Consider the following 229,065-nt stretch of genomic DNA (forward strand, 5'->3'; position numbering starts at 1 on the left):
CGGACCCACCACCCACAGAGGGAGTCATAGGGGTCGGGTGCAAAGAGAACTAGGTGGCAGTCGAGGCCGGGGGGCCCGACGACCTGGTTCGTGTGGACATTCTCTGGCTCTTGGAACATGGAATGTCACTTCGCTGGGAGGGAAAGAGCCTGAGCTTGTGCAGGAGGTTGAGAGGTACCGGCTAGATATAGTCGGGCTCTCCTCCACGCACAGCCTGGGCTCTGGAACCCAACTCCTCAAGAAAGGCTGGACCCTCTACTTTTCTGGAGTTGTCCGCGGGGAGAGGCGGTGGGCTGGCGTAGGCTTGCTCATAGCCCCGCAGCTCTGCAGCTTCGTGTTGGGGTTTACCCCGGTGAACGAGAGGTTCGCGTCCCTACGCCTACGGGTTGGGGACAGGTGTCTCACAGCAGTCACGGCTTACGGGCCGAACAGCAGTGCAGACTACCCGGCTTTCTTGGAGTCACTGGGAGGGGTACTCGTAGGGGTACAGTGCCCCAACCGGGGACTCCATTGTTCTACTGGGAGACTTCAACGCCCACGTGGGCAATGACAGCAAGACTTGGAGGGGCGTGATTGGGAAGAACGGCCTACCCGATCTGAACCTGAGCGGTGTTCTATTACTGGACTTCTGTGCCACCCACAGTTTGTCCATAACGAACACCATGTTTGAGCACAAGGGTGTCCATAAGTGCTCATGGCACGAGGACACCCTTGGCCGGAGGTCTATGATAGACTTTGTGATCGTGTCATCTGACCTTCGGCCACGTGTCTCGGACACTCGGGTGAAGAGAGGGGCAGAGCTGTCAACCGATCATCACCTGGTGGTGAGTGCGATCCGCTGGCAGGGGAGGAAGCCGGTCAGACCGGGCAGGCCCAAACGTATTGTGAGGGTCTGCTGGGAACGCCTGGCAGAACCCACTGTCAGTGGGGTCTTTAACTCCCACCTTCAGGAGAGTTTCTCCCAGATCCCGAGGGAGGTAGGTGACATGGAGTCTGAGTGGTCCATGTTCTCCTCCTCCATTGTCAGTGCGGCTGCACGTAGTTGTGGTCGCAAGGTCTCCGGTGCCTGTCGCGGCGGCAATCCCCGAACCCGGTGGTGGCCACCGAAAGTAAGGGATGCCGTCAGGCTGAAGAAGGAGTCCTATCAGGTCTTGATGGCCTGTGGGACTCCTGAGGCAGCTGACGTGTACCGGCAGGCCAGGCGTGCCGCTTCCCGTGCAGTCTTGGAGGCAAAAACTCGGGTCTGGGAGGAGTTCGGAGAGGCCATGGAGGAGGACTATTGGTTGGCCTCGAAGAAATTCTGGCAAACCGTCCGTCGCCTCAGAAGGGGGAAGCAGTGCCTCACCAGTGCTGTTTACAGCGCGGGGGGGAGACTGCTGACCTCGACTGGTGATGTTGTCAGGCGGTGGAAAGAATACTTCGAGGGTCTCCTCAATCCCGTCGTCACGTCTTCCACTCAGGAAGCGGGGACTGAGGACTCGGATGGCTCTCTCATCACCCGGGCCGAAGTCACCAAGGTTGTCCGTAAGCTCCTCGGTGGTAAGGCCCCGGGAGTGGATGAGATCCGTCCGGAGTATCTGAAATCCCTGGATGTTGTAGGGCTGTCGTGGCTGACACGTCTCTGCAACATCGCGTAGCAGTCGAGGACAGTGCCTCTGGATTGGCAGACCGGGGTGGTGGTCCCCCTGTTTAAGAAGGGGGACCGGAGGGTGTGTTCCAACTACAGGGGGATCACACTCCTCAGCCTCCCTGGAAAGGTCTATTCCAGGGTACTAGAGAGGAGACTTCGGCCAATAGTCGAACTTCAGATCCAGGAGGAACAGTGTGGTTTTCGTCCCGGTCGTGGAACACTGGACCAGCTCTATACCCTCCATCGGGTGCTCGAGGGTTCATGGGAGTTCGCCCAACCAGTCCACATGTGCTTTGTGGATTTGGAGAAGGCATTCGACCATGTCCCTTGCGATGTCCTGTGGGGGGTGCTCCGGGAATATGGGGTGCGGGACCCTCTGCTAGGGGCTGTCCGCTCCTTGTATGACCGGAGCAGGAGCATGGTTCGCATTGCCGGCAGTAAATCAGACCTGTTCCCGGTGCATGTTGGTCTCCGCCAGGGCTGCCCTTTGTCACCGGTTCTGTTCATCACTTTTATGGACAGAATTTCTAGGCGTAGCCAGGGGTCGGAGGGGATCCGGTTCGGGAACCACAGAATTTCATCTCTGCTATTTGCGGACGATGTTGTTCTGCTGGCCTCATCGGACCGGGACCTTCAGCATGCGCTGGGTCGGTTTGCAACCAAGTGTGAAGCGGCCGGGATGAGGATCAGCACCTCCAAGTCTGAGGTCATGGTTCTCGACCGGAACACGGTGGTTTGCTCTCTCCAGTTTGGTGGAGAGTTCTTGCCTCAAGTGGCGGAGTTTAAGTATCTTGGGGTCTTGTTCTCGAGTGAGGGAAAAAGGGAGCGTGAGATTGATAGACGGGTTGGTGCAGCGGCAGCAGTGATGCGGTCGCTGTATCGGACCGTCGTGGTGAAGAGAGAGCTGAGTCACAAGACGAAGCTCTCGATTTACCGATCGATCTACGTTCCCACCCTCACCTATGGTCACGAGCTTTGGGTAATGACCGAAAGGATGAGATCGCGGATACAAGTGGCTGAGATGAGTTTCCTCTGCAGGGTGGCTGGGCGCACCCTTAGAGATAGGGTGAGGAGTTCGGTCATCCGGGAGTAGCTCGGGGTGGAGCCGCTGCTCCTCCACATCGAGACGAACCAGCTGAGGTGGCTCGGGCATCTGATCCGGATGCCCCCTGGACGCCTCCCTGGGGAGGTGTTCCGGGCGTGTCCTACCGGGAGGAGACCCCGGGGAAGACCCAGGACTCGCTGGAGAGATTATGTCTCCGGTCTGGCCTGGGAACGCCTCGGGATCCCCCGGGAGGAACTAGAGGAGGTTTGTGCGGACCTGGAAGTTTGGGCTTCCCTGCTCCGAATGCTGCCTCCGCAACCCGACCCCGGATAAGCGGTAGAAGAAGGTGAAGGTGAAGGTGAGTTGTAGGGCATTTACTATGGAATAAATGTGATTTATTTATTTTACATATTATTTTTACACCTATATCATTGCCCTATATTTGTTTTATTTGCAGACTCTCTGCTCTGTTTGCAGTTTCACATGATTTCAGAGATTTTATTAAACAAATAAAAAAGAACTGAGATTTACACGTACCTCACTCACCTCTTTAGTCTGCCGCTCATCCACTTTGGTCCAAATATATGTGGTGGCAGTGGTTACAGTTAAAGCAAGAGATATCGTTCCCCACCTTAGCTCTTTACATTGAGCCTCTCGTCGTGACAAAAACGGGGGTGACGAGCAGATGTTGCTCACCAAAGACCCACAGATTTATCTTGACTTAAAGTATATCCCAATGGCACGAGCAAATGACACAAAGGGATGATAAATAGCTGGATGAGGCCTGTAATAAGCTAAAGGGTCTATGCCCACCAGGCCTATATGTTTCTTCCTCACGCACCCAAGAACTCTAATCCGGGCTTTGAGGGGGGGGGGGGGGGGGGGGGGGGGGGGGGGCGAAGCGGCAGGCTGAAGTTAGCGTTCGCTGTATTAGTGTCTCCGACACATGTGCACCCTAATCCCTACTCTGCAGCTTTCTCTGAGCTGCTTTGTATTTAATTTTGCAGCCCCTCCCTCTTTTCTCTCCTGAGCTCCTTCTCCTCTCTTGACCAGTTAAGTCCCGACGGGGACACTGGAATGACAGGCTCCATTCAGCAGTGTGCTGGGGGTGACAGCTGGTGAGAGGCCCGTGTGAAAGAGTGCTGCCCCTTCGATGTCCCTCTTGCCCCTCCTTTAACCGACTGGAGAAAGGATGCTGGACGCAGCTGAACCAACGCACCTCCTCGCCCACTGGGCTTGATGAAGAATCAGGTAGTGTCAGTCTGTGTATGGATTTTTTAATGCCGATTGTGCTTTTCATTTAGACATTCAACTGGGTTTGAATATGAACCCTGAAAGAGTTCGAATATTTCCTATAGTCTCGTGTGCTCAGTGGTTATGAAGGTTTTTTAATCACATTGTTATTCTACAATGATGAGGAAAGGACAATGAATGTAATAAAATCAAATACTGCTCTTTTTCATGAGTGAGAATATTTTTCTTTTCTCCTTGTGATTTGACTGACTTGTGACAAGTTTTGATTCTGTTTGATCGTGAAGGCAGTGCGGACAAATATCAATGAGAATCCCCTTGGAACATGAGGCTTCACTGCGGTCAATCTAAGAGGGTTTCATCAATGGACAGACCTAAACAGAATGTGTCTGTATGGCAGAGTGAAGGCACATTTTCTGCTCCCAAGACATCTCTGAATTACCTGCACCTGTTGGAGCGTGTGTTTCTGTCTGAGTGTCTGGGCTCCCACATGATGTGCATCTTCCTGCCTAACAAGGGTCTCACGTCCATATGTGACTTCCTCATTAACCAGCCACATGACAGGGACAGAGGCTCTGGCCGCTGGCCCAGAGTGGCTCTGACACAGCCGGACCCCCAGACGCCAAAGGAACCGTGAGTTTGTGTTCCGCCACAGATGCCCCAACCATGTGGCTCCCTGTTCTCTCATCTAGCTCAGGCCACTAATTACAAACTTGAGCTCCTCGATTTTTCGTCCCCTGCCTTTTTCCTTTCAGGGCTTTTGATAATGGCGATGCTGGCTGGGGTTTGGCCAGTTGAGATTGATGAAGAGATGGAGCTATATAACGTTGCAGATTTTTACAGTTCAAGGCCTTCATTAAAAAGGCAAGAGCACATATGACAGTTGTGAGCAGTTGACACAGTTGAAGACAGAATTTAGACCAACCTGGTGTCAGGATCACAAGTCAAACCCACAATGGTGGCACTGCCCCGTGGAAACTAGGTTGTTTTCTAATGTCACTGTCACATTGAATTCGCAAGAAAGTCTTTCTTTTACACATAACTAGAAAGAAAACAACTTCTGTTCAGTTAAATAGAAGCAACAATTTCTTCCCTGCAGACTTAGCTCTCTTGGAGTACAAAACTCACTTGAGGACTTGAATTGATGCAACAAAAGCAATATTGTTTGACCAAATATATGAGGCATAGATGGGTCAAATGGATTGATGTAACTTTTGCTCAGCAATGTACTTGAACTTCACTGTCAAATATACTTAGAGGGCTTGAGTGTCACATACTTTTTCAGAACCAAGATGATGTGACCATGTGGCGCTGGTCCTTGGTGCTTTGTCTTCTATAGTTCATCATCTGTGATTGTTGATTCATTTTATTCTTACTTACTACTCCTAGGGCAGAAATGAATACATGTGACATGACTCACTGAACAAATGTGTAAGCATGTGGTAGCTTGTATTGTAGGCATCATTGTACTGTAGGTACTTTAGGTGGCACGTCAGTCTCTTTCAGTCTGTTGTTTTTACAGACAATCGATACTTCAGCGTTTCTTTACTGTTCGACAGAGCTTCTAATTTACACAGCATGATCATTTTATACAAAACTGTGAATTTGCATTGAGTGATTTTGTCTAGACCAGAATTGCACGCCCTAATAACTACTGTCCAAACAACAATAGTTTTTTTTATTTATTTATTTTTAAATCAAGCAACATGGTTTAGTCCTTCAGGCACATAAACCAAAGGTCTAGTAATATTTTTAGCCACTGTCCCAAGTTTCAAATGTTACGGTTACGGGACAAGAGCTTCAATCAAAATTTGTTTGCACATCATGGAGCAAGAGAAGAATCTCACCCCAGCAAGTTCACTCTTAATGTTCTCGAGGTGTCTCACTGTCATTGTCGTCCCCCACCGACATGTTTACAGTCAGTCATTACAATAGTCACGGTCACTTGTGAGGAGGATACGTAAGAAGCGAAGGTATCTTGCCACTCTCAGTGACTATAAATCATTACTAATTATCAGCTATTACTGTATGATTCTGATACTAAAGCACATTTAAAAATGTAGTATTGAACTCAAGTCAAATCCTGTGTGTGTAAAAGGGGGCGAGTGGTCTACTATTATGCAGTCGTTCAACGGAACAGAAGCTCTGCAATGAATTTAGCATTATTCATACATTACACACACACCTTATCAGAGATGTCCAATCTAACAGGTCTGCAAACAGCTGCTGACTTTGAGCAGCCATTTCCCCATCTGTTGGACCCTCACTCGCAAACAAAACATCAAGAGATGCTTTCAGACTCAGGGTTCGAACATTTGGAAGGAAGGAAGCATTGACAAATGCTGTCAGTCTTCACAGAATGTACACCTGGAATTGTTTTCTGATCTTGATTTAACAATTTACATTTAACTTCATGGCAGAGCTAGTATCAATGCTTTTTTTAAAGCTCTCGTCATACTCATTTAATGTGACCCCTGTCTCTCCTGTCCATGTCACACTTTCTCTCCTCATAGTGGCCCTCACATGCTTCATCGAGTAACCACACTTCCTCTGTAGGAACTCTGGGAAGCTTCTTCTTGAACTACAAAGACCAGTGCAACTCCTGACCTTCTCTGTACCTTGCTATAAACATTCACAGTGTCAGCACCACATCTGTGGTGGTCTGTCACGAAACCATACTGCTGCTCACTGATGGTGACCTGACCTTTTAGCAAAAATTCAGGAATACCTGAATGTCTTCCAGCTCACTATCACTCATGTCTAGACTTTTGTGATTGCTTTTATCATCAACATTCAAGAGGGCAATGTTCTTGGCATGTCCCAAGGTAGTCTTGGAAGCCTTTATTGCACACAAGGTTTACATCCACTAGCCTATGTATCAACACACACACACATAGAGTACATGTTAGTCTTTCTATCTTAGTGAGGAGCACGCTTTTACCAGTCTCTCATGCTTTATTTAACCACCAAAAACAAATGGCTAACCTTAATCTTGCTAAAAACGTATTATAATAACCTAGTTATTTCCCTTCAAAATGAGGGTTGAAGAAGTGAGTATTGGAAAAAAAAACTGGCACTAGACGAAACGTAAACCAGAGTTCACCACACATTAAAACTACACGAGACAAATACAAAGCTTGACAATCGTACTAGAGTAGTAAAATAATCTATATTAACATCAGGGCCGCACAACTTATCTGGGCAGACGTACGTCACTCGTCCAGGTAATCACCATCGTTGTCTGAGCCATAAATACTACGCCTGTGGTCCTTGGACCAGCATGTAGCACTTTAGTAGCCTATGACAATGCCTGTTTAAAAATGAGTAGACCGTGCTGTGAAAAAGTTTGATTTATTCACTGTTCACAGTTTCAGACTAATTTAAAGCAATAAATGAGTCTGCACTCATTTTGCTCTGTGAAGTTGTCAGGAAACAGAGCGCAGAGCACTTGGGAATGGGCGTCTGTGAATAAAGAACCAGAATCACACCCAGGTATTGAAATTAGTGACTTGTTTGGCTGTAATGTTGTAACAGGGGACGGAGAAGGACAAATAAATTCCGGCAGTATGATGTAATAACATGTGAATGTGCCGCAGTTGGAGCGGCATTCATTTTTTTCCGTTCTTGCAGGGACGGGATGAGCCGCAATTTGTTGAGCCCCATTCATTTTTTTTTTCATTCACCTTGGAACAAAAAAATGCACGATGCAATAGATTAAATGTTCATGACAGCATGAATGAATTGCCTTGAGACCAGGTTGACTAGTTACAAGAAATTGAAAAGCTGCAGAAAGGATGCTGAACATGGATCTGTAAACATATAGACATATGTTATGGATCCCATTTATTACATTGAATCTGAGGTAAAGAATCAGCAGATCGGTGCTCTGATAAGAACCAGAGCACATTCTTATTCTGGGAGGGAAACAGGGTAATAGTATAAATCATGCCGCCGTACCTTTCTCAGACTTCTGAAGGTTTTCTCTAACATGTATTACAAGTCATAATGCTTCCTAGACTTCTGTCTTTCAGCGGGAACAACAACAAAGCAAGTGAACACTAGCCGGGAGCATAAGTGCTCCTGAGCCCTCAGACGTGGATGGAACTGTAGGTGGTGGTGAACGCTTGGTCAGACATCCTTCCTAACTTCCTCTCGGGAGACAAACAACACAGAAATAAACTCCCCTGCTTTTCTCTTCCCAACACCATGTCTTTATCCCGTTCGGACACTATAGGTAAACAACATTAGTAATGTTTACTTGCTCGTGGTACACAGGGGTGCATGTCAACAGTGGCCCAGCTTGTTTCAGCATCAGGTACATCTGAGTGGTTGGCAGGGTCTGAGGCATCAGGGACACTGTGATGGAGGAGAGTAAAAGGTGGGAGAAGAGTGGATGCAAGGCTCTTTTGGTCTCTGGCTGTGCAGCTGCTGGCAATTACCTGGAAGGAAGAGGAACGGCTGGGAGGTATCCTGGTGCTGAAGGCTGCCCCTCCACTCACACCCCGAGGATTTCTCTCGTAACTGCAGTGAAGATTTTGCTTCTGTCAGACCCAGTCGCAGGTACCCATGAAAAGCCCACTCCTGCGCCAGCCACTTACTTAGCTTTGTCGAAGCATTTATCCTCAGTTTGTAAAATTAAATGAAATTAGTAATAAATAAGGCAGACTGCTAGACACGCACGGACCGCACTCAAAACACAAAAAGTGCTCATCTACAGTAGTTCATGATCTGCTTACAGCCCACCGCCCCTGTCTCCTTTCTGGAACCACGTCCCACTTTCATTAATTTTCTTCGCCGGATTGTCATCTGTGTGCCCCACTTGCCATACGCTTCACACCGCTTGTCTTTTCGCACCACTTTGTCACTGTTTTAGATTCTAGACTTTAAACACTGTGCAAAACACCAGAAGTAGGTGGGCCAACACAAGACAATGATTTATAACGCCTTTAGCACTCTCCTTGAAGGAAACGGAAAAGAATTACTTTGCTTTACAAGGCAGATGGTAGGAAGGGGGAATCTTTGGGGGATGAAGCTAAGGCTTTAATAATAATGGTTAGCCACTAACTTATGCTAGTGAGAAACACTTTTTCTATTGTCTGTGTATTTATCTTTGTTTTTAAACAGGTGCACAGGTATTTCAAATGGTATCACTGCATCGTCAGCATTACTTTTTATTGTATCCGTTTTGCCACATTTGTTGGTTGAAAACAATCATCACCACTCATCCTCTGTTTTCCTTCCCACTCGTGAGCCTGAATATACAACGTCCTGCTTGTCCAAACTGTGTAAAAACACTCATTGCTGGCTCAGCTGTCTGTCAGTTTAAGGGGCATCGGTATCGGCCTGTTGGGACTTTTAAAAACATCGCCAATCGGTGCACCTCTATTGATGCTAGTTGTAGCATCTGTTCCAGGTGTGTGCCGTTAGCAGGTCAAGCACAAGGAGACACAGAGGGGCGAACACAGGACGAATACAGACAAAATAAAAGCTGATCATGACACTTGATGACACCCAAGCTTCACATGATACGACTGTGAAATGGTTGATGGTTGTACCACTGCACACATATTCACCACGAATGAACATGGCACATATGGCGTGAAGTAGCTGACACTGACTTTCACTTGCTTTCTAGCATCAAGAACCTTTGTCATACTCTTACATCAAAGCACTCATCTCTATTGTAGCAGTTAATCAGAAAAATGTGAAGCATAAGGACTCAAACTGATGGAAATACCTGCAGTCCCATGCAAATGGGATACATCCATGAAACATCCGTCGGTACCACTGCGACCGATAATCAATCTCTCCATGTTGGGGAATGAAATGCAAAGTGCTGTGAATTAGCAAGTAGGCGTGACCGACTGATTATTGATTTGATGTCAGCAGTGGGCTGCCACGTACGTCTCTGCAGCGCAGCGCAGTATTAAAATGTCTTAACTAGCGTAATTGCATCAGACACCTTTTTATACCACTTTGTGCGCTTAACCAGCGTGTAATAGGGAGAAAAGAGACGGGAGCAGAGGGAACGCTGAGTCAGTCGCTGTGTGATGTCACTACCACTTGGTGGGAACCGTGGAATGAGTGAGGGATGAAATAGTTTGAATGCATGCAGTGACATTTTTGTGACACTTCCAGACAGACAACAAGCTACTCTCTTGTTGTCAGGTGGACTTCTGGCTCTTTACAAGGATAATCTGCATCTACATTCATTTTTGCAGCCTTTCGTCTTATTTATAAACTATTATTTATAAACAAGATTTATAAACTTGAACATCACTGTCCAGAAGGAAACATAGGTGGCACCTTGATGAGCTGAGTCAGATTTCCCATTGATCTTCTCATTACCAGTGTTGCGACTAACACGCATTATTAAGTAACAGGTAACAGGAACTACGTTATCTTTTGTAATAACAAGTACCAGATCGCATTCCTTTGCCAATATCACCAACGTGTTCATCATTACTGTGATTTAAACATGCTCGTTACTTGTTACTTCACATTCACAACTCTGTAAAAAGTTTAAAAATTCCTGCCTGTGTGAGTCTTTGTGTTTAATTGAACTGATGGTCTATAAGTTCATTTTAATAAGGTTTAAATGTATTGCCAGTTGAACCAAAAAAAGCATAATTTAGGATGGGACATAAAGGATAGGTCTATCCAGCCTCCAGGCCGGAACCATGCCTTTCTTTTAGGTTGCGGACTGATGATTTAGCCAGGTGCTTGCTGTCCGTGATAGTACGTTGCGCAAGCCTCGGAGACATGGCTCAGGCAGTTACAGGGATGAAGTGGGCACATGCACAAGTAGCAGGTGGGAGGAGCTTTAGCATGAATTACTCGCCTGCTGGGCAGCTGCTTTAGGGATGCGACAGCCGGGGTCAGATACTCAGTGGCCCCTAAGCACACACGTCAAAGTGTGTGCAGTGGACTGGCCACAACAGTAATTCTGCATCAAACGCACTGGGAGACGAGGAATTAGGTCAGCTTCATTGGTCAAACAGGACGTCGACATCCACAGCAGCGCACTAAGCACACATTATTCGCACTCCAGTGACTTAAATAACAGACAATCAGTAGCTGGACTTCCATTTGGTTCGTCCCTCAGCGCAGTGTGACGCCAGAGAAGGCACCTTGTCCAGAACACACCTGGACATTTTTCAAAACTTTACTCAAAAACTTTAAGGCCATGCGGTGGACATTATATTAGCTTTCAATTGCACTTCATATGAATTATTGTACAGCTAACTTAATCTGACTGGGCTTCATTGTTGCAGCCCAAAATTATATGCATTCCCAGTGCAAGCTTCGTTGCCTGTCTGTCCATCCGTCTATACACCTATCTGTACCTCAAATGATGAAATAAACAAGTCAATATGGAATTGAACAATTGAAGCATGTCTAGCGCACAAGTAAAAAAAAAGCTTTGCATGCAGTAATGTTTTCAATAACATTTACTCTGTAATGTATAGCACAATGATACATAGTCTGCATACATTGCGAATGTCAATGGAATATACAGTGGTACCTCGGTTTTCGAATGTCCCGGAATTCGAACAAATCGGAGTTCGAACAAAAATTAAAAAAAAACAGGGATGAGGCGTGTCTCGGACAGAGCGTTACTTGGTTTAAGACTTTGTCACAGCCAAACTGCACAGAAGCACACATTCAGAGCTGGACACGCACCGGGCACCGCTTCACTTCTCAACAGCACTGTGATAGAGTGAAAACATAGTATCATGGTGACGTACAAAACTTTGGTAATGACAGTGTATCACCAAACTGTCTCCTCAGTGTGACACAACTGCAAAACTGGAGGCTTGGTGTTCACGCCCACGTGACATGCTGATCCAAAAAGGAAGGCTCATCCAGGTGGGAGGATCGTGAAGTGCTAAACTGAGTCAAAGGCCAGAGCATGAGCTCAGTGTCTCATCACCAGATGACAAAACCAACTATTAATCAGGGAAAAGTTAGACTTAGAAAGTAGCCGATAAGAAAACAATAATCAATGCTCTGACATTAATGAAAACAGAAAATCCTCATACAGATTAATTTGTCAAAGAAAAAAATAATGAAGACAAAAGGTCCCACATCAAGCTGACAAATCAGACGGAGCATGTCCCATTGCTCAGTGCTCCCGCTGAGACGCGGGCCCATCCTTTTGTGCCACGACTAGTTGCTCAGTGGCATTAATCAGCGCGTCGTCCTGTCTTGTTAGGCAGAGCAGGAGTGTGATAGGGAGACTGCAGGTATTTAATCAAGGTTAGAATAAGTGGTGATGCCAGCTGATTATAAACCTGATCATCTCACCTCCTAATCATCCAAATAAAACAAGAGGGTGAGAGAGGCCCGTCCTCGTTCCCTACGTAGAGGAATAAATTAGGAAACACTCGCGACTGCTGCTGAACTTGAAAAAGGAAACATCCACTTCAGAGGAATGTTCACAGAAAATGCCAGAAATGCTTGTTTGCTACCAACATGGGCTGTTGAGTATCCAACACTTAGTAAGGACCACCATCTACAGGCTCTAGTATTTACAGTAGTTGATGAAAACATATGTGTTAGCAGACTGCTGCTGAAGCAGGATGTGCTGATGTGATATCCAAGATATTAAAGGTGTTCATGTGTCGTCATGAATATCAAGACTCGAGACAAGGGCATCTGTATCTGGACTGCTGCTGCCTCAGAAATCTGCTTATTATGTAAAGTAAGATGTTGGTTACTACAGTACAAAACACAGAAGATCCAAATGATTGCTTCACGCTGCAATTACATTTACAAAAAACGAACAAATAACTAGTGTTTAACATGCCAAAGAGAAGTTGGGCCAGGGGTACTGGTGAGGACAGCTATCTCAACACATTCTGAGCTTGGTGACATTAGGTTGCTGAGTCAAGACAGTTGGTCGCTCTAAAAACATACTAGACTTAAATTGGTCAAGAAATGTTTATATTTGTGAGTTATATTACAGCTGAGGAGGAAAACTCCCTGCCGCAAGAAGAACATTCTCTGCTGGGCAATCTTGATGAGGGAACTGATGGCTCCCATTTGAGGTCCAAAGTGATGGTGACTCCAAGGAAGTGAAGGGGTCCACAATGGAAATGGGTGACTCACCCATCATGGCGGGACTGAGGAACTGCGACTCTTCTGAAGTCCACAATCATCTCCACTGTCTTCTGGGCGTTCATCTCCAGGTTGTTGTGGCTGCAGCACGACACCAGCCGCTCCACCTACCTCCCAGAAGCCGACTCATCTCCGTCTGTTGCAGAGATGAATTATAATATGCAAGGACCTATGCTCTCTGAAAATAGGTGGGTGACTCTTGAAGGAGCATTTGTGGTGCACTGGTAACTGTTTTTCCACAAAGCAGAAGCCTCATCTGCAACAAAAACATAGGTGGTTGCTGGCTGCAGTCCTGTGGTCAGCTCCTGGGAGACGGTCGGTAGCAGTTGGTGAAGAATGAGTTTCCTGTTAAAGAATATCTGCAAACTATAAAACAAACATGGATATGTAAACAGATATACATTGGTGATAATTTATATAAGTATACATCAACCATACGACAGTACATCTACATACTCTGAGAAATAGTTTGATCACAATGCATTTAACTGATGGATTAATTGTTTACCACAAAGTGGCGCTCACTTACAAGAGTCAAAGAAAATATTACTATTGTTTCAAATATTCTAGTTTTCGTGCACAAATTATTGATGATGACAGATTATTTATCTCCGAAAATTACTTCAGGAATCCAGCAAATAGAACAGCGGAATTCATAAATTGATGACAGTTCAGAGATTTGAACACAATTCAGCGTACATCACTACACATTGACTTGAAGACAGACCTTCGCCAGAGGACAGACCGCGGGTACTTTGGTGTCCACAACAATTTGAGACCACGGCCCCTGGCAATTGACCTACTTTGGCAACATGTTCAAACAGGACACGTGACAACTAATCACAACTTGAGTAAGCAACCAGCTACTGACTGGTAGCTGGAGGTGTGAACATACCTATAGTCGTTCAAGAGCGAGGTTGTTCAGGGTTGTCGGTGGGACATGTGGCCTGTAGTATGTGACCACCTTGCGCCCTCTCCACACTGCAGCCAAGTCATTGGCTGGGAACTGCCTATGTTTGTCTGGATACACATTAGCGTAGCGGCTGACAGGGGGTGTTATGGGGAGAGGCGGAGCCTTCCTGGGTGGAGAGCCAAACAGTCACTCTCAGGCGCAAGGCGGGGCCTTGGAGTAGAGGTAACCAATACAGAAGCTCATTACAGGGTGTGGCACATATTCATGGAACTTAAGTTATGTTTAGGTAACCTAACATTTCAGCCCTTTGTAGCAGTTCCTGTCCCCACTCTTGCGGGCTGCCTCTTTCTCCCGTCTAATCTGACTGAGTTTCACTGTGGTTTGTTATTTAAGGTATGTTATTTGTATAACTCACCGTGGTGCGCGTTGCAACAACGCACTCTTCACAGTAGCTGCTGCAGTCACAGTTCATCCAGATTATTGGTAGCAGCCCTAAACACCTCCCAGTCTGTGGTCTCCATACAAGTCTGCAGCTCCTCTACAGCTTCAGTTGTCCAGATCTCCTCACAACAGGCTTTGCAAGCCTCAATCTCTTTCTATGTACGAACAAGATGAACCATCAAGTTGTCAGAGAGTCCCAGTGCTGTTTGAGGGAGCATTGTGCAGCGAAGTGTAACAGTGTTGCAGCTGGAATCCCTCCAGATGAAGCACAGTGTCCGGGATGAGTTCGCTGAATCATGTCTCCATGAAACACTAAGGACAAGAGGTGGAAAAGTCCTCGTTCCTTCTCAACATCAGCGCCAGTTCATCCATCTTATTGCTGAGCGAGCGGACGTTGGAGAGGATTATCCCGGGATCTAGTCTAGCCAAAAAGTGAACTAACTTCGAAATTGACACCAAAAATATAGGTAAAAAGTCAGACGGCATGATAGACCTGATATTCATCAACTCATCTCGGGTGTAAGAACACGCAGAGGCACCATGAAAACATAAAAACAAGCAAAATCACACGCACGCACCAGCGCCGCGCCACGCCAATCTTGAACAAACAAAAGAATAAAGAAGTTATGGAAGCAATGAATGAGCTGACGGCAATGACAAATTAAGGAGCTGAGAAAAAAAGACAAATCGCCAATAGTAGGGCTGTCAGTTGCTTTTTCTTTTTAATCTCGACCGAGTTAATAAATGTACCTTGAAGGAAGATCTTAATACAAGAGTAGCCAATAATGTTTCAGGTTCAAAATAAGGGATTCATTTGCTGTTAATCGCGAGTTAACTCATTATTAGTAGGAATAATTGAGATTGAAAAATTGAGTTTATTGAGCTCTATCCGATAATGAATTTGGTTGCGGATTGTGTTTCAAGTAGTTATGGTGAGTACAGTATGGCAAAAGAGTGTATGTGTCAACAATTACACAAATATTTCCTGGTTGTGCTGATAACGATACATTATAATAATAATAATAACTAATTCAGAAAACAATAATAAATCCCTGCTGATATGTAGATTCCACACTGACATATTATCATACTGAATGTTTTTCTCAATACTGTGCTTGATAGAAATTAGATCATTTGGGACATGGCCTCAATGTCTGTGTGCGCTACCTCTCCAACACTTCTCACAACCAACGCGTAAAATAGCAACTATCTTCAAGTCACTTGTGCTTTCTACGATAAGGCCAAAGGCAGCCTGCATGTCGACGCATTAGGCTTTCCAATAACGGGCATGTTCCGTATTCCATGACATATCCTGACGCCATGGGCAGCACGTCTCGTAATAGAAATCCAAAGGTTGGTGTTACGTTTTGGAATGGGATGCCGCTCCTTTTGCCCCATATGGTGTGATGTGTCACTTGGTATATAAAGCACCTCAAATGACGTGCATTTCATTCTGTAAGGGGATAGCGTAAGAAGGTGCTATATATGTCAAGTGATATCCATACAGTGTGGTACCAGCAGTGAAGAGAGCTCCTGATCATCTCCGCTTGTGTCCCGTCAAAAATGGAAGTGCCCTCTGAGGATCAAATGACAAATGATTAACATCCCTAAGAACTGGCATAGCACATCGTGACGCTACGCTTTACTTGCATCACTTGTACAGACAACGCAAGCATCATCGGCTGCCGTGGTGTGTTTTGTTTACTGAATCTTGTGTGTTGGAGACATTTTGGAAATGCCAGCACCAGCATTTGTGCAACCGCTCATGTCAGCACACATGATCTTACGTCATTTGGCGAACCAACGGAGAAAAAATGATCGCAGCCATAGCCAGCTTTGCCGCTATTTTCTGAAAGAAATCACACACTTAATAATGTGCTATTGTTAGTTGTTAACTTTGTTGCCCACGGTAGACCCTTTAGATCACTCAGGTGTGACACAAGGAGAAATTAAACAAATGGAAGAGTGGTCCTTGATACTAAAATATCCCTGTTGTCCTATTCCCCATTGTTTTTAAGTCATGTTGTTCAATTCACACTTTGGTGTCCTTCGGCACTTCATCTTCCCAATTCCCACGTTTCAAGTCAGCTCCGGAGCACCTTCGGTTTGAAGGGATCATGATGAATATTGGTCCACACTGCACTTACACGTGAATGCCCAAGACCTAGTGTTCGGGTCAAAAACTAGTGTTAGGGTGAGAATTGGGACAGGCCCTGACTCTGGTGTGAACATTGCTTGCACAAGTCATTTGAAGATAGACCTTATTTAACTCGAGAGTGAGAATGGTTTGGCCTCAACCGCAGCCGGTCCTTGGTTTGAAAAGAGGAGACGTTCGTCTGAAACTGATGCCACTAATTTTTAATTATCCCTCCTAAGTGTGGGTAAAAGTACTAGAAAACAATAAAAGTAGACTCCACAACTGCAGGGGGACAAAGGTAGCAAATAACACCAAAACTCAATCCACAAAGGGGGACAATTACTTTAAGTGCAAATATTTTTTTTTATGGTTGGATTCTACGTTTCTTGCCGTTTGTGGAGAGAATACATTAGCAGCTTGAAAGGCATCCATCAGTGCAGCAGATAAACAATGTAACAGACCGTCTCAAGTCACAGATAACCTCAACTCCTTTTCTCATCGACTTTCATGTGCGTTGTCTCTTTTTTATTTACTTCCACTCTCTTATTTCACCTCTCCCAGGGTGAGACTCTTCATTCCTCCTCTCGCCTCCCTCCTTTCTTCTCCAGAAGCTCATTACCTCGGGATTGAAGCCTGGGCTGTTTTCAACACAGCAAAATTATAACACGACCGGCGACGGCACTCGTTAGCAGCCTTGTCAATCATCGGAGCAGGCAGGGGGAGAAGCAATCGACGCCGGGGTCAGCAATGAAGATGTTCATTCTCTATTCATCCATCACATCTTCCGGGAAATCAATTTACACTGCATCAGCGTCACAACAGCAGAAATATGAAAGAGGAGGGATGCAACTTCTGAGAGAAAGACAGAGGAGAGCGGCTGATTCTTTTAGATACAATCTAATAAACGTCACTCATCTTTTTCTCCCTCGCCACCAGACTAACCTCTCTTCTCCTCCAATCTGCAATTACTATTTGCAATACTTTTTATTTATTGTCATGTAGAAAATAACCAAGCATTATGATGCCACTGTTCTTGCTAATTATCAACGTTTTTATCGAAATCTCCTTTGATTTTCATTGATGTTTGACGTCTTTGCTGCGTGGCAGGTGACAGAGATTTGAGAAGCTGCTGCCTCGTAATAATGTAGTTTCCCTCCAGACGTTGCCTCTACGGTTCATTAGCGGCGTTTGGTTTAGGAAAACCAGAAGAGAACACAGATAAAAGACAAAAAAAGACAGACAGAGATGGAGGGGGTGCGACAGAGAGGGTGGTAATTGGCAACACAAATGAACCCGGATGTCACGTTGGCAATGTCCACGTTACTGCAGATGAATGTGACCTTGAACACCAGTTCTGAGCTAAACATGGTGGTTTTGAGGGAACCTGAAGTGTGAGGTGAGACACTGCTGAAGGGAGGAATGCAATAGAGGGGTGGGAAAGACTGCCAGTTACTGCATATCCAAGCGTAGTGTTCTGCCAGAAGAGTGTATACAGTATGTGTGTGCGTGAGCTTTCATTCCTGGAGATATCATGCTGTTTGAGCAAACGCTTCTCTGCTAAGGCCATCCACCGCCTGCTGCTGCCGCCGCCACCCCTGCTGTACCCATCACGTCTTGTGCCAACGCATCCAACACCCCAGTCTCCAATGCCAGGACAGTGCCTGCCCCTCATCTCAGCAGAGCAGATGTCACTCAATTGCCCTCCATCTCCCCCTGGAATTACCCAACCCTCCACCACCGTTCCTGGCAGTTTCGTCCCCGTGCCAAGCAGGCGACACCAGACGTGTGAAGCGCAAGGGGTGGCGGACACATTGATGGCACGGGAGGATGGAGGGAAGGGGAGCAGGCAAGAATGCACAGCATGAAAGTGTTGTCGATTCTTTGCACCCCCCCCCCCAAATCACTCACCCACCCGCAACTCCAGTGCCACATGCACTGGCACACAATTCTCTCCCTCCCACCTTGCCTGACTGAGACACACTTTCCCCTCTTTCTCACAAGATGACACCCCCTGCAGGCCTTTGGAATATTCTAATTCTGTTTCCTAACTTGTTTTATGCGTGGAGTGTCGACATGTCAATTGTAATTAGTGGTTTTGGGGTGAGCAGGGAGCTAACCCCCACCACCTCCACATGAATGGAAGCGAAGGCGGAAGGAAGGAATAAAAACACCACAGGACGATTAATGATCTAAAATTCCTCTTTCAAGTCAAGCCCTCAATCATCATTTTTGATTTTGTCAAATAGGTGTCCTACGTCACTCTGTGTTTCTCTCAACAGCTTTCTACGACTGCACATATAGTCGCACATCACGGCTGACCGTCGTTTGTGAAGAAGAAGTAACAACACACTTATTCATGTTCTGTTGTTACCTTTGTTGGACACAGCAGACCCTTTAGGTCACTCATAAATTAAACCAAACCATTTTAGTATTAGTCCCTGATACTAAAACGTCCCTGTCATGCATCTTATCTCCGATCAAGGCCAATATTAATAACGTCTTCCACTCTGGTGCGATGCAAGGCCTGAACGTCGGGGACTGGCTGTGGGCGTGGGAGATAATAGGATTGAGGTGATACTTAAATCTCAGCAAACCACAGCAGCTTCATTAATTAGTGGATTGGATCTATACTGGGGGCATAAGCAGAGATAATGCTACCCTGGGCTGCGGCACTCTGGTGAAGCGCACTCCATACCACTTATGACAGTATTTTAAAAAACCTTTTGAAATGGTTACTCAAATGGCGCCTCACCAAATCTTCATAAAGCACGTGACGTGTTTCCTCCATCAAGGTAGGGGGCAGCGGTGAGCATCATGCACCATGAAGGAGGTGGGAAAATAAGGACTGACAACTGACAAGGTGAATGGACCATGCATGCTGTGTGTTAATTCGGTTTGAGGGGCTATTACCAGTGAGGACATTTTCAAACTTAAATTAAATCAATTCGATGCGGCGCAGCTCCTTATTTCAGGAACAACCATGTGTTTGATGGACAATATTTGCAGTTCTTGATATTACAAAATATTTAACTTAATATTTACTTTTGAGTCACAACTTTGGTTTTGACTGCACTTTTGTAGTTATAATTATTATTTACGTCATTATTTTGAAACTACCACAATTTAATTGAATGTAATTTCCTAATGTTTGAAAGTACGCAGATTTTGTTTGGTAAGAGGTAGAGTTCTGCTTGTGAGGCCAGCATATTAGTCTGACCTGATAAGGTGATCATAGAACACACACGCTAGGTGGATGCATGAGGCACCAAGCACCCAAAATAACAACCAAAAAAATTGTGTTTTGCATGAGTTCCTCCAATAATAAAACATACAAGCATGAGGAATCATTTATCCCTCATAACTTTGGTGTTTGGTGGACAATAAAGTTTGAGGTTTTTGTCAATGACAGAAAAGGTATTCTTAATATTTTGAGGAATAAATGCATAATTATATTATATTACCTTAATAGTTTCTTCAATTATAAATTTGATTATTGATGCACTGGGTTTAGCAGAATTCGTGACGTTCATTCATGTAAAGAAAACATGTAAAAGGTGCTCTCTGTGCCCTTCGTCATTGATGCACACGTATTCGTACTCGGTGTTTGTACATGTATTTGAAACAAACAAAATAAAAGATGCTGTTTTTAAACATGCCCGCGGCTTTGATAAGTCAGATTGCGCAAGCTAAAAAAAAAATTTTCATTTGCTCCTGTTAACACCATCCAAAATGATGTGTCTCATATTTGTTGCTGGTGTGGCTCAAAGGCTAGCTCGCACAAGTGTGCAAACCTGTGGGCTCACTTCTCACTTGATAAAGCTTATTGTATGTTTTTAGCATATGCATCTGTTTCACCACACCTAACTATTCCGCATTTTGCCCTACAATCTGCAGCAAACTGGAAGCAGGCTTGGTTCTTTTTGTTTTGTCAAATGGCTCAGTAGCTACTTAAAAGCTCTAAAAGCTTTCATTAAACATATTTTCCTCACCTACAATCCCTGTTGGATGTTGGTGCACACTGGGATCACCATTACTGTCGCTGAGCTGCTATTTGTCTGCACAAAACAGCGCTTTTCCTTGACCAAACATTATAGTTCATGTGATTCTCAGCAGCTAGCACCTAAGCTGGAAGGCAGCAGCAGCGCTGCTCTCTAAATGGGACACCACTCCATGAATGTGTAATGTGATTTTTGTGAGGCAATTTTGTGATTACCAAAACAATATTATCTCCGCACATTAGCAAAAGGAGGAGCATATGTGGGCTATAGAAATTATTTGGCTGGACTAGCAGTGCAACAGAGAGGAACTCACATACCGTAACGCTGAATAAGCCAATGACTATTTATATAATTATTATTAAATTAAATAATTATAATTATACAAGTTAAATTCATGCAATGTTGTCCATGTTGTCATGATCATCCTTTTGCTCACCTCACTTCTACTGGAGTGACAGGTCAACAGATGGACAATTTACCTGCATGTGTTTCAAGACCTTATTGCTGTGAGGAACAGCAGTTAGTGCTGCTCCACCATGCCCCCTCATCGAAACTGGGTCACAAAATTTTTGTTTTACATTTGTCTTAACTCCATTGCATCACGATTGCATTGCATTTTCAGCTGCACACCACGATCAAAGAGTGACCACCAAAATGTCTGTCGAATAATAGTTAAGAAATGGAGTTAGATAAGTCATGGGATGGTGCTCCTTTCATTCTACGGTTAGCAATGGGTCAAGACAGCCATCCATTTCAGTCACGGCAAAGGAGGAGAACCCACATCACCCAAAAGACTGCCATTCTCACCAGTACTGGACGCAAACTCCACTTTCCCAAATGTCAGTATTCAGTAGTCCTCGTCCTCACTGGGGTGTGAATGTAACTCCTATGTCCCCTCTGGCCTCTCTCACTCTCGGTCGGTCAGGTTCCTGCTTTCTCTTCCTAGACTCTTCAGTATGAATGTTGTACTCAACCATGGTTTAAATGAATGAGCGCAGTAAAGCATCGTCACATGGGGCAGTGGGTCCCCCGTATAAAGTTACGTCGTCTAGCGCAGCGTTTTCCGACCGGTGTGCCATGAGTGGCTGTCAGGTGTTCTGTGGAAAATGATCCAGTTTCACCTCATTTGTCCGGAGATAGAGGTGGGTGATATGATGACAATTAGAACGTCACATGGATTCACTCACATTCTTTCTAGACCCGACAGATCTATTCTGACGCGTTGATTCATCCATCACTCGCAGCAGTGCTTCACTTCCCACAGACACAGCGAAGAAGCCGGTCAAATGCAAGATGCTTTTAAACCTAATGCGCCTCTAACTAGACCACACACCTTCACGACAGAATGATGGAGGGTCAAATCCGCGACGCCAAAGACGGTCTTCAAAGCAGTGCTAATGTTACATCTGACTTCAAAACTTTATTGACAATAGTAGACTAGCAAAGTTTGCCTCTGGTTTAAAAGTTGACTGAAAACTAAATGCCAACCAAATAAATCTGCTACAAAATGTGAAGAGATAAAGAATCGTTGCTGTTATGAAGCAAGCAACTCTGCATGTGAAAGAGATCAAATTGTAACAGTTATTTAAAGTAAGACAATAAATAGCTACAATTTTTCACAAAATAAAAGGGATTTTTGACAGGACGTTTCACGAAGCACACTTGCTCTTGGGCGAGGTTCCTTTGGTGATGCGCTTCTGGATTATTTTCAATGAACAACATGTGCCGTGGTTTCTAACAGGTCATAAACATTGCTTTAGCAATTCGTTATATTAATATTTAGAGAGCCACAGTCAGTGATGTATGACCGTTCAAATTGAAGCATATCGAAATAGCAATAGCAAAATATGAAAATACTACTAAAATACATAATAATTACACTGTTTTAACATAACAATAATTACACGGTTTTAACGTACAACATCAACAACAATCGCAACAATCCCATGTAGCTTAAAAGGCATTAGATTGAAACATTAAAAGAATATATTAACGCAGGAAGGCACACAAACCTGGGGAAGGAGAGATAAAACATTCTAGTCGTTTGTCAACAGTGAAGATTCACCTGACGTGCAAGCAAAATGTTAATCAAACAAACCAATTTCTCCTCAACAGCTAAACCAAACAAACGGGCCTCAACTTCCCTATTCAAGTCAGAATGACAGCACAACACAACAGAGCCACGGTGAACGCAGCGTTCTTTATTCGAGGAACGTCAACTTCATGCTATTCTGTTGAAAATATCAACTTCTGATGTTGAGGGGAGCAAAAAAAGGAAAATAAGACGGGCATTTTGTCTGCCTTTGTTGGCTCCAGCTTGATATGCGGGCGCTTTTCAAACCATTTGTTCGACTCAATTTCTCCCTCTGTTACATCTGCAGATTACGTTTCAAGCAAACAACCAGCAACATGAAGGCACGGCAGCACTATTATTCTGAGAGACTGACAACTTTGCATAGGTAAAGATGAGCAGGAGGAGCCAGCGAGGAAATAAAATAAAAGGATGAAAAAAAAACAGTTGATGTAAAGACCGAGAGGGAGATTGGAAAGAGGCGGAGATGGAAGTGATGAGAGCGTTTGTGTGATGGGATGTGTGCGTGTGTGTGTTGTAAATCCATCCGTGCGAGTTATGCAAATAAAAGTACTTTGATTCTCTGGCCTTGAACACGGTTCTCTGCCTTCTTTTCTGTTAACTCTTTGTTTTGTCCAGCTTTAGCAGCTATGATGATGAAAAACCAACTTCTGTCATCAGTTACAGGAACAGAGAGCTTTATATTTTCCTCATTCCTCCCTGCTTTGCTCGTAGACATTTGAGTGCAAGACTGAAAAGTTTTTGGTCTTCTCAAGAGGACCTGTCTTCGTTGTGATCCACGACAGAATGTGAAGTGATATTGTGATGTAAAGGATTATAATCATCATCACCTCAAGATATGAGCAACAAAATTCATCACCAAACATAGCAAAAGTAAATCACCACAGTTATTGTTGGCTGGCCCGTTTTCATAATGCTACATCGAGCCAATAACCACTGACTGTCTCTACTGCAAGTCTTTCTTAATACAGAATTGATTACATGTTTTAGAGCCTCAGTGTGAACCTTGTTTGGCTCTGCAGTCTGTCCTACAGAAGTTGCTCAAATTATTCACATTCTGATGAGGTGACTACCAAATGTTTCACTATTCATTTGCCACCGTTCTGCATTGTAGCTTCCTTCTTATGCTGTCGAAGCCAACAGGTACCAAAATAACACCGGAGTCTCTCAACAATTATTTCAGTGAGTCTAGATAGATTCTTCAAATACAGATACAAGACCTTTAATACAAACTGACACTGGCAAGTAATTCAGCTTCATTTAAGTTCTGTAAGTCGAACAACATGAATGAATGAACGAATGAATGAATGAATGAGTTATATGTGTGATTTCAGATCCCACCAAACTGCCAGCATTGAAGAATAGTTTGCAGCTTATCAGAGGATGCAGGTGAGATTTGTGAAGCTTCGATCGTCACTCAAGGCTGAGTCTGCACAAATATTAATATAATGTGCATGCAAGTGAGTTTGACACGGATTCTTAACTACCACAGGTCAATATTAACTTCAGACACACAAATACAAAATACTGCAAACTTATTCAGAATGTTGTGCGTACATTTAAGAACCTTTGCCTCCAAAATGACATTTAATACTTCTGACACTTGTTTTGCAACCAGTTGTTTCCAAGTGAACGTATGGAACAACTACAGCAAGTACCTATTATTATAAACAGCTGATCGATGTATGATAGATGAAATTTTCCCTCATTTTCTGAAGCTTCCTCGCGTCTTCATCAACTGCAGTTCTTAATTCACTTCTGAAGTTATTCAAAATAAATCAACTTTTCCCTCTTGTCATGGTGCGACAATCACAGAGTAATTTCTCTGTGTGCTGCAGCTTATTCTGAGTATGAGTTCCAGTCTACTAGTTAATGCAGTTATTTTAAATGATATTGATGTGTTGTTATGGTTTCCTACAGTGTTAAACCGGCTTCCATTAGATTCTCGTTTCAAATAATTTCACTCCTCTTTTACCATCCGCTTTCATCGGGAGTCGCAATACCTGAAATTAAACATTGCAGAAAACCCATTTTTACAGTCATTGGGCAGATGTAATTCAAGTAAAACAGCATTTCCAATATTATAATGCATTTTCAATGTTCCTGCAGAATTGTTGCACCTTCGTGGTGGACACAAGCTACGTGCGTAAGAACTTTTAAGGCATCTTGAGCTCAGTAATATCTGTGGAATAGTGATTCAAAAGGAGGCAACTTGCTTTGAAATTAATAACACTGAGGTCAAAGAAATAGTCACCTTCTTTAAACGACATTGTAGATTAAACATTCTCTTTTTCAACTTTGTTCCCCCTCAAAATAAAGTCTCGAGATTATGAACTCCAGTCAGGTTGGTCCTGGCCAGTACACAAGGTCCACTGACAGATTTTGTGGGGGGAGCTTGGGTGGTTCCTCGAACCAAACCGTGATCAACCAGAAGTTCAAACAAAACAAGAGGCACAAAGTACTAAACACGGTTTCATTTTTAAGTATAATAATTGCAGGTCAAGTTTGTCCCGAAAACTTGCTCAGAACTCAGCGGCCCAGAGAGTCCGCTTCACAGCGGCGACGCATCACTGCACTATTTTAAACCTACAGCGCCATCTAGTGAACATTGTCGCCATGGTCGTCAGCAGAGACGTTGATGAAACGCGCAGGATAGACAATCTGAAATGTTGCGTCGTTTCTCTGCCGTAGAAGTTGATAACTTGCCTGTGATCATTTCAACTGTTGGAAAGATGTGTGTTTTGCTATCATACCTTATATACAAATCTACAAATAAATACACTGGTATCAATATTACTGCTCAATCAAGTCAAACCTTTTGTTAAATACCTCTTTCCTTGATTGTTGTGCACTTCACATGTATCGGATTAAAGTCAAATAAAATCAGAAATAATAATAATAATAATAATAATTATTATTATTATTATTATTATTATTATTATTATTATTATTATTATTATTATTATTATTATTATTATTATTATTATTATTATTTTTCCATATTCATATTGTTTATTGATAATTCTAACGCCATTGCATTACCTCTTTAATGGATGAATGCCCTAGATCATCATAAACGTTTAAACATGATCATGATCGCTCATGACATGTAATGTGTTCTAAAACACGAACAAAAATTTGTGACATCACATTGCACATCTGATGGTAAATAATAGACTATTCATTTCATTCATTTCCATCATGAAAATCCCTAGCACATGCGTATCTTACAATGTTATAATAAATGCTTGGCTTGTCTGTACATTTAAACTTCACAAATATATGAATATACATTTGTGAAATATATTTTTTGGTTTTTAAAAATGACATTTTAATTAAAATGCATTTGATATGTATTAATAAATAAATGAAAGGCAGATCCAAACTAAAAGAGGAAGAACGTATGTGTGCATTAAACAATTCATGTTATTTTGTAAAAGTTGTTGAGCTGAGATTTAACCATTTAGCAATCATTTGTATGTAAAACTTTTTTTTTCTATTCAAATTGATTCCAAACGATGAATAGTTGAAGAAAATAATGAGTAAAAAAAGTATATATATATACTTATATATATATATATATATATATATATATATATATATATATATATATATATATATATATATATATATATATATATATACTTATATATATATATATATATATATATATATATATATATATATATATATATATATATATATATATACTTTTTTTACTCATTATTTTCTTCAACTATTGGTTAAATCTCAGCTCAACAACTTGTCCAGCATATTATATATATATATATATATATATATATATATATATATATATATATATATATATATATATATGCTGGACTCGTTTTTTCTAATGCAATGAATCTTACTAGACTTACTGCAATAACTCTTACTAGAATGACTCTTTGAAAAGAAAAAGACAAAAGAGAAAATGAAAGTTTGACAGAAATCAGCTTTTGTTTATTTGCTTTATTGTTCACTGATTTATTACCTTTCTGAGTGAAACGTTTTATGAAATACCAATATTGCCACTGTCATTTCAATTTCAATTGCTTTGCAGTATATTATTGCATTTATCATCCATCTCGGACGATGTTCACTTCGATCAAACAGTAGAAGTCTGGTACTCTTGTTCCTGACCTCGGTGAGTGTGTCCAGAGGCAATGTGCCTCACCTCAATATAATGAAATCACATGGGTCAACAAGGCTGGTGAGGCTGCAGCAGGTCATCCGACAGATCAGAACTAAGCTGCTTTGACCCGTGCTGGGGCTGCCTGCCAAACACATACAAACACACACACGCGTTTGTTTTGCTGTTTTGAGAGGACCTCTCATTGCTATAATACTTTCCTCAGCCTCTCACCCTTAATTTAACCATCCAAAACACACAGCTAACCTTAACCAGGACTCTGAACCAAATTGAAACCCACTTATAATAAATTACTTTCACCCGCCTTTTAACCCTCTAAACCTTGTGAGGACAGGCCAAAATGTCCTCACAAAGCAAAATGTCATCGCAAGAGTGTGGCTTGTCAAGACATGGTCGAGTAAGGCAAAACATGCACATACTATTAGATACGCAGCGCTATAACATTGCGCAATGATGAGCAGAGCAAACATTAAAAAGTCATAGTGGGCTAAAGAGGATTTCCAATAACGTTGAAATGATGTGAACATTAGCGCCGATCAAAGTCACGGCGGCGTGTAAATACAGAAATGCTACATTCGATTACAGTCATGGAAGTTTGGTCGAGGTTATTATCCACCAAGCTTTAATCATTTCTCTTTTATTAGCTGCCGCATGCGTCGCCCAGGGACTTCTATTATGATCACATTAAATTGTGGAAATGTAAATATTGACAACATATGCATAATTATTTATTCGACTAGTGGCAGGGTGTCAAAAAAATCCTTTCTGGTCCTGAAAATGCATGTGAAAAACAATAATAATAATAATAATAATAATAATAATAATAATAATAATAATACAATTATTGTTATTATTATTATCCAGAAAGCAATGAAGCTGCTCCGCTCTGGAGATCAGAGGTCAATAACTCCGAGGCCTCTCTCCTCCACGTGGATAATCAATTACCACAAGATGCATCTTGGGCGTCATGTCCCGGTTTATTGCCGCTCCTTCAGATCTGCAAGGCCTCCTCTCCCCCCCACATAAATTTGAATGTAAAACAAGCTCACCAGCGCTGGGTTAAATACGTGATTAGGCACGACAAGTTAATATGAGGAGCAGACTAAGTCAAGAACAGCAGCTATGGTAATCCAACAGCCCTGCAAGGCATCAAGATAGGACCAGGAGGAGGAGGAAGATTTCTCATTCAGATATTAGAATTGCAATTGTCTTGGTCTGGAAATTGACTTTTTCATTATTCAGTTAGTACAATAATTAAATATTCCATGCCGTGGGTTGGCAGAAGCTACTGAACCACACTGATGATCTCTAACCGGGCCTGACAGATATTATAAATAATGTTTATTTATTGAAACAAATCTAAATCACTGAAAAGTGCCACTCTCCAGTGAGCGGCCGTTTGCATCCAACCCCACATTATCAATCTTCCTGCTCCACATGAACCAAATAAAAACACGTCTCATCAGACTGTCTGTGACACAGAATTCCTGCGTGTTGGTCCAGATAAGATTATGACCCAAACGTACAGTATTAATGAATAGGATTTTTAATAGGAAAACAGCAGCCTGTATTTATTCATGATCTCCATGGAAACATGTTCACAGAGCAACATCACAGAATTGGAATTATCATGATAGAAATATTGTTTTCTGTGAAATAGTGTCTTTGTTTATGTCAGGAGATCTCAATCTGGTTTATCATCAGGATGCGATTTGCTCTGAAGTGGTAGAGAATAGAGATGCAAAGGGAATAAAACATGCGTTTGTTCGACCGGAAAGAGGCACAGACAAAAGGTTAAGCTGAGATGTCGGGAGGCAAATGCTGGACAGATGCACGCCATACTTCTCGCATATGGGTGAGTGTGTTTGATTCAATCCTTATGCTTCAGGGTTTTTTTTTTTTTTTTTTTTTGCAAACTTGAGTTGGAACTTTGAACCGCCATGTGCTGCCGCCTGTTAACTATGTATCCAAATGCCGGGTCACCTTTCTACAAGCCACAGTTACACTGAGCACGCAATACTTCTTTTGGATCTTTGGAATCCATTTGCATTGGCGACAGGTAGCTGGCACTTATTAGGAGCCATACTGAAAACACGTAGGCCCTTGTCTGCATCGGCAGGAGCTCATGGTGGGGAACAAAGTGGATGAGAGCTTTTGTTGACAACTTATAGTGATCCTCCAACGCTGCGTTTGATGGACATCTGAGCACCACTTGTGAAAATGTGGGGGATGGTGAGGAGAGGCTGGCGTGAGCAGGAAAGAAGGGGGGTGTCGGGGTGCACGGGTGTCAGCAGAGGGACCGATGGAGTGTGTGCTAAATCACTGTATTAAAAAAAATAAACAAATCAGAAACAATTAAGTGTGAACTCTCATGGAATATTCATAGGCGAGCAGGCTTTGCGTGACAGGCGATCACGCCACCTCCAGTCCATGTTTTTTTTTTTTTCCTCCTCCATGTCTCCATGTCCCGCGCACATTGAGATGTGCCTGCCACTTAAATCAAATTAGTCATTAGCAAATTGAATCAACAATTAGAGCAAAAAGAGCTATATGGCATTAGTGTCAGCCCAGTCAGATTTGTCAGCTTATCAGAAGTAGTTTTTCCTGCGGTCCAACTCCACCACCGTGCATTCAAAGTCAAGGCTCAGGGCACAAGGCGCCTGCATCCTTTTTCTGCCACGGTCACCTAGCATCACAGCCGCATGAGCACCCCGTTGCATTTTTGCCAAACGAAATCTATTTCGCTCACTTGCTATCTGATGGATCCGATGGCTGCCCCCTCTGTTATTGACATCTCTCACTCTTTCTCCAGCATTCTTCAGTTGGAGGCTGTCAGAAACATTGCCGCTGGTGATAGAAGTATCCCAATTATGCAAATGGGGGGTCCCACTCATGGCATGTTCCATTGTATAAATCGGCTCCTATCTTGTCAAAAGTCCGATTGTATTGGAGCAACTTTGGAGAAATTGTCGCCGAGATTTTGATTGAGTTTGCCTGCAACATCACCTTCAAAGCTGTCTGTGCGTGAGTGGAAAGGTCGCCTCGCTGTCGCTCGAGCTGGCCATGATGCAGAACCTGATACTTTTTCATGGTTTCCTGAGCAGCCTTGATGCCACTCTCGAGAGGAGCAGTGAATAGTAACGGTAAAACAGAAACAACGTGTACCTCAAACTGTTCATATTAAATGACCAAAGACACATCTTGACCAAATACACCAGAGAAGTTGTTGTTATTTATTTTAATTTGTTTAGTATTTGTCATTATTATTAGAAATAATAACAATAACAATCATTTATATTTCAGTTAATAATAATAATAATAATTTATATTATCCTATGTTTCTCCTTTTTATTGTTTTTATTATATATATATATATATATATATATATATATATATATATATATATATGTATACATATATATATATATATATAGTATTTTTTTATTATATTTTTATATGCCATTCAGTGGTATATTATGTTATGATATTATATTTATGATGTCACAACCATGAAGGAATGAAGTTTTAAAAGCAGGATCAAAGAACGAAAAATGCTGCTTAAAATAGTCAGCTAAATCACATAATTTTCCTACCAAATATTAGAATATGACAGATTAGTTATCAAACCTGTAATCAACTACATTTCTTTCCTTCTTTAACTGAGTCCCATCCCTCATTAAAATACATGTTTTGGCTGTGACTTGGCTTTTGATCTGTGAATTATTATCCATTTGAATATTTTTTGTTATTCACTTTTTTTTCTAAGATTTAGAGCATTCGACTTCAACTTTGAAAGTTTCATATTAAATCAGGTGGGCGTTTATGGGACAGCACACGCAAAGACAACAGAAAAACTGCTTTGTGTGCAGTTTAAAAACAAATATTAGCTCACAAAATGCATCACAGCCCCCAGCCGGCAAATAGGCGAGTCAGCACAGGTCAATAGAAATCCATTTAAGACGATGAGATTTGATGGAAAACTTTGCTGGCGGGCCTCCTCTGAGAATCGTCCTCATGTATCCGGGGACTGTTGTATGATTAAGTTTTATCAAGTTAGAGCAGAATTGACGGTCAAAGTCGATTTGAATGGCCAGAATACCCACTGTGATCATAACACAGAAGAAAAAACTATTTTCAATTTGGCACCAGTCCTCCGCTGTGGTTGCAGGACAGAGGAAAGAACATGACGCCTTAAAATCTCTGACAACAACGGAAATAAACAGTGCCAGGATCTCATACAGCAGACCAGCCTAGAGAAGGAAATAAAGGTGGAAAAAAGCGCCCCAAAAAAAAAAAAAGAGTCAGGGTCGGTTTTAATATTCATGAATTCCTCTACCAGCTCAGTTCAGCAGTTTCGATTAAGCATTAATTAGGAGCCAGAGGGGAAACCAAACAAAAATAAGGAGCTGAATGACTAATGAAGGTGGTGGAGACGTGGGCAGGAGCGTCGTGCCACTAATGGCTCAGTGTTATGGGTGCTGCATGGGCAGCGGTGCCTGTGGTGTGGGCGGTGAGGCACACCTCTGCCCACACCACACAGTTGGAAAAAAAAAAAACACACACACACACACGAATAACAAATTTGCCTCCAAACAGCCAGTAACTGCTGCTTTAACTCCAGCCGCTGTCAAACGCAAAGCACTTTTTTTTCTTTTCATGATCATCAGTGTGAGGCTTTTCATCTGAAATTCTGATTTAGGTGGGTTTTTTTTTTTTTGGTTTGTTTGTTTTTCTATGCTGAGTTGAGTCATGATTTCTCAGGTATCAACCACTTGCAGTCGATGGTCATCGTTACTGACATTAGCAGGAAATCTAAACACAAACTAGAGTGAATTAGACCAAGTAGTGTGTTGACCTGGATGATTTGGGACCTTCACACACGCTGTGCCAAGGCCAAGACTCCTGACTAGTTACATGCCTGCGTAGACAGAGGTGTACAGCAGTCAGTGGCGGTCAACAGAGAAGAACGTAGCACATGACTTCACATGAAGAAGAGAACAGTTAGAACTCTGACAACAGCCTTACACAAGTTTCTACATAGGAAATACTCATGACTCAAGGGTGGGGGTTGGGAGGGTGAAACAGTGAAGGTACTCTGGCTTTAAAACAAGGGAAAGACTGCGCAAACATCAAACTTGTTTAGAGATATTCAAATATTCAACAAAAACGGATGCACAAAACTGTCTAACAGAGCATTTGGTTACAAAGAAGATTTACAAACCTGCATGAAACATTGTTCTTTAAAGTTAATGATGTAAGTGAATCTTCATGATCAGTTACTAGGTGGAATTGTAAGTCAGAACAGAGTACTGTAATTTGATCAGCACCCTCACAGTGAAATGACTGTGCCGCTGCATCCCAGAAACAAAAGCATCCTACAGGATTGAATACATTTCAATTTCTTCCTGAGTGTCACCACTATTGTTGAGCTTATTTGACATTGCTCTTCTTGCATTTACTTGAACAAAACATGGATGTGGGACAGTTCTGGAGTTGAACGGCAACCGTGGAACAAGAATCAAAAGCATACATTTTAATTTAGAATAATATTTTTAATATCACTACTCCAATGTGTTAGTTGGCTGCACAATTTCCATTGTATAAATATTTCCACTTCAATTATTTGTCTCACAACAAATAAAATAAATAATCCTCACGGGAGCAGGATTTCTAGGTGTTTGAGAAAAGGCTTTGCAGACTCCTCTCCCAGTTAAACAAGGATAAAGGGAACACAGAAAAAATAAATGATATTGTTATAAAGGTATTATCCTTAAGCCTGCGCATGATATTTCAATTGTATTGCTGAATTGTAATCAGGTATTTGAGCTCACAGCTGCTGCCTTGCACGTTGAATGTCTACCATTTCGTATTGGACCACAGAGAGACAGGCAGAGGGCTGGATAAAAGGTCCGAGGGAGCGGTGGGGTCTTACAGAGAGAAGGAAGCTGTTATCGAACCGAAAAGCCTGTGGACTTTAGTTTCCCAATCTCTAAATCTACACATTGTCATGTAAGTCCACAGACAGGAGGACCAGAGCAAACAGAGCTTGCAGGAGCACACATCAGCTGGAGATCCCTCCAATCAAGAGGAAGTTTGAGTTTTTCCCAACTCACCAGGACAAATTCTGATCCAAAACCCACATGAAAGAATATGCTTATGCATGAGGATATTTCAACTTCTAGAATTAAAGGTCAACACTGACCTGAAATGACAAACAAATTACAGATGTAAGTAAAAGGCAACATGTGTTTTTATTTCACATTTAATCACGTCAGACTTCTATACATCATATAAGAAAAGGTACACTACTCTCTCTCTCCCCAGGAAGGGTTCTTTAATGAATGAGAATTAAAATATCAGGCTTTGAATGTAAACTATAAGTTAGTGTATTTTTTTTTTAATTCAAAGGTGTCCACATTTGAAAAGTCACTTGGCCTTCAGAGCATTTGCACAACAAACTGTAGGTCTGAGAATGTGAATTTTATGTTTTTATTTAGTCAATATAATACAACAATTCAGTGTAATATTCAGCCCAGAAAAGCATTTTTTATATAATAATAATTATAATATGATTAAAATGACATACAAGGAGTGAAGTAAAAATGCTTCATTATCTTACACATTTAAAAAGTAATAGCTAAGTCCTGGGTCTCAGTGAAAACATAAGCAGAACATTATGAACAGACTAAATACTTACTATTGTTTTTCCTTTTGCTCACAGCAATATTGGCACAATGGGGTCTTGCTTCAGCAGTTGGGTTGTTTTGAACCAAGCTAAATGCTTGATGTGTTATCGACTGTTTCTTTAGTTCCATGCTTGCTCATTCGGTCACAAACCAACTTTCATTGTGCCACAAGTGAATTTGAATTGAAGCCCATATGAGCATCATCTGTGGTCAGAGAGGTCAAACGGGAACAATAACACTGATTAGCAGCAGCAGCTCTGGATGAGGGAGGGGGTGGTGTGGGGGCAAAAAAAAAGAAAATTAACAAAGGGAGATGTGTGTTCGCTGGGGTTAGGCGTGCAGGGTAGGAAGGCAGTTGACGGTTTCTCTGTCTCTTGCCTCCTATCACAATTCATTTCCACAAATTAGGCTTCAATAAAAGTGCCATTCAGTGGTAATTAGGAGTCAGTTCTGCTGAGGTCGAGTTAAGGAAAAAACAAGCGTTGGGCGCCGGAAATAGGAAAGGTGGTGGCAGCAGGGAGGAGGTGGTGGTGATTGGGTGGCGGGGGGGAACTTGAAGGGGTCTCCCTCCCCCTCAAGTTCCAGCAAGATGAGAAGCTCCACAGACAATAAAGCACACATTGCTTGAGCACATCAGTTCCCTGGCAAGACACTGGTCAAGGAGGCTTTTGGCCCAACACCGGGACAATGACAAGCAAAAATACAAGTGCAATACAACGGCACACCCCTGAGAAAAGGAGAAAAATAGTTTGTGTTCAACACGTTGAACAATTTTGTGAATTTCATCAATGAAAGAAACGAGGCAGTGGTCAGCAATGAAGAACTCCAACGACAATCCATTTTTACATTTCAATTTCATTCAAATCTGGGGAAGCACACTGTACTTCGTAATTTGCTGTCACAATCATTTCATTCCTGGATTAAATTCCTTAGTACATTTTCTCCATTTGAATCTAAATTTCAGTGTCTGTGAAAATGAAAACAAAAGTAAAGTGGACTTTATTTTCTATCAACAATTTGGATTGTCAAGCCCATGCAATTTCATCATATGGTCATTTATGCATCAACTCCTGCACGAGGGAATGACTCTGAACATTGATTGTGATCTGTGAATGAATCATGGCTACATTTCCATCCCAATATTGTTTCAATATTCCGCACTATTCAACATGTTGGTTTAAAACGTCATTAAATGTAAGTAGAATAACTGCTACCAAAATCACAGAGACTCAAGTCTGGGACCAGGCAGAGCTGTGGCTGCTCCCTTTGAAAGTCTGGACTTCAGGACGGCTAACCAAGCCCCACTCGAGGATGTGAGGGTCCAGGCTGGCTCACGGCAACTCTGGACTTCTTTAATGCACTTGGGAGCCAGCCCAGGATGGACTGCAGCAGCTATCACTAAAATCACTTCCACTGTAGACAAGAAGTTGACTTTTGGTGAGTTACAGATTTCTAGTACAAGACAAGATAACTTGATGCTTCTTGTTTGTTTTCTTTTGTTGTGTCACCCAATGAGGGTAAATAAAGGTATGCATGGTTGCCTTATCTTCAAAGGATGTTCCCCAAACATTCAACACACAGAGAGAGTAATTTTCCCTCACAGATTTCTTACATTACTGCGACACAGTGGTGGCCTATCGAGGGCCAGCAAGGCTTCTCTGCTGGCCTGACATAACCAGAAATCATGAGGATATTTATGATAAAAGTTAATTTCTCAACATACATTATATATACGTAGTTTATTTAATCATAATTCATGTCATAGTAGTTGTTTTTCTTGGTTAACGTTTTTATCCAATAAGAATTCAGCTCGCTTGTGCTGCCAGGTTGTATGAAATCATTCTTCAGAATCGACAGTGCAGGTGCAGGTGCACTCTGTGAACTGTACATATAGATGATGAATAGTTGCGATTGCCAGTCAGATCACGTTGAACGTGACTTGTATGTGTCCTGTGATTGGCTACTCCGACAGTAATTCAAACGTAATTTAAGTAAAACCATACACGGCTTTTTATTGGCAAACAAGCTTCTGACCAATGAAATCACAGCTGTTTAGTGACAGATGTGATTTCCACCTTGACCTCTGCATTTCCCTGCCATCTACAACCGCACCAGAGAGATAACCGAGGCGTTCGCCACTTCCAATCAAGCGACTACCGCGGTCTTAGGCCTGGAGGTGGTCTTGAACGTGACGGTTTTTGCTGAGTTAAATGTGGAAAAATCCTGAAAGAAAAGACATCATTACTGAAGTGTTTGTAGATCTCAAGTTGTGCATTATGACCGGACAAATGAAGAGACGGATGGCTTGGATTGAAGGCAGATTTACATTTTGCTGTGGCCAATTCAGTAAGTGACAAAATGCTCCCCTCTGTTTCTCCAGTGCTTCTTGGTTGGCTGCGTTCTGATCCTTTTTTTAAGGGCGTTTGGGGCGATATGGCCACACATTACAGAAGGTCTAGGTGTGAAGCGCACGGCCTGCCACTGCTGTTACATATTGATGCAGAAAATCATGCATTTCAACGGTATTCAGGTCGGCAATGTTTTGTTTGTCTCTGACTGTTGAGGTAAACAGATATTGCTTGCTTGCTTTTAATTCACCAGTTCTGTGTTGAGGATGGTTTAATGTGGGGACAGCACTTTGACATGGTGGCCACACACGAATAGAGCACATTGGATACAGACTTATTGGTAATAATCAGCATACATACCGCGCTATATAACATATTTGCAGCCGGCTAATGAAAAAGACTATATTCATCAAAGTCTTTCAAGATTAAATAAATACAAAAAATATATAAATAATTTTTTTTAAAAACTTGATGTCAGTGGCAAGTTGAATCTTGTCTGTGAGTCTCAGCAATTCAAGTTCAACTCCACTTGTTTCCTCTTTTGGCGGTTTGTGCCTCCATCGTCATCATCATCATCCCCCATCCTCATATCTTCCAGCTGTCTGCATGTGACCACAGCCACCAGAGTGCCACCAGAGGGGCCGTGTGAACCGCCAGATCTGGTCATCTCGCATGAGCGTCGGGCAGGAATGTGGCCCTGGCTGTGGTCAGAGACCACTCCGGGGACTGTGGAAGCAGTGGAGAACGACCGAGCAGGTGCTCGCTGGGAGAACAGGGGGGATAATGTTGATGTCACGTTGCTGCCACCCATTGTGTCAGTGGGGGAGTGTGGACACTGAGAGCCTGTGGCCTCACCTCTCCCGAGGTCACCGTGCCAGATCCCAATCACAGTCTTCACTTATTAAGTGGCTCCTGTGCTCCCAGTACTACACAAGTCAAGAGTGGTAAAGAGACACCCAGCTGCTACAGAGACCTTCACTTACGCTGTTGTGTGTTCCACGACTGCTGTGAACGAAAATATGGCTCCTTATCCTGGAGGTGTCCCCCAGCTCCACTCTCTCTGCTGAATAAGCTCCTTCACACACCAACACAGCGCCTCTGATCAGCAATTACTCTCTTTATGGAATTAAATACAGGCAGGCGAGAGGCTCTCTGGGGACGATCAGCTCTATGTAAATACACGTTTCTGCCGAAATATAAAAAGACCTGCCATTTGTAGACATGGTTCATGCATTTACAGATACTGCTTTATTTACTTGTCACTCGTGCCGTGGTGCACAAGTGTAATCCTCATGAGAATTCATTCGTTTAAGTTTGAGAGAGACGCAGCTCAAGCTGGAAATCAAAGGTCAGTTATCTTCCCCAGTTTACCTCACAGCCTCTGACACCAATGCTTACCGCAGGGCTTCTTTTATCAGGCTACCAAAATAATACAGCTACTGGTGTGCAGCTTGTGAATATAGATTTATTACATATTTTAATTTGTTAAGTGTCAAGTTTTCTTTGGTCGTTGTTGTGTCTACAATTTTCTTCTTTTGTTTTACATCATCTGTTTGCCATGAAATGCCCAGTTCTAAAATGTATTATTATTTATTATTAATTATTAATATTATTTATGTATTTATTTAATTTTAGTTTACCATAATATTTAGTATTCACTTAATGCTTTTCTGTATGAGCTTCAAGTTTAAATGAAGAGCAACAGAATTTTACGAACATAAAAAATCTAAATGATCTGCACCATTTAAAAACTTATATTTGAAACATTTTTTATGTATCTATTTTTTTCCAGAAAGAGTTCTGATATTTGCTTAGCAAAGAGATATTTAGTATAGGTGTTGTTATGAAATCCCATCACAGACAGCTCAGGCAATCCAAGTTGGATAACTGAGCCAAGGCCTCTGACCCTGACTGCTCCCTGATCCCACACAGTGGTGCAAACATGGTCAGATGAAACTGATCCAAAATGTGAAAGCTTAAGTGGTTTTAATGATGAGCATAAAGCAGGCGCATGTTCAACATTATCTCTCTCCTTTATGCAAATGTGAGCACAACTGTCTCTGAGGAGAAGCAGACCAGCGACATATTTGCTGTGAAATTCTGCAGCAGCCAGATTCTCTCACCAACCACTCTTTTTCAATGTCGTGTCCCCAAACTTGGGACTGGTGAGTTGCCAGAGAGTCCATTATTCAAACCAGGGTCTTGTCTCTCGTTTATGGCAGAATCACATTTGACTTAAACGGGGGGGAAAATTGTTACTGTGGCTGTTGCATCCAAAATCAGCGAGGCATTAGTGGAATGATGGATTCTTTGGTTTGCTCCTCCACTTAACCTCATTCATCCATCCAAATGAACCAGATGCAGAACAGACACAAGCTTTTACAGAGAGAAAAAATATCTATCTATAATATCAGCCTATATTTTATATATATATATATATATATATATATAATATATATTTTTTAATACACAGTAATTAAAAAAATTGGGAAATAAATGTATGGACCATTTGGTGTGCTAATTATTTACAGACTTGTTCTGAAAATTTGAGAATTTAGAGTTTCAAATATTGAGAAATGATTATTGTTAAATATTTATTTTATAATTAGAATGGAAGTTGATTACTTATGTCTATTCAGGTTGTCCAAAATTGCCTTTATCACTTATAATTGTATTAGAAAGGCCATTTGGTGAGATATCTTAATGAGCACTTTCATGCTGAACTCACTTCTCAAAGATTTTAATCACACCGATTAACAAAGGGAAGAGAGAAAGTCAGAAAATGACTTGATTGTGGACCAAAGTAGACATTTATGAAATTAGAATTTGAGAAGTCACTCCTTTTCCGTCATTTATCTTTTCATCTTTGTTTGCAAGCTGGTTCTATGGTTAATAGACTTGACATGCGCCTGTATAATAAGTATAGCTCAAACAGAAAGTTTGGTACTGGTCACATGATCATGATAATAATAATAATGATCCCAGTGTACTCTTCCCTGACTAATGCTTTAGAAAAAAATACCTGTAAACAATTGAAAACTACTTATCTCAGTATAGACGTGCAACAAAAGGTCAAAAATGTTAACTCATATTACTGCAACGTCTCAAATATATGGTGCATTTAATACATGTGAATTTAAAGGAAAAACTGGCTTTCAGTCATAAGATTAATAAAAGAATAAAAAGTCAAATCGATAGAAACTTGGCCTGGTTGCAATGCCATGTGAATTGTTGCTGTTTTGTGTAAAAAGCCAAAACTGAAAAAAAGAATGCATTCCACTCATTTTATTCACCATAAAAGGAAAATGTCTACTCTATGATCACGATTAATATCAAACAGACAGGATTCAGGGCGAACACAGAGCAGGCAGTTAAAGTCAGATGGCCCCAGGAGCGGAATCTCAAACTTTGATGGCAGTCAAGGTCAGAGTTTGATCCAGAACCTCGCTTGAGCGTTCCGGCCTCCGTGGCGAGAGGTAGTTGAGGGTGAGTGGGCTGGGACGAGAGACGCCGCAGCTCAGCGGTGTCTCTCGCGGTGTCCGTGAGCGGAAGTGACAGGAGACAGTTGCTGCACACTGCGTCAGGCTGCCAGTGTCACACCTGGCAGCTGTCAATCACCACACTCCCGAACACCTCTCTCCCTGATATTGCCAAAGCGGCTGCCAAAAATGCCTTGAGTGGTGTCATCCATCCACACATGAGCACTGGCTCACTGCGACTGCACTCATCCTGTCATGGCAAGTCAGAGTAAAGCAGGCAGAGAAGAAAGAGAGAGGGGAGAGGGAGGGAAGCATCCGTCTATTTACATATGGAAAGGTCACAAATAGCCTGCAGGCACTGTGCTAATTAGAGAATGTGGCGGAAAAGAGAAAAAAAAACTCAAAGATAAATTAAAAGACAAAACTGGAGAGTTATCTAAGTGCACGGGGGGAATGAAAGTGAGGAAAAGGTGAATGAAAGGAGAAAACAGGGGGATGAACATTCCAAAACTGGCTTCCTCCAGGAACAAAAGCGGCGCACTGTTGAGCGCCGAGATGCGGAGAATGACTGTGTTCTGATACCAGGGAGGGAGACAGACTTCCTGTCGTCTCACCGGCGCGGCGGTTCGCTCTGGCCTCCACCGGTAGACGGCGACCATATGACGGTGTTCCATGGTGACCCGGCGTCCTGTAGCCAGATAAGCGAATCAACCTTTATAATTCATTGTGACAAGCTGGCAGGCTAAATGAGTGTAAAATTTTATACTTACATGAATTTTTGTGTCAGATCGCCGTCTGTGCACTTGTTTTTCTGCCTGGCCATAGCCGAGGGCTTCTTTCTCTATGGACTTTTGTTTACAAGCCTTCAGACACATCGCCCTTCGCCCTAGTGAATTTGCTGATTAATTTTGGATGCTCCCCTTAATTAACACCCCAAAGGAAAGTGTAGATTTCCGAGCCCGCCTTTGCTGCGGAACAAACAAAACCAGAGAGTCTGAAGAAGGATGACCTGAGGGAGACAGACGTGCTGATGTCCAAAATGACATTACAGGAGCAATGTGAAGGCCCTGTCCGAGACCTGGACCTGGGCGATGCCTCAGGAGCTTCCAGGCCTTTTAATCAGCGGCTGGAAACAAGCTCCCTATTAGTCTCATTTCATTTGCTCTGGCCTGGGTCGAGAGGCAGCGCTCGCATGATGCCACCCGACGCTTGAAACAGGCTGTTCCTGTGCCAGCGCTGGTGCCTGGCGCCTCCGGCCTGTGGTCATTAATTGGTGCCACTCTCTTACTTCCAGTGAAATTGGCAGATGACGGACAGGGGGCGAAATATAAAATGGGATTTCGCTTTTTTTCCCCCCCTCATCGCATCATCAGAGTGGATTTTGCTAATTGGGTTGAATGGCGCCCATCTCGTCTTGTGACAGCCAAGCAGGATGCATGAGAAGCTGCGGGCAGCTTGGAGAGCTCTCACCCTGCGATGCCAGCTCGGAAGACACGCCGGCAGGAGGGGGGCAAAGTTGCAAAAGACACGAAAGAGCACAGCCAGTCACTGAGCCCACTTTTTTTCTGAGACCTTGAACAAACAAAACTTGCACTTTGTCTTGCTGGTGGGCAACAAGGACACATCATTGCTCCAGCAGAAGGTAGCAAATCTCAGGGGGGGCGGGGGTTGGTTAGTTCTGCATCTTGTTGGCTGGCGTGCGAACAGAACAACACTCTCAGTGGGTAACGAAAGAAAGAGGCAAACAGAAATATGGGGGAATGGCTTTGTGAAAGAAACGGCGATGGCACCAAGACTTGCCGTTTGTGGAATAATCCTGGCAAAACAAATTATGTGGTTGGTTTTCTTCTGGCAAAACCAAAAACATTCTGTTCCCTTGAAGCAAAGATTGTGCTTCTGAAGAATCAATTTTGGGATTACACTGGTTGCTGGAAGTGCCCTTTTCTGCTTGTTTTGTTTGCACAAACAAGGAAACCAGGTGACCTATTGAAAGAAGAAGATGGCGAGCAGGACACATAACAGCGATGGAAGAACAGACTCATGAGTTGAAACAACACTCTCATACTCACCCAACAAAGCAAACAGAACTGTTGTCTTGTGAACCATTCGGCCCAGCGCCTGTGGTTTGTCCTGATGACCTCCACCAAAAAGCTGCGGCCACCTGGTGTACTCCTGAGTGGCGGCTGCTTTGTGTAGCTGTTGGACTTCTACTTTAAGAGACTCATTTGATTCTGCGTTCGTGCTGACCAGGGTTCTTGTTTTGACATGACCACACTGTCTATGATTGTTGTTGCTAAAGACTGACACTATTGCAGTGGCTGGTCCACAACTTTGACATGACAAGTGCCTATATGGGACCACAGCTTTAGAACCATGGTTCACTGTAGGGTTCAGTAGGCACTGAAAGGGTTCATCAAGATAATGACCTGTCATGCGAACAATTCCATGACTTTGAAAAAAATAAATAATTTATTTTTGAAAAAATAAAAATAAAATAATAAATCATTGTCATATTCTGGCCCACAGCATGTTTCCAGAAACAAAAACATACTTTTCTCATACATTGAATTGTCCACAATTCCAGCTGATCAGCTGTGCTGTGGTAAAGCAGACGTCGATGCTGAGCTGGTTGACTCACCTCCATGCCGCACAACTGCCCACTTTGTTCAACAAATTACAAGAAGCGGAGGAAAAGAAGCAGAACTCTCATTAGAAACAAGAAGTGCAGATGTAATTGGGATATTTGGGAGGGTTCTGTTTCAGAGCACGTAGGCGCCATGGTGAACCCAAGCCCACAGGGCCAGAAAGAGATAGCATCCTTTCTTTGTCTACTCTTTCACCATTCTCAGACGTCTTTCTGTATTGCACACACCACAGTGTTATAGTCAGACTTTTCAGACACTCACATCAGTTCGGCGACAGTACCAGCAGGTAACAAATGAGATGATCAACATGTCGGACAGGGGCAGCTAGCCAGAGTCTGGTTGCACTAAGTGATCTCCTCATCTTTTGTTTCCCTCTACAGGATTCCATTTGCAACCTCATCAATTTCCCCACCCACACAATGAAGATGATTGTTCCACTGTCCGAATGGAGCAGCCTATTCCTTTCCCCCTCTGGAACCCACTGACTCTTGACTATCAGTACTTCAACCCGGGACAGGGTGCAACCTTGATGAAATGTATACTCGCCCTGACCCAGTGGCCCGCCCAACCCACCTCTCCTTCTGTGGAGGAATATCAGGATGGGTCCAGATTCTGATGATGAAGCGACTTTTGTGGTAGTGGTGAGCTCATCACCTGAAAAGGAACTGCGACAGGGGGTTGCATTTGGGCAAATGTAAACTTCAAAACAGCCATTTCACTTCACAAGTGTTGAAAGAAATTGAACTCAACCTTTTCATTGTTGCTACCAGACCAAGACGGAATTAATCAGGAAAAATACATTTTGCGTCCTTGTGAGCTGGAATACGTGTTGCTTTAGGGCCCACAATGATCTGCACAAGAACCATTTTTAACGTAGATGGTAAGACAAAGAACAATCCAGTAGCGGACCCCGATTATGCATGATTTACAAATGGAACAATCAGCACTTACATACACGTTGCCCCATCATTTCTAACCTCCTATTGGAAACCAGGACACTGACAAATTCACTGTCATCTGAGCAAATTCCATCTCTCGTGTTATTACAAACCGCTTGATGGAGAGGTGAGAGAACTCTGTGAAGGTCTGCAGAGGAGAAACAGAAATAGGGGCAATTATGGTGAGTTAGAGGAGACGAGGGGTGCCAGTGATGGCAACCCTCCAACCCCTGAGCATTCGCTTAAATCTGCTTGATGAATGTGATGTGTGCTCCTCGTCTGTCCGCTGCAGTTAGACAGTATTGTTTACAATAACCTGGTAATCAACCCGGCTGGGCTGACAGCTCACCATTACCCCTGATGGCAGGCCTGCTGCAATTTGGCCCCTGGAAGAAAAAAATATATATATCACCAAAAAGCAGACACACACTCACAGAGACTGTTCAAACCGCTTCTGATTCCTTATTGATAGAGCGCCAGCCCTGTTATCTTTCAGCGTAATTTGTTTTCAAGAACTGTGATTTACATTTCAGCAGGATTACACCTTTTAATGCAGAGCCGGCGAGAAGTGGGCAGCGCCTGAATGCGGCACATCTCCACCCGGGGAGGAGAAGGAGGTGGAGGGAGCTGCGAGGTGGTTCAAACGATGCATTTCCAAGTCCTCAAGTGGAGAGGATTACAATTACAATTAAAAATCAAAAGGCCTGTGTGTCATCAAACGTCCACCCATAACCCTTTGTGTCCTTTCTGCCAAATCATGGCGGTTGGTTGAGGGCTGGCAGATGCACAGCGCTTTTGGGCTAATTGTTCCATATTACCGCTGCTTGTTCATCTGAATGTTATGCAATAAGTGTTATTTCAGGCAAGAACGCAGGTAGTTAATGGCATGCTAATGTGAGTCCCTTGGCGGCGTGTTAAAGGAAATCCATGCATCACCATTACAGCAACAGCGGTGCCTGTGGCAAAGTTCAATCTTCTTATTTGGGATTTTTCTTTGATGTCGGACAGCCGCTTCCACTAAGGTGGCATACGTGACTACTAAAAGGCCCGCAACTTCATTACCATAATAATACTTATGTATTACCTGATAAAGTATAATTACAAATGTTTTTTTTTTTTGCTCAAGAAATTAAAACATCATCAATTTAAAATCTGATTCTTCCTTCGTCCTGTCATCTGTGTGACATGATAAGATGTGGTGCAGTATTTTTTTTGTCTATTTTCCGCTGTCCAATTTTTGTGGGCAGGAGAGGCAACTCGTGTGTTAATTTTGTCAGACGAGACGAGACGAAATATGTACGTCCACGCCCCTTTTTCTCATGACAAAGATCAAAGTGTGTAAATGTCCGTCATAGTTGATGTATAAAAGCAAGACTGAAATGTAGTGTGCAAGAAATACAGAATAAACCAAAACTCCCACCTACCTTTCGTTTACCACACAAGACGAAGCGCAACTTGTTTATGCAGGCAGAAGTATCCTCCAGTCACGTGTCCTCTCGCTGTGCCCCTGTGGCTTCAAACAGAACTGCATGCAGGAGACAGGTCTGCCATTCCAAGATTTTGGTGACATCGAAACATTCTTGACGCAGGGCCACGGCTTAAATGGGAGCCGCCATTGCCATCGGAATAATAGTCCCTTTATTAAAGATGTACCCTCACGTGATCAAATGCACTAAAATAAAGTGGAATCGTCAGAACAAGCTGGAAACACTAAATGACTGTTTTACGTGTTTATTTAAGGGAGAAATCTGAAAGAAACATAACTAAATGACGGGGCTGCATCAGCAGCTCGCGGAACAAAAGTCGCGCATCCAGCCAGACAAATGAAGAGATGGACCGGTGACGTCTGCAGACTGGAGCGAGATGTATTTCTCACAATTAAAAAAACACTGTTATTGTCGTCAACAGTTGTGATAACTCGGCTTCTTTCCATTTTGGTTTTATTGATTAATTTCAGGAGGGTTCAAAAAATCCTGTATTTTAAGTATGTTTGGGGTTTTTTTAAACTGTTGATGCTCAACTACCAAAATCTAGCTGTAAAGTTTATAACGGCATTTTAAATTTAATTTTGCTGGTGTTTCTATTAAATATAGAACATGAAAAAGTGTATCATTTGTAAATGCATACTGGGTCAACAATCGAAACACGAACAGTGAAGTCGCATTGAGGATTCATACATTCATTCAGCTTGTTCAAAATGCTTATTATTACAGATTTTCAGTCAATATTTTAGCCCTGGCACATAAGTCAACTGGAAAAAATTACAATAAATGACATAACATATTTTGACTAAAAGTTTGACTAAGAATGACTAAAAGTGACAAAGAATTACAATACATTTTGGCGCAAGACTAAAAGGAAATTTGGGCGACAAACTGAGCACTACTTATGTGGTCCTCCACTGCTGCTAAAGTGACCAGTGAGTATTTGTGAAATGCTCAGCTCACTGCACAGTGGCTCTCTTCTATGAGAACATGGCCCTGCAGAATTCATGGTGGCTGTAGCAGCGTAGTAAAATCAGGGTCAGGCATTACATCAGTGGCCCCACACGTCTTAATTATTTAGCCTACTTCCATTTACATAATTCTTCATTTACTCTATTTTTCCAGGCAGTGAAATAAAATTATGTGAAACACACTAACTGGTTGCTGTAGCATAGTGCAGTGACTCTTTACCATAGGGCTGAAGCCCAAAGTTGGGCCGCAAACGCCTCCTAGAGTGCTGCTAAAAGTTTTTTGTTTTACACCTCAAGGCTGTGAGGACCGCAAGATGCTCAATTTTAATACATTTGCCACATACGCCAGCAGTAGTGTGTCATTGAATTGACTTGACAGTTGCACATTTGCGACAGTTACCAACTATGGAGTATGTGATGCTTCATCTAACATTAAAAACTGTTCATGGACGCACCTGTTGAAACCTTTCTTTAAATTATTTATAATATATATATATATATATATATATAATGAGATGAAAATAAAATATATTATACACACCTTTATTATATGTACTTTATTTTGGATCTACATTTTATTCATGACGTACATTTTTTTTTTCCATTTTTCTCAACAGTTTGCATCAACTGTATATATGAATATCACTTGCATCTGCTTCTGCTGCTGATTGGACTTTACAACAACAAATAAATATCTTTGCGCTGATCACATGGTTTCATATCATTGCCCAAGGTTTGACTTCGTTTACGTGTAAGTATGTTAAATGTAAGTTTACTGAACACAAATGAAATCCAGAGCAATGAATCAGTTGGATTACTTGAATGAGCTGCGGGCCCATTTGTTCTGGAAAAGGTGGGCCCCGAGATCAAAAAGGTTAAGGACCCCTGGTTTCGTGCACAGTCTCTGTTGAGACGTGGAGGTAGAGTCGAGGCTTCGAGGCTTATCACTCACTAATGTCTATTTCAATTGTGAACTTGCTTCCTGTCTATTCTACTTACTTGGATGAAATAGCACCTGAAGAAATGCTCCCCTGATCTGTCCCACCACTGAGAGAAACATCATTTGCTTTTGTTGAAGTAATTCAATCATTAGTGTTGAACAGAAGAGCTGAGATAATTCCATCCCTGTCATTCTCTGTGGCCCGGTGTCGCCTGATAGCTGGCAATCTTGTGCTATATAATTTTCTTTCTGAATTATAGCTGGAATCATCAGTCAGCAGAGCAAGACACTTGAATATCTGTTTTCCTTGCACACATTTAGTCAGCATCCTCAGTAATCACAAAGCGGTACGCACAAGCACGCACACAGAGAGTTTGAGTTGTGTTTTTAAACCTTCATGGTCATTTCTTGGTGTCAAAACATTTCAGTTTATGATCACATATGTTGTATCAAGTCACCTCTGGTGCCGCTGGTGAGACTCAAGGCCCCAATATTGTGTATGAAGTATCATCAGATGTCAATGACTAACTAGTCGGGATAAAGTACAAACCTGCGCAAGAAAATCCACACATCATGTCATAATTTCTTTTGAGAATTGTCTTTAGTTCCGAGGCCAATTGTTCAAATTAATTTTTCATTTTTTTATTTCAATTTTTATATATTTTATATATATTTATTTCAATTTTTATTCAGATTTATATATTATATAGTTATGAAAAATCAGTTCCACTTGTATTGTCATGTATTTTGTTGTTAGGTCAAACATGTCAACAATCTTGATTTCTTTTTTTTTTAGGCCTCTGCTGCTCTTTCACTACCAACAGACAGGGACGTGCACAGACCCCTGGACCACCAGCCCGTGATGAATGTATGAGAAAACCGATCCTCCTCGAGACCTTTTTTCTTAAATTCTTAAAGCAAACATTGATATTGAGACAATTATGGGAACTGAACAAGTAAGAATGTGAAGAATGTGCTGTTTCACCAGTCATTTGGCACATACTGTGAGAGAGAGATCTATTTCTATTTTTATTTTATTGTATTATTATTTTTATTATAATTACTTATTTTATTTTTAATAGCTGGCATTTCTGTTTCAGTCTCTCAAAGAGAGCTTTTCACCATCACTTCTGACTGGTTAATATGACTGACTCAGTGTAATCTTTTTGTATAATACGGTGTGATGGTGTGAGATATAAGAAATACAATTTAATGCCTTATCTAAACCACTGATACTGCTGACACTTTTTAAAACACGTCTCCACCGTGGCCATGCCCTCCTTCCAGTCCACACACCCACTGTGAATTGTTTCCATAGGGGAAAGCCGTATAATGGCAATTGGGAGCATTAGATCACTTCCATACAGATGTTCCTCTCAATTTCCGGAGCAGCCTGGTCCATCTGTGTTTACAGTGAGCAGCTTAGCACACTGCCGAGCAGAGAGAGGCATGCAAGCATATGGACATTTTACAAAAGGTTACCCTGCATAAATTAGTTTGAATAGCAATCTGCTGAGGAAAGGTGCTTCAGTCAAAGCACTTGCAACTTTCGAAAAATGAAGGTCCTGAATGCATATCTACCATACCAGTGTGCTGCCTGAAAATTGTGGGGTTAGAAGTGTGTGTCCTGACGTATTTAAGCCATATTTATCAATTATTACATTATTATTACATTGCAAGCGGAGTGATTTGATTGTATATATATCGCGCTGTTCTGCCCCAACACACAGAGAGAAGGAATGGCCTCTAATATGTTTGTTATTCATGTCACAAAATATTTCCAAGCAGAATATTTCCGAGCAAAGCTGCATTGCCCAGCTCTGATTACTTTTCCGTCGTTCTTTCCCGATGCAGGAACTTCATTTTAAATGAAACACTGTCCGCTTCTCCAACTCCCAATAATATGTAATCCATTAAATCCACGCACTATATGATTGTTGTGCTTGGGTTTTTTTTTTTCCTTCCAAAACGGTTTTTCCATACCCTCGCCTTATCAGGTTTCCAGCTTTATTCACAATTTAATGATGAAATCAATCAATCATTTGTAGAAAGTTAAGCAGTTGTGATGAAGGGATGCTGGGGATGAAGAGGTAAGTTCAGTGGAATTTAATTCCATTTCATTCCCGGCTCACATGCGTCGTATTTGGCCGGTCTTGCAGCGACTGAGACAAACGGCCGTTAGAGTCCATACGGGAGGCAAGGACAGGTTTTATTTTGGTCCAAGCATGACATCTAGTGGTAGCACAAACAATAATTCAAACGCCTCGGCTTCTATATTTTTAACTCGCATCTTGAACATTTACACAAGCGAACAGTTTAGATTTAGTCAAAGTCAGGCGTAGAGTAAATGTAATGCTAGGCTATGGTCAAACGTTCCAAAAATATGAAACATTAAATGTCGTAGACTGTGAAATTCAATACATAAAATGTCATTGTATTTCCCCCACAATTGAGCAGTAGGTTTAGATAGTGTGTATGTGTGCGTGCGAGCGTGCGTGTGTGTGATTCCACAGAATAACCACATCTATAAATAATAGTTCAACTTCATCACAAATCAATTTGCAGCAATAAATCCAAATTAAGTGAGTATGAACTTGAAATAATGTGTGTTCTTTGCCAGTTGTTTTGTTTAGGAAATATAATTGTTCATTTGTGCTGTTTGAATAAATGGAGACAACAGTTTCACACACAAAACGGTGCTTGTTTCTTAGTAATTTGGGGTAGATGAGGTATCATGAAACAGTGTCCTAATTTTCAAAGGCCACTAGATAGGGCTCTTGGTCTACGAAAGAATGTGAGGGTTTGTTGAATTAGTTCAAGTCCAAACAGTGTATAGCAAACAGCGCCACCTGGTGTCATGAAACCTCATCTACCCGTCACAACAGTACTAACCAGTATCTCTGTAAAACAAGGGCTTTCTATTTTCTGAAGATTGTATGTATATTTCTTTAAATAATAACATGACTGATGACTGTCATTCTGTAAATAAAATTCACTGAACCTATGTAGAAATATTATTACATAACAGTATTTTATTTTAATTTGCTATTTTCACCCCAACTGTCACTCACAGACCCAAACTGTGAAAATTGAAATTTGTGGATGAAATTACCCTCTTCTCAGAGAACTGCATTACCGTCAGCTACCACCAGGGTCCATAAACTTCCATTCATCATCATTTCATTAAAGTCTGTTTGCTCTCATCTTGTGGTTGATTCTGTCTGATGAACAACAAGAGCCATTGACAAAAATAATTAGCTGTATTTATGAAGCCGGACCGCAGAACCTGAGTGGTGCTTCCGAACCACCTCATGCACTGATGCCAACTTACTGAAGCTTTGTTGGTCCAATCAGTGCGGGGGATGTTCAAAGGCCAATCTGCTTCTTGGGGACAGCTTTGATGAGGCCATTTGTGGCTTTGATCGAAGAGATATTTGGCAAAGAGGCTGGACACAACAGAGCTTCTCAATTATTGCACGATATAGAGCAACAAATAAAGAATAACTGTCACGGGTCAAGACGTGGAGTGGGACCCAAGTGCAGTGGTGAAAGCCACAGGAGGCCGGAGCGAGTCAAAATACAATATTTTAATGTTTAACAACAATAAAACCACAACAGAAAGCGTCACCAAACCGGGAGAATCAAACCAATTTAAATCTGGAGACAGAGAGACAAAAGCACAATGAACAGATATAGACAATCATAAAAGAAACCAGGAAACACACGGAAACAGAGGTAGAAACAAAAGACTAACTCAGGCACCAGGGTTTCAGAAAAGTGATCACAATAACCTAGCTAGTGAACAGACAAGGAGAGCCAATTTACCACAGGGAACAATAGGAGTAGATCTGGCACACATTGCTGGAAACCAGGTGTTCTTATACACAGGTGATCAGGGGTTGATTGGCTCCAGCCGTGTGCCACAGGAACAGGAAGAAAGGAGGGAGAAAACAAAACAGGACTCAAGGGACCAAAATAAAAGCAGAATTGTGGCAATAACACTGTTAACATTGCTTTTGTCTGTAACAAAAAAGAGTTAAAGTGCATCAATTTGACTGAAAGTACTAAAAAATCATGAGTGGATGTGCAGTTACACAAAAAAGTATGTTCCAAAATCACACCCACCCCACTATTTGAGAAGCACTGACTTACATTCACAGAGAAGCAGTGTAGTGGATCTTTTTTTTTATTCAAACAAGGTGAGGTCAGACACTGAGGAGCATTTTGAAATGAAAGCAAAAGTAACTTATAGGTGTTAGAGGAAGAGAATGACTAAATACCCGCTCCAATACAAACAACAGTGAGATCGGGATTTAACCAAACAGTCAAATATATTCCCAATGAAATACCCTTCCATTTTCAGAACTTTAAAAAATATACTTCCCAGCTGCAGCAGTTGTAAAACCCAATAGGGCCTGAATTTTAGTTCCGAAGCACTGGATGATGAGGGGAAATGAGGGGAAATAATTGATTTCAGTCTTGCCACTGATTCTTTCTGTAGCCTCATAAAACCTTGCAGTTATGTTTTTCGGTTTTGTCCTTAAGCACATGAACGTACTCTAACTCACCTTTACCCAATTCCCTTCTGGACTGCTCCCTTTGTTTGACAACATAATGGACTGGACATTGAGCAGTTCTTCGAATCATTCACTGATCAATAAAGACCATCAAGTACAGCGCTAATGTTGGGAAGGTTGAACGGCTGAGAGAGAAAGGGAGTTCAGGTCACATATGCCAAGTGATGACTGGGTCATCAAACCAAAAGTTCCTATTGACGCAGACAGGGACAATGGTTATGTGAGGACATTGAGGGCCGAGCCTTCAGCCAGAGATATCTGAAGACAATACCTAACCTCTCTTCAGGAGATTTACAGACTACCAACATCCACTTTTGGTTGGAAGAACAATGAAGTGAGGAATAAAGACACCCTGTGTTTTATATAAACTTGACACCAGTGTTTGCCGCGCCATCCCTTGAATACACGCCACCACTCATGACGGCGCTATGCAAATGAAGTACTGACAATCTTCTCCAGAATACAAAACATTATTCTCTCAGATCTTTTTGTGTTTGAGTCAACTTATTCAACGGCTGTTGGTGTAATGCCGTCTTCTTTCATTCCAATGGCTGAATCGGCTCGTTGTTCTTGGACAAGTTTGTCATGGCTGATGGACTGCAGAGGTTCTTTGATGGGACCACTTTGCGTGACAAGATTAAGGGCTGCAATCCATGCAACATCGGCGTCTTTAGCTCTTCTGCTCCCTTGCCAGACACCAATAGCTTCCTTTGACAGTTCCTCTGAGCACGTCTTCATGAAGGTGTCAACATCTAGTGGAGCAGTACATCAGCGCCAACATTTAATTTTCCTGAACGGTACTTTATATCGAAATGGAAGTCTGCCAAATGTCCGACCCAACGAGGCCACTGAGGACATACGTTAAAGGGTTGTTGTCTGTGAAAACGGTGAAGTGTGGGGTGTAGTAAAGATCGTCTTTGAACTTACCACACAGGGCCCATTTGAGAACCAGAAACTCGAGTTTGCCGCAGTGTAAGTGATAGCTTTGTTCAGCAGGTGTTAAAGTGCGTGAGCCATACCCAATAACTCTCATCTTGTTGTCCTGGTTTTGATTAAGTACCCAGCGAGACCTTGTTAGGGTGCGTCCATATGGTGTATGAAGGGTTGGCTGAAGTCTGGATTTGCTAATACTGGTGGTTGAGTAAGCGTTTCAATCAATCGCTCCAGAATCTCCTAATGTTCTTTGTTCTACTCCATTGGGATTCGAGAGGACTGCTGGCCATGCTTCACTTTTCCACTTGTTGATTTAGGTGGTGATGCATTAGTCTTGACTTGCGACAGTCCGTAGAGGGGTTTGGCGATATGTGGGAAATCCTGCACATACCTTTGGGAGTAGCTTAAGAACCCCAAAAGCTGCCTGACTTCTCCCACAGTTTGTGGACTTTTGCATTTCAATGCTTGAACTGCCTCAATATGTCGAGGATTCACCTTCACTCCATCTGCGAACACAAGACGGCCGACATACAGAAACTCTTTGTGGAATAGTTCACACTTCTCCAGCTTCAACTTCACTCCATGACATTTCAGGGCTTGAAGGACTTTTTGCAACACCTGGACATGATCATCAAATGATTTTGAGAAGCAAAGCACGTCATCTAGGTAGGGATTTTCTCCTCCAGGCTGCGTTGAAATGCCGCTGGGTATCCTCACCCATTTATAAAGGCCCCAAGGGGTCATGAAGGCTGTTAGGTATTGTGAACCTTCAGCAATAAACCCTTGGTGGTACGCTTTATCCACATCATCTTTGTCACGTGAGATCGCTTTGCTCTCTTCCATTAGCACTTTCTCAACTGCACTCTGTTGGACTGTGTTCACGTGGCTTAAATCGACAGGAGGCGACCAATTGTCACCAGGTACACTATGACGAAGTGTAAGTGGTGTTGGTTCTGGCATCTCATTTTGCAAGTCTTGTTCAACAACTTTGACAACATACTGGCTGGTGGCAAGGGTTGTTCTCTTTGTTAAGATCATCTCATGCTTTGTGTGGTTGGGACTGGGACAAAAGGTTTTTGTGGGTTGTCAATCTCCAACAGCCCCTCTTCGACACTCAGCTGTTTTGGAACTATGTTTTCCTCTGGTTTATACAGCACAAGTGGGTACATGGAGTCAAGGTTTTGGGGCACCCTGCACCATACTTGAACTTCTTACCAGCTGGAATTGTCACATTCTCTTTACCCACTCTCACAATGAATGGATCACAAGCAGTCCCTTGTGGCACTTGTATAAGGTTGACCATGGCCATCACTTGATCTTCATCCATTCCGAAAGCTTGACGTAGGAGGTTATACATCATGGTGTTGGTCGTTTCATCTGACTCTTGCCTTTAGATGACTGCCCCAAACACATTTGCTCCTACTAGAGGCTGAGGGAGGGATAGTTTGCTGACTAAGAACGGCGCTTGCACAGTGAGATTAGTAAGATTTTCATGACCAGCTAACGTGACTCTGAGTTCAACACAGCCGTCATACGGTATTGGCTGATCATTGACCGCATGAACCACATGAAGTTCAACAGCTCTACTAGTGGTGTCACCTGGTAGCTAGGTATTTATCTTTTGGCCCACTGTCTGTCAATTATACTCACTTGTGAACCTGAGTCAAATAATACTGTCACCAATAGACACAAATCAAACATTTGAGAAGAATTTTCTTGCCAACTAGGGGAACTTTGCTACTTGCAGATGAACCACTTCGGCTTTTTTTGGCAAGTTTTTGCGGGACTTGTTTTGACTGTTTTCTTGCCTGGACACATTGATCTCTGGTGCATTGGGATGGGGGTACTATTGAGTATTAAGTTTTATTGGCTGGAACAGTGGCTCTGTACCAGTCTCTGGCTGTCCCTTGACAGAGGCCAAATCTAGTGGCTCTAATGGTTAATATCCTGCAGGTTCTGTTCAGTACATTTTGGAAAGAGAAATGCTTTCCTTTGAGCCAGCTTTGGATGACTAGCTGGGGGTTGAAAAATCAAGTGGGTTGGCTGTTGTGAGGATGGATTGTAGGTTGTTGTTGACTTCTGCTCTACTTCTGGTCACCATCTTGGTTGGAGTTTACACTTGGTCTGCAAATTGTTTCATTGTTGACGTTGGTTACTCTTTGATGATTTGGCAATTGGTTTCTATCACAGCCCTTTGAGCTTGGACAGTCTTTGGTCGAGTCACTTGACCTAGTCTCCTCTGACGCTTCTTTTCATCACTGATTATTTTTGTGACCTCACTCAAAATCTCTTCATCAGTGACACTGTTACTTGAGGTGAGTGGTCTCAGTGTTCGTCGCAGGTCAGCATATTTGCCACCCAGACCTGGGTACATTATATGGAGGAATACCTCCTAATCTGTTCTTGGGTTGTAGAAAATGTCTTGGTTGGTCTGTTTTGACTGACAGATCTGTTTTTGTTTGAGACCAAGCATCAGATATAAAACTGCTGAGGTGACTCATGTTCTGTTTGTGTGGCACACATTAGCTCCTGGAACATTTCCGTTGTGGCTTTTTCTCCTAAATGGGACCGGAGGAAGCCCTGAAGTTCAGGAAGTGACTAGTCGTCCTTGAGCATGAGCATGTCTCTGAAGGTGCCAGGTTTCACAATCTTCAGTCCACCTCTGACTATTTCAGTTTCAGCAAATTTTTCTCTGACTCCTTCTTTGATCTGCTTTACGAGACTGTTGTAACTGATTTCTGTCCATCAAATACTTTGAATTTTTGGCGTGGCAAGTAGCATCCCTCTTTATTATCACGGCTGAACTCAATTGTGTCTTCATTCTCTGAGTCGAGAGTCTTTGCTAGTTCAAAGAGATCTTGACTGGGGAGAATAAACAAACACCCCCGGATGATCAAGATCAACTCCTTTCTTTCCTTCGACATGTTGTTCAGGTGGCTCGTGCGTCCGGCCTGAGTTTGCAACACTTTCCTTGGTGCTGTGCAGTTCCACTATGAAGCAAAGACCTCTTCCACCTTCATCTTCCTCGACCAGGACTAAGCGGTGGTTTGCTGAGGATGTATTAGCTGAAATTAAAAAAGAAAAAAGTTACCAATATTGTGTGAATATCACATATATTAATCATCAGTTTTCAGACAACTTGGTGTTTGTCCAGCACTAAGGAAGAACTGTGGGTTCATTTTGATTTTGTATATTTTGGATTTTGTCTCCAACTCCCACGACTCGAACTGGCAATCGTTTGAGTCAGGAGTAAATCCAACTCAGCTCTTGGTGCAGGTTGAGTGCACTAACTGAAAACCTAACCCAACATCATTGTGTTTATTGTACTGAAGAGGCCCAAGATTATTTTAAAAGACACTCAAATCAGTACATTAGTCACACTTCAACATTTCTGATGGCTGGGTGGCAGGTGGTGAACTGATCTTCCCATCAATCACAGCGGGTGGCTCAGTGAGCTAACAGAGTGGCCCAGACGAAAAGCTACATTCAGGAATTGGAGTCAAAGATCCACCACCTGTGGAAACCAGAGAGTTAGACTTTTTAAACTTGTTAAACAGTTGCCAATGCTTCATTGAGTCTTCCAACACTAAGTCATCTTATTGTCAGTAGCTGGGAATATTCTTCCTTCTGTGCTTATTAAAGGTAAGATAGAAGGTGTCTGCACGACAAGATCGGCCAAATCACAATTTTTCAAAAATGGTGATGCTGTACCAGGACAGGTCTGGTCTGACGGCAGTGTTGCCCCCTCCCCTTCCCATGAGCAGCATTGATCCACACCTGAATTCAGCATTATGCTCCTATACTTCATCTGAAAGTGAATAGAAGAACTGTGGAGTTCAATTCTTCCTCCTCACATGATTTTCACTGCAGTATAAATCAGATGGATTCTTATCATCAACATGAAGAGGAATCCATTCTAATCTCCCAACCCCAGAAAAGGAGCACACTGGATAGTTCCACTTGGGCAGCGGGATGAAGGAACCTCATAATATATGTTTACTATGTTTTACATTTACATCTGCACCTTCTTCTCACATGAAAACACGTCTCACTTTTTGTAAACGTTCTTTGGAACAAAAATGAGTCTTTCGTTTCATTAGCCTCCTGCAAGTGTGTGTAAGATGTGTGTCATCCAGTATTGAAGGGTTGATGAGGTTTCATGAAACAATTTTCAGAGGCCACGAGATGGCGCTGTCTGCACTCAAATGTTTGGAACATTTGGCTCGTGTTTGGAAACAACTAATTCAATGAAACCTCACAAACGTAATCTGAGTTTATAGGACAAATTCCATAGCAGTCTGAGAGATCAACTATTTCCGTTGCTCTAAATAACAACAATCGCAAATCAGTGTTTTTCCAAAACAGTCATTGGAACGAGTATATAGCAGTATGTTCACGCCATGGTCAAATTTTAACAGACAAACTGATCAAACCCATAGCAGTGTTGTTAACACACATCGGAGTTTACCTATTAATGCCCGTAATGCATAAGACTCTCTGGCATCACCCTTTCGAGCCCTATGGCCACCTTTCTTATTGAAGGCTACTGTAGCTGTTATACGTACTTTCAACTGAATGCCACAAGAGAGTTGCAGTACATGGTCTCAACACTAGATCGGAGAAATTCTTACACAGTGGACCTTGAAACAAGTCTCTGCTGAGATGTCTGTTTCCATTGGGTATTCTTTGACCTGTGTTTACATTGTCAAACGTTATAAAAGGGACACAAACCGATTATGGTCAGTTCTGTTGACAAGCTTGGGTTATCGGGGTAAATGAATTGATAAATGTAAGGAGTATAGACGGTAGACGGATGACAGGATTCAGTGTTTTAGACACTGATTTGTTACTTAAAAAAATAAAAAATAAAAAATACTCAGTGGTAAATCTTCAGGAACTATAAATGTTTGGCTCAAATTGATGAAACTTTTTTTTTTAATAAATCATACAGGATCACACCATCAAAGCATGTTTATTGTAATAACATGAAAAAAGGAGAAAATTGGAGGCAGTGCTCTCTCATTATCTTGTGTGTATTGATTGAGATTTCCCTATTTGATTTGTTTTACAAAGGCCCGATTCGATTCATAATTCCACACAATTTCCATTTGGATTGGGGTGTTTCAGCAAATTTAGACCAATCTTGCTTAAATATGGAAAACACAACAAAGACTCAGACAACTGCCACCGTAAATAGTGGCCCTCTCACTTTGCTCATTGGAATACTATCTGTCTGGTTCAAACAGCAGGTTGTTGTACACATGGTAAGCAGGGGTGTCCAAACTGGTCCCAAGTGGGTGCAGTTTTGGTTCCATGGCTGAAGCAGATACGTCTTCACCAACCAGGTGTCTGAAGACTGTCATCAGTTGGTTGTTAGTCTGGTGCGGCTTGTTTCAGCTGACACCTGATTGGCCAAACTTGATGGATTGGAACAAAAGCCAACTCCCACTGCTGTCCATTCTGAAAGAGTATGGAAACCCCTGCAGTAGAGAAAACATGTTAAATCGATCGATTCACTGAAACACGTCAGGGATTTCCAAAATGCCATTTTATGTCCAAGTTTTACAGTGTTCCAGTATTTATGTAGCCGTTGACAATCCAACAGAATTTTGAAATATGCAAAATATTTATGTAGATATGCATAATAACATGGAGCACAATGTTCAATCCATGGATAGTCTGCTTCAGGACAAGCTTAGCAAGGATGAGGGTGAAGGAACGAGGCATGAAGTGCAGGCACCAGGACGTCATGTTGGTGTCAAATGGTGTCCTCATCACCTCCGCCAAAGTGTTAAATGTCAGCACAGCGTTGTTAGCAGGCAGCTACCATGTTTGACTGAACAATCGTTCAGCTGGCTGGAACTGTTCTGGTGACACCTTGAAGTGAGCTGTCGGTGCCGTGATAGTTCTGCACCTGTGAAGAGGCATCACGCAGGCAATAACCTCTTAAGTGGATCATCATCCTCTATGTACCTGCGGGAAACAAAGTGTCTCCAGGAAGAGAAAAAGTTACATTTCAGAGATGAAACTGTGGAGATGCTGGGTCAGGAAATAAATACTGAAAAATGTAAATACAATTTCATCAAAACTCACTTTTATCTTGGATGTTGTGATTGCATTACACTACAATTATGTATTTGTTATTTACTGAGAATACAATTTTCCGTGGATCTGAATCATTCACTCAAACATTAAATGAGTTTGAAGTTCTTCAGAAAGAGTGGGATTCAGAAGCACAGATTCTTATCTGTTGAAGAGCTCAGTGTGCCTCATCTTTCACTGTAAATCTTTCCAAACCCTTTTCATGCTTCCTTTGACATCTTTCCAACATTTTATATCCCAGAAAGAAATGCAGATTATGGAGGAGGAAGTGACTAATATTGAGTTTGGCAGACACTCGGGACTAAAGATGAAATGAACATGATTGCACTTGTCATGTGATGGAGACATTGTAGAACACCATGTTTGTCATTTGTCAAATGATACATCATATTCTAACAATCTTTTACACTTTTCTGATGCATTTAGAGTGATGTTCTGATCATCGCTCTCCTTCTTCATGTTCTATTACAGGAACAGATTAGCAACGGATATTGATGGACTCGCTCTGTCAATGCTAACATTTAGATTTTCATTCACAGATTAATTGATCACAGAAAACTCATATCTGTGTTCCATTAGTGGCTGAGAGAGATAAAAACAAACCCTGAATGAGTCTCACTCTCCTTGGTGTCGTTTAAAGTTGTAGAACGACATCTGAAGCAATGTCACTGAACCATCTGTCAGAGTTCGTAGTGAGGAGTCCTAGAAGAATAAGCGTGAAACCGAAAGAGCAAGATCTCTGACAAGAGTGCATTTACAGCCTGGAGAGAACTGAGAGCTACCAAAGGATTTTCTTCTTCAATTTTGTGTTCACTGCTGTTTCTGTTGTGTTGGCAAATGAAACATGAAACAAATGTCTATATGCTTTTTGTTTGTATATAAGTGTAGTGTATATATGTTTGCAGTGAAACAGATGAACTGTGATGGTAAAATGGGATAGATATACTTTGTGTATGGTGAAAATAGTTTTTCAATGAAATGATTGCCAGTGAAAATGAATTGCTCACATTCTAACACAGTTATGGATGTCTGATCGCTGTTTGTCTGCGGCTTATTGAAACACATGACAGTCACAATGTAATAAAGCCAGAGGAAAAACGCTGCTCCTTTGTCTTTATTATTCTACAGCACTGTAAATAGATGAGAGCCGATGACGTTTTTAGCAGGTTATCATGGAAGAATCACGTAAGAAACATCACAACAACAGATGCCCGTCTCGACACCTCCGAGGCTGGAGCGCGCACTCCAGGGTTTGATGTCCTGTCGTCGGCTGCAGCTCGGACAGGGATGAGGTGAGTCTTGGACAGAGCGTTACTTGCTTTATTTATCACAGCCAAGCTGCACAGAATCGCACATTCAGAGCTGGACATGCACCGGGCACTTCCGAGAGAGACGTCTCTCCCCCGGCAACCCCTCCCACATGCAGCGGCCACACACACACACACACATACGCGAACAGCACACCTGCAGCAGACACTCTACATTCACTCCCAGAACACTCATAACTAAAAGATACCGGTCAGTAAATGTTCAAACTGCCCCCTTTGCTTCATTCTGAAACGTGCAGTCAAAATAAAATTTTATAATCTGGGTCCGTCGGTCTTGCAGCTGCTTCCGCCTCTCGCTGGCTCCTGCCTCTCCTGACTGGCTGCATGACGGAGTTCCATCTCTGATGTTGAATGATAGATGATTCTAGAGTTGCCTTTGCAAGTATAAGCTGGACAGTGTTGTGTTTATTGCCATCTGTGATTATATTTTTCGCTGTTTCGTCACAGTCTCTGCTCATAAACAAATATGGGATGGGGGCGGGACCGGAAACCCAGCGTTACGACAGCCTGCAATTACACTCATTTACCTGTGGCGCCACCAAATATTTTTAATCCTGCCTACAGCTGCTTTAACAGCTGATTCCATTTGTGATCTCCCATGGAGGACTCCAGGAAACTCAAGTGGAAATGGACAAAATCACAAGTCATTCTGATGTGCAAGCAGCCTGACCGAGAAGAAGTGAGCAGGCAAATCATTATTCACCCTGCAGTAAGGGACAGTGATGCTGGCAACGCGTTACTTAGTAACACTTAGTTCAGCTTTGAGAGGTACCTAATTGCAAACAAGATGGCTGACCTCATTCCTCTAGACCGGATCCTTCACCCACCGCCTCTGTAGTGAAACCAACTCAAATGTGGTCATGTGGTCATTTTTTAAATATAGAGCGACAAAATTGTGTAAAAAAAAAAAAAAAAAGAATGTAAATTTTGTTCTTTTTATTGATGCGCTTTTCAATGCATCAAAGAATTTAAATGTCGAATACTTGTGTAATGTAATATTTTAGCATGCTTTACCTGCGGAAATTGCATGAAGAATAAAGATTTTGCATAATATTTTGCCAGAATAAATAGGGGGGGGGGAATTTGTCTTTTGGACTTCGATTTTGATATGATGCTACCAAAGGTGAAACTGTCGACCTGAAATGACTGTGTGCAGTTTTATTCCCTTGTAGAGCAAGAACAGAAAATAGAGTGACAACATATGACTGGCTGATGTTTTTATTTTGCGGCTGCAGGAAAAATATGATTCAAGGCTCCGAGCCGTAAAAATGATGGCCATTGCCTCTTCTGAACCCGACTGCTGCACCACAATGATGGACCTTTGTCCATAGAAATGTTGAGCAAAGCCATCACCAAGTGATCTCCAACTTATCGCTGCTTTAATATCATTGTTTGTTGTTAGTATTATTATTATTGTTTTTTTCATCCCAGACATGAAATTAATTTTTTTTTTTTTTTTTTTCTATTTTTTTTTTCCGGAGGGCGCGAGGTGCTCACCTCTGTATTTATAGTCTCAGTGATCAAATTACAAGTGTTCACAGAGGATTTCACTTTTGCAACAAGAACTTGAAGTTGGCATCTGGTATCATCGTTATTGCATGCTATTGAGCTTACGCTTGGATTTGTGCATGAGTCGCAGCACAGCTGCTGATGATATGCAGTGCTCCTCTTCCAAAAAAGACTTTCAGTGAAAAAGTTGTTTTTAAACCTGCAACACCAAAGACTGTCTGCGCTGCAGAGCTAACAGAGCAAACAGCTAATGTGACGTCTTGCTTCCAAACTTTGTTGACACTTGTCGACTCTGTGGTTTAAAAGTTGGCTAAAAACTAAATGCAGAACCAAATTAACACGCTCAAAAATGTGAAGAGACAAAGAAACGTTATGAAGCAAGTTGGGACAATGACTCGAATTGTCTGGATATGTCTGGAAATCACCCAAACTAGAATAAAATCATGCAAAAGACATTGTGATAGAACCCAAGCAGTTATATAACCAAATAAGTAAATAAATCATGATGTATTTTGCCATATGGCCCACCCATTTCTGTAGACGTTTTCATTTAAATAGATTTTCTACAATTTGTTTCTGCACGCCAAAAAAAAAAAAAAGTGTCAGTAGTCACTTGTGACCGTAGTCTTTCACAAAGGACTTCCAACCAGGCACAATTGCTCTTTGCTGGTGTGCCTCAGAATTTTTTCCAACGAACAAAGTGTGGCGTGGCTTAAGAAAGGCTGAAAAATGCTGCTCTAGAGGAACTCATACGTAGGCTCTCTCCAAATCCACAAAGACATCTCCTTCCGACCTTCTGTGTTCTTCTCTATCAACCGCCTCAGAGCAAACAATGCATCAATAGTACCTTTCTGTGCATGAAACCATTTTGCTGCTCACTGATGCTGACCTCTCCTGGTAGCTAGGACTCATTCAATTTTTTCTTCATCTCCATTGGCATGACTCTATGACTTACGCTGTCAGGTCCCGGAAAAGTGTAAAAGATCCCTCAAGAGATGCATGGAGCATGGAGATTCGGCATGAAGGATCCTGTGTAGAGGAATGGTGTCGTCCGTCTTGTCTGTAACAATGTACTTTTTTCAGCAATGAGTAATCTAAAGCATTTAAAGTATTTAAAAAAAAACTTGTTGTGTGTTACTATTTCTATGTGACACTATTTCATGTGTCAAGCGTCGGCTATTCGGCAGTAAATATCAGAACTGAGGAGAGAAGTGCAAATTTCTAGCTCAAAGTAAAGCCACGACTTTGAAGTGTCTGCTACAGATGAGAGTGTTGACACTGCAGGGTCCACCAACGTGCAGAAATGACCGATTAAAGAAAGTGAAAAAAGGAGCCTCGAAATGACTCAAAATGATGTGCCAGTTAATTTTAATCATGTTGATAGGTCAAGCTAAAAGCTTAATTTATTACACTTGTGCAAAGTGTTTTATTACAATTTCATAAATCAAGTCATCCACATTTTTGTGGATCATTTTTTTGTTGTTTTGTACAGGAAGAAGCGGTACCAATGTGTCAAAGTCAAAAATATATTGCTCTGTCAGAGTCTGAACAGTCACTGCTGCAATCAAGTGCTGCTACTGCCTCCAAGTGGCCAACAAGGGATGTGACTTACTCAAACTTTTTGCCTTGGCTGTCTTTATTATAGTGGTTTATATGTGGTTAGTTTGTACTTGTGGCTTTCACCAGGAGAGGACTATTTCTTTCTGTTCTCAAATGTGTTGATTTTTGTGTGTTAAGGTCAAGGTCTTTGCACTGGCTTAACACAACCTGAGCATGAGTTTTTACTGTTTTTTTTATTGTATTGTGTTTTTATTACTTTGTGTTCTTTTATATTCTTTTGTCCTAGGTTAATAAAAATATATTATTTCAGTCCTCTTTCTACTGTATTTGTGAGTGTATACTTCTTTTCATTGTTGTATGTAAGGCACTGGAAATGTGCTATATAAATAACATTGACCTTGACCTTGACATTTACGAGCCGAACATCAGCTTGATTCCCTTACATCTCTGTCAGTAGCAAAGACGAGGAGACATTATCGGCCTCCGGACACGTATAACATGTAATATTTTGTATTATGATCTGAAGACTGGCATTTATAGATAGACTCATTCTAACTGAAGACGAAGTTGAAGTTGATGACGGACCGCTGCCATGGCTTTAACAGAAAAATAAATGTGGTGTTACATACGTTTCACCGCTGAACTAAACGTGTGTGTGTTTTTGTTTATTTTCATCCTAAGCAACAAAAAAATAGAAGAAACTGTTTGTTGAACTGTTGCTGCCAGGTCTTCACCAGGGCTGAAACAAGACTCAACTCATATAGTTGTAGGGCTCTGGCAGAAGATTCTGGCTCGTACAGTGTATGAGTGACTTCAAGCATTCATCTTTTTGGCAACACTGTATCACCACAACTCTGCCATCACTCAACAATGTACGGACACAGATGGAATCCAACATCACCAATTAAAGTAAATATCTCTATTAATCAAATTGGTTGTTTATCTGGGAAATTAAAGCAAAAAAAAAAAGAGTATATTGTCAATCACCTGAAGAAAAGTGAACAAACCCTGTTGTGTGCTGACAGCACCCACTATTGGGAACATGAAAAAGAACATGTTTGGCACAGAGTCCAGCATCTGGTGCTCAGCTAACTAGATTCAAATCATGCAAACGGCATTGTAATAGAACCAAAACAGTTATTTAAACTAAATAAGTAAATAATTTGTGATGTATTTTGCCATATGGCATATGGATTTTCTTCTATTTGTTTCTGCATGTCAAAATAGCCAAGTGACAGTAGCCACAGTTGTCTTTCAGAAAGGACTTCAGAATTTTTTCAACGAACAAAGTGTGCCGTGGCTTAAGAAAGGCTGAAAACACTGCTCTTCAGGAACTCATACGTAGGCTTTCTCCAAATCCACAAAGACATCTTCTGACCGTCTGTTTGTATGCGCTCCTGTCACTCATCATCCTTCTGTTATTGCCAGTTTTCTTTGCTTCCGATTATCCCTGACTTGCGCTGTGAGCAGAGGATGTCCACTTCCAACCACAAATTCTTCATTCCCCAGTTAAACCTTGGACACACAACATGAGTTGACTAGTAGCTGCATTTACATAATTTTCAAGTTTCTCGATTGAGAGCCATTAGTCGCTAGTGAGCGTCTACAGTACCCCACGTCAAAACAAAGCTGAAACAATGAGCTTACTTCCAGGCTTCTGTTAACCTGCTTTGGAGAAAACACAGTCATGCAGGTCTGCTTTTCAACAGCAAATAAGTAAGTGAAACACGAGAAAACCCTGGTACCAAAGTTTCTCACTGACCTGAAATTGCAGGTCCAACCAGCAGAGAATTCCAATCCATGAGCCGAGTCTGAGCGTCCAGTTTTTAACTCCTCCCTGTCAGCTGCTAGGCGAGAGTTGGGGTCATGGTTTCCTGAGCTCATGGCAATGAGCTCATTCCACAGTCAACAGCCATTTCACATGCAAGCACAAAACTAAAACTTGTTTTCCAAACACAAACACAATGTGACTTGGTGCATGTCTGTTAGAATTACCGCAGCCACCACACAAAAAACTATTGAGCTCCTCTGACGGAAGAAATACAATGATTGATGAAATTGAAGTTTTGGAACATTTCTGTGGGTTTACTAAAAATTGGGAAAAAAAGTGAGCTTGATTGGTTGGACCAAAAACCTGCACCACTCCGGCCCTTTGAGGACTGAGTTGAAGACCCCTGCTCTAATATCAGGAGCTGTGGGAGAGCACAGTTGGGTAGAAGTTAACCTAACTTGAACTGTCTTCAACTCAGACACCTGTACCATCCTTCCTCATTAAAATTGGACCCTCAGCCATCCAAAAACTGCTGTCGGCAGCAGACGCTCAAATCAACACCAAAGCATCCAAGCAACAGCATCTCTTGTGCCAATGACTTCAAGGTCGGCGTGCACAAAACAAGCTTATCCTCTTAATAAATAAACCTGGAACCTAAAATCACAGGAACGCAGAAGGGCTCATTGCTGTGCCGCGCCCCCCCCCTCCTCTTCCTCTGCTCCGTCAGGGAGGGATTATCCCTTTCACTTAGTCGGTTAAATTCTCCTGCCAGGTTCAACTCCCAGGATGCACGAGGGAGATTTCTTTTCTTTCTCTTCCCCCCCCCCTCCATACCTGGCTCATCGACTCATTTTATCTCACGGCTGGTGGGAACACAAACCCCAGTGTTTCCCTCTTCTCATCCACTTCTTTGATGATGTTTAACAAATTCACTTGGCAGGCTCTGCAGCCATATTCGGTAGTCTCAAGGCTGCGTATGTGTACCCAAAAACAAGATTACCAAGCAGACAGCTTGGAGAACAGGTGTTGTCAACAGCCAACAAAATCAACTTTCTTCTTTTCTTCACCTGAAATATAGTTTCTGCTTCAGTGACGATGGGAAGCAGTTGAGGTTTAGGTTCTCAGAAACATTACTCCAGTAATCACAGACAGGAAGAGGTTGTTAAGTCAGGCTTTTGTCTCAAATCATTTCTTTCTTCTGAAAATGACTTTGTGAATCTTCATTGGACCAATTGGACCAATATCAGGTGCACAACTAAGTGAACCGGTAATGACCCAAAGGTGGCCTTTTCATTCTCCATGCGAATGTGAATATATATATATATATATATATATATATATATATATATATATATATATATATATATATATATATGACCGATGATGTTCCTAATAAAAAGGTTACTATCTCATCAATTTGACAGCAGTACTAAAGTATTTTCGTATGTAAGAGGCATTTTTTTTGGAATTCTTGTGAAAATTGATCCCCCCCTGCACCACGGCCCCTCCATCTCCTTCTCACGACTCACATAGTGCAGTCAGACAATTCCTCGATCCCGCAGTACCAGACAGGTAAGCACAGGGATTGTGCAATTCCTTTCTCTAAAAAATTTGTCTCACTGCTCCTGTAGCAATCCCTGCATACATTAACCCTTCACTATACCTCCACCGTGGATAATCATATCATACAATTGTTGAGAATGTTTTTGGAGAGCAGAAATGAAAACGTGGATAAACTCTTTGTTGTATGCTGCTCCTCCTCCAGGCTTCGCAAGTTACAATATATTGGCTCTGTGGTTGACCACTCCTGGGACCCGTAGCAGAAGCGTCCCTTCAGTTTTTTGGAACATTTCAATCCTCCATTTGTTTGTGTGTAGAAGCCTCGGCATGTACATCTAGCTCATCACTCATCTCTGGCTTATTCTCACCTCGCTGATGTGATCAGGGAGCACGAGACACGTCCAATCATTATCCAGAGAGAATAAAATTATTTAGCCTACCTTATTCAGCAGGTTTGAACAGAAGGAACTGTTCACACGATGTCTCCAAAGATCAGCATGATTTAATATACACTAATTCAAACAGTTTAAACAATTTGAAAAAAATATGTATTCTTTTTACGATGATAAAAATGAAGGACGAACCAAATATGCAGTAACCACAACCACAAAAAAGCCACATTTGGCCATTGGTGGAAAACTGTACACACAAGTTGTCCAACTCTGATGAACCACTTTCCCAACGTCAATATATTACGCCATGAGAGTGAGGATGGGTTGGATGAAAGAGTCGCTCCACAAATGTCTCTCAGCGGAGATAGAATTCATGCAGAAAGAAAACACATTAAAGATAGAGTGATGGCCGACTCTTGGTTTTTTGAAACATGAAACTCTGTGGAAAATGCTGTATCATGGATGCCAGCGTCTGTGACGTGAATATGATAAAAATAATAACAGCTCCAGATTCGGGGCTCCACCTGAATTAAAGTTCTCAGGAAACTGTTATGATATCAGGGTTCACACTTTACTTTAATTTATCACAGTATTATAGAAAATTAATCAATAAAATAGGGTCATCAATCTCTTCATCTAAAGTCAATACTTAATGTTCTTTACCAGAGGCTCTGAAATTGATGATAAGACATTTCAAAGTAAAGAATGTGCAATGATATGGTATGGAGATGATACTGTCAATATCGCGGTGGGAGATGTAAGTCAGCTGTGATGTTATGTCAATGTCATCTCAGATGTGTGCATCAACCTGATGGGAAAGTTGTGACTTTCTAGTCTAACCTCAGATTAATAACCCAACAACACACCAATCTGTGCACCGTGACAAACAGCCGCTTAGTTTGCAGCAATGGATGGAAGAAGGAGGAGATGAAGCGATGAGAGGATGAGCCAGTGACATTACTGGACTGAAGACGTGGCATCTTCCTGGCCGTCAAGGGTCCTGCGTTGCAGACAGGAAGTGACCATGGGTGAACAAGTCGGTGTCACCGAACGAAAACGTAACTTGACTCACTTCAGATGATCACCGGTCCGGAAAAACCTAAGGAGACGTCAGCAGATAACGGTCTCTGTAATGTTGTTGCAGATGACTTTGCGCACTCAACTCACTGCTTGCTGGATGAAGCGGCGGTCGGCGGCTTAGTGAAGATAGATAGTGAAGCACTAACACCGACAAGCTTTGCGCTCATGGATGCCATATACCTTTTGGATCGGACGGTCGAGTGCAATCCTCAAGTGCAGAAGACAGAGGTTCCACGTGGAGCACAACAGTAAGCCGGAAGATGCAGCGTCGAGACAGGTAACGCGAAGATGAGGGAGGGAGACTTGGCCCGAGACTTGCAAGTAAGCATTTAGAGAGAGTTTTAGAGAGAGAAGCAAGAACCAAACCCAGTCTTCTAACCTGCCAGCAGGTCCGGGGCAGACAGCTCCTTGATTGATGGACAAGCACAACTTTGCTGTTGATCATTGGCTGGTTGATCCAAGCTGCGCACCTCCCAGTATAATCACGGGAGTCGTAAATCATTCTTGGACTCGAGGATTGTGATCCGAACAAAGCAAAATTTTATTCGACAATTCTCTGAGGTATAGATTTGCTCACTCTCACATATGAGTCTGTCTTCGTCCTCTTGAGGTACCTGCAATCATGAGCAACACAAGTCAGCCTAGTGCTGCTCAACCTTGTGTTGTTCATCTTATTTTCTGGAATGCCTTCCAACTAAGTTCCTGGTCACCTTCGCTGTCATCAATCCCCCCATGTCTTTGTCCCTATTGGGATAGCATTAGCATCACAAGCCACCACCAGCTCTGGGGACACTGTTGCTGAGCTGTTTGTTTAGAAATCTGAGCCTGAAAATTGTATTCCATCGACCACACTCACTATCAACACACAATTATCTGAGTTAATCATGTGGAACTCTGGCAAATTCACCTGGGGCTCAGGAACTAATGACATTCTCCGCTGGGCCCACGTCAGTGAAATGGCCTCGGCACCTGAAGCAGGAACACAGAGATTGCCAAAGAAAATTTGGTCTCATTGACTTCCCCGACCGCCCACCCCCACCACTTTATATTCGCTAATCTCTCCTTTGATGTTTTTTGTTTCATGCCAACAGAGTCGGACAAGACCTGCCTCCAGGATCATCAGCACGTTTCTCGCCGACACCTGAGCAACCAGTCAAAGGTGTAAAGGTGACACCAGATGATACCTCGTTGGCGGCACAGGTTCCGAACGGACGTGTGGTCTCGCTGTATAATTAAAGGAGTGTTGATGGCCTTTCTGTCTCACTTTCACTCCTGCTCTCACTGCAGCGTTTCTGCATGCAATCACACAGGGTGACTCGTTTCATCTGCAGTCAGAGCTCATAATTATACATCAATACAAACACGTGTTTCCCAATCACAGATGTCGCCCATGTGTGAAATGGGTGTCACACCATCAGAGGCCTCATTACTGGAGAGTGCAAAGACTGAGCGCACCTTTGCTTATAATCTCAGTCTGCCTCCCCGAGGATCGGATTCTGCCTCAGACCATCATTCCACACGAGGTGCCACTACATTCTTGGATTCAACTGGAGCCTGCTGAGTTAATGGTTCTGTTGAAAATGAAATGTACATTCACACCTAGACATCTTTTTAACATTTCCATCTGTAGTTGCTTTTCTTCCGACTGATATGTGATGTTGATCCAAGCTGTGTCGCACTGAAGCAGGTCTTAACCCTTTAGGCGCCACAGTTTTTTCAACGAGATATACAAATTCACATCAAATTCAGGGATCAGAAGTGAAAAAAATGTGGCTCGTGCGTCCCTAATTTCTCTGGGCAATATGAAGATATAAGATCATGATTGAACATGTAGATGATCTGGCAAGTATTCAGTCTTCATGACAATTAAGTTGACTTTGACTTTGTGACAAAGTGGAGAGATCTTATGGATCGTCTTTGTCTCATTCTATACACTGTACACGCCAACTCTCCTTCATTCAACTTTCCCGATTTTTAAAGCACTTAGCACCCAAGGTATGTATCAAAGATACCAGAAAACTATATGGTGAGTTGAAAAGCAAATTTGTTTGTGACTCATTTTGCAATGGCTTACAAACATGATCATGAATAGTGTGTCACCAAGAGGAAGAAAAAACTGGCCTGTGTCTCCCAAATCATTGATCAGCCTTATTGCCAATGTCAGTGAGGATCCCATCAACTAGGAAAGTGCTTCGGTACATTGTGCAATAACAAAATAAAATAAAATAAAATAAAAATAAAATAAAATAAACAACAAGAGCCATTCACAAATTCTTGTGATGGGAGGTTCAGGTCTGGATTGACCGTAGCCTCCTGCCACAGGGAAGAGGAACATTATCTGCTGGGCCTTCTTGATGAGGGAACAGATGATGGCTCCCATTTGAGGACCTTGGTGAGGGCGGTTCCCAGGAAGCGGTAGGGATCCATAATGAAAATGGGCAACTCAGCCATCATGAGGGAGGATGGAGGAACTGTGACTCTTCTGAAGTCCACGATCATCTCCACTGTCTTGTGGGCATTTAGCTCCAGGTTGCTGTGGCTGGACCAGGTTGCCAGCTGGTCCACCTCCCTCCTGTAAGCCGACTCATCTCCACAGGATGCTGGCATAGGTTCCTGGGGAGTCCAGGTGCTCCAGAACGAAGTGGTTAACTGCATCATCTACAGATCTGTTGGCACTGTAGGCAAACTGGATTGACTCCATTAAAAAACTGGAGGGATTCTTTAGGAAAATGACCCTGATGGGAAAAGAAAATGGAGGACCCACATCAGTCCAAAACACTTTCACCATGTTGTTTAAGTTGTCAAAGAAGCAGCTGAATTTGATGAAAAAAAAGAACCAATTTGTGGAACCCCTCATAGCCACAAAGCAAGGACAAGGCTTTTAGAGTTCCAGAGTGCATTATGGTAGATGAAGCACTTCAATACAACAACAAATAAAATGAAGGGGCGAGTGTAAGTGTGAGGAATACCGCGTGAGGTGCAGAGGAGTTGGCCCTCATTGATGATGGTGCTGTCCAGGGAAGGGTCCCGAGTTTTTTTCGGTGGGAGAAAATCTCGGTGGGCTTAAATGATAGGTTCCACAATTACTTCCGTTCTAATTTGAACCAATCAGCGCTCACGCCACACTTGTCCTTTCCCACGCATTTGTTGTGGCGTGACTTCCCCAACACTGATGACTGTATTTGGACCTTCCATATGAAAATGGATTTGTAGTCACAGACGAAGTGCCGATAAATTTGAGTCTGTGTATCTATAGATTTGAAGTCACGCAGCAATTTATATTTTTCTTTTATCTATTTTTAAACAGCTACAAGTCCTGAAATATATTTTTTCTAAGTGTACAAATCCACTACTGCGAGTGCACAAATCACTGTCTCCACGCACTCTCGCTTTTGCACCTCCTGGACTGAGATATCGGGTGCAAAAATTAACTTGAGCACTTGTGGGTCTGTGGGGCCAGTCAGAGTTCTTGCGCTAGAACCAGCAACAAATCTGACAAAACCAGCCTCTTCGCCCCATTTCCCGGTGAATCAATGTGTTACGAAACCAAATTTCTTCTGTCCACAGAGTAAATATTGGTACTGGTCGCTGTATGTGCAATGTTTGCAGCTAGGTATTCTTGTATTCTTATTCTATATTATATTCCTATTCTGTATTATATACAAGTATTCTCTTCTCTTTGGATGAAAGTGACCTTCTCCATCATGTTCACTCAAAACAACCCAGGTTTGGTGCGTTCCCTATATAGCAGGTCAATAGAAAGCTGCACACCTGCCTGGTGTAAAACTAACATGCTCTTGAAAACCTCAAGCAAATGACGCTCTTTTAAGCAGTTATTTTTATAACCGATAGTTCTAATTGTGAATTAATACTATGCAATTATCCAATCAAAGAATGGCTTCAGGCAGCAGCGCTACTTGAAATGTCTCACCTCTTTAATATGTTTCTAAGCAAGTGGTGGTGGTCAAAGCAATTGTCCAAATGTTGCATGCTTCTCCTTGGCCTTGACTGTAACCATGAATTATGTATTGTAACAATAATAATATCAAGACAGTGGATTGTACTTGGTGATGTTTTTTTTTGTCTACATATTGATGTGCTCCAGTGTGATTTAGCGTTTTGTATCTGCATATATGTATTGTGAATGTAGGACAAGTAACTCACCACTTGGATACACCACTGGATGCTGTTCACATATCTTTCTTAGAGTTGATCTTCTCACTGCACGAGGCTCATTCTCTGCAGGCCTGGAAAGTGGACTCAGTATGTATATGTTTTTAAACTCATATATCAATCAATGTGAATGTCAAGCCACAGGAGGGGTTCCGGAACAGGTAACTCCTTCTTTCTTCTCATCTTACAGCAGTTTGCTGGAGCATCAGGAGCGCATCTCACAAGAAGGAGTCGTTCATACAAATATGAAAATAGGGAACAAAATAGACCTCAGTGTGCAATTACATAGAATTTGTGAGATTACAAAGAAATTTGAATTTTTTGTGACAGCATCTGTTTGCAAGACATGAAAGGTAGTGTTCACAACTTCAACTTATCAACTGCAGCTGATGCATTGCACACGGATCAGCTCACTGCCCATGACAGGCTCCAGTCAAATACGCCGTTTAAAGCCTCCAAAGTGCTACTGGTGGGTGAAACTTGTCATTTTGAGTATAGAAGTGGAAAACAAACTCCGTCATAGTGAGTCAACGGAGTAAATACGGAAATGTCGCAAATTACGCGACCCAAGAAGAGGGTAGGTGATTGGGCAGCGACACACCTGCGCGATTTAGATGGCAGCATCGGTGATAACGTCAAAGCCGAACTGCACAACCCTGGACAGCCTGACTTCCCACAACGCAAAGCGCACCGATCGGCGCCAAAGAAGCCTAGCAGCAATCATATGATAGACGTCACTAAATCAATGGAGGATGACACTTTTGTGGAACCAAGTTTAGGCTCTTACTGTCTTGATTCCGCTTTTATTTTGGTCCCTTGAGTCCTGTTTTGTTTTCTCCCTCCTTTCTTCCTGTTCGTGAGGCACACGGCTGGAGCCAATCAACCCCTGATCACCTGTGTATAAGAACACCTAGACTCCAGCAATGTGTGCCAGATCTACTCCTATTGTTCCCTGCGGTAAATTGGTTCTCTTTGTTTGTTCGCTCTCTGTGCTCTAGTTTGTTCATTTTTGACTACTCTCTCTGAAACCCTGGCGCCTGAGTTAGAGTTTTAGTTCCTTCCTCTGTTTCCGTGTGTTTCCTGGTTTATTCTGTCATGTTACTATCTCTGTTCATTGTGCATTTCTCTCACTGTTTACAGATTTAAGTTTGGTTGACTCTCCCGACTTTCTGTTTGGACTCTTACTCGTGCTTCTCCCGGTTTGAGGACACTTTAATTTTGGAAATTCTGACTTCGCTTTGTTTCTCCCGGTTCAGTGACGCTTTCTGTTGTGATTTTCTTGTTAATGATTTAAATATTGTTTGACTCGCTCCTGCCTCCTGTGACTTTCACCACTGCACTTGGGTCCCACTCCGTGTCTTGACTCGTGACACTTACGAAAGAACAAATGAGGCCATCTTGCATTGTAAAAACTCAATCTTACCAAGTTTGTCCTCATTTTTAGTGAAAAATCTCAGCCCACTTTTAAGATTTAAGATACATTCACTTGTGTGTGTGACATTTCAGCAAGACGGAGGGACAATGCAATCTTTAATTTCGATTTCCACTTGTTCTATTGCTTTTTTTTTATTTTTTTTTTTTGTTTTTTGTTTTTTTTTTTTTCCCCCACTTATTCGAGTCGTCCTCACCTCAGACATTAACTGATGACGGACCTCTGCCACGGCTGTAACAGAATGTGGCGTTTCACAACCAAAACCAAACATGAAAGAGTCTTGTCATGTTTATTTTACAAGGAAATAGCGGAGACAAGCTGCGTAATACAGAGCGTCTTGACTGATCCACGCTGCTCTCACAACACGTTAAACACAGTAAGAGAGATTCCTGACGATCGAGAAGGATTTAATCATCTAAGCACAGATCCAGACGTTGGAAATGATCAATGAACAATCTGGTGATCTTCAGTAACTAGAGCAATATCAACATCTTTCCCCTATGCTGTCCTCATGTAGACAGCAGCGCTGTAGCAAGATCACAGAAGTGAAAACTGTTACTGTAGTGCGCGGCATTATTCGTTTAAGCAAATCTGTCTGTCAATAAAATCTGATGTTTATCTACCTAATAAAGGTGAAAACACGCGAGTTATCACAACCCGCACACATTGCGAGTCCCACACCACTGCGCTGTGCTCTCGTTCCCAAGCGCAATTTTCCTGCAGCTCCCAGTTGCACACCTCAGTGTTCTGGGAGTTTGAGAAGTTGTTTTTGAACCATGTTGTGCGCCCAGACAACGATAAGACCCCTTACTGCCTGGCATTATCGTGTTTGTGTGGAGTCGCGCTGTGCACGTAGTTTCCAGCATCTAGCCTGAGGCGAGAAGTTCACCACTTGGAGTTTCCCAAGATGAGGTGTAGCTTTCCAGGTGGGATCAGGTCCGCGGCCAAAACCCGACTTGATTGTGTTGACATCTCGGACTTCTGAGCCGAAAGAGCTTTGTCTTGAGACAGAACCCCTCGTGTGAAAGCGCCCTAAGGACCAATCACAGACCCTGCATTGATTATCGTGGTATAATGACATTACAGTGAAGACTGAATATACTCTCCCTCCGATTGACCCCATATTTGAAATGCCTAACCAAGCCACAACTAGACCTTTGAAGCGCCTATCACCTTGTACGTATGAGGGAAAGGGATGAATGGAAAAACTGCGTTCAAGACTCCCCTCTGGCATTATCAATATTTAGTTATGCCTTTCGGTCTTACTAATGTTCCTGCTGTGTTCCAGTCCCTTATTCATAACGTTCTCCACAACATGCTAAACAAGTTTGTCTGTTTGGATGATATCCTCATTTTTTTTCTCAATCTCCAGATGAACATCGTCAGCACGTCTGCCTTGCTCTTCCACGCCTGCAAGAGAACAAGCTCGTGGTTACAGCTGAAAAAGTGAGTTTAGTGTCCCTTCCATTAGCTTCTTGGATTTCTTCCTGGGTCGGGGTCAGCTCTGCCCCGATCCTGCCAAGGTCAAGATAGTGGTAAATTGGCAGATACCTGGCTCACGTAACTGCAACAATTTCTAGGGTTTGCTAATTTCTACTGTCGTTTCATTTTGGGTTGCTGTCCCGTTAACCATGCTTACATCCACCAAGCAACCATTCCTGTGGACTCCTGAAGCTGATGCGGCCTTCCAGATACTCAAGCATCTCTTCTCGTTGGCTCCTCTCCTCAGTTATCCGAGGTCTAAAAACACAAAGCTTGATGCCCTGCCTCTGCATGACACGCTGCCTATTGGAGCCTTCATTTGCAGTGGGTATTTATGCTCACAATTCTTTGACATCCTCCTCCCTTCGTGGCGGCATATGGCTACCAACCTCCTCTCTTCCGTTCGGAAGAGTGAGAAGCCACTGTCCCAACGCGGTGTATCTGATGATGTTATGCAGTCTGGTGTCAACGCCCTCAGCTGCTCCATCCGGCACAACTGTGACCTGGCCGACCTCCACAGACTTCCAGCTTCCGCCTTCCACAGGACTGAGACCATGCCCAGTAAAGGGAAGAGATCTTTATTAGATCTCATCCAGTATGGTTGACACGTCATGTCAAAGGGCTGTAATGTGGCTGGTATCCGTCGGCTGACTCGGCAGTTGTAAAATGGAGCGGCTTTGTAAAGACTTAGACTTGTCCTGTAGGCAGCTGTCAGCAGGATGAGGTCATCGACCACCTGTTGTTAAACTGCTCCAGGCCCAAAGTGTGGACCAAAAGCCAAAAGGAATTACTGTCAATATCACATGGAACAGCGTCATGTTTTGGATCTTCGACGCGGCCATGCCCAGAGAAAAGGACATCTTCTGGCATGTGATCGGCTACAGTACATAGTGTGCAAGCTGTGGAACAGAGTGACTCCAAGTGATGTCATCGTTCAGTAAATAATTGCAGAACTGAAAAGACAGAGGTCATTAGACTGGAAGAAAAATGTCGGCAGTGGAGTGTTTCAACTTTATCAAGATTCTATAGTGTGAGTATATTAATTGTGGAGATTTACATGTCTTCCTTTTTTTCTTTTTAAAGATGTTTGAACGTTGTTATCAAACCTCCTCTGAAGTTCCGTGTTAATTGACAGCTGCACATTCAATACGTTCAACTGATTTAGTGGCCAAAAGGGTCCAGAGTGAGGTGTTGTGCAAATCATGCATCTGCAAAAATCACAGTGAAGCAAAGCAGCTCAACACCACTGCACACTATAGGAAGAGTGTATTGCTATGAGGGAAAAAACAGCAAGTCATCAGTCATCCCAAGTGGAGCTCTTGCAAAGTTTGATTGCTGATATGTTCAGTAGTGTTATACCACTTGAGGTGACGTCCATCAAACACACAGATATTACAGACAGTCACTTTTCACATTGCTAAAGATGTATTAGTGATGCACACAGCCACAAAACAGGGTTTCAGAAAATCATGTGGATGCTGGACAAATGTTACAAAATAGACATTTGAATGAAGTGGCCATTCCCAAAGTCCATGGCGAAGAATGAGGGTTGAGTCAAAGCGACGTCAAATTGGTCGTTTTCCCACAACTAACGGACCTGTGGCCACGCCAAACAACAAAAACTTTCCTCAGATGAACGAACACAACCTCACTCCCATGGCATCATCAACAGGAAATCAGATCAAGAGGTCATCGGAGGAGCCGATTTGCCAATGTAGGAGCTTTGACGTTCCGCCACATTGCTGTGGAACCTCAGTGCATCAGCTGACTGCACTGAATGAAGATTAATTGCAGCTGCGCCTCACCTGGTCAAGCTCAGACACACACAAGCGAGGTTAACAAAATAAAACCAAATTAAAAGAAGACTATGACATTGACATATTAATATTTGCAAGCATTAGCATTATATTTGTCAGTGTCATCATTTACACATCTATTCCAACGGTAGAAAATTGACAGGAATAATGACAATTTCATGAGAAAGAGGTGTACGTAAAGAAAACTAAACGCAATGTAGATGACGGAATGGCATTATTAATAGATCAGGTCCCACTGACACACTTCCAGACGAATTTGTGTCTTTAAATACCCAGACAGATTGAAGCTGTAATTGAAAATTCGTCACTAAAATAATCAAATTGAGGAGCTTAAAGACGTGATGCCCTGTTACAGCGTACACAGTCTGTGATGCGCTTCAACCACCTCCCAGGATTCATGAACCACCCTGAAGGCTTCATTTAATCTTGGCCTTTTCCTGCCTAATGGGAGATAATGCAAGAGCGCACCCTGATGAATCAATATGCAACAGCAGCTTTAGTCTGATAATTAATACCAGTGTCAGGAATAGATTTGTGATTTGGCAGCGCAGGTCTCATATCACCCCTCTCTCTTTGATTGAACTAATCTCATTCTTTTTCCTCTCAATGGCGCTAATTCTTTCCCGAAAATCCTGTTATCTCATTAAAGGCCTCACGATGGGATTTGATGGCAACCTGACATCTGTATTCAACGCTCCCAAAATGAGTCCTGACTCGCACTTCATGGAAAAAACAGGGTTGAGGAAAGAGTTTAATCGCTGGTGCCAAGTACTGTAGAAAAAAAGAGGGAGTAAAGGTGGATCAGGCTGTGACTCCACCGAGGTCTGGGGAGTATCTGACGAACCTTTTCCACAAAGAAGCGCGCCGCTGCACCTGGAGAGATAAACTGCGGACAAGGGTGGATCGACAGCCACAGCACTCCCCACCCCAGCCTTCGCCTGGCGCTTCACACACTCCTTGATTTCACCCCCACCTCTCTGCATTGCCGCCCTCGTCTTAAGCCGCGCCGGTTACTGATAATTCCCTTGGTTTGAGAAAGAAACTAAGATGAAAGCGCTCATGGATGAAAGAAAGTTGGATTTAATCTTTCGAGCTCGTCTTCGGTTCGGAGCTGCAGGGTCGCAGATGTGGGTGAGGAAGAAAATGGTAACAGACGTAATCCCATTTGGAGCCTCGCGGCACCAGGTGAGCCAGGGGTCGCTGTCATGTTCCTCCTCCTAGACTCATCTTCACCAACACTTCAGGTGGATTCGTGTGACATTAGATACTCATGTGGCAAGACTCATACCACACACAGTCATTCTTAAAAAAAAAAAATATTTAGCCTGACATAATGATTTTCATTAGATGAAAACAAAGAGTGGATCAAATGAAACAAACAAAAAAGTAATACTGCCGGAGATGGATGAGATAACCTTTCTTTTCTCTAGCCCATTGAGTTTTATTTCAATTGGGAAGATGATTTACATTGCTATCTGATTCACTGTGATCCAACTGCTCGTATGATTTGATAGTATTCATTATTACTATTTTATTTTCTGTACTTTCACCATGATAGTCTACAAATACACTATAGTGAGGAGCAGTGTGTGCTAAAAGCTCTATCCATGTTAGCATTTGCTAAGTCCGTTAGCAAATCAAACGAAACCCAAATGCACCAAAAAAAAAAAAAAGGCACCCCATAGGGGTCTAAAATATGTCACGCCACAAAAGAAATTATAGACAAATATTGTGCCCTATGCAGTCAGACGCAAAGTGTATTACAAATCTAACTACTAACTAGCCATACTTCCGGAATTGCCTTTCAAAATAAAATACAAATCCTCTACAAAATAACAAACACTGAATTTAGATTACTATTAGTCTAAAATTGAATCTGTTACAGTTATACACGGGAAAATCCCGAAAAAGTCAAATAATCTCTGAAGTCTGTTGCTCGCGGAGCTCAAGTCCGGCCAGACATATGAAGAAACGGGCGTCTTGCATTGGTGGCAGATTTACTTCTCATGAAAAAATGATCATAAAATGTTTATTTGCGTCACAATATTCTTGAAGGAAAGGATTCTGTTTTGAGATAATTCATTGTTCAAGCAGTTCTTGCAAAAGTCAGACAAATCCAGTGTGAATCTCTTTGGGATCAGATTCTCCCTGTGGTCAGATACATCTGTGCTGAAGCTCTGAACAAGCCGTCCCTCACTCACTAGCCCAGGGGGAACAATTATCTCACCCTTTGCTCAAACATGAAGTAGAAATTAGCCTCCACTCCACAACCAAGACCTCCTAACCTACATCAAGACACCGACTGCCTCTCATGACAAGCCCCCCACCATGACCCCCCACTCAAGACTCCATATGTGTTGACCTGTACCCTGCTAGGAGTTCAGCCTGTGAATAGTAGGTAAGGGGGGCAGATGGTAAGGGGCAAGGTGGAAGCGAGTTGACAATCTCCCATAACTCATGCGAGTGAATACCACAAGTGCAAAAGAGAACAGAACCATTCAAAACAAGTTCATCTGCCTAGTCTGTTTTGCTTGGCGTCCACATCCTCTCTTGGGTTTCCGCCATTTCTGTCCTGAAAACTCAGGATTAGATTCAATCCAGATGTTACACAGAGTTTATTTAATTACAGAGATTATCGCAACAAATATTTACAGCAAGAATGAAATGTTAACATTTACTCTATATTGACAAGAACATGAAATGAAGAGTGTGTAATCCACCAGATGCAACTTTCTCTCATCTAAATTCATCATTTCTGTGACTAGTATTCTTCAGATTATTTATAAATCAAAAACTTGTATGTATCTGTGACCAGTACAATTCACTGAGTCCACTAGGCAGGAGAGAGCTGTTTCACCAGAACATATGCTGTGTGGACAGTTCCTCAGCAAGTTGTGAAGATTTCATTGGTGAAGAACAACAGTGCTCTCAGTTACTTACAAACCTCTAACTTGAATATTAAAGAAAGTAAAACTGATGTGTTGCCTGTGTGCCCAATGATAAAAACACACTTGTTAAAGTGAGTATGCTAAACAAAAAATAATGATCATAATAATCACTGACCTAATGATGGATGGATAAGGTATCATGAAACGGTATTGCAGAGTTGATGGCACAGTGTCGTAATTTTCAGAGGCCACAAGATGGTGCTCGCAGTTTAGAAATGATGTGAGGTTTCATTGAATTAGTTGTGGACCTCTGGACCATTCTGAGTGGAATTTGCATGCTCTTCCCATGTGCGCATGGGTTTTCATTGGGTACCTCAGTTTCCTCCCAAAACCCGAAGACATGCTCACTTGGTGAAATTATCCCTAGGTATGTGTGTGTGCATGAAGGCTGTGTTTGCCCTGCGATGGACTGGGGCCCTGCCCAGGGTGTATTCCTGCCTCTTGCCCAATGACCGGTGGGATAGGCTCCAGTACTCAACAGGCTCCCTTTACTGAAGATGGATGCATGTCCAAACATTTTACAGCAGACAGTGCCATCTGGTGGTCTCTAATGATGCGGTCTTTTTCCGACTGCTCATATGTCCGGCCGAAATCCGCGACTTGAGTTCGGCCAGCAACGGACGTCATTGTATGATGTTTCTTCTTTTTCTGTGATTAACGTAAAACCGTCACGTACCGCCAAACTGGTTTATGCGGTGCTGAACCCCTGTTGTACACTCATATGCAAATTCTCCAATTCTCCATCTCCTTTGTTTCAGAAAGACTCAGACAAGATGGCCATATTTTACCGACAGAGGCATTAGAAACATGTCAGAGTAGAATCGCACAGCTACACAGTGCATGTTTGTTCACATGTTAAACGTGAACAAAATAAATGTCTCAAACGTTTGCACTCACCAAGCGCTATGCCTGCGGTAGCCATCGATCAGAAGTGGCGAAATTTCTCTGTCTGTTATCTCGCCGGTGTGTGTGGCTGTCGGGGGAATGCCTGCACTGTTGCTGCTGAAGGCCTGGGACATGATGCCAAGCTAGCGAAATTCTGATTGGATAAAAACTCGAACCTAGAAAAGCAACACTGGCATATACAACAACATGAATATGATTATTATGTTCTATATCTAATATATTTTGGGAAAATACATTAAAAATGAAATTCACTTTTGTCATGAATATGTTCGTGATTTTTGGTTACGATAGGCCCACAGAGAAGGCCATGCTGGACCTGACAGTACGCCACTGATTTTCACTTACAAAAACATGCAAACAAAAAAAAAAAATCACTGTCACTACACCGCCACTCTATATACATGCAAGATGACATATTAATAAACTGTGTCCTGACTGTCGCTATTCGATGACGTCATCCAGTCCACTCCCAGCGCAACTGGGTGAGTACATCCGCGGATCGCTGTGACCAGAAAGAATACTGGAAGAATAAGAGCTTCAGTCTCACGACTCTCTCTTCTTCCTCTCACTTCTATTTCCACTTGTCACGGTGGCCGCTCCACCCCACCCATCGCAAAACTTTAGCGAGATCTCGCAATATATATTGATTCTGCTGCGATAAGTACAGAAATCGTGGAGGACGACCTGAAACAATTTCTACGATCAAGAGATGTGCCTGAGGAGAACTTTATTAAGCAGTAGAGCAGTTGAGATGATGTCGTATGGTCATGTAATCTTGTACATTAAGTCAACAAAAAGAGAAAACCGTTATTGCGTTAGCTGTTGCAACTTTGCAACTGAGCATAATTTTGCTTGTACCAGTGTCTAAGGTTCATCACAGGATAATGTAATACTTGTGGTGGACATTAAGGGGTGTGTTCTCTCACCCAGATGGTTTATGGGTATGGGGCGTGGTGAGGTATATATTGACTGTGAGGGGAGGAGAGTAAATAAAGTGGTTGGAAGTTTGCCGTCTGATCGCCTGCTCTTGCTTTTGCCACATACTTCTCTAAAACTCAACTCCTTCATTTTGTGCCGGTGTTTATAGACGCGTCACCTGCAGCTCAACACTGACCTCTTGTGGTCTGCTCTTGATACTGCAGAGAAAAGCCTGCTTGCCAATGGATTGTGACAGTTTAATTTATAACCATCTTCATCCCTTTGACCCGACGTTTCACTGCTTCAACCTGATGACAGGCCGAAGCGATCACACTCAATCTCATCACTTCCTGTCTCCCTGACACGCGTGAACACACACTGGCAGCCTGCTCTGTTGTCATGGTCAATCTGTCCCTCATAATAAAACCAGAGGAGTCAGGATGACCTCTGTTAAGTGGATTAGAGAAATGATTAATAAAGACTTCAGACTTCAAATGAAGTGCTTCCAATCATTCCTGAAGTTCCCATTGGATGAGGGTCAAAGGTAAAATGAGGGAACAGATTAGTTATTAAAAAATTAATTTGTTTGATTACAAAATAAACTTGAAAGCACATGTTTGAATTTACAAATACAGCTTGACAGGAAAGCGACTGCATAGAAATCAAATAAATAGCAAAAGTTGCCAGACAAAAAAGCGAAAAACCCTGGAAGGATCATTTTTGTGTTAAATGATTCACGTATAAAACAACATATAACAACATGTAAAAGCAACATCCTGCTCATATTCACCACTTCCCCTGAGCATTTTCACACACATCCTTCCAAATATGCTGTGACCACAACAGCAGACAGCCTGTCCACCTGCCCCCACTGTTTCTCACTGCCATCATTGTCAGATGTCAGACCACAGTCTTGTAGGGCTCCTTCACTGAGTGATGAGGAAGAAAAGGTGGGACCTCCTGTCAAAAACTGCGGGTGGTTGGTTCAGAAGTTGAGATGAAGGCCCTGGACATCGTCTTGAGGGACCACATACAGTAAAGGGCCATGAAAGTATCGTCGTATCGTAGTAAATGACATTTAGTAAAATTACGGCTGAAATAATTTAATAGAATCATTCTTAAATCATTGCCGTAGTAGACAACATCATAGAATCATATCTGAAATCATAATTATAATTATAAGCTATAGGGGTGACATAGCTCAGATGGTAGAGTGGTTGCCCTTTGACTGAGGAACCCCCGTTCGTTCATGTGGTCACGAGTATTTAATCAATTGAATCATGCTTGGGGTCACGAAAACCCCCTTTTTTTACGTTCTGAGGACCACAAAAACAAATGAATAGTGCTCCAATTGTAGTCACTCATTTCACCAGTTTGACTTCGATTTTGGTTCTGATTCTTATATAGATAATTTCACCCTTTTAAACTGGTTTATTTCAACTGGAATTCGATGAGCATTCAGAATCAGAATCAGAATAAAATTTATTGCCATGGTCAGTGGGGGTTCCACCAACTAGGAAAGAGCTTCGAAATAAAGTGCTGTTAATAAAATAAAATAAAATAACAAAGGCTGATCACAAATTTAACAGTCTGATGGCTGAAAGGAAGAAGCTGTTCCTGTGACGGGAGGTTCTGGTCTGGATGGACCGTAGCCTCCTGCCAGAGGGAAGAGGAACAAACAGTCCATGTCCAGGATGAGAAGGGTCGGCTCTCATCCGACCTGCACGTCTCTGGGTCCTGCTGAAATACAGGTCCTGAAGAGGTGGCAGGCTGAAACCGATCACCTTCTCAGCAGAACGTACGATGCACTGCAGTCTGCTCTTGTCCCTGGAGGTGGCGCTGTTGTACCAGACAGTGATAGAGGAGGTGAGGATGGACTGGATGATGGCCGTGTAGAACTCCACCAGCAACTTCGTCTGCAGTCGTAGTTTTCGTAGCTGCCTCAAGAAGAACATTCTCTGCTGGGCCTTCCTGATGAGGGACCTGATGGTTGGCTCCCATTTGAGGTCCTCGGTGATGGTGGTTCCCAGGAAGCAGAAGGAGTCCGCAATAGGAATGGGTAAACCAGCCAACATGAGGGGATGGAGAAACTGTGACTCTCCTGAAGTCTATGACCATCTCCACTGTCTTCTGAGCGTTGAGCTCCAGGATATAGTGGCTGCACCAGGACACCAGCCGCTCCACCTCCCTCCTGTAAGCCGACTCATCTCCATCTGAGAGGAGCCCGATGATGGTGGTGTCATCCGCAAACTTGATCAGCTTCACAGGATGGTGGCTGGAGGTGCAGCAGTTGGTGTAGAATTCATGATTCCACCACCATTGTAAGGCCAACCTGACACATCTGACCAGTTAGGTTGAAGCCACTGTATTTTACAAGGCCATTTCCATGTCCAGTTCCTCATGATCAACAAGGTGCAGGAGGGCTTGCTTTAGAGGGTAGGGGACATGATTGTTGACTTCAGGCCAGATTTGTACAAAAGTGAGATAAATGATTATTTAAGGTAAAAACGTTTTAATTCTGAATGTCCAACAGTCATGATGACAGTCTTCTGTGGTTGCCATAATCTAAGTGAATATCATCCATTTACAAATATGCCAACAACCATTATCGAGAAGGATTTACAGACTGCATTTTGTAGTTCTACAACAATTACCTGAAGACATCATCGTACATGGTGAGGTTGTATTTTTTTATTGGCACCGATGAATGAGCTGCATTTTTTTACTGACTCCATCAATGGCAACAACATCCACCCACCCCAAACATTGTCAGTTTTACATTTTAGCTTTATTATTATTATTATGACACATCTGCACCTGATACATCACATATCATGAAAAATGTCACATATTTACATTTCATATTACATACATTCACATAAGCAAGCAGGTTCCTAGGTTCTGATAATACTTTCAGGCATTATGTGTGCCAATATTTTTGCAGATGACCTGCCATCTTTGGCAATCTCTAAATTCATATTGCCGCAATGTTCCAATGTCATACTTTTCCTCTCACTTTACAAAACTTGCATTCGGTGCATTGGACGCTCTTATTTTGATAATCCTCATATCTGGTGTATGGAAATTGTATAACGACCTGTTTTTCTGTTTTAGTATGTCTGTCATTTTCATTTTTTTTATTCATCAAATGAATTAAAAAACGATCAATTTTTACATTCTGATCATCCATCCATCCATCCATTGTCGCCCTCATATCCGTTACCGGGTCGCGGGGGCAGCAGCTTCAGGAGGTCACGCCAAACGCCCTTCTCCCGACCGACATCCACCAGCTCCAACTGGGGGATCCCGAGACGCTCCCAGGCCAACGTAGAGATATAATCTCTCCACCTGGTCCTGGGTCGACCCCTTGGTTTCCTCCCAGCTGGACATGTCTGCCAAAGGGAGGCGTCCAGAGGGTATCGTGATGAGATGCCCGAACCACCTCAGCTGACTCCTCTCAATGTGGAGAAGCAGCGGTTCTACTCCGAGCCTGCCACCCTTCGGAGAAAACCCATTTCAGCCGCTTGTATCCGGGACCTTGCTCTTTCTGTCATGACCCAAATCTCATGACCATAGGTGAGGGTCGGGATGAAGATTGATCGATATATATAGAGCTTATAGAGAGATGGGTTGGTCATACTCCCAGGAACCCTCGAGAACAGTCGCAAGAGTAAAGAGTTGGTCCGTAGTTCCACAGCCAGGACGGATGAGAAGTGTGATGCCGCTGTAATTTGCACACAACCTCTGGTCCCCCTTTTTAAATAGAGGGACCACCACATCCATCTGCCACTCGTCCGGTACCAACCCAGATCTCCACGCAATGTTGAAGAGGCATGTCAACCAAGACAACCCATCAACACCCAGAGCTTTCAGCATTTCAGGACGAATCTCATTAACTCCCGCAGCCTTGCCACCATGCCGTTTTTTGACTACCACAGTGACTTCAGCCCAAGAAATTAACGAAGACTGCCCATCAGCCTCCAGCTCTGTCTCCCTTACAGAGGGTGGAATGTCCGGATTCAGGAGTTCCTCAAAGTACTCTTTCCAACGGCCAATGACATCCTCATTTGAAGTCAGCAGCAAACCATCCTTGCTATAAACAGCTTGAATGTTCCGCTGCCTCCCCCTCCTGAGGTGCTTGACCGTTTTCCAGAAGCGTCTTGGTGCCGATCGAAAGTCTTCCTCCATGGATTCTCCAAACTTCTCCCACACCCGCTGCTTGGCCTCAGCAACAGCCAAAGCCGCAGCCCTTCGAGCCAGACGGTACCTTGCAACTGCCTCAGGAGTCGCACAAGACATTAGGTCTCGGTATGACTCCTTCTTCAGTCAGACGGCTTCCCTGACCTCTGGTATCCACCAAGATGTCCTTGGGTTGCCGCCCCTTGAGGCACCGATGGCCTTCAGGCCACTCGCAACTGAAGCTTCAGCCATGGCGGTTTTGAACACCGACCACTCATGCTCGATGTCCCCAACCTCCACAGGGATGTGTGAAAAAGCTTCCCGGAGGTGTGAGTTAAATACTCCTCTGACGGCTTCGTCCTCCAGACGTTCCCAGTTCACTCACACTATCCGTTTGGGTTTACCTGGTTGGTCTAATGGCTTCCCCCGCCATCGGAGCCAGCTCACCACCAGATGGTGATCAGTTGACAGTTCTGCTCCTCTCCTAACCCGAGTGTCCAGAACATGTGGCTGCAGGTCAGATGAAATGATCACGAAATCGATCATTGACCTACGACCTTGGGAGCTCTGGTACCAAGTACACTTAAGAGCCTCCCAATGTTCGAACATCGTGTTTGTGATGGACAAACCATGGCTAGCACAGAAGTCCAACAACACAGAACCGTTCGGGTTAAGATCAGGCAGACCGTTCCCCCCAATCACTCCTCTCCAAGTTTCTCCGTCATTGCCCACGTGTGCATTGAGGTCTCCCAGGAGGACAATGGAGTCACCGGGCGGGGTCTCACCCCATGGCCGGATACTCCAAACTGCTATTCGGTGCATACGCACAAACAGCAGTCAGAGTTTTCCCTCCCCGAAGCCTAAGCCTCAGGGAGGCGAGCCTCTGGTCCACCAGAGAGAACTCCAATGTACAAGCGCTCAACCGAGGGCTGGCGCCTCACACCATGAGCAACACCTAAGAAGGACAGAGTCCAGCCCCTATCAAGGAGCTGGGTTCCAGAGCCTAAGCTGTGCGTGAAGGTGAGCCCCACCAGATCTAACTGGTAACACTCCATCTCCCGCACTAACTCAGGTTCCTTACCCCACAGAGAGGTGACATTCCATGTCCCAACAGCTAACCAATGCAGCCCATTCTGATCAATTATTTTCTATTGTAAAAGCTTAAAGACGACGGGTAATTTTTTTTTTTTGTTCGTTTCTGATATGAATATTGAATAACCACTCATTTTTTGCTTTCAGCATCTCTTCTGAACCGAAAGATACACTGACGCACTTTCTACCACAAGTAACATTTACATTGGCAAAATACGATGTCTGTGTACAACACAGTGTGACTGGCTGGCATGTATTGGTCATTGCTTTCATTTGATATCGTACCTTGCGAGGTCCATTGTGCTGGTCAGGAAATTATTCTCACATGAAAACTAAGAAATACCAGATATCAAAATATATTTGGAGAGAACTGATGACGTAAAAAAACATTTTTTCTCAACAATTACGTATGGTACATTTAATATTTTATTATATGAGCTATATATATATATATATATATATATATATATATATATATATATATATATATATATATATATATATATATAATTCACAGTAACAGTCATCTATGGCTTATTATGGTGAAAGAGTGCTTCACAGTGGCCATAAGTAATGTGAATGTTTGCCGAATCACTTTCGTCTTAGGAACAAACAATTGAGCAAAAAAATCCGAGTGAACAGACACATATAGTTGATGGATAGTTGGGTTGGGATAGTAGTTAAAAGTAAGGTAATAGGATGAATCTTCTTCTTTTTCCTTTCGGCTTCTCCCTTCAGGGGTCGCCACAGCAGATCATCTTCCTCCATCTCACCCAGTCCTCTGCTTCCTCTTCTCTCAAACCTACAAACCTCATGTCCTCCTTCACCACCTCCATCAATCTCCTCTCCACCTTCTGCCTGGCAGTTCCAACCTCAACATCTTCCTACCAATGTACTGGCTATCTCTCCTCTGTACATGTCCAAACCATCTCCATCTAGCCTCTCTGACTTGACTGTCTCCTAAACACCTGACCACATGTGCTGTCCCTCTGATCTACTGCTTCCTGATTCGATCCATCCTGCTCACTCCCAGAGAGAAGCTCAGCATCTTCATCTCTGCTACCTCCAGCTCTGCCTCCTGTCTTTTCCTTAGTGCCACTGTTTGCAAACCATACAACATTGCTGGCCTCCCTTTTGTACACATTCCCTTTCATCCTTGCAGACAGCCTTTTGTCACACATCACACCTGACACTTTTCTCCAATGATTCCATTCTTCCTGCACCTGCTTCTTCGCCTCTTTTTCTCTCTCCATTGCCCTGGACAGTTGAGCCTAAGTACTTAAAATCCTCCACCTTCTTTATATCGGCATCCTGTAACTTCACCTGTCCACTTGGGTCCCTCTCATTCACACACATGTATTCCATCTTACTGCGGCTAACCCTCATTCCCTTCCTTTCTAAGGCAAACCTCCACCTCTCTAGCTTATCTTCCGCTTGCTCCCTGCTCTCACCACAGATCACAATGTCATCTGCAAACATCATGGACCAAAGGGCTTCTTGTCTAACCTCATCTGTCAACCTGTCCATCACCATGGCAAACAAGAAGGGGCTCAGAGCTTGGTGCAGTGCCACCTCCACCTTGAACTCCTCTGTTACACCTGCAGCACGCTTCACCGCTGCCTTACACCTGGCATACATGTCCTGCACCATGCATGCTCAGGAATCCTCTCACTCTCAAACACCTTGTTAAAAGTTCTAGTCAAAAAGTCAACAGCCACCTCGCCTAAACACTTCCAGAGGTATATCATCATCTGCCTTTCCACTCTTCATCCTCTTCAATGCCCTTCTCACTTCAGCCTTACTAATCTTTACCACGTCCTGATCTACGATGGTCACTCCTTCTACTCTTTGTTGTTTCTCATTTTCCTTATTCATCAGCTCTTCACAGTACTCTTACCATCTTCCCAACACACTTCTGTTATCAGTAAAAACATTTACCTCACTGTCCTTGATCACCCTAACCTGCTGCACGTTCTTCCCATCTCTATCTCTCTGCCTTGCAATCCTGTACAAATCTCTCTCACCCTCCTTACTGTCCAACCTTGCATACAAGTCCTCATAGGCCCTCTGTTTGACCATTGGCACCTCTACCTTTGTCTGTTGCTGGCCCTTCCTGTACTCCTGCCTACTCTCTTCTGTTCTCTCAACGTACCACTTTTTCTTAGCTAACCTCTTCGTTTGTACACACTCCTGTACATCTTTGTTCCACCACCAAGTCTCCTTATCCACATTGTCTTCTTCTCTGCCTTTGCCCTCTTCACCTGCCTCAGTACCATGGTCATCCTGCACACCACCATCCTATGTTGTCTGGCCACACTCTCACCCACTGCTACTTTACAATCACTAATCTCCTTCAAGTGACATTGTCTACACAAGATATAATCCACCTGTGTGCTCCTACCTCCACTTCTGTAAGTCACCCTAAGCTCCTCTCTTCTCCATCTCTTCTGAAAGAGAGTATTGACCACAGCCATTTCCATCCTTTCTGCAAAGTCTGGTCTAGGTAATAGGATGAATGAAAGTTGCAATTATTTTAAAGAATATTTCGATGCAATATTAGATGACCAGGGCATCGGCTGAGTGGCAAAAGCTCAGAATAATAAATGTACTTGGTTAACTCTGAGTTCCTTGAATGGGTGGGTGCAGTCACACGTCTGTCTCCATCACTGTTAGTTCTGGACTGGACTTCTGATGATGCGACTCTGCAGGTCGAATCAAACCTGCGACCAGAAGAAGGATGAGTCCATCCAGCAGACAGAAGAAGACAGACACTGGCGCCAGCAAGAATGATGGACCATGTTGAATGCTGAGGTGAAAGGTCGGACAGTGGGACGCCTGCTGGCCAAGAACAAATTGCTCCAGAATGTCCAGGACCTCCATCCAGATCAGATACATGATCAACACTGCAAGAAGACTGACACCTGGGGAAAGAGGGTTTGCAATGTATATTCATATTTCTGATATTATGAACAAACAAAATGTCTGAAGAAACCGTCGAACAACAAAGACCCGAGGGAGGAGGGTCATCAATTTCCCGTGGAATTCTGAAACTGCCATGAATGACTTTATCAAGTAATGAGTGTTGATCATTACTTCCTCACTCCTTAACAGAAGTCCACTTGTGAACACTGATGTTTTTTCATAATAAATGCATTCACACCAACACAATTAAAATATACAAAGAAAACAAATGAATAACTTGTTTTTTTCCAGCATTAAAACATCATGTAAATCACAAGTAAAGATATAAGACATTGGACACATAAGTAGAAACATATATGAAAAAGAGATATATTTTCAGTGAAACAGATGCAATATTGTAAATTGAAAGAATGATTCTTTTAAAAGCATTGATGCCAAATTAAATCACTCTCAGAAATAGTGACGGTATTTCAGGGTTGATGAAACAGCGCCCTAACAAAGTCCAAACCATTTGCAGCGGAGAGTGACATTTGGTGGCCTCAGAAAATAAGGACACTGTTTCATGAAACCTGATCAACCCATCACTACTCAGAAAAAGTCTTTCTGTTCCTGGTAAACAGTGATCCAGCTGAAAAGCTAATACAAATGAAACAAAAAATAATGGTCATCCGTAACTAGTGTTAAAACAATCACTTTGAAAAATGTAATGTAAATAATATGATTACTGATAACTCCCTCAAAAAGTTATTTGAATTTAAAAGCAACAAAATTGGATTACAAGTTACTTGTGTAGTTACATTTAGCAGCTGACACCAGCTATCATTGTCTGAACAATATTTCTATGTCAAATTTAAGGTTGTCTTATTGAAACAAGGTAACCTAAGAACAAATCTGAACCCTTGGGGTGCAGCGTTTTGATTTTTACCTTTATATCTAGGCTTTGAAACCTGGCAATGCTTGGGGTCGTTTCTTCAGCGCAATTTCAGCTATATTATTGTACAGTCAATATTTTATTTTGACACACTCTAATAACCCATTGGACTGAAAATCAGTCACAAAAAGCATCAAATTGGAGTGTGAAAAACAAAAGATTTTTTTTTACATCTACTTTACAGGACAGTCCATGTCAACTACAAGTCTCACTGTGTCACTTCTCCTGTTGGCCACCTGGAGACAGAAGCTGCACTTTAATGATGGCTGCTATAACTCATGTATCGGTAGACCGCTGTGCTGGAGGAGCATTTTATTTTTCACTTTCGAGAGAAAGTAGAACATCTCAAAAGTACTGTTTCTTCCTGCACCAATTTAAAAAGTCGAAAAATCTATCACAAGTGTTTAACTTGACCTATCAACATGATTGAAAAAAAAAGTGGTATACATGTAACATCCGACTTATGACGTGCTCGACTTACGTCCACCCGTACTTACGACCATGGCCAGAAGATGCTTTTTTTTTTTCCCCAATGTCTGGCACCGCAGCACGTAGCAGCCCGGCATCACGTAAGACAATTATGGCGGCCACCTGGCATTGCGTACGACAATTATGGCAGCACAGTATTCCAGCATCTCACTCTCACACAGCGATCTACCACGACAGTAGGACCTATAACACCGGGATCGCTTCCGACCAACCGGTCGTAAGTCGGATGGTACTTGTATAGTTTTGAGTCCCGACTTTCGACACATTTGCGACGCTCCTTTTTTCACTTTCTTTAACCGCTTATTTCTGCATGTTGGTGGACCCTGCAGTGTTAATACTGTCATCGGTAGCAGACACTAATTTAATGTGATGGCTGTATTTTCAGCGAGAAAGTAATAGTTACCTGAATGTAACTTCAGTTCTATGTCATACGTGCCACGCCTTCCAACAAGGTTCACTATTGGTTAATACCATGGCAAAGACAATTGAGATGAGTCCTCTCCCAACATGGCTCTTACCCAAAGAGCCAGCCGAATCCAGAACCATTCCACATAAGAACCAGCCTGATCCATCTCAGGGTGCTCCCGAAACTGTCTCTAGGACAGTATGAGTCACATCGATGCCATATCACTGAGATAAGCTCGAGCGAAGGCAGAAGCTGAAGACCACGGTGCGGCTTCACAGATGTCCTCCATGGACATACCTCTAAACAAGGCTGCAGACGCGGAGATCGCCCTGGTTGAATAAGCCATCAACCCGTCGGGGGCCGAACTCCCGTGGCATCATAAGCTCTGGAGATGGCTCCACAGATCCAAGGACGACAAACATGCTGAGTTTGTAGACAGTACAGACAAATTCCCCACTCTCTTTGCAGACAGCAGGCTTGAAGAGTGCAGTCTTGAAAGAGACCAAGTTGAGGTGAGTCAACTCCAGAGGCACGAACAGTGACATGCCCTAACCCCCCTACATGGTCTGCAAACTCCACCGAAGAATAATAGCACTAGCAACCGGTCTAACTCTACGACCACCTCGCAGAAAATGATTGACCACCGGGTTGCTCCTGGCTGAGAACCTACCAAAGCCCTCATGTCCCGCAACCAAAGCAGTGAAGCAGCACAACCTTTGTCCAGCAATTCCTACAGGAAGTTCAACCCCCCAGACAGGGGGCGTGATGTAGCAAACAGTCCCTTCTCCTTCCACTAGTTGTCGAACACCTCCCACCTGGATGAGTAGGCTTTATTAGTCGAAGGAGCGCGAGCACTGAATTGTGTTAACCACTGGGTCTGACAACACCAAGTTGCCCAACCTCGTCCTTTCAGCCACCAAACCTTGAGTGGACGTCCCAAGACAGGACGAGACCTGATCGACCACTTGCATCAAGGCCCACGGCACATCTGGAAGAGGCCAGGGATCTGCCACTGACAAATTGACGATGTTCGGAAACCATCTTGTGCCCGGACATTCCGGAGCCACAACAATCACTGACAGCTCCTGGTCTACAACAGCAGCATCATTAGGGGTCACAGGGGAAACGCATAAAGCAGCCCCTTGGGCCAGACAGGAAGTGCCAGAGTGTCCACACCCAGTGGGGGGCAGTCCGACACTTTCAAAGAGAATCAGAGGGGACATTTTGGATTTGCTTTTTAAGCGAACAGATCTGCAACCAGTGAACCCAAACCGGTTCCACACCGACCTTATTGTCTGAGAAGCAAGCTCCCACTCCTCCACCAAGGCTCCCCCCTCCCGACATCCTGTCCGCCCCGACGTTCATGGAGCCCAGGGCGTGACTTGCTGTCACAGACAGTAGATGATTATCTGCCCAAATCAAGATACTGGCTGCCACCTTGTGGACAGCAGGTGACCGCACACCACCTTGCCTGTCGAGATAAGCCACAGCAGTCGAACCTGACCATCACGTCAGGTTTATCAATTCCAGCACGTTTACATAATGCAGCAGGCCCGAGCCGACCACCCACAGAGTCCTGGTCTAGCGTCCCTCCCCAACCAGACAAGGACGCATCCATAATGACATGTAAGTACTGGGCCACACGCCCCAGTGACACCCCTCTCGTCAGGCATGCCCGCGAGTCCCAGAACAACAAGTCCCAGCATGCTCGATTGGACATCACCTGACGTCGGTTCCTGTCTCGCACTTGATCCAGTCTCAACCGGCCAAACCAACTCTGCAAACGTCTCATGTTCAGTAGCCGAAATTTCACGATTGGATGAGCTACAGACATGAGACGCAGAAGCGCCATAAATTCCTTGACTCTCACCTGAGGGCTGTCCCTCACACATCAAAACTGATCGAGCAGCTTCATTGTACGCTTTGACATCAACCGGGAGTCCAACCAGATTCCCACATATTGAATCTGATTGCTGGGGTGTAGCGCACTCTTCTGTTGAGGTCGCTAGAACCAGCCAGTGGTCCAGATATGTTAGCACTTTGAGACCCTTACTCCATAGCGGTCGCAGACCCACATCCACGAACGTGGAAAAAGTCAGGGGGGCAGAGAATAACCAAATGGACGGCGATTGAACTGGAAAAACTTGTTTCCCACCGCAAACCGAAGATACATTCTGTGAAGCAATAAGATTGGGACGTGGAAGTATGCATCTGTCAGGTCGATTGACATCATCCAGTCCCCACGCCAAAGCACAAGGAGCTGAAAATTGTGGTGAAGACAAAACAAACAGTGGCGCTATGGCGGACTAGAGTGAGCAAGTGAAGTTGAAAGACCCTCCGGCATCGTTCAAATCTAAAGTGTGGACTCGCTTTGGTTTTTATTCTGGGGATGGGACAAAGCTAAATGAAGACTTTGCAGTTTGTAAGAACTGTCATACAAAAATATGCTACATCGGCGTATGACAAACATGCACGGACGAAGCTGCCATTTAAAGGAAATTACAAATGCCATTTCTGTCTTTCTGTGCAAAGACCTTCGCCCGTACAGCGTTGTTGAAACCGAAGGGTTTCACTTCATGATGTGTGTACTGGAGCCTAGGTATGAAATACCCAGCCGCAAGCATTTTGCTGAAAAACCTGTTCTAGCACTTTACCAGGAGTATCGTTATCGTGAGCATATGGTATCGTATCGTGAGGTACCCTAAGATTCCCAGCCTTATTCTGAATTGTTTATTAAATGGAAATCGACACGTTATGCGGCGCCATTTGCCTCCGTCTTTAATGAGGCCTGTGCCATTCATGGCCATGGAGACTTGGTTTGTGAATTTCTTCCACAGACAAGGAGTCTTTGTCGTAAAGCACCCGGTCAATGGAGCCCGCCAACAGTGAGAGATTATTAGCTAGTGCTAAAAGCCTCATTGATGAGCGAGTACCGGGAATGCTCATTCGGCATTGAGACGTCCGCCGGGGTCTTGATAAATGCTCGGGCTTCCATATCCTGAGGGAAGTGGTCCCACGGGTCCTCCATCTTGGGGCAGACCACAACTCTTCCTCGCCTTGAGTTTGTGCACCAAGTCGTCAATCTTCTCCGGAGGGTTCACATCTTTGGGGGGCTCCACAGTCACCCGCTCCATGGTAGACTTCAAAAGCTCCAGCATGTCGTCCAGAGGAAGGCCGCATCCCCTTTGTCCTTCAACATGGCGTCGTCGTCTCGAGTTGGCCTATGGGCCTGCTCAGACTCATCCGCAAACCGAAAGGCTGAGTCTTCTTCCAGGAAGACTCTCACCTCATCATCCTGGTTTTACTGGTCCCACGGTTTCGTGGGTTTGGACGATGCCCTCACCCTTACCTGTGATGGACCACATTTGGGTCTTGACTGCTCTGCCTGACCAGTTTACCGACCTACGGAAGGAAAGAAGGAAGGAAGCAAGCCTCACAAGAATTAAGCTCTTGCAGATGCTTGAACCCCAAGCCACTGCGGCACTTGTGATGATTGTCTGCAGACACTATAATCGCCTCACACAAAGAGCAAAAACGATCCATATCCCAGCACCAGAGGGTGATGAATGATACAAGCAAAAAATCCAACTTCAATTCCACAGGCTGAGTGAAAAGGAGACAAGCAGAAACAGGGGGTTTATTGGGAGAGGTGGAGCCTACCTGGGCAGAGCGTGAAGCGAATCAATTGGAGTGGATTAACCAATAGCAAAGCCCGTTAGAGGGCATAGCACGTATGACATAGAACGCAAAGTTCTGTCCTCACTCCTCTGGTATTTACTTCTGTGTAGCAGGCAGCTTGACACAAGAGCTGTCTGCTTTCTGAAAACGTGGCTGGCGTGTCCTGCTTTTGACGTCATGTCCAAAGACGCAGTTGAAGAGAGCAAATGTTAATATTTTGCCTCTCCACATTGGCAAAAATAACCACTCGTGGTTACCTAGGTAGTAACTGCAATCTGATTACTCGGTTTGAAATAGCACCGCGTTGTATTACTCTACTGACAGAAATGATTATTTAAAGGTGATGTGTTACTGGCATCACTGTCCATAAGTAAACGAATTAATCACACCCAACTAACAGACAATGGAAGCAGTGCTGCAGTGCAAAATGATCTTATTCAGAAACCTTTCTCTTACCTCCGAAGATCTGCAGCACCCCAGCCACTTTGTAGAGCGTGCGATTGGTCAGCGAGCTGGCACATATGGTGGAGAACCAGCCAATCACAACAGCTGACAGAGCACAGACCAGGAAGATGCTCCAGAAGGTTCTGTAAACTGAAGCAAGGCAGCTCACTGACTAGTGGGGCTTCTCGGACCAGCGCACCGGTACTTACCGACCGCAGATGGAGGCTCGTAGACTCCTGCCTCACCCAGGGAGAAAGGAAAGAGGAAAGCCGCCTGGCAGAACTTCAGTGGGGGAGAACTTACTGCAGGACAGGTGACACCCTTTCACAAATCTGTTTTCAGGTGACGGAACATATAGTCTTACTCATCCACAGATCCCAGACGGACAGATGAGGTGAGACCGAGGAGTAAGAGCAGCGCCAAAATAGACCCTCATGGAAGACCCTCACTCTGGCCAGCCCCTTGAAAATCAGACACTTTGGATAGACATGAGTTCCTCCACACTTGGTCAGTTAAATACTTGATCTGTCAATCATCTGTGGGAAGACAAGTTTTACTACCACCTCCTCACCTGTTTTCTTCTATGTTGCGTTTAGAATGCTACAAACTCTGCACTAACAAATGAAGAATTCCACACTCTATGGTGGAAATAAGATGTGCTTGAGGATCGGCACCCATAAGTCTGAATTAATGCATCCTTGAAGAAGCTCTTTGCACCAGAGCATTTTGCAAGTCCAGGTCTGTTAAATTTCTGTACCAATATCTGACAGTAGACGCCACTAGTGACGCTCCAGAATCTGGAGAATCCTCGACTCATCCGTCTGCTTTTTTCCATCCTCTTCCTTGATCTTTCAAGGGAAACTTCCAGACCTTCAGGTCCTCACAACACAGTCTGTGTACAAACCATGGTGCCAATCCAAATTTGAAGTTTCAGCAGGAAATACAATACCTTTTCCTCTCAGAGATGGCAGAAGCAAGTAGCCTCCTGCACCTTAAGCTGTCTTGATCATCCTCCCCACTCACACCTGTCCTTTTGATGTCCTCCTTCATCACACCCATGAGCTTTAGTGATGCGTTCCAAACTGGACACATGGAGAGACGACTCCACATTTCCAAACCACCTGAGTCTGGCTTCCCTATCTTTGTTTCCAGACTTCTCTGTAAGAACTGTGCCTCTGATATACTGGTTTCTAATCTAGTCTTTCCGAGTCACTTACAATGAAAACCAGATCATCTTCAGTTGTGCCTCTTCTCACTTTGCTTCCTGCCTATGTGTCATAGCAAACCCACTCATCATGACAGATCTCACTACTGCCATGTTTGAGTGAATAGACACGGACAAGTGTATCTTGTTTTCAATATTGTTATTACTTAGTTGGACTGCAGGGTGTTTTGAGACTACTCAAATCAATGCTCATAATTTCCCACATTAAACTGTGTTATTGTGTGTTATTGTTACAATAAAACAGCAGAGATGACATTGAAAGAATGAATACTATTGATGGGTGGATGAGGTATCATAAACAGCGTCCGAATTTTCAGAGGCTACTAGATCTTGGTTTCATTGAATGAGTTGTTGTTGTTGAAACCGCATAAACCCATCACTAGTAAACTGATTAAACAACACAGTGGGTGGCTCAGTTTCAGTGGATGAACTCTGACACACGGTGTAATTTATGATAATATTTGGGGGAAAAATGAAGGGTGAACTGAGCAGCAAAAGAATGAATGGTACCTGAGTGGAACCATCTCTCCCTCCTCTGTCAGAGTCTGGCTGGTGGCAGGACTCAGTGGCCAGCAGCCAGTACTCTGTCCCACAGCACAGCAGCGTGAACAGAAACCCCACTGCTCCAAAGAACAAGGCAAGAAACAAAAGCACCGTCACTCTGTCCGCCGCAGACATCTCCACTCCTCACAAGTACAAGTGGACATCCGTGTTGTGCTCAGCTTGGAAATAAACGCAGACGTCATGTCTCTGCCAGGTTTCCGTTACATCTTCTTAAAAATAGCTTCCCTAAAAGCAGAACTCATTCGCAGAGCAGCAAAGACAAGAATCACAACAGTACGAACAGCCTTTGTGGCACTTATTGAACTGATCCAGGTTTGGTAGAGCAGGGTTTCTCCAGGGAAACACCACTGGCACATAAGAGGTCAAAGGTGAGGAAAAATATACTGAAAACATGAAAGAATATTTAAATGATTTTATTCCCAAGAAAAGACATTTGAAAGGGAGGAATAGCAAATCATGATCTTTTTAATATTAATGCATTTTTACCGCATTTGATGATTTAAAGCTGGTAAGGAAAACCGTTTCAGATCCAATTGCATCATGCCTTGGAAAGCTTGACACCAAATACCATGGTAAGACCCCACCCACACGTTTATAGCCGAATCCTGTTATATACATGACAACTTTGTGAGAAGAATAGAAGAAGAGAACCCCGGCACACAGAGATCATCACTTATTAGGACTATCGTCAACCTAGTAACCACAGAGTAAACATGTTTGTTTTGATGACTGAGGATCCCTTGGGCTGAGTCACCTCCGACCTCTGCCCTGCAAGGATATTGCCGTTTCTTCAGTTGGGTCCACCTTCACTCAGTGTGCGGTGCTGTCGGAGCATCAGGACAAAGGCGTGTGGTCACGCCATACAGGTTTTCCGATGCCTCCTCCCATGGCTGAAGCTCCAGTGGTCTAGGACATGACACCAAATACAGGGTTGTGGCGGCAGATGCTGGGTCCAATCTCCTCATAGTCTTTCTTGGTGTGGCACACTTGGTAGAACTCAGGCTGTGAGGAGAGGATGTTTAGACTTTGGTTTTACTGAGACAAACCCTGCTTGACACTCACCGTGGACGCCAACATAGACCCTCCAAACCACACAGCGTATCTCTGCATGTGATGGGTGATCACCTGCACGTCGATGGGCTTTGGCTGCATGGACACAGAAGAGAGCAGATACCATTTCAGATTTTGTACTGCAGTATTGGAATCTTTTCCCACCACTGTGGGACAAATAAAGGACGACTAATCTAAAAGCACTTGACTTGACTAATTTAGGGCGCTTTCTCATTGCAGTGTTCTGTCTCGGGAGCCTGAATCTGAGTCGCCCCCCGTTGAGATTCTTCACACCTCTGTTTTGCTCCGCGGCGAGCCTCGCGCCGCGTTTTCACTTCTAACTTCACCCACACGAGGGCAGCAAATAACCGAAGAGGCTTTGTTGAACAGTCTGAACAGTCTGGTGATCTTCAGTAACTTGGGGAAAATCTGCGTCTTGCCTCTTCACTGTCCTCATGCAGACCGCTGCGCTGCGGCGAGATCAGCACTGAAAGTACTTTCTGAAGAGTGCAGCATTATTCATTTGAGCAAATATGTCTGTCAATAAAATCAGATGTTTATCAGCCTAATAACCACCTGAGTTATCAAACACCCGCACACATTGCGAGTCCCAGACCGCTGCACTGCGATTTTCCTGCAGCAGAGTTTGAGAAGTTGTTTTTGAACGATGTTGTCCGCCCAGACAGCGATCAGACCCTTTACTGCCCGGCATTTATCAGGTTTGTGTGGAGTCGCGCTGGACACGTAGTTTCCGGTATCTAGCGCCGAGTCGCCAGAGGTGTGAAGCTCACCACCCGCTGAGAGTATCCAGAGACAAAGTGCAGCTCTCCAGTGGGGATCAGGTCCGCTTTCAAAATCCAACTCCCTTGTGTTCACATCTCAGACTTCGGAGACGAAAGAGCCTAGTCTCGAGACAGAACCCCTAGTGTGAAAGTGCCCTTATTCTCCTTTCAAGTACTGCAGTTTCTGCATGCATCCACTAGAGTGTGAGGCTTGAGATTAAAAGCCAAAATCAACAACAGTGCAGCACAAACAACAGTCTGTGCCAAAATGCAGCAATAGAAATGAATAGCAAGTTCGAAACAATGATCATGCGTTCCTCACCTTGAGCTTGCCTCCACTCAACTCCTCACTGATCTTCAGTCGTGCGTCCACAGTTCTCTTGAGGTCTCTCTGAAGGCGTCGTCCAAAGTCCCTGAACATGGTAGAGCCTCCAGACAACACAATGTTCTGGAACAGTCAACATGACAATGTAAACAGCATAGTTACAAGAGGCTTGCAACGTTGGTCTACTCATTCTTCTTTGTATTGTGTTCTGTAAAGAATACTGGTCCTATTAAAGCGTTGGTAGAGTCCAGCCCATGAACAGCGGTTCACTTCACCTTGTAGAGTGGACGTCTGACATCAATTGGGCAGTTCTGGATGACATCATCCACCACCTCTGAGATTGGCTGGGTGAAGTCTGGGTTGGCAAACTAGAAGAAATAAGGCCATCGCTGGTTACAAATAAGAGGGTGAGGGTTAAGGATGGATGGGCCTTCGGGTGAAGTACCTCGGGATGGAAGAAGATTTCAGGCCCTAGGAAGCGCTCATAGCCCACGTCAATGTTGAACTCCTTCTTAGTGATGGCATTAACGCCAGTGTACTGCTTGATCCACTTGGATCCATCTGTGTCATACTTGTTGAACTCCTTCACAAGGTCAGGGCAAACGTAGCTAAACCGCTCCTGAGGAGCAAAGTTGACAAAAAAAAAAGAACAAAGTTACAGTGAAGGAAGAAAATGAAAAATATCGTATAATCCGTATAATCCTATTTTAGGTGAGATGATATGACCAGGGATGGAAAAATATAGTTCAGTAGGTGAAGCGGTCAAAGGATTAGGGGTGCAAAGCACACGACCATCGACAACATTAAAATAGCTAGTGTGACTATCAAACCACGTGAGCTAGAGCCAGCAAACACTGGTGGAATCCTGAAGTCAAACACGTTCCTGTTCAGTCAGTTATGTAAAAACATTGAAATATTCGACAAATACTGAAAAGAAAGGGTAAACATTAGGTTCACTGGAGCAACTGAAATGCCTCGGAAGGAAAGCAGAAGCCATACAACCTACCTTGACTGCTTTGGCTGTCTCCAGAGACTGTTCAGGAGGAATCCCGACCTCACGTTCTCTCAGCAGCTGCTGGATGAAGTATGTGATGTCTCGACCGGCAATGGGGATGTGTTTGATGCAACTACCAATGACGTAGCCTTCAGCCTGGAACACATCAGCCAAGGTTTACATTAGTGTCGTAGATTAAAAATATGATATTACGCCCACAATCTGACCAACTTGAGGACAGAACAAAAACAAAACCTCTCGGTCCATTCTTAGGTTAAAGTGGGTCGTGAATGTAATTTTACAAAACCTTGTTACCACGTGTGGAAACCACTTCCCCGTATGGTCCTATGACAAAGAACCCTTGTCTCATTTTGACTGCAAGAGCATCTGAATCCACCACAGTATGAATGTTTATTTAAGTGTGTTGGCTACATACTTGACTGATAAGCGTCTCCTAAAACTATGCTGGATAGCAGGGATGGGCGATAGGGCCAAAAAAAAAAAATCATGATAAATGTCATTTTGGCGATAACGATAATTGTCACAATAAATCCATTTTCATTCTATTCCATGTGTTGGACACACTACTGTCTCTCTTGAAACTTTTTTCTGATTAAACTTACCAGTGGAGTTTGTCTCCAACATCATTATTTATGTTTAAATATAATAGTTAATTAGGTGTGGATATGAGAAATTCAGTGTTTCACGTCTCTCGTAGAAGCCGCTGGTGTCTGACAGACTGCTCTGCCAGATTTAGTTAGGGGTTAAATTGAGCCGTCTGTCTGCGATGTGTCTCTCTGCTGTGTGTCTCTCTCATGCCTCTTAACAGTTGACTTGAACTATAGAACCGTCTGGACACATTTCCTTGATGCTATTGAAGAAATATTAGAAATCATGTGAATAAATGATCATTTAGTCATATTCTATTCTCAAAATCATTTTACAAACTGTCAGCCCCCGTCGAGTGTGATGAAAAACCGTTTCACAATTCTCCCTCCTAAAGTGGTTGTCTTTCATTGGCAAGGCAGACACCCGCATCAGAAATCCTGTTAGGACCACTGGAACTAATAAAATAAACACACAAGAGTCGACTAATGTCATTAATGAAAGTTTCCTTTATGACAAATAAAGGAAGCGAGTACCAGCAAGGCTAAGGAATATACCATACATGATGTACACCTACAAAAAAATAAATTAATAATACAACAACTAACAATAATAATATTTTTTTGTTTTTTTGTTTATTTCACATTTCAAAACTGTAGAGAATCAGGTTGTATTTGTTCCCTTTTTATACAACATTTGCCTTCTGTGTTGGTTTCAGTCATCTGATGAGCTGGGTGCTAAACTGTTTGTTGGTCAGTCTCATCAGTGGCAAATGACAAGAAAACAAATGGTGTGTTTACAACACATGTTCGCAACATGCACCGAACAGCGTGAAAGTGAAGCAAAAAAAGAACCTCACCACTGGGATGACGTGTGTGACTCCATCCCCACTATCTATAACAGTTCCAGTCAAGGTTCGCTCTCCTACTTGCCTGGATGTCCAAGAGGCAGCAAGTGCCAGCACAGCCTGGAGGAAAAAGAAAATCAAATCTGAGAAAAAAAACAAAACTCCTTTAACCCAAAACATAATCTCAGACAATTCTGAAGTGCAATTGTATGTCTAATGTCTAAAAAGAAAACCATGACAGCAGACCATTGAAAATAATCCAACAGGAATAAGACCAATTCCAAATTCACAAATATTCTGACTGATTTAACCTCATCTTCATCAATGACTACAGGTACTGTTGGTAAAGGCCATCTAATCGAATAGGAAAATAATGGAATTAGGATTTTCCGTCAGCTTGACAGTGGGATGATTTATCTAAATTTCACTCATCAAACATGTTGGTGCAAGCCATCTACCTGTACAGCAATGTAGAGACCTGGAACATTAAAGGACTCAAACATGATCTCTGCGGTGTACTCCCGGTTCTCTGGCGTATTGAGAGGAGGTTCCGTCTACAGAGACCCAAAAGAGTAGTTATAAACAGTGAAACTCCTGCCACATTGCAAACGTCAACCTACTAAATGAGTCCTACAACTACAGTTCATCGTACCAACAGGAAATAATGATCTTCAGGTTCTGCCCGCAGATACTTGAAGATGACCTGCTCCATGAATCTCTCCATTAGGTCCCAGTCTTCCACAATCCCATGACGAATAGGCCACTGAAGCAGAATAAAGGAGGCAGAAGAGAAGGAAGTCAACTTGAATCGTGGCAGTAATAACGCTAGTACAACTTATTGGCATGCAGAATTCTGAGCACCTTTGTTGCATAAGATGGTTTGTCAATGGCCTCATCTCCAATGAAAAAATCAAGGTCGTCCACCCCCTTCATCATCCTGCGCTGAGCTTGATCTCCAACTTTTGCAGATTCTTTGATAGCAATACCTGCCAACGAGCAAAATTACAATTAGATCACGGAACTTGGATTCGATCTGAATGAGAAACTGGACAAAGCATCTGCAAATACAGGCAGTTCCGCTTTGAAAGCAACAACAAAGATACATCCAGTATAATATCTGTACAAGCCGGTGGGTATTGGCACACAATACTCACATGACGGAATGATGAACTGGGGTTCTGTGTTCCCTGCATAGCCGAGTTTTGTATACCTATTACAAAAAATGGACTATTAACAAGCAGTAGCTCACGTTTAAAGGAGAAAATAATAATAACATCATATCATATCATATAAGTAATAAAAATAATATATTTATGACAATGGTGTTTCAATCCAGGAAGTAACGTTAGCATTAGTCGCTAGCAAAGCTATGTGAGGAGATAAAAGCACGCTAGAACGACATTTCAGAGACTCTTTACAAACATACACAGTAGTTGTGCGTGCAAGACCGAAAACTGATGCAAAGAAAAATGTCCACGCGTCCAAATGACAGCAGGGCGTTAGCTGCAACTTTGACAGTCGCTCAATGAAAATCAGGCTAAAGCTAACTAGCCCAACAGTTTCTCTGCTCACCCGGTGCCACAATCCACAACACACGCCGGTAGCCGGCCAGCCATGATGTTCTGCTTCTATACGGCGGCCAACAGATGCTTTACAATTAATATCTCGACAGTGATCCGAGAGGAAACCGCTCCAGTAGTCGTTGCCTCAGTGGCCCGCAGCCTGAACCCAGACAGGAGCGCTTCCGGGTTTGCCTCCCCTGTTCTCGAGCAGCTCAACCAGTCAGCAGATTGGAGAAATGCGCTACCTAGTGGTTCATTCATGTCACAGCATGGTCATTGACACGACATCAGAACGAGTCGAATACACGGTTTGGTTGTTGACGTTCAGTTACATTTTCCAGGACAAGTTTTCCTCCCAACTTATTATTATTATTGGGAGGAAAACTTATTATTTTTGAATTATAGACTGAATTAAATGTTATTATCATTTTCAATGTAATGGCCTGTGTGTCTGGATATTGAGCACCAGACCTTCATCGCCCATTCCCCTTGGCCCTTTTCAGGTTTGAACACGTAATTCAACAACAACTTTTCCACTGATAAACTAAACAACAGTCACCATGGATTCACATTAAACCACTCAATTCCACTCGCGTCTGCAGAACTGGGAAACTATTACAGCTTCCATTTGACACGATCGACAATGACGGTCCGCTACTGACATAGACAGGATTTCGAGGCGCGTCCCTGGTGGGGAGGGTTTGCGGTTTGGTGCCCTGAGGATCCAGTGACTGCTATTTGCAGATGATTTGGTTCTCATGGCTTCATCATGGTGCGACCTTCAACTCTTGCTGGAGCAATTTGCATCCGAGTGTGAAGCAGCCGGGATGATGGTCAGTTCCTCTAAGTCCGATGCCATGGTTCTCAACTGGAAACTGGATTGCTCTCTCTGGGTAAGGAATGAGTTCTTGCCTCAAGTAGAGAAGTTTCAGTATCTTGGGGTCTTGTTCTCGGGTGGAGTGGTAAGGGAGTTGGAGATTGGTTGGCGAATCAGCGCAGCAGGGACAGTATGGCAGTCTTGGGCATTAGGCAACAGATAAGTGGATGAGGATGGATGGATAGTTCCTGAATCTTTGTCAATGGTTTGGTCAGGACATCAGCTATCATATCATATCAGATGTAGGCAATATGCTATAGATATTTTGCCCTTCAATGGTACATGTACATGCTGGTTATCCTGACCCAGTCCTCTCAACAGTTGCAGCCAGTGCCATGTACTCAGCTTCACATGTTGAGAGTGCCACTGTTGGTTGCTTCTTGCTCTTCCAAGATATAATAGGACTCAGTTATTATTATTATTATGTTATTCTATTTATTTTATTTTATTTGTTCTTTGTTGCACTTTATTCCAAGACACTATCCTAGTCAGTGGGCTCCCCACTGACCATGGCAATAAATCTGATTCTGATTCAGATTCTGATTCTGAGTTAAACTACCAGTTGTAAAATCAGAGATTCCTTCTTTTCAATCAAGAAAGATGAATGATGATATGGTATTGCAGTTGAACAACTTAATAAGGATATTGCATTTGCATTGACTGTATATTTCCTTTTTATTGTATTGTCATTTACAACTTTATTTTCATAAGATATATAAGAATAGGAACCAATTTTGTACATTATTCTGCCAAAATAAATCGAGAGGAAATTCGACATTTGGACTTAAAATCACTGTGGGCAGTTGTATTCCCATGTAGAGCAAGAACATAGAATATAGTGACAACATATGACTGGCCAATGTTTTGATTTTGCAGCTGGTGAAAAAGATCCTGAAGGAAGAACATGTTTCATGGTTCCTAGCCAAAAAGAATATGGCCAATGGGTGCCTCTTCTCAGCCCGACTTCAGCACCACAATGATGGACCTTTGTCCACAGGAATGTTGAATAAAGCCATTTCCTCCAACTTGTCGCCGTTACATTATTAGGTTGATGTTTTTCTTTATTCCAGACATTTTTCTTCCGCCAGCAGAGGGCGCTACATGTTCACAGGCGTATTTATTCTCAATGATCAAAATGCGCGTGTTCTCAGAGGACTTTACTTTTGGAAGAAGAAAGAAGTTCTATTAAAAAATAACGCTCAGTATTGCCTTGTGCTATCGTTGTTTTCAATGCTTGTACTTCAGGTTTCAGAGTTTCCGGTCGAGAGACGCCTGGAGCTCATGGAGCAGCCGGTGTGACGTCGGCTAGCTTGTCAGCAACTAGATACTTTTGGGGTATTTCCATGATTAAATTTACCTTTCTATCGTCAGGGAATCCCACATTTCTCTTGGATCCATATTGAAGGCGTGCACTGACAAACTTCCGGCATTAAACAAATCAGTCCGCCTTCGTCTCATTTACACAATCGCAGTTGGTTTGCTTCCTCAACTTTATTCAAGTTATTACAAGGACATTCTTACGAATTAGTATCAAACCTATTCAGCGCGAAGGGAAACAGTCAAGTTTTAGTTGGAGTTTCAATTCAATAAATCACATTTCTGTTTTACACATCTTTTGCTCGCTTGTCTCAGAGGGGAATATTATCGGTAAAACTCATGTCTAGTGAAAATGAACTAGTAAGGCAACTTCACGCAGCCGTTTCTTCGTATCACTTCAGTCAACAGTAAGAAGAAGCCATTAGAGCGCAGGTGTTATTCATCCGCACATCCTGGAGACCTGCGGTGTAAAGTTAAAGCGCATGCATTCATTCCACTTCCGGTTAACCTTTCACAGTAATTGTCCATTGATGCGTTTCGTCATTAGCCTTATTAAACAATGAAAAAGTACAGAAATAATTGCTATTGTTGTGCACTTTTTCGAAAATGAGGCGGATGTGAATCACAAATGTGAATTGTTCTAGTATGAATTAAAAGTCGTGTGTGTGCATAATAATAATAATAATAATAATAATAATAATAATAATAATAATAATAATGTATATATATTTGCCTTATATACAATATATAAGGCACATAATTCAACAATACAATCAAGCAATTTCACGTTAAATTGCGATACTGCTTTGTAGAAAGGGATCTCAGACGGTTTTAAATGTACGAGCCTCTGAGGCAAACCAAAGCACTTGAAATTATTGTCCTTGCTCAGTTAGTGATGAAAACCATTTCAAATGTCTATGGCAGTTTGTAAATGGGACACAAAACAAATGAATCAGTAACGTGAAATATGCGAAAAGTCTAGTAATATAATCATCTTTTAAAAATCCATTTAAAATATGTGCAGTTGACCTAGTTTTTCGTGCAATATTGCCAATCTTTAATACATGGGAGGTGCCCTGCCTGTCTTCACTTGAAAATACTCTGTAATATAACAACCGAATATCTATTAAAGTGTTGTTGCAATCGTTTTTACTCCCAATTCAGATAAAAAAAACCAAATTGTTATTATTATTCAACAGGAGCATTTGATGAATACGGCATAAGCATTATGTATGTTACACCATAAATCCTATGAGCTGCCGTGGCCAATTTTATTATTCAATTAACTTGAACGATTTCAAGTTTATGGAATTTGAGGTCAGTTCCACCAACTTCCGGTGTCGCGTTATCTTAAAATCTCTAGTTTGGCGATAGTGGACCTGCATCCTGGTCGAGAGACTCCCTCCCCTCGAGCTGTGAGCCTCTCACTGTGTTACGAAGTCTCGCCGGCGTGTGACATTTTTGGAGAGCCGCGAACCACCGACAACATGACGGACTCCGCGCAGCCGGCAACGGAACCGGTGGTGAACGGACGGTGCGAGCAGGCGGACCCGAAGCTGGAGCAGCAGCCCCAAGCCAGCACCAACAGCCAGGGAGAGGTTCTGAAGATGGACCAGGAGATGAAGATCACTGACAGCATCGAGGACGGAGGTGGGCAAATACATGAATAAAGTTCGCGTCAAGTGCCGCTGACGCTGGCGCCAAAAACATCCATGTGTTCGCGGAGAAGTTGCTCTTCAACTATTTTAAGTCCATGACACCGATAAAAGGCTTCTCGTTATTTATTTATGGGAAATTCGTGTCGTCACATATGTATTTATCATTGCAATTTGCAATGCAAAATGTTTTAATAAATGGAAATAAATCATTATTTCCATTTGTCAAAACATTTTGCACGTTTTAAGCGAAAAACATTGCCAAATATAATACTTTTATATATTAAAGGCTTGAGTATTGATAAATATAATTGTAATATATGGAACTAGATGTGACAAAATGTGTTGGTAGGATTAAATAATAATAATAGTAATAATCATTGACTCAGAAAAAAGCATTACTTTTAATTCTTGCTTCAGTAGTTCTGTCACATGAACATTTGTACAGAGATCACAAACGAAATCTGAAATATCGAGCACTTTTCTTGAAATTACCCTCAGCGTTAGAAGAAAAATGTGCTTCCTGTAGAGTTGTGAAACAGTTACCTCTAGTTAGCAACTGCTCTGTGCTGAGGCTTTGTGGAGGTTTGCATATCATCATCACTCTGTTAACCTAGATTTCTGCTGCTGAACTCACTATCCATCCGTTCTTACTTGGTGTGCAGGACTCGGATGTCAAAATGAGAGGCACAAGTCGGAGCAATGTCAAAATAGCGTTTTCTTCGTCCATATATACATTATATTTCAACAATATTTAAAAATTGAATCCTCCAGATTTAAGTTGATAGCGTGAACGATCTCAAGTGAACATAAGATTACTGACACATCTTGCTGGACATCCACATTTATTTGGAAGCCATGCTCTCCTACTTGTGTCAGTCACCTGGAATCACATACAAATCCCAAATGATCATGAAGCAGTTGGATGCCAGGCGAGGCTGATGCGTCTCATTCATGACACATGACCAACATTCCAGGCAAAGTCCTGACTTGAACAGTCTCTCACACATCCTACTTTTCTAGTTGTATTGTGGTATTGACATGGAAGGACAAGATTATTTATGATTTAATTAAAAAACTATTACACTCAAATGATTAAATCTTTTTTATAATGATTAGTCGTTATGGTAGTCTGTGACTAGTTCGTCGTCACCTTCCCCTGCTTCCTTGTCTGCAGGTCTTCTGGAAAGCAGCATGCGCCTGAAGCCACATGAAGCGCAGAGTTACCGCAAGAAGGCCTTGTGGGTGTCCTGGGCCTCCATCGCCGTCACCATCATCCTGGCTATTGTTGCCTTCAGTAAGTAACCCAGAGCCCATCAGTTCACGAGCAAGCATGAACACTTTCTCTGCTGAAGCAATGTCTCATAACACCAGGGTTTGTTTAGAACATCTCTGTTAAGAGAGCACATGGGACAACACATGAAGTTCATATTTTGTTGTTGATGATTCAGAATAAATGCTTGCATTACAAACTACATGACGGGTTTCAGTCTTGCTTGAGTCGATCCTGACTGAACCTGCTAACTGAAACTTCCAATGAAGCTCATGTGATATCTCGAGGATGCATGTCTGCAGACTTGTGACGGGCTCTTATTTGTTGCCACCTTCTTACTCTTGCTCATAAATGTAACAGTCTGACTTTCAAACCATCAGCAGGAGTAACGAGAAGTAGCCACAGTGATCACTCTCATTCTGTCTCTCTCTCTCTTTCTCTCTTTCTCACTTTCTCCCTCTCTCATGGCCCCCTGGAGAAATTACATTGAATAATTAATTGATGTTGAGAGTGAGAATGAAATGAGGAATTGGAATTCAATGAGAGTCTGTTATAGATTGGGTTGGAATAATGGAACTCAGAGGAGATGATGAATTCAAAGCCAAATTTGGCCACTGCAGCTCACTTCCTGTCCCAGAGTGGTTTGGCAGGTCCGCACTGGTCACCGTCAGAGCGCCTCCTCAGATCATGTGAACTGCATGACGGCAGTGATGTCATAAAAAGGCGTCTGCCTTTTCAAAAACAAGGACATTCAGGAACAAACTTTGTTTGTCTTCACCACATGGGACTGTTTGAGCAACCTTGTTTGGTTTCTTCGAGTCAGAATGGTTTCAACTTGCCACCTTTGCACATGAGGAAGAGGAGGCCATCGGGCCATGCGAGCTGGCTCTTCAGGGCCACTGAACATCTGTGCACATGTTTGTTCTGCTCACACAACGGCAGCAGACCGTCACATCCTAGATCGTGACACACCAAAGCAAAACAGTTGAGTAGACTTCATTGCCAGAGAAGAATCAACACACAACGCGGATATCACTGAGCAATAGGTGACAGTGACAGCTGCCTATACTGACTGTTTTAGGAAGGAAATGTGGGAAGCATTAGTTACTTATTTTAAAGCCGGAGCAGCCATCGGCTGGTTGCGGCTAATAAGTTAGCAGCTGCTGTGGTTCTCCCTGGACTGGCTGACCCCCCTACACCACTTATTACCACATAATCACATGACCCACGTCTTCTCTTATGTGTGTGTGTGTGTGTGTGAAGTTGGGGGCAGCTGTTGTTTGAGCTGCATTATAGATGGGTGCTTTCACGTGTTCCTGTAACTAATCGCACCTCAGAGGTGCTAGAGCTCCTTACATTCTAGGAAGATCACATCGAAACCAACGCATGTTTTCTTCTTCAAACACCGTCAGAGCTGTCAGTGCAGTTGTCTGCTTGTATTGCGCAGGTGTGAATACATGTGGCGCTTGTGAATCTTCTACTTCAAGTGGTTAAAAACAGATATGTAGTAGTTTCCATTTCACTTCCACTAACGTGGTATTGGCATAGATGAGGTGTCATGACACAGTGTCCTGATTTTCAGAGGCCACCAGATGGCGCTGTCTGCTGTAAAATCTTTGGACTTCAATTCATTCAATTCAATGAAACCTCTCATCATTTCTAAACCAAGTGCGCCATCTCGTGGGCAGTGAAAATCAGGACACTGTGTCATGAAACCTCATCTACCCATCACTATTGACAGGTATTGACAGGTATGAGGATGAGCAACTCCAAATCTCAGGATTTTTACCTTCATAAAACATTTGCTTCAAATGTCAACATCGTTGGACCGTATGCCTCGGTGAACACATATTACTCACTGCACGCGTCGAGCGGTCTCCCATCTTGAATAGTTGATTTGTTGTGGTTGCCATTCTGCTTGAGGTCTGCTTCTGCTTTGGGAACGCACGTTAAAGTGTAGGGCTGGGTGTCATTGACATATTAGTGATATTGGTTTGCTTTCGATGACCGGGTCGGACCACCTTTCTGCATGGAGTTTGCACATTCCCCCATGTGTGCCAGTGGTTCTGTGGTTTCCTTCCACATCCCAAAGAACCGGTTAATTGGACTCGAGGTGTGCATGTGTGTGTGAATGGTACAGGGTGGCCTCTCACCCAATGACTGGATGGGTGGACTCACGTGACCATGCATGCTTTACAACATCTTAACAGGGAGTGCATATTGGCTACCGGATGAAAGAACAGACGAAAAAGACTTTTATTTTGGTAACAGTAATTGTTCGGTTTATCGTCCGTGCCTAGTTCCAGGTACTCAAAGGCCTTGTGCTGAAATGGGCAGGTCCGATTATGTGTACCGTGACGCCTGACTTGTGAGTTTTCTTTGGATTCTGGGACAGAGCTGTGGCAAGTTTTCTCATTTGATTGTCTTGTTATCAACTTAGGTTCCCCTAAAAGTAGGGCGTCCCATTTTCAGTACAAAATGGGCACGCGTAGCCTGAAGTGAATAATTTCGGAAAGTTCTGACCCTCACCAAGTAGTGTGGTAGCCAAGACCATCCGACCAGAGATGGAGTCAAGATAGTCCAGAACATACCAAAGACTTAGAGGAGGGGAGACCAAGTTTGAGACCAAAACTCAAACACTCTTTTCCTCAAAGTGAAAAAAAAATGTGTTTCTGTCTGTCGCCACAGACTCGCCTGCAGTAGAATGTCATCATTTTTTTTCCAAAATGATTCACGCCATGTACTGTGGCTGCAGGAAAATAAGCAAGAGTGCTTATTGAAAGCCACCAAATGTAAGTTGTAAGACAAGACCAAGACCTTCCATATGCATTCTGGAGTATTACAATACTATACTACAATAATCAATGATCATCATAACTCCACTCAAAAGACCATCTATTGCCCTTGAGGCACTAATGTGTTCATATCCTGCGACCACTACCCGTTAAACATACCCGAATGTCAGTGCTGGGTGGTTGACATGGGGCACCACCTCCCCACCTTGCAAAGTTTTCATATTTTTCGTTTTTAATGAGCAGTCATAATGAGAAGAGAGTGTTCAGAGTCCATGACCACCTAGAAAACATACATTTTTGTGTTGGAGAAAACTGTTTCCTGTTCAGAAATAGATCCAATTCATCCACCCAAATATCTGCTGCCTGAGAGGAACTTTCTGCAGTGACCCTAGTTTAATGACAGAAACACAATAAATTCAGTAAGAGCTCATCTTCTGATTCCAATAATTGCCAATAATTATTTTCAGCCCCTTTTAACAGAGGCTATTGCAATGCTATTCCTTCTTTTGTGTTGAACTATGGAATGAGGTGTTTGAATGTGGAACAGGCTCAACCCCTCCCAAGATTTCTGACGGCCATGTCTGACTTTCAAAATGCCACCTGATGATTAAAATACACTATAGAGTTTGTCTCTGCAATTTGCTTCCATTTTCATTGTTGAGTGATGCTTCAAATGTTGTTTGGTGTTTTAAATGAAATTAAACTGCTTATATTAGGGGTTGAATGAAGAGGACAACAGGAAAGTTAAAGTACTTCCTGCGACACATAGGATGTGTGTATGTACAAATGCATCATGCCTTGTGATCCTGTTCAGCCAGATGCTGCCCTGAAAACACCAATCAATTCCAGCGTAAGCCTGACCAGCAGAGGGGTTTAATGCAGTGGCTTCCACAGATGTGCTGCGGAACAAGTTTGTGCCGTGACAGATAGAGGTGGACGACATGATGACATTCACTCAATTAGAATGTGTTGATGATCTACCAACCTGAGGATATCAGATGGATTCGCTCACATTCTTTCTATACACGCTACTCCTACATCCCTCACTGTGCTGTGCGCAAACTACATGGGGTGCCAAATAAATGTGCTCCAAAATGTGCCTCGAGAAAGAATCGTAGTTATGAAGCATGTTGAGGCAAAGAGCATTGAAGATGTGTCTGGAAATTCCCAAAACTAGAATGCAATCATGTAAAAGAGATTGTGATAAAATCCAAACAGTTATTTCAAATAAATAAATAAATCATTAGTTTTTTTCGTATTGCCCACCCCTTTCTGAAGACATCTGTAAACAAATACATTGTCTGCAATTTGTTCCTGCAAATAGCCCAATTAAAAGACTGAAAAACACGTGACAGGTGGGGGCAAATTATGTGCTCCCACCCATCATACCTGCTTCAACTCCATTCCTTAAGCTCCAGGTTCACCATCCCTCGCTGCTCTTCTTGTACCTTGCTTTTGATCAGCCTCAAGTACTGTAGTTTAAGAGACTCAAAGATGCCTTTCACTTGTGCTCTGCAGTGCTGGCATGTGTGCACTCTTCTGCATTTCCGATCGCACTTTCCCAGTGGTTGGCAACCCAAAATGTTGCAAGAGCCATATCAGACCAAAAAAAACCCAACAGAAAACAAATATGTCTGGAGCCGCAAAAAATTAAAAGCCTTCTAATGAAGGCAACACATGCTTGTATGTATCTATATTAGCTATATTATTAGTCGACTATCAAAATGACCAAGTGGGCTACAAATACATAATGAGCCTTCATGATTAAATGTTTATTTTCCCTGCAGTGCGTCCTGTATACCGAATGCAAGTGAACAGAAAAAGTTATGGACAGCTAAAACACAGTCATCATACCAGTGTGTCGCGGCCCTCGTCTCCACGTCTCCTACTCAAAGGACCAACCGGAAGTGTTCACAGAGTGTTTCCGGCTCGATTTATCATGTAAAAACGTAATACTGAACTATCACCTTTTTACATGAAACTGATGCATCTCGTTTTTACATGATGCTGCACGATCACGTTATTACATAATATGGAAATATCACGTAATTACATGATATGAGAGTTTCATGAAATTACGTTTTTTTTTATGTTTTTCAACTAGGGCTGCTGCTGTTAGGCAAATGCACCATGAATATGTTGATGAGTGGAAAAGCAGGTCACTAACAGAGTTCTCCACACTTGAGTCTAGTTCACAGTATTTATCCACACCTTTGTCCACAGATGCACTGAGGACTCGGGAGGATACACAGACTATGTTGACCAAGTGCATCACTGGTTGTCTGACTTGGCGTCTGGCATTTGCCCTCCTTGCTTGAACACTGCTTTTATGCAGAAGTGATCCAAAACACACAGCCGAACATCAAACTGCCTCAAACTGGCAGCTTTGTCCTGAGAGCACATAGGAGCACTGGCTACGGCTGCAGTTATGTAGCCTGGCAAACTGTTAGCGTGTTTTCATGGCGGGGTACAAAACTGAATTATTGCGTTAGTCCGGTTAAGTTCTTTAAAACGTCTGTAAACATCTTAGTCTGACAACTGTAGAGGATTATCTCTTAGTTGACTCCACAAAGTGGATAACGCAGTTTATAGCTGGACTCAGTTGGCATGTAGCCGAGTCAGTGGACTATGACTGGAGTGGCTGATGTGCAGCTGCGTGAGCTTCAGCTACGCTGCAGAAGGAACCAAGCTCCTAGACTAATCACCGAATCACACTCCAGTGATGTCAAATAATCTTCTATACAATGGACAAGTGGTGTGTGTAACCTGATGCAGTATGTGTGGTCCTCTGCCTTAGCCGATGTCTGCTGTGATCGCATGACAAACCTGATATTGCCACAAAAATCTCCAGATTTGTCTTCAACTTCCTTCACTCAGGTCGTTTTTATCGTTTGTTCTTACGAGAAGATCAGAAGACGTGATTTGTTGGTTTAAGGCCACGACATTACCACCACGTTACCGACCGTTAGCATGGTTGCTAAGCTAGTCACAGGGCAGCGTGACCCTGTGTTTTAGATACTCCACATCTGTCATTCTTGTAATGCAAAGACAACAGAGTTATTTAAGTTATTTATTTAATGTTATTCAGAAACTGCCGAAGGAAGCATGTTGACGATGATGACAGCTCCATGATGGCGACGGCTGATTCTGGACCTCCAAAGTCCATCAATATAACTGAACGGCTCCTTGCTTTCCGTCAGCTTCCATTGCTCTCCCTCTACAGTCATAGGAAATGGAAGGACCGAAGAGCTCAGAGCGTCACCCCTCGTCACCCACTGAACTGCATGTTAACTAGGGAGAACATGAGGCAATAGGTCTTGGTGGCTTTATCAAGCTATTGCCTTCGTCGGGCTACTCTCTGCATGGAACTGACTTCATATCCACGGACAATAGAGTATGAGCTTGATAGATAAGACGCATGTGATGCGAGTGCCTTTGAAGCTGATGTATCCTCCAGAACAGATTCCCAAATCTTGGTCAGTGTCCTGTGACTCTCCCCCCTCCGCTTCTCTTCTTGCTCCTCACCTGGCCAGTGAGAGTGTCAGGCACGGCCACCATCCTTCCAGCAACCACAACGGAGTTGACAGGGAAGTGTTGGCTGATATGCATAATGCAGCCTCCAGTAAAGAGCCGGGCCAGTGTTTTATCTTCCTTTCAGCTGCGTCTCCTGTCAGATGTGACAAGCAGGCGGGGAGAGAGGGAGGAGGGAATGAAGACGAAAGACCTCACTTGCTGATGTGTGTGTATGTGTTGGATCTAGGTCCCTGCTGACATCCAACCAAATTTCAGGGGAGCCAATTAGCCAGCGCTGGGCTCTGCTGAGATGACTCCAGAGCTGCTGTGTTGGTTTACGCAGTGCCCCCTCACCCCCCACTTTTCCTAATGAAGGAGGTTGGAGACGAGCGTTGGCCAGTGTGAGGCAGGTATGCTAAATGGCGATCCCTCACCTTGTTTCTTCTGAGGGGTTTAGGAGAGGAAGAAGCAGTCTCCAAAATACACAATTTCAAGTCATTAGGGCCGCCTTTTCCCGGCTAGCTCACTGGTTGTGTCAACGAAAGCAGCTCTCGACTCCAGCAGCTGTCAGCTTCTGTTGGCTGTCTCATCACTCATTGAAAGCAGGAGCATTCCTCTGTGAAGCACAAACGTATGCACATGTATCACACGCAGTCTCTGACAGTATCTCTCCACAAGTGCAGTTAAATAACGGGTGAACATACCATTAGTCTCTAAAGTCTACCACAGTCAGTTTCCCATCCCCTGGGGCTAATCGCCACTCCGTCAGATGAGAAGCGGAAATCCTCGATGGCCTCAGCAGCAAGAAACTGGTGCTGGGGAACAGGAGTCATTGAACAACACACCAGTACGGGACTCACTAGGTGGGCGGGTGTCTGATAGCTCGCCTGTTTTCGCCTTTACTAGGCTGATAACCAAGTTTTGTAATGCTTGCACACTGTGTCGTGTCCAGCTTGGTTTCTCCGGATATTCATTATAGCCCAAAATGACTGCAAACTCTAGCCTTTACTGGAGATGGAGCTGGTCGGATCTCCTTCCCTGCCATCTATGTTTTATCACTTTCAGAGTTACTTCTAAAGGGAAAACAGTCCTAGCTTGCAGCCTCTTCACATTTTGCATCAAATTTGTGTGGTTCTGCATTTTGTTTTTTGCCAACTTTTTAGTGTCACTCTACGAGTGTCAAAGTGTTGAAGTGAGATGTCACATTAGCTCTGCTCACTGCGGTGCAGACAGTCTCCACCAATGAGCACTTCATTGATCTGTCGTGAAGGTGTGTGGTCAAGTTAGAGGCGCGTCAGCATTAAAAACAACTTGAAGTTGCGCATTTGACTGGCCTCTTCGCCCTGTGTGTGTGCGGGAGGAGCACAGCACAGCGAGTATTGAGGGGTCAACACTTCAGCATAGATCTGTAGTGTATAGAAAGAGTGTGACTGAATGCATGTAATCTCACATTGGTAGATCATCAACACGTTCTAAGTGATCATGATTTAATGTCATCATACCTGACAGTATCTTACCGCACACTATTTGAAAAACGCTGACCTAGGTCACTTGTTTTTTTGGTTTTTTCTTCAATTTCAAATTTTAATTAAACAAGTTCATTAAATCGCTGTGTCAGAGCAGCTCTGTATAAGAAAATACAAATGAAATGAAAGTCAAATCACTAACAAATAAACATACAAAGCTCTTAGTTAAAGTATTTAAAAAAGGAGTGCAGGTTCATTTAACAAGCAACTTCCTTTATAACCCAAAATATGAGCCATTCTCCAATGTAAAGCTTCACAACAGCATCATGGGCATGTACATGCCATAAATTAGAAAATTATCAAAATGCACCACAAATGGATCAAACTGCCCATAATGTGCACATCAAAGTGTAAATGTTATGGGGGGATAAATGTTTTTGTCAGTGTCCGTTGTTGAGTACTGAAATGTTTTTCTTTAAGCAGAGAGTTTAATTGTCATCCCTTGAATAAATAGGTCCTTTAATAGTGTTCAGTTCTCCCCACGGTGTGAATGTAATTGTTATGTTCACACTGGTCAAGGGCCGTGTATTGGCCGGTATATCATGATACGATACGTATCCCGATACAGGAGCGGTGATGCGATGCATTATGATACAGTAAGCCTAGTGATGTGTTGTAATATTTGTTAATGAGAGCCATTTTATGGGTAAAAATCAGGTCATGCTGAAAACTTACAAATATGCAAGAAAATAAGTTATGAACTCAGTCCACTTAGACTGTCAGTGAAATTCTACAGTACAACAGAAGACTGAATCACTACTGTCATCAACAAAAATGAGGGGTGGGCGATATGACGATATAATGTTGTGAAACGATTGGAACATGTTGACAATCTGCCAAACTAAGGAGATCATACGGACAGTCTTTGTCTTATTCTATAAGTTGTAGATCTATGCTGAGGCGCTGCCCCAACTCTCCCTGCAAACAAGATGGTCAAAGTTTGGGTGTTTTTAACTTTATCTGCTGTGCCATTATCTCGACCACTAACCGTCACGGCAGATAGGTGAAGGTCTGGAAGGTTTTGTTAGAGAACCATAATACTGTTTCAATGGAAGACAATTTTAGCAACAACGAACCCTGTGTTAACCTGGTGTGCAGCTTACTGACTTACAGGTCACTCTTGTTTACTTCAGGAGCCACTGAAGCCTTCAGGTTCAGTTTATTTTGTCATGAAAAAAAGAGAAAAACAGCTCGAATTGAACTAAACACTCACAGTAAAGGTGTCTCACAAAAAAACAACATTTTTAAACATTTGACATGTTACGCTCATGTTCTCCTGTGATTTTAGATGGCTTGTTGGGTTTTTGATCGCTGTGGGCTGGTTTGGCCTCAGGTGTGGTTGACACATGAGGTACACGGCTGAAGTGTCCATGTAGCTCTTGCAACAGTAATAGTCTTGACATGAATCTCCTGTGTCATGAGCTTTAGTTGATAACAAGATAGTCCTGCAGAGCTCATGTAGCTCATAAAAACGTCGGCAGAGTGTCGACACTGCAGCTCCATGAAAAACTTCCCTCTTCATTTGTATTCAGCACTCGTTCGTGTTTGTTCAAAGTGCTCCACATTTGTTTCCGTCTACGAGTGACACTGCGGTGTGAGGGTCTCAGAAGAGGCAGCGTTATGGAGTAGGGCGGAGAGCGTGTGCAAGAAACAGCAACATGAAAGTGACTGGTGCTTGTGTATGCATGGCTGAGGCTGCTGCTGCTGCTACCGCTGCTGCTGCTGGACCCCTGTGGCTGCCTCTAAAAATAAACCAGGGAGGAGCAGGAGGATCTCTCCTCTTTATCTTGCCGCAGCTTCCTCCTCTCCCTGCTCTTCTTTTTTCTCACTGGTTTCCTCCCTTTGCAGGTGTACACGGTCAACTGCAGTTTAGATCTACTGTTTGTTTTCATCTCTGACTCAGAGACTGGAGTCTAGACTGTCCAGTTCCTTGGTGCAACTTTAAGAAAACAAGACTCTGGTCATATTTGTCCATCAGTCCATCAGTGTGCACAGATCTGAGTCCTCTAAAGTTGTCCTATTCAAACACAATGAAGTGTCTTCAGACTGACAGCATGCCATGAGATCGAACATCAGAAGCCTAATGAAAGTCATTTCTTTCTCTTCCAGCTGTCTCCTTCATGCGCCACAGTGCTTCTGCCTTCGGGTTTGCGGTGAGTCCTCCAGCTATTTATCAATAACGACATTGAGGGCCGCAAGTGTCTGACTTGTTTGAGTTCATCTTTGTGCAGTTTGATGCGCTACTGGATGTCTTCTCTTCTGCGATCGTGCTGTGGCGGTACAGCAACGCTGCAGCTGTCCACTCAGCAAAACGGGAGTACATGTAAGTACCAGTGTGGAACACTGTTAAGGAAGTCTTCTCCCTAGGGTGCAGGGGGTTTGCAGTTGGGATGGGCAGGCGAGGTTCCACAAGACCTTGTTTTCAGAGCTCGGTAGGTGGCAAAATGATGTGAGGTAGCGATGGGTAGGTTTTATAACGCACTAGTGATCGATGAGGTTTCATGAAACACTGTCCTGATTTTCAGAGGCCACCAGATGGCACTGTCTGCTGTAAAATGTTCGGACTTGAACAACTCATTCAATGAGACCTCACACTATTTCTAAGCCCAGAGTGCCATCTAGTCGTGGCCTCTGAAAATCAGGACACTGTTTCATCAACACTGCAATACAGTTTCATGGTACTTCATCTACCCATCACTAATGTGAGGGTTCAATGAAACTCAGTCAATGCCAGATTTTGTGCCACATTTTTACAAACAACATTGAAAGTTGCGATCATTTATTGTTCTGGAACAGCTTAATAGGAAATATGGACCTTTAAAAAAAACGATGTTGCATCTTGGCTTTGTGGAATTTCCTGGTAAAGAGGCCGAGGGTCTTGTTCACCAGATGGAGTGTGAGATGGATACAGTTTCAGTCTTGATGACGGTGTTGCGGTAGAGAAACAGCCAAACAGCAAATCATTTGATTTACAGGTCCATTAATCCAAGTCTCACCGATGGTCACAAGTTGATGAGCGATCCGTTCTCACCGAAGGGCTGGCTAAGTTCTCCCTGAGAGATAGGATCAGAGCTTAGTCACCTATGAGATGAGATGAGGTTGTCCAGGAAGCTAGTCAGGATGCGCATCCCAGTCCCAGACTCGTCCTTGGTTAGAAAAAAGACATGGTGAGAGGCGTTAGGACAACCATGAATGAAGAGAACTTTGATATAATATGAAGGAATATTTATAATAATAATATAATATGTTAAATGAACAAAAACCTAAAAGGCAGAAAAAAATCCATCCTGTAATGACAAAAGTTAAGTGTAAAAGTAAAATGATTATATACACAAACCAGTCCCTCCAGTTCTATTGATGGTTGCGTCCAAAAAATGCCTCATTTTTTGGCAGATTTGAAAAATAAAATCAACATGCCATCATTTATGGTTCTGAAACAACTTGATGGGAAATAAGGACCTTTGCAAATTAGCTAGTAAAAAACTAGTGTCAATTTTTAGCCTAAAGAAAAGCTCAAAAAGCTGCAATGATTTTAACAAACTATGCAAGTATTTCAAGTACAAAGAACACACACACAACAAATAAATACATTTAGATACTAAATCAAAACAGGTGATAAAATGTGTCCATCCTTTTTCTGATGGTGTTCCATGACTAGTTTCTGGGCTGACAGCGTTGTTTTCTTTAATTTAGATCGAAACATTTACAGGAAATAAAAATACCAAAAAAAAAAACAAATACCAAAAAATAAAAATTGATTATTTTCCTTATCCAAATCTATTAATCTTGGTGTAATAAAAATGGGATTAATATTACAATCAGTTTTAAGAAAATGTACAGGATTTTTAAATTACATTTTCCCATCAGAAGAAGTCTCATTGACTTTATGTGTCGGACTGTTAGTGCCCAAAAGTCCCTTGAGCTTCACTTTGCCCTCTTCTGTTGACAGATTTGTTTGTGCCACGTTTCTTCAATTGTGAATATAGCCTGGAGAGTCCTTAAAATTAAACTCTGGGAAAAAAAAGAAAAAAACATTGTCCACACATTCAGTTGTTGTTCAGTTGGCTGTCTGCGCGTGTAGTTGTCTGTGTGTGCGGGAGTATGTCAGACACCTGGTCTCTTCAGCCCAGACAGTCTCGGCCCACTGGGACCGCTCATGGACGCGTGCCTCACAGCTTATCTGCTCCTGTCTGAGAGTGGTGTGTGTGTGACGAGGTTACGTGAGCATTTTGGGGTGTTGAATAGCCTCAGTGTTGGTGCCTGAAAAAGAACAGACCTTTGACAAAACTGCTACCAAAACAGTCGCGTGTTATGTTGCCAAAACATTTGAGCAGACTCATAAACATTCTCCGCAGACAGACTTTGGCCGTCGGCTGCAGCATAAACAAACACAAATAGAAGATTAAGATTCAGATTTCTGGATAAGACCGAACGCTGCGGTGGGAGGTGCCCAGAGGCAGACTCAGTGTTACCTAGGTAACAATGGGAAGATGTCAAAAAGGTAGTTTAATCCTGTGTTCTGGAAAGCGCGTGAGAGAGGAAGATCTGCAGACAGTGGAAGTTTGTTGTTGCCGTGGCAGCACGGGGCATTGTTCCAACGTTCACTGCATGAAGGACACTACAGGGAGCTAGTTAGTGTGAATGGAGCTCTCCGCTGCATGTGTATGTTGCCGCGCTGCTGGGACTGTCTGCAGGGATTCAGTTGCTGTGGTTACAGCATTTGGCCTGGGACACAGTTTGAGTTTTGGGTAACCACGACAGGGTCAGGACTGACTCAGGATCAGCTGGTTAGACTCCAGCTGTGTATAGTCTGATTTCATTAACAATGCATTCAGATGCTGCTTGGCTGCCTGTCATTGAAGAAACATTTGTTTTCATCACTGTTAAGGATGGATTTACATTGAAAAAATGTAAATAAAAAAAAAATGTACTGTAGTTTCGACTATGGGTGGAAATGTAATAGCACGATTTTTTTGTATCACGAAATCATCATTTCGATTTTATCACGATTTTATATTTATTTTTGAAACTAGTTTGCAACTTTCTGCTCGACCGGTGCTTGTGGCGTAAGCACACAGGTTCATTGCAGCTGCATAGATCTAATATCGTCATATGCCCACCATTAGGTTCAACAGTCGTTACATTACCACACTGGGTCGCACAGTTCTGTTAGAAGTAGCTTGTGGGAGGTTAATAATGCGAAGCACTGGTGCTGCATTCAAGTTGAATGATCCCAACCGTCACGAACATGTATGTCATTATTGTTGAATAAATGTGATGTAATTATTGGTGTCATAAAAAATCCAGACACATGCTGCCGTAGGAACTTTTTTATTCTGTAATCCACTCATTTGTATGTTAATTAAAATTAGAAACGTATTTTCCGCACACTACTACATCGGTGGTCACAGGTCTAATTCAGCTTCCTCTTACGCGGCTGCTAACACAGTTGTTCCCTCAGTGAAAATTCTCTCCGTTTTCATTTGGACTGTTTGCAGGTTCTTTCTTCAGGTTTAGCTGCTCACTTGTTATTTGTTAGTTTCGTGTCGTATTGACAGAGCAACGACTCCCACTGCTGATGAGGCCATCATCAATGACAGCCTTAAATCAAATTATGGGTTGATTTCTGTGGCAATCTGAGCCTCATGGTTGTTATTCTTATTGTTGATTTGGCTTCCTCCACAGAGCCTGTATGATCCTGGGCGTCATCTTCATCCTGTCATCCATGTGCATCCTGGGTAAGGCCATCCACGACCTGGCCACCAAGCTGCTCCCTGAAGTGGTAAGAGCTCATCAACTCATGTGTCACAGTTAGTGTCACCTCATATTCCGGTGAAAAGGCCAGCAGTGGTCAGATTTTAGTTCCAAAAGCGGGAAGAGGATTATAACATCGAGCATATGGGCTAGATTATGCTGTCCTCTTAACGCTGGACACACTTCCACTCATCACCCAGCGTGCCCCACTGGTGCATTACAGTCAGCTGACCCGTGAAAAAACAAGTCCTGCCTGACAAGTCCAACTGATGCTCTTCAGCCTCAAATCTGCTCTATAATCTGATTTTCTTTGCTTGAGACAATTTTGTCCAAGCTGTCGTCACATTCATTTTGAAGTGGGAGAGGAGCATCCAGTTTGAAATGACAATAAAACAGTTGATGTTTTCTTATCTTCCATTGTTTTTCATGGAAGTATTGATCATAAATTGTTTCTTATGAAAGTGTCGGCATGGAAGCGTGTAATTTGCAGAAGCAATTTCATGCCAGTACTGTAGGGGGCGATGTATGAACTTGAACTGTCACACACCTGAGAAGAAGATGAAGAAGCTCGCGTAAGACCTGGAGGTTCAGATAAGTTTCTGCTTAACTGACGTCTGGAAACATTTCCTTTCTGTTCCTGCAGTTCAGTCAAAAACCAGTGCTGATTTTATAATAGGAAGACTGAAGAATAATAGAATATAAGAGAAGCGTTAAGAGCTACCTTGTGTGAAAAGTTAAGCTCCCAGGACACTGTTTCATGAAACCTCATCAACCCATCACTAGTACAGTGGTTAGTTTTCCATTTACTCAGACTAATGATTTAAGTTAAGTGGTGTATTTAATACAGAAATAACATGTTTCAGTTAAAGCTAAAGCACATTAAACCACCTGGCATTACACGGGTGCAAGTACGGCGCTGAAGCAATGTCATGTAATAGGGCTTCAGTGATGAAAGTAATGGTATTTAAACACAACAAAACAGTCATATAGATGCAGCCTAAAGATACTTGACAATCCTGCGCCGTGTTTCCCTCCAGACTCTGCCCTTGTTAATGCAACTGGGTGGGATTTGAGAAGGTCAGGACATGTGGTGACAGACTGTTGGAGATGATGTTTGGTTGTGGCCTTGTTGTGTTTGTACACAATTTAAAAAAAACCATTCAGATCCCCCTTCCTTCTCATGTCTTGCTTCAGTCCTTCACATGCACATGTGGGAAAGCTGCACTTGTGTAGACTGCCTGAGGCGGGATCCTGCTCCTGGTGATGTGGCGGGATTTGCATGGTGTGCCGTTGAACTTTACTGAGGGAAGAGAGGGTTGTTTCAGAGCGGCTCCTTCTTGACATGACTGGCACTTAACTGAGAGACATCCAGCCAGTCCTTTTTCATCAGAATAGGACGTAAAAGTCCGCTTTCCCAACATCAATATAATGTACGAGTGAGGATGGGTTGGTTCAAAGTCACTGCAAGCGATTGAGTGAGGAGGTTGAGGCACTTTGGCTCGCTGTGATTTAACTATGTTTGTTTATCATTGCATGTACCTTACTGCAGTGCTCATTCAAGCCCTGTTAAAGAAATTCAACGGGTGGAGAATTGAAGAATTGTTTCCTCCTCTCGGCTCTTAATTTGTCCTTCTCAACGGGTGGTAATTTTATAGGTGCGATTGCGTCAAGTGTGATCTCACATCCTGAAATATCTTCTGTGAGATACAGCACTGCAGAGAGAGATGCGCAGTGTCAAGTGAAAAGAGTTCTGTCTCATTCAGATGAATGCTGTTTGATGAACCACATTCATTTGAAATTGATTTTTTTTTTTTTGAGATGGTGCTTCCAAGTTCTGCAAGAATAGTGACCTCAAGCCGACTGAGCTGCCATGTGACCTTTCTGGCAGTAGGCAAAAACGTTTTTGATGAGCAGGACTAAAAGATTTCATTTCCGGCTAAAAGGTCATCGCCGCGCAACTGAGCCGCTACAGCAGCATTGTTTTGTGTGACTCTAGCTTCTTCAGGCTTTTACTAAGTGGTCCTCTTTCTGGCCTCGGATCTCATGACCTCCCACTAAACAGTTAACCCTGTTAACAACATTTAGCCCGTCTAATGGAAGAATCATGCTCTTTGATTTGGCGGAAGCCGTTTACACAAATAAATATTTAAAAACCTGCCAACTTTCAGAAACTCCTGACATGATCTGATAAATTATGAAATGAAGGATTTATGTTTTTGAAGAAAACATAAATCAGCTCTGCTGCATGAGCCCAACACATATTACAGAACAGTCAGGAATAGTTTTGGAAGCTTTTAATGCCTTCATATCACAGGCGTGTAATCTTCATCATTCATCAATACCATGTACGTAAAAAAAAAAAAAAAAGAAACCCTACATGTCATCAACATGTCCTTGTTGAGATTTGTAAAATGTCACATCCAATTGCTTGCCTAGCATATAAATGTTTAATTATGATAATTGTTGTGATTTCCTACCTGCAGACACATAAACCAAGGCATTGGTAGTCAGAAACACCATCATCTGATTTTTATCAACCAGTCTGAGCGGTGTTAAGCGATGTTGCTCTTTAAATCAAATGGAAAGTGGAGTTGATCGTCATTAACGCTTTGCTTTTGTTGGGCATTTCACTGATGGGTTTATGAGGTTTCATGAGGTCCTGAATTTCAGAGGCCACCAGATGGCGCTGTCTGCTGTAAAATGTTTGGACTTGAACAATCTAAATCAATAAAACCTCACATCATTTCTAAACCAAGAACGCCATCTAGTGGCATCTGGAAATTAGTACACTGTTTCATCAACCCTGCAACACTGTTTCATGATACATCTACCCATCACTACTGTGTCCCTAATTGCACTGTGGGAGGAAAGCATTTGAACCGCCTTACTTGATGTGAGGCTGCAGCACTGACCACTATTTAAATTGTGAATGTATTTTGTGTAACAAGGCAAATACAGGATCTCCTATAATTTCTTTTTTTTTTTTTTTGTTAAATCAGAAGAAGACAAATCAGTTTACAGTACACAGAGCCCCGTGGAACACCACACTGTGCGCTGTGTGCAGCCTTGAGTTCTTTCCAACTGAAGAGAACAAACCAAAGCATCTTTACTCACAAGGCCACTCAGGATAACTGCAGATATTTGACCTTGTGTGTGCTGCCAGAGCCCAGGGGTAAGCGGTGACTCAGGTCTCCGTCACCCGCCAAGCTTCTTCTGCACTTTGATGAGTCACCAAAGAAGCTTTTCACACACGAAGTACGATATTAATTCTGCTCCCTCATCGCTCTTTTGAGTATTTATTTTTGAAGATATTGTTTTTCTCTCTGTCTCGCGCGCACACACACACTCACCCTAAACCTAGCCGCCCAGACAAATGGTTAATCGAGGATTCTAAACCAAACTTAAACTTAATAATATTTTGAAATCTTCCTCTTCAAAAAGAGGCTTAAAACCCTGTGGGGTCTTTCCAAGTGGTCCCCACAAGGCGGGATAAATAGGTTCACACACACTGCCACAAAGTCCTACAGCCGGCTTTGAGAGAAGAGGAAAAAAAGCATTCGTGATCGCCGCTTCATTAGTCATTCACGCTGTCATCTGATTCCTGCTTCTGACAGGACGACTTCCTGTTCAGCGTGTCCATCGTCAGCGGTCTGGTCTGCATCATCCTGGCCGTCATCAAGTTCATGCTGGGAAAGGTGCTCACCAGCAGAGCGCTCATCACAGATGGTGAGTTAGAACCTCTCAGATTTCTCTCGTGCATGTTGACCGAAGGTCAAGGTCATGAATGTTGGCGGTCACGTGACAGTTCTTGGAGACCAGCAGCTCACGCTTGTTTTAGGAATCCATCGCACCACCGAGACTCTCCCTGTTGGGTGTGTGCAGCTTACTACAATCGTGATTCAGCCTTTACTGACTTGACCCGACCTACGTGACTTACAACATCTCTGTTGTAAGTCAAACATGAGGTTGATTTATGTAATGGACATGAAGAGGACAAGTGTGATTTGGAAGGGTGATCTGGGTCCGGTTACCCTCAGGTCCACTTATGGGTTAGGATTAGGCCGCAACTCATCACATGCTTCCATGCACTCACCAATATAGCCACTAGGAGGAGCAGCCCACAGTCCAAAGTTTATGACAACAACAAACTCCAAAACCAACATGGCGACTTGCACAAAAGAGGAATACGGAGACAGCATTGGAGAAGGTGGTGGTCGGAGAGGCTGTTGTCACTGCCTGATGTGGTCCGCCTGCCTGATGCGGTCCACTGGAAATTCCGGGACTGGAACGGATGTTAGAAACATGCATGCGCAAAGTTTATGAATTGTGTTTACTGGTTATTCCGCGTAAATTTGCGTTTTTTTTAAAATAGTTATTAAAAGTCTATATTTAACAGTAAAACCTGGAAATGTTTTTACACGCGTGCGTAAGTACGATCTGGTCCGTCTGTCTGATGTGGTCCGCCGGAAATGATGGTGCTGGAGCGGGAAGTTACCGACTAACCGGTCTACTCTTGAGCGCACGCGCACACCAGTAAACACGCAATTATGTGAATTTATTTTTTTTAATTAAAATAATCAACATTTGTCATTGTAACCTGGAGATTATACGTTTCTATCTGCTATTAATTTTTTTTTATCCAGTATTGTTGAATCATTCATCATTTCAAACTCCTCTAGTACATTAGACCTGCGCAGTGCATTGCTTCCGATACAATAGTGGAGTGTGTGGGAAACATTTCTCATAGAATTTATTTCATATTGATTTAAAAGGCGCAGGAGTGAGCTCATCTGCCCCTGAACGGGGTTTATGTCTACCGTGGTGCGGCACTCGAGTCAGTTTATGTTATTGGCTTTAAAAATAAATAAATAAATAAATAGAATACCATTTAAAACATAGAATTTCTTAATCTAGACTCTAGAAGTAAAAAACAAAAAATGAATCACCTTCATCGCCTGTGCGCGATATAACCATGAACGCATGCACTTACCAGTAAACGTCAGTTGGTAAAGCATGCGCTATTTCTGGTTCCAGTCCCGGAATTTCCGGTGGACTGCATCAGGCAGTGACAGCTGTTAAATATATTGTCACTGGAAGTCGGTGAATTTCCACCATTGTTATGTCTTCTTCCTGTCTAAATAGAGCTATGTATCAGACAGTAACAGCAACACTGCCCCCCCCCCCAGGGTTTCCGGCGGCACTCCTCCATTTGTCCCGTATCCGTAAGCTTTGTAGAGAGTATGGAGAGGAACTGTCTGTATCCAGATCTGTATGCAACGTTGAACATAAGTGGGTCTGGTGGGGAAAAACAAAATGTGGGGAAGATATTGCGCCATGAGGTCCAACTCACCAGACAAATGAAGACCGTTTCTGCTTTTCAGGCTTCAACTCACTGGTGGGCGGGGTCATGGGCTTCTCCATCCTCATCAGTGCCGAGGTGTTCAAGCATGAGCCCAAGGTGTGGTACCTAGACGGGACTATAGGGGTCCTCATTGGCCTGATAATCCTGGCCTACGGCGTCAAGTAAGAAACAGCAGATGTTTGTCCCGCACCTTTCAGAGGAGTTTCATGTCTCCTGTCCATTTCCAGGCTTCTGATGGACATGATCCCTCGAGTCCGACAGACCCGGAACTATGAGCGCTTTGAGTGACAGCGGGATCGGACGGATGAAGTAGACAGAGTGAGCAGCGTGGAAGAGAGGAGAGAATGTCTCCACCAAGTCATTCTCACCATTCTTCTTCGACAATAGCAGCCTGAAGAACCCGTGTATATAATGTTGGCAAAGGTACCTGAGCGTGTGGGCGGAGCCTGTGAAGGAAAAGAAAGACAGAACTCGGCGAGTCCCAACTCCTCAGCTGCAGCTCATGTGGATGTAAAATACCTCAGTTAAGCAAAATCACAACTTCACTGCTGATTATTTTCCCATAATCCTCAGCGACCTCAGCGGGTCGCAGAGGTCCTTGTAGCAGCAGAGTGTTGTTGTTTTTGTGACGCACCGTTTACATTACCAGGCTGCTTGTGGTGAGCACTGCGGCGAAAATATCGATTTTGTTTACAGATGCCGAAATAAATCTGTCAGGGATTATCGTCATCCACCGGACTCTTCTCGATGGTCAATATTACCCTTATGCTGTTGCCTGTGGTACTGTGACTAATGTAGGGTTTTAAATGTATTTTAATATAAGCTTTTTAAACATGTGGCACCTTCTTTTTGAGCAAATATGAAGAAATGGATATATGAGAAGCACAAAAAAGTGTTTACCTGCCCTCTACTCTTGAGAGTAAAGTCACTTTAACTTGACAAGAAAAATGCCAAAAAAGTGACAGTGGTTTTCATAAACAGGTGTGATTGATGCTGAAGCTGTCGTAATGACTTTTGACGCCTTAAATCGAACAGCTGATTCTCGCCCACCGGGAATGTTCTCACAGAAACTCAAATCGTTGACGAATGTACGACGTTTTCAAGAACACAGCATCAGCAATGTTACATTTGGTTTGATGTTTTTGGAAATTGTATTCTGGCCTGAAATGTTCCCTTGCTAGCACAGACTGGAGGCAAGTCTATCAACATATTTTATCACTGTGTGTGTGTGTGTGTGTATACGTTGTAAATACTCACTGTCACATGACATGAAAAAATGTAACCCGCAATCACAGAAAAAATGTTTATTTAAAAATAAAGTTATATCCCTCTGAATCTGACTGTGAACACAAATACATGTCACGGTTGTTATTGGTCGCTGGGAGTAGCGCTGGTGCATCAGACACAATTTGAAAGAACATACTTCAGCAACCGCTGATCCTCAGATGGACAACATGCTTCTAATATGTCGACATGTGAAATAAGTAAGGCTTTCGATGTAAGAAAACAGATGTACTTTTTTTAAATTCACAATGAATGAAACATAAGGAATTTCTCGCTCTATCAAACAAACGACGGAGATCAAATTCTCTCTGTAGCGTTTTATCTGCCGCCATGAAGGTCACATGAGGCACTCCGACCACAAGTTCTCCTTTTATCAATCCGGACGTGGGAATTTAATTATGGCTTCCTCTCTAGTGACAAGAAGTGAGAGCCATTTGGTTGGGGGGTCCAGGTTTTATAAATGATGTGTTATGACCTTTGACCTGATGGAAGAGGAGAATATGAGAAGGCATGTCTTGTTCCGCAGATAAAGAACTCAGTATAACTCCAGAGCACTGATCTGAGCACGTGCAAACAGAGAGGAAACAAAAGCTGCTGCCTTTCACACTAAAACAAGGCACGTTTGTCTGCTTGTGTCTGGGCTGGCGTGAGCGAAGGAAGAGAGGCGTCGAGACTTGGTGGCATGAAATTCAACTAATATTTTTTCAGAGGTGAAACCTTCAGAGAGATAATCGTCTCACACATGACATGGAGTTCTGTGCATGGACTGACACAACTAGACAGTCTCTCATCCCCATCTCGATTTCCTTTGAACCAAAGCACACAGATCTCCAACCGCTGGTCGCGCATTTGTTCTTTTAAATTATAACCATAAATAGAATCTCCAAAAAAAAAAAAAGACACCTCTGATATAAATAAAGACTTTCCAACCCTCCGAATGAACACGGTGATAAAGAATCTGTGTATAAATTAAATTAAAAAAGACATTTAAAAACAGTGTAACAATAACATTTCTGCAACAGTAGTGCGTTCCCCTACACCGGTTTCCTGTTGCCCTTCGTCTTAAATACACAAAGCAACCTTTGATTTGTTGGCATATTGAGGGAATATGATTGACAGCTGATATGACACAAACACGTTGTCACGGTCATCACACGTGGAGTCTTTGGCTGACCGCAATGTGGGGACTCCACACGTAGAGCTGTGTGTGTGTGTGTGTGTGTGTGTGTGCCTACTGGCCTTCAATTTAAACTCAGATAAAACTGTTAAACATGATGTGCAATGTAAACAGTTTGAGAAAATAGGTGTCTATAAGGTTGTCTGATATTCAGTTGTCATGGCGACACCAATTCCCACCAATGGAGAAGTCCCCAAATAAAAATCCAAATATCTACATCAGGTGTCCTCCCTCCAGGTCAGAGAGGAACTAGCTGGTTACAGTGTCAAACTCTAGCCGCCGTCTGTGTGTTAGTCCAGTGCAAACCTACCTACGGGGATTAACAGGACTGATGGTTGGGCTGGGTGGGGTGTGGGGGGCAGAGGGGTCACTGACACTGGACACTGGAGGGGACTCCATTGGTCTTGTGAATTCAAGTCCACATCCGGCTGCTGCCGAAGCAATAAATACGAGGAACGGACCGTCAGCCTGTGGTGACCCTGGTGCTGCTCGGAGTTTGGGACTTCAGTTTAACGCTTGTGGATCTCTGGCCTTCCACCCCCAAGTCCTGCCCCCTCTTTGTGCCTGGTGCTGCTGCTATAGACAGTTTTTACAGAGCGCCACCTGGCCCTTCATGTAGTCACGGCAGGGACAGACTCGCTTCAGTGTCTGGTGCGCACCAGCACAGCTGAACAGCAGCAGGTCGGACTGGAAGATGCAGTGGTGGCGGGTCTCACTGTAGGCTGGGACCACTGTGTCAGCGCTCGACTCCACTGTCTGACAGTCCACACCGAACCTGAAACACAGACGCAGTCAAGCCAAGTGTCTCAAGAATAACCGCCAGCTGGGTCGCTTTAAGTTGGCTACCGCCATCTTGTGCCCAATCTTGGGGTTGCACCTCATTACGTGTAATTCCTAAACAACTGAGCATTAGGTGCCCAAAACTTTTGGCAACTTTATGTGAATTCAGGAACAGCATACCGATAACACTTCTCAAAACATTAAGCAGTGAAAATAAGATGTTTAAGATCAAATAACAAGTGTAACGTTATTCAATTGATGATCCTCAGCTCGACAACAATACATAACTTGTAAAATTAATAAGGCTTTCGGTGGAACAGTTTTTTATCCACATTCCATGAAACCTAAGGATTTCCTCTTTTGATCAGTTCAACAAAACAAACGGGCGACAAACTTTGATAGTGCTCATCACCAAATTCATCGTTTCATGCGCCGCCATGATGGTCACAAAAGGTACCCTGAGCATTAGTTTTTGTTTTGTCGTCCAAGATTGGCTTTGGAATCAATCGATAACTGTTGTTATTCATAATAATACATCACTAAGGCTTTTTTTTTAACGACCCTTCCCAACTACATCAGGGCAGAAACCCATCCTGAACCCGCACTTCGTGTGTCGTGTCACCTGGCCAAGTCTTTGTCCTTGTTGAGGTGCTGGAAGAAGGACGGCTCACATATGAGCTGCTCCTCCTGACACACCTGTTTGCAGGTCTGTCCGGGCTCTGCCAGCTTGACCTGCAGGGCGCTGAGGGGCGGCCACATCACCTGCCCGTGACAAAAGTCCTGACAACACACAACCGCACCAAACTGTGAGCCACCTGTCAGCTGATCAGCTCCTCGAGCCAGCTTGGCCACAGCAGGGCATATGTTACCTGGTTCTCTATGAAGGCGTTGACTCTCTGCAGCATGCCCTCGCAGGTGAACTCGTACGGCAGGTACGGCTCAATCTGGAGACAAACACAAACACTGATGGGTCACCTGTGCTCTCATCTGACCAACCTAGCTGGCTAAGATTGTTGGAGCCAGTTGGGAATCAAAGCAAGACCAGTGTTTTGGACAACGAACTTACTTGTTCCAGATCAATCTGTCTCATTTATACTTGACTTTCTCATCTCTGTTTAACTTCTCTCTCATAGGAGTACAGACCTGGACACGAATATCAGCCTTAAGTCAGCCGTTCTCAAATATTGGGGCAAACCGGTGCATTCTGTCTTTTCTATTAATAAAGTTATTCTTTGTTGTAAGTTGATCTATATGTACTTTATTTTATCTTTTCTTCAATGCTAACTAAAATGTTTTGAAGAGGTGTACTTATAATAGATTCATAGACAAACCCCATTTACAGAGGTGGCGGCGAGTTGGGGGCGCGGGTTGGCACGGTTTTCCAGGCATGTCAGCTTTATTCGAACTGTTGACTCTTATGATCAAAACCTCATTATTGCAATGGTGCCAGTGTCTTCAACTATAGACCCCTTTGCCCAAATCAGAGTGATGACTAAATCCTGGCAGCTTTATGAGATTGGAGCAGTACTCTGTGCTCTAGTGAGAAGTGAGCAATGCATTTTGGGAGAGAACAAAACAGGGTCAAGACTTCTGTCAAACCCACCATTACTGATGGGCACATGAGTTACCACAAAACAGTACTACAGGGTTGATGAAGCAGTGCCCTGATTTTCAGAGGCCACTAGATGGCGACCTTGATTTAAAATTATGTAAGATTTCATTGAATTGGTTATTCAGTTTAAACATTATAGAGCAGACAAGCGCCATCTGGTGGCCGCTGGGCTTTGACGAGGGATGGGCAGCGAAAAACGCTTACTATTCAGAACCGGTTAAAACATGACAGATTCTCTGGAATCGTTGAGAAATGTTAATTCTGGTTCCTCCTGTCAATTCCTGACTGTGAAGTCCGATTCCACCCACCGTTGATGCGGGTTCACACAGCCGCGTCAACACCGCCAGCTGCAGCTGAACACAGTTGTGGAGGAGGTTGAGCGGCGATGGACGGTTAAGTGTTATTAAGGCTTTGTCTCGTTTGCAGAGATGATGGGACTTTAGGACAACAGAACCCCTTCAACATCATGGTATAATGAAAAAGCGTTCTGTGTTTGATCAGTGATGATGGACACCCCAGAGCTAACAGCTATGTTGACTCTTAGCATGGCGCTAACTGATGTTGTCAGATAAATTAAATTATAAATTTGTTTTTAATAATATCACACATATCTGATTTTGCTGCTACCGTGCTTGTTTTTACAGTGATGTAGTGAACTGTCCCTATTCTGTCTCTAGTTGTCCTGCACCAATGATAATGACAATCAGAACCGAACTCTGGAGCTACAGTGAACGCATCATTTTAGATCTCATGTTCATATTGTTATTCAAGTAAGACTGTTTAAGCACGATGACCATATATAAAATGATGTATTAAATGATGTATATAAATGTACATTGATGTTTTCAACTGTTCACATGGTCCAATAAAAAACATCATCAAACATCAGTTTAAAGGAAGTGGAGCTCTCTGTCAACTGTTTCATGGTTCAGGCATCACTTCTGTTCCAGATCAGGCAGCACAACTCATTCCTGTTTCTCTGGTGCTAAATCCACGGAGCTCTTTCCACTCTAAATGACAGTTACTCAAGTTCCCTTGTCATTTGGCCAACACAGTAAACTGATCAAGAAGTTTTAATATCCTCTTTGATCCTTATTTGACTCTCTCAAAAATGACAATCGTTACAAAACAGTCTCAGTGAGTAGTATCATACATGGAATTGCTCTAATCTAAAACAATACCCAAATCTATTAATTAATCTTCCTTTTTCTTCTCCCATAGAGAATCAACAGAATGGCTAAGGCACCACATTGTTAAGCAGTAGATAATGGAAGCAGAAGCACTGCACCTCATCAATTCCCATCCCTAGCTTCTATCATGGTGGAGGATTAGGGGTTCTTCAATTAGATGCACAATTTGAATCTACAATGTTGACCTTTTATTTTACCTTTTGGCTGAGGATGGAGCGAATAGCTCGTTCCACTTCTGCAGGGTTGTCGATATCCACTGTCCACACGTGTGGCTGACCAATGTAGACTTCAGCATAAGGGTGTTGTGAGGTCAGCTACGGAAGAGCACGCAGGCATTTAACAAAAACTCACAGCAGATTATAAAGTGATGACAAAACGTCACACACCTCTCTCAAGGTGGGCTTCCCCTTGAAGAAGTCTGTGTTCTTGCTGCTTTTGGGGGGGTTAAATTTGGGGTTGAGGAAGGCACAGCCATTGGCAATGGCTTCGAGGGGAGCGGGACCCTCATAGGGGAAGGAGAGACCCACGAAGAGCTGGTTGTGGGGGGGAGAAACAAACAACATGCAGTTCAATAGTGCAGAAATAAAACCTGAACTCAGATTCTGCTCATTGATAGCTCCCTGAAACAGTGGAAACTTCATGTTGCTGGCAAAGCAAAAAAGAATCTGCTGGTGTTTGCTAGTCACAGCAGTTGGCGCTTATGAAAACACCTCCTCTTGTTTCCTCAGCACACACACGGTCCAGCATGATCCCTCCTTGATAACGCAAGGAGGTAAGAACAAACAGCTCAATGAAGAATGGTTTGTTTGCACCTCCTGGGAGACAACTGCAAGTTGATACAGAGGGAGGGTCTGGAATGTTTGGGTGATAAAACATCACAGCAGCAATTACATGTGATGAGACAGTAGTCGGTTCAGAGCAGACACTCTGGTGGGAAACAGCTGGAGCCTTTGGAGGGACGACCGGATCTTGTTTCCTTAAACTGATGAGCAGAGGACTTCAACTATAGAAACCACCTGGAAGATGAGTGGACATATTTGGCTTTCACGTAGCTGAACACTTACAAATCCTCCACATTGGTCACCATGAGGGTGGCTCTAAGTATTTAACCTGGAACTTCCGTCAAGCTCAAATTCAGAACCCGGTGACAACTTTGCAGGCAAAAATGACCCGACTAGTCAGTTAAGATGGCTGATAAACTGATGACAACTAAGGTGTGAAAACTGCACGTGGCCACTGGAACCACTCCAGCAGCAAGTGCAGAGGCAGCTTGTCAGAGGAGCTACAGCAGAAGGGCTCCAGAAGACACAATAGCCCGAGTGTCAACATGAGAGAGAGAGAGCGTTTGTACGAACGGAATAAAAGACAAAAGTCTCCGCTGACACTAGCAGTGCAGCCCCACACTCTGCCTGCACTCACACGCAATGCTTCACGAGTGATAAAATAACGTCCATCGGACATGCGCAATGTGACTGTGAGCAATTTCCCCCAGCAGGTGGCAGCACAGCTCCTCTCGGTGCGTATTTGCATGCAGAAGCTCTGTAACCTTGGGAGACAGTGAGCTACTATTTATAGAGAGAGGAAAAGAGAGGAGGGGAGAGCAGACAAATTCACCGAGAGACTGGCGGAGAGGAGAAACAGAGAGAGATGCGAGTGTGTTCATGGTCACGGATGAAGGCCTGCTGCCAGTGCACACACCTTCCACCTCAATACTGAACCCGGATGTCACACATCAGGCAGATCTTAACACTGCAAACAGAAACTTCTGTTTTCTTTCATGAGATCAGAGAGTCTTATCATTGGTGACCACAATCACATATTCACAACATGACTCAGAGGGTTTATTTTCAGCTCCTTCAGCTTTGGTTATTTCCCAGAGATGCATGAAATCTTAATGCCAGCACTTAGCTTTTAAAGCTCCTCCAATATTCTGGGCTTGTCATGTGAAAACTCAGTTCATCTTCTCTAACTGATTGAAATAAAACTGTGGTGGGACTGTCGGTTGAATTATTGATCCCACAAGGTATTGTGACTGTGGTTACAACTATATATTTTCAGGATATGAAGCTTTAAGGTTGATTTAGTCGGGGACACAGGAGTAATTAAATTAGCTTTTACAAATCTCCCGGCAAGACCCTCTCCAATATAAGCATCAAAATGAGAGCAAATATTGGTGATTAATCATCCATACATGAGCACATGGAGGCTGGACGAAGGAGCTGCTGAAAGAATTTGAGAGACGTGAGACTTAAATTTCCTCAATAGCTGCTATGTTGTTTTTCTTTTTAAATAAACCTGTGGCAGGAAACATGTCTGACTTAATTTGACATGGCACACACAAACATGTTTGTTTTGCTGTTTTTGTGAGGGCCTCTCATTGCCATAATGCTTTCCCCAGCCTTTCACCTGAACTTAACCATCCAAATTAAAAGGTTAACCTTGAACAGGACTCTGAACTAAACATTTGGCCAATTATAATTAACTACTAAAAACTCCTCTTGCCAACATTTTTAACCCTGTGGACTTTGTGAGGACAGGCCAAAATGTTGTCTCAAAGCAAAATGTCCACACAAGATGGTGGCTTGTCAAGGATGGCGATATATGCCCGCGCGCGCGCGCGCGCGCACCCACACACACACACACACACACACACACACACACACACACACACACACACACACACACACACACACACACACACACACACACACACACACACACACACACACACACACACACACACAAAAATACATACAGTCTTAAGTATAGTGGTGTTTGCAAGGTACGAGAATTTCCCAAACAAAGCGTGACACACAATTCAGCAAAAAGAAAAAAAAACAAAACAGTTTTTGTAATCTATTATCTCCAACTACATTTGCAGGAATAGCTTGTCTAATATTTGTAAAATAAAAATGTTAAATGACAGTACAGCCTGTGATTCTCCTGACCAATCAACTACAGTGATGAATTTGTAGCCAACATGTTGTGGCTACAGCTTGAGGGGACTGATTGTATTTGGTTCTCTCTGTTCTCAATGTAGGAAAAGTGGCCATTTCCATCCAGATGTGGTGGTGCTGGCCAGCTAGCTTCTCACCTTTAAGCTAAATCAAGATATCCGACACCTTGTTCTTTGCCAGGTGCAAAGGCGCAGTGTGACACAAGCCAACTTCATCCTAGCCACAGCGACGATCAAATCTGTTTGAAATGGTTGAAATCTAGATCCATCTTTTGTCTGCAGCTGTCTAGATATGGATCTCTGTGCCATCAATCTAGTAGCCACCGCCGTCCCACATCTCTCTCTGCTTCCACTGTGGAGTATCTGCTTTCAGGGGGTCAAGAGATCGAAGCACTTTCCTTTCGTGCAGCGCAGAAAGGCAGAGGAGCAGGCCAAACAGAGCACCGCTGTCCCTCAATGGCGCCACTAATGATGCCTTTCACCTTCACCTGACATTTCTATGCAGAGTTCAAATACAGTGTTAAATTCCCTGATCCATTAGTGATCAGATGAAGACTCACTTGAGTATCAGAAATATGTTTCTGATAACTTTTGCATGATAGAAATATCTACTGCAAAAAAAAGGACATCTGAAAACAGGAACAAAACACTCAAGAGTAAATATGTGCTTGAAACAAGTGAGTTGATCTGTCTATGCAGCAAGAACATTTCACTTGACAAGATTTCTTAAGATAAGGCATATCTAGAAATGAGATGTATCCAGGGTGGAATGAGAAAAAAATGCAGGTTTCAAGTTGGCAGAACTAAAAAGGTAATTTTTGACACCCCAAAAATAAGTAAATCATGCAAAATTTAGGCATAAAATGGCATCTGGTTTCAAGATTGCTTTCTTAGACAGCCCAAAGTAGGCGAAATAAATCATGGTTTAACTTTAGAGTGTCCAATTAACCTAGTAAGCATGTCTTTGATCTGTGGGAGGTAACCCAAGAAAACCCACGCAGACACAGGGAGAACCACCCTCACAAATCATATTTGAACACTTAGTTGCCTCTTTTTAAGACTTCCTGTCTGTTGTAGTGAAAAAACACAAGGCTAAGGTCGATTTTAGTGAACAGTCCAACACCAGATGTAGGACATTTAAAAAATATGTCTAAATCTAAATTTTCTTTTAAATCTTAAGAACCACATCATTTGCAGTTCATCCATGGCACATGACCTCAGTTTATTTCACGCTGGAGATAGTTGTAAATTGAGGGGTACCAATTGGAATGGTAAATTTTATCACAGGCAACAAGGAATTCGAACATGTTTGGTTATTTATATCTATATTTTCAGTGAGATATAAGATAGTTGCTCGTAGAGAAACATATTTCAGAAGCAACGAGCACATGAACCCTATTCAAGTGTGACTGAGTCTGTTCCAATGACCACTTTCTGGCTTCGCTTGAGTTTCAGACATCTCAATTGAATGTGAGGCTGAGACAAGCAAATCTCAGCAGCAGAGGTGATAACAGTGAAGAAGCAGTGTTTGAAGCAAGCTAATGAAATAATGCAAGATTGCATGATTGTTTCTAACAGTGAATGGGTGAATGAGGATTGTCAATCAGACAATCCTCATTCACACTTGATATAGTGGGATGTGGTCAAAATTCTGAAACCCTAAACAAACACTTGCTTATATCGTATTTCCAGACTGTGAACCCTGACCGCTGCAAAGGGCACCGGCCAGGCGAACACTGTGTCTGTGTTTCTGTGACAGAGGTAACACTGGCCCAGCTGCAGTCACGTTGGCAGGACTGAGTCCACCTTTATACAATTCATGCGGGAATGAAGCTGCAGAACCTGTATAACTGCATAACCACTGAACTGCTTGCTGCACACAACAATACACACACGTTCATTACAGCGAGTTAATAACTAGAATAGCAAACCACACAAGTGCAAATGGGAGACTCACCTTGGTTTCTCGAAGAAGAAACTGCAGGTCCCGGCCGCTCAGGATGCCGTGGTTCTTGACGTAGCTGGGCAGGTGGATGGTGCTAGTGCCATGCACGGTTCCATGAACCTCCATGTAGCTGTGGATCACATCCAGGTACTTCTTCTTGTCCTGTTGTACAAAGAAGACACCGTCTTAAGACACTTGAATACAGTAAGAAGAGAAGATTTGAAATCCAATTTTTTTATTGGTGAACTGTGCTTCATAAATCAAATCCAAAAGTAAAGGTCAAGCACATCCACAAACCAGTGAGTCCAGGTGCATTGTTGAAAAATGTAAAACAAATACAGCAATACAGTGAAATAAATAAAATAAAGCTGTATTCAAAAATGTAATACAAATACAGCGATTCAGTTAAATAAATAAAATAAGGCTGTTTTCAAAAATGTAATACAAATACAGCCATTAAGTTAAATAAATAAAATAAGGCCGTTTTCAAAATGTAATACAAATACAGCCATTCAGTTAAATAAATAAAATTATGAAATAAAATAAATAATAAAAAAAGACTGTCTTAAATAGGCACTTAAGCTCAATATAGCAATTCAAATCTATATATATATATATATATATATATATATATATATACATACACACACATATATATATATATATATATATATATATATATATATTAGTTCTGTCATTTTAACGCGTTCTGTCATTTTAACACGTCAAAATATTTAACGCAATTAATTGTGAGTATCAACGGTTCTTCAGTTTGCCTCATTTAGAGGCGTGTTATAATTCTATTATTCATTTTATATATATATATATCCACACGATGCTTTATGTTCAAAAGTCATGGTCAAGCGGGGTTTCGCCAGGATTTTTTGAAACTGGGGTGGAAAATTAAGGCTTCACACCAGCAAGATGCTGAAAGTGGTTAAGTGGTGCTCAGCCTTGAAAACGGTCAGTAGTTTAATATGTTTTTTAGGTTGTTTTTTTTTGTGGTCAAAACAAGCTGAGGTGAATTCGAATTAAAAGTCATTTAGGTTGTCCTTTCCTTTAACTACAGTGACTGCTTATATAGCATATGTGTTATTCCAAAATAAATAAATTCATGCTCAGTCAGAGCCAGAACATAAATGATTTCTAACAACTAACCCAAATCAATGTCTTTCAATGACACAATGCACAAAAAAAAAAGGAACGACCTTTAATCCACCTCGCTGCTGCTCGTTTCTGTGAACCTCAGTGCTTCTTTTGGTGATTAAATTTCAGGTAGCCGCTGGTCAAAGTCCCAGGAGGCTCTGCTATCAGATGCTTCCAGCCAGCCTGGTGTAACTAAAGCAGGCTGCGGCATGAGTGGGACAATGTGCGAGTGAGGGATTCCGGATTAGAATCTTGAAGAGCATCTTCTGAGTGCAGATCAGCCAGGAATGGCTGATGCAGACTTTGTAATTAACAGTATGTTAAAACTGATAGCTCATCTACACGATCCTAAAAAATACTTTTCTACCTCACACAATTTTAAGGATCTAACAGTTGAATGAAAACAAACAAAGATAATTTTAATAAGTTATACTTGCAATAGTAGAGTCAAACTGTTAATCAAACTGTGGTTCAATTATGTACTAATGTAAAATGACTATCACAAATTGGTGACTTCATTTCTGACAAAAATGCTATTGATTTATTTATATATAAGCAAATGAAAAAAATAAATACACATTGTACTTGAGCAAAGTTTAATCAGACAACCGCCCAACTCGACAGTAGGAGCTGAAAGAAAATACAAATTTCAAATACATTTGAGAGACTATGATGAGCGTCTGCGGAAAACAGTAGCCAAATAAATGTGTTTGAATTACAGCTGAAATCATTCTGAGCTGTAAAACAATTATTACATGCAACTGCCAGCCAGGAAGAAGAAGAGAACATCAGGAGGAGCACTGTAAAGTCTCTAAAGGTCGCTGATGTTGGTGTGTGATGCGAGCGCTGGAGCAATTGTGTGCAGGACAGAAACAGAGCGCGCGGTCACGAGCCTTCAGGGCAAAGCTTTGCGCCCTAAGGAAATCTGTCAGCAGATGTTCTGTGGAGCACTGCTGTGGCCTCTTACACACAAATGCACAAGGGTCAAAATAGGTGCCTCTCACATGACGTAAGGGCTGCACCATTGTGACTCAGTTTTTCCTTTGCAATATTATGTTAACACAAACTACAAGAACGAGAATTATCCCTAGATGACTTGAGTCGTGATATTTGGAAAGAAAGAAAGATTAATTTGGCAAGTGGATCTTAAAACTGAGATAAAAATGAGGAAAACATGGGAAATAAATCAAAATTACTGCATAATTCAGTAACCAGTTTGTTTATGCAACACTGGACTATTATTACTAATTTATTATTATTATTATTATTATTATTATTATTATTATTATTATTAGTAGTAGTAGTAGTAGTAGTAATAGTAGTAGTAGTAGTAGTAGTAGTACTAGTAGTTGTAGTAGTAACAGTAGAAGTAGTACTTAATATCACACCTTGAATTAATATAGAAAAATTAAAGTACATAAAATCACTTTCTCTCAATACCTGTATATTCTTTATCAACAGATCAATTGCACGAGACTTGTGGCAGCTCCAGAAGAAATGTTAGCAAACAGACTGCGAGGTAAACGGTATAATTTTGCTTTGATTCAAGTAATCTCAACTGTCAATCTTACTTCGGACCACAATGCCTTATAGGCACAATGACAATACAGACCCAACAAAACAACCACTGGTCGGCTCGTAAATGCCATGAGTTGCTTTTAATCAGAGCAGGTTTCAGATTCTATTCTATGAAATGCAACATGATACAGTAATTGTTTGATAAAACCGTAGATGGCTATATTTTACTTCAACCCATCAGGATGGAACAATCTGTCTTTGGGTTTATGCTTCACCTCACCAGTCATAATGTCAAAGCCTTGCTCTCCTCTCTTAGTGACTTCAAATGCACATCAGATCATTTCCTTATCCCAAATCACTTGCTGCTGACAGGCTCAGAGGGCCCAAATTACAAACCTGTCAGCAAGGACAAAATGCTTCTTTGCACATTCTTCAAACATCATTTTCCCTTAACTGCAATCACTTCCACAGTGATATCACAGATAGGTCTGAAAGTGATGGCTCAGTTAAAGCAAAGTGATTTCATTCACACAATGATGCTTGATGTTAAGTCACTCGTGGTGCTTTGACGGTGTTGGTACTTCACACATGACTGGGGATAAGTGAGAAATCCACCAGTGAGAAACTAGATCTAGTGCATTACATTGCTAAACAACAACAATAGTACCGCACCAATAAGTTTCTCTTTTTCTTAGCTTTGTTGAAAGTTCATTGGGCTCCCAGAGAGCAGTAAAGTCAGAGAGATCTACCTTCCAGTAAAATGCAAAACATGTATTCATTAACAATACTTTATACTGAATATTCCATATTGTTCATCTTTGTTATTCTTTAGCAAGCTGCAAGCTACCACCAGCAAGCATCTTCAAACCGCTGGAAAAAAAAAATCAAATTAAACGTAATTAAACCGAGGCTACTTTTTGTTTAATAATAAACAAAAGAGGAATATGGCGTGTAATGCCACATAACTCTTTCAAACTGGAGTTTGCATGGATCACGGTTGCTACTGCGTGAATCCATGTTACGCATTTGTCCATATTATTCCCTCATCTACTATATAAGATGACATCTACGCCGTAGAATACATGGGGACATGTAACATCACTTCCAACAAGTTTTGAAAAAGGTCTCCAGCATTGAGACTTGTAATGAAAACAAACTCAGAATGCACATCATGGCAACATTTAAATTAGACTCGTCGCACAAGAGTGATGAAATTACAGACGTTTTCCTGAAATTAAAGCCCTTAAACACATTGTTCAATCCTCAGATGAGGCCAGAGTTACCTCGCAGTAGAGTCAGTCTATGGAGGTAGAACTGTGGGGACGCTATAGAGTTGGTGTTAGACTCATGAACAAAAACAGTCCATTTGAGTGCTTTAATTTAAATAAAATGACGGCAATGTCATTGGTGTGATGTGATGAGGCTCGTTCTTAGCGGCACAAATCATGCTTGTCCAAAAATTCCATATTCCACTGACTGGCTGTCGCACAGAAGTTGCATTTTCAGGGGAAAACAATTTTACAAAATAAGTTGCATAAAGCGCAAACACCAATGACCTCACAGTGTGGCGGAGCGGAACATAACCAAGAAGTGAGCCGACATAGAAACCTGGACGCAAAGGGAGGAACTTGGACTGAATTATTGTAAAGGCGATAGTAAAAATATACTTGCCATTAATCATGAAAAGTAAATAAATATCATGTAGCCATACGGTCCATCCCTTCAGGTGCCCGGTCTGAACACGTGACCATTGGTTCCATGAGCAGTGGTAGTGTGCAGCCATTTTGTTATTAGTATTTTACTCTCGGGATATGTTTCCATTTAAAAGACACCAGGAACCACCACAATTGTGTTTTCTTGCTTAAGAGAATGACCTTCAGGATCAGCGGTGGGACCAAATCAGGACTAATGTTCCTTAAGCGTACCTTGAGAGAGGATTTTAGTTTAGACTTGACAGGATTCAATGACAGTACCAACACTTAAATAGATTAACAAAAAGTCGCATCAGTTATTGCTTGTACCAAGCAGACATGATGCTATTCTAATTCTAATTCTAATTCTAATCTAAAAAAGTATAATATAATAAAAATATATATATATATATATAATTACAAATATATGTCTGACTACTGACTTCAGTGAAGGTGATAAGGGATCCTTGACACTATGAAATACCCAGATAAGTAACAGTAACACCAGTAATACAAGAATGAGTCAGCAGGAATAACTTCTCTGATCATGATGGAAATACCTGACATATCAGATGCAGCACCAGCACCTTAAACACCCAGTCTACTGACGGTAACAGGGCCTGTGGGGCAACTTTACATTCATAATGTCACATTGTCATGTAAACGTCAATGAGACAACAAGATAATTTAATCACTAACACATTTAATCATTGAATTCAACGTCACTGAAACACTGAGGAGGCGGACGGACGACAGATAGGTAGTACCAGTATATAAAAAGATGATAAATCAGACGGTTTGAAGTACAACTTGTATGAATAAATATGGACTGATGCAGAATCATCCGCGTTTATGAGCCAATAAAGATGAGACAGAATGGCTCTCACAAGTCAAAGTGCAACTCTGGATTTCCCCCTGATATCAGTAAAATCTCTTACTTCGCTTGATATCAAATTAACTGTAAAGAAGCATGTTTTCAAAGGTCAAAAATTGATTCCTTGTTCAGTACTGGCCATTGCATTCTCGGTTAAAACAATGCTCTTCATCAGTTATTTCTCACTGACAGAGGGAATTTTGCTTTCATGTTCAGTTATCTGGTTCTCATGACTAAAAAATTACAGCTTCTTACAAACAGAAGTCAAACAGACCAAAAGACAAAACATTATTTGGTGTGGAGCAACAACTTTAAAACAGCCTTCTAGTTTTGTCTTGCATCTCTAGAGATAGAGGGAGATTGAAAGGAATAGAAGAAGCGAAAGGGAGAGAAGAGAGAGAAGAGAGAGAGAGTGAGCGAGTGAGAGAGTGAGAGAGAGAGAGAAAAGAAAGGCCATCAATTCTTCTCAGCTCTGCCTTTTGTCTGCACCAAGATGGTTGCTATAGAAACAGCTCCCTCTGAAGCACACAGGCTATTTCATTTTGGGTTACATATCCATGTTATCTATTGCATGTTGTGAGCATCCTTCTGGTCACAGTGCAAATGAGCAGCAATGACCTTTGACCTAAAACCACTCAACAATAAATCTGGTCAAAACTAGGGAAAAAAAAAACTGGACGCATTTATCCACAACAAACCAGCAATTGCTACACATACCAGTGTGAGCAGACAAACAATCATAACAACATGCACTTCATCCTCCATTCACCACTGCCTCTTGATTTAGTAAGCTGATGTTGGAATCTGCACATGTTCTCAACTACAAAGCGCCATACCTTCATCACAGACGACGTCAAGTTGTTTTCATCTTGATTTATGGCAGCAATGAGGAACATAACGATTGAAGTGGACGCAATCAGGCGGCTTCTTTGTGTGTGTGCATGTGAGTCAACATGATCACAGTAATTACACCATTAACTTAACACACTGGGACACGGGTGAGCATCAACTTTCCTGGAGCCACAGTAACTCACCATAGCTGGCTAGAACAAAAGTCACAACATAGCAATCTCTGCTGTTCCTGAACACATTTGAAATAAGAGTGGACTTCTGAACTACAATGGAAATCGTGGTAGCCATCTTGTTCTTATTTCGAAACCTTGTCATGGTCACTACAACGCACACTTTCTGAACAGAGATTCTGAAGTGCAGTTTATTTGTTCCCCTCCCAGCCCAGTTCCAGCACAGTCCCAGCCAACTCCAAGCACACTTCCTGGAGTGACCCCCATCTTCTTGAGGGAGTGTCTCTGAATAATGTAAACGCCACTTACTCATTGCGCTACCAGGTGTGAACTGAAGGTGGCGCTTTCTCTTCTTACACAAAGCCCAGAGTGACTAGTGAAAACTGGTCTCACACCAACTCCAGTTGTGTTTTGAGACAACTCCAGAATGTGGTTATGGCACCACACATCATCCCTCCACTCAGTAAAGAGTCCCATGTCACAGGAATAGGTTACTTGAGTACATAAGTACATATAAGTACAGTGAGGCCGAGTCACAGAAGGAAAAATCAGAACACGACACACTCAACACTGATGTCAGTGGCGGGACGTTGAAAGACGTTACAACAACAATTTAACAAAAACTAGCTAATATCTCAATCATTATTTGATCATCAGTTCATACTGTATTGTCCGAGCGGCTTCTGTGCCGAGCGGTGCTTAGCACACATGTTCCGTGTATTGAGGAGCCCCACTTACTGCTTTACACAACAAAAACAGGATTCCAAAAAAAAATCCATCCATCTTACCTTCCAGAAGTTGTCGACTTTGCCATAGACAAGCGACTGATTCTGCCTCTTGATGTCATCAATATGCTTGACATCACTAGCGTTGAGGTGTTGCTCTACAACGAAGCCCAGGAAGCTGTTGTCTGGTGTGTGAGCTGTAATTAGAAAAACAGAAGGAATAAAAATGCGGTAAATAATATTTTGATTTGAAGTCAAACGCAATCACAACACATCCTCATTCATCAATCATTTAACCCTTTGCTTGCATTTCATTATTGTGACTGCATGTGCTGTATTGTCCTGGAGGAATAGATAAACTGTTTGCTACATTTGTATATACAGAATCTATTCACCAACCAAAATGAAATTCACCTCCATCCTCTATGATTTTTCATTATCACAGAGTGGTAGATTCAGTTTTAGTTTAAGTACCGCACTGGCTAAAAATGCTTGAAAAAGAACTTAATCATAAAAGAACTGAAATTGTTGTTTGAATATTTTTACCATAAAATCCCCCTGGGTTGATATAAATTAAACAGAATTTTAAGAAAGCAGTTTCCATCCACACTTTCAGTTACCATGACAACGACAGTGAAAACATGGAGCCTGAAACTACCTTGCTACCATTTGAATTCCAATTTTAGAATAAAAAAGGGTAATAATATAATCAAATCATGAAGAATTTGTAAATAGAAGACCCCTGGTCAAACATCCTCATAAGGGGGGCGGCTGCCGTGCATTTGGGTCGTGTCCGGTAAGTAAGAAGCTGTGCTCTGAGTACTTCCCTCCGCCCCCGACATCAACCACAAAAGCAATAAAGGCCAGGATGGAGATGGAACAATATTTCCACTAATAAAATATTCAGGAATTTGATTCGAAAACCACACTCAAAGGTGTAGCTAGAAAAAAAATCCCAAGTGAAAACCCAGGGTCTGTGACAACTGATGGTGGACGTGCTGCCCAGGGCTCACTAAACTTCTAAACTACCATTGTATCATTCATGGGCAGGCTATCTGCATTGAAGTTATCGAATTTGACTGTGGCATGGCACCGGCAGTTAAAATCATCAACTCCATTTGGGCAAATGCAAAGCAAGGCTGGAGTTTCAAGCTGTTTCCGTAGGATGCTCTGCCAGGCATGGGGATCTCATCCTCCACACGCAACACAGATGGCATAGACAGGTAAGACACTGCAGTGATTTCTTTCCAGAGGACACCTCCTATTATCTGATGCAGTGTGGCTACTTGATCATGAATTTCTCACTGATATAACGGAGAAAATGAAGCACATAGTTTGAAGGCATAGACAAAACCGTGTCTTATATGATCAGTGCTGTTAAAGCACTCACTGGAACAAGTGAACTCTGAAACACTGGGGCTATAAATGTTCAATCTTCAAAAATAAAGTGCAACTGAAGTCACAACAGCATTCTGGAGCCCAGTAGACTCAGATGACGAGTCTGCCATACCCACATTCCATGGTGATATCAAAAGCTCAGAACAATGCTAGCAGCTGAACATTCAAACGAATCCATGAGAATGAATCTGTGTTAAATGATTATGTTCTCATCTTACATACAAGTTTGACAAATGAGCTGTAGAATGAACTAAGTTGATCAAAGCAGATACTCTATGCACTCTATGCACAGTACATCTTGCAGAAAATCCCTTTTAATATGTGAAAATATTGAGCTACTAATACTCATGCTATTAGCAGAAACAAATAGCAGAAGATCCATTTGTTTAAAAATGTCTCCAGAAAGGGGTGGGGAATGAGGCAAAAGTATATTGTGATTTATTTAGTTATTTTAAATAACTGTTTCAATTTCTATCACAATCGCATACATATATCACAATCGCATAGAATGCGACCGAATCCATGTGATCTCCTCACATTGGTAGCTCGTCAACATGTCCTAATTGTTCATGATTTAATGCTCATACGGCCACGGCCCAACGGCTGAAAAATACTGATCTACAGTGTTGGCAAGATGAAACATCACCTTAAATGCAGAAGTGTGAAAGAACGTTCATTCATTGCCGATCAATGGCAAATAATTAGACACAAAAAGTGACATTTTATACTATTCGCAGTACAGTCCATCAAAGGCGTGAACATACAACCAACTATTGCAATGTCTTTCATGAAGCCATTTGTTGACTGCCATTACATAGTTGCCTGAGAGAAGAGGAGTTTTCGTTGCAACAGAAATTATGACAATTATATTTGATTAGATTAAATGGTAACAGAGTGTAAATTTAAACTAAATATAACTAGCCATCATTTAAACATTTATTTTGATGCAAAACTACTCTGAGTGTGTAGGATTGGATTACTGAAGATGCGTAATACGATTTTAGTACCTACAACATGCAGGGCACTGAAACATTTCTGCTCTCCAACAAAGACATTATGAATACAAGCTCTCGTGAAGATCAAATAAACTTAATTCAATCTTGATTCAGAGTGTGACAAATTAAAGATGAACTACTCTTCTTAACTCTTTCTGATGTGCTTTGACCATTGGCAGGGAGTAAACACCAGGCATGTCCAAGTGAATTGTGAGTAAAATCATCATTGATCAGATGACCCAAACTGCGCTTTGATTTTTCTTGTTTTTCCCCTCCATTTCAATGTCCTCATACAAGCAAGTAAATAATGACTTCTCGACCCATGACTGCACAGAGAGGCAATTCCAAAATAAATATTGGTGCAGTTAGGTCAATTTAAGGTGAAAAAAAGTTGCGTAATCACAATACCTTTCAGGGTTGATTCATGTTGAAGACAGGAGCTGTGGTCAGGCAACAGTGAACTGCTGAATCACTGGCTAGGGCACAATTGATGACATCATCGCCCTCTGCTTTCTCCACAAGAACATACAGCTGGATACGTAATCCCAAATTACAAGGGATAGCTAATAGAGACTCAACACTTGAGACGGATCTTGTCGACCACACTTGTAAAGAGAGATGAGTCACCCACTCATCTATATTGTGTTCGTGTAGGACACTGTCTCCAATTTTGAAGTGGTATATCGCGATTACATGCAAGTCATATCTAAAATGGGTAACTAAATGCATTAATACATGAAAGACATTTATAAGTAGCTTATTCATCCGATCGGGATCGGTGCATCCCTACTGACAAGAACTGATGCTTCACTGCAGGTTTAGACACAATGATTTCAAGACTCTTCCAACTCAGCATGACAGGAAACAATAAATGTACTCATTGTTTCTGAAGCGTGGCATTACGTTACCATGCAATTACTATTCATACATAATATGCCCATTATGTTTGTATATAGTATGAGTTGATAAAGGAGAAAAAAGATTGATGATTTGCAATTAAACCGTCATCAGTGTTGTGCTGCTAGAACGTAACCTTTAAATTACTCTTCAGGCAACTATTTAACTTCACATATCTGATAGAGCTGACTATTGAGGGGTGATACATTGCGATATATTGCGAGTTACGCAAGGTCAGCATCATATTGTAATAAGAAGCATCATTTTAAAGGGGGAAACTCAGATAATGCAGTACAATATCCTGTGCATGTTAGGGATGGGTGATAACTCATCGTCCACGATAAACCGCCAAAAACAATCTCCGCGATGACAATTTTGCATATCACGATAAATTTGATAAACACACAGCTCATTCGCTGCATTGGACCTACATACACAAACATGACGAGACCATGACGGCGCGCCGCGCTCTCCAGCCATGTGGCGTTTGACAGCCGACACCAGCATGTGACATATGGGGAGAGATTGGCGGACCATTGTTAATGACATAGGTCAACTCTGAGTCTCTGGATCGGTGTTTGCTTTATTACATCATGTGTCCCGCAAAGGTTTTGTGAAGCGATCGTCTGACTTGGTTCCTATATCACATGGAGGTCTTCCGCTGCGCTGGCGCCTTGGCGAAACACCGTGGTGAAAATAGTTGGATATTGGACGGACCTCCGCTCCGGTATTGGCGGCGGCGTCTTGCGCGTCGTGATTAGGGTTCACTGATCGCGGACACACTCTCACAGGCAGCGCTAATGCTACGACCCCGCATCAGTTAGGGACAATCAACAAATTCTTATTCCGTCAAAGTATTAATGAAATCTTCAATAGTGCAATGAAAAACAACAATTTTAGGAGAGAGAATTGCGACAAAGGACTGACAGTTTGTATAATGATTTCGAGAATAGAATATGACAAAATGATTTTGAATTTTGAATGAATGTATTCACATGATTTCTAATATTTCTTCAATAGCATCTAGGAAATGTGTCCAGACCGGTCTATAGTTAAAGTCAACTGTTAAGAAACATGAGATACAGCAGACAGACGGCCCAAAATAAAGCTGACAGAGCAGTCTGTCAGGCACGAATGGATTCTACCAGAAATGTGAAACATTGAATTTCTCACTCTAGACTTATTATATATAAGTTATTATTATATTATATTTAAATATAAACCTGCAATGATGTTGGAGACAAACACCACTAATACGTTTCATCATAAAACAGTTTCTAGGGAGACTGTAGTATCCAACACATGGAATCAAATGAAAATGTATTCATCATGATAATTATTTTTATCATTGAAATGACAACATTTACCGTGATAATTTTTTTGTTCATATGGCACATCCCTAGTGCATGTAAACAAATGTATTGTTATGATGCAAGTCTAGACCTTCAGTAAAATTTCACTCTCCAACAGAGGAATGAATCACTCAATTGTTAGGAATAAATTAATCCGAAAATGTTAATATTGCACACTTCACAAATGCAGCAGCATTTCCAAGTATTTATGTATTAAATATTGATATAGCCCACTTAAAATATCCTTTGATCAAGTATTGATATTTCAGCCAACATATTTATACAGTATCACAGAATCAAGTATCGTGATATTGTCCCACTGAGTGTACATGCAGGCTGGGTGTTAGGACATCACAGAGTGGCACTTCAAAGAGGTCTGACATGGCCCCTTTAATAACAGAACAGAAATGTGTATTCATCAGTCCTATGTTGCTTGTTACCTTCGCATTATTAGAATTGAGCTGTATACAGTAACAGCAAGACAAGACGCTTGGTCCAGTGTTAACTGTGCTCTGTTAATTTTCTCTTGTCTTAATGGGTACAGTTGATGACCTCGCATTATCTACAAACTATTTATTCAAGAAACGTTTCTTGAGTGACTGTCAAGGGCATGTGACTATCATGGAGTATGTGAACAGTATCTTGAGAGAAGTCCCAGTGGATTCCATTTGGTATTAAAAAAAAATTGGCTGTTTGAGCCGGTTTGAAACACTATATTTTGCTGAAGGAAACCTCATTTAAACAATAGGCTAGACCAGGGAATTACAATGAAGAATGAAAACCACATAACCATGTCTTTTGCCTGCAAGGGAAGACGCTGTGGCACGAACAAAGCTAAAACCCATTGCAATTGTTTAACCACAGATCTGATCTGAACTGACTGTCTTATGTGCCATGACGTGAGCGGGTTGGAGTAAAAGAGAATGCCATTAAAAAAAGGCCTTTTTACATCTCAATTAGCAAAAAACATACACAGAGATCATCTCAAACTTTCACCACCAGCAATAAGGTCAGCCAGATTGAAAATATGACTTCTCTGCACACTTTGCTATCACAAGTCCTGAAGTTGCTTAGTAGAGTAAAATGTTTTCATTTTCAAATTTCCAGAACTATTCCAACTTCTTAATAGCTTCCCAGTAATGTCACATAATTTCAATGATGGAAAAGCACAATGTTTACAATCCTGAAGCCATAAACTAAAGCAGGAAACTCCAGGTCATTCTGTATCATTAATGGCTTTAAAATGATTTTACTGCTGAGGTGTTGAAGTAATGTATAACATGTACAAAAATCAAGTTTTACAACTTAAAGGCATGTGCAGGTTCAAGTTAAAAAAAAAAAAAAAAAAAAAACTTTTTCCACTTACGGAACATGGTGTTAAACTGTTGGGGGTTAAGGTTCCACTTCCCCCATGGAGTCTTGTGACCTTTTGATTGAGCATAGTGGGCATGGTTAAACTCCGGCTCTGTCCCGAATGAATCCAACACCCGCAGCATACACCTGCAGAGACACATAAAAACACTCAAATGGAAGCTGAAACCACAAGAGGAAATGAACAAGAACATTTTCATTTAGACATTTTAGAGAAATTCAACCTGAAGGTAATATTGAGTGTTCGACTTCCTTACAAAGGTATTGTTTCATTGAAGTGTACGAAATGAATCAATAATTTGAATATTTCTTCAGATACTGTTCACTGACAATTTAGGTTTTTTTTTTTTTTTTGACATTATCATTTTAATGATCATGTAAAGGACACTCTAAAATTGTGTGAATGGTGTGTGGTTATGTGTGTGTGCGATGGGCTGGTGACTGTTCAAGGTGTATTCCCACCTCTTGCCCCATGACTGCTGAGATAGGCTCCAGCACTCCCCGCAACCCTGAACAGGACTAAGCGGTGGTTAAATGACGATGCATGCATATGTATGTTCAGCATCAACCATGTCAATAAGGCAGGGGTGGCCAACCAGTCAAAGGTTAGGAGCCACATTGTTTTACTGTGTTGCTGAAAAGAGCCACATCCTACAAATATGAAAGGCTGTAAGGCTCTCCTCACACAGCTGGTCACGTGACTTAGCGGCAGTATAGTGGTCAAAGCACATCCCTGTGTGTCACAAGGTTGCTGCTTCGCTTCAGGCATATGTCTCTTGTGCATGTATTTTTAAAATTCATATTTTAAAATCGGAATATCAAGTGGCGTAGATAGAAATGTGTGCCCCATTTATTTTACTAATATATATATATATTTTTTTTTTTACATGCCTCATGTCACCAATAACATCACCCCATTCTGTGTTATGTGAGCGACACTGCAGACTGGACAGTCTCATCTTCGCTCCACTGAATTAAACACGACGACTCCACGATGAGCAACAATGAATAATAGGTGAAACACATGCCATACGTTTAGTTTAGTGAATGACAAAGTGAAACGTAGAACTAGGTCATGTTAAATCGTGTTGATCGTGGATCTGATGATGGTCTTAGGACCGCGGCTCACATCGGCATTGAACGTGCTCTGAGCCGTGGGGGCGGCGGCTTGGAGCACAAGCAGCCAGGTTTATTGTTTATGTTCCAAAGTTAAACGCACGTCACAGTCTTTGAACAATATTTTGATATTTTGTTGGAATAGCTCTTACTTTTTCATTTTTTTATCATTTCCCGTATAAACAATAATCTGAATAGCAACTTGACCAAAATCGCAGCCAGTTAGTGGCTCATTCTGTAAAGAGCCGCATGAAAGTGGGCAAAGAGCCGCATGCGGCTCGGAAGCCTCAGGTTGGCCAGGCCTGCAATAAGGCAACCTCCTGTCTGTGAATATTCTGATAATGCGATAGAGGACAATGATCAGATATCAACCACAATGTTGGTTCTGTTGATTTGGAAATAGGGATGTCAATAGATTAACATTTTAATCTCAACGAGTCACATTAAAACTGAGTTAATTCGCAATTAATGGCAAACAAATCTCTGTATTAGTTCCAAATGTAGCTTAAATGAAGATGTTCACAACACCAGAGTGGCTAATAATGCTTTCCTCAAGCAAACATTTGTTGACTCTAACAACCCAACGTAACGGATACTGCCAAGAACTTTCTTCAGAATAATCTCAGAGGCAATGAGGAGGCTCAACAACATTGTAAATTACACTTTGAACAGATACAAAATGTGTCAATCTTTTGCCTTTAATTGTGCAATTAATTGAGAATTTTTTTTAATCTATTGACAGCCCTAATTAGAACACAAAATATGTTGCACTAAGCAACAACCAGACAGGTCGATCACGTCACAAGAGGGAGCTCCTTTTGATACATCCATTAGGAGCTCTTCAGAGCCAGTATCAGAGAGTAGATGCAGAACCTTTGTGAAGTAACTTAAAAAACGAGGGACACGTGGCAACCATCTGTGTCATCGGAACTCTTCAACTCATCATAACACTGTTGTACATGTACCTTTTGGCCTGAAAAGTCAAACATCTCAAATGGGTTCTGAAGCCGATTGCAATACCGACGGGTTACAAACATAAACATTAGTGCAGCACAAAAGCAGCGAAGAGAAGCAGCCATCTCAGAACTCGCCCAGTCCCACCGTTTAAACACACTTATGATATATTTTTTACTGTTGAACCAAAGAGAGAAGACCATTCACTGTGTGGAGCTGACTCACATGCTCCATCCTCTGAAAAGCGCAAGTTATCACTTCCAGAACAGCGTGGTTACGTCACAAGATGGTGGCAGTGTTTGACCCAGTTACTAGGATCAAACTTCGCAGTCGTCTGCAGCACGGCGTAGTGAATTTAATGATGATTTTTTTTTTTTTTTGCAGACACAGAATGAAAACAACTCTTTCGAATTATGTCTTAGGTGAATTGATGTCGGTGACCATTTAATGCAAACTTGGGGAAATGACTAACAGCAGCTTTTCTCAGCGCGCATGAAAAAACTCTGAAACTCCTGATCTTGTACATGCAATCAAATACCTCATGGCAACAAATTCATCAGTGTAAACAGGTGGAAGTTTACATGTGACTCAGGTGAGGGTCAGGATTATAGCTTAATCCCAGGTGTAAACACGTACTGAGGCCAAGTTTGTACACACAAGACATCTGCACGAAAGACACAGCCACTCCATCTCCACCACTTTCTGTCTCTGTGCCATGGCAGATGTTGTGCATCTGGCTCTGTGAACTGTAAACGGCCCTGGGAGAGCCCTGGCCTGGAGCTGGGAACAAATTCACAGTAGAGGAAACTTTAAGCTGAAACAAGAACAACAACATCTCTACTTACTGCAGTACAAAAACAACTCTGACAAATCCTGACTTGATGTCCCCAACAGATGGGAAAAAACGCGCAGCGGGAGCTGAATCATCTGGTAAGAAGATGGCGAGTCCAAGTGAGCCAACAATATGCTTTCATAAATGCACAGCAGGGTTCATATTTGTGCCCATAGCCACAATAACTGGGAGGGACGGCTTGTTAGAAGAACTAAACTAAAAATTGACCGTCATCATCTTCAAGTGATCCCGAATGGATTGTAGCGAATGTTGGCATTTAGGAATTATGGGCTGCTCTCCTGAAAAGATCACTTCCCTACAGCAATCAATAAAATGCTCCCATTAGGGTCATAATATCAGATGGGAATTGGTGTCTCTCCTGCCCCTGAGGTTCAACACAACAGATGGATGATAAACAGTTAATGATGATGCAAATAAAGCGTATCACAGCCCAACTTCAGTCTGGGGATAAATACTCCATGAGGTCATGCCGGCGCTCAGGGAACAGTGTAGTGAAATATGTTATGAATTATCTGGCTGGAACTGATTTTTCTTACACCATCTGGTTTCTTCGTGTGGCTTGTTTTGAAGTATCATCTAGTCATAAATAAGCAATCACAACCATCAAGATGAAAAGCCTTTCTCATTTGAAGTATTTAAAAGCAAACTTGATGAAGAGCCATTGTACGGCCCAGAACAGAACAGTTGAACAATTCCAACGTGCAACTAACAACTCAAGCATACACACGCAGAAAGGAACACAGATGTGGTGAGGAGGATACTAGGTAGCTTTGTAATATTTAGACAAACATTTCATCAGAGAACCAATGTTTATGTCCTGACAGAAATATGAGAGTGCAAAAAAAGAGTTTTAATACACTACAGTAAGGGCCTTGAATGAACGAAACGTTAATGGTGTGTAATGGCAGGAGAAGTAAGCCTCAGCTTTTGCATCACAACTGACAATGGAGTTAATTTCTTGAGCCACAGAGGGAGCGGATGTAGCATAATGACACTAAGAAAACACAGTGACCTACAAGTGGAACCAAAGGGCCCATTAAGACTTATTATACACCCATTCGTCCCGTCAGTAGAGGCTGATGAGAGCCGCTTCAAACTAGGAAGCACCCATCAACCGCTCTCAGCGTGGCAATCAGTGACAGAGCTGAACAACAGACGCTACTTCACCCGTTCGGGAAACAATGCAAAAATAGACTCATTGTTCTCCAATGAAATCCAAGCAAAACTGACAAATTCACATTCAAAGTTAACCTTCAATAGACAGCTCTAAATCCAGGGATTGTTTGCACAGTTACCTTCATGTTTACAGGCTGAAGACCTTTTATGCAACAATTCTGGAAACAGGACACACTATATGAAGGTAAATTTACTAGTCAATATACTCATTTCAGGATTCACAGTGAAAAGCCCCTGAAACACAAGGACTTTCCACACAGCCAAGAAATACAATACTGCCACATTTTCAACTGTGTAAAGAGATGGTTTCATCCCTGCAGATAAAAAGATGGAATATCAGTTGCTTTATTCCATAATCCAGTTTACTTTACTTCCTTCAGGCGGTTAGTTGTACTCAGGCAAATATCAATGACAACTTGCATCACACCCACAAGAAACACTGATTGATGACTGAAATATCTAAGCGATAGAGATATCAGAATCCCAAATGGCACCATTATCCAGGGTTACACCTTATATCATCTATGCACGAAAATGTCTCTCATTTTCATTGTTGGTGTTCAGATAAAATGACAGTTCATAGTAAACTCTGAAGAGACCTACTGGTAGTGGACCCAGGACGGCCCCAGCATCTTCTTAAATTGGGTGAGGCCCACAATGTCAATGTAGATGAGCTCCACTATCTTGTCGCCCTGAGTGGGACAGCTGGATTTGTTTCCCATGACTCTGCGCATGATCCTGAAGGAGAGGGGGGGAGGATAGAGTCGAGGTTAAAATCACATTTCACAGGAGTCGCCTGAATGGTGAATCAAGTAGGGGTGCACCAAAGTCCCAACAGACTGATACCATTTTTCCCCCTTAATCCCATCACACACAATTATTTGATTATTATTATTAAACAACAATAACACTGGACAACACTGTACAGAAAACATTTACTTTAACCTGACAGACCACTCCTCTTTTCATCAACTACATGTCCACGGAATGAGTATCTGGGGTCCAGGTGCGTGATTAGCTGCTGATCTTCAACAATAGAATGCAACTGCTCGTCCAAAACAATAAACTCCATTAGCATTGGGTTTGCCTGTGCTTAGCTCCAGTTAGGATTCGTTCGTTAGCCACTTGGTAGCGTTCAAATTCAGCGCTGTGATTTGAGGCCAAGCACACTCTGAGCAAATCAATAGTTCAGTAACGGAGAGCAGATGGAAAAGTAATGCTTCCCAGTTAACTGTTCTCCATGTGACAAAAAAAGAAATCAGCAAAGTGAGATTAGTCATTGTAACAAAGGCACAGCCCAAGTCTGCAACTACTCAATTTTTGCACGACTCAATTGCAGTCAAGTAAGATTTTGAATAAGGCACAAAATTAAGTGGCAAATGTCAGTAATCTTTTTCCATCCCTGAGCCATCACTCAACCGGACCCTACATAAAAAAAAATGTTAGTTAAATTTAGAGTGTGAAAAAACACACATACAGTGGTGGAAGGTTTCAGACAAAACTGACACAATAACGTATATGTTATAAAAATAGTTTTCAAAAGGTGTGGCAGCATTATAAGGACACAAACAAACAGTTTTTTTTTATCATTTACAAGAAAAACTAAATCCTTGAGAGTTCCATTATGTGATCTCAACACTGACTGTAGTTCACAAATTATAGAATTATAAAATGTGTTAAAAATTGAACAAAAAAATTCAATAAAACCATCACATCATCATATGAATATTTAGTAGCCCTGACGTGAGCACAAAATGGAATGCATGCCCAAAAAAGTTTTCCACCACTGTACTTATGTAATAAATCATCATATATAGATAATAATTGTTGCTGACCATTTGCATTGGTGCGGATGGATATGGAGATCTGACAATGGAGCACACATCCTGGACAGTGTAGTTGGTCAGCTAACACATGGATATTTAAAGCTCACACTGCCTTTATTCCCACAATTGATGAAAAGAGGATAATTGAAAACAATTACTGTAATTTCCGGACTATTAGCCGCTACATCTGTCTCGCAGTCTACGACGCAGCTAATATATGGAATTTTACAGGCTAAAGAGCATAATGCTGCCAAAATATTTATTCTTGTCACAACAAACCGATGACATCACCGGCGTCTAATTTACCTTAAAGCACTCATAATCAGCTGTTTTTGCCCGCAGCTCCGCCCACATGAGACATGTAACAGCAGCTGAGACCGACGGTGGTGTCAGAACTTCGGACAAGCGGACCAAAACAGCACATTTTGAGTGCTTTAGTGTCAATAAAAATGTGGGGAGTTCATGATTCAAGTTCAGAACATTGATGAGTTGGTTTCATGAGTCAGTCATGCTGGACCCCGTTTTCAAAACTAGTTTATAAGTGATCCTCATGCATTTTTGAGATGGGTGCACCACTGACTTTACTACGGCGCACACAGCACCACTGCGCTTGACCTGCGCTTACAGAACGTTGCGGCTTATGTATGAACAAGATACATTTTTTAATTTTGTGGGTGCGGCTAATATTCTTTCAACCTATCTTTATGAGATCGCCACACTTAACAGACCAGATAATCCAAAATGACATGCACATATTTAAAGCAAGACTTCAGAGTACTGACTCTTTGAGCTCCGCCAGAGAAGCCGAGATGCGAACATCGTGGCCCAAAAGATACAGCGTGGTTATGAGGTCACTCCACTGAACCAGCTCTCCTAGAGGGCCACCACTGAAGGCGTTTTCTGCAATCTTGAAACCAGACTCTTTGGTCAGCAGGCCCAAGTGCACCAGTATCTGAGTGTTGGAACAAAGAAACCATGTATTAATACAAACACAAACTCAGCAGTTGAAGGTAGAATTATGAGATGAAGTTATTTTTCTCAATGGGTTGAAAGGAATAAAATTATTAGCAGTGAAAAGACATGGCTTTCTGGTCATTGATGGAACAGAGTGTTCCACAAAAGGAGGCTGAAGGAAGTGCATGATTAGTCCAAGATGTCAGAAGCTTTTTCATTATCAACATTCAAGTTAAGTACTGCAGCAAAACGTGCAGGATCAACACGCAGAGATTAACAGCACAAAGGGATAAATGGTTGAGAAAAGTATGAAGCTTTTGAAGTCTGCAGTTTTCTACACACAAAGATCTGGTTTAACAGAAACAACAAACAACAACAAAATAGATTTAATGTGATGACCTGTTGAATAAGTAAACCTGATCTGCAAAGGGAGATGGTTTACATCAGCAATGATGTGTCATGGGAATGTTAGGTGAATTATTCAGTAGGCCAGCAAAATGCGCAGAGTGCATTATTCAGCAGCCAGAGCAGCTACCAGCCTAAGCCACAATGGAATACCCATGTCAATCTTTCCACGCCGCCGAATGTAGGACGCTAATGTATGAGCATAAATAAGTATGTGATGATAGGTAAGTAATTCAGAGTGGATTGTATTGCAATCTTGCAGCTCAATAAAACCTTTTATGAAGTAGGAAATGCCTCCGATGGTCTAACTGGCGTGGACAATACAAAAACAGGCAGTATATTGTTTAAGTAACGATTACAGTCAACTCTTCCATTGAAACTTGCAACAGCGAGTCCATTTCCTTAGTTTTTTTAACTGACTGGAAACAAATGGGCAAGACGGCAAAAGCTGGATAAGAGATTGAGATTTCATTTTTCATTTCCATCTGAATCTGATACGCAACTTGGCAAGTAGCATGGTTTGTAAGGAAAGATCATTTTGGAAGAATAATGATAAAAATCAAAACAAATTAAAGTGAAGTTTCTTGCTTGAGCTTGATCTCAATTGACATCACTGAACCTTTGCATTCTTCTTTTGGGGAGCTTATCCAGGGGGGAGTGACTGCCTCTTTAGAGGTATAATATAGGCTCTATAGGGTCAAAAGCCCACAACCTGCTCTATACTTGTAGCGGTGTTTGTTTGGTCATCATCCAACCATGATCATTTCGGTTGCATTGTCCTTTCCCTCGGCCGTCAGATTGATGAATTTGTGATCAGTCCTTGTTGCTTGTGGGTTATTTATTTTATTTTAATTATTGTGATTATTATTTATGTTTGTTACTTATATTTTGACTGCACATTTTGCAAAGCACTTTCCAAGTTAGTGGGATTCTGATTGCGAAATGTCACCAAATATTGGAGGAAACTATCATGATACTGTCGTCTACCTTCTTTCTCCGCCGCTTAGCCAAGTTCTGTTTCCTAGCCAGTGAGCGGATGGCGCTGACCCACGGAACAGCCATCCGTTTAATCCTCAGCATCATCCAGCGGAACTCCTCACGCTGTGACATTCCCCGGTAGAGCTCATCAAAGCTGGTCCTGATCTCAGTCTGCACAGTAAATACAATAGATTTAGTTTTTCAAAAACAAAACAGAGTTCGTTCACACCTAGTATGTCAAACTCAAGACAATGCATTATATATGGCAACAAGATCACTTCACAATCCTATTATTAATGACCTATGGGTTTAAAAAAAGTCCCATGAAATCTTGTATAAATACCATAATTCCTGGACTATGGCGTGCATCGGAATATTAGCCACACTCACTGAATTTAAAAAGGAAAATAGATGTTGTTTATGCATAAACCGCATCGGTCTATAAGCCGCAGGTGCAGTGGTGCCGTTTGCTGTAGAGAGGTCAGTGGTTTACTCGCTTAAAAATGTATGACGATCACTTCTACAATAGTTTTAAATGTTTTATTGACATAAAAGGGCTGATAATGTTTTCAAACCCGCGTGCCCACAGCTCCACCAACAAAGCCGTTTTCCTGGAGGACCAGAGATGAGAAGCAGAAGCCGAGACTGTGGTGTCAGAACTTCGGACACACGGGCGTAAACAGCGCATTTTGAGCGCTTTAATGTCAATACAACATGTGACCAGTTCATGATTCAAATTATATAAAAGCCTGTGATTTCTTATGTTTGATGTGACGAGGCTCAATAATTTGGCACATCATTTATAAACAATTAAATATGTTTGACGATCTGAAGCATTTAAGTGTGACAAAAATAAAAAAAAGACAAAAATCAAGATGGTGGCAAACACTCATCACACCCCTGCATTCTTAATTAAAAATGGTCAATGAAAATATTTCATGAATGTGAATACAATGTTCCCCCGGGATCATACTTCACACAAAAAAACCAACAAACCAAACTGGTTTAGGACTCCCTGATCTTGCGGTCCATGGCACATTTTATTAGGTTTTAAAGGAAGGGGGACATTTAAAGGCCACCAAAGCGGCAGGGAGATGATAAACATGGTAAATGGATAACTACTTTTATTATCTTTCAGAAGGTTAAAGAGGTACCATCCAACTACCTCAAAGGCAATGGTGAGATAAAACTGTAAAATTATTTAGTGTACCATTTTACTATGAGGAAGGAATTCAGAAAGGAGGCAGAAAGCCTTTAAGAAGGACAAAACACATGGGAAATCATGATATCATAGATTACATTGGATAAGACGTGCTATTAGCAAATGGGCCACTAAAATGTACACTTTTGATTGACTAATATTGGGGCTTAAAACTTACAGTGGACTACAGTTCTAATGGAGTCCTAAAAGAAAGCAGACAGGAGCTTGAATGAAAGATGGTGATGAAAAGACAGCAACATTAGCTGCTGCTAAGGTGGCTAAACAAGGTTGCAGCTTGGCATTAGCATCCCTCACACTGACAGGAAATCACTACTGTGGGCTAAACCTATTAAAATTTAACCCTGAATTAAAATCTCCCCAGCCTGTCGAATGGCAGCTGCCCAATATGGGTGCTCAGGGTTCCTGAAGCTTCCACTGAGAGGATGAAGAGTGCTTAATATTGATTCTCCCTCAGCGGTGACAGAGGGATGGGTTTTTTGAGCAATGATGCTATGGACACCACACAGCCAAGACAGGAGCTCTAAGCAGGATTTGAGTGAGCGGTCCCAGTGACAGGATTGAAGATCATTATTCCAGATTTGTTCTGTGGTCTCACGAGTTCAACTGACACTGAAGAAAGCGCCTCGATTGTGCATTTATTGACCCGTTTCATTTGAATGCCCTCAATGTCCTCTTAAATTTTTGTTCCCAAATGTAAATTTAAAAATGAAGCAAGTGAATGAAAAGAAAAATTTGAAAAAAGGTAGCATTCAACAGATATTCAGAAATGCATAGGATGAGGTCATTGAAATCCTTCCAAGACACATTGATCTATCTAGAAATACTGAGGTTACTGTCTCGAATGAGCTGTAAATTTCATAATGGATTGCTACTCACAAGCAATGCTCCCCACCTAACACCCAACTATATCAGCATTACATTAAAAGTTGCCCAGCATACTCATACGCTTTAGCAAGGTCGAGTCCATTTTTCATTAGAAGGGTTTAAGGCAACTAAGACGTAAAACAACGTCCTAAAGTGACATTTCCTGCGGTTGCTCACCTGTCCCATTCTGTCGGTCTCTTCATTTAACATTCTCGACCTCCAGGGCAGATGGGGGCACCAGTTCTCCACCTGTCAAATGGTATGGAGATTAAATAATGTTACACGCATGAAATAACAGGAGGAATCATCCTTCAGTGTTTCCCTCCAAAGACTGTCACAGCAAGTCAGTCTCCTTTGCCTGTCTTGCAAGACAGACCACTCCGCTTCACTTTCTTTCACCTTGAACCTCTTTTTCCAACATTCTTCTACAACCACTTACTTTGTCTACAAACCACATGGGCAGTCCCATCTATATGTCTCTCTGAGAATACCTTAATATCAAGCTGTACCAGGGCTGCTGTCATGCAGTCCAGAGACAGACCGCATAGAGAAGAGAGACAGAGTAAAAAGGACAGCTGTAGCTGCATGGAAATACATGCACACTGCACAGTGCCATGGCAACCCTCAGATCACATGACAGTCAGGCCAAAGGCAGTGAGAATCGATACAATAGACTTGATTTTCACTCCAGCAGTAAATGACTCAGTGTGTTTGCTGCTCATCAGAAGGTTAGAACAGACCATTGGAGAGAAGTATTTCTCCTCAAAATGGATTTTGCTGCCTTCCCATCTTTTTAATGTTTCAGTGCAAAAAATAGATTCCTTGAGAGCTTTCAGCACACATACAATATGTATGTTAGAATAGTGATTACTTCAGCCTTACAGGAGATAGAGTTCGATTTAAAAATAAAATAACACACAGGCATGAATAATTAATAAGAACAGGAATAAAATGGCCATCACCACCAAATAACACCAGTTCAAAGAGAACTTACCTGCCAAGACAAATAGTACCAGGCAGACTTCATCTGTTACCATGGTAAAAAAAAAAGTTCCTTTTCCTGATCACATGCTATATTGGGCTATTTCCACATTCCTAAATAATAATTTCATAATTCATTAATGTCAAGTTAAGCTTCCAGTGAAATTCCCATTATACAATATAATTGATCACATTAGTAATCTCCAAGTACATTCTTGCAAGCATAAAATATTGTCACATCTCATAGAATGGTGATACATTTGCATAGATCGCGTCCACTGAAGTTTTCTCATTGATATTAATTTTCTTCAGAGATGGAATTAATTTCTAAATAGCAAAGAATTAAAAAAAAATCCAGCCCAGGCTTGTATTTATTCTAAAGCTATTTTCTTATTTAGTTCATCTTGCTGTCTTCAACTTCTGTTTTACGGTTTCCCAATTCAGTCCAGTTTGCTCTCATTAATAATACAATCCATTTCACATTCACCTTTGCTCTCATTTTTAGAGCTTCAATCTGGGAAGATTAAGTAACAGGCAAATCCAAATGCTGTCTAAGTACCTTGCTCACTAAAGAGATATTGACGGCGCCGCCAATACCGTAGCGGAGGTCCGTCCAGTATCCTACTATTTTATTGTGTTTTGCCGAGGCGCTAGCACAGCGGGAAACCTGCATGTGTTGATGTGAACCAAGGCAGACGACCACGTCAGAGAACCTATGAGGACCCCTCCATCTAATAACATAAACACAGATCCTCAGAGTCGACCGGCGTCATTATCAAAGGTTCACTTTATTAATAATAAGTTAAAAATTATGATCGTGAACCAAAGTCCACCACACTCTCCACAGCTGTCACACGTCGATGTCAGCTGTCAAACGTCGCGGAGCTGGAGAGCAAGTCCAATGCAGCAAGTGTGTCACATGTTTATCGAATTTATCGTGAGACACAGAATTGTCATTGTGGAGATTGTATTTGGTGGTATGTTGTGTACGATAAATTATCGCCCATCCCTAGTTACAACACAGTCTTCTGTGAGAAGAGGAACACAAACACTTTATCCTGTTGAACAGCATTGTACAATGTGCCATTCCAGTCAATCCACTAGTGTCATGAGAAAAGTCTGTGAGTTAAGTAAATGAAACAGCACAACGTTCCTTTCATCATAGAAAAAGCATGAAATTATTCAATGCTAGAACAGTATGGTAAAATATATGGGGGGAAATGTGAAATAATGAAGTCATGAAAAAGAATACTGAATTAATTTCATACTTTAATAAGTCACAATTTCAGGCAACTATTATTTGTTTGACCATGACACACGACAAATGAGCTCACCTCACTCAGGTATATGAAGAAAGAACAAGTTGATCCATCCACTCCATAGTTGCTGTAGCATGAGTCGGAGCGCCACATTTCCTTCATCCACTGGAAAATCACCAGAAAATATTGAAACCAGAACAAGACTGCGATTAAAAAAAAAATACCTTTGAATCACTCTGAAATATGTAAAGCAAATGTGCTATGTGAGTGACACAGGCATATTGTTGACGGTGTCTGTGGAGGACTGGGCCCCGTACAACAGATGGTGAGTGAGATAGGCGTCTATCAGCTCAGACACACACCTACACAGAGAAACCGAGGGTGCAATATAAACAGAGAGGACATGTCGCCTTGTAACTGTGGGTTACTACAGCCTTGAACAAATCACCAGCAAGTGGAATGAAACCCTAGTATGTCGAGCCCAGAAAAGATCATCTAAAAGTGTAACTAAAGGGAAACGCCTTCAGAATGTTGTGGATTCCTTCTTGATCTTAAGACCATGTTAAACAGTAAAATTTTTGAGTGTGGGATTCACCTTGATCTTGCCCTCACAGTGAGGGAAACCATCCAGAGGTGGCAGCTCACACTTCTCCTGAGCACCATTCAGGAGGTCTAAAGTCAAGCAAAAACAGAGAGAAAGAAAATCAATAAGGTCTCCAGACGCTCAGATTTCACTTGTCTTCAGGCTCACATTGCAGTTGTTTTGCCGTCAGGCTGTGACAATTAGCACAGTAGGTGGAGTGTTTGCATGTGGCCAGACGAAAAAAATGTGTCCTGAACTACAGAAGACACTAAATTTGGTTTGCAAAGGAAAAGCAGTTAAACATGTTGATACAACAACACCAGATATTTCCATTCAAAATCCATCATGCAGGTCCAAAATACACCACAGAACATGTGGCATTTAGTTCAATTAAGTTATATTATAAAATACAGAAGACAATTCTTCTCACTCCTAAAACGTAATTAAACATGGATGAATATGTCTACTGAAGTTAGACACAGATACTATATGCTCCTGTAATCGTGAATGAATAATTCTATTCCTGAAATGCACAACTTCTTACACCAACAGCCATGCAAATTTATTGATAGAAAAATACCATGTATGATTAAAAGAACAAATCTGTAAATATGATGACAGAATCATCTTAAAGACAGTTTCAATTTAAACTCTGCGGGAATAGTGATCTGTATATCTAGCCAACTCAAGCACAAAATCAAGTGAAGCGATTAATAAAAAACATTTATGAACACCAGCAAATGAAACATGATATTTGCAGCTTTGTTGGATAGAACTGTTCAGTGGTTGGTTCACTTTGGTCCAACAGGCAGGTTGAGTCACCGATGGAAGCCTTCAGAGCGACAGCCCATTACTCTGCGGGCAGAGGGAATGGACAGCCACCAGGATCACCTCTTGCACTGCAATCTGAACTCTCATATAGAAAATGAAACAGCAAAATGCTCGCATCAGCACCGATGCCGCCTCAATGATTTTCTCTTCCCAGTAAACAAAAATCTCGGCATCGGGGGGGAGAGAGAGAGAGAGAGAGGACGAGGGGGACAAATATATTTCCCACATTACGTTCAGTATCCCAGGAAGCCTGAATCATCAGCAGACCAGAGCTGCTGATTCTCTTCAATATAATCACCTTTCGCCGGAGAGTAACGTCATCATCAACGACCTTGGGATAAATAACATACAGCTGCTATAAATGGATTAAAGCAGGGCACAGTTTGATGCAAGATACTTTATAAGTCATATTTTCTTGGGAAATATGCAAGGGTTGTGAATGCTGATAACAGTGAAGGGATTTGACTGATGCTCAAGGAGCCACAGCTCTATATTATATATTTTATGATGTTATGATTATTTTTGATAATATATCATGGGTATTTAATTGTTTGGTAGCTTGTGACCTCACTCTTCATGTGAGGACGCTTTCTGCACGTTTGTATTGTTCATGTCTTGGGTTTTCTATGCTGTTTATATAATATGGTATAAAGTTTTCTTTTGCGAGTCAATAATGTCAATAATGTAATGTACTTGCACTTAAATTGATGTATTTAAATTGCTCAGGAGTGACTAGCAACCTTTTAGCACGTGTTTGCTGAACACTAATGACAACACACCGCAGCATGGACTGGACTGAGATGTGTGGTTGAACCACTTGGATCGAGCACCGTTCTCATCAGAGACATGGGCATAAGACATTTTTAATATATAAAACCTTGTTGGTCAAACAGCCTCGGCATTAGAATTCAATTACTTAATCCAGTTTAGGTAATTCATTGGTAAATATGCAACACTTTGGTTAGTTAAAAATTGTCTTGTGGGTACGACCGAACTGTTTACTGTGGTGACCTCTTGTCCCAGCATACAGTAGTCGATTTCATGGAGTTTAGTGGATCAGTTTTTACTTATACCCTTGTTAGGATATTGTGAAGTTAGCACTCATTAACATAAAGCTTTCCCCAGCCTCTCCCCCGAAAACCTGTACTCACAAGGTGTTTTACCCAGAACTGGTACTGCCAAGAAGAGAAACACAATCGAACATGCACACACTTTTTGACCATCGTTTCCTCAATTTGCTCATTCAACAAAACAGATGTAAATACTGAAGTCACTCTTTTGCAACATCTTGTTCCAGAGAAACTGAAAGTGGAAATCCCCGAGCACCTTGCCTCAACAGACAAAGAATATATTAGGCCTCAGTTTCCATTGATGACCACTTTGGAAAAGTATCACTTTCCACCATGTCAAAACAGAATCTCATGGTTCACAGGTGTTGATTTTTGTCATTTTCCATTTCACAGATAAACAGTTAAAAGCCTTACTCAGAGCCAGAATGAAGCAAATGAACTTTTCACACTTGATGTCACAGAAAAAAAAAACATTTTTTGTTTAATATGCTTTTTATCAAGAACGAAGGCCAAAAAACATGTCATCAATTCAAGATGAAGTCAACAAACTGGAAAATGCTTTAGACAGTAACACCTGTGTTTGAACCAAATTTCTTTTCAAATAATCACTAAAATCATAAACGTCAACACATGACAGTGCAGTAAGATAATGGCAACTTTGAAAATAAGTCTGATACTTTGTTAGAATTGCAGATTATGTTATTCTTGCCGGTCAGGACTTTGCATTTCACAGATGATCCTTTTTTTTTCTAGACCCTGAGTGAGTGTGCCATTCAACCAGCCATCCGGAAGAAAATTAGCTTCTGGACAAATCTTATTATGATTACTGTCAAGCTAAAGGAGTGGCTGCCAGGATGGAGCTAAATATAGGCTCTAGCATAATGAAATATTTTGGGAGAGGTGCCACTTCAGAAAGAATACAAACCTGTTAAAACTGAGATGACTGCTAGACAACCAATAATGATGAGCTAATATGCCATTAAACCTAATGCCAAAGTAAAAAAAAAGTGAACAGCTGAGATCGTCAACTGTGCAACATTTAGGTTCTCATTAGCTGGACTGTAGGATGCAATGTGGACGTGCAGTCAGTTGAACAGCATCATTTGACAATAACTCATATGACACATGTAGTTATTCACGGTCCTCTTTGAGTGGGTTCAACACTGTATGCTAAAATTAACACCAAAAGGTCTGCAAATGAATTGGGGACATCTGGTAAGAGCTTCTCTTATTCCATTGCATCTTGCCACATTCTCATGGACTCTTTTTAGAGAACCTAAACTCTAGACTGTGAACTGTTATTTGGCTTATTCTTAATACAGATACAGTGATAAACAGATTGCAGCTAATTATTTTCAATTAATTATGGATGCTCCGATCAGGGTTTTTGCTGCCGATCACCAATACTGACCAGCCAGAGTGCTGTGAAAACATCAACCATTAAATCATTTTAATTCAGACACATTTAAATGTACCTTTTCAAAAAAGCAAAAAAAAAAAACAAAAACTTGCAGAATGCAGCAACTATTATGTCAAAAGAACAACTGAAAAACATTTAATTTGATGTGGGACGTCGCAGTTTGGTGACCCTCTGGAGACCTTGCTATGTCTGTGAGATATTTACATACTGGCCGCTTGTAGCAGGACTTGACAGAGAGCACTGCATTTATGCAAGGTGCACTCCGGATATTTGAAAAAGTTTCCCATTCAGGTGGCTAACGAACGATGGTGACGGACTTGTTTCGTAAAAGACACCTGACAAAGGCTGCTCATCTAGGGCAATTAGCTTAGAATTACAAATGTCACACTCGGACCGGCGGGTGTTGCTAAGCATCAGCTGCGCTAACAGCCAGCTGCTGAGGAACCAGCGCTCTCACTTTCATGAGCCCAGAAAACTCTCCGGGCTCCTTCAAGTGTGCTTTAAATGGCGGGTTTCATTTGAAGGCACTTCCCTGCACAGCATTGTCCTGTGCAAACTTTACATGACAGATTGAAAGAACTTTCACAGCCAACATGCTGCTGCCCAGTGAGCAGCGAGTAGTGAGGACGCATCACAACCGGCGGGGCTTCATCAGACGCCGGCTGTCGCACATGATCGGTTGCTGTAATCGGCAATGACAGGTAGTGATCTGCTTTCACAATCACGCTGAAATCGGCCGATCACGATCGGTGACTGGTGAGAGGGGTCAGCGGATACTGAGGCGCAAAGTACAAAGGGGTCACCGACTTTCTGCACAGTCAATTGTTACAGATCTCCAAACTTCATGTGGCCTTGAGATTAGCCGATCCATGCGATCAGTGATCCTGATCTGAGCATCCCCAATTACATGAAAAACATCGTCTAAACTCACATCACTATTGACCATTTAAATCGAGGCACAGCATATGTGTGATCCAGGGCATGAGAGAAAATAGAAAAATAACTTTGATCTCCTCATAAAGTCCCCATTCTTTTTTCTCCCAATCTTGGAGCAGAAACTTAGGCTCCATATTGTGTGCGCGAATGAACTGTATTTTGTTATGACATAGCATACACAATCCTTGTTTCATTTGGTGTCTTAATTCCATTTTGTCCTTGATTAAGGATTCATTTTCTTTCTACCTTCTATCCAAGAAACAAAAAAGGATAAGTGGTAAAAGTCTTCAGGGTGAAGATCAGCCTCATAAATACAAGTGCAGAGCAAATGTTTCCCCTAACTTCCCCTGAGAAAAATGCAGACTGGTCTCAACTTGTCTCTTGTTGGTCTGTAGGTTGACTAACCCTTTCATGCTCCGTCTGAAATTATATCAGTTGGGGTGACTAAAGTAGCAGAAAGTACAATACGGACTTTTTAAAAAATCTAATACTACTGTATTTGATGTTGAACTACACCCATTATTTAGTTGAAATGACAATTCATGACATAACGCAAGTATCTGCACGTCTTTGAAACCCATATTTTACCATATACACCTGTCCCAAGACCCATGTTGCCATAGTATCGTCAGATGTTAAGATGTATTATTAGATTATATATATATATGTATAATATATGTATACTACTGATTCTTCCTTGACAAATGTCACACTTTTTTACAGTATGAATCATTACAGTATGCTGTCAGTATGCTGCATGCTGTACTGCTATAGTCCTATGGCTGTGCCTCACGCACACCTTGATAGCAGCTAGCTTGAAACACGTCGTCAACACGGTCCAGACTGTTATCACGCAAAGTGTCTCACCCAACAGAGTTGCCTTCCATCTGTGCAAAGACAGAAGAGCCATTTTTTGTAGTTGTGATTAATGTGGGCGTCACTTCCTTAGTTTGATCTCTATTTATCTGCCCAGTAGCTTTTCTGAGCTGTCTGTAAAAACACGTCACAGAACCAGATCTTTGCCTCATTTCAGCATTTTTATCATCAGCCTGTCTCACATGTGGAATCAGTGACTATGGGACTTCCAAAAACAAAAATGGCTTCAAACCATACACTGTTTTTAGTTCTTGACACCCGATCTCAAGAGACAACACTTTAACTCCTCAAGCAAACCAAAAACTGCCTTGGGTGACCATTTTCAGAAAATGTCTTCTCTGATGACCAATTCATGATTTTGTTCTTGAAAGGCAGAATTTTTGCTGAAACCACTTGACTTATAATTCATTCAAATAATAATTGAAGATGTATGAAATTGAAGACTTAATTATTTAAGATTATTTAACATGTCACTCATCTGCCGAGAGATGCCAGCTACTGGGAATACCCCAAATCCATCCTTCAGACATCTGGCTGAGTCAAAACCATGGTTTGGGACAAGGAGACAATGTTATGATAAACAGGTTATTTCTTGTCAAGCTACTTTTACACATTGCAAATACAAAGTTAATGTACATATTTGACCACAATGTGTACTTCTGCATTTACAAGCACATATACATATAAACATCCTCGAGCACTAGGCAAGAAAGAACTGCTGGGTTGTAGAGATCATTCTTACACAAGCTCTGTGAATGCAAATGACCATAGTGATAGTGAGAAAAACTTGAAACAAATTATTTATCTGATGCTTTTGAAATTCAAAATGGCTAGTCCATTTTGAACCCTTAATGACATTTTGCCTTGTGAATTTAAGTTTTGGAGGAAAAAAGCGCATGTGTCCTACACTTCATCACTCTAATTCACTCATAAACACCTTTGGAGTTGCAAAACTTCACTCTACCTTTACAAGAAAGCAGCACCTTGTTCTTTCAGCTGAATTAAACTCAGCTAAGTGGCAGACAATCAACGGAAATTTAAAAAAAGGGTTGCACAGTACAAACTCGACTCCTATTGGAATTATGTCCATGAGAGTAGCCTCCAAACCTATACTGCACCCACAGTGTGCCTTGTGTAATGTTGTCAACGTAAAGACGCATCATGAAAACCACTGTTGGAATAGTGCAATTAAACACATGTAGCAAGATCACGAACTATGGTTGTGTACATTCATGAACAATATAGTGAAGACCTCCTCATAGAAGATGACGTAGGTAGTATCTTACCAGCCACATTGACTTTTTCCGGATTGCTGGAGCTGGGTGACATAGCGATGGTGCCGTTGGTCAAGCTGACATTGGAGCCATTAAAGATGTTCTCTACCTTGGATTCCAATTTGCCAAGCCGCAGCATGATATTATCTAGCAGCACTGCCAGGGTCTTCTTCAAGTCTGGAAGAAAATAACAGATAAATAAATGATTTGTAAAGATATTAATTTGTAATGTCAAACTGAGATACAAACAACCCTTTGTGTTTGTCACAACATGGTGGAACAAACCATAATAATCTCATATTCCTGATAATATGGGTAGGATGAAGGCCTTCTAGTATAGGTAAATAATAACGATAACACCATTGATGCCGAGCTCTAATAATACACAGTGGAAAACTGTTGGAAAACTGTCTATTTTGATAGAAGCAGTTACTGAACCAAAAATTAGGGGCCAGAGCTGGTTTCTACCTTCAGCAAAAATGAGCTTGAAAACTGGATAACTCTAATTTGACTTGTTATCGTTGGTAATGCCATGCTAACTTTCTCTTTCAACAGCAGTAGATATTGGAGAATTTTCCAGTCATCCTAAACTGTTGAAAGAAAATGTTTCCCTTCGCGTTCCAGCATGAACATTGAATGATTGTATTGTTATTGTATCATAGACCCCAGACCAACCCCCATATTCTAAATGTCTTTATCTTGGACTACTTTACAAACTTACATAAGCACTGTTTCCCAGCATTGGAATTTGTGCAAACGATCAAGGGCAAGGATATGAACACAACATTGCATTGCACCCAGTAATCAAAGTCTGAAAGTAGTTACCAGTGTGTGCAGAAAGAGAGGACTATCAGTGGTTTTAAGATGTCCTCCAAATTGAGAGACTTGTGCTTATCATAAATAAATGCATAAATATTTAGGGATTCATATTTAGTGAAGTAGATCCAAGCTTTAGCTCACAGCAAATCTGGTTGCAGTGCAGCGTTTTGTGCCGTGCCACAAACAGAACTAATGCAAGTCAATCAACTAGCTAGTCCATGCGGCCTATTTCCTGGATCCACACTGCCGGATCACACAGCTATAAGAGGTTTGAGTAACTTTTACTTTTGGTGTAAGACAAGCAGGAGAAGAAAGAATGGCTCATGATTAACTTAAAATTCAGCCAGCTTCTTCAAAATAAATCACTGCGATTTTCAATCATATTCTACTCTTGACAAGTGGTCAGAAGACAGATGACCTCACTTGATACTTGACACCAGTGATCAGTGGTGTTGTGTATGTGACATGCAAGTTTACACAGTATACCCACTGGGAGGGGAAGGTTGGGGATTTCTGGATGCCATCATATCACCACTGATTTGGGCATTTATGACATCATCATGATCGCCCAATCAAATGACAAATATGGTGGGTTTTCTTGAAAGATGCGTTTTATATTTATACATGAGTGATGTTGTAACTCCTTTAAATTGTACACAGCGGTGAAACAATGACAGAACAAAACAGTTCTGGCAATTTCCCCAGAAAAACACACTACTTGCTCATGATGGTTATCATTTTTGGACAAGCAGCAAGCAAGAGCTGCCAGCTCATACCACACCTGGAGCCTGTAGTCAATGAAATGAGGAGCACTCTATTAGGTTGTAAGGCAATATTCCACTATTGAACAAGTGATGAGTGAAAAGTGTTCATTGAAAAGGGAATAAAAGTGATTCATTTTATGCGAAACACTTCAACAGTGTTATTCTTATTTCATAGCTTTGTGTAACTAATTCAAAATAAAATTGACTCTGTTTGATTTAGTGAAAAATAACAATAAAATCGACCAGTTAAGTACAGAGTCCAGGAAGTGACATGCATGTGTTTTGTTTTTTTTTTGTGGATGTGACATGTAAGACATTATTTTCTTATCCCAAGATAACGGTTATCTCGAGATTAATTTTTATCTCAAGATACAATCGTAAATGTCTACCTCTGCCTCAAAAGCATTTTGTATAGATCCACCTGTAACCACTAGGTCTCTCGTAACCGTTCGTCAACTTTGTCAAACAGTTATGAAGCCAAGTGGGGGGCGTAGTAGTTGCAGGTGGATGTATACAAATCCTTTTGAGGCAGAGGCAGTTACACTTGAGCTTACATTTACAATTGTATCTTGAGATAAAAATTATGGAGATACAAATTATCGCAAGCTAAATTATCTCAAGATAACTTATCTTACAAAAAAATAGCCATGCATGTCATATCCAAAACAATAAACACATACATGTGCCACATGTAGTCGCTATCTGCCAAAAAAAGTGAAGATCGTTCCCATAATTCATGAGGATACATCATTTTTTAATAGGTTTTGAAAATAACTCGCAGCACTCTATAAAGGATGTATGATGAAAAACAAACTTGGCAGTGAGACCAGAGACCCAGGTTTACGATAGCTTGCAATTACACTCATTTAACTGTGGCGCCGCCAAAAGCAAATATTCTCAAACTACACATAGCAGCTTTAAGAAGCATGAGGGGAAAAAGGTTTACCCACAGTGGTCAGAAGGGGAGAAAGTGGAAAACTGACTGCACTTGTCTTCGATGGTCCTAACCCCAATAAATGCATGAAATGCATTTGAAAACACATGATTACTTTTAAGTTAACCTGTGATCTAAAGCTTTCGTCTATGACAGCCTAACCCTGATGCTGAGAATAGTCTGCCCTTGCATTCAATGGGCAAATTTTCATAAGCATCACTGGCAGAGGGCACAACTATTGGCTCAGACAGTGGGGAGAAGGCCAAAAAAAAAAAAAAAAAAACGAGTAATAACTGTGGCATTTAAGCTAGAATGTCCTAAAACAGGTCAGTGGCAATGGAAATATCAGGATCTTGTTATGTGTATATTGGCTTTTCTGTGTGAAGATTGAGAGGAAAAAACGTTAGGGCTCGATGATAATTGCAGCGTGTCTGTCACTCAAGTGCCACGTTTTTCCTGGTCGTGCTGCATTAGAGATGCCAGTTTTCATTACGTCATAGAGATTGGCAAGGGAAGAATAGGCCTTGGCATGTAATCCAGCCAAGACTTGTGTAAAGAGTGGTGCCAGATAATTTGTCTGACTTGGACTAGCTCGCTACGGTGGGAAGGAATTGATGCAGGGCCTGTTACTGCACTGAGACAAGAAGAAAAGAAATCTACCAAATCGGGTTATCGGGCATGAACATGAGTGGGAGTAAATGAGAAGAATGAGTATTACATGATTCCACAATCAGCATACCAGCCAACACTTAAAGCATTGGAGGAAAAGGAACGCAATACATAACTGATTTTGTCATTTTGTTGAAACTTGCTATTGTTATATCAACTTTGAACTCTATAAGACGAGTTTGAATTAAAATCCTATTTTTATTCGGACCATTATTTAAAACAAATACTCAAATGTACAAATGTTCATGGCCTGTTTTACTGATGACACCACAGTCCTTAGGGCTGAGTGTGGGGGAAACGCAGATAATGCAATTATGTGCAGAAAAACTTTCTTATAACATCATTACAGTTTGTTTTTCATTTAAACTTTGAAATGGATTGAATGAATCCCTTAATTAACAAAATAACTCCAGTGTACAAAACAAAATTGCAGTCAAGTGCTGCAAAGTATTGCTTTGCGATGTTTGAGCCAATCAATATTTTCTTACACCCCGAGGTGCTATCATATTTAGCTCAAGTATTATTTATTGTCCCTTGGAATGCTACTATGTACAGGGGTCGGACAAAATAATGGAAAGACCTTAAAGCTAAAAAAATTACACAATGCACAGATTATCATATTGCAAATCTTATGTTTTTAATCTAAATCGAAATTAAGTAACATGCTGCGACCAAGAAACAGCAATCAGCAATCCAAACTCTAGATCAAAATAAAAATGTAAATGTTTGAAATGTTTAAGTTATATCGAGTTAAAGTTTACAAAATGGTTGCCTCACTGAAAACGCTCTGATCTACACTGAAATAGTGACAAATGCCACACAAGCCCTTTACTGAGATGCTGAGTTCCTCTCCCACTCTTGGTGAATGTTTGTCCTCATTCTTGTGTTAGACGCCATTAAGTTTAGAGTTGTGTAAATGTAACGTTTTTGGTGTTTTATATGTAAAAATAAATAAATAAAAAAATTAACAAAACACAGTCAATCAAGAAGCGGTCCAGCAGAGAAACAAGGAAGTAGTGAAGGGAGGTTTTGACATCTATTCAATATTGAATTGAAAAACAAAAAGCTACTTTCTATCCAACCTGCGTTTGCTGTCCCCACGCAGCCAGTTTCTTTATATGTCTAGCCGGAAGCTCAACTATAGTTCCACGAGCAGCACCTCATAATAACTGAGCATAATAACCTTATGAGGTTTTTCCATTTAAAAACACGCTGAAAACCACACGAATCATGTCCAATTCCATGATGCATAATGTATTTTCAGCAAGTTTCGATACGTTTGGTCATATGAGATTTCAGCATTAAAAAGATAATTATTCTGAAGCCGTGGCGGCTGTCGTGTAAGCTGTGGTGTGCACCACAACCAAAATCCTGACATTTGTCTGTGGCGTTACTTATCCAGTGGGTCACCGACACCAAACAAGCTTCGATGGCCAGATGTAAATATAAAGTCAGAAATGTAGACAAAATTAATCAGTAAAACTGAGCATTCTGTGTTGGCCCCATTTTGTTATTTTTAAAAGTAAATTCATCTGAAATGTTCATGTTAAGGTGAGACTCTTCTTAAGACTAAATAATTCTTAAACACCAGGAAAAGCATAATAGGGCTCTTTTAAATTAATGAAATTCCTTTTTAGACCCTGCAAGAGAAAGCTCATTGCAAGAGCACTCTCTCAGGTTATATATGACAAAAGTTTTAACTACAAAAGATTGTCTGGCAATCAGCAGGAATAACATTTGTCTGTTTCAACATGAATTCCCCAAGTATACGTTTGCTCTCTGCAATGAATATCTTTCAAAGCGCATCCAAAAAGCACATCTGGTCAGAAAAAGTAGACGGGAGACTTCAAACCCACAGGGGATTCCGGGTCCAAGTTTATGGAGTCCTAATACGCTTTTCCATGAGTTCGTAGCACTCCGGAGCAGGGATGCTCCCATTCGGATTTTGCTGCCGATCAGCAATACCGATCAGCCAGAGTGCCGATCACCACTACCGATCAAAAGGATTGGCTATGAATTCAATGAAAAATGATGAGACCTTCTGTGTACATGATGTGAAAAAAATCAACCATTAAATCATTTTAATTCAGAAACGTTTTTATATACATCTTCAAGGAGGCAAAAAATAGACAAACCTTGCAGAATGCAGCAACTATTGAGTCAAACAGATGACTGAAAAGCATTTAATTTGATGTGAGATGTTGCAGTTTGTCGGATCTCTAGAGACTTTCCTAAATATTTAGATACTGGCCGCTTGTAGTGGGACTATATTCATGAGTTTCCACTCCAGACGTTTTCAAAAGTTTCAGATTCAGTTGGCTAACGAACGCGGCACCCAACTCCAACAGCGACGGATCTGGCCGTTTCCGTCTCCGCGTATACGACACCTGAGAAAGGCTGGTCATCTAGCTGGCAATTAATAGGCATTTAATGGACAATTCGGTTAGCATTCCGAATGTCACGTTCACACTGGCGAGTGTTGCTACTGTAAGCGTTAGTTGTGCTAACAGCCATCTGCCGAGGAAACAGCGGTCTCATTTTCACAAGCCCAGAAAACTCTCTGTGCTCCGTCAAGCGGAGGTGCTTTAAATGCCGCATTTAACTTTATTATTATCCACCGGAGGCGGCAGCCCAGAATCAAATGTTTGAGAAGAACAAACTCCACAACCAACATAGCGAGTGTGGAAGAAGTATTGATCATGTATCTCTTTCACAAAAGAGGAGAACGGGAGCAGTGTTGAAGGAAGCGGTGGTTGGTGAGGCCATTAAATATATATTGCCACTGGAGTTCAGAGAATTTCCGCCATTGCTATGTCTTCTCCATCAACACCAGTAAATTATTATCAGGCCCATGTCTCATGTTTGGCCTCCTTTCACTCAGTTTTCTGGTTGTCTGTGGTGTGAACTATCAACTGAGATTGTCTATTTCTGACAGCTTGTGCCGCTGGCTCTGCTGTCTTGTCTTACTTCAGACTCATCTTTTTAGCCTCGGCTGCACTTGCGCGTCTGTCCTTCACCTCCCTGAACAATGTTGTAAAACTGTTACAGAAATAAAATGGCTTGATATTGAATCACTTTGGAGCGTTAAAAATTCTGTTGCAATACTAAGAACAAGACTAAAATGTGACCAAACCCTTAAGGGCTCACTAAGCCTACTGGCACTCTATGGTAAAGATTACATAAGCTCAGGGCAATCACTGTTGATCCCTTTGTTTAATGTCATCACCAAGAAAAGCACTGAACCAACAAGACAATGTCACACAACATGAGACAGGAGGGGCAGTACACAATGAACTTCCATGAGCTCAAACCAGTAATACAAGCTGTAAACCACACCCAGGCCTGTTGAGAAAACCCCTGAATAGTGATATTGGACCTGTGGAGCAGAATGAGAGAGCAGGTTGTGGTCACTCCACAATGGATGAGTTGGAACACAAGACTTGTCACTGAATACTGGCTGGTCAGGTCAGTTTCAATATGAACTGGTAACTACCATGTTGACAAAGGTCACCATGATAAGGGCTTCCTGTTGAAACTAAAATTGGGGCTTCAGAACACCCCTAATCTGAGCCCCTTTTCATTCATGGTCAAATTTAGCTTTTACAAGGGCTGAAGTGATTCACTCATTCAATTTATACCAAGCTTTTGTGTATTTTTGCTGCATGGTGCATGGAGTGTCGGCGTCCATTTATTTCTGAGACAGTGACAAAGAACAAGAGACTGTTCCGGAATGCTCTGTCATGTTCGTCATAGGCCGCCTTCAGAAGAAAGACATTTTTTTCCTGTGGAATGTAGTCAAGGTGGGGAGCATTGCTTGTGCAGTGCAGTCTTGGTCCCTCGCATGACTAACAGGTTGCAATCATTTAAAATTGTAAACAGGGATGGGGGGGGGCGAAAAACGTCACAATAAAATAAAAAAAAAAAATCAGAATAAATACATTTCAATTTTGGTACATACCACAAACCAATTGCTAGCTGAACAGTTCAGATCTCTACTAGATTGTGTCACCAACATCAACAATGAATGTATTCATGTTCATATATATATATATATATATATATATATATATATATATATATATGGTTAAATAAGTGTAGCGATGAGCAATGTAATGTTGCAAGTCTCTTGCAGAACCTTGCTGTGTTTGTAACATCAGACAGTTTTTTTGGGGGGGTTAAAGTAGGCCTGTGGTAGATTGCGGTCGCTTATAGATGTCTTCAGCTTTGTGGCCGCTAGCAAAAGATATGGCGGTGACATTGTGTTAATCCAAGTAAGACAACATTTGTTTCAGAAGAATGTAGTTGCGGTTTTCAGCTGGGCAGAACAGATGCAGGAAATCATCTGGATATGCTGAGATGCCTAATATGACAACCAAGTCTGGAAAGTTATTTGGATCGCTTAATGGAACAAAACCAAAACTGACTCAGAGTATCTACTAATGTCATTATACAACTAAGTTTGTAAACCAAAGTCCGTCAGACTTGAAGTCTAGGGAGCGTTTCATACTATCACAGACTTAAAATAAAATATATAACTAGGATGTCCAATGCTGCGAGTACGCTGCATCTTGTATTTATAGAATTTATTGTGAGATGATTGTGAGATGAAATTCTATAGGGGTGCACCAAATCTGATCTTGCTAGCAGGTTTTGACACAATCTAGCCTCTTAAAGTTCGATCTGGTATCAGTGAAAAAGAGCTGATGCAAGAAGCCGATCTTGGCATTAAAACCCTCTGTTTAGTGCTCATGCTCATCACGCATCTAATGATAACATGGCATCATCAGATACTCAAAACAGCACAATGTTTCACCCTCCTTACACCGATAACCGTAACGGCGACAAGCAATATGTGCAAAATGCTGGCAACATTTGGCTAGCACTTTATTTAAATAAATAAATTAGTTTGCAATGGCATTTTTGCATTTTAGTCAAAGCATGACCAGCATTATCACACAGCATGGAAAAAAAGGTTAATAATTAAAAACTGGTGTCAGAGCGCTATCGGTCCAACACCAAAGCCTAGGTACTGTACAGTCACTCAGTCTTGCACATTCAGAAACCAACCACAAAACTAAACTCAGAGACCACCGTAAATAATCTTACGAACACAACCGCTATACCATACCCTTTCAGGGCTCCAGCCATCGGCGGATATCGGCTGATGGACATACCCACTATCTTAATTTTGTTTTTTAAAGGTCAAGGGTTTAAAGGCTATTTTGTCTTTATTACATGAGCAAGCAATAATGTGTAGCAATAATCAGTAATGTGGGTGCACAAACATTTTTTCTATCCAAACTTCATTTCGTTTTTTCATGACTGCATGAAACAAGAAGTCAATGTTCACCAAAGGCTGAATCGCCAAACTACAAGTGACCACGGTTAAATGTATCACTGGAAGCATCATTATAGCTATACTGCTAAATCAGTTCCCACGTGTCCTTCTTTGTAGCGTTCCTTTGACTGCTTTCCTTCTACTGAAACCAACATTTTCACAAGGCATCAGAGAACAATCAATTCTTATCTCAGGTTTCTACTGATGGCTTCTCTTGGGTCATCAAGCTCTATTAATAGCATGAATATCTTATTGATAGGTCTTCTGCGGTGGTGAGATTACTGTATTATGCCCCAATGAGGTTTTACGAACCTCAAATCTCCATGCATCAATCTAATTTGAGGAAATGAATACAAAATTAAACCCATTCATTTTCTGTGTTTCATTTTAGCGACTGGCTGTGGAAGAATGGACATAGATTATTTTTTTATCAAGATGTTCCTTTTACCACTGTGGTTTATGAATTGACATTCATTAGCCCAAATATTATTTAGCAGTATAGGAAGCAAAGGCTGCATTCTTTTCTTTACATGGTTCTCACCCACTTTTTGTATGAACACATGTGGCTGAGTTCAAGTCTACACATGATTTGCTTTGTTCATGAACACTCACCATAAGCTGTCATTGTGCCAACATAGGGTCCATCCATCACACTCTTGTTCTCCTCAGCCAAAGCCTTTATGTATCGCTTACTGAGTTCAAGAATCTGCTGACGTAGCACGGCGCTGTTCTCATGACTGGCCCTCTGCTGGATGGTGAAATGTAGCAGCATCATTCCCCAGATGAAGCCGAAGCTGACCAGGAAGAAGCCCAGCTTCTGAGAGGACAGTTTCCACAAGAACGGCGTAGCCATGCTAGTGAGCGTTGGACGGCACGATGACTCAATTTACGAAGGGTGAAGAAGGCCAGAAAGCAGGACGGGAGTGTAATCAGGAAGCAAGGTGGTGCATGGTTCGGTCAGTTTGTCCACAAGGTCTGGGTCTTGTCTTGTTGACCTCACCGGTTCAGTTTCTTTCGGTGACCCATCTCCACTGCTCACATACATCTCATAGGACCAACTTGAAACATCCTGTAAAACAAACAAAAAAAATTGTCTTGTGATGCCCTGTGATGAAATAAATGACGCGTGAATAGATTTCAACATTGTCATTACACCTCCAGTGTGAAAGCTAACATAGTTTTGAAGGATCATATGTCATGTCTATGCTGGTTGTACTGCAGATGAAACCAATGGAAAAATGTGAGCGTTTAAATGCCAAATGACTCCTCCGCAGCACGTGTGGTTGCTGAATTGTTAGCCTCCAAGTGTCAGGGCAGAAAGAGAGCAAGAAACAAAAAGCATTCTCTCATTTGCATTTACATACATGTTATGAGGGGATTTTTTTCAGCTTTTCAGTTTCAGTCCAGCCCCAGCCAGTTCAGAACCGCTGCTTTGCTACACAGGAAAAAGAATAGACAGCTCACCTGTCTCAGCTGAAAGAATACTCCGTGTTTAATAAAAACATTTCTAAAGGGGTCAGCGAGAATAAATAGACATTGCTGGTGATATGACTACCAAAAAAAAACTAAACAAAAAAAAAAAACACACAAATGGGTCCTTCACCTCCATCAGCCACTCAAATAGGTCAGAGACAGCTGCAAGCCGCTTCCCAGAGAGCTGCAGCCACAAAGCAGGTTAGACTTCACCAGAACTGTAGCGTTATAACCTGTTCTGACGATCACTCCTGTTTGTGTGCCTTATGTGTGAATGTTTTTCCACATGCTAGCAACAAAAGTATGCTCTTCAAACTTGCAAATACAGTTTAACGGTAAAACCTATGAGCACAATCTCAAACACCATGTCACGAGAGGTTACCACAACCTATTACACCATGAAGAAAAACTTGCTGTTGGACAGGGGAGGCTTGTGAGCTACTTCAAAACGATCAAATCACAACAATTTACCTGTCATGAAAATGCAAATCCTATGATCCTATGCTGCTAAAGCATGAGCGAGAACCCTGGCACTGTTCATTTCTACATGTAAAAGGCAACAAAGTCACAGAGGCTAAAACTGAGAATGATTCCGAACCACGGTTTTGTGTACTGTTACACCCTAAACTTAACGGAATATTTAAGTTAACAATATTCATTCATGCATTAACCCATCCCATTTCAAATGATTGCGGATTGTTAGATTGTGAGGTTTCTCATTGCCATGATGCTTTCCCCAGCCTCTCACCCTTAATCCTCCAATACACAAGGCTAACCTTAACCAGGACTCATGAAGACAAAAGGTCCCCACGAGGATACTGTGTTGTCAAGAATTGGTCCCCACTAGGGAGTATAAACAAATTGGTTCCCACAAAGTAGGATAAGCAAAGTACACACACACGCACACACTGCACTTTTTTATTTAGGTGCACCTAATATCAAAAATGTTTTTCAACCCCTGTGGCACGGAGAACATCATGACCGTCTGTCAGTTGAATGCAGATTCAACTGGTTTATTTATAGTGACATCACAGGGATTTAGATTAAACGTCAATATCGTATCACTGACTAAATAATCACCTCAAGCTTTAATAAATTTAATCTACAAAGCCTGTGACCTCATTCTCTTTACATGCTTCTTTGTTAAGACAGAGCCAGATGGTTCAGAGAGGTTACCATTTACTTAGTGCCAGCGATGGCAGCTGAAAATATCTCAAAGTGCAGTTCTGCAACTCCTGAATGAATAAAACCCGCCCTGTTGGATTAACTCCAGAGTATTGCTCTTGGTCCTAAAAAAGAAGCCACCTTTTACTAAGCACGAGGCAGTGAAAGTGCATTGCAGTCCATGCCAGGAAGTGAAATGTGCTTGAGATGTTTCCCCAGTCATTAATTATGAATTAACGGTGCAAAATATCCATTTACTTTCTAATATAAATAGACATACAGAATAATTTGTCCACAGCCAAAATCGATCCTCTTTTTGAAACTCTTTTCAACAAATGAAGTGTAGAATACCAAGCAATGTGAATGTGAATAGTTGCATTTTGTTGTATGAAATTAGCATGACAATGGGTAAGCAAAACTTGTGGTGGTTTGAGAATCAAATTATAATGTGCAAGCATAGATGACAGCATTTCCACCTGAAAAATGTAATACCACTCCTAAATAATGCCGAGCCTTAGCTTGATGCATCTAAAGAAGTAAAATCATGATTCAGATATCAGAAATTGATTCAACGTGTTAAGGGGAATCTGCGGCATAGTTCAAGTTTTATGCTGAAGGGTGTGATACTGATCATCCAGTTCAGCTACCATGGAGACCAGTGTGACTCTGCATCTTAATGGTCTGGTTCACACAACCACCTTCTTAATTATTTATACACTCCACAGGAGAATCCGCCTTTGCTACATGACTGAGCTGATGTAATTTCTGAGAAGATCGTACCCCACTCCTTTAAGTGCTCCCTTCACAGACTTTGTTGACCCGGCATGCCTGCTTAAAGAGCAATTCATTTACAGTTTTGAGTGTCTTTTAAAATCCCTACGAGTATGTGTCTGTTTGCAGAAAGCTCTGATATACAGTATACAGCGGTACCTCGGTTTTCGAATGTCCCGGAGTTCGAACAAATTGGAGTTCGGACAAAAATTTCGTGATATTTTTGATTCGGATTTCTAACAAAAATCCAGAACTCGAACGTCCCCGAAAAAAAAGCCGTAAAAAAACATAACGTGCGCGGTCCGATCAGCTGACCCACAACACACTTTGTTATTGTGTGTAACGCAGCCTCTGTATGCAGACGTGTCCCGTTAGCTACATTTACTGACTGTTTTTTCTTCATATTGAGGTGTAAAACCTTTCCTGTCTCCGCACTGGACCGTGGTCGAGTGTCAAAGGGGAGGTGCTCGCTCTCGACACCTCCAAGGCTGGAGCGCGCACTCCAGGGTTTTATGCCCTGTTGTCGGCTGGAGCTCGGACAGAGGGTTACTTGGTTTATTACTTTGTCACAGCCAAAGTGCACAGAACCGCACATTCAGAGCTGGACACGCACCGGGCACCTCTTCACTTCTGGAGAGACGTCACTCACTCGGCAACCCCTCCCACATGCAGCGGCCACACACATACACGAACAGCGCACCTGCAGCAGACACTCTACATTCACTCCTATATCCATCCTTTTCCATTAATTGTAATGGGGAAAAAAACTATTCAGATTTCGAACAAATCACTTCTCAAACGGCCGTCTGGAACGGATTGTGGTCGAGAACCGAGGTACCACTGTATATATAGAGATATATGGACAAACCAAGCACCAAGCGTTTGGCAACAGGGACATCAAAACTGAGAAACGTGAGAAATTGGACAGCCTAAATGTCACGATCATAACTGCCTGTATAATGACCTAATCGAAGTGCCATCACACTGGTTTCCATGAAAAGGGTTTCTCTCTCTGGCAATTTCATCAAAATTTGCCAATTCTCATGCCTTCGTGGACCAGCAGCTTTGCCATCACAGACACCTTATTTATTTTTGGGCGAAATCTCTGGGTTATCCACGACTCATCAGTCGTGACACTTTAATTTGATTGGTAGCATTGAACAGTTTAATTAGAAATGAGGTGAAAAAGTGAGTGAGTACGAGAGACTACGAGAACGAGTGCTGACATTTAACATGTCATTACTGAGCGTTTTCAACAATTGCTCCTTTGGAAACCATGTCTACACAGTACATACAGTGTTTTACTATGACATGTTACCGGAACATTTCACTTTCCACAGGCTGACTTCCAGTCTGGACGATCCAAGGTGTCATATGGAGCCTTGTCAAAAATGGATATAGATTTGAAGCAGAGTGGAGGTCCATCTCGCATCAGGTAGTATATTTATTCTATGGGAGAGGACGAGGGAGGGACAGCCTGTGACCACCCTAAACCTGCAATGCACTGAATCCTGCAGTAGATATCAGATGTCGCCATTAGCGAGTACTTGACAAGCACGAGTACAGCAAAATAGGAAGTATCGGCAGGAGTACTAATTGGGAAATGCACCGACAGAAAGGTCAGCTGAGAAGTGGGAAGAAGTCAGTATAAATGTGGAGTCTTGCAGCCAGTCAAATACTATTTTCTAGAGATGAACGACTGTGATTAGTTGACTTGGGCTGCAATCAGGCTTTTAGCTTGAGGGGCGTGTGGGCGTCCCATGGAAAACACTGCGCAGTATTTTCGCAGAGTATGATAAACTCCCTGCGTGTCAACCATGCATTGGTCATTGGTCGATGTGGCATGGAAGAGAGACGCTATCAGTTGGCTGTTTGACGCTGATTACAAGAGGAACGTTAAACAATTGTTTACAAAACAAACTGAAAGTATTTTAATCGGACAAGATACATGGCGACAGCGCTGCATGAACTGAGCGCAGTTCTTGCTATATGAGAACTGCGCTGGGGATTTCATGCAGCGTTTGCTGAACAACACATGAACAACGTGTACATATTTTATAAAGAAATATACAGTTGTTGCTGTCCTTTTTTCATGTAAGGGCTATAAAATATTTTCCAAACCAAATCTTAGTGTGGAAAATAAAAAGCACAAGACAGACAAGAGCTTCTTCCTGAAGGAGAAACAGGTCAGAATTGTTTTGTTTGAATGTTTAAATGTGTGAAAGTTCAGAAAACCGTCACAGCTGATACAACTCTGTGCTCGTCTTGCATCACTATATGAAGGAAGATGAACAAAACTGTTGATGAGATAGCATGTAGTAAGGGAAATTATTATTTTTAATCCATCACGGTCAGTTATCTGAAGGAGAGAGTCCCATCCCTCCATCAGATCAGGAGAGCAAGGAAGAGGCTCCATCACCAGGAAAGAAGAAGAAGAAGTGGACTTGCTGATTTTGACTTCGCAGCTGCTTGAGAAATATACCTCGAGACTCCAAGGCCTTTCTGCATTATGAATTTGTTACTGTGGTAACATTTATGATATTTGATGCAATATGTTTGGTTTTATAAAATTATTAAGTTACTTTTGTGCAAACATGTTTACAGGGTCTTTTTATTTCCACCTTATTCGTCCTGGAGTGTTGTGGAGGCGAATGGGCTGTCAAAAGTCAGACTGGCAGGACTCAGATGCTTTAGTTTCCTTTCCCTTAAACCTATACTATTCACAAACACCTCAAAGGAGTGCTTCAGGGTCCGAAACACGTTGAGGAGGAGACTAAGGCATGTTTGAAGACATTCATTATTATCTTGATCACACCACATTGCATTGCATTTTATTGAGATAGATCAGGTCTTTCACTGAGCTAATTTTCGCAGGTGGAAATACTGCCACCCGTCCCCACCACTCCCTTAAGGCAGACCATGTGAACAGACTTGTTTCTAGCCTGAAACAGAACTGTTCAATTATTTATCGTTCAGACATTGTCTTGATTATTTTATTGTTCTTCAATGTTCCACTAATTTTAAAAGCTCAACAACAGTAAACTCTTGAATCAATGAATTAATCTTGATGACATGAATCTAACCAATTGTTACAATTGTTTCACCAGTTCTGAGACTTTGAAGTGTAGTTTGGTTGGTTGTTTAACAGGTACTACAGCATTCCCTGCAACCCGTAGCTTTTATGTAAACGACCTGAAATGCATGAATGAAGTTTGACCAGTTTGTAAAACATACTTCTTCTGTACTAAAACACTGGAAGTGTTGTCATTGCTTCAGCGACCCGGCACTGACAACAATTGAAGTAGCTATTAAACGATCGAGTCAGAACTATAGATACAATCAGTTCTTTGGGAGCAGTCACAAGCTCTTGAATTAAATCCCTGATCTCCAACCTTCTCTGCTTGATCCTTGCCTCTGAACACTTTCCCAAACATCAAACTAATCCTAATTCACTCAATATAGTCTGATTTCCAAATCCAAGAGGAACACACTGCCCTCAGAGCACCGGTACACACGTTATTCTAATAACCCAATTGTTCATTAGAAAACACTATTTTCAGTTCCTAAATGTTGATATGAGCACAGGGTTTCTGCGACATGCAGACGATCGTGGCACAGCCCCACAGCTTACATGAGAGTAGCCAAGCCTTCATAATAATTATCTACATTTTAGAGATGTAAACGTTTTTTACTGAAGTGGGAAAGAGTAGAAAACATAAGGCATCATGAAGCGGACATGATTACCGTGTTTTTCAACATGGCGTTTCCTTTTTTTAGCTCACCTGAAGAGTCACTGTAACAAAACAGTTGCATGTGATATGATCAAAGACCGGACAATGCAGCCTGATCGACAAGATTCGCTGAGCAGCCTAACAACACAGTATATTAGAACGTTTTTTTCAAATACAAAAATGCACCGCAGAGGTGAAACAAGTCCTGCGAGAATGCTGATGGAATTCTGGCAACCCACACCACCATTCTCATAGGCGCCGTGCTAGAAACCTGACAACACAATCCTCCACAAAACACCAACTGGCCTCACTGCCTGGTCGGTTGGTGACAGAACAGAAGTGGTCCATGTCTCACATGTTCCCTTTTTATTGAATGATTTCTTTGTGTCAAGCACGATCTGCTCGGACCACTGTCGTCAAAGTGTGATTCACAGGCACTATACAGTGTCAAACTTTTAGGATATTTTTGGTTTGGTGGAGAGTGGGAATAGTACTGCAGTTTGCAATGGAGGGTTCAACAAAACTACTGCTCACAAAAATTAAAGGACTACTTTTTTTAATTGGGCCTGGCATGAAATCAATGAAACCTGTCTGATAATTTTCTGGTTGGCTAAGCAGATGAGGGCATTGTTAATCGCGTTCAGCTGAATTGGTGTTCATGGAATTAACAACAGGTGCACTACAGTGGCAACAATTAGAAAACCCTCAAAACAGGACTGGTTTTACATGTGGAGGTCATTTCAAGTTTCTCCCTCTTGATCTTTTTTGGCTGGTTTTCCACTCGTGCTGGTTTTGGCTTGAGTAATTATCTCTACTTGCGGTATGAGGCGATTCCTTGACCCACCAGAAGTTGCACAGGTTGTCCAACTTCTTCAGGAGGGCAGCAAGAAGGTTTAATGTGTCTCCCAGCACAATCTCCAGAACATGGAGGAGATTTCAGGAGACTGTTGCTTAATCTCGGAGAGCTGGACAGGGCCGTAGAAGGTCCTCTAGCCATCAGCAGGACCGATACCTGCTCCTTTGTGCAAGGCAGAACAGGCTGAGCACTGCTCCTGCCCTACAGAATGAACTCCAGAGGGCCACTAGTGTGAATGTCTCTACCCAAACAATCAGGAACAGACTTCATGAAGGTGACCTGAGGGCCCGATGTCCTGTAGTGGGCCCTGTGCTCACTGCCCAACACCGTGGAGCTCGACTGGCATTTGCTCAAGAACACCAGAATTGGCAAGTACGCCACTGGAGCCCTGTACTTTTCACAGACGAGAGCACGTTCACCCTGAGCACCTGTGAGTGATGTGAAAGAGTCTGGAGAAGACAAGGAGAACGTTATGCAGGTTCAGTGATGGTCTGGGGAGGCATATCCATGGAGGGACGCACAGACCCCTACTGCATAGGAACTGGTTCTCTGACTGCCATAAGGTATCGAAATGAAATCCTTGTAGGTCATCAGTAGGTCCTGGTTTCCTCCTAATGCATGACAATGCCCGGCCTCATGTGGCAAGAGTGAAGGAATTGAAAGATGAAGGAATTGAAAGAATTGAAAGGCCTTCAGATCCCCTGACTTAAACCCAATAGAACACCTGTGGGACATTATGTTTCGGTCCATTAGGCACCGCCAGGTTGCTCCTCAGACTGTACAACAACTCAGATATTAGTCTTCACAGATCTGTGAGGAAAATGCCGCTAGACACCATCCATCGTCTCATTAGGAGCATGCTGCGACGTTGGGGGCCACACAAGATACTGAAAAGCATTTTGAGTTGCAGAAATTAAGTTTTCGAAAAAATGGACTAGCCTGCCACATCTCCATTTCACTCTGAATTTAGGGTGTCTGCACAATTGCGCCCTCTGTAGGTTGAAAACTTTTATTTCCATTAAAAGACTTGGCAGCCTTTTGTTTCTAAGAGATTGCCCTGTCGTTATTTGTATAGATACACAACTTCATATTGAGATCTGATGTATGCAAAATGTTTCTTTAAAGTGTTCCTTTAATTTTTGTGAGCAGTGTATGTAGAGCATTCCGTTTACACGATACGCTTCTATGTGGCTCAGCAGACTTGGACCAGAAAGCCAAGAATTCACAAAATAAAGGACAATAATTCACTTACTCTGACAGATTCTATTTAGGTGATTTGTTGGCTGAACAAGTATGGTGGTAATGTATTATGCACCCAAGTGCTTAGTTTTAATCTGAAGTTTGAGAATCAAGGTTACGAATCAGCAACTCATTATGGCCAAAATATGGAACAGACCAATAGGGGAGGTCATAAATTGACATGATTTACAATAAGGGGTTTGGCACAGTCACCTGAGACATTCAGACACTGTCTGAAGTTGGTTGATAGCCTGAAGCAACATTGTGCACACCGCAATTTCCAGAAATGAGGCTGCTGACACAAGTGTCAGTCACTCAGAAATGAATCTGACGCAGGGCTGACTTAAAAATCTGAGGTGTTTATGAGAAGCCAAATGTAGAACATAAATAAGCAAAGCTATGTTGCTGCCTGCGATGGTCAGTGAGAACAACAGGTCTTAACTCATCCAAAAGGCCTACTGTTCCACTTCCATGCATGGCATCCATCATCACAGTCCACTTCTCGGTACTTGCAGGCCAAATACATAAACACATGCACACAACCTCAAATGATTTCTTGCCAGTATGGCATGCCACAGAGGCAAAGCTTCTTTGCCTTAGGATTTATAATCCCTAAGGGCTCCAGCAAAAAGGCAGCTGAAAGAGCTCTTTATAAAGCCAGGGGCAGTCAGTGGCTCAACTCTGGCCAGTACACCCAGCATGAGCTGCAGGCATAAGCAGGGATGAGGGAAGTTTTTAGTAAGGCAAATTAAGAACAACAACATGTGCTTTTCAGTCTTCAAACGGAAATGACACAGAAGCCGTATTGTTATACTGCAGTCTAACAATGTTCTGAACCAGATATGTGTCATATTATCAAGTAAGAGCGCCATAACCATGTTACATGAGACTAATCAGACTGCAGCCTGGGCAATTATTGTGGTACTAAGTGCTCCAGCACACAACCACACATGCTTAAAGGACCGCAGCAAAAGATTAGACTTCACTTTTATGAGATTATCTCACCAAGATGAGGGCTTACACAAAATTGAATTTTGTCTGCAGGATGATCGCATAAATACAAAAAGAATTTCTCCTGTACACTGTGGTCTGCATCAAAGGAAAAATACATTTAAACCATGGCCTTTTAACTACTTTTAGATAAGCTGATAATCATATTCTACCAAGTGAGAATGCATACGAACGCATATTATGGCTTTGCGTAGGCATGTATCCTGCAATACCATTCATATCCCCATACAGGAGTGATGACACGACACATTGTGAAAACGAGTTTGGGCGATATCATAGGCATCTAACAGTTTCAATCTCAAGCAGAGACTAACCCACCCTAGAGTAGTTCCAATTCTGGAAAATTTTATTTCAAATGAAAGAATGCAGATTCCCTACCCACCGCCAAAAAACAAATAAATTCCGAAAAAATAGTGACAGTAAAAACATGTTGTTGTTTTTTTAAATCATGGGAATGAGGGCTGCACAATATTGGAAAAAAATCCATTAAGCTATATATTGCGATATGAACACAAACTAACAAGAATTCCTGCCAGATAACTTGCAAAAAGAAATGAAAACAAGCAACACATTGACAAGTAGATAAAAATTATGAAAACATAGGGGAAAAAAATACATCTAATTACTGCATAATTCACTATTATTATTATAATAGGCAAAGTAATCTAATCTTATTATTATTATTAGTAGTAGTAGTAGTAGTAGTAGTAGTAGTTTTGAACAGTGAAGTAATCATGTTCATGCAACATGATTAGATTAGAATGTAGATTACTCAGGTCATTCATGAGATGTATAATTGACTAAACATCAGACAATTTCGAAACATAATAGACCCAAACAACCTCAGCTCAGGAGCAGGTAGTTTTCAAATCGCAGCTGTGATATTTCTGCGCCATTTGGTCTTTCTTCTCAGAGAAGCAAAGGCATCCTTTATTATGATTTGTTCCTTAAAGTGTATTTGCGTCATCATATTGTGCTCTGTGACGGTGACTCGAGTGACCAAAAACCATTTACTTTTATCACATTTACTCTCAATTGCAGTAATAACAGCTAGGCACAGTCACCACAGTACGGCTCACCTACTGTATAAGAATAGGTGATGCAAAATAGTTCCTAAATAATATCTTTGGGGAACTCATCCCTCACAGAATGTTTTTCCTGCTCTCACCTGCAGCAAGAGCAGAGGTCGAAGGGTCTGCCCGAGAAGGCTCAGTGGCTCACAATGACCACCTCTGCATAGAAACAAGATTTCTCAGCGATACTAGAATGAAAGACATCGCAAATGCACACATCGCGATCGTCTTCCACCTCCATGATGTGTTATCCGTTTGTTTTGATGTTCACACTTCATTTTAATACATTTGATCACGCAGGACTTCATCTTTAAAAAACTATTTTTCTCATAGGGTGACACCTCTCATTGAAGCTGTATTGGTGCGCCATACAAGTTTCAGATGTGGCAGCTGGATAATATTCGAAGATGCAGAAAATTAAAAAATAAATTTGCATTCTTTCTTTACTCTGCTCAATTAATTTTGTCAAACCTTGTGTTTTTGCCATTATCGTTGACACCCTTGCCAAAAACTTAGTGGTTTCTTCTAACCAACTTACTTCTGGGTCTGTGTCAGTTGCAGCCACGCTGTCGATTTTTAGCCAACTGAGATTCTTGACCTCTTACAGTCGTGTTGTGCTCTAGTGGAAGAAATGTTTGGTCGACAGGAGATTTCTTCCACCAAATAATGAAAATAATTCATCCCTTTTGCAGATTTTCTGTTTTATAAAAAAAAAGTTTCACATGTAATTTCTTCATGTAACCTTTTAACTTATATTGTATTTAACTTATAACTGATTCAAGGTACAATCTGTCACATCACTTTACTGCATAGTTATGATGCTAATTTGTTTTGAGGTTCACACTAAATGCGGGTAAACTTAAGTTTTTCTGGTTTGTGGATGATTTTGTAATTTGATAATTTTAGTGTGCTGCCTTGAATAATCCACTCAGTAAAATTTGGCAAGAATCAGCACTGCTGGCCGGCCATACCCAATACTTTCATGAAGTACTAATCCTCAAAATGAGTTCTGGGTTATATGGTCTGAAATTAGTGCTCAAACGGGTTCCAGAGTTAGATATAGATGATCTACTGCATATTGTGGTACTTTAAGCCTGTCTGACTTCAAGTCTCAAGTTTTTATTCAAGTTCAAAAGAATAATAGAAAATAAACAATGAGAAGTGTAAATTAAAATGAGCTGTTGCCAGGTTTTCAGTCAAAATGTTCATGATGAAATTATGTTATTCGTTTGGAGTTTTTTTTTTTTCATTTTAAATAGGAGAGTATTGTGTACCATTGTCCCACATTTACATATAGAGCTGCAACTAAGAATTATTTTCATTGACTAATCTATTTTGAATGTCTGTTTAACCTAAAGTTGCTCCGACACCAGACATTATTAAACAAGTATATTAAAATAATGACACATAATCCAGGAACATGTAGTAACCCTGCGAAGCATGAAATATGAAATAGTTGACGGAGAGCTCTAGTTCTTTACTGTGGTCTTTATTGGTCTTTGAAAAAATTAAAATCATCAATATTCATATGCCACAGACCAAACACAGTTTTTCATCATTCTACCGTGGTGTCCAAGGGGTTTGCTCATCCTTGAGACGCGTTATCTTCGCAAACAAAACGAAGCCACACTTTTCAACACTACAACCCGTCTCCGCTCGAAACTGTGATTCAGACGGTCAGGTGGTGACGCGGAGCCATGGGCGCGCAGCGACGGCAGCGTGTTGGAGTCCGACCTCAGTAAGGAATCAATTAAAGTAATAGAAATTAACATATCTTAATGATTCCAGAGAATGGGACAATTTCTCACTGCTTATCAATAACAACCAGTTCTTGATGACCATCCTGCGCCATGAGTGCTTACACTAACAGCAACATCACGCACCAACGCACAGATTTTGACGTTGACAAAATTTTTGTTGTCGACGTTATCGGTGACATCAACTAATCGTTGCAGCCCAATTTTCATATTATAAGGCAATTATTTCGATACACCCCTACCTCTTAAGTTGGTATGTTCAGATCAGGAATTTTGACGCCGATCAGCGATACCGATCTGCCAGACTGCCGATCACCACCGATACCATCACATGGATTGACAATGAATTTCTAATCAACCTTCTGTGTACATGATGTGAAAAAATTAACCACTAAATCATTTTAATTCAGACACGTTTTTATACTACTCTTCAAGGGGGCAAAAAAATTGAAAAAAAAACTCACAGAATGCAGCAACAGTTATGTCAAAAGAACGATACATTGTCCAGGCTGCCCCTCACCTTGGAGCATGTCCAACACTCTTTGATCCACTTTTGGTTCAAGTACCAGCCAATATTTGTAGTTGTAGGGAAATGGGTGGACATAATCACAATGTTGATTCCCATTTGCGTAACTACCCATTATGTATCTGGTCACAATGTGATTGCAATACTGTGATCTTTAGAGTACATGGTTATAGTTCAACGCTTTAGCACGTTGGACAGAAATACTATGCTCACCACTATGATCTGAGCAGCACGAAGACCTTGTGAGATAATTCTGCTTAAACATGGCAAATTTTATCCTTTACAACCAAGTCTACATGAGGAAGTCTGAACATCTCTCGCAAATATCTGCAAAACAGAAACCACAGGAAGCAGCAATCAGCACGGTAAAAGCAGAATGAGGAAGGAAAAAAAAACTGGAGGGTAGATTGTGGCATTTATTCTCGTTAAACACACTGCTAACACAAAAACCACTCAACTTTAAACAGAGCAGAGTACATTATTACGAGGACAATAATAATAATAACAATAACAATAACAACAAATGTATTGATATCGGTTATCGTAACAGTCCACAATGTCCTACCAGCTTGCATTACACGTTTGGGTGTATGTGGGTCGTTTTATGCGAAAAATAATAATATCAGGTTAGCAAATAAAAAATTGTCGTTTCTCTCGCGGTCAGTGGATTATCATTTGTCGTATGCAGATGTGACTATTAAAGGGAGTAAATTGGGGACGTCGAGCCCGTCCGAGGGATGAATAAAGATGTAACGAAAAGAGACGCGTCTCCCCACACCTGAGTGACCCCCTGCCCAAAAGCTAGCTACACCTGCCGTCTCGCGAAACTGGGACCCCCCAGACTCAATGCGGCGTTCACATTAGCAGTCCCCCCGATGAAACGATAAACAGTTAGCGTTAGCTTTGATAGCCCCATCATCAACCAGGCAACCGAGGGAGTAGCTGCTGAACAAGCCGACAGCCAAGCACGATTTCGGAGGGAGAGAGTGGGCTATCCTCCTCGGGAGAGCACTTGACTACAGAAGACCTCAATGACAAGTCGCCTTCTGCCGAGCACACGCAGCTAAACGCCGCGCTCCTCTAGTAGCAACGAAGGCTCCAGAGACGCTCGGCAGGACAAAGCTGAGCTTACCGGTTCCAGTCGCCAGCTAGATGGGGTGTAGAGGTGAGACGGTACGCGTGAAATTCCAGCTGAAGAAGAACGGAAACAAAACGTCGTGGGTTTAACAGCAACAACGAGATTCCAGCGAGAGTACGAGCTTTGTCCGCTCTGCCCACAGCACAAACCAATGACGATTAAGGGGCCGTCTGCGTGTTAGCAGGCAGCGTGAAACGTGAAAACGAGGAACTATGAAGATGATGGGTGGTCCTAACAGCTTTTGGGGATAGGAAACTTGAACTCAAATAATCGCATTCCTCTTTTTTCATGATGACTTAATGAAGCTTTCTTTTTTAAGTACCCCGCAATAATCGATTATCATTGATTATTGCTCACTGGAGGACTGATCAATTCACAGGCTTTCGTGGCATAAACATTGCTGTTTGCATTATAATATTACAAACACTTTCACTTGTCAATGTATACTGTTTAACACTGGTCAATGACCAGTCTCATATCCACTCAATAAAATGCTAAAATAGACGGGTATATGAGGTGACCAAATTACTCACGTTATTAATTTACACTGTAAATGTTCAGAGTAACAGTGAAGGTCACAATTAAAAATATTTAGCTCAACGTAAAGGCAAGAAACAACCAATTCCAAGAAATAGCCAATTAAAGAAACAGTTTTGTTTTACATCGAGCTAAATAATTGCACATAATTACCTTTATAATCGTGGTCCTTTAACTGGCAATGTTTTTGCGGAATTCAAATGGTGGAAAGAAAAACGAGACGACCCCTAACTATTTTTCGCAACATTAAAACCATTGTGTCTGCTCCCATCTGGTGGACAAATGGTACCAACGCTTGCCATGTCTTCTTTCCGGCAGCGAAAAAATAAATAAATAAAATAAAATTTCGTTTCCATGACAAAACAAAAAATGCAAATTCAACGAGAAAATATATTTATTCTTTTGTAACACAGAGACGTGTCATTGGATGAAATCACGAGAGGACAAGCTAAATACAGTTTAAAGATGTCCATCACACGTTAACAGCTGACTTGTTGTTTTTTTTTATTGCATGAAAACATATGATTAACAGAACAACCATTTACCAAGACGTTTGAAAAGGGCACCAGAGATAAAATTACATTCAGGATTGTCAGTGAGCAGTAAAACGCAATGAACTTGCTTTTTGCAGAACAAACTTTGATTGTTTATGGAAATGGGTTTGCTTTGTTTCAAAAGTTGAAACATTTTGTCAATTGCAATGCTGGGGTGAGACTTTAGTGTGAATCAAAAATACAACAGCAGGTTAATTGGAACTGGTGGTAAAACAGGTGAGGTCAGTTCCATGATTCAAATGCGTCAAGTGCAATTCATGCGCAGAGGCCAGATATGGAAGCATTAAAAAAAAAACAGAAAGAAAATAACAGTTCATAAACAATGCATTTGACATTTTGAAGGTTCAACGACATGTTTAAAGCAGGAAGGATTGCAGTGGAGGTAAGATGAGAAGTTATTTGTCTCTTTCTGGGAGGCTACTGATAAACAGTCAAGTTGAAGTCAAGAAGAAAACTGCAAACTGCAAACAAACAGGTTCTATAAACCTTGTGTCAACATTCGGAATCTGCATCAAATGTCTTTCACTTAGTCCGGTATAATTGTGGGATAAGTGTGTTTCCCTCTGGAATTGTGGCAGTAGTTCTTGAAGTGTTTAGATACTGTAAGCAGCCACTGCCAATGTAGCAGGGGGATTTACTTCCCAAGTCTTTTTGCTACATCCTTGTATGCCAACTCAATTTCCACGTCAGCAGCACAAGTGTTGGTGAACTCGTCACGGCTGTAGGCATTGCCTAAGTAACGCCACACACCTCTGAAGTCGGACGGGATGTCATATTTGCGGAACTTTTTCGCCACCACCTAATAAAAACACAGTGAAGTCAAAGATCAACGTGGGTTATACAATAACAAATCACCTGAGACAAATTTTACCTTGACAACATGGAGTTTTGGCAGAAGGTTGCAGTCAGCCAGAGTCAATTCATCCCCATCAAGATACTTCCGAGTGGACTCTCCGAGTGCAACATGGTGCCCCATCTGAATTTCCGATGGCAACGGATTGATCATGTATTTGTCAAGCTTAGCCAGGGCTTTGTTTAGACTCTGCTCAAGAGCTGCAAATAAATATGACATAATTTTCAGCCCACAAGATCCTTCAGGTGACTGAGGAGGTTCATACCTCGGTTTTGATCTGGTCTGGTGTTTTTGACGTACGCAGAGAACTTGGAAAATATGTCATTGCCTGCTGTGTTGGATTCACGGTTCTTTGCGGTGAGTTTGGGATACCTGGAAAGAAAATATGATCAAGTCAAAGACCATTACAGGATGACATCAACGGGAAGATGTTCTTTTTAAAAGTGCTTATGTGCCAAGACCAAGATATTTTGAGATTGAGAGATGTCAGAGAGCAAGACAGCATATACAATGGTACCTCGGTTCTCGACCACAATCCGTTCCAGACGGCCATTCGAGAAGCGAATTGTTCGAAATGTGAATCGACTTCTCCCAATAGAATTAATGGAAAAAGAAATAATGCATTCTAAGCCTTAAAATAGGCTTTTGTGGGAGTGAATGTAGAGCGTCTGCTGCAGGTGCGCTGTTCGTGTATGTGTGGCTGCTGCACGTGGGAGGGGTTGCCGAGTGAGTGATGTCTCTCCAGAAGTGAAGAGGTGCCCGGTGCGTGTCCAGCTCTGAATGTGCGGTTCTGTGCACTTTGGCTGTGACAAAGTAATAAACCAAGTAACCCTCTGTCCGAGACTCGCCTCGCCCCTGTCTGAGCTCCACCTGACAACAGGACATCAAACCCTGGAGTGTGCGCTCCAGACTCCGGAGGTGTCGAGAGTGAGCGCCTCCCCTGTGACACTCGACCATAGTCCAGTGCAGAGGCAGGAAAGGTTTTACACCTCAATATGAAGAAAAACAGTCAGTAGATGTAACTAACGGGACACGTCTGCATACAGAGGCTGCGTTATACACAATAACGAAGCGCGTTGTGGGTCAGCTGTTCGGTACGCGCACAGTACGTTTTTACCAGCTTTTTTCAGGGGCGTTCGAGTTCTGGATTTTCGTTCGAAATCCAAAGTAAAAAAATCTGGAAATTTTTGTTTGAACTCCGATTGAACCCCTGATAAATATCAAAGAACACAACAAAAGCCAAAATCTGTCTTTTAACAATTATGCTGAACAGTCAGGACAGTTTTCTCTCTCGCTCTTGACTGGACTTGAATAGAAATCCTGAGTCCCTGGCCAAGACAAGACAGAGTAAAAATGCATTAAATACTGGGACCCTAAAAAAGGGGTCTTGAGATCGATGAGTACTACAACACTACCTAACACTGAGGGTAGATGAGGGCAGCAGATCTCCACTCTGCATAACAAAAGGTGTCAGGTGTGGTATGGTCACCAACCAGCATGTCAGATGTATCTGACACTTTGAAAATGAACCAAGTAAGAGTGGCTTTTCAGTGGGTCGTGAAGGTGGGCAGGCACAGGCGTGAAGGAATGTTATGGAATTCCAAGTTGCAAAAGGTCACCCGAAAATATACTCCATGGATAGACCGAATTCAAATCACTTCAAATCAAGACAAGAAAAGTGGGGTATAAATAAGAACGTAAGGAAGCACTTTAGCTTCCATTGGCACATGGACATTTTTTCCTAAGTTTAACTTGTGCATCTTTGAACTCTCTTTTGCTCTTCATTCATTTTAAATTTCTACCAGCTGCATTGAAGAACCCTAGGGATCGTATGAAGGATATAGAGTACACCTTCCATTTGTGTGGCGAAACATATAAAAATTGAAATAGGAAATAATATAAAATAACTCAAAGATATTTCAATTCTCAAAGTTTGTGTGCAGAATTACACTTAAAATGAGGGGTTATTTGATTCTTATATAAGGATATATTCTTATATAAATATAAAATGTGAGCTAATAGCATAACACATTTTGTTTAAGTGACTTTCCTATTGATTCATGAAATTGTTACCATGACAATATACAGTAAACATACTGTATACTTGTGCACATTATTATCAACGGAAAAGTTTTAAAAGCGTGAAATGTAAAAGCTCTAATTGTACTTTCTGAAACATGTCATATGGTCTGCAATACAAGGCTTACTTGGGTGGACTCAACTTCTCCTCCAGGTACTCCTCTATCTTGTTGACATCCGTCAGGACCTCACCCTGAAAGGTGAGGAAAGGAGGGTGGGTGCCAGGGGCCAAGTTGTGAAGGTCTGCGGGTCTCCTGGAGATAGCAGAGGCATCACTCATGCTGGAGAATGGAACATGGAATGAATCTGACTATAGGTAATCAAGGATGCGATTTTACTGTTTGTCGACTACAAAATGATGAAAATACCACTGTGCTCTTTTGATACTTTTACTAACCTAGCATGAAGGACTTATTTATTCTGGTGGTTATTGAATATTTGGAAATAATCATAAATTGTCTCAGAAAAATCCCTAGTCAAAATGTAAACAACACGAGAATGAAAAACTCTCTTCCTTTGACTGATGCAAGTATTCATGGTTTGTTTCATTACTAATATTATCTTATTAGCTCAGACGGTGTGTCGTCATCCTTTGAAAATCAAATTGCGGCTCCTCATGCAAACTACCTAGGTCCTGAAACCCCGAATGACGTGTTATTTTTGTTGTCTAGACAAAGCAATATTTGAATTGGACCGTTATTGAGCACAGCAAGACACTCTGAATCTGAGGTGAACCTTCATAATGCTGAAACATAATCAACTGATGTCTTAGAAAAAACACAAGTATACAAAACCATCAAGAGGAACCATGTTTAGTGGAAGGTGTGTGCTGACTTCTCTTTTTCAATGTCTTCCGCTAGCAGAATCGATACCTTTTGAGATCAACTGTGGTAACATTGAAGACCACACCTTTCAGCCACAGGACCATGAACAGGCGCTGTGAAAATGGACAGTTTCCAATGCTCTCCCCATCGCTGCCAGCCTGCACACACAAACACACAGCGAACCATTGTGTTTTACCACTGATACTTTCCATAGAGTTTGCATAATGTCGCCTCGCTGACGTCAACTAAGAATCCACCCCTCTTGAAAGGAATCAATGCTCTGAGTACAGTGTTCGGTGCAACTGTGTGTGTTGGTGAGAAGAGCAGTTACAGGACACTGTAACATGACACTAAGTTCAGCATGAATAATCCAGGCTGCTTCCATTAGTCGCCTCGCTGCCTGTTTGAACATCAGCTGCTGGCACAACATTTCCAGAAAAAAAAAACCTGAGATGTGTCACTGAACGAGATGTAGGTTTGCTGAAATGAGATTCTTTAAATAGTTCACGAGTGTATGACGGAGTTGACAGGAGGAAGAGACTTTTTAGAGCAATCAGTTCTCACCTGATCAAACTGATTAGTTGGATGTGTTAAACTGCTTGCATGATTTGGGTGCTGGCGGTTGCCAAACATGAATAAGACATATAATTGAAACCCATCTACTCATCCATCCACCTTTCTCCAACAGAGGATTTGTCGATCATCCATCCATCTGTGTGGAACTGTGCTCCCAGTTGTCTCTTTATGCCACAATCGTGTCCTTTCTTTCCTTTCATTAGGACATCCATCTGTCCATTTTCCCATCCGTCTGTTTGTAGTCTCTCTGATCCCTTTTTGTCTTTCGGACCATTTTAACAACTCCTTTCCATCTGTTTTTATGAAGATGTAGCGTATAGAAATGTAAATTATTATTGTTAATAAGTACCTACAAATACCTTTTATTTGTGTTCGTACCTGGCCAAATAAACATGATTCTAATTCCACTGGTCCATTAATTTTCATCTTCCATTTGTCAGATATATCAGACACATTGTCAGTTATGTATATGTCTGTTTATATGTATCTGTCCATTCATACCAGCCTGTCTATCTTTTTCAATTAATCCATTCATCCATAGTGCCATGCCCACTATTATTCATTCATTCATAGTCATTCATTGGGTCCAAATGTAATTTGTAACAGTATGACATGACATGACACACTGTTTTTAAAAAGTTGTTATTATGAAGTTATTATTTTTCCCCCTCTACTTAATAATTGTTTTTTGCATATGAAAAGTACATTACTAATTCAGTGGGACAGAGAATGAGAGTGATTGTCTATGCACATGGGTGTCAGGTTCCCACACATGGAAAATCCGCACACAACAACAAAAACACAGCACGCGCCGTCTTAAAGGGACCGACTTGTCAACCCCCACCCACTTTAGTCTTCTCTTTGATGGCAGTGTTAATGGTTTGTGCAATAACATTGCCGTATATTTTGGTTTAAGTGTGAGAGTGTTCAAGCAGCGTTAGAATTTCGAACACACCACGGCACACACTGACTGAGCCCCCACCTTCACAAACAGCTCGATGTCTGGGTCCTTGTCCTCGTCTGCTGCAGAATCCATTAGAAATAGAAAATGTATTAAAAAAAATAACTATTATATATGGTTTCTGTGTGTGGCAGTGTGTGCGTGCCAAAGTGGAGTGTCTCGGCCTGTGTGAGTGACCGGTCTCAGTTGACAGTCCAGGTCCACTTCAGTGCAACACCAGCTCTGTTGCAGAGTCAGCTGAGGATGGATGCCAATAAGTGGAAAGCGTGAGGGGAGTGTGAGTGTGTGAGAAGTTCAATTGGTACCCGTGGCCTCTGCAGAGGGGGTGTGACACTCTGGGTCAAAAATAACCCTTTGGGGTAGGGTGAGGTGTTGGTGGTGTCAGCTGAGGCACCATGAAGTGCCTTTCTATTTCACCCTAAAGAGGTGTGCACCAGAATCTTCTATTCTACTACTGCGCATGCAGGTTTTGTTTAGGAGACGTAGTTTACTGCAAACTAGTTATCGCCCCTAAAGAAAAAGCATGTTGATATAAAAACGCATTTTAAATTTTTTATAAAGCTTTTGTTCGAGATTCAAGCACAGATTAGATAAGATATCGTTCGATTTAGCCATAACACTTTACTTTCTACTCTCTAATGCATTACTAATATTCATGACATACATTCATAAGACATCATAATGCATTTTTATAAGTACATATGAGATGGTATGATTGTTCATAAACATGTTTGGTAGTGTATGATAAGGTTTATGAAGGATTTTGAGTTTCACTTAATCCAGAACGACTCAAGAACCTGCCCCCATCAACATAACCCTAACCCTTAACCCCTAACCACACAGTACAACGTTGTTACAAATAAATACTAGTTACCTGGCTGTAACTCATATTAAGTGATTCCCTTAAATGGTCTTTGCCCTCAAAGATCTTATATATACTCTCCACCGAACTGGGGGAGGACTAGACCCCCATGTAAGCTCTCAGCTAATGCACATTGTCACTTTTTTCACTCAGGCGCACTCAAATTGTGCAGTTGTTCAGGTTAGTTAATAATGTGGCACCTGGTGATACTGTAACTAGTGACTAGTATACATTTGTAAGAGGGCTAGGAACACAACATGATGCACTCTCACTCACACTTTGTCATGTATGGAAGTCACATAGCAATGTGACAAGCTCGTGTCCCACCACTGAGTCTGAACATTCTTGTCAGTTCAAGCTATAATTGGATTCAGCCTAAGTCACAAACCATTGCGTTTTGCCATGTCACTCCCACCTGCCTCAGAGACAGACACAAATAGTACACAGCACACAAACACCCGCGTACCCACACCTGGGTGAATATGCTATAGCGTTTGAGTTCCCTAATTGATTAAATGAATGAATAAATAAATAAAGTTAATTTACACATTTATGTGGCAATAACACTCATTGACATAAGAAAAAAGTTTGAAAATTAATCACTTTCCTCCTCAGATGGTGATGGTGTAATCACTGCAACTCATTAAAAAATTAATATTGGGAATATTATTTCGATAACTGTGGCGTTTTAAAAACGATATATTGCAAATTTGAGTATCAAATTAATTTCATGTCAATGTATTGGCAGCTATCTCAAACAGAAAACGTCTTATATGCGCGCTTGTGGGCGGAAATAATGACTATCATAAAGTGGGCTGCAGTCTGTCAAAACACGCAGTCAGCAAGCCTGAACAACCCGGAAACCATCCACATTGTCACAATTCAAAGACATAGCCAGAGCACGTGCTTAATTACAAACATGCATACTCGTAGAATCTCGAGGCTTTGCTTCCAATATAATTATAAATATGATCTGGTGCCGTCCCGGACCAGTCCCTTGCACTGCGCTCACGCGCTGACGTCAACAGAGTAGTTGAAACACGCGAAAATGTTTGTACATTTTTCAAAATAAAAGCGTGAGCGAAACAACAACCTGAAAAGTCACTACTAATAATATTCAGGCCAATATAGAGTAACTGAAATGTAATACGACAGAGCTGAAATACATTTGATTGTGACGGTGATTCCTGCTCTTACTGCCGTTATTGGCGCGATTTACCGGAAGTGTTTTATTATTGTCGGTGGCTCAGCGAGAGCTCCACACGATGACAAGCGACTGACGTTTGTTTCTACTCAAGTCAGGAAATTTGTTTTGATAGGCAGCGGCTGTTGACACATCGTTCAGGTGAGTGAGATGACCTTTTTGAGCTCCTTCGGAATTCATAATTTTGTAACAACATGCCCACCGGCACACCTGGAGTTCGATCCAGTCGGGTCATGAGAGCGAACGAAGAAACAACTTTGATAGTATTGAAATAACAACAGTTAGGAGTTAGGATCGGTAGAGTTAAGAACAACAATAATCTCACTAAGTCGAGGACTTTGTTGACTAAACAGAGTACTTAGCTAACTAAAAACATACTAAACACACGAACAAATGCTTCTCACAATTTGGTGTCACTGGAGCAAGTTTATCTAAATCTACAACTATTCAGTCAGGTGTGGTCCAGAGCATATTCTTGCACATCAATACCCCAAGTATTTATTTTATTTATTTACGTTAGAGATGTCTCAACTGAAATGTTCTGTTGGAGAGAAATGTCGTGCTTCAGGCTGTCTGTTGCTGACAAATTACATGACATTTCACCTCAGTGAAAAAGTCGTTTTGTACAATGACTGCCGAGGGAAACAGGCGGCAGTGTGTCGGAACTCATGCTATGCTTGTGAATAGATATGCGTCTGGAATGAAACTCATGATGGTTAAACAATGTACCATTCACATCCTGCTATAATTGTTTGCTCGCCTTGAAGCCAGGTCTCCATGTAGTAATTATGGTCTGTGCCTGAACTTTATGCTGCATCCGAACAGGAACATGGGTTTCCCTTTATGTTGAGATACACAACTGTACTGCACTTAGTTTGCATAAATGAAGGCCCCATTGTTTGTTTTGCTGTCTTTTACAGAATGACACTGGAAGTACTGCTCAGCTTCCTGTGCTGTCTCTCAGCGGTGACTTCAGCAAATCTTCCTCATAGTCGTCCTCCTCCACTGCTGCTTGTGTCATTCGATGGATTCCGGGCAGACTACCTGCACCGGTTTCCTATGCCAAACCTGAAGCGCCTGTATGGCCAGGGGGTCCTGGTGGAGCAGCTGACCAACGTGTTCACCACAAAGACTTTTCCTAACCACTACAGTCTGGTAAAATGCAGTCTCACTTCCTGTGTTTGGTCATTCCAAGAATGAAATTGAACAACCCCATCTCGAACCTCTCACCACAATGCTAGAGACCGAGAGATTTTCTAGAGTCGTCTTAATATACCAAGAATACATGTTTTATGTTTTTATTTTACTTTTTTTTCATAATCATTCATATAGTTGAGTTATATAGTTAGGTAAGAACCAATTTATATTGTTTATATTGACAACGTTGTCAGCAAATGAGAATTAAATACTATAGTGTATACAGTAAACACAAATGTAAGGTCACAAGTGATAAGTAAAGCACAAAAAGCTGATACTTGTGTTGCACTTCAGGTTGAAGTGGGTTCTCCTTAAGTGAACTGAAAAGGAGAGCGATCAAATGAAGCAGCTATTTGTTTGGACATGTCAACAGTCAAAGTGACTATTACTAGTCCGGTTGACCTGATTCAAACCCTTGCTGCATTTCAGCTTAACAGTTTTAATCGATTATGTTTTTATTGAGTATCAATAGGCAGACAGATGAAGTCAGTTTTTTTTTTTTCGTCTAAATGCGGTAATAAAAAAAAACAAAACAAGAGTGAACACAGTTAGAGATACAAACAAAGCAGATAAAAAATACTCAATTAAGGAAAAATGGATAAAAATAAGTAAATCAAACTACTTTTAAGAACTTAACAAAAAAAAAAAGGTTGACATGAAATTACAATTGTTCTGTTTCCACAGTCAAAAGTATTTAAAGGGTTTTGAACAATTCCATATTGTCTTAAAATTTCAGCATTCACATTAGGGTTTAAGAATGAAGTGGTTTTACATTCTCCTCTTCCTCCTTCATCACATGACCTTTTATGTAACGGTTTGGCAGTGAGTGAGAGAAGGTTTCATTTCCTCATTTAAAAACAAAAGAGTTCAGCCCGTTAATTAAATATGACACTCATGTGTCAGTGTCCTGTCTCTCACGACGTTGGAATGTTATGAGACACACCAAAAACTAAAATGGGTAACGGTGTTTATAATATTTCAGTTCATTTAGAAAAAATGCCTGGTAAACAGTGCCAGCTGTTGACTGTCTTGCATGTTTTTATATAAAAAAAAATCTCATACATGCATGTCACACATTTAATTACTGCAAATTTTGCACTCTAGTGCGCACCCACTAATGTATACATGCAGAACTTCATTTTCATAACAAGCACAATTCTTGTGCTACTGGCAAGGATTGTTTACCTTGTGAGCCGTTCTATGGTTGGATAATAATCTCTAGTTGTTCGGATGTTTCAGATTCTCCTCACTAAATGTGATCTTTATCTGTTGCCCAGGTGACTGGCTTATATGCGGAGTCTCATGGCATTGTGGCCAGCAACATGTACGACCCGGTCAGTCACAAGCATTTCACAGTCAGCAACCACTCTGACCCGTCATGGTGGCAGAAGGCGAAGCCTCTATGGATCTCTGCGCTGGACTCTGGCTACACGACAGCAGCCATGATGTGGCCTGGCTCAGACATGCCTTTTGGCGACAGGAGACCGACGCATTTTTCCACCTACGACAGTCACATGAGTTTTCGTGACAGACTTGACAAAGTTTTAGGCTGGATGCTGGGAACCGAAAAGGTAGACTAGCCCTGTGAATTCAGCCAGTCTGTTATTTTTTATCTTGTTTTTTGTTGTTGCTGTGTCGTCCACCAGGAGCAGGGCGTCATCTTTGCTGCGGTCTACTATGAAGAACCTGATAGGTCCGGTCACATCTTTGGTCCAGAGGATGACGTTGCAATGGGGAAAGCGCTGAAGGAGGTACACACCAACCAAAGGAAGGCTGTGAGAACAAGACAAGAACATTGAAAACTTGGAATTGCTGCATGTTTCCAAATGTAAATAGGTTGATGACCATGTTGGTCTTTTGATATCGGAGCTGGAACGAATTGGGCTGTGGGGCAGCGTGAACCTTGTCATCACAAGTGACCATGGCATGGCCCAGTGTGATCCCAGCAGACTTATCCGGCTGGACGACTGCCTACATCCAGATAATTACACTCTCGTGGATCTTACTCCCGTTACAGCGCTCATCCCAAATGGAGGTACCTGGTTGGTGTCAGGGGTGAGGAAACAGATGTCTTGGAGCCACACTAATGTTCTCTGTGTACCTGTCAGATATAGATGCTGTGTTTGCCATGGTGAATGGCTGCCACCCAAACATGACAGCCTATCTAAAGAAGGACATCCCTGATCGACTACATTACCGCAACAGCATTCTCATCCAACCCATCATTTTGATTGCTGACGTGGGCTGGACTACTATCCTGCGTGGGAACAAGCTGCCAAGATGTCTGCCATTCAGATACTTTTCTACTGGTTTTCTTTTCCTTGTTAAAACATATGTTGCTTCTAAAATGGCTGCTACCTCTACTACTATCTATCTATCTATCCATCTATCCATCTATCTATCTACCTATCTGCTCGCGGATGTTCGCCAAAGTATTGTGACCCTCAGGTTGATGGTTTAGGTTGCTGATAAACGTCTTCTCTCTTTCCCTGTATCAGTGGGCGATCATGGTTATGACAACTCCATTCCCAGCATGCACCCCTTCCTGGCAGCTGTTGGACCAAGTTTCCGCCGGGGCCATCGTATCAGTAGTCTTCAGTCGGTGGATGTGTACCCACTTATGTGTCACCTGCTGTCCGTGCCCCCGCAGCCCAACAATGGCACCCTGGTTAGGGCACGCTGCCTTCTGTCTTCTGAGTCCTGCAGCCACATCACGTCAACGGTCCTTCTCGTCGTGGGGGTTCTGCTATTGCTCACCACCCTTTTTGGTAGGAACCATTCCAGGAAATGCATCATTATTGGGCACTACAGAAGTATATACCGATTTGTCTCTTGTCTTTTATTGTAGTTTTGTTCTGGACAGCAGGGCGCTGTCATCCATCACAGATCTTTCAGAGATGGCGAAATGCTGACCGGGAGTCTTTATTACAGTAAAGACCTTTTCTCTATCTTATTTATGCTTCGACAAATTTTGCACTGTATGGAGAGGAGCTAATGCCATTATTTAAAATCTGACAAGACTTGAACATCTAACTTGAGCACGATTTTGCGAGAGATATTTCCTTACATCATTGGCTTGAATGTGTGCTCAAGTCTGTTTTTGTGCTCAAGTCTGCGTTTGTATTTGTAGTTTGCTTCTATGCCACCAGATAGAGCTGTTGTTCTGATTGCGATGGGTCTTTGCCATAAACTGATGTTTTCAGTAGAAAAGTTTGATTCATTTTCTTCTCATAACGGCGCCCCGGAGGTGCTGAACACTGTCCCAGCTACTTGGAATGCATTACAGTGGCAGGTTCAAATCTAGTTAGAGGCCTTTCACACCGACACGGTGCTGTTCTGGACTCGCAGAACCTCGGTCATATCTATCGAGCCAACCGATGTTCACACAGGTTTAAGCGGAAATGAAGTGGGAAGACTCTAAAAAGTCTCACTCAGGTGGAAGTGAACAATGCTCTGGCAGAATGACAGTCACTCACCCAACTGAAGTGAGAGGCTTGGTCTTACCTGCTCACTGTCTCACGAATTTCTAGCTGAATGACTGTATGTGTGATAAGTATTACCACAATGGGCTCTACAAAACTCAAATATTCAGAGACTCTTGCACTCCAGGTCATGCAACTTTGTGGTAGTATTGTGATAAGAGTTCAGTCACGCATAAAAAAAAGAAAAAAGAGCAGTCACGTAGATCAAAGATTGCCGGTTGGCGTCCAGCTGATTTTCTTTATGCATTCATTTTCAATTAAAATGAATGAATTTTCCAGTGAGTGAGCTTTTCCCTGCACTGTGTCTGTCTGGAATGGGCTCCAGCCTGCTCCCCTGAGGGAGTTGAAGTCGATTTTTTTTACAATCAGTTTAACTCTTTTTATGTTTTATTGAAAATTGAGACTTAAATCACATTTATAATTAATCATCTTTTTTCTAAATTAACTATACAAATTGCTTCTATATTCAGTTGTGTTGCTTGTTTTTGTCTGAAAGGTTACTGAATGACACTGCAGCACTGTGAACCAATCAATGTTGATGTTTGTGTGTTCTAAGATCATAGCAAGAGAGAGAAAGAGAAACAGAATGTTTCAATATAGAATATTTAATCTTCTTCATGTGTGTTTTTAAGGACTTATCTTCACGAAAAAATATGAGATTGCACTTGCCAGATATTACATTGTAATTTTAAAATGTGTGCATAGGTGTGATCCATATTTCTTTTCATGTATTATATGCAAATAAATAATGGTGAAAAACATGTGTGAATGTTGTTTTAAAAAAAAGGGAACCGGGACAAAGGAAATCGACACACATTTAGAAAAATCAATTTATATCTTGTTATATTTTTTTCTTCCTTGCAGTCACATTACAATGTAATAAAATGTAAAATATATAAAATAAAAAAAACATACATCTCTGTATGGTTTTCCAAAAACATGACCTGTACATGTGTCAGTAATAGTTTCTCTCTGTTTTTATTGTAAATCTCTGTCGGTGCACAGATAAATAGACTTTATTTCAAGGACATATTGTAACAAAAATAACCATCGAAAATATCATTAAACTCTTTTTCCAGAATGAATAATGAATCAATCAAAAACAAAGACGGACCAGAGATATATAACATGTGCTCCCTTTCAACCTTCCTGTGAGTTTGACATTCGGAGTGAGATAGAGGATCCTGACATCCAGATGTTTCTGGAAATTTATCTATATGTGTGTGTGTGTGTGTATGATGAGCAGCAGCCGAGAGTGGTTCTAGCCAGCCACAGGCTGAACATGGGAGTTGTTCAGCAATAAACATTAGCATTAGCAGGCGCAGATGTTACATATTGATTGTACCTTCCATTGCGACATTCAAATTCTTGTACTCAATGCTGGTTTCATGGCAACAGTTATCTCACCGACAACACCTAGTTATAGTTGGACCACACGCAAAACATTTCAGGATCTAGTTAATTCTAGCGAAGCTATTACCCTAGAAGTATTAACTGCTATACAGAAATGACATTACTGTCATTATTTGACATTTAATTTTATTTTCCTACAATGGTCACAAATAACAGCAAAACACAGGAAAAAAGTTAAAAGTGCTATCCATGTGCTTGAAACCATTTGTTTACATAAAATAGCCATAAAACCAACAAACAAAACAAAGGTCAACAGTATTTCGCTCGAGCAAGTCGAACCAGTTGGTTCTAAAAGAGATGTTAAGCTGGTCTCAGGGGGTTAAATGCCAGGCAGTGAGCTGGCTAGTAATGCACAGAGATGAAGAGGAAAGGTGAAATAGGAGTGGCCTGCAGCGGTGCTCTCTGACAGAAGAGTGGTAGCTCTACAGCAGCGTTTTTCAACCGGGTGCCGCGGCCTACTCGCGTGAGAGACTGTCAGGTTTGCCATGGGAAATGATCCAGTTTCACCTCATTTGTCCGGAGACAGAGGTGGGCAATATGATGGCATTAGATCATGAACAACTAGAACATGTGAGGAGATTACATGGATTTGGTTACATTCTTTCTATACACTTTAGATCTATGCTGATACGTTGTTCCATCCATCAGTCGCTGTAAGTCCTTCTCTTCCCACACACAATCACAGTGAAGAAGCCGGTCAAATGCACAACTGTGTTGTTTATAAACCTGTTGCGCCTCTAACGTGACCACACACCTTCACCATAGAATGATGGATTGCTTCTTGTAGGAACCGTTGGCTAAAAACTAAATGCAGAATCAAACAAATTTAGTCTAAAACATGAAGAGAGAAAGAATAATTGTTGTTGTGAAGCAAGCTCAGGCAAAGAATGAAGTTTGTCTGAAAATAACCCTAACTAGAAAGTTCTTGACCCTAAATTGTCACACTGACCAAAAGCCTGCAAAATACATGTGAGATTGTGATAGTTAAAATAAATTAGACAATGCTGCTTCTGAAGAAACAGCGTGTGAATGCACTGTGTCACGACCACGGCTCTGTACACAACAGCAGACATAACAAGCCATCAGAGGAAGTCAGCAGCTACGTTTTGAGCCGTGAACAGCGTCTGCAGCTGAAAAGATGGCCTAGTGGTGCTCCTGTGTGTCTGTGACTCAACCTGCAGCTGCCATATATCATGATTTATGAGTGTGAATGCACGCATACATACACATACAGGTATGTGTTTGCCATATTGCCCACCCCTTTCTGGAGACGATTTAAAACGGATACTTTTTTTGTTATTTGTTGCTGCAAACAGCAACAAATAAGCATTTTTTCACAAATTAAAAGGGATTTTCTTCAGGACTTTTGACAATGCACAATTCTTTTGATGATGTGACTCAGGATATTTTCATTCGATGATGTGTGCTGCGGCTTGGATTAAAAAAAATTGAAAAAGGCTACGCTACCGGACAGCAGTGAGACCGGCCATACTGTTGGGGTTAGAGACATTAGCGCTGAATCAGAGATGAGGATGCTCAGGTTTTCATTGGGAGTGACTCGGAAGGACATTAGAAACAAGCGTAGCAGAGGACACATGGAGAGGCGAGACAGGTGGGAACCAGTCTACTCTAATACAAACTATACAAACCAAAATGTTTGCTGGAGAAACAATTCCAGACCAAAAGTTGTTGCCAAAAACACAAACAGCACCTTTATACATCTTTTTTTTTCCCATTTTGCTATATGCCTTCAGTGATTTTTTTAATCCTCCACTCTACAGATCTTGAATCGGCGTGCTCATAGTGAGGAAACACTCCAATCTGATCTTACTCATACATTCAGACTATTTATGAAGGACATTTATTATCAGTACGTTTGAAAGAGCCATCTAAGCAACTGTAAATGTATTTACAATCAAAGTGCCTACCACAAGAAAATATATACTTTTGAACGTCATATCTACAAACACAATTTCTAAGCAAAGCAACACATCAGAAAAGCATGAATCCGCCAAAGCAAAAGCTCATGATGTGTCTTCTATACATCCACATTGAAGTTTGACCCTGCAATGTGGTCTGGCACCCAGAACCTAGTTGAAGCACTGTTTGACTCTGCTTTGTTCCCGTGATGACGACGATATTTAGCTCAAGCAAGAAAACTTTGGCAACACATGAGGACCTGTGCATGCACTTGGACACACAGCTCAGAGTCCTTCACAGATCCTGATATTAAACGCTTAAAATTGATTTCCTGATTACAAATGGGTCTCCACTTCTTGGACAGTTTTTGTTCCGCTGTCCTTCATTTTCCCGTCTGATCAATGAACCCTGACTGATTCTGTAGTCATTGTTAACCAGTGGCGGCTGGTGGAAAAAAATTTAACATACGGCAGCTTAAAAGTACTGGTTTATTCTTACACACTTTCATATTACTCTGAATTAATCTTATAATGAGAGTTCAGAACTAATATCTGTGGCTATAAATTCATATTAAGGGTACTCCACAGGTGTCTATTCGATGAACATATTACTGTTTATTTTTTTTCCACGACTGTCAGTCAAGTGATATGTAAATCCTACTCAATGCTGGGCGCATGTCAAGCGCGCCCCAACAGCACCCTGTTAAGTACATTGAAGTGTAGTTATTGCGCATGCGGCGCTTGGACGAGCGTCAACAGAAACATGTCTCCGTCCCTGAGGCGGAAATACGTCACTGATACGACATACTGATAAATGGAACAACTTATTGTTGGCGAGCGGTTGGAGCGGCGCCTTGGCGCCCTCTACTGACCAGCCGCCACTGGCCAACATTACTGTTCTTCATTCTCTGTCGTTGCATAGCAGTGGAGCATACAACAATTTAAAACTTTAATTTCCTGAATAAATGTTGCAGCTCGAGCGTAAAACAAACCTCGTTTTGCGCACTGCTTGGGATTTGCTGATACGCCGCCTGCATGAACTTAAACTATATAAAACTGTGCAACATAAATAAGCGCCAAAAAATTACGATTCAGTTTTGGTTGCCAAACGTGTAATTGACAGAGGCTGCTTGAACCTTGCATGAGGAGTCATAGCATATCAGTTTGGAGGAACTGGTGGAATGTTGAGGCAGATAATACAAACGTTTAATTAGAATTATACATTAAAAGTTTTCAGTTCACTCATTCATATGTGGTTGTAATTGATTTGTTGCACCTTAATGTCATGATGTGACTTGCTGTGTAATTATTTCCATCTGTATTTTATTTATTAAATGTTTATCATTTCACTGGCATGGTTATTGTTCCTGTTCCGACCTGAAATTAAGCTCATAAATTAAGTGTAAACATGTGTTTTCAACTCAAGTTTACATCTGTTTGCCATGAGTTATTGCCCCATTGATTTCTGGTGAATTTTCAAATGTGCTTTTGTATATCTCTGCATGTGTATTTATTGAATAAAACTGAGATCGATGTCCCTGTAAAACATTCATGTTAAATCTAAGCATCAGTCAGTGGCTCATGTTGAATGACCCTCATCAGTTTATGAAACATGTGAAGTGCGTGTCTAGATCTACACCTGTTATCGGTAATGTGTTTCGTCACCCTTGATCTTTCATTACTTACAACTCCCAACTCAATAGCACCATTTAAAAAAATCACAAGGTTACGTGTAGGAGTGCTGTGTGTGTTCAAGTGGTGAGGTAGGGATACATCCCGAGCGTGTCAATGTGTGTCGGTGTGATCTAAGCACATCTCCCGGTGATGGAGAATTGCATAGCTTCAGCAGGACAGAAAGAGCAGTTGTCCATTCTGACGGAGCGTTGGGCACAACCTTGGCTGTTAACTGAAGGCAGTACTCAAGTTGCACCTTGGAATTCAAAGACACAATGCGCCCTTATTGCACCATGATTGAGTGTGATTATATTTGCACCATAAGAAGAAGATTCAGCAGCCAATTCATTATGTTGCACTTTGGAAACAACACAAGCCACGCATCCAGTGTGTCTTTGATTTGGAATTTTTAACTGTAGCACCAGGAAAATAATAAGTCACAACTTAAAGGGTTTTTGGCGGGGATTTTGTTTCAAAAAAGAAGCAATATATAATTCATTTGAATTGCATTATTATATCATGAGATTTCATGAAACAGTGTCCTGTTTACAGAGGCCACTGGATGGTGCTGCCTGCTCTTTAAATGGTTGACTTGAACAACTAATTCAATGAAATCTCACATCATGTCTAAACCAGAGCGCCATCTAGTGGCCTCTGTAAATCAGGACACTGTTTCATCAACCCTGCAATACAAGGGGTAAGGTGAGTCGCTGCACTCCTGAGCTGACCCTGTTGGTAATGTTATGTTTGTTCCCTGTACCCTGATAGTTCCTCCTGCTCTGTGACAGACAGACCATAGCCGCGAAGCTGTGATCTGTTCCACCCCCTGCTAAACTCTGATGATATCTCTCCACGTTTGCCATCTCCTGCCAGTGTAACAGCTTGGATCACACAGATAAACAAACAAGAAATAAATAATGATCCACACATCACAGTTCTACCGCGGGTGGCTAAAGGCAGGTGGGAGGGGGGCAGTTTACTCACCAAGGATTTCACCACACTTGCAGTGGACCTGCGATGGTCTGGCAATTCCTGGTGAGTCTAATTGGGGGGAATAAAGTGAGTTAACTAATCATTTCGAACAACCTGTTGTCACTGAGTTTGTCTCCTAGCTAACAGACTGTCATCACACTGACCTCAGCAACCACAGAAAAACAGTTTGATCTCTTCTGCACGATCAACACGTCACATACAGAAATAAATGAATGTAAGTAGAAAATACCTCCCACATAGACTATCGACAAGATATCTGGAAACTCTTGTTTCTTTTTTTTTCTTGTTGTACAGCAACACATGACAGTGTGACTGACTCAATGACGTGGTGATCAGACATTTTTCTTGGTGTTCTAAGTGTTCAATTACCGATTATCGGCAAGAAATGTGATGTTTGATGATTGTGTTTTTCCACTGATGTTTTTCTAAGTAAAAGGCAGAGTTATCTTGTGGTTTTGTAAACAGTACGACACAAAACTTTCATCTGAAGCTTGCAGACATTTTAGCCAAGTATTTTTCCCCAATTGAACATTTACATTTGTGCTATTTTTAAATGATTACTGGCCTGGTTCTGTCTGATCTATGTTCTGTGTCATAATTTGATGTTTTTGTTGTCTGCTGATGGGAAAAAAGTTAGTTTTGTTGGCTTCGACACCCAAAGCACATAAACACAAGTCATGTGGAAGAAGGAGGTCAAATCTGGTGAGGTGAAACCTTCTGAAGAGCATGTGAACGCACCACAGATGATTTTCAGGAATGTGTCTGTTGTAAAGTATTTTCAAGAGCGCCAGATTGCTTTTGTGTTGGTGTGCTTCTAACAATTGTGTGTCAAAGCGAGGACTCGTACTGCAGAAGTTCATACAGTAGCGGTCCATCACGGTATCGTATACCCACAGCCGCCGGCGTAATGTACTGTAGGATGTTTATAGTCCTCCGCAGGCGTCTGTCCACGTAGTGAGCGTCCCACGCTGGGTACCGCTTCCTTGGCATGTCGATCTTTATGAGTGGACCCTCAGGCTTGGAGGTGGTCGGGGCAGCTCTCACCTGAAATACGGGAAGACACGTCTCAGCCACGTCCTCGTCAGTCAGCGACTTGGTCATGTGGGCTGGGGTTGGTGGGGCGGTGGGTGGGGCTGAGGGAGGTAAAGGGAGACCCCAGAGCAGCTGAGCGCAGCAGATGGAAGCGGGGCTTGGCTGGAGGTGGGCTGTGGCTGGATGCAGGAATCCATAGTAGAGCAACATGACCAGGACGCCGCCAGCGAAGGTGAGATAGACGCCGCATAGAGCCGGGACTGCGTAGGAGTCGGTCAATGCTGGGTCTCGGTAGGCATACCTGAGAGCAGAACATGCAAGCGCTGAGCACATTTTTTAGACTAATGTCAACATATTAGACTTAGATATGACCAAAACAAATGGTTTTTGTGTTCACTGCCTGTGTATGTGATTCCCTGTATATGTGTTGAAAGTGTTAAGGTGAGGAACATGCAAGTGTGTCGGGGGGAAGGACTGAGATATATGAGGAAGAGCGGAGTTTGAGGAAGACATGGGAAGGAGACAGGACAGGATGCTGAACATCCATTGTGCTGGGAAACGGAATTCAAAGAGATGGTGGCGAGTATACTGAATCCTATCTAATCTGGAATGCTTTGGGTTTACAGATCCCCTAAATAGCATGTAGATTGGAGCAGTGTGTTGTATCTGCACTTTTCTCCCACATCCACATGACTAATCCACATTTTCATGTGTTTTTACAGCACCACAATATCCGTGTCGCCTGTAAACATCACACCGCAAACCGCGGTTCTGATGCTGTCAGTCTTGATTCGGCTCCGCCCACACTGCAAGGACACGGCCCCCGCGCAATTTCTGTGCCATCAGTTTTGAACTCGTAAAAAAATAAAAAGATTCATTATCATAAAAAAAAGTTTTGAATCTGAAAAAAAACTTTTGAATTCATAAATACAATTTGAAAACCCATCATTTTTCAGAATGATTTTTTTTTTCGCATTCAATTTGTTTTTGTCATGACTCTGCTCTTATTATGTCCTATTTTTGTTTTCTCCCTCCGTTCCTTCCTGTTTGTGTGGCACACGGCTGGAGCCAATCAACCACTGATCACCCATGTTTGAGTTTGCCAGATTGTCTCCATTTGTTTCCTGTGATCGACTCCTCTAGTTTCCCTGTATTTGTTCCTCTAGTTCCCTGTGATTTTGACTTTTGTTCGTTTGATTCTCCCGGTTCGGTGACGCTTTCCGTTGGACTCTTATTCATGTTTATTGGACTTCTGTTAGTTTGGTTACTCCGTTGGTACATTCAGAGTTTGCTTTGTTTCTCCCGGTTCGGTGACGCTTTCTGTTGTGATCCTGTTGTTTAATTATTAGAACATTATTTCGAACTGGCTCCTGCTTCACTGTGACTTTCACCACTGCGCTTGGGTCCCGCTCCCACGGCCTTGACCCGTGACAATTTTTTTTGTATTGAAATCTCGATGGCAGAGATATCACTCCATAAACACCAGGCTGAGACAGGATGAGTTCATTACAACATGTCTTTAGGCTCCACCAGTTTGAGGCTAATTTTGTTGCACTCATGTTATGAACTCACCACAGCCCGGTGAGGATGGTGTTCTCGGCCAACACCACTGTGTAGTACGCCACCATCCTGTGCCGCGTCTGTCCTTCCTTCACGTTAAACCAGCAGAAGATGTAGACAATACCGACCACCATGTTGAAGAGAACCTCCTCCCACTTGGACATGCAGAAGTCGGTGCCACCGTGGACCACCCAGAATGCCATGGCGCACCAGTGGACCACCACAAAGATGCCAAAGTAGATGTGAAAGAGCGAGGCAAAGAGCGCCAGAGACAGAACACGAGAGGAGATGGTGAAGAGGCGCCAGAAGAGGTGCAGCAGAGCGCCCCGGTAGCTCATGCTGCGCTGGTCGTCACGTGAGTCACGAAGAAGTTTGTGATAGGACGCCAGAACCCAGGCGAGGGAGAGGAGGGAGGCCAGAGAGGAGATACCTGCAGGGGCAGACAAAAAAGGCCCCAAAAGACCCAAATTGAAGATTCATATCACCTTCACCATCAAATGCTTCATGAGTGTACAGTAGGTGGTGCATGTGTCCTACGTGTATCTTGGAGGTGAATTTACAGCGCGTGTTTGTGGTGTCATGGCAACGTTGCACAGCAGCGTGCTCTGATGTGACCTTTACGTTCAGGAGGTGACAAGTAAAATGGACATGCAGTGATCATAGTACCACATTTTAAACTCGGAGCCCCTTCTGGCCGGGCTGTGCTGATGAAACGGCCACTCATGTTCTGAGTGGCAGCTGACTCAAATGTCCATATGAAAGGATGAATGAACACGAGTGGGTAGATCTTCTCAGACTCACTTCCTTGATACGGAAGCTGGTGGTGAAAATTTCCTCTGCAGCGCTTGATTCATCGACTCGCCCAAACGACCACGCACAACTGACGGCTAATTACTGTTTGTGCAGCTGTTGTTGTTGTGTGGGAAATGGCTCGACATGAAAACATGCTGTGATTGCGGTGAAGGGGGCGTACATTGAAGCGTCTCAGCTCGGTTCTCCTGGATCATGATGCAGAGCTGCAGCACCAGCTGCGGCGCCGACTCCAGGAAGGTCTCCAGCAGTCGCAGCATGTTGACGTCAGCATACTCGAACATCATGGCCCAGTACCAGCGGCGCTGGTGCTCCTTCTGCCGCCGTGACATGATACCCAGATAGAGTGTCCTAATGTACCTGCCGGAGGTCAAAGGTCACAGATGATTAAAGATGGTCTTTTCTGAAAAACGTATTTAGTAAAATATACGTGTATTTTGAATATACAAATGGGCGTGTTAAAAGACATGATAACCAGTATGACCAAGTATGGAAGACACTTTGAACTGAGAGTCACTTGCCTAGTGTGTGGTCATGTGAGTGTGTTTGAGATCTCAATGTAAATCAATCAGAATTACTTTATTAATCCCAAAGGGACACTGCTCTTAGTCGGACGTCAACAATTGTAATAAATAGAAACTTAGAAATTCTGATATTCTCCATTTAGATATATGCAATTTCAAATACAGACTCTAGACAGAATTTGAATGTATCAAGAAGACAGCCATGTTCAGCTCTGTTAGCTACCAAATCTTGGTGCACAACTTTTGACATGTGTTTGAACATAGTTGTGTACGATTTGGGTGTCAGTGAGAGCTCAGGGTGATTTGGGATGTGTACAATCGCTAATAATAACGGATAACGGATAAAATCGTTTCTTCAGCTTGACAACAACAGTACAATTCAATTCGTCATCTGGTGTCTGAAGCTACTACATCTGGACCACATAACAGCAGCTTTTAACCACCATAGTGGTTTTCCTTCAGACGAAGGATTATTATTATAATAACTCGACCATTTTGCTGGATTTGATTAATTGCCATGTTCGCTTGATTGATTTCCTTATCTCCCGTTTCCAACTGCCGCTGAAGCCCATCTTCTCCCATTGACAGGAGGGTTCACACGAATTGCAGCACCGCGAAGGAACACAGTGAAGCCTCCTGTAGCTCATGAGGACAGCACAGCCTCAGCAGTCACAGAGCCAGACTCATAAGGCAAACAACTGAGTGTAGTCGAAATGAAGGGAGGAAAAAACGGAAATTGCCGATGTTCTGCCGTGGGAATATTTTGGCTTCAAACCTAATGAGCGAGTCGAGCACAACAACGCGGAACAGCTAGTTTCTTGAATTTGCTCTCATGCAGGGACAACACATCAATGATAACGCATTTTTTAAATTGTACTGTAATTGGCATCATTATTTTAAAACATATTTGAGAGCAAATATTTTCTTAACAATGGTAAAAGTGATAATAAATGAAATAATTACATTTAACGGGTGTGATTGTGTTGTTATTAGATACATAAATAAAATAAAATAAAATATGTAATGGTTAAAAACAAATCAGCATTGAGGACTCTAAAATGAGGCTCATGTACGTGTTGGGCAACGACTTTAAAATTATAGGGTTTTGATTCAACATTTGAACTTTAATCTGAAAGGATTCAGTCGAGGACGTCTGGTTCACCCTCTCACTCAAGAGCTCATTGTTGAAGATCTAACCATGGTCAGTCGTGCTGTTTTCCCTTCTGGTCCCTGACAGTCATGTTTGTCTCGTTTGTCCCTCATACTAAGTGAAGTAAATTTACATCAGGTTCATTCTGCTGGGTGATATAGAGTAACAGAAGCCTTATGGAGCCAAGACAACTGACAATGAAAAACCAATTAAAATACATTTTCACCTTTTGTGTCATTGCCAAAGTTTTGTCCTGAATGCAGCTGAGTGAGGACCATAGCAACATTTTCCTAATGCTCAACATCGACTCATGAATAATGCACCTTTCATTGGGCTAAGTGAAAAGCTAGGGCGGCAAAAAAAAACCTGTCCACATGTCCAATGTCTCTTTCTAGAGGCCTTAGGAGCTTGGGAGTGATGGGCTAGTATCTTTATTTCCGCAGCCCACTTGATGGCACTCTCTGCTCTAAAATCTTTGGATGAAACTGCTTATCGTTTTTTTTAACAGAGAGCGCCACCTGCTGAGCTCTGAGAATGTGGACATGTCTCATGAAACAGATGCACTTAAAAGTCTATTTTTTGTACGCTGTAGCCCTTAAAAGTAATGCTTCAGGCACTTCAATACCTCATATATTTTTTGTAATATCATTTGATATCACTGCAACATTTTTGCACTTCTGTCTCCATTTGACCGTCAAGTCAATGCATTTGCTTGCAACAGTTCCAGACATGTGAAGGGACATGGGAACTGGGAAATTCCTAGCTCTGCCTCCAATGATGTCACACGATGTGGGCCGGAGGAAAGCTGGAAAGTGTGGGAGAATTCTCACCAACCCCGGTTCACAATCGAAGATGGCTTCTCTGAACGTTTACAAGAAGTTTAGAATATACGAAATACACTAATGGAAACAAACATAATCTGCAAATGTGCACTAAGGCGCCAGCCAGTGAGGCAGCCCCAGCTCTTTTGTGTTGTTTAGTTTCGACTGCTGTCATATACTTGTCTTGTTTTTGTGTGGATATGCCGAACTCAACATGTAGAGCTTGGCCCCGAGTGAGGAAGGCACGACGAAACAGACAGTCTGCCATTGTGGGGTCTGTCCCTGGCCAGATGATGGACGAGCTAGCAGTGATAGTCCAGCATCAGTCGGAGAGCGAGGGGCGATGCTAGTGATGAGCAACTGTGACGTCTTTCCCAGCTCAGAAACTTCATAGGCAAATGGAAAGCAGCATAAGTACTAGTTTTTAATACATTTAATATCTATCCTGTCTGATGCAAAGTCCTCTGATGGATTACGTAATAAAATAACCTGCTCATCCATAACACCTACTGTATTTTCTTAAATCCAGTTGCTGCAATTTTATTATTGTGTCGATATTAATTTACTTTAACCTGTAATAAACGTTCATTATTACATCATCATTTATTCATTGAAGTGCATAAAGCATGCTCAGTTAAGAAAATATCAGCACTCGTAACAGAGGTGGAGTCCACTGACACACAGTGAAATCAACACCCCTGTAAACTGAATTATCAGACTATTAATTAAAATTCTGACCTCTGTGATTTGCATAGCTCACAGGTGTGGGAGCAGAACGTAGGTGTGGGTGGACTGCAATCATTAATAATGCATCCAGAGCCACAGACCCTGAGTTTGTGTGTGGTTGTGTGAGTATGCAGCGGAGGAGGATTCCCTCTGTTATGACTGACACGTCCGTACGAGCCTTCGCATGCACGTCATGGATGTATCACTCATCATAGATAATGCACAGCCAATGGAAAATGCCTGCACTTGTGCTCACATCCTTTTGGCGCAATTAGAACTCGTTTGGAAAACACCTGAATGAATTGGAGGATGCTTTTAAAGAGGTTCAGAATTGATTATTGACATGGGTGACCCTCGCAGCACCTTGAAATGATCCAAAAACACACGTGCCAAACATGTCCCTCCACCCTACCCCCACTCACTCTCATTCCTTCTCCCTTCCACCCCTCCCCCTTTTGCTGGTATTGTGCACGACCAACCACTTTCTCTTCCTTTCCACAGCTTCTCCTGATCCAACTGATCTGTCTTAATCAGGCATGACCAACTCCACCCGTCCTCTCATCACAGTGAAGTCTATCCTGGAGCCGAATGAAGGAAACACACTTGGGATACGCTTGGTTGTAGTGTTCGTTTTAACCCTACAATATAGCTACAATATAACACAGTTCTGGGCCTTCAGGCAAATGGTCACCATTAAGAAATCTCAGAGAGGAGAAAACGTGACTCGTCCTTGTGCAGAGGACTAAAGCTGAAGACACACCAGCGCACACACATACACTCACATACTCATAGTACGATTTGCACTCAACCATTTACTGTAATACTCCACAATGCAAACATGTTTTTATGCGTATTAAGGCCAGTGACGTGTCATTAGCACCTTGTCTCTGCAAATGCATATATCGAAATATCGCCACAAGCATGTTTCCTCCTCATGCATGCACAACTGGAGCAGAAACTTTTTCTTATTAACACACACACACATGCTGATGACAATGAGCGCACCTACACATATGCGAGTGAATCTTAAGTTAGTTAGTTAAAGCTAACCTGTATCTCCCAAAGTACAGACAGTTGTGAGCAGCAAACATCTTTAAACAGACCAGACGTGAGATCGAGAGTAAATGTACTTTGGAAAAGTTTGAAAATCTTTTTTTTTTTTTCACTAAATTCCGCACCCTGACACTTGCCCTTTACATTTTCTATGGATGAGCTAAATGTATTCCAGAAAAGTGAGAATTCACTACTATTTTTCTGTTTTCTTAATGTTGTTTATTTGACCCTAGTTTCAGCGCGCTAGGAACACGCTGACTCTGTCCAAGGTGCTGAAACCACTACTTTTCTCGCACACTGAGCTGCTCCTCACATGCGGATGGCCCAAAACCGAAGCATCATCTATGAAATGAGCGACGTCCAAGAATGTTGGCCCATGCTGATGATGACGAACTTGCCATAAAGGGATGCATTAATCATTAATAAAATAAATAAATAAATAAATCATTGGACTTGACAGACGTTTGTGAGTCACAGTCCTGCTTGTTTCGGGCCTGAAACAGCCCCCCACACTAAATAGCTAAATAACTAATGTTCAACAGGGCTTCTAAAAAACTTCCCAGGTTAATGGAACAAGCCCCTGGCATGCAAAGTGATCCTCCTTCTACGAGCTCACGCTGCCAGTCCACATTTCTCTGACTCCATGTGATAGGATGGTTCAGAGAGTTTATTCCTCTCCGCCTGTCAGAGTGAAGCGAGCGTTTAGTTCTCTGTGCATCATCAAAAAGACAGTCTATTAACTGCACTTTGGGTGCATGATGTAAACAGTGAGAGTCATGGAATTTTGGTTTTGGACGTCAGGTGTTTGTCTCTTACCTCCACACTTGTCCCAGCTGCAGGATGTGAATGGTGGCCTGCCACAGCCAGATGGTGGCCAGCTGGAGGCGGTCCCTACCTGGGTACAGGCAACCCAGTGCCACGGCACCTCGTTTACTTAGTCCCTCCACCTCCCCGAGCCCTCCTCCGGTGTAGTCCTGCACGAACCAGCGGAAGCTCAGAATCTGGACCAGGACCGAGGGCACCAGCACGAAGAAGAGGGTCAGGCCGAACCATAGATAGTCCTTCCTCTGGTAGTACTCCAGAGCCAGGCACAAGTCTGTCCCCACGTCCCAGAAGAAGACCAGGAGGGCGAGGATGATCCAGAGGCAGTCCAGCCACAGCTGCTCCCGGGGCGGACAGTGGGTTTCCCGAATCCCGACCCCTCCGACGGTCTGTCCGCCCCCGAGCAGGGAGCCCAGGCAGGCGGAGCGGCACCCCCAGTAGCAGGCGGAGGAACGGCAGCACTGGCAGATGTGGATCGCGGCGGAGTCCAGCGGCTCCTCCGCGTCTACATCATAAAGCTGAGCGAAACCAACCCCAGCTTTACCGTCCGACTGGGCCGCCATGTCCCGCTTGCCGCTCCCGCCCTCCTGAGAAAAGCACGATAACCACACCGTGGTTGCTCCTGGTGGGGCGCGGAATCCACGTCACTTTCCAGGTACCTGCTGCCCCTCTCGGAGCCATCAACGAGGCCGCGACTCCTCCTCACGGGACACAACAGACCCGCTCTCCTGCTGGGCAGCTTTGGATGCAGGTTCCGTCCGAGTCAGGGATCCCTGCATCTTCCAAGTCATATAGGGCGACAAGAATCTATGACGTCACCCAGTCACGGTGTTCCAAAGCTGCAGGCGTCTGAAGCCGCTCGAACCCGCTCCCAAACTATTTCCAGCCAGCCCTTCTCTCAGCCAGGCCCCCCAACTTTCTGCTCTAGCTCTCCCGGTCACTCTCCGGCTGCTGCTTCCCGTCCGTGAGTTCCAGCAGCCTCCACTCCCCTCCGCAGCTCCAGCCCTCTGCAGCCCCTCACTTCGCCCCCTACTGGAGAAACACACACCACATCTGCACTGGCGGAAAAAAAAGTGGGGTCGTCCTGTAGCCCGCCCCGCAATGGGAGGGGTGTTTAGTCCTGATGCTTTCCTGCTAGAATGAATTCTCACTTTTGACATTTTACTCTCCATTAATCATGATGCGTTCCTCCATTCATCTTCTCTCACTACATGCGACCACTTCTGCCTCTCTCCATCAATCCCTCCATCCCATGCCTGCCCCCTGGCTCCGCCAGCCTAATCATCCGGAACATATGTGCACGTGTGGGTGATCTGTCCTAGAGGGGCCAAGGAATTAGGGATGTGAAACGGTGAGCCGTGCGAAGGCAGGCTGGATGTCGGAAGAGGAACACAATACAGCGATAAAGGAGTGACAAGCTGACAATGCAGCCTACAAGTGTAAATCAAAATCATCTCCTGAATGTGCCCCGTCTCCGTAAAAGTATCGGAATCAGACCCCGACACCACAAGAATGTTGGTGATTCTACTATTTATTTAGTTTGGAAGCATTGAAGAATTTTAATCTGGGAAGTTAAACTGTTTTGTGAGGATATTTCTTCGCCCATTCCTCCATATCTGGGAGAAACCCTCAGCTGTCTCGAGCTCCCTAAGATATGCAAGCGTACCATGCAAATCTCTACCTCACGTTCCTGCAGACTCTGGCTTTTCGACCCGGTGAGAGCACTTGCACTTTCTCTCCCCTCATCCACTGGAGATTAGCCTCTCTGTTGTCATGACAACGATGTTGTAGCTGGAGGACAGAGTGAATGTAGAAGGAGCCAGGTGCTTGCTTGCACAGGGACAGTGAGTAAGTTGTTTATCCTGGGCCACATGAAAAAAAGAAACATTTTGCTGTCTGTGTGGTATATAAGACATGGGAATATGAATTGCACCTTCAATGACCTGAGATAATTTTTAAAACTGAAGCCAAAATATCCTGCAATTTGGGAATGAGCCATGCAATTTTTATATTTCTTGTAATTTATAATGGTAATGATGACGATTACGAAGATGGAGACGATGATAGTACAGTCATCATAAAATAGACAATGATAAAATATTTTCGTCATCTCCAGTGATTATTTGAATGACGATGAAATACATATTGACCGTAACTCATACTTTCCACGGACAATTTAGCATTTTATGATCGCATGATTTACAATAATCGGTCGATGAGGTGTCATGAAACACTGTTGCAGGGTTGATGAAACGGTGTCCTAATTTTCAGAGGCCACTAGATGGCGCTTCTGGTTTATGTTTATGTGACGGTTCATTGAATTAGTTGTTCAAGTCCAAACATTTTACAGCAAACAGTGCCATCCGGAGGCCTCTGAAAATCAGGACACTGAAACAACAACTCTTCAGTTTTGTGATTGATCATAGTTTTACCCTTCACCAACTGAGCACTTCCATCTCTTCATGTGATGACATGTATCATAAATGTAGTTCATCTTATTGCTTACCAACAACATTTGAAGCATGTAGGTTTTTGATATATATAACCTCAATCCAAATCCATATAACCCAGTGCAGGGGGCGCCTGGTGAGTAGAATACACTTCACTTTTTAAATGAGAAATGATTCCATCTAGAAACATCTGAAACATACTGTTCCACTCCATCAATTCCTCTCAACTCAGGCCGATGGAGAGGAATTGTTCAAATCCTCATGACTTTTTAGCTCCTTTGGGAAGGACTTATTCATGAATTAGACAATGTTTCTCTCAATGAAGAGCAGTGCTTATTTAGGAAAACATTCTAAAAGCAGGTCCAGGAGCTAAAGACGGTGAGGAAGCAGGAAGTGACAGTCCAATGTAATATGGATGGGTAGTTGCAGCTTCTTGTATGGAGTGTGAAATATTCATCATGGCTGGGCTTCTGAGGATGGAGAAGATTCAGCTTCGTGAAGAGGAAATCAGTTTCAGCGGTTCATACATTCTCTACAATTGGCCTGGAATTTCAGGTGAGTCCATGTTGCGTTACATGACAGCATCCAGCAGTTGTTTTCAGTCTTTAAATCAGTCATTTTTACTTGTTGAATAAACTGATGACAGATCGCATGACAGATCGTGGAGTCTTCAGCGTCATCTCTGGAGTTAGTGTCATTCCAGCCTGTATTTGTTGACAGAGAACATTCTGAAGATAATCTGGTGTCTTCATCACTGACAGCAGTTGGTCGACATGGGTGGGAGTTTGAAGGGAGGTGACATCACTCAGTGACCAATGAGTGTGATGAACAGCATCACTCGCACAATCTGCTTGGGCGACAACATTCGTCCAATGTTGAGAGTCACTCTTGTAAGACACGAAGAAAACACAGCAATGATGCATGAAACAGCGTCTGCGTAAACACATTGTTCTGAGCTGAGACTCTACTTCCTTCTTCTCCAGGGTAAACAATCTTTTCCCTGAACTTTGTCTTTGTAGCTGCATGTGCACCAATACTGGCTGTCATTCTGGCTTCCTATTCTTCAGTAATGGAGGAATGACAGGAGACTTGCTTCCCTGCTGCTGAAAATGAAAATTAAACTGGGGATAATCTGTAAAGACAAGCTTAAGTTCACAAACTTTCTGTCAAAGAAATAAAAGAGGTAGGTAAATAAGAGTAATGGGAAAGAGGAGAGGAGTAAAAAGAATGATAATACAGAAAAGGATATGATCGGACATCCACCATGTTCACTGTTCACAATGTTGAAAAGTTGGTCTGCTGCTGTTATGACTACCTTGTTCTTGCAAATCTTATGACGTGGTCCACCACAACAAATCTGTCTTCGAACCCACCTTTTCAAGACTCGAGGCGAAGAGAGTTGACGCAAAGAAGCTCAAGGTGGGTATTCAAAGTTATACCGCCCATGGGTGCGCTCTCAGGTCTGCTTGGCTTCTTTTGCATTATACACTGACACCTCGCGACATGCTCTTCAGTCTCTCTCTTCACGAAAGGGCAGTAAAATCGCTCTTGGGCCAGGCTCAGGGTTTTCTCAACACCAACAGGCTTCATGTTGTCATGGAGATGTGTAAAGGTGATCCGTTTGTAAACAGCCGGCAGGACGAGTTGTTTTCTTTCCGCGGCCTATAGAGTAGGCCAGTTCTCCAGGTGTAGTCTCTCAACAGTCATTTTGTGTTTGTTTCAACTTTGTCAATGCCTGGACAAAGTCACTGAATGATTTTGAGAAGCATAGCACATCATGTATAGGAGTTGGACAAAATAATGGAAACATTATTTATACTGCTTTTCCATTATTTTGTCCAACCCCTCTAGATAGGGCATGCAGCATTCATCACGACGAGTGTCGAGCATCTCCACCATGCTGCGTTGAAAGGCTGCAGGAGCATTCGTCAAGCCATATGGTATCCTCACCCATTCGTAAAGGCCCCTAGAAGTCGTGAAGGCTGTTAGGTATCGTGAACCTTCATATAACCTTGGTGGTACACTTCATCCTGGTCTGGAATCAAGAACTAATTGTGCTCCAAGGTAGTCGGTGAGGTCCTGGATACAGGGATTTCCATCGGCAGCGAAGGTATACAAAGTGAGTCAGCACTGTCAGATGATAACGCAACGCTCTTTTCCATTTGCACTTTTTCATCTGCTTTCTGTTGGTCTGGGCTCACGTGGCTTAAATCGACAGGGGGTAGTCAGTCATCACTAGGTGCACCATGAGGAGTGGATGGTTCTGTGACCTGAACTCCAGGGACTGTGGTTTGGGAAAGTGGTGTTGGTTCTTGCGTCTCACTCAGCATGCTGGATGGTGCTCTCCTTGGTAGAATCATCTCATGTTACACTGTTACACAGCCATTCTAAAGCAATGTTTTTCTCTGGTTCATACAACACAAGTGGGCCAGTGGAGTCAAGGATTTGGGGAACCCTTCGCCATACCTGAACTGTATTACCTGCTGGAATTGTCACATTTTCTTTCCCACTCTCAGTGACAGTGACTGGATCACCAACAGTCCTTTGTGGCACTTGTATAAGGTTGATCGTGGCCATCACTTGATCTTCATCCCTTCTGAAAGCTCAACGTAGGAGGTTGTACATCATGGTGTTGGCTGTTTCATCTGAATCTTGCCTTTAGATTGCTGCCACAAGCACATTTGCTCCTATTAGACGCTGAGGGAGGGATAGTTTGCTGACTAAGAATGGCGCTTGCACAGTGAGATTAGGATCTTCATGACCAGCTATTGTGACTGTGAGCTCAACCCATCCGTCATAATGTATTGCCTCACCATTGTCTGCATAAACCTGAAGTTCCACACCTAACAGCTCTAGGAGTGGCCTCACCTGGTAGCTAGGGATGTATCTTTTGGCCCACAGTCAATTCTACTCACTTGTGTACTTGACTCAAATAATACTGTCACCAATAGCCACCAATCAAACATTTGAGAATACTTTTCTTGCCAACTAGGGGAACTTTTCTGCTGGCGGGTGAATAACTTTGGCATGATACACTCTGGCCACATTGATCTCTGTCTCTGGTGCATTGTGATGTGGGTACTGAGTCTTATTTTTATTGTATTTTTATTGGGTAAGTAACCAATTCTTGGAAACACACATCCTTGTGTGGACCTTTTGCCATTTGTGGGGACCCTTTGTTGGTCTTCACAGGTTTAAGCCTCAATTTGAGGATTAAAGCTACAAAATAACTGGGTCATTATGATTGAATTTAAGTTTGGTTCAGAATCCTGGTTCATGTTAGCCCTGTGTCCTGGATGGCTAGGTTTAGGGGGAGACGCTGGGGGAAGGGTAATGGCAATTCAGGGGTGTAGATGTGTGTGTGCACATGCATTCGATTTTGCGTTTTCAGTCGTCCTTCAAAACAGTGCTGAGGCGACGGAATCAAAGAACAGTTTCTTCCTACATCATCACCGGAGGAGACAGGTCTGTGTGAAAGATCAGCGATTTTATCATTAAATCCAAAGCGGCATGTCCAAAGGAAAGATGCCACAAGCGACACACAGGAAGTTTAAAACACAAACCAACCAGATTGATGAAACTATTTTGTTTCCTTTGAACAAACGGTTTGTTGTGAGAAAAGTAACTGAGTAAATGACTGAATATAAACGTCAGGAAATCAAAATGAAAGATGGTGTCCATGGTTGAACATCTTCCTGAGACTCAGAGGAGAGCCTCAGCTTCTGAAATAAGTCAAGGAGCCAGTTGATGGGTGGTTTTTCAGGTACAAGTGAGGTTTAAGAATGAGTTGGGTAATTAACAAATAGGAGTCTCTCATTCAAAATTTCAAGAAGCTCCTGAAGATGACCAGCTTGCGCTGATGAATGGCGCAAATGCGGCCGTGAGCCCAAATATAACAAATAACTGATGCAGCCGACCCTTCTCTACAGCAATGTGAGGGGTCCTGTTTGACATCTCCTGTGATTATCTGTCAGTCAGACAGGAGTCATTTCCAGGTCGGGCTTTGTCAACAACCTCAAATTGTCGTTGGCTCCTTTTGTGGCAGGTCAGTTGGACCTCTGTTTTCAGCAGGCCGGGGGTGTCCCACGCAAATGATATAGTAATAATAATTATCTACATCATTCATTGTCCTCATCATCATCATCATCATTATTATCCCCATAATCTTCATTATAATCATCGTAAGAATCGAAATACTTAACAAATATTTTTGACTAAATAGAATATGTGTGTGTGTGTGCATGGACAATTTTGTGCCCTACAAGCTCTCTGAAGTTCACACAGGCCGATGATGGCGACTCTGACCTACATCACAGGACTGAAGTCATCTTCAGCTCTCAAAGTGCATCTTTGTGTTGTAAATTGGCTGCCTAGCTTTAGCAGCCCCCAGAGATCCAGATCTCCCCTCGACAAGCTTTTCACATCATTGTTAATGTGCACATGTGGGAGCCTCTCCACTCCACATGAAGGAGCAGATCACATGGCGCTGCATGTGCAATGCTACGTTGTGTTGGGCGTGGTGCTTCTCACGCAGCATCCGAGATCTGCACCAACCCGGTGCTTGTCTGATTCTGTATTATTTATGGAGCAACAGAACCGGTGGGATGTAATTGATTTACACAAAACGGACCATAAGCTTTATTGTCTTGCAGCTCTGCTTCACCCTTGGTGAAGAACCATATGGGTGTTACATCAGATTCCAGTGGTGTCCTCTTTTTCAGCTTTGATCAGCTTTGCTAACTGATGATCAACATGGTCTGTACTGATCCAAATGAACGTAGCAAGTAGGACTCACCTGACCTGAATGTTTACCACATTCATTAACTATTTTCTCAGTATTTTCATTTAAATATTGCAATTCAAGCTATATTTTCCCCAGCTGAATGTGACATCTTCATCATTCAGCATTGCAAAACATGACCCGGTAGGTTCACAATTTCAAGTCGGTGAGACTGATGAGAACAGAAATGAACAGATGAAAAGCAAATGATATGGACATCAGACGTGTCTTTCAACGAAGCGTGTTTACTGACCTCTAGCGGTGATACTTGAACATGCGAACACAGACGCGGAATAGCAGTATTCTGACTTATAAATATTTATATTCGCTCGTTTGTCCTGCAGCATCATCCAGCAGCACGTGAGATCCTAACACGAGACTCTTGAGGTGACATATGGTGATAGCAATGGAATAAGGAGGATGGTGGAGGCCACAGGAAAGAGGTCAAGTGTCCCCTCAGCACATCCGAAATATAAAAATATGTTAAAGCACCTTTTACATTAGGAAT

At 42.2% G+C, this 229,065-nt stretch overlaps 6 protein-coding genes across 6 annotated transcripts; 2 read left to right on the top strand and 4 right to left on the bottom strand.

Moving 5' to 3' along the window:
- Positions 1-97,086: 97,086 nt before the first annotated feature.
- Positions 97,087-103,068, bottom strand: LOC128759336 (actin-related protein 3). Its single transcript, XM_053866215.1, has 12 exons — positions 102,866-103,068; positions 102,448-102,503; positions 102,155-102,279; positions 101,946-102,056; positions 101,752-101,847; positions 101,306-101,413; positions 99,853-99,996; positions 99,292-99,465; positions 99,122-99,214; positions 98,844-98,969; positions 97,752-97,835; positions 97,087-97,691 (listed from the first exon to the last, which is right to left on the bottom strand). Exons 1-12 carry the CDS (start codon positions 102,907-102,909, stop codon positions 97,596-97,598), a joined length of 1,257 nt encoding a protein of 418 aa, XP_053722190.1. The 5' UTR covers positions 102,910-103,068; the 3' UTR covers positions 97,087-97,595.
- Positions 103,069-106,448: 3,380 nt separating this feature from the next.
- Positions 106,449-128,268, top strand: LOC128759447 (transmembrane protein 163-like). Its single transcript, XM_053866393.1, has 8 exons — positions 106,449-106,699; positions 107,882-108,001; positions 117,921-117,964; positions 118,043-118,134; positions 121,497-121,593; positions 125,180-125,291; positions 126,947-127,088; positions 127,155-128,268. The coding sequence occupies exons 1-8, from the start codon at positions 106,537-106,539 to the stop codon at positions 127,213-127,215; spliced, it is 831 nt and encodes a 276-aa protein (XP_053722368.1). The 5' UTR covers positions 106,449-106,536; the 3' UTR covers positions 127,216-128,268.
- Positions 128,217-193,861, bottom strand: mgat5 (alpha-1,6-mannosylglycoprotein 6-beta-N-acetylglucosaminyltransferase). The gene is made up of 17 exons (XM_053866009.1): positions 193,696-193,861; positions 179,575-180,031; positions 170,451-170,615; positions 164,044-164,120; positions 163,524-163,613; positions 161,386-161,457; positions 159,132-159,293; positions 157,568-157,737; positions 155,563-155,697; positions 150,856-150,989; positions 144,911-145,044; positions 137,884-138,033; positions 133,357-133,503; positions 133,168-133,284; positions 131,038-131,112; positions 130,791-130,948; positions 128,217-130,163 (listed from the first exon to the last, which is right to left on the bottom strand). Exons 2-17 carry the CDS (start codon positions 179,813-179,815, stop codon positions 129,965-129,967), a joined length of 2,226 nt encoding a protein of 741 aa, XP_053721984.1. The 5' UTR covers positions 179,816-180,031; positions 193,696-193,861; the 3' UTR covers positions 128,217-129,964.
- Positions 193,862-194,776: 915 nt separating this feature from the next.
- clic5a (chloride intracellular channel 5a) lies at positions 194,777-200,240 on the bottom strand. Its single transcript, XM_053866420.1, has 6 exons — positions 200,107-200,240; positions 198,597-198,706; positions 197,853-197,978; positions 195,911-196,017; positions 195,664-195,845; positions 194,777-195,591 (listed from the first exon to the last, which is right to left on the bottom strand). The coding sequence occupies exons 1-6, from the start codon at positions 200,158-200,160 to the stop codon at positions 195,427-195,429; spliced, it is 744 nt and encodes a 247-aa protein (XP_053722395.1). The 5' UTR covers positions 200,161-200,240; the 3' UTR covers positions 194,777-195,426.
- Positions 200,241-202,191: 1,951 nt separating this feature from the next.
- Positions 202,192-207,688, top strand: enpp4 (ectonucleotide pyrophosphatase/phosphodiesterase 4). Its single transcript, XM_053866152.1, has 8 exons — positions 202,192-202,292; positions 203,072-203,306; positions 204,626-204,919; positions 204,995-205,099; positions 205,185-205,383; positions 205,457-205,630; positions 205,847-206,116; positions 206,197-207,688. The coding sequence occupies exons 2-8, from the start codon at positions 203,073-203,075 to the stop codon at positions 206,280-206,282; spliced, it is 1,362 nt and encodes a 453-aa protein (XP_053722127.1). The 5' UTR covers positions 202,192-202,292; position 203,072; the 3' UTR covers positions 206,283-207,688.
- LOC128759275 (XK-related protein 6-like) lies at positions 207,647-222,304 on the bottom strand. The gene is made up of 4 exons (XM_053866141.1): positions 221,322-222,304; positions 216,395-216,591; positions 215,434-215,851; positions 207,647-214,162 (listed from the first exon to the last, which is right to left on the bottom strand). Exons 1-4 carry the CDS (start codon positions 221,888-221,890, stop codon positions 213,658-213,660), a joined length of 1,689 nt encoding a protein of 562 aa, XP_053722116.1. The 5' UTR covers positions 221,891-222,304; the 3' UTR covers positions 207,647-213,657.
- Positions 222,305-229,065: the final 6,761 nt, after the last annotated feature.

This window comes from Synchiropus splendidus, chromosome 1, assembly GCF_027744825.2.
Source record: "Synchiropus splendidus isolate RoL2022-P1 chromosome 1, RoL_Sspl_1.0, whole genome shotgun sequence".
Taxonomy (NCBI): Eukaryota; Metazoa; Chordata; class Actinopteri; order Syngnathiformes; family Callionymidae; genus Synchiropus; species Synchiropus splendidus.

Bases quoted from the DNA above. Each gene is read 5' to 3' on its own strand.
- LOC128759336 (XM_053866215.1), bottom strand. From the start codon at position 102,909: ATGGCTGGCCGGCTACCGGCGTGTGTTGTGGATTGTGGCACCGG. The intron at 101,414-101,751 runs GTAGATGGCTTG...TTTTTCCTCCAG, and splicing joins GTCTCTACATTGCTGTACAG to GCTGTGCTGGCACTTGCTGC. The intron at 98,970-99,121 runs GTGAAGTGAACC...TGACTGTTCCAG, and splicing joins TCAGACGTCCACTCTACAAG to AACATTGTGTTGTCTGGAGG.
- LOC128759447 (XM_053866393.1), top strand. From the start codon at position 106,537: ATGACGGACTCCGCGCAGCCGGCAACGGAACCGGTGGTGAACGGACGG. The intron at 118,135-121,496 runs GTAAGTACCAGT...CTTCCTCCACAG, and splicing joins TCAGCAAAACGGGAGTACAT to AGCCTGTATGATCCTGGGCG. The intron at 121,594-125,179 runs GTAAGAGCTCAT...TGCTTCTGACAG, and splicing joins CCAAGCTGCTCCCTGAAGTG to GACGACTTCCTGTTCAGCGT.
- mgat5 (XM_053866009.1), bottom strand. From the start codon at position 179,815: ATGGCTACGCCGTTCTTGTGGAAACTGTCCTCTCAGAAGCTGGGCTTC. The intron at 157,738-159,131 runs GTAGACGACAGT...TCCAACACTCAG, and splicing joins CTAAGCGGCGGAGAAAGAAG to ATACTGGTGCACTTGGGCCT. The intron at 133,504-137,883 runs GTGAGTCTCCCA...CCCCACAACCAG, and splicing joins TTCTTCTTCGAGAAACCAAG to CTCTTCGTGGGTCTCTCCTT.
- clic5a (XM_053866420.1), bottom strand. From the start codon at position 200,160: ATGGATTCTGCAGCAGACGAGGACAAGGACCCAGACATCGAGCTGTTT. The intron at 198,707-200,106 runs GTGGGGGCTCAG...TTGTGTGTGCAG, and splicing joins ACATCGAGCTGTTTGTGAAG to GCTGGCAGCGATGGGGAGAG. The intron at 196,018-197,852 runs GTAAGCCTTGTA...TTTTCTTTCCAG, and splicing joins GAGAAGTTGAGTCCACCCAA to GTATCCCAAACTCACCGCAA.
- enpp4 (XM_053866152.1), top strand. From the start codon at position 203,073: ATGACACTGGAAGTACTGCTCAGCTTCCTGTGCTGTCTCTCAGCGGTG. The intron at 204,920-204,994 runs GTAGACTAGCCC...GTCGTCCACCAG, and splicing joins GGATGCTGGGAACCGAAAAG to GAGCAGGGCGTCATCTTTGC. The intron at 205,384-205,456 runs GTACCTGGTTGG...TGTACCTGTCAG, and splicing joins AGCGCTCATCCCAAATGGAG to ATATAGATGCTGTGTTTGCC.
- LOC128759275 (XM_053866141.1), bottom strand. From the start codon at position 221,890: ATGGCGGCCCAGTCGGACGGTAAAGCTGGGGTTGGTTTCGCTCAGCTT. The intron at 216,592-221,321 runs GTAAGAGACAAA...GACCTCCGGCAG, and splicing joins CAGCTGGGACAAGTGTGGAG to GTACATTAGGACACTCTATC. The intron at 214,163-215,433 runs GTGAGTTCATAA...TTCTGCTCTCAG, and splicing joins ACCATCCTCACCGGGCTGTG to GTATGCCTACCGAGACCCAG.